This window comes from Aotus nancymaae, unplaced genomic scaffold (genome assembly GCF_030222135.1).
Source record: "Aotus nancymaae isolate 86718 unplaced genomic scaffold, 86718_ANA_hifiasm-v0.15.2.pri h1tg000173l, whole genome shotgun sequence".
In the NCBI taxonomy this organism is placed as follows: Eukaryota; Metazoa; Chordata; class Mammalia; order Primates; family Aotidae; genus Aotus; species Aotus nancymaae.
Window position 1 is genome coordinate 2,468,214 of NW_026988588.1, and position 287,614 is coordinate 2,755,827.

The 287,614-nt window shown below is 50.0% G+C and overlaps 2 protein-coding genes and 1 long non-coding RNA gene across 7 annotated transcripts in view; 1 reads left to right on the top strand and 2 right to left on the bottom strand.

Annotated features, from left to right (window-relative positions):
- The first annotated feature begins 123,867 nt into the window (after positions 1-123,867).
- On the top strand, positions 123,868-195,322 carry PFKP (phosphofructokinase, platelet). 4 transcript variants are annotated; one of them, XM_021670722.2, is made up of 22 exons: positions 123,868-124,027; positions 140,223-140,296; positions 154,011-154,088; positions 156,414-156,603; positions 158,753-158,918; positions 160,064-160,108; positions 160,345-160,453; positions 161,574-161,669; positions 163,606-163,698; positions 164,206-164,331; positions 167,273-167,337; positions 168,111-168,180; positions 168,380-168,526; positions 178,995-179,065; positions 180,954-181,041; positions 182,059-182,211; positions 188,767-188,931; positions 191,480-191,541; positions 192,286-192,397; positions 193,134-193,233; positions 194,556-194,658; positions 194,979-195,322. In XM_021670722.2, the coding sequence occupies exons 1-22, from the start codon at positions 123,916-123,918 to the stop codon at positions 195,106-195,108; spliced, it is 2,355 nt and encodes a 784-aa protein (XP_021526397.1). In that variant the 5' UTR covers positions 123,868-123,915; the 3' UTR covers positions 195,109-195,322. The 4 variants fall into 4 exon arrangements, with proteins under 4 accessions (XP_021526397.1, XP_064227875.1, XP_021526396.2 ...); XM_064371805.1 differs by lacking the exon at positions 123,868-124,027 and adding an exon at positions 124,281-124,297; XM_021670721.2 differs by lacking the exon at positions 123,868-124,027 and adding an exon at positions 125,847-125,863.
- An 839-nt stretch (positions 195,323-196,161) lies between these two features.
- Positions 196,162-236,645, bottom strand: PITRM1 (pitrilysin metallopeptidase 1). Of its 2 annotated transcripts, none has more exons than XM_012466973.2 (27): positions 236,564-236,645; positions 232,857-232,959; positions 229,505-229,611; positions 227,790-227,941; positions 226,983-227,097; positions 226,805-226,901; positions 225,302-225,462; positions 221,229-221,355; positions 220,875-220,963; positions 219,412-219,540; positions 218,728-218,841; positions 218,115-218,211; positions 217,535-217,669; positions 215,912-216,050; positions 210,963-211,079; positions 209,122-209,254; positions 207,686-207,806; positions 207,498-207,574; positions 207,081-207,246; positions 206,669-206,769; positions 205,144-205,264; positions 203,858-203,932; positions 202,788-202,900; positions 200,093-200,218; positions 197,344-197,489; positions 196,679-196,781; positions 196,162-196,595 (listed from the first exon to the last, which is right to left on the bottom strand). In XM_012466973.2, the coding sequence occupies exons 1-27, from the start codon at positions 236,617-236,619 to the stop codon at positions 196,502-196,504; spliced, it is 3,114 nt and encodes a 1,037-aa protein (XP_012322396.1). In that variant the 5' UTR covers positions 236,620-236,645; the 3' UTR covers positions 196,162-196,501. The 2 variants fall into 2 exon arrangements, with proteins under 2 accessions (XP_012322396.1, XP_021526395.1); XM_021670720.2 differs by lacking the exon at positions 236,564-236,645 and adding an exon at positions 236,155-236,513.
- Positions 236,646-284,819: 48,174 nt separating this feature from the next.
- Positions 284,820-287,614, bottom strand: part of LOC135272994 (uncharacterized) — a 4,939-nt gene continuing 2,144 nt past the window's right edge. The window contains exons 1-3 of the long non-coding RNA XR_010340897.1: positions 286,986-287,614; positions 285,299-285,382; positions 284,820-284,931 (exon numbers count right to left, since the gene is read on the bottom strand). The exon at positions 286,986-287,614 is cut by the window's right edge and continues 2,144 nt beyond it. This is a non-coding gene — a long non-coding RNA (uncharacterized LOC135272994). The remainder of the gene's footprint in view (positions 284,932-285,298; positions 285,383-286,985) is intronic.

Here is a 287,614-nt window from a genome sequence, read left to right on the forward strand (position 1 = left end):
GCACACCCCGGTCACTCGGACAGCAGCGGAGGTGACTAACCCTGATGGTGTTGTTCATTCTTTTCGTTCTCATTTCAGGTGGGATCAGAGCTGGAAGCTGCTGCCAGGCCAGTGAATTATTTGGTTTCTCCTCAGATATCACCTCCCAAGAGAAGGTTCTTCCTGGACTGCTCTCTGAAAAGACCCTCCACAAACCTTCCCAGACACTCTTCTCTCACCCTTTCTATTTTTCTTCTTATAATTTATCTGCTTAGGAAGGTGTGGCTTATTTGTCTGTAATCCTCTTATAAACTCTGCAGGGAGAAGCTCTGTGCTGTTGCCAGCTATATCTCCAGTGTCCAGAAAAATACCTGGCCCCAAAATACATATATTTGTTGACATAATGAAGAAATGTGTTTATCCCCTCAGTTCACGTATTCTGCCTAAGACGTCAAAGGATGGGGTTCTTGTCCGTCCTCTGCCCTGCCCCTCCCTGCTGGGTCTGTCTCATCTGTGCCTTCCCAGCCTCACTTCTGATGGAGAGACAGCTTTCCAGGTAGGTCATAAGCATGAGATTAGATCGACATCAGCAAGAAGGGGGTTGTCCCGGGAAGCTCCACTCTGCAGCCTCCGGGTGAGCCAGGAAGCCCTCAGTCAGAAAACAGATCCATTCTAGGAATCCCAAAGGAGAATTTAATACAGGGCATTGGCTATCGATAAAGATAAATGGGTGGACAGACAGACAGACAGGTGGTTCTGTCATTAACTCACCTCTAGGTCATGAACAAGTGGAGAAGCCACACAGCAGCCTGCTAACCCAGATGTTAGCCGGATCACAAAGGCCTTACCACCCTGAGGATGGAGCAGATGGAGGGAGGCAGGTGTGTTCTCAGTGGCCTGGAGCAGAGGCCTCAGTGGTTCTTCCAAACAAGGCTAGAATCACAGTCTGGAGCCAGGGGAAGTGTGGCTCAAAGCAGAAGAGAGGAGGAACACCCTTTCAACTCCCCAGAAGTTCAACCCGAAAGGCACCAGGGCAACAGAGCTCCCTGTAATTACAGTGTGGGGCCAAGATGACCCGGGAGCCTCTCTGAAAGCATACCCAGCAAGCCACTGCATGCTGCACGCGGGACAGGGGAACCAGCACAGTAGTCATCCACCCAGGAGGGCCGCAGACAGTGGAGCCAGACAGAGGGCAGAAAGGGAGGGAAACATGAAGACTAGGCAGAGGAAGTCTTCCCACCACCACAAGGCAACGCTGGCACAGAGTAAGGTGCCCCTTCCTCCTGGGTCTCCAGAGCATTCCATAAGGCCAGGAGCTCTTTGTGGGAAGGAACTGAGCTTGCAAAGGACTTCAGCCAGGGGAGGCAGGACACGAGATTCTGATGGGCCAGCCCCTCCTCGGACTTGTCTACGAAGTCCAGCCTTTCCAAGAGAAAGCCTAGCTCCCACTGAAGAAGTCAGAGTAGGAAGAAAAGCAAAGGGAAGCATCTCACAGCCCCACACAACAGAAATGCAGCTCTCAACAATAACTTAAGGAAAACAGGAGAGTAAAAATTCACTGAGGAGGGGGCGTGCATGCCAGCAGCATGACTCCATGCTTTGCTGCTAGCTTTGAACTGATGAAAACATCCCATGCTTTAGTCTAATTGATTATGACAACAACAACAAAAAAGAAAACTAAAACTCCAGAGAATAACTCCAGAAATGGTTCAGGGGTACATGTGCAGATCATGCAGGACTGTTGCATAGGTACACACATGGCAATGTGGTTTGCTGCCTCCATCCCCTTGTCACCTGTATCTGGCATTTCTCCCCATGTTATCCCTCCCCAACTCCCTACCCTCCACTGTTCCTCACCTAGTCCCCCCCAACAGACCCCAGTGTGTGATGCTTCCCTCTCTGTGTCTGTGTGTTCTCATGGTTCAACACCCTCCTATGAGTGAGAACATGCGGTGTTTGATTTTCTGTTCTTGTGTCAGTTTACTAAGAATGTTCGTTTCCAGATTCATCCATGTCCCTACAAAGGACATGAACTCATCATTTTTTATGGCTGCATAGTATTCCATGGTGTATATGTGCCACATTTTCCCTGTCCAGTCTATCATCGATGGGCATTTGGGTTGGTTCCAGGTCTTTGCTATTGTACACAGGTCTGCAATCAACATACATGTGCAGGTGTCTTTATAATAGAATGATTTATAATCCTTTGGGTATATACCCAGTAATGGGATTGCTGGGTCAAATGGAATTTCTATTTCTAGATCCTTGAGAAATTGCCACACTGTCTTCCACAATGGTTGAACTAATTTACACTCCCACCAACAGTGTAAAAGTGTTCCTATTTCTCCACATCCTCTCCAGTGTCTGTTGTCTCCAGATTTTTTTTTTTTAATTGCTGTCCAGTGGTTCTTTTTTTTTTTTTTTTTTATTGCATTTTAGGTTTTGGGGTACATGTGAAAAACATGCAAAGTTGTTGCATAGGTGCATTCATGGCATTGTGATTTGCTGCCTCCCTCCCCCTCACCCATATCTGGCATTTCTCCCATGCTATCCCTCCCCAACTCCCCCCCCGCTGTCCCCCCCACTCCCCCACAACAGACCCCCGTGTATAGTGCTCCCCTCCCTGTGTCCATGTGTTCTCCTTGTTCAACACCCTCCTATGAGTGAGAACATGTGGTGTTTGGTTTTGTGTTCTTGTGTCAGTTTGCTGAGAATGATGGTTTCCAGGTTCATCCATGTCCCTACAAAGGACGCGAACTCCTCATTTTTAATGGCTGCATAATATTCCATGGTGTATATGTGCCACATTTTTCCTGTCCAGTCTATCATCGATGGGCATTTGGGTTGGTTCCAGGTCTTTGCTATTGTAAACTGTGCTGCAATGAACATTCGTGTGCATGTGTCCTTATAGTAGAACGATTTATAATCCTTTGGATATATGCCCAGTAATGGGATTGCTGGGTCAAATGGAATTTCTATTTCTAGGTCCTTGAGGAATCGCCACACTGTTTTCCACAGTGGTTGAACTAATTTACACTCCCACCAACAGTGTAAAAGTGTTCCTATTTCTCCACATACTCTCCAGCATCTATTTTCTCCAGATTTCTTAATGATCGCCATTCTAACTGGGATGAGATGATACCTCAATGTGGTTTTGATTTGCATTTCTCTAATGACCAGTGATGATGAACATATCTTCATATGTTTGTTGGCCTCATATATTTCTTCTTTTGAAAAGTGTCTGTTCATATCCTTTGCCCACTTTTGAATGGGCTTTTTTCTTGTAAATCTGTTTTAGTTCTTTGTAGATTCTGGATATGAGCCCTTTGTCAGATGGGTAGATGGCAAAAATTTTTTCCCATTCTGTTGGTTGCCGATTCACTCTAATGATTGTTTCTTTTGCTGTGCAGAAGCTCTGGAGTTTAATTAGGTCCCATTTGCCTATTTTGGCTTTTGTTGCTAATGCTTTTGGTGTTTTAGTCATGAAGTCCTTGCCTATGCCTATGTCCTGAATGGTTTTGCATATGTTTTCTTCTAGTGTTTTTATGGTGTTAGGTTTTATGTTTAAATCTTTAATCCATCTGGAGTTAATATTAGTGTAAGGTGTCAGGAAGGGGTCCAGTTTCTGCTTTCTGCACATTGCTAGCCAGTTTTCCAAACACCATTTATTACATGGAGCCCTTTCCCCATTGCTTGTTTTTGTCAGGTTTGTCAAAGATCAGACAATTGTAGATGTGTGCTGTTGCTTCCAAGTCCTCTGTTCTGTTCCATTGGTCTCTGTCTCTGTTTTGGTACCAGTATCATGCTATTTTAATTACTGTTGCCTTGTAGTATAGTTTTTTGAAGTCTGGCAGTGTGATGCCTCCAGCCTTTTTTTTTTTTTTTTTTTTTTTTTTTTTGCTTAGGATTATCTTGGCTATATGGGCTCTCTTGTGGTTCCATATGAAATTTAAAGTGTCTTTTTCCAGTTCTATGAAGAAGGTCATTGGTAGCTTGATAGGGATAGCATTGAATCTATAAATTACTTTGGGCAGTATGGCCATTTTCACGATATTGATTCTTTCTAACCATGAACATGGAATGTTTTTCCATCTGTTTATGTCTCTCTTATTTCATTGAGCAGTGGTTTGTAGTTGTCCTTGAAGAGGTCCTTTGCATCCTTTGTTAGTTGTATTCCTAAGTCTTTTATTCTCTTTGTAGCAATTGTGAATGGCAGTTCATTCTTGATTTGGCTCTCTTTAAGTCTGTTATTGGTGTATAGGAATGCTTGTGATTTCTGCACATTGATTTTGTATCCTGAGACTTTGCTGAAGTTGCTTATCAGTTTCAGGAGATTTTGGGCTGAGACAATGGGGGTCTTCTAAATATACAATCATTTCATCTGCAAATAGAGACAATTTGACTTCCTCCTTTCCTAATTGAATACCCTTTATTTCTTTTTCTTGCCTGATTTCTCTGGCTAGAACTTCCAATACTATATTGAATAGGAGTGGTGACAGAGGGCATCCTTGTCTAGTGCCGGATCTCAAGGGGAATGCTTCCAGTTTTTGCCCATTCAGTATGATATTGGCTGTAGGTTTGTCATAAATAGCTTTTATTATTTTGAGATACATTCCGTCAATACCTAGTTTATTGAGAGTTTTTAGCATGAAGAGCTGTTGAATTTTGTTGAAGGTCTTCTCTGCATCTATTGAGATAATCATGTGGTTTTTGTCTTTGGTTCTGTTTATGTGGTGGATTACTTTTGTAGACTTGGTATGTTGAACCAGCCTTGCATCCCCGGGATGAAGCCCACTTGATCATGATGAATAAGATTTTTGATGTGCTGTTGCAATCGTCTTGCTAGTATTTTATTGAAGTTTTTTGCGTCAATGTTCATCATGGATATTGGCCTGGAGTTTTCTTTTTTAGTTGAGTCTCTGACTGGTTTTGGTATTAGGATGATGTTGGTCTCATAGAATGAGTTGGGGAGGATTCCCTCTTTTTGTATTGTTTGGTATAGTTTCAGAAGGAATGGAACCAGCTCCTCTTTGTATGTCTGGTAGAATTCGGCTATCAACCCATCTGGACCTGGACTTTTTTTGGTGGGTAGGCTATTGATTGTTGCCTCAACTTCAGACCTTGTTATTGGTATTTAGGGTTTCAACTTCTTCCTGGTTTAGTCTTGGTACAGTGCAAGTGTCCAGGAATTTATCAATTTCTTCCAGGTTTACTGGTTTATGTGCATAGAGCTGTTTGTAGTAATCTCTGATGGTAGTTTGTATTTCTGTGGGATCCGTGGTGATATCCCCTTTTTTATTGCATCTATTTGATTCTTCTCTTATCTTTTTTATTAGTCTGGCTAGAGGTCTATTTTGTTGATCTTTTCAAAAAACCAGCTCCTGGATTTATGGATTTTTGAAGGGTTTTTTGTGTCTCTAACTCCTTCAGTTTGGCTCTGATTTTAGTTATTTCTTGTCTTCTGCTAGCTTTTGAGTTTTTTTAATCTTTCTCCTCTAGCTCTTTCAATTCTGATGATATGGTGTCAATTTTAGATCTTTCCTTGTTTCTTATGTGGGCATTTATTGCTATAAATTTCCCTCTTGACACTGCTTTAAAGGTATTCCAGAGATTCTGGTAAACTGTGTCTTCATTATTATTGGTTTCAAAGAACATCTTTATTTCTGCCTTCATTTCATTGTTTATCCAGTTAACACTCAGATGCAAGTTGTTTAGTTTCCAAGTGGTTGTGCAGCTTTGAGTGAGTTTCTTAATCCTGAGTTCTAATCTGATTGTGCTATGGTCTGATAGATTGTTTGTTATGATTTCGATTCTTTTGCATTTGCTGAGGGGTGATTTGCTTCCAATTATGTGGTCAATTTTAGAGTAAGTGTGATGTGGTGCCGAGAAGAATGCATATTCTGTGGATTTGGGGTGGAGAGTTCAGTAGATGTCTGTTAGGTCCGCTTGGTCCACCTCTGCATTCAAGGTAAGACCCTACAGGTCAAGGTCTCACTTCCATGAAACTGCCTCCATGACCACCCTCACTTCCAAAGCCAGGGGCAACTTTCAGGCCTCCCTTGTTTCTGACCAACCTCCTACAAATCAGGGTTCCCACAGCCTTCTACACAAGGTCAATAACTTGCCAGGATCACTCATGGAACCCAGGGCAACAACTTTACTTACCATAACCAGCTCGCTGTGAAGGACCTGTGAAAGTCAGATGAAGAGATGCATTGCTCCAGGCCTTGGGGGGGTGCGGGGTTCCAAGCGCCTATGCTTCTGTCCCTGGGGAGTCGAGATGCTGGCTTCCAAAAGCTCAGGGTGTTCCTCAACCTGGGAGCGCTCCCAAGCCCACCATAGAGGTGTCACTATAGACATGATTAACTATATCTTTGGCTATTGGTGATTGACTCATGTCCAGCCCTCTCCCTCCTCAATGTCAGAGGCTGGGTTGCAGACTGAGAGCTCCAACCCTCTGGTCCTGCCTTGGTCTTTCTGAGCCCCAGACCCACCCTGAAGCTGTGCAGGGGCCCCCACTCTCAGTCCTGTCCTTAACACATAAAAGCCACACTGACCACTCTGGAGATTCCAAGGGTCTTAGAAGCTCTGTGTCAAGAACCAGATGAAGATCAAATATCCACAGCTCCGTGGATGGCACGATCACCGCCTCTCATCAGCTGGCGTTACAGCCCAGGTGTGCTGACCCCCGGACAGCTTTGCTGTGGCCCTGTCACTGGAAGCCTTTCTTTGTTTTCAATGCTTGCCAGGCCAACAGATGCTCTCTGGCCATTCCCCATGCTGGGTGAATTTAGAGGCTTTTCCGTTGGATTCCATTGTTCTGGCCCAGTTCTTCTGAAGCCTCTTTCAACACCGTTGCCTCACCTGGGCGCTGAGATCCCGTGACCCTCACCCAGCAGGAGACACGGATGCCAGGATCCGGCTAACCTAGTTACAGTCAGATTGTGAGGAAGCGGCCATAAGTCTTCCCTTCCTAGGTCTCTTTAATGACAGAAATGTGATGTTTTAGGGCTTTTTTTTTTAAATTTCATTTTAGGTCAATACAAGTGACATAGAAATTTGAGTTGGGCAGTTTACTCGCCAGGCATCTGCCTCTTCTGGAAAATTCCCAGAATGGGAAGGAAGAACAAGACTGTCTCCTTCTCCATTCCCAAATGACTTCTTCACTGGGAGTTAATTAGCTTCAAAAAAGAAAACATTTCTTCCTCATCTACAAAGAAATCCACAGCAGCCAGGCACTGAGTAACCTCTTCAATAATCTCTGGGAATGGAGCGCTGAGCACTCAGTGACATCCAGAAGTTCCCCGCTGGGGCTTTGTTTCACATTTTACAAATAAATAGATGGTTCTCAGATAGCTCACGTTTAGTTTTAAAATTCATCACATTGGTGTTTTAAAAACATGCCTGGCTGTGCACTTTATAGCTTTTCTCTTAATCTTGTAAGAGTAACTCTTGTCCTGAGGAGTCAAAAAAAAAAAAAAATACACACACACGCGTGCGCGTGCGCGCGAGCGCACACACACACACACACACACACACACACTGGGGTAACAGGTCCTAAATTAAAAGTTTGATTCTGCTTTTCATTTAGACCGAGTGAACCTTAATCTCTGTCCTCAGTCTCCTCATCTGTAAAAAGATGGGTTTGGGTTCAGTGAACCTGAAGCTTCTTCCTTCTAAAAACCTCACAAGTCAATAGGCTGGGCAGAGAGAGCGAAAAGACCTCAGGACCAATTATGTTTTATCAGGACCATTGTAAGTGGAAAGCGCAGAGGTTAGAATTTTTCCTTCCAAATCATTTACTTTGCTGTAGCAATATTTATGAAAAACTGACCTGAACTTCCTGAGATAAGAAAAAATAATGTGAAGTTGCAGGTGACCAAATGGAATATTGCAAGGGAAATACACCACGAAAATTATGCTGAGATTGTTATCCCGATGGAACTTTAGTAAAGTTCTCCTTATCCTGGGGAAACCATTTAAGGCTGAACAGCAGCATAAAAGTGAGGATTTTTTTCAAGGATGCACTGCCACATTCCCAGGCTTGCTTAGACGACCAAAGGCTGAGGTTTGTGAGGTCCCCTGGTACCACATGCACATTCAAAGATGACCTATTTCTCCGTGAAGCTGCAAGAGAAAAGAAACTTGAGTTTGTCAACAACAATCAACAGCACAGGCCACGGGTCACCATGCCCTGAGTGTGGTTGTGAGCATGTCACAGATGTCATGTCATGATTTCTGTGTCATCATTGCTGTGTCAGAGACAGGGAGAGCACGTCCAGAGGCATGAAGCTGTTAGCCCACACCCTCAGCCAGTAACTGGTGAATCTGGGAGTTGAACGCAAGCCACCGACTTCGGAGTCCACTTTGTAAACCATCCCCTCTGCTCTCTTCCCCTTAGGCAGGATTTGTGTCTTCTGCTGAAGCCTTTCCCAAAATGACCCTTTTATGTCAGACCTTCCCTTTTCACTAAACGCAGATGCGTCCTTGAAGGCAGATGCTATTTAACATCCTGACAACAGTTCATGTCTAGAAGGCTGTCTACATTTCTATTACAGAATTCTGTTTTACCCCAGGCATATTTGGAGAAAAATGCCGAAAATTCTTTGACATGCTATCTAGGGCAAAGGAACTCTGGAAGGAAAGTTTACAGATGAACAAATAAAGAAATAGCTTCTAACATATTCCCTAGCAGCAACTGCACTAAAAAAACAAAGAGAATAAAGTATTTTAACCGTCACTGAATAAAGTTATTGGACACACACTTTCTAGTAGAAGAGGCATGGAGAAGGCCTGTAACCCAAATCTCCTAGGCATACTTAGCCAATACACCAATCTCTCCTTACTCCTGAGGGTAGGATACTATTTTAAGAAGAAAAATAGTTATGTTCTCGTGTAAAGTGAGGGGGAAATGAGGTGTCGGTGTGACATCCCACCCACACGCCCACAGCCACAGCTCCAAGGTTGCTTTGGGAAACAAGTCGACCCTGGTGGCTAGACACACGGCTTGCGGGTCCGTGTTTAGGAGCTCTGAGAAGAGCAAGATATCTTACAGCAGTCACCAAATTAAGCTGTTTCTATTTTGATTTACCATCCAAGACTCTGACCTCCTGTTATTTTTAAACGTAGAAGAGCAAAAGAGCTTTAAAATGTACTTTTAAAAAACTCTGATTTAAGTGATTGAACAGCCACGATACGTTTCATCCAGAATAGTTTTGCTTTTCCAGGGAGGGGACCATTCATTTCTTAAGACTCAGAACAGCGTTTACATAATGCCAATGGCCTCCATTCTGCAGATCTGGCTCCTTCAACATTTACGTAATCATAGTCCACTGCCCGAGGGCCAGGAGGCATGAAACCTGTGCAGGGACTCATCTTCGTGCCCTCGGCTGTCAGAGCCCCGACTGCTCTTGCCTTCTCTCCACCTGCGGATTGTCACCTGCTCCCCATCCTGCCACACCCACCCCTCATCTGACCACACATCCTTGTGAGCACACGCATGCTACCGGAAGCTTATGTGTTAACACCTCATCAGGACGTGGGGGTTGTGCACATAAACCAGCCAGCTGCATAGACAACGCTCCATCCTAGGCCACTTGGGGGCTGGTCTCACGGCAACCGCACAGCAACAGGTACCATTATAAACACACAAGAAGTCTCTCAACTCACCTTTTTCTGCTACATCTTCACTCTTACTCTATTCTGGGTAGAAACTGTATTTCCCAAAAGGAGCTCAATGAGGCATTCTTTGACAACTATTCAGGACATTTTTACTAGCTTTCCCTGAGCTGTCAGTATCTGAAACATGACTGTGTGCTGTGGAAAATATCACCTGTCTACCATGTGCACCAGCAGAGCTGGCGAAGGAGAAAGGGCAACTTTGGGGAAGCATGTTATCTTGCTTGAGAACAGGATCACCCAGCAGGGCTGCAGGGCCTACTCCGGAACAAGAGCGATAGATTCAGCAAGGTGAGTGTCTTCCAAAGACAGCTGGTCCACGGAGGAGCTGCTCAGGCTTCGGAGAACTCGAACGCTACCGAGAAGTGTGGAGGCTCCGAGTACAAGACTGCAGGGAATGGGTGAGGCTGGCAGAGCCAGAGCCAGAAGCTGTACCCGTGGCTCCAGGACAGCGAGTGCCGCTGCAAGGGATTTCCAAAAATACTCTTAGGATACCTGAACCGCATCGGATGCCCTCTGGCCTCTGTACTGTTTCTGTGAGCCCCGCCCTGGGATGCCTGAAGGGTAATGAAGTGGGCAATGAGGGTGACGACTGGGTCACACCTGATCAACCTTTTTCTGCAGCAGCAGAAGAGCGGTTGTCAAGTCTGCATGTCCCTGTCGCCCATAAAGCTTGAGAGAAAGTGTGCGTGTGTCTCCAAACCCCACAACATGCCTGTAAATACAGAACTCCCAAGCAGCACCTGGCCACCCATCTTCATAAAGCCCCACAGAATATTCTGATGCGTGGGCAGGGTCAAAGAGAAATGCTGCCTTGGAGTTACAGGAATACGCCTGGTGTGTGTGATGCCGGTGGTTTAAGTGGGCAGGAGCAGAGTCACATAAACTCCTAGATGCTCGAGGGTGATACAGGACAAGAAGGGGCACCTGCCCCCACCCAACTGGAGAAGCAGGTGCAGGCAGCTGGCACCAGCAGGCAGGCACCACGAGCTCTGCTCCTGGAGTCGACCATTCGCCTGCCCTATGGGTGAGCACCTGCCTGTGGGTCTCTCACTGGTGCTGTGGGTGACTCAGGACTGAATCACTGTCCAACCAAGAACCCCTGAGTAATCAGCTTTGCGCTGACGTTCGAGTCTTGCATTTCCTGGACAATCACAAAAGCAGCAACCATCTTCTTAGCAGCCGTTCATCTTACTCATGGCATTATATACAAGGGGCGTTTCTGAAAGATGGGAGAGTTAAAGGACAAATTTTAGGTGAGAAGGCATTTACCTGGCAATTACTGAAGAAAAGCAGTTTAGAAAGCCAGAGCCGGCACTGACTTCCGACTGCCGGCTCTGCACGCCCAGGTGCGGTGTGTCCTGAGTGCCCTCTTCTGGCAGGAACGGGCACCACCCGAGGATGTCTCCAGCATGGCCCTGTTCTGGGGGGGTTTCCACGTTCCTCCATTCCCCCTGCTCTGAGTTCCAGGGCTGTGCTGGAAGGCGAGTGGAGCCCGGGCTGGCTGCGGGGTCAGGAAGCGAACGCGGCAAAACAGAAAACCATCTGCTCAATTGTTCTCAATTAGGCAATTTTGCAAGAAAATTTAGCAAATTATCAACTTGACACTGCAATCACTAAAAATAACTAAATCCTATCTTATCTTCGTCCTGTGTCAGATTGCTTTAATTTATCAGGAAAAGGAAAGGAGACATTCACAACTCTTAACGGCCGATGCTCTGCCGATCTGCTTATTCACAAAGGAGCTGAGGGGTACTGAAAGCGGTGAGGGCAGGCCTGCAGCCAGTGCCTTCCCAAACTCGCAAGCTTCTTCGATTCTGTGATGCACACGCTCAGACCTGCGCTCCCAGGTCTCCGTAAAGCTTTTCTGCAAGCGAAGTGTTGCTCTTACTTTTCTCTTTGTTCATTTTAGAGACTCTGCCTCCTGAAGGAAACACCTTGGCCATAAAATCTCGCTTGCTCCTTTCATGCTGTTTAATCTTCAGACAGCCCGAAGCATCAAATCTCATATATTTAGTAACCCTGGATGCAGGAGGCACAGGGGTTCCCAGTCATGTGGTTTGGAGAACTTCTTCATGGGACCTTGACGTATTTGTGAAAGACACCAGACCAACGCCTTCCTGGGCAAAGAACTGCCATACCCATTGCTGTGTACTTGACAACAACACCATCAGTAGCCCCAGCAACTCGTAAGCATCATCACACGTTATCCTCACCACAGTGCCAGGTGCATCCGCCTTTATACCTGTCTCCCGGGCAGACACGTGGAGGCTTCCAGTGGGGGTGCATCTTCTCCAGGCTGCTGAAGGGAGTCTGTCTCCCCTCCCCGAGGTCCTCTGTGTCTGTGGCCTGTCTCTTTAGTGTGTCTGCAGGTCACAGTGCTAGCAAAGGGAGGAGCCACGTTTTGAACCTGGATTCGTGTGATTCAAAAGCTGCCCTCCAAGCCAGGGCACCACCCTGGTCCACCCTAGGATTTGCTGCCCATTCCAATAACCTACCGATCCCATATTTTACCCACAGTTCCTGCAAATGAAATGTGGAAAAGGCAACCCTTGAGGTCCTAGACTTCACTGGTAAAACCACAAACAAAAGGAAGCATGATTCTCCAAAATGTGTTAACCCGAGAGTTCTTCAGTGGGGAAAGGTCGGTCACACCGATTGCTGGGGGCTTTTTGATGCTGAGGAAGCACGGCAGAATTGCTGGTGAGACTGTCTGGGAGGTGTCCTACGTCAGCAGCTCACAGGCACCATCTTGCCAGAAGTGAAATTGAATTCCTAAGCATTCCAGCGTAAACGCCTTCTGCACATCCCTCTTCTTTCAACTGTGGCATTCTGACTTCCAGCCTTGATTAAAAGCAGGTTTTCAGGGGAAAGTCTTTAATTTTCCCTTGTGTCATTCTGTTTCTACTGTAGTTTGCACTGTCTATGTTTAAAGGGTTGTCTAATTGAACAGCTACAGAGGCAGAAGTAGTCAGTGGCCGCATTTGTGCAACTGTCAGAGCACAGCCGTCCGTCATAAGCAGTTGCTGCGCTGGATTTAGTCCGCCTAATCCAAGTGTGTGTGCTAGTGAGTGGCTGCGTGATGACCATTGTCACAGCACAGTCATTGCGCTGAGCGCAGCAGGCACACCGTGCTCCGGGCCACACGTGGTTCTGACCTCAGTTTCCACGGATTAAAGTGTCCTCCGTATCTGACCTCAGTTTCCAGGCTGAGACCCAGTTCCTATTTGTGCTTCTGGAAAATTGAAGACCGATTTTGGAGATTCTTGAGATTTCCTATCAGAAACTAATTGATGCCATTCTCCCTTCCAGATGGCACCTTCTGATAGAGACGGGTGTTGGAGAAAATACAATTTAGGAGCTCGGAGATTTTATAAGCAGAAAGAATCGCGCAGAGACAGTCACCTGAGATCATCGGAGGCACAGTCCTGATGACCCCAAAGCACCGAAGTACAATGGGCTGATTTCTTCTTTTTTTTTATTTTGTTCTGATGGGTTTTGTATTTTTAAAGCTAAAAAAGTCAAGAATTATCCTTATCTTGCCATGTTTCTGAGGCTGAGCGGCAAGGCCACACAGGTAAAATCGGGACGAGTGGCCGTGCCCCCCAACTCCTGAACCTACTTCCTAGAAACACTGCAGAGCCCTGCGCTGGGAGGCAGTCTCAAGGCTAACAAAGCAATCTCTAACTGGAGAGCTGCAGTCCACAGAGGATAAGAACTGGCCAAAATTATTCAAAGGCTTCAAATAATTCCTAATTCCAAACTGGTGTTTTTCTCTTCCATGGTGTTAAAATGAAAACATTAGTTTTCAGGAGTATTCATGCCCAATGAGATGATTGGCACTTATTCACACAGGCCCTCCTCCTGACTTTTGGAAAAAGAAAGTTCTTGAAGATGAGTCCTTCAAAGCCCTGAGTATTAAGCGTGAAGGACATAAACACTCTGGCCTCCAATGTGAAAATAACTTTAAAATTACTCAACATCCATGTGAATTTAGTGCGCTTTCAAGAAGAGCTGACGTGTCCTGGGTTCCAGTCCCCTCTGGCCCCTTAGCTGCTGGTAGATCTCAGGTGCTGAACCAGAAGCCCAGGTTCTTCATCTGTAGATTGGAACACGTGACTCAACTAGGTACATAACTGACTCAACTTGGTACGTAATTGAACTGAGAAAGAAATGCAGGAGTTCCCCACTTCCAAGGAAGGATCAACAAGAGAGCTTCTCAGTCCTGACCACAAATCCACCTGAACTCCCAGGAGATTCAGAAACAGCCGTAGCAAAGGCCTGCTCTGGGCCAAACCAAGGGAAACAGGCTCTCGAGCTAATGCCCCCTCTTCATCAGCAAGTCCTGTGGCTGACGGGAAACCAAGTTTTGCAAGGGGCCAGCTGGCCCAGAATCATGAGAAGGGAGCCAGGGAGACAGAGGCCTTGCCCTGACTCTGCGTCCGATGCCCTGGGTGAGGGAGCCACTGATTCTCTGAGCCTCAGTTTCTTTGCCATGCACTAAAGTGTCCAATGAACTCTAAAGTGGCGTGTGTTCTTTGTTTGGAGCAGAACCTCACGCTACATGCATCCATGTTTCTGTCTCGCAGAGCTCTGGAATCACAAAGTCCAGGCACAGCTGAGGGATGCCTCCCCGGCTACACGTGTTACTGGCTGCACCTGAGCCACTGAAACAAACCTGTTCATCTTATAGTCTGTGGGTACTGCAGAGCCTAAGATTTGCAGTGTCCCAAAGCTCCGGGTCAGGGTGTCCTCCAGAGTAGAAGTGCCCACGACATTTAAATGGATGGGGTTTTTCTTCTATTTTAGTGACAAAAGTGTCAACCAGTTTCCTTGTTTTATCCTCGGTGGAAAAGCCACCCTGGGGTTGCACCTTAGAAATACAACCACGGCACAACGGCCCCAATTACCTGGGAAAGTGGAATGGAATTGCTCTTGAGCAAGTAAAGGAAGAGCACCATGTTTTCTGACGGTTGCTAGGAAGGGAGGAAAGCAGAGTTAGGTGGACGGAACGGTGCGTGATGGAACCCACCTGTGCACATCAGAACAGGTGCCAGCAGCCGCAATTTTGCAGGTCCCTGACCGTGCAGGCTTGGCAGAGTCAGAGCAGCCTCCCTCGGAGATGTGTGTCCAGCACCTGGGGGCCATGGTGCACCTGAGGCTGCAGATCAAGCCTCCACTGGACACCGCCTGTCCATCTAAGGGCTCCAATTCTCTCCTGGCTTGTTGTATTTAAGCCCCCGGGATCTCAGCAGTCATTGCAAAGATGAGGAAGGTGCCGTGGTTTATTTTATGTATTGTCATGACTGGGCTAAGGGGTGCACATGTAGCTGGTAAAGGTTGATTTTGGGGGGGCCATTTCTGGAAGAGGTGAGCATGTGAATCGGTGGACTGAGTGAAAATGCTCTTCCCTCACGCATGTGGGCAGCATCAACCAGTCCTTCGAGGGCTTGATTGGAACAGAAAGTGGAGGGAGAGCAGCTTTCCTCTCTGTTTCAGCTGAGACATCACCCTCTCCTGCCCTGGGACGTCTGAGCGCCTGGTTCTCAGGCCTCAGGTGCAGACTGGGACTGACACCATCAGCTCTCCCGGGTCTCCAGCATGCAGGTGGCAGCACATGGGTCTTCTTAGCCTCTCCAATCACATAAACCAGTTCCTCTTACTAAACCTCTTCAAGAAATCCTGGCCTATTTATCCCTCTATCTGTTGTCTGTCCACCCGTCTGTCCATTTGTCTATCTATTGTTTGTCTGTCTGTCTGTCTATCCATTTTCTATTCATCTTGTTTCTTCTGTTTCTCTGGAGAACCCCAACCAATACAGAGAGAAAAGGCTCTGAAGGGTGAGGCTGTGCTTCATGCCCTGAGGTTCGGGGAAGTGCAGAGATTCACTGAAAAGCAGAGAATGTATGGCCAAACATGTGCCCTGAGTTTGTGGAATTACAGGGTAGGCTAGACGTATATGACTTCCATGTAAATCAACACATGTCAAAGAACATATTTAACTCATCAATAAATGAGGAGGCATGAGATAGCAACTCATTCAAAAGCTCACATGGAGTGCTGAGGTGCACCGAGGCAGGCAGAATGCGGAATGAACTTGCTAACAGGCAAAAACCTGCTAAATCATGCCGACAACAAAATCATGCGTGTGGTTATTGTATCTCTATAGACAAAATTCACTTGCATTGCTACAGACAAAAAGGTTAGCATTACTAGCCGTCTTCTGCCCATCAGCCTCTCCCCCAGCAGATGCGTGAAAACGGCCTAGTCAGTAGCTGGTGAGAAGTGGCCCTATCGAGTGGGGTCCCTGGAGGGCAAGCCCCTGATGCCACTGCCAGGTCCCTCTCAAGCCCTCACCCACATCCACACTGTGGAAGGGTCATTCCTGGGCAGAGCAGTTCCCAGAAGTCGTGAGCAAAAACTTAAACAGCAACAGAGGGCCTCCACCTGGAATTCTTGACTGGAGTGTCCTCCCAAATGGGAATTTGCAAATTGAAGTGATTAATCCATTCTTGTGAAGCAGGCCCCAGAGGAAGGCATCCCAGGTAACGAAAACAGAAGAGAATCAGGCAGCGGCTTTGGGGTACAGTGGGAAATGCACACTCACCTTCTGGGGAGGGAACTGAAAGCTCTCTCACATCCTGGGGTGAGAAGGAGGATCCGGCCGATAACGCTTTCAGCTGTGCGGAATCCAAGAGGCAAGCCAGGAAGGAGCCAACGTGCTGTCAAAACTCACGTTTGATTCAAGCTGACGACCAGCAGGCACGACTAACTCCCAGGGACCTACAGATCCCTGCAAGAAGGCCGAGTAGACATTGTCCCCAGTCACCAGCCCAGCATTTTTCTCCGATTTGAATCGGCCACCCTACAGTCCACATCCAGAAACATTAAATCAAGGGAAAATATTTTCTCTCTGGACTGCGTTAAATGCATGGGCCCCAAATCTGTCTCGGCCTGGATGTCTGGAGATACTGCTGCCGAGAGGAAGAGGGTTCATCACACAACTTCCTTCCAACACCGAAGTGATGAAAACCACGTTTCAAGAAACCACCCAGCACCTCAGTCTGTGAAAAATCCTTTCTCAAACAACTATCTAGGTATCTCTTCTTGTTCTGATTAGAAAAATGAAGCATGCTCATTGCAAAGGGAAAAAACGAAAAAGGAAGGAAAGAGAGAGGGGAAGAAAGGAAGGAAGAGAGGGAGGGAGAGGAAGGAATGAAGGGAGGGAGGGAGGGAGGGAGAGGAAGGAATGAAGGGAGGGAGGGAGGGAGGATTCTGAATGACTTGTCTCCCATGATTTCACAAGTGTAGCCAATAAACCATTAATACTTAGGTCTGGGCTTCAATTTAGTTTCACTAAAAAAAATGATGCTCCAAATTAGTAATTCATCACACCTGAATTAACACTAAAACTTCCATCAAATTAAAATCATTTTGCAAGATTGGAACTGTTTCGGCAATGCCTGAAGCCCAAAACTGAAGGCGTGAGCGTGAATAAGAAATGGATTCCTGGCACATCATCCCCGTCCCTGAACAGGGGCTGGGGCAGGAATTAATCACACGTGAACTGGATTTCTAAGATCTTTTCAGGCCAGCTACTGTCAGCCGTTTGTTATTTGGACAGGTCAGTTTCGGGTGGGCTGGGTGCTTTTAGGGAAGCAAGGGCCTAGCTGGGGGAGGGGTGAGGAGGACAGAGGAGAATGCCCACGGAGGAGCAGCCCCTAAGTCAGGCCAGTGTGTTTCCTCCTGTTGGAAGCACAGAATTAAATTTCATTCACAAGCCCCAAGCACTTTCCATGGGTCTTTAAAATGGGATTAGCCTGAAGCAATCACACTGAGAGACTAACCTGCAAAGCTGAAGTACTCCCACCTGCCCATTCAATGGAACTGCTGGCCAGGAGAAAACCGTCATCGGATGCATTTTCATGGCATTGAGCAATGGGTTAATGACACATAGAGAAGTGCAGAGCCATTTGGAAGGCCTGCCTGCTCTCCGAGAGGCGGTGGTCAGCAGTTTAGGGTCTGAATTGGTATTTACGCCGTAAATCTCCAGCTGTGCCCAGCGGTCCTGGAGGCAGCCTTGTTTTCCTGGCCTGAGAGCTCTGAAGAGTAGCTCATGCATTTTGCATCCTTGAAATATGAACTCTTTTATGCAGCATCCAATGTGAAGAGGGGCTGTGGAATGCAGGTGAGTGTGTTGGCAAATTTTATATGTATTCCGTATACAAATAAATTTTTTATCTGTCCATATAAATAGATGTATTCACAAATGTATGCCACAAATGCAAAATCTCTTCGTAGAAATGCACATTTTTAAAGTGGGTGAAAGGGATGCTAACTAAGGGATACATTTCTCAAAGTCTAAAGTCGGTGTGCTGTTACAAAGAATCTTGAATAGACAGGACAAAATGCCTTCCTGTCAAGGATAAATGGAGGTATCTCAAATTAGCCAGTGAAAATCACTCCTGCTCTGTGTGAGACCTCATTTGGAGTGTGGGCTCCATTTACTGCGGGCTGCCTGATTATAGCAGGGCTGCAGGAATGAGGGGCAGGAGAAAGAAACCAACTCCTTACACCCCTGTAAGACAATGGAAAAATTCTCTTATCTTGCCCCCTCAAAAAAAAACCTAGAACGAAAAGGAAAGAGTTCAACATTTTTAAAATAAATAAGACCAAAAGAATGGTGAATGTGCGTTGGACATTTATGGGTAATGTGCACTGGACATAAACAGTGTTCATTAGACATAAAAATAGTAGCTCTCTGAAATATTAGAAATAAAAATATTAGATGATTGGCTGGGCACGATGGCTTACCCCTGTAATCCCAGCACTTGTGGGAGGCTGAGGAAGGCAGGTCATCTGAGATCGGGAGTTCAAGACCAGCCTGACCAACATGGAGAAACCCTGTCTCTACTAAAAGTACAAAAAAAAAATTAGCTGGGTGTGGTGGTACATGCCTGTAATCCCAGCTACTCAGGCGGCTGAGCCAGGAGAATAGCTTGAACCCAGGAGGCAGAGATTGTGGTGAGCCGAGATCATGCCACTGCACTCCAACCTGGGCAACAAGAATGAAACTCTGTCTCAAAAAAAAAAAAAAAAAAATGGAATGATCAGTTGCAGGAATCTTGCTTGCCTTTGACTTTTGTTACATTCTTACCTCTTATGAGGTCCTATTTTTTTCCCTTTGTATCCATTAATTTGAAAGGAACTGATGCTGGCATTAATTGAAAAATAAAGGAGAAGAAAAGTCTTGAATTATATATTAGCTCGATTGTAAAATACTTCCCTGCAGGTGCTATGCACCAATGTATGGTTCTGAGTGTGCATATGAACATGCTGAGTACTTTTCTTAAAAAGAAAAACAGCGAAAGGCTAGAGAAATAAAAGAAGGAAATTTCGAAATACAGAAGAACAGGGCCTGGACTAGAAGAGTGTGCACTGTGTATCTTCATCAAAGCTATGCTGGTTTACCTGTGTTAATTGATTGTGTGAGTTCACAGGAACCCTAAAACTAACTCCTTAAAAACACCTAGACAGGAAGAGCAAATAAAATGCACGTCCCTGATACTCTCTTTCTAAATCTGCTGTCACTCAGGGTATGTGCAGATGTCACAATTCAAGGAATAGCCTTCTCTCAGGTGTATTTGTCTGTTTCCACCTTGATTATTCTAACACACATCTTCCCCAGTTTATGTTCTTGAACTTCTCGGTTGATACTGAAAGCCAGGTAAGAGCACGGGCACCTTCTTCAGTGGATGCATAGTCAGCATTGCCTGGAAAACAATGTCTCATTCACACTGGCTCCCACCGCCAGCATCCAACAGGATGTCCTCCTGAGCCCTCAGCTAGAGAAGCCCAAAGCCCATCATCAGCTTCCCATTAACCCACCAATGCCGGGCTTTGCCTTGATCATGGACTTCATGTTATTCTCAGCCACTTTCACTTGAAAACTTCATGAGTTGAAGAAGCCTCCAGAAACTCACTCCCTTGTGTAGCTTCTGTCAGAAGCAGGCAGCAGAAGGAATGGTATGTCATCCCTGATATTAGGTTGGGGGGTAATTCCCATTCATTTCCTCTCTCTCATCACTCACTGCAGAGGAAGTCATCCTTGGGGCAGCCCTACGGAGAGACCCACATGAGGAGGGAATGAGGTCCCCTGCCCACATCCCACAGAGGAACTTGGAAGGGGGTCCCTAGCCCTAGTCAAGCTTTCAGATGGTGCAGCCCCAGCCAGCAGCTCGCCTGCAGCCTCACAAATGATCCTCAGCCAGAACCTCCGCTAACTGCCTTGCAAATCCCTGACCCTCAGCTGCATGAGGTTATGAATGTTTGCTGTGCTGGGCCACTAAATGCAGGAGTCATTGTAAGCAGAGACCGGCAGCTCCCAGAGCGAGCAGGACGCACGCCCCAGATGTTTTCTGTAGCTGTCTCAGGTGTTCTTGCTGCCCTCATCACACCACTTCCTGTGGGAGCTCGTTCACCACCACAGCAGCTCTCCAGGGAGTCTCTGGAGTCTGTCTCCTTCCATTCAATCCTGGATCCCCGGACCAGTTGAAGAACCTTCACACAGACTTTCAAATTTTGTATGTTTCTCTCCAAAATTCTTATTCCTTGCCAAATAAAATCTAAATCTATGTGCCCCGCTTTTTCACCAACAAGTTTTCTGCTCTCCCTGCAAAACAAAGGCCTGGTTTTTAATAACAATTATCAATCTTAAGTAAAGTAATAACGATTAACTTTTCTCACTTACAAAACTGATTTTGTGTAGGTTAATTCTATTTGCTTTTTCCTTCAACCTAGTGATCTAATTGCCACAAAGACATGCTCCAAAAGCTGGGAAAGGTGGTCACAAGAAGCCCCGAGTCTACTCTTTAGAGGCTTGGTCAAACAGGTGAGCACTGCTTCCTCCCAGCATCTAAGCAGCAAATTCAAACTTCTGTTAGGATTCCAGTCGCCGTTGCTAATGGAGAGTCCCTGTGCCCGAGGCCATGGAAAGCCTAGATTGCCCAGCCTGGCTGTGAGCTCACCTCTGCACTAAGGGGTGGTTAGTGATCACAAGGGAGAGACAGCCCTGGACTAAAGAAGCTCTATGCCTTGGATTCTCTGATCAGGACCTGGCTGAAGGACCAGCCCCAGGTCAGCAGGACCAGTCTCATGAAGGATCAGCCCCCAGGTCAGCAGGACCACTCTCATGAAGGACCAGCCCTCAGGTCAGCAGGACCAATCTCATGAAGGACCAGCCCTCAGGTCAGCAGGACCAGTCTCATGAAGGACCAGCCCTCAGGTCAGCAGGACCAGTCTCATGAAGGACCAGCCCCCAGGTCAGCAGGACCAGTCTCATGAAGGACCAGCCCTCAGGTCAGCAGGACCACTCTCATGAAGGACCAGCCCTCAGGTCAGCAGGACCACTCTCATGAAGGACCAGCCCCAGGTCAGCAGGACCAGTCTCATGAAGGACCAGCCCCAGGTCAGCAGGACCAGTCTCATGAAGGACCAGCCCTCAGGTCAGCAGGGCCAGTCTCATGAAGGACCAGCCCTCAGGTCAGCAGGACCACTCTCATGAAGGACCAGCCCTCAGGTCAGCAGGACCAGTCACATGGCGATAGAAGAATCAAGGCAAGGGCTTCAGGCCTTCTGCTGGGAGGTGGCACATGGCACATCCATTAGGTCTCACTAGCCAAAGATGTCACGTGGCTGCTGTGATGAGAATCAATGGGTGGGAAGTAGATACTCATCAATGGAGTGGGGACTAGGGACTCCCTTCTAAGAAGCCATTGGAAGTCTCATGTCACCTGGTGGGAATGCATGATCCCCAAGAAGGAGGCCGTCCATCTCGTGACGCTTACTGGCATGCTTTCTGTCTAGTATCATGGATTAGTACAGGAGAGATGCTGAATGTACCAAATAGTTGAGACTGTGTCATTTATATATCTTAGTGTGCTCTAAAAAGGCATTCCAAACACCCATTAACTCAGGAGGGATGAACTCTAGTGTCTATTTCTAAATCAGATACAGAAGTAGCCTCCACTGTTGTCCTCAAAAACATTACTGCAGATTCTATCTCCCTTAAAACTGATCGTAAATGATAAATATTTTAACAGCATGCCCACTAAACATAAAATTTTCCTTCCCAGAAAATGTATATTTTATTTTGGTTTCTCTTTTCGTTTGTCACGGTATCTTGTAGGCATAAAGGTTAATGTACATATAATTCTCATTTTCTGTATGAAATTTCAGCTTACTATTTTACATGAAAAGAAAATACGTGACTGCTGTCCAAGGGTGTCACACAGCTCTTGGTCAGCAGGATAAAAGAGAAACAGCAAGCAGGCCAAACAAGGGATTTAGCCAAGCCCGCTGAATCCTCGGGCCTCTGCTGTTTTGTATCATTAACTGGCACCGACCTTCCGGGCCAACTTCCTGCCCTAGCCAGCTTTCGCCTCCGGGCCAGCACGCTCCATGCATGAGACGTTAGCCAATGCCCAGGACGAGCTGGCCGAACTGCTAATGTCGGGTTCAGAGCTCCTGGGTGCCAAAGCCTCGTCCTCCATCCCAGGAACCCTTCTCAGACCAGGTCCATCAGCAGACACCAGGTTTCCATGGAAATTCAGTGGACTCCTTCCAGACACCCAGGAGCCTGATGGTCCGTGCGGGAAGCGAAGTGTCAGCACACCGGGGGAGGGACAAGTTGATAAGGGACCCTGAGTTACATAAAATAAAGAACATAAATAAAAAGATAAAATAGAAGGTAAATAAAAATAGGAAAAGAACCTAAAGAATACAGAAATAAAGAAAATTGTAAAACTCTGAGCCCGTGAAAATCCATGTGAAAAATATTTGCAGGAAAATTCTGGTGAAGGGATCCTAAAGTAAAGAGAAAGGAAAACATTTGTGCTGAGTCACGTTTGTAAATTGACTACGGTAACATAAGAAGATGGGAGAAAAACAAGCTCAAAGTCTAGTGTGATCTGAGATACACGGGAACTCACCAGCCGCTGGAGAAGGGATGCCACCGGACCTCGAAATGGAAAACAGAAGAAACAAAAGTTAGGAACGAAGAGAAGACTCTTCTCAAAGTTGTTCATACGTACCTGATACCTTTGACCATATGTGGAGAGAGCCAAGGAGCATAAATTCACTGGACAAGTGTTGAAAGAAAATGACGGACTCGGGAACTCTTAACTCCCGGCTTCAGAAGCAGATACTGAGCTTCAAATCTGCTAAGACTGCCCTGAGCGAGAGTCTTATCTCCTGTAGAGATGGAGCCGAAATGGTGGAAAATCAGACAGAAGTTCTCATTATGGAGAGATGGAAGTAAACAAATGAAACCCTTAAGCAAATTTCCAAAGCATTACTGACAGAAACAAACCCAGGTTTTAGATGCCACAGGAACTTTTAGAGAAAAAGAAAACATGTTAAACCCTTAAGAAAAGTTCAGTGTTCCTGAGATGGACGGACCGGCCACCTACTCCAAGCACTCTAGGATGTTCCAGTCCCGAACGTGTACCAGAGCAGGGCTCCTCTCTGTCTGGGGAAAGGGGAAGCATGCTCCCAACACCATGGCACCACGCACTCATGAAAGAAAAGAGAAAAGATGGCTGGACAGCAGGAATTCCCCTGGACACTGTTAAATTCAGTTTATGGAATACTCACAGGCGTTTTATTGAAGAGACTAATGGGGATAGCAGAGAAAATGACATACTTTTCTGGAAAACTGCGGTGGAGGCAGAAAGAGATGAAAGGACATTAATCACTTTTAGAGAACGGGCCCCACACTGCCAGGACACAGAAGGGCAGCCCCGCTCCCCACAGGATCGTGAGAGGCAACCACGGCTCCCACTACTACAGGAATCCTACAAACAGATTTTCACACTCAGAAGAAAATGCCACCCGGGGCTACCCACCACAATTAATCTTCTCAAAAGTGTTTTTGCGGAGGCTTAGAAGTAAAGTAGGGACGCACGGGGCCAGCCAGCCCCACCTTCCCAAAATTACATGCCATGGGGCCACCCACCTGCAAGGACACTGTTAGAGATGGGTTTTTATTCTCAGCCATCTCAAGAGCAAATATTCCCGGAAAGCATGCATTAGAGTAGGGTGCTTCTTCACAGAGATCCTGGAGAGCAAGGCTTCGGCAGGTGACTGGCCAGAGGCCCCAGGGACTTCACGGTTGGCGGGCTGGAGTGTAGAGAGGGCAGAGCCCTAATGGGGGCTGAGTTTAAAATGAAAGAGCATTCTTCACGTCAGATGCTCCTGGGGCCTTTCCCTTCAGGAACGGACGCAGTGAGGAGTGCTGTGCAGCCTGAGCCAGGTGCTACCTGGGCTTCGAGAGCTGATGCATCTGTCCCCAGAGCCAGGTAGCCCCAGCCCAACCCACCCCACAGTAACTGAAGCCCTTCACCCCCACCCAGCACCATCCTGGGGGCTGGTGCACACTGTGGACTTGACCAACCTATGCCATACGTGGAGTGATGATGTCACTTTTCCACCTGAACTGTCCCCCAAAAATATATCTTCTGGACATTGGAAAAAAGACACCCCTTAGTGTAGCCCCAAGGCCTCTGCTCTCCATGGGCCTCCTGAGTGTGACTGCAGCGTGGGGAGCAGGACGCCGGGGGCTTCTTGATGAAAGTCGAAAACGAAGCCCTGTCTGTGAAAGGCCCTCGTCTGTTAGATCTGGGAAACATCTAAAGCCACTTGCTTTTCACAATGAATAGACTTTTGCGAACATATTTTAAGGAAAGGCAGAAGATATAAAGAAGCAAATTCAACAAGAATATTCTTTGCAGCAATAGCAAGGGAGGAAGGGAGGCAGAGTGGGGAAGAAAGGAAAAGGGAACAGAGAGAGAGAAGAGAGAGAGACACAGAGAGAGATGAGAGAGAGAGAGACAGAGACAGAGACAGAGACAGAGACAGAGACAGAGCCTAGCTTATTTTCAAGCTGCCCTCCTGGAGAATCTAGAAGGCTAATAAAATCCTCAGCCCACTCTTGTACTGGGGCAGCCAAGATTCAAGTCGAAGTATCCCAAACTAAAAGGTAACAGTAAGACTGAAGAAGGCAGGCACGGTCTTTTCCAGCACCTTTTTGCAGCATCAGCAGAATGGGGAAGGTTGCTGCATTCATTCGAAGGAGGACCCGGCTGGAGAGACGGGGGCGGGAGGGCAGATGTTCTCTTGCTTCCTGTGCTCACACCCCGGTGAGGGCCAGCACCAGCACAGCCTCCACATGCTCCACGGAGGACACAGGAGGGTCTGCAGCCATGTGAAGAGCAGACCATGTTTCCATTGCTCCCTCCCCGGGGCAGCTCAGAGCTGCCTCCCATGAGTGCTGCCCGCTCCCTCCGTCCCAACGCCCTTGCCATCAGCATCTCTGCCAATCTCCCTGAAAGAGCCTGTTGCGCTGCAGCCCAGCAGGGCCACAATACTCAAAATGAAAATTGTAATGATCACTCTTCTGATTGCAGAATCCCAAGAGTCAGAGAAATTCTTTCACTAAAGAAGAAGGGTGGGGTGTGGAGGGGAGCTGGCAGAGAGAAGCCGCCCTGGCTGTCTGTCGCTCTCGGGTGCTGAAAGCTGTGACACCACCTGGTGCCGGCGATAGGGACCCACGTTAGACACTAGAGGAGGCTTGTCCAGGAAGAATGACAGTGAGCCATCGCGGGTCTCCCCCAAGCTCACAGCTGTCAGGAAACCTTGTCCAATCACCCACCTTGCCAGCCACCTGCTCACCTGCATTCCGTAGAAGAAATAACACATCCTTCACATCCCAGCAGGGCAAGTGGGCAGGAAAATGGGGCCAAAACGTAGAAAACCATGGCTGCGGAAGGCAACAGCACGTGACCTTATTTTCTGGGTCATGCATCCTTGTGATGATAAACACAGAGTCCTAACTGAGCTGAAAACCAGAATGAAAACTAACCTTCCTCCAAGCTTAAGTCGTATGAAGTGTGCGGAGCTACCCGCAGCACCTGCCTGCTTGGGCGGTGATTCATGTAGGTCACACTTGCTGTACATGAGGAGGGTAGTGAACTCTGGAGCCAGGCTGGCCATGTGCAAGTCTCAGCTCCCTGGCCAGCTCTGCAATCTCTGACAGTCTACCTCTATGCCCTTTGCCTCTCACTTTCCTCATCTGTCAAATGGGCATCATAGCAGTGTCAATCTGAAAGGGCTATGTGAGAATTAAATGCACTTGTAGCTGTAAGGGGCTGAGAACTGTGTCTGCTCTTGGTGAGCAGAAGGATAACCAGGAGGTGACCAACAAAATACCCCATTCAAAGCCCCAACACTGTTCTGTAGTGAGCAAAGACACACCTCCTCTACATAGGAAGCCATAGCTATTAACAATCAATACTGGCAGGCAGAACTCAGATTCCTTCGAATCAGAAAATTGAACTCTGACCAATGACTGCTGTACTAGTTGAGTAAATCTTAGGGATTTGGGTTTAACAGAAAATTAGTCTACAAAAGTAGAAACAGTCTGGAGGATTTTGAGAGCGTGGGCTCAGCTGCAACCTCTCCTCCCAAGGCCATCAGTCAACAGCATCTCCAGCCCTGCAGAAAGACAGAAGCAGTGAAGAAAATGTCAGACAAACATTTGGTATGTTTGTACACGTCTCCCAGAAATCCTAAATGCTTTGCATGTTTCAGCTAATAATTCATTAAAATGGATTATGCTGAGCATTTTATAACCTACTTCACTGCTCTCCTGTCTGTCTAAATCCATCCCTTTGTGACACATTTTTTATACTTGGCTCATTTTTTCAATTGTGTTTGGTGTCTTACTCCCATGCAAATAATAAAAGTGCATGTTAACATTGATTTGATTGGTACAGCTAATGCTAAATCTGTCTCTGTTCCTTGAATATTGACTTTTGATGGTGTTGTTTAAGTCTTTACTTCTTTTTCATCTCGATTTAGCAAAATATTCAATGTTGCATTGAGCAAAGCTTCCTCACTAGTGTTATGGAGTATATAAAAGCAGATGGAATATGTTTCCTGCCTTCAGGAGGATTGAAATCCAAAAGTAGTTATGATGGTACGGATGAGAGTCAGCTCAGTATGCAGCGTTCAAAACAGGTTGGAATCTTTCTACTGCCACTTCTGATGGCGAGACCCTGAGTGAATCTTTTCCACAAGCATCGGGCTCTCCACCTATGACATGGAAGCAAAAATAGCAATCTTGACAAAATTGAATTCCATGAGTGACACCAACAATTGGAAGGTATTTAGCAGGAGTTCTTTTTTATTTTTTTGGCATATGGTATTTTGTTGTTCTATCATTATTATTGTCCTTTCTCTAATTTAATGTCTTTAACCTTTATTCAAAAATCAACTGCATATATGTAACATGTTTGTGAGATTATTACTAGACCCTCTAGTAGGTTTCATTAACCCAGTTTTCTCTCATTACACCGATACCACACTATCTTGATAGTTAAGGCAAGTCCTCCAACTATTTTTTTTCTAAGTTGTCTTAGTTCTTTTGGTTTCTTTGAATCTCCAGACACATTTTAGAATCTGCTTGTCCATTTCTACTGAAAAAATAAAATCATCTTTGGATTTTTATTGGAATTGCATTAAATCTGTAGATCCACAAGAGCAGAATTGACATCTTAACAATATTGAGCCTGCCAATCCATGAACATAGTATATCACTTCATTTATTTAGTGCTTTAATTTCTCTCAGCATCACTGCCTGCTTTTCAGTGTATACATCTTACACCTCTTTTGTCAGATTTAGTCTTAAGTATTTCATTTTCGATGTGCTATAAATAATATTGCTTCATAAATTTCCATTTCCAATTATTTCTTGCCAGTGTATAAAAAGACAATTATTGCTTGTGTGTTGATCTTGTATCTTGCAAACTTTCCAAACTCACTTATCAGTAAGTAATTTATTATTATTAGTTTTAGTGACTTTTTGTGATTCAGGAGATTTTCCTCATAGGTGATCACATCACTTGCAAATACGGATAGTTTTAAATCTTATTTTTTAATAAAGGTGTGTTTTGTATATTTCAACTTGCCTTATTACACTGGCTAGACTCTGAAACGAGGCTGACAAGAAGGGGAAAAAAAGCCATTTGGTTGGATGGTAAATCCAGCCCTTGTTCTTCTGTTTTGGCCTGGAGCACCCAGTGTGATCATTTTCTCATTTGATTTTTTGTAAGAGTCAAATGAGAATACACATATATATACATACATACATACATACTTGGGGCAGTTTTAGGTTCACAGAAACATTGAGGGGAAGGTACAGAAAGTCCTTCTATATGCCCTCCCTGCCCCCACAGGCACTGCCTCCCCCAGTAACAGCACTCCTGCCCAGGGGATGCATTTGTGACAATTGAAGAACCTATGTTGACATATCATTGTCACCCAGAGTCTACAGTTTACATGAAGACTCACACTTGGTGCTGGTTTAATGGGTTTGAGCACATGGGTAATGACATATATTCACTATGATGGCATCATACAGAGCAGTTTCGCTAAAATCCTAAAAATCCTCCATGTTCCACCTGATCATCTCTCCCTCTTCCGAACACCTGGAAACCACTGATATTTTCCCTCCATAGTTTTGCCTTTTTCTGGATGCCCTTTAGTTGGAAGCCTACAGTATGTAGCCTTTTCTGATGAGCCTCTTTCACGTAGTACTGTGTGTAAACTTCCTTCATGTCTATTCATGGCTTGACAGCTCAGTTCTTTTCAGAGCTAATTAATATTCCATTGTCCGGATATACCACAGATTATTTATCCACTCACCTACTGAAGAACATCCTGGTTTCTCAGTTACCTCCAAGTTTCAGAAGTTATGAATAAAGCTGCTATAAACGTCCATGTGCAGGTTTTTGTGTGAACACAAGTTTTCAGCTCCTTTGGATGAATACCAAAGAGTGCAATTGCTGGATCATATGTGAAGAGTATATCTAGTGCCCGCCAATGATAGACTGGATACAGAAAATGTGGCATATATACACCATGGAATTCTCTGCAGCTATAAAAAAAGAATGAATTCGTGTCCTTTGCGGGAACATGGATGAAGCTGTAAACCATCATCCTCAGCAAACTAACGCAGAAACACAAAACCAAACACTGCATGTTCTCACTCACAAGTGGGAGTTGAACAATGAGAACACATGGACACAGGGAGGGTAACAACACACACTGGGCCCTGTAGAGGGGTCGGGGGCAAGGGAAGGGAGAGCATTAGGACAAATACCTAATGCATGTGGGGCTTAAAACCTAGATGACAGGTTAATAGGTGCAGCAAACCACCATGGCACATGTATACCTATGTAACAAACCTGCACGTTCTGCACATGTATCCCAGAATTTAAAGTAAAATAAAAAAATAAAGAGTATATTTAGTTTGGTAAGACAATGTGATAATTTTACAAACACAAAGCATGTCACACCCATTTCCCCACCTCCCTCAAGACCTTTCAACAGCATCCCATTGCTGTTTTTAAGAGAATAAAGCACTTACTATAATCTCCCAGCCCCTGCCTGCCTTCCTTCATTCTCACCTTGTGCCACTTTCTCCCTTGCTGACTTCCTTGCAGATGCCTGATTCCTGCTGCAAGAGGCGTTCTGCACGCACCCCCTTCTCTGTTTAGACCATGGTGTCCCCACACTCTGCACCCTGAACAATCAACCTCTGCTTCTCTCCAGACTGCAAGTGGATCATCCCTTCCAGAATGCATCTGTTTTCTCTCCCTCATCCCAAGACACATCAAATTCTTTTCCAGCGTACATTTATAGGATCCCTCTTTCCTTTCTTCGGTGCGTGTTCCTCAATTCTCAATCAGAAACATATTAGAATGACTGTTATACTAGTGCCCCCGCTCTCCCCATCAGACCACAGGTTCGTGAGAGCAGGGGCCATGTTGATCTCTGCGAACAGTGGTATTCTCGGTGTATATTTGCGGAATGAGTAAATGGTTCTGCAGTTTCAACCAAAGCTAGAAGCTTGACTTTGGAAGAAGAAAAGTAGATAACGTCTCCAAAGCTGACGCTATAGTGTGAGAAAAGAAGGGAAGAATGGAAGGGGAGCAGAAGGGTGAATGTCGGCACAGGAGCAGGTGAGAGTTCCAGAAATGCTGGGTTTTCGGGTGTTTTTGTTTACCTCACATCTGTGTTTCCATCCCTGTGTAGTATGACTCCCATGTCCCTTTCTATTGCCACACTTCTTTACTGACAAGGACGGAGGCAGTGCATTGGGCACACCATTAACCAGCATACTCTCTCGGACTTCCAAGAAAATGTAGAGAAAATAAACTAGAAATGGTATTTCAGAAGAAAATAATTCAACAAACATGAAAATAAACATGGGAAAAAAATTAATGTTTATAAGACAACTTTCCAACATATTTAAGTATCTCTATGACCTAAAATTTCATCAGGACTCCCCATACTTCTTTCTTTTTACTTTGCTCTGTGTGTGTGTGTGTGTGTGTGTGTGTGTGTGTGTGTGAATTCAACAGAAATCTACAAAAAAAGAACTCTATTGCTAGAATAATGCTACTTCAGGGGAGAAAAATGTAATTTTTTTCTTCCAGCCACCTTGGCTTCATTGGCTGAGGTTCCTATAACAAAAGATGAATCCCAAAAAAGCAAACAGAAGTTTATTAGCATGTATATTTCATATATACATGGGAGATACACAGGGAATAAGGGAAGCTCAAAGAGACAGCTCAGCACTTTGTTTATATAACATCTCCAGCAAGGATCATAAATGTTTAGAGAAGTGCCAAGGCAAAGTAAAAGGACTTTGGGTCACTAGGGGCAGCAAACTGTGGCAAGGCCAATAAATGAGGGTTTTTTGTGTGGATTCCTCTGGTGCTGTCTCCTGAATGATAAGAGTCTAAAGTTGTCTGCAGAGACTGACCTGCGTCCTTCCTGGCAGAGAGGGGAAGAAGGGCGCTTTTGCCTTTGTATAATACGATTATATTGTTTGCTTTTCAGCAAAGAGAGGGAAGGGCAGAGCACTTCTCAATTGCCTCAGCTCAAAATATTTTAGCATGACGTGTGTTATTCTCTGAACTGTCCCTATTGCAGATATCTCTAAAGGCATCGGACGCATCCACAGCACCACTTGTGGGGAAATCTTGAGCAAGCCTGGAATCAAAAGTGTAATTCAGCCCCATGGAGTCTCTGAGCCACAGGACAGTGAGAGCTGCCGGGACTCCAGGCGGACCGCTGAGCAGGTGACATTCTATGAGGCTCCCTCCAGTAGACTGGCGCATAAACTGAAGTTCTTTTCACAGATTTGTCTGTGTTTCTTTCGTGGGAAAAAAAAAAAGGCCGTGTAGCTAAAATGTAGACTTCATAGTGCAAGAAAAACAACATCTGGAGCCTTAGCCAGAAGCAGCACAGACCCAGGCAGCCTGGTGGTGTCCGGCGGGGACAGCCCACGAGACCCATCAGCACGTGCCCTGCGAGCCGCCACCAGCAACATATGTTTACATGCTAATGAATGTCAGGCTCATTTAGAACAAATTTGCATCTGTCAAAGTCAAACAGCAAACAAACATTTTTTTGTGTGTCAGTGGCCCCTGAGATACTGGGGAGAACTTGGACCACCTGACCCATTCAACTTCCAAGCATCCCAGAGGGAAAATGCAGACCCCAGGAAAGGACTGTGCTGGAAAACATTTGTCCTTATGGATCCGAGGAGTTGTCTTGTGATTGACCCGGACTCCCCTCTGAGGGTCGGGGAGATCTAGGGTGGTGGAGGTGAGCCATGCCGGCCGGGCCTTCCTTCTGTGGGAGGATGGAGTGTGCTTGGCTAGACTCTGCGCTTGAGTCTCAGCTTGGCTGTCCCAGATGGGAGCAACTCATTTCTATCCTACAACTCTGGGTGTCCTCATCTGTAACAGAAGGTTTGGTTAAATGAGCTTAAAGTCACTCCAACTGCAAAGCTGTGACTTGTGGATATGTGTCGGTGAGAATTGCTCACTTCACTTTAACAAGTTACACAGATAGCCAGGTTTCTCATTCCATCAGCCAGCATGCCCCAGAAGACGTTGTCACAGGCAAGGAGGTGATTAAAAGGAGTCACCGACCGGATTCTTTGGAGATGGGTGGGCAGGGACCAAAGGAAGTGAGAATAGCATCCTCCACACACACCAACGGTGAGGGATGTCTGAGGAGGCACCACTGACCTGGATAGGCATGAGCAGTAGTTGAGGAGGGGAGACAGCTCCTCTCCCTCCCCACCTTCTACCTGCTGCCAGCAAGGACTCAACCAGCAGCTCCAGGCCAGGGGCCAGGCCAGGCTCCTAGAGTCAGAGCCAGGGAAAAGCCAGGCACAGGGAGAAGCCACTCATCCCCATCAACACCAAGGGTCCTGCAAGAATTCTGATGGAAATATTTCAAAGCTCATTCAACAACTCCCTTTCTCCCCAACCAGACTCTGCATGTGACTCCACATTTTCCAACTCCTGACCTGTCCTCAGGGGTGTCTCACAGGTGGGGCTGCCTGCTCTGCCCAGGACCCAGAACCCTCCAACCTTTGGAGGTCTGGGGTCCCCTCACCCCTTCCTAGCAGTGGTCGTCTTCCCTACTGTCAAATTATTATCACTGCCCGCCTCCCACAACACATGGGAATTTAATATGAGATTTGGGTGGTGACACAGCCAAACCATGTCAAAGGGGGACCCGGGGCTCCCTCATGGGGCTCTAGCATGAGCTTGGGTGACACAGGTTATAAGACCCCATCTGCTTCAGGTTGAATTGCATCCCCCAAGACTCCCAGGCTATAGACCTAACCTAGCACCTCAAAATGTGTCTGTATGTGCAGACGGGGCTTTTAAAGAGGTGATTAAGGTAAGACAAGTCATTAGGACTGATGTCCTTGTAAGAAGAAGAATTCAGGACACAGACACCCATGGAGGGACACCCCTGTGAGGACACAAGAGAAGATGCCACCTGAAAGTCAAGGAGAGAGGTCTTAGGAGGAGTCAGCCCTGAACACACCTCGACCTTGGACCTCCAGACTCCAGGACTATGAGAAATACATCTCTGTTCTTCACAAAACTGCCCGTGGCAGCCCAAGCAGAGCCATGTGCCATCTTTGATTCTCAGGAATTCCACTTGTTTTTATGCTCCTGGATTTTGGGAGGCCCCTGGATGGATGACCAGCATGTGACTAAAGTTAGAGAAGGAGCTGCTGGTGTAAGAGAGCCCCACACAGCTACGAGCAGACACTGAGGGGCATGAGGGGAAGGTCTGTGAAGCCCCTAGGGACCCACCACTGTATTTTTATCTCATCAACAGTAGTTAGTTCACTTTCAGCCTGTCCTCCATGCTATCCTGGGGCATTTCATTGGGGTATTATATACCTGGGCACTGGTTATATTTTGTTTTCAAGTACAGCGTGTGACTTCCACCCCCAGGCCAGCTACCCCCAGTCCCATCCAAACAGCACACCTTTCCTTTCCTTCCAGTTGAGGTGCCTTCTTTTCTACTTTTAAAATTTTTCTATTAAACTGGGTGCAGTGGCTCATGTCTCTAATCCCAGCACTTTGGGAGGCTGAGGCAGGAGGCTCACCTGAGGCCAGGAGTCTAAGACCAGCCTAGCCAACATGGCAAAACCCTGTCTCTACAAAAAATACAAAAGTTAGCTGGGTGCCATGGAATGCAGCTACTCAGGTGGCTGAGGCACCAGAATCACTTGAACCCAGGAAGCAGAGGTTGCAGTGAGCAGAAATTGCATCACCGCACTCCAGCCTGGGTGACAGAGCAAGACATCATCTCAAAAAAGAAATATTATATTGATACATAATAATTGGACATATTAATGGAGTATGTGTCATACTTTGATACATGCCTATAATGCATAATCATCAAAGAGGGTAATTGGAATATCCATCATCTCAAATATTTATCATTTCTTTGCATTGGGAATGTTTTAAATCTTTTCTTCTAGCTATCTTGAAATATACAATAAATTATTGTTCACTATCATCACCCTACTGTGCTATAAAATAGTAAAAATTATTCCTTCTAACTGTATCTTCATATCAATTGTATTTGGGCCATTTTTGCATTGCTATAAAGGAATACCTGAGACTGAGTAATTGATAAAGAAAAGAGGTTTCATTGGCTCGTGGTTCTGCAGGCTGTCTAGGAAGCATGATGCTGGCATCTGCTCAGCTTCTGGGGAGGCCTCAGGAGACTTAACAATCACAGCAGAAGGTAAAGGGGGCACAGGCACATCACATGAAAAAAGCAGGAGCGGGCAGGCATGATGGCTCATGCCTGTAATCCCAGCACTTTGGATAGCCAAGGCAGATGGATCATGAGGTCAGGAGATTGAGACCATTCCCGGCCAAGGTGAAATCCTGTCCCTACTAAAATACAATTAGCCAGGCATGTGGGTGCATGCCTGGAGTCCCAGCTACTTAGGAGGCTGAGCAGGGGAATCGCTTGAACTGGGGAGGTGGAGGTTACAGTGAGCCAAGATCGTGCCACTATACTCCAGCCTGGGTGACAGAGCAAGACTCCGTCAAAAGACAGGAAGGAAGGAAGGGAGGGAGGGAGGGAGGGAGGGAGAGAAGGTGCCACCCGCTTTTAAATGACCAGATCTCAAAAGAACTCACCATTGTGGGGACGGCACCAAGGGGATGGTGCCAAAGCATTCATGAGAATCTGCCCCAATGATCCAATGACTGCTCATGAGGCCCCAGCTCCAACACTGGTGATTACAAGTCACCATGAGATTCGGGCAGGAACACACATCCAAACTATATTGCGAATAAACCAAGCTGTCTCTATCCCTCTGATAACCAACATTCTACTCTCTACCTCCATGAGATCAACTCCTCTCGCTTCTGCACATAAGTGAGAAGAAGCCACATTCGTCTTTCTGTGCCTGGCTTATTAACATAATGCCCTCCGGTTCCATCCATGTTGTGCAAATGGCAGGACTTCATTCTTTTTATGGATGCGTAATATTTTATTGGATTTATATACCACATTTGCATCTATTCATTTTTTGTCTATGTGCTCATTGATGGACACTTAGGTTGATTCTGTGACTCTGCTATTCTGAAAAATGCCACACCCCATGTTTATTCGGTGTGTTTATTTAGCACATGTCTTTTCCACTAAAATCCAAGCCCTGTAAAAGCAGTGACCGTGTCTAAAGGTTCACCAATATGCACAGGCCTCTAAGTCAGTGCCCACCGCATGGTAGACACAATAATTACCTATCAAACCTTCTAATGAATAAGTGAAAGCTATATTTTTTTAACGTGACTGTTCTCATATTCCAAATATCTACGTTAAGCCTATTGACGTGTTAATGCTTCACCTAAATAAAGAAAGAAAACATTTAATGGGTAACAGATTTCCTAAGATTTCCTTTGATTTCACTACACAGATTAGCATTTACCAGACACTCTTCAAATTCCCTCAAGATGAGCCCTGGTTGGGCTTCTGTCTCAGTTGCTGAAAATCTTGACTTTCTCCTTCCTTCATTCAATGCTTCAGAGCCCAGACTTCATTTTCAAACACAATTAGTAAGATTCACATTCTAGAAGAAGGCTAAATTGCTCATCTGTGTTAACTCAGCACTTGGGACCAATAACCTCACTGAGAGAAAGTAAGGCTATGTTTTGTCTTTTCAAAACGAGCCCACAGTTGTTGCCTATAGAATTATCTTAAACCTTCGGGACCCAAGGCTCAGCATCTCATTTAAAAACACAGAACTTTGAGAGAAGTCATCTTTTCCAACTAGACATATAAAAATATGGTGGCATTTTAAAACTGAAATCTTGGTGAAAAAAAATAGAGAAAAAGTATGTATATATCTGAGTTTTTATTTAGTTCTAGAAGTCAAATCTACTTTCATTAAATACAGCATAGCACCCCGAGTCAAACAGAAACACAGGGTAGGGCTTTCTGTTCCCACCCACAATTCCTTTCACGCCTCTAACGATGTGGGTACTTGTAAACGTCCACGAACTGTTTGCTTTTGCTAATGTCCATTTTGAAGACTTTGAGGTGATACATACGGCAAAGGAAACACTCACAACATTATTTGTATTTTCTTTCCAAATTACATACAATTCCGAAGGAAGTTTTACTAAAAGATCTCTAATACTTATTTTTAGTGGTTTCATTTAAAGGTGGATTTTCCACCTTTAATCATCGTTTAAAGCTGTGAAACTCAACACAGCCTCACCTGGGATTCCCAACTTGTCTAGCCAGTGAGTAGAGAGCTTTTCCCTGATGAAAATAAATTTCTTTTTTATGCTGTTAATCAGTTGAGTTTGCTGCTTTCCCTGAAGTAACAAGAATAGAACTCTAGTCTCTGAACTTAAGTATATTGAGTTGAATTTTTTGTTTGTTGTTTGAGACAGAGTCGTCCTCTGTTGCCCAGGCTAGAGTGCAGTGGTGCAATCTCGGCTCACTGCAACCTCCACCTCCCGGGTACAAGCGATTCTTCTGACTCAGCCTCCCGAGTAGCTGGGATTATGGGCACCCACAACCATGCCCGACTAATTTTTATATTTTTAGTAGAGACAGGGTTTCACTGTCTTGACCAGGCTGGTCTTGAACTCCTGACCTTGTGATCCACCCGCCTTGGCCTCCCAAAGTGCTGGAATCACAGGTGTGAGCCAACACGCCCAACCTGAGTTGTAATTTTTTTAAAAAACAAAGGAGGAAGGAAGGAAGGAAGGGAGGGAGGGAGGGAGGGAGGGATGAGGGAGAGAGGAGAAGGAGAGAAAGGAGGGAAGGGAGGGAAGGGAAGGAGGGAAAGGAGGGAGGGAGGGAGGGAACAAAGCAAGCTCTGAAAAGTCCTGAGGCACAGCTGCTGAGTTTGTAGCAAATGCAGATGCACATATTCAATCTGCAATGAGAATCTCGCTCTACCGCTGGAATCTATAAATGATTGTTTGTCCTGTATATTTTTAATAGCAAGTTATAAAGCCATTTGTGCAGCACCGGGACCAGGACTTTCTCCTCTGAGGTGGGCACAGCTCATCAGCCTGGGACTCGGCCCCATGGGGGAGCGATGCCAGCCGGTGCTGTCTAATGGGGAGGGGAGGACAGAGGCAAAAGCGGGTCCGAGCTGGCAGCCCCTCTGGGAATGAGCTGGCCATTAGGGCCAGGTGTGCATCCAGATGAATCCCACAGGCATGGGTTAAAATGGGCTGGAACTCTCGAAACAAATCATGGAAGGAGGCAGATGGGTAATTCCCCACTGATACCAGGGCCCGGAGGAGTTCAAATTCCATCACAACACACGCATGCACTCACACACACCTTGTCAGATTGCCCATAATGACACCTTGGAAGGGCGTTTGCCTGACCCTGATTACAGCCGAACCAGTGAGGCTGAAGCACGCAGCAATCACTGCCAGGCAGCCGGCGTGTCATTTTGCATCCATTGGTGTGATGAATCTTTTACATAATGTGAATCACTGTCTAATTGGGACTCTGATTGCACCTACTGCCGTCAGCTCACTCACAGCTCCCAGAGTCGCTCGAGAAGCAAAGGAGTGAGAAGAGAATTACACATCAACAAGGTTTTGTTCATCACGAGAGGGAAAGGAAACTGCCCCATGTGCGGTCAAAGTGGCCATGTGAATAAGGGAGGAGAAACCCGACGGTTCCACGCCTGTGGATCCCCAGACAGGGAGCAAAGCCACCAGGAGGGAGCCTCACCCGCCCGTGCACCTGCAGCCTGTCCAGGAGCGCCCACCTGCTACAGGATGTGGTATCAGGAGAGGACCCAGGGACCAGCTGCCGGCAGAGCAGGGGTTCAAGCCACGGCCCTATTACTTCCCGTCCTTGCAGCCCTGAGCAGGTTCCCTCACCTCACTGTTGTGTCAAGATCAAACGAGACTGTGTAAGGTATCTAGAAAAAAACACAAGCGGTCAATGCTCAGCAAACGTATGATCCTTTTCCTCTTTAAAAATTAAACACAAACACACCAGAAGGAGGTTTTTCATCACCTTTCCATTGATGGAACCCAGTCTCCTTGACCCTCCTCTTCTCAACTCCTGTACGATTTACAGTACTCAGCACTTCAGCATCTTCACGTCCACCAAGGTCAGCCATGCCAGGGGCAAGGAAGGTGGTGCCTCTGGGCCCTGATCGGAGGCAGGACAGACTTGTGAGCCACAGCACCTCACCCTGGTGCGGGTCCATGGCAGCAGCAGCAGCAGCAGCTCTGGGCCAACACTGTTTCTACGGGTCCCTCGTTACCTGCAGGAGACCCTCAAAAGGAAACAAGCATCCTGGGAGGAAAATCAGTGTCGCAGATACCTGCCTGTCCCTCTTATCACCTGGGAGGTCTGGCAGGAGGCTGGGTCCTGGGCGGGGTCGGGGGAAGGTGAGCGGTCCCCACAGTGGTTTGGGTGGTGTCCTGCTCTTTGGACAGTTGCTGTCGTGAGTGATGGGAACCACTGGCTGCCTGGACCTGGGTACCATGTTTTCCCGCATGGTTGATGTGAAGACATGCCTCCGAGGTCCCTTCCAGGAAGGACTGTGTCCAGCTGCAGAGGAAGGTTGGCGGGAACCTCCAGTGATGAGCTCCCTCAGGACAGGGGTCTCTGGGGTGCCCACACAAGGTGATGAGCATCCCAGCCACACAGAGGAGGCTCCCCAGGAGTGAGCTAAGCCTTGGCAAGGCCTTGCCGCCCTTCCTCTCTGCCCTCCTCTCCCCACCGGCCTCTCGAGGGTGTTGGTCTCAAACTCAGCTTCTGCTTCAGAAGAACCCCACCTGTGACAGCCAATGACCAATGTGACTACAGTTCTGACTCCTTCCACGTAGAAAGCTGTTAAGGACGTAGATCAATTAGACTGTCTCCCTAATAATCACAAGCCAAAAGCAAGCTCATGAAAATGGAAATCTAAGTTTGCCTCTAATAGAGGAAATGTACCACTCTCCTGACAGCTGATATTACACTCTACACGACTCAAGGTCCACCGTCTGTCAGAATGAGCAGCAGAGGCTGGAAAATACAGAAGCTTTCATTATAACGGAGCCACTGCTGGGTTTAAAGGAAGCATTTAGGACCATCCTCTAATCATGAATATAGACAGAGTCTAGTAATCCAGCTTAAAAAGACAACAAGATGTGAACATAATACCTGCAATTTTCTAGTAAAGGAGTCGGTCCTTCATTTGAGGTCAGGCGTGTGTGCAGGTGTGAACCCTCACTGGAAACCCACACGGGCTCACCCAGAGCTTCCAAAGGGAACACCACATGTGTGGGCAGCTTCCCCTGCTCCCGCCCACCCCAGGGTTACTTGAAACCAATATTTAACCCTAACTCTAACCCTGATTTAAACAGCAAGGATGCCCTGCTGTTAGAATTTTTTATTAGTAATATTTATAACATTGATATATTTACCTTTTCTGAGACATGCATTTTTCCATACATTTTATGTACTTTGAAAAAGTCTTTCAAAAACCGAGTCTACCTATATCTTTAGTCTTAATTATTAGGAAAACGGAGCTGAAATATGACGACTTAGCTACATCTCAGTGAAACTCGCCAAGTTCCTTCTCTTTCTTATCTCTGGCTAAGAAACATTTGCGAACTCCGTTGGGCTTAATTCCTTAATACTAGAGAATGAAGTCAGTAGAAGATTTACATTTTCTTAAGTCTGCCAGCATGCAGAGAGATTTTTTAAAATCTAAAATCCTCAGTGAAAAGGGCTGTCTTCATTCAGTCCCAGAAAGAAGATCTTTGGATTTTGCTGTTTCCCCTTTCAGGTTCTCAGGAGCAGTGCATTTTGCACAGAAAGTAAGAGAAAGGGGAGAGTATATGGCAGCTTGAGCCAGTCTTCCAGGCATCCCAGCAGGGAGTCAGGGTCCTCAACTCATCCCCATAGGGAGGGGGTCCTCAGTGCATCCCCACAGGGAGGGAGTCCTCAGGGCATCCCCACAGGGAGAGGGCCCTCAGTGCATCCCCACAGGGAGGGGGCCCTCAGGGCATCCCCACAGGGAGGGGGCCCTCAGTGCATCCCCACAGGGAGGGGGTCCTCAGGGCATCCCCACAGGGAGGGGGTCCTCAGGGCATCCCCACGGGGGGGTCCTCAGGGCATCCCCACAGGGAGAGGGTCCTCAGTGCATCCCCACAGGGAGGGGGGTCCTTAATGTATCCCCACAGGGAGGGGGTCCTCAATGCATCCCCACAGGGAGGGGGTCCTCAGTACATCCCCACAGGGAGGGAGGTCCTTAGTGTATCCCCACAGGGAGGGGGTCCTCAGTGCATCCCCACGGGGAGAGGGTCCTCAGTGCATCCCCACAGGGAGGGGGGTCCTTAGTGTATCCCCACAGGGAGGGGGGTCCTCAGTGCATCCCCACAGGGAGGGGTCCCAGCAGGGAAAGCCAGGTGATAGCCCCTCAGTCCTCAGCAGCACCATCTCCACCTCTTCACCTGGTCACAGGCTGCTGTGCTTAATTTCCATGCTCTCCCCAATTTTTCTCTACAACCAAAACAGAATCAAAGGTAAATTAATAACTCACAGCCAAAAATGTATTCAAGCCACTTCGCATTTCCCTTTTCTGTGGCCGTCACAGCTGACTATGGCAGGTATGCTTCAGGATTGCTGGTGGTGACTTACAGTGGTGATGGAATTCCTCACGGTAAGGAATGTTTTCTATGTGCTCAGCAGGCACCAGTCCCCACACAAGCTGTAAATACTCACAGTGTCCTTCTGCCTACCTGCTATTTTGATTTCTAATGGAACAGATGAGGTGTGAAGAAGGTAAGCAGCTTCACCAAGGCCGTTTAGTGACTGGTAGTACAATCATTGCTAACTCAAGCCTAACTTGCGTCAAGACTCAGCAGCTATGCCTCAGCTCCTCCTGGGATCACTGACATCAAGGCTAGAGCCTGATATAAATATCTAGTTAATTCTCTGGGAGTGAACTAGCTAGAGGCTTATAGATCTTGAGATCAAGAATACATCATCTGTTTATATTTCCATGGAAACACACTAAGAAGCAGAAAGGTGTACTGGGGTCTGTATCCTATTAGGAGCCCACATAACCACTATGTTACCAAGTGTACTAGTTAGCTCAGCCTGCTATAACAAAATACCATGGACTAGGCGGTTTCAGCAACAGGCATGTATTTGTTATCGGTCTAGACTCTAGAAGTCCAAGATGAAGGTGTCAGCAGGTCTCCTGACTTGCAAACAACCCCTTCTCCCTGTGTCCTCACATGGCAGAGAGAAAGCAGCTAGAGTTCAGCCCTCCCATATCTCTTGTAATAAGAACACCAGCCCTATCTGATGAAGGGCTCATCCTCATGACTATATAACCTGAATTACTTCTATAAAATACAGCCACATTGGATGTTAAGTCTTCAACATATAAATGTTGGGGTGACACATTCAATTGATAAAATTCCACCTAAAAATTTATAACCTCCAAAAATTCATGAGCTCCTAGCATGCGATATACACTCATTCCAGCCCAACATCACCAAACGTCCTCACTCATTCCAGCATCAATGCTGAAGCTTAAAGTCTAGAGTCTCATCTCAATGTCATCTCAATCTGATATAGGGGAGGTTCAAGACACACTTCATCCTGAGCTAAAATTCTCCTACAGCTGCGAACCAGTGAAACTGGACAAATATGCACTTCCAAAGTACAATAGTAGGGATACACATTCTCATTCTAAAAGAGAGAGAGAAGAAAGAAGAAAGGGGCAGTGGGTTCTAGGCAAGCCCAAAATCTAGTAAGGCAAATTTTATTAGACTCGAGGCTTGAGAAACATTTTCTCAGGCTAATGCTCCTCCTTCCAGACCACAGAGGCGGCAGCATCACCCCAGGGCTCTGCAGGGTGGCCACACCCGCTACGTTCTGAGCCATGGATTTCTGGCCTATTAAAACAGGAAACAAGGAAGCAGTCCTGATTATCTCTAAATCATCATCAGGGTCATGCTTGCATTTTTCTGAAAGGTAAAACACACATGCAGCAGAATAGCTCTGGGGTCCCATCCTATGGAATCCCAGCAGACTGGTGCCTTCTTTATTTTGTCCCCACCATGTTCTCTCTGGTTCAAGCTGACAGGGTCCCTGGGGATAACCCCATCTCTATTCCTGGATCCTGTGGAGGTGGGTGAGTCAAGCCATGGTTTCCGCCCACACTCATCTCCTTACCAAATTGTTATTCAGACAAACCCTGTGTGTTCTCTTCAAACCCCAAGCTTTCTCATTTTTTGTGGTGCAGAGAGACTGATAATTTCCAAATCTTCAAATTCCGATTTCTTTGGCTTAATGGTTCCTTCTGCAATTTATCTCTTAACCTCTTGAATTTTACAATAAGCAGCAAGTAGAAGCTAGGCCTCACCTCCAACACTCTGCTTAGAAATCTCCTCTGCTAACGATCCAGTCTCACTGCCCACATCTTCTATCTCCCACAAAACATGAGAACTCAGCTCAGCCAAGCCCGTTGCCATATTGTAACAAGAATCACTTTCTTCCGGTGCCTGTACCCTGTCCCTCGCCTCCTCTGAGGCCTCACCAGAAGGGCCTTCAACATCCACTTTCCACAGCATTCTATGATACCTGCGTTCTCCAGGACGCTAGAAGCTTTCCCTCCAGCTCTCCCCTTTCCTCTCTGAGCCTTCACCAGAGTCACCTCTAATGACCTTATTTCTACCTGTAAGCCCTTCACCTATCACCCAGGTTCCACATTTTTAGGTATTCGTTACAGCAGCACCCCTGACACCCAGCACCAAAATCTCTTAGTCTGCTCAAGCTTCCATAGAAAATACCACAAACTAGGTGTTTTATTAATACAGCAGACCTTGACTTTTCAGTTCTGGAGGCTGGAAGATCAAGGCCAAGTGCTGGCACAGTCGCTGTCCGGTGAGGACCCCTTCCTGGTTTGCAGATGGCTATCTTCTCACTGCGTCCTCACGGGACAGAGAGAGCAGGAGAGCCCTCTCTGCTGTATCCTTACAAGGGCAGGAATGCCATTAGATTAGGATTCCAATCTATGACCTTAATTACTCTTCTCCAAATACAGTCACACGGTGTGGGGAGGGGAGGTTTGGGGGTGACATATATGTTGGTCATAACCACATATGAGCTGTGTGATCTCAGGCACATTATTTAATACCTCGGGGGATTTGTCAAAGTGCCACTGCATCCTTTGTCTGCCCTTTGGCTTCCTGTGAGGATCAGTCAAATGGAATCTATATGAAGATGTTTTGCAAACTACTAGACACCATACCAACATCAGCCAAATGAGAGAAAAAGAAAAATGTCACATAGCTCTACAGTGCAAAAAACACTCTGGACCAGAATCATTTATTAGTTGTCATTTTTCTGCACTTCTCCTTTAGGAGAAAAAAGCAAATGGCCATAAAAGAGGAATCATATTTTTTTAAAATCTAGGGTAACAGCATGAATCCTCCTTGGTCAATTTCCTACGTTTCTACCAGACAGTGAGAAATGAGGTCAGACTCTCATTAAAATTATAACAATAACAACAAAGTTCAGTAGGCTCACAGTGGACTGAATCATTTTTAGAAAGTTTCACAACCTAAGTTGAAATAAAAAGGAGCTTCTGTCTAATGAGGAAATACAGGTTATCCCTAAATCTCATGCCTTAAATATTCTGATGAGATTCAGTTATAACTAGCATATTTGTGTTGCTGTGTTAGGTAGGTGTCCTGCTTAAGGAAAAAAAAAAGCACCAGAAAGCACAATTTAAGATAGTCTGTATTAGTCTGTTCTCATGCTACTAATAAAGACATATCCAAGACTGGGTAATTTATTAAGAAAAGAGGTTTAATTGACTCACAGTTCTGCAGGGCTGGCGAGGCCTTGGGAAACTTACAATCATGGCAGAAGGAGAAGCAAACACGTCCTTCTTCACATGGCAGCAGGAAGGAGAAGAATGAGTGCCCAGCAAAGGAGGAAGCCCCTTATAAAACCATCAGCTCTCTTGAGAACTAATCCACTATCATGAGAACAGGATGGGGAAATTGCCCTCATGATTCAATTATCTCCACCTGGTCCCTCCCAAGACACATAGGGATTATGAGAACTACAATTCCAGATGAGATTTGGGTGGGGACACAGCCAAACAGTATCACAGTCTATGTGAATAAACAAGACCTCTCATTTTTTGACAGTGACTGTTTCTCAGACTTCTTCCTATTCCTCTAAAGATTCTTTCCATCATCACTTTTATTTGTGCATTTAAAATCTATCAGGCAGTTGGGCCTGGTGGCTCACACCTTGCAATCCCAGCACTTTGAGAGACCAAGGAGGCAGATTTCTTGAGCTCAGGAGTTACAGACCAGCCTGGGTAACATGGCAAAACCCTGCTGACATGGCTTCACTCTGTGTCCCCACCGAAATCTCACCTTGAATTGTATATCCCTATATGTCAAGGTCAGGACTAGGTGGAGGTACTTTAATCATAGGGGTAGTTTTCCCCATGCTGTTCTCGTGATAATGAGTGAGTCTCATGAGTTCTGATGGCTGTATAAGCATCTGGCATTTCCCCTGCTTGCACGCATTCCTTCTCCTCCTGCCTTGTGAAGAGGTGCCTTCCACCATGATTGTAAGTTTCCTAAGACCTCCCCAGCCATATGGAACTTTTTTTAAACCTCTTTTCTTTATAAGTTACCCAGTCTCTGGTATTTTCTTCATAGCAGTGTGAGAACAGACTAATACACCCATCTCTACAAAAAATACAAAAATTAGTTGGGCATGGTGGCATGCACCTGCAGTCTCAGCTACTCAGGGGAATGAGGTGGGAAGATGGCTTGAGCCCAGGAGGTTGATGCTGCGGTGAGCTGTGATGGCGCGACTGCACTCCAGCCTGGGCAACAGAATGAGACCCTGACTCTAAATAAATAAGTATTTTAAAAAATAAAATCTATCTGGCTTGTCTTCTTATTCATGAGAGCCCATGATTTTCTGTACAGAAAATGGTTGATAGATTATGGGTGAGAAAGAAAACCGTTATTCTAAACAAGATTCCAGAAACTCGGAATAAGAGCATATTTCAATAAACACAATAAAGAAAAAATGGCATAAAATTTTGCAGAAATCTCATTCTGTGTGTTCTGTGTGTGTTATTATTTGGAGTAGATTGCCTATGCAATATCTGTGCCTCTCCAGACAAACTTAGAAAAACTGTATCTTTCTTGTTGTTATTATTTCACTAACAACAGAACACTGGTTTTCTTAAGAGAATGTCACTGAACTAAGATCCTGAAAACAGTTGTGGTTGTTACTCATCTTAGTATTTTTTTCTAATTTAACACTATTCACTGACTAGGCAGAGTGGCTTATGCCTGTAATCCCAGCACTTTGGGAGGCCGAGATAGGAGAATCACTGGAGCTCAGGAGTTCGAGACCAGTCTGGGCAACCAAGTGAGACCTCATCACTACAAAAAAATAAAAAGGTGAGCTGGGTGTGGTGGCACATGTCTGTAGTCCCAGCTATTTGGGAAACCGAGACAGGAAGATCAGCTGAGCCCAAGAGGTTGAGGCTGCAGTAAGCCATGATCACATGCCTGCACTCCAACCTTGGTAACAGAGCAAGACTCTGTCTCAAATATATATGTTTTAAATATATATATTTAACATTACTCACCAGAAAGCTTAAAAACACAAGGCTCTCAGCTCAAGGTAAGTGAGGGACAATTTCACAAAGAGAAATAGGAAAGACGGCCCCCAGATGCAAGTGCATCTTCCATGGGGCAAAGGCCAAATCATTCGCTAGTGAATCCACAACCTGGAATGCCTCGTATCAGGTGTGAAGGGTAAAGAAGAAATTGAAGGGATTATGAAATGTCTTCCATTCTATACTGGGTTTAACAATTTCTACATCTCAGCCACTGAGCAAACGTCCACCTTGCCTTGTTCAACACAGTTTATAATAAACCTGTTAACCTTAAAAACCTAAGCAAGGCCCGGGGCAGGTGTCTAACACTGACCTGATTTCTTGCATTCGCCCATCAGGAAGCTTCCACATCCTTGGAAGAAGAGCTCAGCCCTGCACCCCCTCCCCACTGCCTAAGGAGACAGGCTCTTGTGAATGCTGCTTCTAATGCTTTATTTCTCAGCACACAGGCTTCATCTGCTCCTCTGGAAAATGTTGAGACTGAGAAGTGTTTGTGGAAAGAGGTGGACTCCTACAATGTGACCAGAGGGGCTTTCCGCCCGCTTTTTAATGTCACGAATGCTAGAGAAAAGGAACAGGCTTAGGCAGAGACCTTCCCCGACGTCTCACATTGCAATCACAAAAGCCTCAGCTTCCGGGAAGGAGGTGCTGGAGACACAGCTGTGCCAAAAAATGTGCCCACACAGGGGTGGCCAGGTGACAGACACGCAGTGTCCCCTGCACCCACCTCGCATGGCTGACCTCCACACGGGTCAGGGTCAAGGTGAGGCAGTCATCCCAGGGCCTCACCCATCAAGATGAATCCTGTTTCATGAATTTTTTTTTTTTTTGAGATGGAGTCTTGCTCTGCCACTAGGCTGGAGTGCAGTGGTATGATCTCAGCTCACTGCAACCTCTGCCTCCTGGGTTCAAGTGATTCTCCCACCTCAGCCTCAGAAGTAGCTGGAATTACAGGCACCTGCCACCATGCCCGGCTAATTTTTGCATTTTTATTAGAGATAGGATTTCACATGTTGACCAGGATGGTCTCGATCACCTGACCTCATGATTCGCCCACCTCCCAAAGTGCTGGGATTACAGGCGCAAGCCACTGCGCCCGGCAGAAATATTTTTTAAAAATCAAACTGAGTGCAAAAAAGTCCACAATAAACAAAATATTAAAATTTGCCATAAAGACAGGAATGGATGGGGATGTGCTCCGCCAGGTCAGTGCCTGAGGAAGGAGAGATGCGCCCTCGGCCCGGTACACGTGGTGAAGGAGAGATGTGCCCTTGGCCCGGTACACATGGTTTTGTGAATTCATTTAATAGCTGATTTTTATCCAGGACATTAAACTAGTTGAAAATATTGAAAACAATTTAAAAGGAGGTGTGTTAAAACTCACAGCATTATTTTAAGTATTTTATTTATACAAAAAAATAGTTAAAATTGTACTTTCCTGGCCTGCCATGGTGGCTCACACCTATGATCCCAGCACTTTGGGAAGCCAAGGTAGGCAGATTGCTTGAGGTCAGGAGTTCAAGACCAGCCTGGTCAATATGGTGTAACTCTATCTCTATAAAAATATAAAAATTAGCTGGACATGTTGGCACACATCTGTGCTCCCAGCTACTCAGGAGGCTGAGGCAGGAGAGTCCCTTGAACCCAGGAGGCGGAGGTTGCAGTGAGCTGGGATAGCACCACTGCACTCCAGCCTGGGTGACAGAGGGAGGCTCCAACTCAAAATAAATAAATAAGCAAATAAATGAATAAAAAAATAAAAATTTACTTTCCTGAATTTGATAGACGCAAACTCATCAATAATACTTTCTAAATCTACTTCTTGAGTTACCTCATTTTCTGTGAGAGAATTGCCGTATTTGACCATTTCTCCAGACCAGGTAATGATCTTAAATTTTTTAAATTAACTTCAGTTTACCAAAACTTTTACAGGATACTGATGTGACTTATATTGTTAAAAATTTCCAAGACCTCTTTCAAACTGAGATAGAATTTTACTAAGCAAAACTCACGAATGACTTTTAGAAGGCATCTATGGTGTATATGTGCTGCATTTTCTCTATCCAGTCTGTAATTGATGGGCATTTGGATTTGTTCCAAGTCTTTCTTTGCTATTGTAAATAGTGCTGCAATAAACATACGTGTGCATATGTCTTTATAGTACACCATGGAATACTATGTAGCCATAAAAAAGAATGAATTCATGTCCTTTGCAGGAACATGGATGAAGCTGGAAGCCATCATTCTCAGCAAACTAACACAGGAACAGAAAACCAAACACCACATGTTCTCACACATAAGTGGGAGTTGAACAATGAGAACACATGGACACAGGGAGGGGAACATCATACACTGGGGGCCTATTGGAGTGGGAGGGAAGGGAGAGCATTAGGACAAATATCTAATACATGCAGGGCTTAAAGCCTAGATGACGGGGTGATGGATGCAGCAAACCACCACAGCACATGTGTACCTATGTAACAAACCTGCACGTTCTGCACATGTATCCCAGAATTTAAAATAAAATAAATAACGAAAAAAGAACATACTCACCACCCCCACACACAATAGAACTGAAAAAAGAAGATATCAACAGGATGCTGATTTTATATTACAAACTCTTGACATCACAGTCCGCTCAAAATCACCTATTTAAGAGGAAATCCATCCAGAACTTAAATCATCAGAATGTTTTAGAGTTGAGTCAGTGACTACTTTTTGAAAATCAAATGTATTCATGCAGAATAACATTTTTTAGTAAAAATTCAATATCTGAAGACACTTTTTTAATTTTGCATTTCTCCATTCAAATGTTAAATTAAGGCATTTATAATCTAAATTTCTATTTGATTTCCACTTTTCCCATAATAGTTGATATTCTCATGTGGAGATTCATACATTTCTTATTTCTTTACCTTTTGTTTTAATTCATTTTCAGATTCAGGAATACTATTCCTGCCTTTTGCTAACATTTTAAATCCATCTCGCATACTCTTTCTCTCATTTGATTTCACTCACGACACTCAGCTGAAAATGAAGGAAAGAAGGAAAGAATCCAGTTTTTAAAAGATTACTGATAGCATTGCATCGTTTAAAGCCAATAGGTAAAATTATAATAAATTCTGATTTCAGCATAGGTAAAATATTTCCATTTAAAGTAAGGTTATGAGCTTTAATATCCCTACTTTTTAATTTTCAATGTTTGTTTATCTGCTTTAATATTCTGGAGAATGAATGAGCCACTGAAGGAGGGGAGGCGAGGCACACAGGAGCACACATTCTCCCTGCTGCAGCTGCCTCAGGTGCAGGGCGGCTCTGCACAGCAACACCACATCCTCGGGGACGTGAGTGTCCAAGTCCCGGGTGACAACTGGACTTTTCAGTGCACGAAGCAATGCCCCTGTTCTCTGTGCAACCCACACCAATGGGCAGAGCTGTCAGGGTCTGCTCATGCTGTTCACACATCCCTTCTCTCTCTCTGAGCCTCTCCTTTTCCCCTATCATCTTCCAAATCTCAAAGCAGTGATAGGAGGTAAGTGAGGAGGAAGTGGAGGCAGAAACCACCTCATTTGCTTTGAGTTCCATCTTAGGCTCTAAGAAGAGCAGAGATTGGAGGGCCAGCCTCCTGGCCTCATGTCTCATGCGCCACATTCCTGCTCTGTGACCTGGCGAGCTGCTCAGCCTGTGTTTCCAGGTTACCACATCATTAAAACAACACAATCCCTGCCTCCCAGAGTCACTAGGAGGGTTTAATAAGCACAGATGCATGCACACTTAAAACAGTCCTCAGCACGTAGCAAAGTCTTTGTAAATATGGTCTATTCTTGGAATTCTAGCTACACTGGCAGGTGGGAAGCATCCCTCTGGCTCAGCCACCCTGTCTGCCCCATGCCTGCCACGTGGAGATCCAGGGTCACTCTTCTCACCAGCCGTGGGTTCTCCGCTTGCTGCTTTGTGGATGCTGCCAGAAGACAGGAGACCCCTGGGCTGGAGACAAAGGACATCATTGCTCACAGAGGCTCAAACAGCATGCATTGGCTTGTGTGGACAGGGCCCCTTATATCCAAGGCCCCTAGGGAAACACAGAAGGCCCTGGCAGATGTTGAATCACAGCCTGGGACCTTGAGTTTGGGAACCCGCTGAGGGGTGTGTGTGTGTGTGTGTGTGTGTGTGTGTGTGTGTGTGTGTGTGTGTGTGAATTTCCATAGGCTGCGGGGGAACAGATGGTGTTTGGTCTCATGAGTAAGTTCTTTAGCAGTGATTTGTGAGATTTTGATGCACCCATCACCTGAGCAGTATATGCTGCACCCAATTTGTATTCTTTTATCCCTCACTCCTTTCCCACCTTTCCCCCTGAGTCCCCAAAGTCCATCGTGTCATTCTTGTCTTTACATCCTCATAGCTTACTTCCCACTTATGACTGAGAACATACGATGTTTGATTTTTCATTCCTGAGTTACTCCACTTGGAATAATAGTCTCCAGTCTCATCCAGGTCACCGCGAATGCCGTGAACTCGTTCCTTTTTATGGCTGTGTAGTATTCCATCACGTAAATACACCACTCGTTTCTTCATCCACTCGATTGACGAGCATTTGGGTTGGTTCCATACTTTTGCAATTGTGAATTGTGCTGCTGTAAGAACACACGTACAAGTGTCTCTTTTGTAGAATGACTTTTCTTCCTCTGGGTAGACACCCAGTAGTGGGATTGCTGGATCAAATTGTAGCTCTACTTTTAATTCTTTAAGGGATCCCCACACTGTCTTCCACAGCGGCTCTACTAGTGTACATTCCCATCAGCAGTGTAGAAGTGGGATCCCACTGTTTTGTAGCAAGCAGTGAGCAAGTCTGCTGCTGTGTGAGGGGAAGAAAGAGTGATGACCTCATCCTTCACGATGACAAGCTGCATAAACAGTGCTGAGAAATGGGCTGGATAGCAGAGAGCTCAGGGAGCCGAGAAATGGGCTGGATAGCAGTGAGCTCAGGGAGCCTGCAGACAATGGCCTCCTGCAAGGGTCACTACCTACCAAGTCTGACCCTCTGGCTCCTAATGTCTCTGTGCACCACGGGTTCCCATATAACGCAAGACTCTTGTCAGTGACTAAAGTTTATCCTAATTTTCCCTACAGTGTTGAAAACGTGATGCACTGTCCCTCCAGACAGAAGTAAGAGCTTTCAAACCCTAAGGAATGAATCTCTAATGGTGCAATTTTACACTCCATGACCAATGAGTAAAACAGAGTATTTCCTGCAGTATTTCTTGAGCCTAATGCTTTATAAATTAAAGAAGGAAAAAAATGCTAAAAATAAAAAAATTAGCCAGGCATGATGGAGCATGCCTGTAGTCCCAGCTACTTGGGAGACTGAGTCGGGAGAATCACTTGAACCCGGAGGCCAAGGCCACAGTGAGCAGAGATCATGCCACTGCACTCCAGCCTGGGCAACAGAGTGAAATTCTGTCTCAAAAAGAAAAGAAAGAAAATAGAGTAATGTAGCAAAGTCTTGATACTTGCCAAAATTCGTGATGAGGATATGAGAATGTGTTATACTCTTCTTTCTGCCTCAGATTATTCCTAACAGTGTTATTTGGGCATTGTGTGGACACCGTGTATATTGTGGCTACAGAATCCTACACTCAGAATAAATACATCTGCAAAACAATCATTATTCTTAAGATATCTTCATGGATCCTCTCTGTGTTCTTTTTGTCTTCTCAAATTCATGACTGCAAATAGCAAAGCTGCCTTCTATCCCTCACCACATCAAAGCAATTGGATTTGGAATTATGTTAATGCAGTTTACCCAAGTTCTAGGGAGAAAATTTGCAAACCCCCCCTGTGAGAGTATTTCTAAATATTAGTAAAACGTTGGGTGGCAACAGAATGCATGCCAAGGGTTCTGGAAGTGTGTTCATGGTAGGCTTGTGCACAATGGGCTAGCTCGGTTGAAAGATGTTCCTGGGCTATTTTTATCTTAATTTATATTTTATTCAGAACTCATAGAAAGATGGCAATATCATGTAAATCCCAGAATGCTTCATACTTTCCCTGTATGCACCATTATTTTGGCAATCTTAAAAGGAAAGTAACAATTCTACAATTTCGCAGGGAGGTCTGAACACAGCAAATGTTTACTGGAAGGACATGCACGTCATTCTTTTTAATGCTTCTAAACAGCATTTGTGCAAATGAGATTTGCAATGAAGGGTGTACATATTTTCCACAAATCCCTGATTTATTTATGCATGTTTTTAAATATTTTCTAATGACTCTAAAAGAAATAGAAATGGATTTTCTTTATTTAAAATTGAGCTTTTTTCAGTAATAAATTTTTTCTTGAGAACTCAGTAGGGTTTCTCTCTTTTAAAAAAATGAAACTGCTGAAATGGGTTGTTTCATTTACCTTATTGAGATGAGAATTGCCCATGTTTTCAGCAAATAATAATTAAAACAGAGTGGTGGCCGGGCATGGTGGCTCACACCTGTAATCCCGGTACTTTGGGAGGCCAAGGAGGGCAGATCACTTTAGCTCAGGAGTTCAAGACCACCCTGGGCAACATGGTGAAACCCTGTCTGTACAAAAAAATACAAAAATTAGCTGGGCATGGAGACACACACCTATAGTTCCAGCTACTCAGGAAGGCTGAGATGGGAGGATTGCTTGAGGCTGGGAGGCCGAATGAAGCTGCTGTGAGCCATGATTGCACCACTGCACGCCAGCCTGGGTGACAGACAAAGACTCTGCCTCAAAAACAAAAACCGAACAAACTTCTTAGTGGGTAAAAAGTGTGTGTGTGTGTGTGTGCGCGCGCGCGCGCGCGGTGTGTGTGTTCGTATTCTCCAGAAAGCCAAATTTCTCAAGTTAAGTGGTCCCTAGATGTCATTTCTATGGCCAAATATCTGGGCTCTATCTGAATTTGGAAGAAAATGAAAGCTCTAGTCTAAGCCTGTCCGAGTATTCACAGGAAAATGCTGGGGTAACAGAATGTTTGAGAGGGAAACACCCTGATAATGAAGACCGTTAGCCCCTCTTCCATGAAGCCCATTCTCTCACCGTCAGGCACATCTGAGCCTGCGGCACCTCGCTTTGTTTGCATGGATAGTCATAGATACAGACATATACACTGTAAATTGGTTGCAATAAAGATCTGAGTTGAGTTTCCAAAGCTTCTTGCAAATCCATGCAAGCATCCATCAAAATGTGGTCTAGTCCACGAGCCAAGAATGCAAGACTCAGCATGTCACCTAGAGGCTTCTGGAGACCTGAGGAGAGAAATACCTTTGCTCTTTTAGGGTTTATTTGTTAACAGGAAATTAATATCAACCCACTGAAAAGGAAATTCTAGGAAATTCCTAACTATTGAAAGTGGTTGGAAGTCCATCCTTCCAGCAAGTAAAACACATACCCAAACCAAGTAGATTTCTAAATTCATAAAGTCATTTTAAAAAGTTAATAACTAAAGTTAGAAAATGAAACTGAAAAGTTTAAAATCTTATTTCTTTTGTGAACCTGTTCTTCTTGGGTTATGGATTTCTGAATCTTGATTAAATTTTTTCATCAGGCCAATTCTTATAGTGGGCAAAATATATCTAATGCCCAATTTCAAATAGTATTGAATTACCAGAAAATATTTATACATAACTTGTAGCCTCTGGTAGAGAACAAAACACATTTCACTTGCTTTCCTGAAACCTATGAAAGGACAGAGTAATGCAACGTGCCTCACCATGATGACCGTCCTTACAACATAAGTAACAGACGCCGGAACTCTCTTCATGGTGAGAGAATCAGACGTCTGCGAGACAGACACGAATGCAGCCAACAAATGTGAAACAACGCTCCGTGTCATTAATCATCAAAGAAATGCAAACCAAACCACAATGAGATACCAACACACGCCGGTCATAATGGCGATTATTAAAAACAAAAATACAATAGATGCTGGTGAGGCTGCAGAGAAAGGGGCAGCCTTCTCTACTGCTAATGGGAATTAGTACTGTGGAATGCAGTTTGAAAATTTCTCAAAGAACTGAAAAGAGCTACCATTTGACCCAGTCGTCCAATCCAAAGAAGAATAAATCATTCTATAAAAAAGACATATGCACATCACAGCACTATTCACAATAGCAACACCATGGAAGCAGCCCAGTGCCCATCGACAGGGAAGTGGATGAAACGATGTGGTACATACGCACCAGGAAATGCTACACAGCCATAAAAGAGGGTAAAATCATGCCCTTTGCAGCAACATGGGTGAGACTGGAGGCCATCATCCTAAGCCAATTAACATAGGAACAGAAAACCAAATATCGCATATTTTCACTTGTAAGTAGGAGCTAAACATTGGATAAATATAGCCATAAAGAGAGGAACTATACACAGTGAGAACTACTAGAGAGAGGAGAGGGGCAGGGCTAACAAAGTACCGACTGGGTGCTACGCTCTGGGTGACGGGATCATTCCACCTCACGCCTAAATGTCATGCAATATACTTAGGTAACAAGCCAGCAGATGTACTCCCTAAATCTAGTATAACGACTGAAAAACAAAAAAACAGAATCAGATGCCTATGAGAGGAAGTCGGTCACCACAGCAGATTCAGCGTTACAAGCAGCATTAAACTAAACAGCAAGATGGTCAGTAACGCGGCTGTTGAAATAAACCCACGGTAGATGGCTTTCTCAAACACACGAGGGTCATGCAATGAGCCATCCCTTCAAAGTACACAGGTCATTCAAACCTGCACTCAGTGCTAAGATCAACCATGAATCACTGGGCAAGCTAAATGAATTGCATCTCACAATTAGCTAACCAGCAATGAAGCCTTCCTTGAACCCACCTGGGTGAATCCTATAAGGAATTGTTAACTCTTATGGCAGTACACTGTAGAAATGAAAGCCCTTGGAACACACAGTGGTTGGCGGCCATTGCAGACACAACCGAGAACTCGCTGTTCTCCCACGGAGCTCTGGTTCTTTCTGGAGTAAGAGTCAGTCCACACGGAACGTGTGTGTGTCAGAGCCGTGGGCAGAATGAGATGCAGAAATGGGATGTGGGTGATGAATCATGACGGTGCTTCGGCTCCTGTTCCATAAATTCCTAGTAAATAAAAATAAAATTTAAAGTCTTACTCACACTTTTATGGACTCTTAAGAGCTTTCTTTTTTTATGATTTTGCTTTGGGCAGTCTGTGTGTGTGTGAGAGAGAGAGAGAGAGAGAGTGAAATGTATGAAAGACAAAGATGAATCGCTCTTGGGAAGATCAAGGCCTCCTTATTAGCTTGCGTTTGGCAGGCACCCGCTCGTCACTCATCTAAAACACCTTATAATAGTCTGATTGAATGGGAGGGTGATTTTTATGATGTGAGTTAAATGGAAATTAGGGTGATTTTTGAAACTCTAACATATGGCCCTACTGATTACTTTTCCCAACAAATTTTTCATGTGGTCATAATCTAAATTTAAATAAGAGTCTACAGGGGAAAATGCTAGGGTATTCATACCCTACGCCCTCAAGCCTCCTAAGAGGACAATAAAAATCAAATTTCCTAAAGTCAAAGGAAAATTTGAGGCAAGTGGAAAATTAATGGACATGAAAAAAACAGCTAGAGAAAAAATTCCCTGCAAATGTCTTTCTTAACAATGGTTTTAAACCAGAACTGAAAAAGAGAGCAGAGATTTTTGATAAGGCTGGAGCCAGCTGTGCTGCGTGATTTCCTTAAAGAAGGTTTGGGAGTCAGTAAGTACAAATGGAGACATAAAAAGGGCTTTAATTGAGGGCACAGTACTTCCAGAATATTCCAGTGACAAAATATACATGGAAAAGCTCCACTCAGGAATCTGGGATCTTCATTAGTTTAGACACATCTTTCTTTAATTATAAATGAAAACACAGGCTCACTGTAGAAAATTTTGAAAATGCACAAAAGTATAAAACAGAAGATAATAATCATTCTAAATCTCCTGGCCTGGAGATAATAGCTTTAAAATGGCTATTACCATTTTGGTATTTTCTAGCACTTTTTAAAAGAAAAAATACATATTCATATTCTAACACATTTGAGATTGCGCTGCTCATAAATTGAATATCCTCCTTTTGACTAAATCTTATATGCTCCACATTCTCTGGTGCCATTAAAGATTCTTTGTAAAAATCCTTCTTGAATCTTAGAAATATGCGTGTATCTCCTGTGCTTTCCCCCTACACTGGTACCACATTTTAACAATGGCATTTCCAACTCATCTTCTCCACCACTAAAATACTTAGGTCAAATTCTACGCAATTGCTATATTAATGAAGTATCAGAACACATACTGATTAAAAATGTACGTGCCATTTCTCCATATCAGAGGCAATTAAGGAGTTGTTGATTAGGTGCCAAAATATTGGAACTTATGATAATTTCCAGTGGCTCTTGAGGAAAACAGGGCCAGATACCAGAAATTCAATCTTCACTAAATATTTGGGAATATCTGATCACTTTCCCATAGCACATTTGCAGGGATTTTAATAAGTGTCATAGGACACTTGTCTTGGCATCTGGAAAAGGAAATAAGCCTTCTGTGGAAAAGGCAAGAAACGTCACAACGTGTAGAGTGTGGGGTGATCAAAGCTGCCCTATGGTGAGAACCAGCCTCCAGAGGGGTCTGCCAGGGGTGTGGGAGGCACCAGGAACAGGCTTGCCCCTCCACCACCCCATGTGCCCTGCAGTTTGCTCCTCGCCTATCAAGGGGTCTCCTGCAGCCATTCAAGGCTGCTGTGAAGCTGAGGAGATGATGCGCCCGATGGCTCCTGCTGCAGCTGCTGTGGTATTAACAGTGTACGCCAACATAGACCACACCACCATGTTCTGCAGTCACCATCACAGCAGAGTTATTAATCATATGGCTGTTATTCATAATATAGTTATTATAAGAAAATAGTTATTGAAGGTGGTTGTTAACATAGGTATAATAATATAGCTATTAATAATATACCATGGTACATGATATTATCAGCATTACCAATATTTTTTGTGAATGGTATTGTAAAGGAAATAAAACTACATTTACATGCTAAAGGTTTGATTATACTTGTTTCTTTTCATACATACATATACATGTGTTTGCATGTATGTGCATATGTATATATGTGTGTGTATAAAATAGATTGTGTGTGTGTATAAAAATAGATTCCTTGGGAGAAAACTAATTTTAAAAGAACATGGGCATATTTTTTTTTAGATGGAGTCTCACTCTATTACCCAGACTCGAGAGCAGTGGCACAATCACAGCTTACTGCAGCTTTGACTTCAGTGATCGCCTCTGGAGTAGCTGGGACCACAGGCACATGCCACCATGCCCTGCTAAACTTTTCATTTTGCAGAGATGGGGTCTCCCTATGTTGCCCAGGCTGGTCTCAAACCCCTGAGCTCGAGTGATCTTCCGACCTCAGTCTCCTCCCAAAGTGCTGAAATTACAGGAATGAGTTGCTATGCCCAGCCCAGGAGTATTTTTTTAACTCAAGAAATGATGACTTGGAAATCGTAATTGTGGGTTTCATTTTAATATTGACTGTAAGTCGATGTGAAGTCAACGTCAGGACAATAAATGCAGGAAATATCTCACAGAGAGATTGTTTCAATCCTAAACGTTCTGAGAATAAAAGATTCCAAGTGATGTTTTAGAGAAAAGTACAGATTAGGAGGGAGGAGAATACTTGGAAGGGAATCAGGGGGAACTGATTTCATTGGTAGAAAACAAGCAAGCTTAGAATGGAGATATGAGGTTACCTTCAGAAATGACCTGGGCACCTGCACTGCGCAAACCAGGCCTGGAATCCCAGCCACTCCTGACAGTTTCCACTGTCATTTCATTTCTTCTGAAAAGTTCCCTCTTACCCTCTGAAAGGAAGGTAATAATACCTTCCCCTAAGTACTCTCAGGAAGCCATATTCAATAAGATGCAAAGTCACCGTGATGCCCAGTACCGTGCTGTGATTCAACACGTTAGCTATTATTTGAGATCGATTTTACACATTGGCAGTATTTAAGGGAATAAATAAAGTCAAAGTGAGAAATTTAAACAGGGATTTTATTAGAAAAAGATCTGGAAATGAGGAGATGGCTGAGACTTTGATACCACGGCAACTGGAACTTGCAATCCCACACCTCACCAGGATCCCGCTTGTCCTTGGGGCAGAAGCACACTCAGTCCATTATCTTCAAGTGAATTTTTAAAACTCCTGTAAAGGAAAAATAAAACACCATGTTCACGAGTGCTTCATAATAAATCTAAATGCTTTGCTAATTGCCTGTCACCACTACAAATAGTATTTGCTTTTCAGGGACTTTTTTTTTAAAGGCCTGGAAATAAATCAGAACTTTTAATTCCTTTGAAGACAGGCTGAGAAAGAAGAAAAAAACAGATGTGGGGAAAACTTCTAGGATAACAGATCATCTTGAGCATCATCTGAAGGATATTCTTGTGTGACACAAGGAAGACCTAATCAGGTCGGCTAAAACAGTTGCCTGTACAATAAATGCTCATTGCTTATGTATTGTTTTCTTTCACACCGAAAGCCTTGATGATGAAAGCAACTCCCTGGACAGCCAATTCCTGCAAGAGCACAAGGTCCGACAGGGCTGGGAGGCCGTCAGAGTCCACACAGCTGGCTGCTTTAGTGACTGGAAATGCCATGTGTGGCTTGGCAACATTTGTTTTTATTTCTGGAGAGTAGAATTTAATATGATATCGAATTACCCCACTCAAGGGACTGTACTCTTGGAAATTGTTCCTTAAATTCCACCAACCAACTAACAGAAACCACCTGCCCCAACCAAAAACGTCTTATCAGGATATATCTGCTATCCGGGCACCGAGGGCATCTTCAAAGCATCACCGTGTTCAAATAAAATGTTTCGACATTCCAACACAGAACTTTAATTCATTTGCTGATAGTAATTATCAGAACAGTTACCGAAGCAGAATTGCCTTCAGGTTTCAATAAGAAAAATGTCCAACTGAGAGGTAAAATTTAGGATTAAAAAAAAACCCATAGCAAATTGTCAAGAGATGAGTCAGTCCAGCACAGAGGGTTTGCAGGGCAGTGAAACTACCCTGTGTTGTGCTGCTGTGGCAGAGGTGAGACCAATTCTGTCCAGACCCACAGAATGCACACCACCGGAGGCAGCCCTGGTGTGAACTGTGGACTCTGGGCGGTAACGACGTGTCCACATAGGTTCGTCGATTGTGATGACACACGGACCCTCTGGTGGGGGGTGTGCGAGTGGGGGTCAGTAAGATAACTCTCTGTACTTTCTGATCAAGTCTGCTGTGAAGCTAAGACTGACACAAAAAATAATGTCTATTTAAAAATCTATAGCAAATTGTTCATCAATACCATTAAATTTCACTCTAAATTGAACGGGAGGGCTGTTTTTCCAGTGTAGCTGTGACTTGTCCTAGGTTGGCTGCCCGACACTCCATAATCTCTAAAGTCAAGACAGAGAGCTTGAGAAGATGAGCAGACTGAGGCGGGGGTGGGGAGTGGGTTCTGGGTCACCCCCCACCCCAGATCCGCACACCCAACTGGCACCAGAGCAGCTGCCAGTGCTCAGACCTCTCGTTCCACAAAAGGTGTCCCCATGGCCACGTAGATGCCCATCACAGTCCTCCCTGGACCCTCCCCACCCCTGCCCAGGAAAGCCACCCAGAATTAAATCCTGGGGTGGCAGGAAAAGCCCCCCGAGGTAACGAGCCACAGTGCCAGTAGCAAAGTCACCACTGGGAAATCTGTGAGTCAACACACGCACTGCTGTTTCTGTGCAGGCCCGGGAAATCTGAATGTACTTTTAAAATACACTGAAGAAGTCACACCTTTGTAGGAACCCATGAGAGAAACATCCTGGGCTTACTGATCAATCCAGATGCTTCAGCCACTTCCCTTCCTTTCATTCCTTGATGAACAAAGCTGATGTTTCCCTAACAAAGTGTTGTGGAAGGATGGCCAGGGTGAAGATTGCACTTACTTACAAAGCAATGTAAATAATAAAAGTGAAATGATATCACACGTGGCCGTTCCATTTCCAAATTGGCATTTTCCAATATGACTGCATCAAATCCTCATGACTGTGTGAGCCCTTCAGTACCATTATCACCCCTGTTCTATATTTGAGAGTTGAGGCTCAGAAAATCCAAGTAAAGTGGTCAAGGTCAACATAGGAGGCCTCAGGTTCCAATTCCAGGGTCTTCCCATTACAGCACCCCGTGACCTGGGACCATTTTCTTTTAGTCTACAGAGAGGCAGCAGGCCTTGGAAATCCAGTTGTCTGAAAACAGTAATTACTTTGTTTTTTTAGGTCCAAAATGTGTCCAGTAGTTGAAGCATTCTTAAGCAGGCAGGATCACTAAGTTATTTTGGCCATCTTCACAGTCAGTTTGGATGCAACCAGGGCAGAGTGACCAGCCCTCTGTAGACCCCCAAGATTAATTGACCACATCACAGCCAATGTAATAGGAACCTAGGCTGAGAATGTATTTGGAGGTTGTGCAGACACCCAACACAAACGTAATTACTGGCCGGGCACGGTGGCTCATGCCTTTAATCCCAGCACTTTGGGAATCCAAGGTAGGTGGATCACCTGAGGGCAGGAGTTTGAGACCAGGCTGTCCAATATGGTGAATCCCATCTCTACTAAAAATACAAACATTAGCCAGGTGTGGTGGTATGTGCCTGTAGTCCCAGCTACTGGGGAGGCTGAGGCAGGAGAACTGCTTGAACCCGGGAGACAGAGTTTACAGTGAGCCAAGATTGCGCCACTGCACTCCAGCCTGGGAAACAGAGCAAGACTCCATCCTCCACCAAAAACAGTAATTACTTTATTACTTATTATGAAGATATTGGAGTTATGTTTAAAAAAACAGTAGGAATAAAGAGGAAGCAGTGAATTTGTTTAAACAAAATTGAGGATTCACTGCCTACACAGAGATAAAAGCCTTCCAAGCAAAATGATTTATAAATAAAAGACGAGTAACTAGCATGTATTATAAATGATGCCTTTCCTGCTCTGTGTATTGTAAAATGCTTTCTAGAATCTCACAAAAGCCAGCATGGCAAGAATGTAATGAAGAAGAGAATTGCAAGATTAGAATCACATGGAAATATGGGGCCCTGGGTAGCCGCAGAAGGCGGCTGAACTCCTGGGCCCACGGCAGTGGGAGACGTCTAATAAACGGAAAGAACAGAGCAACAAAGCTCATTAAAATACAAGAAGGAGAAAAAAATCAGGATAATGCCGTCCATCTCCACTGATTTCATTGCCCTGAGAAAGCTTTCTAACATGAGAATGAATTTTTATAAAGCACAGACATTTTCTGACATTTTAAGGGGAGACTATGGCGTGACATTCCCCAGCCTGCAATGCAATGTGTTTATTTAGGGAGTAAATGCAGAAACTTTTCAGGGAGATGGGCTTCAATGAGCTCATGCGGGAGCAGAGAGCCCTGAATATGAAGAAGCCTCCGTGATCCCTCAGCAGAGCGCACGCTCCTACACCGACCAGAACCATGCCACGAAATGGGGTCCAAGTTTGATGGGTTTATTCATGCTCAGTCTTTCCAAGAAAGTAAAGAAGAAGAAGAAAAAAGGCTTCACTTGCCACTTCTCTGTAAAAGCAAATTATTTAGAGGTCATCAAACCTACAGGGACAGAAAATGAGAAGGGACAGCTAGGGACTGCTGGGTGGACCTCTTTTAAATACCTCTCAAGTTAATGCATCCTCAACATTTTTCTCCATCAGTTTGTGTGACTTTTTAAAATATTAAGATTGGCCAGGTGTAGTGCTCATATCTGTCATTCCAAACCTTTGGGAGGGTGAGGAAGGAGGATGGCTTGAGCTTCGCAGTTCACGACCAGCCTGGGCAACATAGTGAAAACCCATCTCTACAAAAAAATGCAAGACATAGCTGGGTGTGGTGTCACGCGCCTGTGGTCCCAGGTACTCGGGAAGCTGAGGTAGGAGGATCCCTGAGTCCAGGAAGTTGAGGCTTCAGTGAGCCGTGATCATGCCACTGCACTCCAGCCCAGGTGATACAGCGAGACGCTGCAACCAAAAAGCTAAAAATAAAATAAAAGATTAGGCTATAATACGTAATAATTTGAATTTTCTGTGTGCAAAATTAGTTAGGTGAACACTGTGCCATAGAAAGACAATACAAGCCACAGATGTCATTTTAAATTTTCTAAAGCATATTAAATAGAAACAGATAAAAACAATTTTAATAACATATTTTAAAACCCAATATATGTGAAATATTATTTTAATATATACCTGCACAAAAATATTGAGATATTTCTGTTCCTTCTGTCATACAAAGTCTTCAAATCCGGTGAGCACTTCCCACCAAGAGTTCGGCTCAGTTTGGACGGTCCACACCACAGGTGTTCAGCGGCCGCACGTGGCCAGAGCCCGCCCTACAGGAAAGTGCAGAGTTAGAATATCTTGTCTTTCCACGGGTCAGAATTCTGAAACTCTAAATCAAAGAATATTACAAAATATATTCTATGCTACAACATTCTTTTGTTGGCAATTAAGAAGGTGAAAATACAGCAATTTTGTGGGATGGAGGTATGATTTTAAGTTGATTACAAGAATATTTGAAAAGATATTTCTTATTCCTTAGTGTATGCATTAGGTGATTCACCAACATGTCAAACAAGAATCATAGTTCTCAACATTTAGCAGTTTATATGGTCTAGGAGGAAGAATGTAAGGATTACTAGTTAAAATACTATTATTATTACTACAGTACAATTCCGACCTGTTTTTAATAAGAAATAGAAATTTTAAAATAACTGGAATTTAAAGCAATAACAATAATAACAAACACTGACTAATCCCCTTATGCCAGACGCCATGATCATAGTATCCTCAAAAACCCCGTGAAGTAAGCACTGCTATTAAATCTATTTTAAAGTTTTTAAAAAGTGCTGGAGGCTGACCTTGGTGGCTCACGCCTATCACACCCAGGCTTTGGGAGGATCATTTGAGGCCAGGAGTTTGAGACCAGCCTGGGCAACACAGGAAGAGCCTGTCTCTACAAAAAATAATTGTTAAAATTATCTACAGGTGGTAATGTTCACCGGTAGTCCCAGCTACTCAGGAGGCTGAGACAGGAGGATTGCTTGAACCCAGACAGTGAAAGTTGCAGTGAACCATGAGTGCGCCACTGCACTCCAGCCTGGGAAACAGAGAGACACCCTGTCCTAAAAAAAAAAAAAAGTGCAGGAGCCCACAGCCTCCCTCCCTGTCCATCCGGGTGCCTCTTTGCCTGGGCCACCAAGGGCCAGGCTGTGGTGACCGCACTGGAGCCAGGGAGGACTGTGAGGACCTCACGTTTTCCCACAGCCTCAGCAGGCTCCTTAGAAGGATGAGCTTCAGGCCTGCGTCTGCTCTCCAGCAACTTCAGAGGGAAAGAAAAATGGAGAGGAAACACAGCCCCAGAAAGTAATACCCGCTGACCTAACAAAGGTTTCGAGTGGTGTTTAAGGACCAAAACCGAGGCCGTGGTTTCAGACTGTGACTCGTGCCTGCCTCAGCAAGAACATGCCTCTTGGACTCTTTGTTCTCCAAATGCGTAAAATACGGATGTTCATTTGCGCTCTTAAGAAGATTGCATCCATAAGAAGACAGGAAGGCAAAATAAAGGAGGGGAGGAAGGAGGGAGGGAAAGAAAAAAGGGAGAGAAAATGGGGGAAGCAACATCGATGGACATCATCGCAGAGCAGCGCTGCAACGTCTCCCTCCCCTTCGCTCTCCTCCTCGCCGGGAGGAGCCTCAAGTCAGCCGGGTGCTTCCCTCTAGTGTCTGAAATGCTGACTACAGATTACAACCTCAGAAACAATGAACAAATAAATCCTTGTAAATTCAGCCTTACTGCACCGAACCCAACCGACGTTTTAAACTATAATCAAGAAAAAGCTCACAAACGTAAAATAATTATCCAGTGTGGATTTCATTCTCACAAATTATGGGTTATTCTGGGTTTTTTCTTTTTTTGTAAAAGTGATTTAAATCCCAGTGCTCTAGGAAAACTAGGAAAGAAAACTGAATTTTCACAAATCTGATCAATACAGCTTGCATTCAATACAGTGATACTTTTCTATGACATTTCTGAGAAGTTTTAAAATTAAAAATCCTGCTCTGTTCTTTATTTGATGGGTTGCTTGTTATACTTTGCTTTGGTTTTTTACAATTTTATCTAAAATTCTCACTTCCCATTTTGAGTCATAATTGGTATATCTTGATTGTTAATACCAATTGTCTCTGGAATAATTAAAAGTAAGAGTTCAAGGCTGAGCGTGATGGCTCACTCCTGTAATCTCAGCACTTTGTGAGGCCGAGGCGGGTGGATCAGTTGAGGCCAGCAGTTCGAGAACAGCCTGGCCAACATGGCGAAACCTTGTCTCTACTAAAAATACAAAAATTAGCCGGGCAGGGTGGCGTTTAGCTTAAAATACATAACCCACATCTACGTGGGGTATACCTTTTATATGTGTGTGTGTGTATATATATATATATATACACACACACACACACACACATATATATATATACACACACATATATATAATTCAGGCAAATTCAGTTGAAAAATAAATATATCGCATATATTATATATATAAAATCCCATATAATATATGGGATATATTTATTTATTAATTATTTTTTAACTCAGTTTGCCTGAATGCATATTTACATGGGATATATATCGATAGATACAGATGATATAGAGCTAGAGACAGATTTTTAGATATAGATATGGTTTGGATTATAGATACCATTTTCAGATATTGGCAAATTCAGTTAAAAAATAATCAAAGACTCCCAGAGACATTCAATGAACTTTAAGTTTTACTGGATCACTGTATAAATAATAACCCTCATTATATTTAAAATCAATTTGGGAATAAGGACCCGCATTTTAATCTCAGTCCTTTATTATTTATTGCTGGGTGATTTCACAGCTTCTCCTGATGTCAGAACGAGGCCCAGATGATGCCTATGTGATGGGACTTCCCTGGAAATGAAGGGATTTATTTTAATTGATCGGCTTTTAATCAGAAAGTTGTGTGAGGCATGAAACCCTGTCTGTGGGCATCTGTGCAGCCCCAGCTGTGCGGGGAGTGGGTGCAGCTTGTCTTCCACTGCAGAGCCCCGGAAGCCCAGGAGCTCAGTCTCCTCAGTCCCCATCCTCACGCAAGCTGGAATTCCCACAGTGTTTTAGGTCGGGGTACCAGCGCTGGCGAAGGCCCGGTGTGCGCACTCCCTGGAGCCTCCGCTGCAGGGCTTGAGTTGAGCAGCAGAAGGTCAATAAAGGCTCTGGGTTTCCAGAGCAGGTGCTGAGAGCAAACCTAGGATGTCACGCAATGATCAGGCCAAGGCTGAGGTGGATGCCGCAGAGGGACGGTTTGAATTCTTTCGTTAAAAGAAGCTATGTGAAATACGCCTGTTTCTCTAAATGAACTTCAGGGTGGCCCTGGCTGAAGAAATTGCAAACCGCGGCCGCTCAAGAGCCAGGGAGCACCTGTCAGTGCAGCTCCGCAGCTCTGCTTGCAACTTAACCCAAACTCGGCAGCATTTTCAAGTCGGACATGGCAGTCCAGGACTTGGACAGCTCCCCTGTGTCCACTGGAATGATCTCCCTGAGTCCATCAGCTTGGACAATGCAATATTGAAAACAATGAGAACAGTACAGTGAAGATGCCGCTCCCAGCTGAATCCCTCTCGTGTGTACTTTACACACATTATCCTCCCAAGGGCTCTGGGAAGTAGGAATTTTTTTCCAATATATAGATGAGAATATTGAGACACAGGGCATTTAAGTGACTTGCTCTTAAACACCACACTAGTGTAGATGCAACTGATGGAAGCTCAGCCAGGGTGATCTCCGGCTCCCCGGAAGATGTGAGTGGAGGGAGAAGAGGGGGAGAGGTCTTTAGTGAAACATCACGTCTCTCCCAGCCTGGCCAAGCCCATCCATGCACCTGCCGCGTGTCCTCAAGGTGTCCTGAGCACAGGGTCTCAGCCCGAGTCTTCCCTCCTCCAGCCCTGCACCCACCAGGCATCGAGTGCTCACCGCATTCCAGGCTTCCTAACAGCTTCCATAAAATAGCTCATGGTGGTCCTCTGCCATCACAGTGAGTTAAGCCCTGTGATCCCCATTTGCAGGTGAGAAAACAAGGACTTTTCTGCTGCTACAAAAGTGTACTCCCAAGAGGAAGTCTGCACTTTCCACCCTGGGGTAACCAGCATGTGATTAAAAGCATGGACTATCCTAATAAACTAATAAAACCTTGCCTCTATCACCTGCTAAAGGTATAACCTGGGACGAATTACCTCACTTCTCCACACCTCGGCTTCCTGGTATGTAAAATGGAAAAGAACTCCCACTCACCAGCTTGGGAGGAGTCAACAAGTCAACCCTGGAAGAGCTGAGTTCAGTGTGGCCACTCAGCAAGCTGCCCACTGGCTATGGAGACGTTCGCCAGGACCTTTAGAAGGCATCACAATGGGGTCTGCCCTTTGGGAACCTTATTCCTTTTTTTTTTTTTTTTTTTTCGAGACTGAGTCTTGCTTTGTCACCCAGGCTGGAGTGCAGTGGCACAATCCTGGCTCACTGCAATCTCCACCTCCCAGGTTCAAGCAACTCTCCTGCCTCAGCCCCCCAAGTAGCAGGGACTACAGGTGCGTGCCACCACACCCAGCTAATTTTTGTATTAGAGACGGGGTTTCACCATATTGGTCAGGCTGAACTCGAACTCCTGACCTTGTGATCCACCTGCCTCAGCCTCCCAAAGTCCTGGGATTCCAGGTGTGAGCCACGATGCCCAGACTTGGAACCCTATTTCTTCTCGGATCATCCAGGCAAGGTCCGAGGCAGGCCAACCTGCAGGCACGGGGGAGGGCAGGGTGCTCCCCTGCTCCCCTTCCTTTTCCCGGTGGCCTCTCCCATCCCTTCCTGGAACATAACTCCTGCAGACGCCCAGGGATATAAAACCCAGCTGCTCTCACGTCCACCTTTGCCATTTCTTCCACTTTTTCTGTTTTTCCTGGTTCCACATCTCATCTTTGGCCATGTGGTGCTTACCTCCCTGTAAAAATGAGTCGTATCACGACAATAAAAAGTCTAACAGGTAAAATTACATCATAATGAAACCCTCAGCCTGTCATTTACTATTGCTAGGGTCTCACCTTGTACCTGACATCAGAAAACGAAGGCATTTGATCACAGGTGTGTAGAGGAAACTCCCAAGGTGAAACAAGTATTGACCCAGAAAGGGTTAATGTGTCTAAAATGTTTAGTGTTCTTTTAAAGGGAATTGAAACATGGAGGAGTAATAGATGGGGAGGAAGGTCACCAGACCACAAAAAAAACAGGAATACCCAGGTCCCCACCTGCTCCTCCTCCTCCTCCCCTCTCCACACAGGCACTTCCGATCTGGCTTTTTTGGGGAATGTAAACGGTTCCTGGAAGCCTGGTGTCCTCACGGTTTCATGGCCCCGGCGCTGCTTCTCCTGTTTTCAGTCGCCTGGGACTTGCTTTGCTTGGTCTGTACAGTATTCTGTGTCCCCTCCTGTGAAGCTCATCTGCACTTTCAAGGGTAAATCCCTTTGCATCACAAAGACAGATGGTTCCCTAAATGAGAGTTGAGTTTTTCTATCTACTGGAAGATTCTGAACACAGTAAACTCTTCTCTAATTCTGTAGCCCACCAGGACCCCCCACAAAATTCCTCTGCAATCCCCATGATTCTGTTATTTGTTGCCCACACTGGACATTTTCCTTCTCCTTTCTGCCCCCGATGACGGCTGGAAGGTGACTGGATGTAGGGCAAACGCTTTTAAAAGGTGGTGCAGCTCCTGCCCTCCAATGGAGCAAGGTGGAGACAGGACCAGGGGAGGGAAGGCCTGAGGGAGAAGGGAGCTTTTCTTTCCCTCCCTCCTTCCCGCCCTCCTTCCCTTCCTTTCTTCCTCTATCCTTTTCTCTCTCTTCTTTCTTCCTTCCCTCCCTCCCTCCTTCCTTTCTCCGTCTTTCCTCTTTCTCCCTCCCTCCTTCCTTCCTCCTTCCTTCTCTCCCTCCCTTCCTTCCCTCCCTCCCTCCTTCCTTTCTCCATCTTTCCTCTTTCTCCCTCCCTCCTTCCCTCCCTCCTTCCTTTCTCCCTCTGTCTTTCCTCTTTCTCCCTCCCTCCTTCCTTCTTCCTTCCTTCTCCCCCCCTTCCTTCTCTCCCTTCTTCCCTCCTTCCTCTCTCCTTTGCTCCTTCCTTTCTCTCTTCCTCTCATTCTCCTCATTCTTTCTTTCTTCTTTCCTCCTCCTTCCTTCCCTCCTTTCTTCCTTGCCTGCCTCCATTCTTTCTTTCCTTCCTCTCTCTCTCTCTTCCTCTCAGTCTCTCTTCCTCTCTCTCTCCCTCCCTCTCTCTTCTCCTCTCTCGCTCTGTTCTGTGTCTCGCTGTGTGCCTGTCTCTCTTCCTCTCTCTTTGTTTCCTTACCCCTTTCTTCCTCTCTCTTTCTCTCTCTCTGTCTTTCTTTCTCTCTCCTTCTCTCTCCTTCTCTCCTCCCCTACCACCCACTTCTTTCTGGTTTTATGTGCTGAGCTATGGGCTCCTAGCCTGAACCAAGCTGCAGGACCACTGTCCCTGATGCGGGGACGCGGGCCTTTGCTAGGACCCTCCTTGCTCCTGGCTCACAAATGCCAGAGGCCAGGCTGAGGGTCAGCGGCACAGCAGAACCTCCTTCCCTGCACCCCCCCACACACACCTCCCTCTTTTTCACGTGACCACAGGCCATTCAGTCCATGTGTCCCTGGTCCCCATGTCCCTGTCCCTGCCAAGCTCTTCAGGGCACAGCTTCAGTCTGCATCGGGCCTCTGAGGCTGAGCCATGCTGTGACTCCATCTGGCAACAGCGGTGTCAGCAGGGCCGGAGGCAGCACCCTGGAAAATGTTCCTTTTTCCTCCTCCTGGGAAAAGCCATCAGAAGAGGCTCTGTGACTCCCTGGCGCTGGTGGCGTTCGATGGCTCCTTACTGCATTAGCATTTCATCCTTACTGGGTTTCCTTGCTTATTTGACACCCATCTTCCAGCCTGACAGCCATTCCCTTGGAGAGAATTTAGTTAAACCTGACTGCTGCACATCGAATCAAATCTTCAGTCAGCCGGGGTCTTCTCTGCCTGTGCATGTGTCTAACTCTGTCCTCCTCTTCCCTGCCATGCCCAGTCCACATGGGATGACAGAGCAGCGTCCCAGCCATGCTCCCGGCACAGTGCTCCCTCCACTGTACCCTTCTGGGAAATGATTTTCCATTACAAGAATCCTTTGTATTCATGCTACATGTGACGAAGGACTTGACAAGTTAATTACTTTGCTATTTCTCTTACCTAAGCGTTTCTCCAGTTCTACACTCTCCACACTGAAACACTGTCTAGCACCAATACAGAAAAAAGCACAACCCACCAAGCTTCCTGGCATTTGGGCACAGTTGCCTTTCATTTCAAAGGCATAAGGGGAGGTGCGAAACATGGTCAGTTCTTGTTATCTGGGGCAGTCATGTTTTATGAAGTCACTGCAAACACGGACCCATAGGCCAGGTGCTATGAATCACGCTTGTAATTGTAATCCTAGCATTTTGGGAGCCCAAGGTGGGTGGATCACATGAGGTCAGGAGTTCAAGACCAGCCTGGCCAACATGGTAAAACCTTGTCTCTATTAAAAATACAAAAACTAGCCAGGTGAGATGGTACGTGCCTGTAATCCCAGCTACTCTGGAGGCTGAGGCAGAAGAATCACTTGAACCTGGAAGGCGGAGGTTGCAGTGAACTGAGATTGTGCCATTGCACTCCAGCCTGGGTGACAGAACAAAACTCTGTCTAAAAAATAAAAAATAAAAATAAAAAAAACGACACTAAATAGATGATGCATAAAGGAGAATTGTTCAGAGTGTGAGAGCTGAAACAAGAACACAGAACATCATGCATGTCAGGTGACACAAATGTTTGCTGCTCTGTGAATATCCAAGAACATCTGCAGAAGTACTGTGAGTATTGATTTGAAGATTGCAAATTAACTTTAGTGAGTACGCAAATTTACAAATACAGAATTCACAGATAATGAGGGTCGACTGTATTTCCCTCAGACGTGAGCAGTGTCGGCCAGGAGGGCAAGTATTAATGATTGCAGTTGTAATGTTCAGACCAGAGCAGAGCTGCAATTCCGAGTGAGCCGCATTCTGGACTGAATGTGTGTGTGTGCCAGTGTGCATGTGTGTGTACACGTATGTTTGGCAAGTACGTGTGGCATCATGGCAGGCCAGACCTCCACAACTGTTTCAGTACCAACTGAGCGGTGAAGTTAAAGATTAAAAGCCAACGCCCTCATACAAAGGCTGGAATGTAACCTAAGCCCACCAAGAGTTTTGCCCAGGCCTTTCCTGGGCCTTAAAGCATGACAGAATAACGAAGGAATTTTTTATAGGGCGGTTTAGGATTAATCAAGTTTTATTGAGGGTCTGAAGAAACTCCCCAGGCCTCCAAAACAAGCTTACTGGGGGTCTGAAGGAACTCCCCACCCTCTGTGATTTAGCAGGAGACAAGATAAGGGTGTAACCACACCAGCCCCTGGACCCTGTTAGATTAAGTCAATTTACTGAGGCTCCAGAGGAAGGTCTTCAGGACTCAGGTTTTACTTATAGATTAAAATAAGTCAATCACTTATGTCTTTGATAAATGCACACTTACACGTAGACATATAGCTTAGAAGGTAGATAGGCTCCGGAAAATTTTGTAATTCTGAGTTGGTCTGGTGATCATTTCCAGGCCTTCTCCTTGTAACCAGTTGCAGAAAATAAAAACTCCCTGCCCAGTTCATCTGCATCTCGTTACTGGGCTGTGAGAAGTACCCTGACCCTCAGTTTGGTCTGGAAACAGCAGGAGTGCCAAATTTGGGCTTTCTAAGACTCAGTGCTCAAGATGGGAACCCCCCTTGCCTCAGCTAAGGACAGGATTGTTCAATGTTCCAAATTTCAAACTTTGGCAAAAAAGAAAAAAGAGGGCTCTTTCTCAGTTTTTGGCCGTAATGGGCAGCATTCTAAATAGAAATGGCTATGTGGAATCCTAGGCAGTTCTCTAAAATGAAGCAAGAGGCCAGATAGCCATGCAGGAGGTATTTTATTTAATCTCTTAAATCTTAGTTATGTTTTCCAAACCTACTGAGAAAAGGCAACAAAATGGGAAGGGTAACAGCACAAGATGTGTGCTGGAAAGGGTCAGAGGTGCTCAGAAGCAAAGACTATGATTAAAGGTCCCCAAAGTGTAAGAACCAGAGAAATGCCTCCAACCCCAACTATTGTGGTGTGCTACTGTTAATATTTAATCTATGTGACATTTTCCTCCCTTAAAAATGTAAAACAGCCCGATTCATGATTCCAAATGATTTAATATTGAGTCTACTTTTATATATCACTCTCATAAATCCCTCCTAATGACACCTCAGGCTAACACATGAGACCTTCCCGATGCCTGTTAGCATGTATCGTACAAAAGGGTTGCTCCACGTGGCTTTTGAAAGAGCAAGCACTAGCAAGTGTTGTCCTTAGTTCAAAGATACCTAATACGCTGCAAAAGACTAGCTGATTCTAACTCAAATATCTGTCTCATGCTCCGTGTTCAATTCCAGCCCACTTCCAGAAAGGCAGCTCTGGGGGTCTCAGTGCCATGGATCTGCAGCCTCTCTTCTTTCTGTCTTTCGAAAATGAAACCCTCTTACCCTGAGCTGCCCATCCCAGGACCCGCTAACCACACCTCTAGAGAACACAGGCGCATGTGTCGCTCTGTCTGGCTGATCGTTGCGCCCGGCGACTTGCTCAGGGTGGCGCCATGACCCAAACAGGACCAGTGGAAACCAACCAGAATATTTCAGGCTAACATGCCAAGAATGACAGACTCTCCTTTGGATTGCAACCTTTAAGGATAGACAATTGTTATGCCCTCTCTGGCGTTTCCCGACATGGGAAGACAGCTCATGTGAGAAGGATGCAGCAGAGTGAAGCGGACCCCCAGCGTGGAATAGGGGACAGAGCTGAAGCCACATGCGCAGCCTGGGTGAGCCACGAATCCTCAGGACACCATGGACTGCCCACCCAAGTGAGCCGAAAACAAATCTCAACCACAAACCTCTCATTGACCTAGCTGACACTGAGTTTCTACAACCGTTTAGTATAGAGAGGCCTTGCTAAGTGGCAACGCCTTTTCATCCTTCTGACTCCCTTTCTTGGTGCCTTTTTGAGAGACTGTGTTTGTTTTACATCATCAAGAAATCAAGTATAAATAAAATTAAGTTACTACAGAACAAAACTTCTTATCATGATGCTTTAAAATAAAATACATTTTTAAGAAAACATTATTTCAACATATCATATGTAGAGCAGCTACCTAAAATATTTTAAATACTTTTACATATGTAATTCATTTGCTTACTCTAAAAACTAAGAACACAAGCCTAAGGAACAGAGGATATGCAATGCTTTATTTCAAAAACTTCACAATTTCAATTCATTGAGAAAATGCCTAAACATGTCATCAACACCTGTTTTATTCTAAATAGAGCATCATTTCTTTACAATTTAACTAACAAATTCTCTAACCATAAATACAGAGAACAAATGCCATGGATAAAAGGGGTAGATTTTTTGTTAAAATTAACACACATGGAACATATTTATCACAAGACAAACACAATATATACAGATTAACAACACCAAACACAGAAATGAGTGGATTCTCAACATGTTTTCAGTAGGCACTCTCATATGCACATTAGCCAGAACAAATCTGTGTCCAGAAGAAAATTTCTTCTTTACTTTCCAGTGGTCTAAAAGAATGTGGTTGGATATCACTTTCTGCTGGTTTTGTGATTTCCCAGAAGAAATCAGAAGCAATCTAAGGAGCGTAATCTCATTCTAGAAATTGCATTTAGGAAAACACTAAAATTTATTCGGATCACCACCTCTTCTAGCTGACAGAGCAAGCGGTTCCTGTATCCAGCAGGCTCGCCGGTGCTTTCTGAGATATATGAGACCTCTGATTCAAAAGCGTGCCTTGTGGCATCATAAAGGATTATTTTATATCTCATACAGGCTCGCTTTAGAAAATTGAAGGAACCCTTCGTAAATCTCCCGTTTGCATGGGAGGCTCTTCAAGATCCCGCTTCTCTTTAGCTTGCAAACTGTTAGACACATCGTATTGCTATGATACCAGGAGCACAGAACATACCTATTACTGAATTAAAACAAGTTTTCTGTTCTTGAAGTGTGTTGTCAATCATCTGAAGCCCTTTGGAGTCTATTCCGATGGACTTGATATTTTATCATTTGCCAAACATATGCTGCTTTTTACATTGTTAATTTTATTTTTTAAATCTCTGGAGTGGTTTTACCCTGCCTCTATGCTCCCGTAAAGTAGAAATATGGCATGGAGTATTCTACTGCAAGCTCACATTTTGCATGCTTATACGTCAAATGTGGTCTTAGTTTCTGATTCGATAGACAGGTAAAAGCATTTATCGTGATACAGAGATACTCAGAGATCTGAGCGTTTAGGACGGTGCATATATCTCATTTGTTGATGACTTATCCTGTAAATTCACGGTTTATTTATTTATTTATTTTGAGATAGAGTCTCGCTCTGTTGCCCAGGCTGGAGTGCAGTGGCATGATCTCAGCTACTACAACCTCGGCCTCCCAGGTTCAAGCAATCCTCCTGCCCTCTACCCCCAAAGTAGCTGGGATTATAGGCATGTGCCACCAGCCATGGCTATTTTTTGTATTTTTAGTAGAGATGGGGTTTCACCATGTTGGTCAGGCTGGTCTCGAACTCCTGACCTCGTGATCCGCCTGCCTCGGTCTCCCAAAGTGCTGGGATTACAGGCATGAGCCACAGTGCCTGGTGAATTCAGTTATTTAAGAGCGCTAAATTAAGTGTTATACAAAAAATTAAAAGATGAACAAAGTTAATGCTAGGAAGACCACAGTACTGAACCAAAATGAAAGCCTTTTATTAGACTCCCCTAGTCCAACACACTACATTATCTGATATCTCAGACCACCAAAAATAAAAAATAAAAAAACACATTCAGTCCCAAGCTCTTTTATTTTGCACTAGATTATTTTCTGGAAGTTTCCTCAGTGGTCAATTTGTCTGTCATTGTAAAGTGGCTCACACGTGTAATTCCATCACTTTGGGAGGCTGAGGCGGGTGGATCGCCTGAGGTCAGGAGTTTGAGACCAGGCTGGCTAATGGCAAAAGCCCGTCTCTACTAAAAATACAAAAATTAGCCGAGCATGATGGCGTGCACCTGTAATCCCAGCTATTCAGGAGGCTGAGACAGGAGAATTGCTTAAACTCAGGAGACAGAGGTTGCAGTGAGCTGAGATCGTGCCACTGCACTCCAGCCTGGGTGACAAAGCAAGACTCCATCTCAAAAACAAAAAATATATATCAAAATAAAGTGATGACACTGGTGCGTTGCCCCTTAAGCGGATTCTAAGGCAGCCCAAAGTCTAACCGGCCGCTCATTTCTGCCGTTTTATTTTATCAGCCCTTTTCTCCCCACAAGACTAGAGTCACCTGTTTTGAAAGTCTGTTGAGTGCATCAGTATCTCCCACATGTGCCCGGAAAACCCCAAAACGGCTATTGAGCCTGCAGTCAGCATACTGGTTGCTGATCCATTAATCCCCAAGAAGTAAACCTCATGAAGAGAACTGAGAGGACAAAGAAACAATTGGAGAGAAAACATTTAGCGTGGGTAGGGTCAGGTGGAAAGAGACTTCTAGTCTTTTTCAGATGTCTCCTCAGAATACTACTCTCCAATCTTGGTAAAACCCTTCAGCTGCTTCACTTTCATTCCCTCAAAACAAAATTTGCGTTTTCCACCGCCTTTTCATTGTTGGAAAGACGTTCACTGGTAGCGTCTAGCTCATAACCCAGAGGAGGCAGCAGTGGTGCAGGCGCGGAGAGCTAGTCCTGGAGCCCGCCTGCTGGGTGGGACAGTGCCGTCCCTCCATGGAGGAGGGTGGGGCTCAGGAAGCCAGTGTCCCCTCTCTGCGTTCCGCTCTCCTACCTGTACGATGGAGACAATAGCTTCTGTTTTGTATGGTTGCTGTGAGGAATATTTGCCGAACACACAAGCAGTGGGTGGTTATCATTATCACTTTATAGACAATTCCATTAACTGCAGATCATCTCTGGTGTTAGCTCGAGTTGACACCATATAGAACAGATAATCCACTCCACAAAAATTAAAATGGATTCACGTGCATGCACACACACACACACACCCCACACACACACACACACACACGCACCACACACACACCATGGATTAGGGTAAAACAGCCTAACTGTATCAATAAAACCAATAGATGTGTTAATCCGAGTAGACTGAAAATGTTTGGGGAATAGAATTTTCATAGAGCCACAAAATATCACTCCAAATGTTAAAAACACCATGTTTAACACGTGCACATGTTAATTACAAAGGCAGAACTTTTATGGCAGAGATATCTGGGATGGGGGGTCCCTGTCTCAACCACGTGATCACCAATAAGAAGACACCGTGGGGTTCCACACCTGATAGGAGGCAGGGAAAACACACATCACTTTATCACATGCTGAGGAATCACACAAAAGCATTCAGTGTGAATTAAATGGTGACAAGGGCAATCAGACTAATTCAAAACATGAGCCATTCTACATATGAGGCTGACCTGGACGCTTCAATTATATTAATGCCATGAATGTCAAACAAAACAGGGAGGAGCTTCTCTAAATTAAAGAGGCAAACAGACAGAAAAACAAATGCACTGAGTGATCACTGATTTGATCTGTGAACCCAGAAAATCTGAGACAAGTCTCAGTTAACTTAGAAAGTTTATTTTGCCGAGGTTGAAGGCGTGCCTGTGACACAGCCTCAGGAAGTCATGAAGACATGTGCCCTGAGTGGCCGGGGCACCGCCTGGCTTTATACATTTTAGGGAGACATGAGACATCCATCAATATATGTAAGGTGAACATTGGTTCCTTCAGGAAAAACGGGACAACTTGAAGCAAAGACAGGAAGACTGGAAGTGGGGAGGGAGCTTCCAGGTCACAGCTAGGTGACAGAAAAAGGGTACATTCTTTTGGGTTTCTGATGAGCCTTTCCAAAGGAGACAATCAGATACTCATCCATCTCGGTGAGCAGAGGGACAACTGGAGAGAATAGGAGGCAGGTTTGCCTTAAGGAGTTTCAGCTTGAGTTTTCCTTAGTGGTTCTAGAGGTCCAAGATATTTTCCTTTCACAGATTCTAGATTTTAAAAAAGCAGCTATAAAAATGCTCCTGGAACATCTTGGGAAATTTAAACATGAACCATGTGTGACATAATAGGACTGTATCATTGCTAAACTCTTTTCAGGTGATAATTGTATTGTCAACGAAAAGAGTCAAACTCTAAAATATTTGAAGAAATTCATTCTGAGTGAAGTATGAGTGACCATGGCTCACGACACAGCCCTCAGGAAGTCCTGAGGCCATGGGTGGCTGGGGTGCAGTTTGGTTTTATACATTTTAGGGAGACACAAAACCTCAATGAAACACTTGTAACAAATACATTTGTTTGGTCCAGAAAGGCGGGCAGCTCAAAGCAGGGGCTTCCAGCTTATAGGTAGATTTAAACATGTTCTGGTTGACGGTTGAGTTTATCCAAAGACCTCGAATCAATAGAAAGGAGTGTCTGGGTTAAGATAAAGATTTGTGGAGACCAAAGTTCTTTACAGAGGAAGGCTTCAACAGCAGGCTTCAGACAGAATGGGTTGTAAAACGTTTCTTATCGAACTTAAAGTCTGTGTTGGTATTAATGCCGGAGAGGTATAATGAGTCACCCTGAATCCAGAGTCTGACCCTGACTTCCCCTCATGGCCTGAACCAGTCTTTCAGCTTAAATTTTAAGAGTGCCCTGGCTGAGGAGGAGGTCCATTCAGTTGGTTGGGGAGCCTTAAAATTGTATTTTTGGTTTACAATATTGTAGTATGTAACATAAGTCCTTGATCTTTTGTGATTCATGCAGAATTAGTAAGGGGTTTGTTGGGATGTCTATAATTTTCAAATTGCTTGTGGGGAAGTAAAATGATGCAGTCTCATATGGTCTGGCTATTCCTCAAAAAAGCAAATAACACTTTTAATTTGTGGACAGAAGTTAAGAACTCCAAAGACACTCAAACAGTGGGTACATAATGTACCTGAATGTCTTGCTGGTTCACCCAGGGCCTTCAGAGTTCTCAATGGGGCCACCCACCTTACAGACACTCCCTATGTCTCCCACAGCAGACACATGAGCATTTTCAGCCCTGCTTAGGTCATCTGAGGGGGAACCCAGTAGCCTCAGAGCCCTGCTCTGCTCATAATTAAAACCTTCTCCTCCCAGGTCCTGTTCAATTGGTCATTTCATTCTTTGTCAAGTAAAACTGGCTGCTCAGGAAATGAGTCCCAGGCTTTATATTAGAGAGCTAATCCATTAAACTTTTCAGGAAACATGATGGATGAACTCAGCTACCTACAAAGCACTGCCACGCTGCTGACAGTGACTTCAGACACGTGGTGTCCACTTCGTGGGTCTCTATTGAGAGTCCCCTGCCCACCCTTTGAGGCATGAGGGCTTCCTGGTAGCAGGCCACTCTTCCCAAACTCAGTCAAGCGTGTCTTCTTCCTGCATTTCTTATCCGTGAAAGGAAAGCCAGATGTAAAGTCCTGGCGCCATGACCATTAAAACTCACGTTCCTGAGTGCAAGGAGTGCAAAATTGCTTTGAAGTCAAAGGGGGCAGAATTGACATTTGGTAAAGTCATTAAAATTAGGTTGATCACCAAAGTCAAAAGGCTGCTGGGAGAATAGGCAGGGGTCACTTCTTGGAAAGATTCTTGTCCAAACAAGCTGAGAGTGGGCTCCCCAGCGTTCCATAGCCATATGCTTCTATTTAGCAGCTTGATTGAGGTATTATCCACGTATCACACAGTTAAGCCATATTAGGTATGCGGTTTAGCAGTTTTGAGTATATTCACAGAGGTAAACTATCACCATAGTTAATTTTAGGATACTGTATCCTCTCAAAAAGAAACCCTGTTCCCTCCAGCTGTGACCCCCGATTCCCTCTTCTCAGCCCTCCCCGGCCCCTGGCAATCAGTCAACTGCTTGATGCCTCCTCTATTCCTCCACTCTGGACGCACCCACTGATGCGAATGGAATCATCCAGTATGTGGCCTTTGTGCCTGGCTTCTTTCGCTTGGCATCGTGTTCTCACCACCCATCCACGCCGCAGCGTGTGTCCGTGCTCAGTTTCTTTCTATGCTTCATACGTATTCCATATTCCATTGTACAGACAGAACACATTTTGTTTATCCATTTATCTTTTTTTTTTTAATTTGAATAGGAGAAATATAATGCACACAAAAATTATAATCAAAAAGAGAATTTGTATACAAGAATGGGGGAAAAAAGAACCTATTCCATTAGGGAACCAACTAAGAAAGAAAATTAAACCCAAGTTCCCCTTTAGGGACTTACTATAGCCAGGAAATAATTCAGTCCAAATTTCAAGCAAATAATAATTTTTTTGAAACTCAAAAACAATGGTCATGCTAGAATCTAATGACAAGTATGCTATAATTTGCTTCTGAAAAATAATTTTTCTCTCTTTGATCTCCCTTTTCTGCCAAAGAAAAAGTATAGGCCAATTTCATTTGCAATATAAGTTTTAGCCTTATTGCACTTGACCTGATTATTTGTACAAAATGCAACAGGAGTAGCGATTGTCCATATAGACTCCTTTTAAGTTGGCTTTGCTGGAACTTTTTGATAAGACATTTTAGATTATACTTTTAAAAAGCATATTTAGGCTAGAAAGTTTATCTTTTGATGAATATTCAGGTTATTTCTACTTTTTAGCTACTAGGAATGATGCTTCTCTAAGCCCATTGAGTGCAGTTTGTGTGTGGAGATATTTTTTTTTCTCTCGGATATATATCATGGAGTGGAATTCAGGGTCATGTGGTAATGCTATGTGTAATCATTTCAAAGGGGCTGCACCATGCTGCAGTTCCAGGAGTAGTATGTGAGGACTCCAGCTGCACACACCCACCCCAACACTTGTTGTTTTCTGACTTTGACTACAGCCATTCTGATAAATGTGAAGTGGTATCTCATTGTGGTTTTAATTTTCATTTCCTTGATAGCTTATAATGCTAGGAATCTTTTCCTGTGCTTATTGGCTGTTCACATATTTCTGTGGAGCAATGTCTATTCATGACCTTTGCCTATTTTAATTGGGTTATTTTTCTTTTTATTATTGAATTGTAGGCATTCTTTATATATTCTAGATTTGAGTCCCTTGGATATATGATTTGCAAATATTTTCTCCCATTCCATGGATTGTCTTTTCACTTTATTGTTAATGTCCTTTGAAGCACAAAAGTTTTTAGTTTTGATGAAATTTACTCTATTGATGTTTCCTTTTGTTGCTTATAGTTTTGATGTCACAGCTAAGAATCCTCAGCCAAATACAAAGGTCATCAATATTTATCCCAATATTTTCTACTAAGCATGAAAGTTTTTGCCTTTACATTTAGGTCAGTGTGTGTATATATATATATGTGTGTGTGTGTGTGTGTGTGTGTGTGTTAATTTGTGTATATGGTGTGAGGTAGGGGTCCAACACCATTCTTTTTGCATGTGACTATCCAGTTGTCCCACCACCATTTGCTGAAAAGATTATTCTTTCCCCCATTGAATGGTCTTATCATCTTTGTTAAAAATCAGTTGACCTTATATGTGAGAGTTTATTTATAGACTGTCAATTCTATTCCATGGATCTATCTGTCTTTATATCAATACCACACTGTCTTCATTACTTTGTTGCTTCATAGCAAGTTTTTAAACTGGGAAGTATAAGTCCTTTTCCTTTGTTCTTAGTTTTCAGAATTGTTTTGACTATTCTGGATCCCTTACAATTCCACATAAATTTCAGAATTAGCTTGTCAATTTCTACAAAAAAAAAAAAAAGCTCAGATTCTGATGTGAATTGTGTTGAATCTGTAGATCGGTTTGGGGAATATGGACATCTTAGTAATGTGAAGTCTTCTAAACCATAAAAATGTAAAAATGAAACGTGCATCTACTTATTTTTATCTTCTTTAATTTCTTTCAACAATGTTTTGTAGTTTTCAGAGTAAATATTTTGCCCTTCTTTCAGCAAATATACTTATAGATATTTTGTTCATTTTGACACTATTGTGAGTGGAACTGTTTCCTTAATTTCACTTTTGGATTGTTCATTGCATTGTATAGAAACACAATTAATTTTTGTATGTCCATCCTGCAAACTTGCTAAACTCACTTATTGGTTATAATAGGTTTCTAGCAGATTATTTAGAATGCTCTACATACAAACCATTTATTTTTAGGTATTAAACAAGCTTCCATATTGTGTTTTGTGTCTCAATCACTGTTATAAACTCTCCACAAACATGAGCTCATTTAATCCCCAAAATAAAAAGACAGCAATTATTTTATCCTGTTTTTGCAGGAAGAAACTGTCTTCTACTCATCTGAGGTCAGGGTGCAGGACTGTGAAGCTAATTTCTGGTTCATCCTTCACCGGCTACAAACCAACCAAACATGCCCCCTCTTCACCCTCTGTTCGCTGGGCATGACTCACCACCCAGCCACCACCCGGCGACTCTGTCTGGGCTTTCCTCCTTTGTTCACCGTCTTCCTCTCTCACAAGTAAAATTCCTGTGCCCTGACACTGCAGAGTTCGCCCTGCTCTGGGAAACCAAATCTCTGTACAGTTGGAAGTAGTGCTCTGGGAGTTACCTTGACACTTTAAAACTTTTTTTTTTTTTTGAGACAGAGTTTTGCTCTTGTTTCCCAGGCTGGAGTGCAATGTCACAATCTCAGCTCACTGCAACCTCTGCTTCCCGGGTTCAAGTGATTCTCCTGCCTCAGCCTCCCTAGTAGCTGGGACTACAGGTGCCCACCACCACATCCAGTTAATTTTTTGTGTTTTTAGTAGAGACGGGGTTTCACCATGTTGGCCAATCTGGTCTTGGACTCCTGACCTCAGGCAATTCACCCACCTCAGCCTCCCAAAGTGCTGAGATTACAGGCATGAGCCACAGGGCCCAGCTGACACTGCAATATTTCTATCCAGAGTCGGAGTCAGCATCGAACCCACAGTCTGTAATAGAGGTAAAAAAGATAGTAGTGAAATATCAGTCTATTTGGCTCTATGAAACACTTGGGTCTGGAGCCCAAACATGTCACAAAGCCATTGAGGTACTTCAGGTGAGGCTTCCTTCCTGACAGATGAGCATAGGGAACTCCTATGAGAACTAGGAAAATCGCATCCCTCCCCGAACACAGTCACAGCCCTCAGCCAGCACACAGAGCTCAGCAGGACACAGCAGGGGATCTCGCCCACTGTTCCCACCGGTCAATGTGTGAGTCGATGGCCAGAGTGCTCATGTGCACCCCCAGTCCAGGAGTCCAGCACCTCCTGACACTTAGTCTATTTTACATTCAGCTCAATTTTTATAGATAATCGCCTTCAGAGAGTAACAGCATTCTTTGACAGACATACAACCACTTACTGCCCAAATGAACTGAAGGTGTCCCGTTCCACCTGCGGGCCACGTCTGTGGCTCTGAGCTTGTCTTGCTTGAACCTATCGAAAGAAACAACCACAGTGTTCCTTTGTCATCAAAGTGAAGGTGACAGTTCTCCCCTTGGGTGCCTCCAAAACTCCTTTTCCTAATAGTCCCAGTTCGTGAATCCTGATACACACACTGATTGTAAGTATTACAGTAAGTTAGCGACCAGCTGGAATTAATTACAACCTCCAAGCAGTTTGCTCAGGGAAAGTGAATGAACAGTGACTGTAAACTCACCTCTTCTTGCTGCTGTGGTTTTGTGCTTAGTGAGACTTTGTCTTTCTTCCTTGCATCAAGTTCCAAACGTCTACCATGCTGCTGTCTTTGACTCTCTCTCATTTCTGTCTCGCACTGCAAATTCATCATTCATAATCAATTCATTTCATTAAATAAAAAACAATCTAGACGATCAACAGGCTGTGAAGGGCGTGTGACTTCTGCAGGACGCACTGAAGAGTCTGCTGTAGGACCTGGACGTTCTCCGGCGTCGGATGCTCTCATCGCACGCTGCATAATAACCAACTCAACAGCATCATCACCTCGTGGCAGCCGCCGCCGCTGAGACACTTCCTGATTTTCAGAGGAAAAATCACAGTAAAACCATCATATTTTGAAGATCTGTGTGTCTCCATTAAATGCTCCCAAATGGGTCCAGTGTGACAACCAGCAGGCAAAGGGAGAAGTGCCCTCTCCTCCTTCCCCACGTTCTAGGGCATAGTAACTAATACTGCTCACCATGGGGTGGGAAGGCTGCTTCACTGGCCACCTGCAAATCTTCAAGTGTGGTCAGATACTTTTTATGACAACATCTATGTTGCCAAATATCTACAAGAATAAGCACTGTTTATTCACAGGTCAATTAATGAGGGAACACAACTTTGTGTAAGTTACGAATATAAAGCTTAGTCATACATATATCTAGGAAAAAAATTACTCATTTCTCACTCACTTTTGTGGGATTCTCAGATGTTTCATGCTGGTGCATGGAGAAAGCATCACTTGGCCGTGACCGGCGTCCACTCACTTTGAAGGCACACAGACCTCAGCCCTGTTTCCAGCTCTCCAAAGGACCAGCTGGGTCACCTCAGACGGGTGGCTGAACTTTTCTAAACTTGTTTCCTCATCTTTAAAACGGGGAGAATTGCCTGTTTGTGACAGGCCACAACAAGCTTCCTAGAGTGGTTTGCACACCGCCTGCAGTGCAGGCACCTGCCTCCCAAATTCCTTCACTGTGTGTTGTTTCAGTTCCTCTCGAACTCTGAGACGAATAGAGCAGGTCTTGGTGCCACTGTTTTCTGGGTGAACACACACTCTGTGAGGAAAAGCCCCAGAGTGACCGCGCTAATAAATGAGCTCATTCTAGACCTCACGTCTTCAACGGTTGGCACAAAGCCCCTTATGGTATGCAAAATCTTCCAACACACTTCCCTTTCTAGAGAAAAAAAAGCTTCGAACTTTTTTCCTAGAAAAGGGAAAAGCATTCATTAACCGTCAGCAAAGATGAATGAAAGGGAAGCCCTGCCTACTAAGAGTTGACAATTTCCTAAAAAACCGAGCACAAGAGAATAAACAGTTAAGGCGCCAAGGAAAGTATGTCCAGGGCTCTAAAGCAATGAAAGCCCCAAAGCTGGTTCAGAGAAGGGAGACTCCGCTCCGTCTGAGACACCAGAAGAGAGGGCTTTGGGGACGGGCTTGGCAATGGTCCTCGAAGAGGGTACGGTGAGGGGTTGGCGATCATGCCAAGGTGAGCGCCTCTGCCAGGCGTCAGAGGTAGGAAGAGCAGGACACATTTAAATACATCAGTAAATCCCATGTGGCCGGTGGCCAGAGTGCAGAAACAGAAGGGGCAGAAGACAAGGTGGAGAGACAGGAGATGGCTGTTTAGAGAACAGACAGCCTCTGGCTACAGCGCGTATTTGCCAGGCACTGTGTAAGTCTCTGGGTCACATAGGTCAACACTCTGACAAGGTCAGAGAGGGTCTCAGAGCCCGGCAGGGGCAGCAGGTGCCTGAGCATAGCATGGTGTGTGCAGGTGAACTCAGCAAGCTTCAGGACTTGCGTTCTGGGGCAGGGATCCTCAAACACATGCTGCTTGGCATGAAAGGTACCTTGTTCCACCCCCAAGCAACATAGGAAGGGGAGTATTTCATGAATAATTAAACTAAGTGTCAGACTGGATGAGTAACTTGCAAAGTTTGCACAGCCTGGAATGACAAAGCCAGGATTTAAACACCTGTCATCTCTCATCTAAATTCCTCACCTGCTTGCTGTGTCACACCAGACACCAGACTCAGCGCTTACCCTCTGCCTCCATGTTCTCATCTGCAAAATAGGATTCAGTATTTGTAACTTTCCTCAAATGACTCTCATGAGGTTGGGTGAGTCCGTGTGTGTAACATGCTCTGAAGACCTCCTGGCACATTGTACAATCATACGTGGCCATCAAATAATCCCGTGACTCTAAACTTCACACCTCTTTACCACGGATATGGCATGAAGAGCTGTGAAGTAGCCCACCATGTTCAAAGAACACAGGCCAGTACCAGGTAGAGAGATGAGGGAAGGTGAATTACGCAGTTCATAGAAGAGTAATCATTGCTTTAGACTAGCTTGGCCAAGTGATCGGAAAGGACTGCGTGTTTAAATTTCCACGCAAGGAGGAGAACCACATATTCTCATACAAGGATGAGGACTGCGTATTCCCACGCCTAATTGCCGTGCGTCGGGAAGCGTGTGTTTGCCAGGCAGAAAGCACCTGTAGCTACTGTTCTCTTTCTGCAGCCCTGCCAAACACAGGCAGCAAGAATCCAGTGGCCATTGGCTTAGAAAGCTTTGTGTTAAAATTAGAACTGTTTGGTGTTTGTCACGCGCTTCCTTGGGAGATGGAAGGCATGTTCAAGGCTCACAGAAAACACAATCTGTTGTTTTTCAGAAATATCCACCATTCCGTTCTGTGTTAGCCTCGAGATGCACTGTAAGCCTCTCAGAAACATGCCCTTTTTCTCCATCATTCCTTTGAATTTGCTTTCTTAGCCCTCCGTGCTGAGCACAGCTTGGGGTCAGCGGCTGAGACTGGCCAGCACCTGCTGCGGACACAGGCCAATCACGAGAGCTGACCTGTCACGGTTTCACAGCCTCATGCCTCCCTCTGGTGGCCTCACGAGCTCGTGCAAGTTTGCACGAAGAGACGTTCAGGGTGAAATATGGCCTGAGAAGTCACTCCAAGTTGTATTATTTATGAAACAACACAACACAAGAAGAAACCCAATACAGCTCATCATTCTGCCTGCTCCGTGGCTTTTGCTTCTCAAGTGACTTAAAACAGTTTGATGGGTCATTATTTTCTTTTTAAAAGTATCAGCCATTAGTGATTCAAGGCCAGGGTTTGCACTGTGGCAAAGTTTTTAAAACGTACCATGGATCCTATCAATCAGGTTATGACCATGAGCCCCACTGGCCATGTGTGTTGCATGCATGTTGAATCAGAGTCCGGCTCGCTGTTCGTGAGCTGGTATTTGCCATAGGTCAGGTGCTGTCTGAGCCCTGACAGCCGTGAGGAGACAGAAGCTGGATTCCAGAGGCGACACCGAGTTAAAGGCCTGTCAGGTGTTTCCATGGCAGGGTGGCTGGTGCTCGCTGCAGAAAAGATGTGGCCTCATCAGCCGTTCCTCTAGAAGCTCCATGCCTTAAGCTGTCTCCTCCTCTTCCCCATCCATCATTTTGGCCTCCTTCCCGTTAGTCGTGAAGCATTACCTTAAGTTCATCCTTTATTGCATTCTTTTATCCGGATCCTCTCCCTGGGAGCTCTCATCTACCTCCAGCTGCAATTGTCACCACAGGAGGAGAGAGAGGCTTGGACTGAGCTGGACCCTCCCGCCCTCCCTCGCTGAAGAACCTGCCAACCGTATGTTCCTGCTGCCATTTACTAGGTTATTCAATAAATACTGTGTTCTCTGTGCCAGTGGCCACTGGTCATTTTCACACACCTGTTTTCCCTTCTTCCTACCAAAATACCCGTTGTTGTGAACTGCCCATGACCACTGTGTCTGACTTCCAGGCCAGTCATAATTATGCACGGCAGAAAAGTCAGGCGTAACTCATCGCCCACGTGATTACAATCTGTGTTCATTGCACTAAGAACACAGCCGGTGGCTCAAGAAGTGTGGGTGCCCGCAAACCACATTTAGAAAAATAGAGGGACCCGTGCCTGCCCCGTGTCTAGGAGCCAAGGCAATTTTCTAAATGTGGCAAGTGGAGGAATCGAGGGACAGAGAGGCTTAGCTGCCTTCCCAGAGGTCATGCAAGTCTTTGCCTTACAAATAGAACATTCGCTTGTAGGTGCAGAGCACATTAAAATAAAGTGAAATTGCATTTGCCGGCTTCTCATCCTTCATTGCCGTTGCATACCCTCCACGGAACATTCTGCTTCTGCAAGTCAGACCGGAGACCTGGTCATCTCTCTTTTGTTCCTGTGGTTCCCAGATTTCATTTCCAATTCTCCTGACTCTCCAAGAACCAAATGTCTCCCTTTTCCTGAGTTTTATTTTCCTCCTTAGAAATAGCGTTTCATTTTCTTAATGACAATCCGCAGCTTTCTTACACACGACTTGCTTAGTTTTGCCTCATGACTCATAAATGTTCCACACCCATATGCACAACACCACATCTAGAAGAACATTCAGACATTCTCTGTAAGCACAAATTTATCGTGTTTCCCTGAGAAAATCACTAAGAGACTTTAGAAAGAATTGAGAACAGGAGGGATCTGGATTAAATCATTTCCTTAATGGCTGTGCAATCTACCAAAATATATATATTCTTAAAATGCTAGTGTCTTACCGTATAAAAGTAACAACACATGGGATTTGCTCCCATTCAAGAGTGATGTGCTTTACTCTGGCAGTATTTAAGAAAATGCATATCTATGTACCTACTGACCCACCGATTTGGTTCCAATATACATGACAAAATTTATGTAGATACAGAAGGAGATGCACGTAAGATTATCCCAAGAAGCATTGTTTATGAGAGCAAAGAAGTGGAAACAACTTAAATATCCCCCAATAAAATAAAGAAAATTAAATTTTGGAATGAGCATCCTAGAATCTGTCACAGAGCAATCTAAAAGAAGTCTCAGAGGGGTTCAGGGAAGTCTGGCATTGGAGGTTCTCAACTTCATTATCTTAACATCTCCTTCCAAGGTTGTAAGATTCTACCCCTCCCCTCTCAGGGCCCTGGTGTAGCGTGGGAACCTTGCCATTCCCAATTGCTACACATTAGAAATTCTTTGTGTATTCATTCCCACTGGCATGGTAATAAGAATTAACCTTAAAAACCTTGAGAGTAGGCCGGGCACAGTAGCTCATGCCTGTAATCCCAGCACTTTGGGAGGCCAAGGTGGGCAGATCACTTCAGGCCAGAAGTTCGAGACCAGCCTGCCCAACATGGTGAAACCGTATCCCCACTAAAATTACAAAAATTAGCTGGGCATGGTGGCCTGTCCCTGTAATCCCAGCTACTTGTGAGGCTGAGACAGGAGAATCACTTGAGCCAGAAGGTGGAGCCTGCAGTGAGCTGAGATCGTGCCACTGCATCCAGCCTGGGCAGCAGAGTGAGACTGTTTCAAAACGGAACAAAACAAAACCTTGTGGGGAAACCCACCGAAGACCATTTGCACCAGCACTCATTCCAGAAAGCAGGTCTCCAGAATTGGGTTACTGGATTTGGTCACCCACCTGACAGATAGCAACAGGACTTCGTTTCTGGAAGACAGAGAGATAGGGATGAGCCCTGGACCCTGCAGCCTGGCCATTCTTACGACTCTCTCCAAGAGGGGGCTGGGAGCAGAGGCAGGAGGAAGGGGTGCACCAACTGAAGCATGACCCCTGTGGTGACAGGTGTGAGGACCTGGCTAATAATCTTCCTGGAGCTCACTGATGGAGGTTATTATGCTCAAAGCACGAAGGGAGAAAGTAGCACCCTCAGGCCAGTCAACTGTGAACTGAGGGTGGTATGAAAGGACGAAGGCCCTTTGGAAGTTTCTAGAAGAAATTTCTAGAAATGGCCTAGTGGTCTAGACACCACTGGTCTTATCCCAAGGGCTGGCTCTTCTGAACACCAGGCCTGAGACCTGATGGTAAGAGTGTCTGAGGTGCTGAATTCACAGCTGTGGCAAGATTCCCATGCTGAAACCAGCACCCTAAGAGGGAAGGGGTGGAAGCTTACGACCTTGGCTGGGAATGTTAAGGAAGAAGAAGCTGAGAACCTCCAATGCCAGGCTTTCCTGAACCCCCAGGGCTGCAGACATGTCTCCCTTCCCAGGACTAATGCAATGACTTCCCCTGAAGTCTCCAAGATGATTCTCAGCATGGGGAGATTTGCCCTCCTTCCTTGGTTGCTGCTGGAGCAATAGCTAAGACCCAGGCTCACCCAGCAGGGGAAGTATTGACCCTGGTGTGCGTCACTGTGGATGAAGGTGGATGGGACGGTTAAATTGTAGGTATCAACCTGGTTAGACTATGATGTTCAGTTTTGGGTCAAATATTAATCTAGATGTTGCTGTGACAGTATTTTGTAGATGTGATTAACATCTACGATCAATCAACTTTAAGTAAGAGCCTTAAGGGTAAAAATGGAGGATTCCTGGAAAAAGAAGGACTTTGGCCTAAAGCTTGTAACATAGAAATTCTGCATGAGTCACCAGCCTGTCACCCTGTCCTACAAATTTCAGACTTCAGGGCATGAGCTGATTCCTCACAAGAAATCTGTCTATCTATATATCTATCCATCCATCCATCCATCCAATTTAGTTGTTCAATATCCCCAGCATCATCAGTATCTTCTCATATATCCCCATCCCAAATTTTAGGACCCCTTTCCTTCCCAATCAATACCTTCACTTTAACAGCAGACACCCAGAGAGGTTGAAAATTCCATTTCTGTTATTATTCAACCACTCATGAAATGAGACTGATATATACGTATCAGTCAAGTTCCTTGGGTGACCCCATATTTGATACTATAGAACACTTCTGTCAAACTAATAAGTGTAATGGCATTGACTGGTTGTTCCAATATGTGCTGGACAAAGTAGGGAAAGAAAACCATGAGCTCCGGGCTTCAAATTCCCAGCTTCAGTACTGCTTATGTGACCTGAAGGTTTCTATGCCCGCCATGAAAGAAACTCATCTCCTGTCACCTCAGAGCTGAGATTGCTGACAATCAAACCCAGAGTCTCATCATGTGAGTGGCTGAAAGATAACACAAATGGAATTCCCAACCTCACAGGGCATCTGCTATTAGAGTGAGGGCATTTGACTGGGAAGGAATGGGATTTGGAAAATTAGAATGGGGACATTCAGGAAGATGCTGACAAAGTGGGGATGTTGAGCCCCTAAATTCTGCTGAGTCTTAGCCAACAGCAGCAGCCCCTCCACCACCATCTGGGAGGGTAACTCTGCTGTGCCTGAGAAGACTTTAATGGCCATCCCTGTGGAAACTGTCTCGAAAATGCCCCTGATTCTCCTTGGAATACACCCCTACCACCCCTGTGTCCCTCCCTCTGCTGCACTGAGGCCTTTTCCTCAGCTTACCATGATGACCTTGTGAGAGTCTAGCTGCTCAAGAGGAAATGTCTTAGACCTGTTTCACAGATGGGCCAGTTGCTCATGCTTGTGCGAGTGAGAAACAGGCCCCAGCTCCAGATTCCCTCTGTGGGGTGATCCTGAAAACAGTGGAGACAGACAGTCCTCCTGGTTATTGAGCTGGCATGGAGGGGCCTGGTGGTGGTAAGGTTACAGATGCCCAGCCAGTGCTGATGGTCTGTGTGCTGGGTCAGCAGCCTAGGAGAGCAGCTTTGGAAGACTGAAGATAAGAGGCTGCAGAGGAACGTTATGGCTGGAAGTAGGGGTTTGGGCACAGGTGAGTCTCTGTGTCTCCTCTCAGTGCCCACCAGAAAGCACCTCCTGCCAGGGGCCATGCACAGCTCGTTAGATGGGCCGTGCCCTCCATGCAGGTCTTTGGCCTCTGTCCACGATCACCTCAGGGGTTGCACCGCAGGCCCCTGAGCAGCAGCTGCGCAGTGCAGAGGTGGAAGCCAGTGGCTCCCCCTCACCATGGCCAATCCCTGCACCTGTCTGCAGCAGAGACCATCCCAGAGCCTCAGAGTTCCACCATCCTTCAAGGAGCAAACAGCATTCCTGGCTCATTTCCACCCCATAGGGCAGCAGACAGTTCCCACTGAGATGGGTTCAAATTTCAAGCTGACACTTGCCTGTCCTGTGGTGCCTGGCAAGCACCTTCCTCCAGGCCCACAGAGCATCTAGCATGGCACAAAGGGTTCAGCAGAAGACGGCCTGGGACTGAGGACCCACTGGATAGTGAAGGAGGTAAGTGAATGGACCTGTGACCCCTGCTGTGCCCCAAATCCTGGAGCACCCAGAAGCATCCTCGGCAGACAGAACTCTGAGATGGCCTCCGCCAGCGTGGGGCCGGTGCCCTGCAGGTGGACCTCACCTCTGCCAGCTGCGGTGCACTCCCAACCAGTGGCCACTGCACGACGCTGTACCCCTGACTATTAAAATGCATGAGGCTGAGAATCAACGGAGGGCCACACCCTTCATCCTAGTGGGGAACGCGGCTGTCTGTCCGACAACTTTTGGGTCTGTTTTATTTCAGGTCTGTTCTTTCTTCAAGGGTGGGGCAGGAGAACTTCTCAGCAGGAAACCCAGGAAGAGTTTTACTAAATCCAAAGCTATGGGTGCTGCCTGGTAACTCTGGACTCCTTGTGCCCATTGACAAGAAGGCACAAAAACAGAACCTGAACAGGCAGGGGGAATTACCCCTGATTGTCTGGAGGACATGGGGCTGCTGCCATCACTGAGCCAGGGAAAGGCAAGCCTCACAGTCACGGGGCTCACTAGGTGCCTCAGGGCCTCAGCCCTGCCCGGTGATTTCCATGAGTGGACAATGGCAGCCCCCAGGGCTCACAGTGACATGGTGGCCAGGGGCTCAGAGCCGTCCAGGATGAAGACCTGGTACACCCCACCCAGAGAAGCCAAAGCAGTGGCTGAGGGAAAGTGACCAGAGATGGGTGGCTGGGAGTGGGGCATGCCCTGCCAGCCATCCCGTGATCTCTGACCCCAGAAGCTCTGACAAGCCTCCACCTTGACAAGCAGGCACAGGACAGAGCCAGTCCGGGTGTGAGGGGACTCGGTGGGGCCAGGCCGGACTGCAGTGAGCCGGGGTCCCTCGCCTCCCCACAGCTCACACTTATGCACAGCAAAACTGGCTCACACTGGGGATCTGCAGTCCTCTTCTTCCTCGGGCCTCAACGATGGATCTGGGGAGCAGTGCCTGCCTCCTTTGCCCCCATCACTGCCACTGAGATGTGTTCATACCACTCCCCAGACTCCCAGTGGGACTCGCGCAGCTGCTTTTCTGGGAACGAGGTGACTGGCCGGGATGTCCACATCTTCCTGGTCCTCTGTCTTATTTTTCCTCTTCTCTTTCAGCATTTCCCAGGATCGCCTCCCAAAGAGGTGGCTCAAACTCAAATCCTTGTCTCAGGGATTTTTCTGAGGAGAATTCAAAGTAAGAGTTCTGCAGGGTGCTTTGGAGAATGATTACTCATGAATGTGGTCGCCTGAGGGGTGGGGTGGCGTAATACGTCTGGAAATAGAGAGGGAGGGGTCAGACATCTTACTGGTAATCCGCTGGTCAATGCCTGCTGTCTGTCTCTTGCCCTGAGCCGGCTTGTGGATTTCCCTCCTCCATGCCTCAGCACAAAGCTGAGGGGACAGCAGCTGAGTGGGCTCAAGGCACCTCTTCCACACCATTCTGCTCCCTCGGCCTGCACAGCAGTGATCATGCTTTCCCTGTAGACTCTGTGGCTGGGACCCACCGCCATGCACTCCATCCCTCTCTTCCCTTCCTTCTCCATCTCCCATTCCCCAGTCTCACTCCCATGACCGCTCCCGCTCACCTCCCCAGTGGCCACAGGGAAGGACAGATTCTTCACCGGCCTTAGTGCTCTCCAGGGCAACCCGAGCCACTGAATACACATCTGTAAAAGTCACAGGAGCCATGATTATCCCCACTCTACATGGAGGAAAATGAGGCATTAGAAGATTGGTGGATGGTTAGGGGGAGTGCTGAATGTCTAAAACGCTTTTTAAATGAAAAACGCATCTACGGGTCTCTTCGATGTGACAGAAAGATTTGCTTAGAAGGTGTGAAATTCAAGCAGTCAATAACAATCTTTTTTCAACTGAATTAACTGGTAATTCATAATAGAATATAAACAAAGCTTATGAATTTGGATAAAACCTTTATTCATGGTTACTTAAGTGAAAAGAAGAAATGGCAAAGTGGTTAAGCCAGTTTAGCATTAATTCTTTAAAGTCAAATGCCAAAATCTTATTCCTTCAATATCGCCCAAAACCGGCCATCATCACCATCAATCTGATATAATACAAAAGCAGCATGCTATGGCCAGCTTTGGTTCTGTAAATTTACAGGAATACATCTACAGGGCTTTGCCACTCGTGGCAAAGTATTCCACCGCTATGTGAAACCACATGAACCTAGAATGGTCCAAAGATCTTCAGCAAAGATTACTCGGTATTTGGTCCAAGCCACTAGATAGAAACAGTGACTTCATGTCCTGAAGAAAGGGCTGTTTCCTACATCGAATCCAAACAAGGAGAGGTGAAAGTTCCACACAGTACACCTCTGAGAACAGGAGATCGTGCTGTCCATGTTCGTGAGAATTCAGCTTACTTTAGTAATTATCACAACTATTAACATGTGTCCTTATAAACCTGGTTTGGTTTTTGTTTTTGTTTTTGTTTTTTATACTTTAAGTTCTGGGATACATGTGCAGAACCTGCAGGTTTGTTACATAAGTACACGTGTGCTATGGTGGTTTGCTGCAGCCATCAACACATCATTTACGTTAGGTATTTCTCCTGATGCTCTCCCTCCCCTGGCCCTCCAGCCCCGACAGGTCCTGGGATGTGATGTTCCCCTCGCTGTGTCCATGTGTTCTCATTGTTCAATTCCTATTATGAGTGAGAAGATGTAGTGTTTAGTTTTCTGTTCTTTTGTTAGTTTGCTGAGGATGATGGTTTCCAGCTTCATCTATGTCCCTGCAAAGGACGTGAACTCATCCTTTTTTATGGCTGCATAGTATTTCATGGTGTATATGTGCCACGTTTTTTTATCCAGTCTATCACTGATGGGCATTTGGGTTGATTCCAAGTCTTTGCTATTATGAACAGTGCCACAATAAACATTCGTGTGCATGTGTCTTTATAGTAGAATGATTTATAATCCTTTGGGTATATACCCAGTAATGGGATTGCTGGGTCAAATGGGTGGCGATTCCTCAAGGATCTAGAACCCATAAACCTGGTTTTTTTATTCGTTCTTATTCAGTGTTTCCTGTAATCCAGTCTCTTTCTGATCTCTCCTCCCCTCACCTTTGCCAGCTGGAGCTAACAGGCTCAGATCTACTGCTCGCCCCACCCTCTCCTCCCAATCCTAACCCACGTGGAAACCCACTTTGTAAAACCTCCCCCTGTCCATACTCACCTGCTGCCCACCTTCACTACCAAGTCCCCACAGGCTTGCACACCACAGCTCAGGATGTCAGCACCACGCCCTGTTTTTCCTGTAGCTTTGTGTGTCATTTTCTGATCTCTCCAGCAATTCCAGATTCCTTGAAGTGGAGACCAGGTCTCAAGAGCAGGGCACAGTTTGAAGCACCTGGCAGGTTCTCAAGCAACAAGAGGCGTTGAAGATGGCACCATTGTGACGGGAAGCTCTGATTCATCATTTGTGGGCCACAGCAGTCAACGCTTACTCCACTGTCGACCAATTTTAGAAAGGGGTGTGGTTTTCAAAAGCAGAAAGTGAAGGAGCAGGCATTGATTCTAAGCACAGAAAGTGGGAGCAGGAATCCCAGCACTTTGGGAGGCCGAGGCAGGCAGATCAGCCGATGCCAGGAGTTTGAGACCAGCCTGGCCAACATGGTGAAAGCTAGTCTCATTAACCAAATTGAAATTTACGGACTTCTGTCGTTCTCCAAAATGCTGAGAATGTTACTGGTCTGTGAAATTCAAAAAATAGTCAAGAAACTTACTATTCTGCAAGACGTCTGCAGGGAAAAAACGTCCCCACTCCTGCTTTTAGGCTGAGTTATTCATGAACTTCATTCCAAAAATACATACAGAATTCACGCCAGGTATCAGGCGCTGTCCAAGGTATTCATCAAAAAGCAGTGGAAAATAAACCAAAAACAAAGCAAATATCGCAGCCCTGCTGGGCAGTGCAGGCCGTGTGGGTGGGAGGGGACAGTAAGGAAATCAGTGTGTGACAGATGGTGACCGGGGCTGCAGAGGATAGAGGGAGAAGGGAAGAGGGGAGGGTCTCACATGAGGATCCCAAGAGGCTTCTTGTAAGATGCTGTTCACGGGGCTCACCCATCCCAGTGAGGACACACACAGCCACCCCTGGAGTGGCACTTAGGATTGGAAAGTAGATACTAGATTGCTGTAAAAATAATGGCAAAACTGCAACTCCCTTTGCACCAGCCTAATAGGAGAGCAGGTGTAATACTCAAAGGTCCAGTTAAAGGAAGAGCTGGTATAGCTGAGAGTGAAATGAAACTGTTTGTTTTACCTCATTTAGACTAGACTATGCAAATAAATTCAACTTAACAAATAAAAACTTATCTACCTACCAGAACCTATGCCACGAAGTGACCTCCATACCACAGCCAGCATCCTGGATCACTATTCATTATTCTGCCTTATTTAAGGGAAGCTAAGGCTTTCCTACTTCACGTGTATTTTTCCTCCTCAGAAGATGCAGCATTTTGTCATCTTGCTCCTGATCACCAGGCTGACAGAGCAAAATCAGAGCCCATCTTGAAAGTATATTTTGTAAAAAAAAAAAAAAGGCAGAGACATTAATCCATGTCATCTCCTTATTTTCCTGTGCGTGCCCCCATTGATATAGACCCTCGGTCCCCTCACTGTTACAATGTATTCATGTAAACTGTAAACGCAATGGGATTGCCGGAATTTGGAGACGAATGTCTTCAAACTGCCTCGATCATACTCAGCTAGGTACTAGCTAATAGTCTGTTCATTAATCTATTTGCTTGTAAAAGATTACTTCCCAAGGACAATATTGGATTTAGTATAAATAAATCCTTATTTTAAAAGACTCAAAATCAGAAAACTGGCAATGATCAGATTGAACTAAATATTTATTCAGCTATAAAATATGTTCATGAAAAGATGTCTCTCAATGCCTGTTAGAAACACAATATTCAAAAGACCATGTAAACTGACAATAATTGTCAGTCAGCATTTAGCAGCCCCCCCAGCACCGTTTTAAATTTATTTTTTGTAAATGTTAACAGAATGCCACATGCATTAAATACCATTCTTAAAACTTTTAAGCTGCTTTCATCTTAGATTTGAAACATGAAATCATATGTGTGCTTTTTTCTTTTAGAAGAAAATATTTACTTTTGATTGTAGAGCAAATTATCAACACATTACCCATATCACCTGACAGATTCAAGAAATGATAGGCCAAGGTTTCTTTAATTCATTTAAAAAAAAAAAAAAAAAACCTGACTGCTTTTGGTTCAATCCTGAAATCTCTTGTTTGTAGCCACACTGTTTCTATCCCTTTTTGCCTTATTATTAATATTTAATCAATCATTATTAAATAGGTCCCACCAAAGTGCTACTAAGAGTCAGGTGCCGTCCTTGGTGTTTGGTATATTTTTTTTCTAATTCTCTTATTATCCCTACAGGCTGACTTATTGGAAAATGACCATGTTTCTGAACTTCACCCTGCTAATAAGCAGCTGAGCTCAATTCAAACCCATGTCTGGCTCCACAGCCCAAGCTCTTTATCCAGGAATTATGTTCTATTACATTTAGAAATATAAAACCAGGCCAGGCAGGTGGCTCACACCTGTAATCCCAGCACTTTGAGAGGCTGAGGCAGGCACATCACTTGAGATCAGGGGTTCTAGACCAGCCTGGCCAATACAGTAAAACCCCATCTGTACTAAAAATACAAAAATTAGCCAGGTGTGGTGGCATGTGCCCACAGTTCCAGCTACTCAGGAGGCTGAGGCAGGAGAATTGCTTGAACCTGGGAAGTGGAGGCTATAGTGAGACAAGATCATGTCACTGCACTCCAGCCTGGGCGACAGAGTGAGACTCCATCTCAAAACCAAATAAACAAACAAAAGAGAAATACAAAACTGACTGCATATCAAGAGGTCCCTAAGAATAACAGTAAAAGAGCCTGTAACGCAGCACATGGCCCACGAGCCAGGGAGGCACCGCCCTTCCACCCCCCAGCCTTAGTCTCTCAGTGTCCATGTCCAGTGTGAGTGCGAACACTACCAGCACTTTTCTCATGAGGTTATTAGGGTGATTACGTGAATCAGAAATGCTAAAGGGCTTGGCGTGGTGCCTGGCACACAGCACAGCACTAACAAAAACATTTCAGTAAAACGAGATGTCAGTAGGAAAGGCCCTGCTCACATTGATCAACAGATCCTGTATCTCCCAGTACGATGCTTCTTTAGGAGAAGATCCCCAAACTGACCAATGTGGTTCTGAATTATGTCGGATTAGGATCTGCCCAGGACTTGCTGGATGTGATTTGCAAAGGTCACCAACTTGGGAGAATAAGAGGTTGCTTGTGGACATTCTTTTCCCTTCATAATAGATGAAGCTTCTCGTGTCTCAGTGAACTCATGGATCTCTTGGGAAAGGAGACTTCAAGGATATAAATTCCCTTCTGGATCAAGCATAACTGATTTTTAGAAAATGATCTCAATGTCTAAAGGTCAAACATTCATGGCAGTCTTGTTCAACAAAGTAGAAGCTGAGATACAGTGAAGAGATATCGTTGGAAGTGCCTGTTTATTGCTATATTATTTTAAATAGGTTTATTTTAGCAAGAAAATTTGAGGAAACTGAAGCAGTCAAATGAGTCAAAATGCCCCATTCCTCTGAAGATGGGGAAATCCATGATTCAGGAAAAATGGTGACCGTGATTATTCTTTAGTGGTTTTGGTGGAGCAGTTAATTCCATTTCTCACCAGGATTAAAATAGCTAAAGCTGACGACATGTGCTTTACATGCCGACAATCTCAACTTGCCCTTCTAAAAAAGTAAAACAATCCAAAATTAATAAACATACAAGGCAACATTCCAGTGTCCTTCACGATAACATTGAAGTCTGACCCCTCCTTAATGGTAACATGATTGCTCCTAAGACTTGGAATGCCTTGTGTGTGTGTGTGTGTGTGTGTGTGTGTGTGTGTGTGTGTAAGTTTGAGTCAAGTCATTCATTCACAAATCTTTAGGGGACTTTTCCTTTCCTTCCACCTTAGTATTTATGGGCCTAATTTATCAATAAACGTAGGGACCTCATGTTCAGGGAGAACTCCCAGCACTGAAAGATATTCATCAGGATTCAGCATCATCTTACGGAGCTCATTCAAAGAGCTCGGAGTTATCATTAATTCTTTACATCTCCAAACTAAACATCATCTTCGTTAGATGAAGAGAAACACTTAGGACCAAGTGATGATGGTCATGAAACATTAAGCCATATCCTTACATATTAGTCTGCTCTCACTCTCCTAATAAAGACATACCCAGGACTGGGCAGTGTTCCACATGGCTGGGGAGGCCTCACAATCATGGCAGGAGGCAAATGAGAGCAAAGTCATGTCTTACCTAGTGGTAGACAACAGAGCACGTGCAGGGGAACTGTCCTTTATAAACCCATCAGATCTCCTGAGACTTACTGTCACGAGACTAGCACGGGGAAAAACCCACCCCCGTTATTCAATTACCTCCCACAGGGTCCCTCCCATGACACGTGGGGATTATTACAATTCAAGGTGAGATTTGTGTGGGGACACAGCTGAACTCACCTTATGTACCACAACACCCTCAGTCAGCAATCTTAAAGATCGATTTCTTAAGGTGATTTTTTAACCTGATGTTTTATATTCTTTGACATCACATCCTTCACTGCCAGGTAATGTCAACCCAGTATTTTTCAAGCAAGTCATTTATGTCAAGCTTCATGAAAACAACAACTATAATGGAAGAATTGTTTTCTAGTACTCAATAGAATGTGAGCTGTAAAGATATTAAGCAGATTGTGATCCCATTCACTCTGTTTCTCTCACTGAAGGATCAGCGAGAACCTTTCTCTTGGGATCAGCCAGGAATGCTCTCTCTGAAGGATCAGTGAGAACCTTTCTCTTGGGATCAGCCAGGAATGTTCTCTCCTGACGACATTTTTGTCTAAGGCCCACTTAATTCTCAGACTTCCTCTATGCTGAAATATCTGCTTCTCCTTTCAAGATCTTTATTTCAAAATTCAATTGTTCCTTATAAACTTATTCAAGGTTGTGGTCTGTATATCCAGGGATAGATGCTGAGCTGCGTGACTCCCCTGCAGGTCCTGGGTAATTTTGGAATTATGCTTCTCTAACCTGGGCATACATGTCCTGTGTTCTCTGTGGAGGGTTTGCTTTCATCTCTCTACCATGGCAATGAGGGTGGTGTTTTAGGCTGACTTTTACCAGGAAATCACTTTCCACCTAGAAGAGGAACTGAAAATGAATCCTTCATTTGAGTAGCACCATGATGTGCCTTCTGTGATAACATTAGACTCCTCTGTCTCCCTCTTTCATATACACATATACACTCATACACACACACACACACTCCCACACCAGTACTACCAGAAACACTTAATCACTTCAAGTTCAATGTCACGCAGGTTAAACATGATTAGAAAACATTAAGACTCACGATTACCTTTACATATTGGCTGACCAGATGTATAATGGGAAGCATTGGGTGGAGGATTTTATGTGACATTATTGCCTTAGCATTACAAAAGAGTTTCAACCTACACCATGATGGATAGCTACTTGCTTTTTAATAGTGCAACACCATCTGTGCAGGGAAATGGTCCACTTCAGAGGGACATTTTTCAGCAAATTTGAAATGCAAGATTCTGAAGAAAAACATTGTTCTGCATTTACAAATGACTTATGCAGTGCATTCATTATGATGAAGCCGTGGCTGTGAAAGGTACTTCCTGCTAAAGGAAAATATTTTGTATGAATACATTATCTCATAAGCACTTAAGAAATAATGACTCATTTTGTTCCCAAAGCAAATATCTTGATGCGTAAGATACAGAGTTACACCACCTCTAGCCTTAGATGTTTCCATTTGAATTTGATAGTTTAAAGGTACACACGATTCACAGCATACAGAATGTGTGACATCTATTCTTCTGGTTTGCTTTGCACACATTTCCCTTCTAAAGAAAGGAATGCTTGTTGGAGAAATATCTTAAAATGGACGTTTTATTATTATTTAGGCAAATCAAGAGAAAACCATCATTGAAAAGGTTTGAGCCTGGCATGGGGTACCTGGGTGGGTCAGGAGGCAGAAGGGGTTGGGGGGAAACAGGGCCCAGAGTCTCTATTGTGGTTTCCCTGGGAAGGAGTGGTGAGGCAGGGTGACGGGCTTGGTGCTGGCTGGCTTGAATCAGTTTGGAGGGCTCCGGACACAGTAGCTATCCCTAGTGGCCTGGTACCTGCCCCTGAGGTGCAGGGCAGGTAGATGGCAGCCCTGGAGTGCAAGATCCCAGTGAAAGAGGTGGTTGGGGGTATTGCCTCTGGATTGGTTGGTTTGCATCTGAAAGATGAGTTGTTTGCTCCCCAGGAATGAGTAACCCTGGGAGGGGTGTCCCTCCAGGGTCCACAGACCCCAAGATGTCAAAGCATCACAATAAAATGGTGCATTTAGTACAAGGATGAGCACATGAGCTGGTGTCTATGGTGCTCACAGCCCTTCAGAGCCTTGGTTAATAAGTCTTCAAGAAAGAAGGAGTAAATGGACTTTAGTGAGCCATAAATACACGTGAACAATACACAAGCTCATAGCTAGGGAGATACAAGAGGAGGGAAACACGGGGACAGCAGTTCCGGAGAGCAGAGCTGTTCCTCGTAATGTGGCAGTCTAGATCTTTCAGGCTCTTCAACATCCACCCCGCTTCAGAACCAAGAGTGATAACAGTAACCACAAACACCAAACATTGAAAACTAAAAATATATTTTTTCTTTACCATTTCATAAGAATAAAAGAAGTAAAGGCAGATCATGAATAAAAGATTGGCAGCCAAATACTGTCTGTTTAAATAGAGATAAGCCGGAAATTATGGTTTGCCACTTTAGAGTCATAATTCGTGCCCAGAGTCCGCGATGAACCTGCCTTGGGGGTGGAAGGGGCGCGAGGACCTGGCCCTGGAACCAGGGAGCATGCAGGCTTCCGTCCTGGCCCCTCAGTACCACCACGTGACCACTTGAAAGCCACTCACCCCCCTGAGCCTCAGCAATAACATGTGGGCCCAAAAGTTCAACCTTTTAAGACCCTTAGGAGGCTTAAATGAGATCATACACTTAAATCCTGCAGAGCATGCCTTGCACCCAGAATGCACCGCCACAAGCTCCAGCTCTGTTTATATGACAAAAACGTAATCCCATAATCCTCACAAAATTACTCTTGTCTTTTTAACTATAAACCTAATACGTTTCTCAGGTGATAAGCAGAGGAAGGAAGGAGTCATGGTAAAGGCTAATGGACCAGCCCAAAGTCAAAGTCAGTGGGGCTACAAGACATGAAACCCTAAGGAGAGGAGCACTCACGATGTGTGTGCCACTGTGCAAGTCATTTTACCCATGGTTAACTCAACAAGCTGGTTGCTGTGGAAGGAAATCTAGATGCTTCTAAAAACCAAAAACAACCACACATAAAAAGTGAAAGATGGCACCAGAAATCATCTGTGTTTTGGCTGCTGATGTGGTTTATAGCTCTCATAATTTCCAAGTGTTGTGGAAGGAACTGGTGGGAGATAATTGAATCATGGGGACAATTTCCCCCATGCTGCTCTTGTGGTAGTGAATAAGTCTCGTGAGCTCAGATGGTTTGATAAGGGGCTTCCTTCCCCTTTCACTTGGCTCTCATTCTCTCTTGTCTGCCACCATGTAAGATGTGCCTTTAGCCTTCCACCATGATTGGGAGGCCTTCCCAGCCACACGGAGCTGAGAGTCCATGAAACCTCTTTTTCTTTATGTTACCCAGCCTCAGGTATGGCTTGATCAGCAGTGTGAAAATGGACTAATACAGTTGCCTAAATGTAAAGATGTATTTACTAGTCTTTATAGACAGTCAGAAATAAATTCTAATTAGCTAAAAGAAATTCTGCTCATTCATGAAGTCAAAGAAATTCTCCAGTTCTCTGAGGACCGTGACCTAGGATGAATTGTTCCTTTTCATGATAATTGTCTAACATTGGCCATTTTATATTAATATAAAATACACATTTAACCTTTTAAATCTCCAACTCAGGATGCATCTTACAATCAGAGGCTCCTTTCTTTCTGACTGGTACATAAAATAGTGGTGTGTCAAAGTAGATAGAATTTAAGATTCAATTAAAAGCTCTTTTACTGGCATAACCCATAAATAAACAAAGCCAAATGGAAAGTAATGCAAAGTAAATTGAAACTGCAGCCAAATATTCTTAGAAAGTTATTATTGTCATAGGTTTAAAAAGGGTATGATCCAATTTAAAAAAAAGGAACAAGATAGGAGAACTTATGTCAAGACATGTTACAAACACTAAAATAACTAAGGGGATGTGGCATTGGAGAAAGGATAGACACATGAATCAATGGTAGACAGTACAGGAATAGACTCACACTTAAGTCAGGCAATTTTTAACAGAGATGCAAAGGCATTTGATTAAAAAAAATAGTTATTTCAACATATTGTTCTGGAACATGGCAGCATGTGCATTGCAGAAAGAAAGAAAGAAGAAAGAAGGAAAGAAAGAATGAAAGAAAAGAAAGAAGAAAGAAAGAAAGAAAAGAAAGAAAGAAAGAAAGAAAGAAAGAAAGAAAGAAAGAAAGAAAGAAAAAGAAAGACAGTGCTCACATCTGTAATTCCAGGACTTTGGGAGGCCAAAGCAGGAGGATCACTTGAGACTTGGACTTTGAGACCAGCCTGGGCAACATGGCTAGACCCTGTCTCTACAAAAAAATGAAAAAATCAGTCGGATGTGGTAGCACGTGCCTGTAGTCCCAGCTGCTCAGGAGGCTGAGGTAGGAGAATCGATTGAGCCTGGGAGGTTGAGGCTACAGTGAATGAGCCATGGATGTGCCGCTACAATCCAGCCTGGGTGACAGAGGGCGACTCTGTCTCAGAAAAAAGAAAGAGAGAGAGAGAGAGGAGAGGAGAGGAGAGGAGAGGAGAGGAGAGGAGAGGAGAGGGGAGGGGAGGGGAGGGGAGGGGAGGGGAGGGGAGAAGAGAGACAAGGAAGGAAGGAAGGAAGGAAGGAAGGAAGGAAGGAAGGAGACAGAGAGAGAGAAACTAACCCCTATATACAAAAATTAACTATTGAATTGGGTTAGGCAAAAACTTTTAAAATATGACACCCAAAACACCATCATAATTTTTTTACATTAAATTTAATTTCATCAAATTCAAAAATGTTTTAAATCTTCAGTCTAAAGACTGGGGGAAATTATTTGAAAAACATCCATCTGACAAAGAAATCCTATCTACAGTTTACAAACTAGGCTTATTTTCAATCATAAGAAAACAAACATTCTGAGTAAAAAACGGGCCAGCGATTTGGACAGACACTTCTCTAAAGAAGACACACAGATGGCAATAGGCAGATGGAAGAGTGCGGAAGATCAGAGTAAGTAAGGGGCGCCACTGAGAGCCAGCGTGAGACACCACTAATGCACACACGCCTCCAGAAGGGACCCCGCCAAGTGCTGGGGAGAATGTAAAACACCCGGAACTTTCAGATACTGCTGGTGGAAATGCGAAATGGTGCAAGTTTGCAAAACAGTTGGACCGTTTCTTTAAAAATTAAAAATATACCTTCCAAATAACGCCATCATTTCCCTCCTAGGTATTTCTGTAAAAGAAATGATAGACCCGAGCACACTGGCACACGCCTGTAATCCCAGTGCTTTGGGAGACCAAGGCAGGGGTTTCGCTTGAGCCCAGCAGTTCAAGACCAGCCTGGGCAACAGAGGAAGACCCTCTCTCTACAAAAAGTTTTTTGAACAATTATCTAGGCAGGGTGGCATGTGTCTGTTACTAGGGAGGTGGAGGTAGGAGGGCCACTTGAGCCCAGGAGGTCAGGCAGCAGTGAGCCATAATTGCACCCCTGCATTCTAGCCTAAGCAACAGAGCAAGACCCTGTCTCCAAAAAAGAGAGAAAACAAAGATGGCAACAGAAATGATAGTCTGTTTCTACACACATACTTGCACACCAGAATTTACTGTAGCTTTATTTCTGACAACTAGCACCTAGAAACGACCCAGATATCCCCAGCAAGTCAATGGCTAAACCAATTAGCATGTATCCATGCAATGGTGGACAGCTCGGCAATGAAAAGGCAGCAGCTGCTGATGGCGCCCTGCGTTGCTGAATCTCAAACACCTCACGCTGAGCAGAAGAGCTGGCAGCAGAACGGCAGGCATGATACAAGTCCACGTTGTACAATTCAAGAAAACACAGGCATGTCTATGGCGACAGGAAGCAGCTCTTCCTGGGGAGGGGCTCGGGGAGAGTGAGCACAGAACTCTGGGGGACAGGAAGCTTGTTTTCTGACTGTGGTCTAAGTTTCGCTGGTGTGGAGCTAAGTCAGAACTCCTCACCGTGTAGGTTTTAAATATGTGCAATTTCCTGTGCACCAGTTATGCTGCAATAAAGCTCTAAGCCAGGACAAAAAGAATATTAATACAATAGCAAGAAATCAAACACTTTTTGTCCTATTGGGGGCTCAAAAATGTACAATAATCTCTCTAGACTTGAAGGTAGACAGAGTCATGCTAAAATACTGAGCTCAGAGGTGCTTCCTCCAATCTCCATGCCCTGAAGGAGGATGCATTCTTATCATAAGTTGGTTATGACGTATTTTAAATCCATATTGCATATCAGAAAACACATTGCATTGAAAGTGATCAAAAGCCACCTTATGCAACGGGCACCTGTAAACATCTACAGGTTTGGAAGAGAAGATTTCCGGGAAAATATCCAAATCTATTCTTTGCGAGAATGATTCACTCTCTCTTAATCTTTTAATCAGGAAAGCAGCATCCCCTTTGAGAGAGTAGCTTAGGCCTCTGGCATCATTTACAGGTTTCATGGGGCTCTGGGGCCATCGTGTGGTCAGGAACAGGAGCACAGATGCTGGAGGCTGGCACCCACCTGCCAGAGAAGGAAGGGGAGAAAGGTGTCACAGGCTGTCAGCAACTACAGTTATGTAAAGATTGGGGTCTTTTAAAAAAGCTTAGGATACTTCATAATTGATAATACAGAAGCGATGAAAGCGTTTCTCAAATTTTTCTATGCAGAAGAATCACCCAACAAGTCCTGTTTGAGTGAAGTTTGTGATTCAGGGCATCTGGGGGAGTCTTCATTCCTGCCTCTCTCATGCCCCGCTCAGAATGCCCAGTGCAGATCACAGGCCAGGATCTGGGCAGCAAGGGTTTAGACGGTGGGGAAGAGAGATAAATACCAATTCCCAAGGGCTGAAGTTAGTGTCCTGCGCCGAACCTCAAGTATCCTGGCACTGTGTCCCACACATGCACAGCCCCAGCCTTTCAGGTCGTGGTGAGACACAGGGTCCCCATGAGCATGAGGGCAGCTGAGGCTTCCACAGAGGCTGGGCTGGCTGGGGACTCCGTGCACTCCTCACTCTCATGGCAAGGAGCTTACCAGACTCTTCCAAAATTAAACAAGTTCCAAGTCAGCTAGGCCAGGATTTCTGTTTTTCTCAAAACAGTGTCATTAGAGTCATGGTAACATGTCTATAAAACTTATTTAACTGAAATTGGTTTTCAAGCCTGGCATGGTGGCTCATGTCTGTGATCCCAGCACTTTGGAAGGCTGAGGCAAGAGGATCACTTGAGCTCAGAAGTTTGAGAGCAGCCTGGGCAACATAGTGAGGCCTCATCTCTACTAAAAATAAAAATAAATTAGCTGCATATGGTGGTGCACGCCTGTAGTCCCAGCTACTCAGGAGGCTAAGGAAGGAGGATCTCATGAGCCCAAGAGATCGAGGATTCAATGAGCTATAATGATGCCACTGCACTCCAGCCTGGGCTATAGAGTGAGATTCTGTCTCAAAAAAGTAAAAAGAAATATAATTTTTTCTATATGTATATATTTTCTTTTTCTTTTTTTTGAGACAGAGTCTCACTCTTTTTGCCCAGGCTGGAGTGCAGTGGCGCCATCTCAGCTCACTACAACCTCCACCTCTCAGGTTCAAGTGATTCTCCTGCCTCAGCCTCCCAAGTAGCTGGAACTATAGGCACACACCACCACGCCTGCCTAATTTTTGTATTTTTAGTAGAGACAGGGTTTCGCCATGTTGGCCAGGCTGGTCTCGAACTGCTGACCTCAGGTGATCTGCTCGCCTCAGCCTCCCAAAGGGCTGGGATTACAGGCGTGAGTCACTGTGTCCAGCCTCTAAACGTACATATTTTCTAAAATCCAAATTTGTCTAGCCAGCTAGGGAATGCAGCAAAGGAAAGATGTCTAGAGCCCCATTTTTTCCGATACAATAAACATGGAAAGGACACATCTTTCAGCTAACATTGATTGAGGAAGCTCCATGTTTGAGGCAGGATACAGGGGCGATGGGATCCCTACAGAACATTGTGCAAAGACAGACAGCTCCCATCCTCAAAAAGGCTGGCATCGTTGTGGGGTAAAGTCTATTGGAAATGCCTTTTGGATGAACCTGGCATTCCCCTTATGAGCACAGTGCCATGTCCGCCCTGCTGCTTGTCTTACTAACGGACCATTTGGTATCTGGTCCCGGTCTAAATAAGAAGTAACAGGGAGGCATCCTCCTGACAACAAAGAAAGGTGGGAAAGAGGGAGGGAGAGGGGAGAAAGAGCTAGAGAGACAGAAAAAACAGATGGATCATTCCCCCAATCAGTAAGGAACTTTCAAAATATTTTTAATACCTTCTTTTAAATCTGATTCACTCAAACTATTTTTTAAAACCATGAATCACACAAAGAAATGAATCTAATTTGACCCCCACACAGGCTGAAATCAGTTTCACAAAGCGGTAGTGATTCTTATAAATGTGTTGCATTCAGGTATTTTTTGTTCTAATTCGTGGCATTAAACAAAAAGTGCTGGTCACTGCCTACCAAGAGGCGGGCACAGCCCACTGACTAACTTGGGGGTACTTGTCACCCCCAGACACTTGGCCCCCAGCTCCCCGGCCCTCCTCTATAGGAAGCAAGCTGCCTGAGGCTATTTTAAGTGCTTTCCTTTCTTCTCCAGGTATTGGAATCTGCCCAGCTGAGCCCCAGACACTGGAGGGGTCCCGGGAGTCAGTCCGCCCCGCGCCACCCTCTGGCTCCTCTTCTGGCCATATAAGGAAGTCCAGTGCTGGGATGACTAAGCAGCTGACCTGGGAAGGGTGGCCCAGCTCGGGGAGGCAGGGCTGGGCTCTCCTGCCCGCCATCAGCCCCTGCGGACTTGACAGTGTCCTGTGGTGAAAAGTCCCCGGCCTCCACCCAGGGAGCGCTTGACCTCTCTGCTCCCTGAGAAAAGTGAAGTAATCCTCAAGGTCTGAAGGCGGAGGTGGAGGTGTGGCCACACACTGACATCAGCCCCTAAACTCTGGTCCTGCACTCAGAGAGCTGGTCTGTCCTGGCCTCGCAGGGGCTACCAGTGGGGCAGGAAGATCTGGCCTGACCCTCCCAGCAATGCCTGCCTCAGTGGAGAAACCACAGCTTCCCAGCATCAGGACACACACTCTCACCCTCTGTGGTTCCCATTGACCTCACCGCAAAATCCACAGTAGAAACTCACAGAATCCTGCCTGAGGAGGCATCTGCCTAGCTCTCTCACCTGCTTCCCCCACCTGCTCCCCCCACCTGCTTCCCCACCTGCTGTGTACACCTGTTCTCCTCACCTTCTCTCTCACCTGCTGTCTACACCTGTTCTCCTCATCTCCTCTCTCATCTGTCTACACCTGTTCCCCTGACCTGCTCTCTCACCTGCTGTCTACACCTGTTCCCCTCACCTGCTCTCTCACCTGCTGTCTACACCTATTCCCCTCACTTTCTCTCTCACCTGCTGCCTACACGTGTTCCCCTCACTTTCTCTCTCATCTGTCTACACCTGTTCCCCTAACCTGCTCCCCCACCTGCTGTCTACACCTGTTCCCCTCACCTGCTCTCTCACTTGCTCTCTACACGTGTTCCCCTCACTTTCTCTCTCACCTGCTGTCTATACCTGTTCTCCTCACCTTCTCTCTCACCTGCTGTCTACACCTGCTCCCCTCATCTGCTCTCTCACCTGCTGTCTACACGTGTTCCCCTCACTTTCTCTCTCACCTGCTGTCTACAAATGTACCCTCACCTTCTCTCTCACCTGCTGTCTACACCTGTTCCCCTCACCTGCTCCTCCACCTGCTGTCTACACCTGTTCCCATCACCTGCTCTCTCACCTGCTGTCTACACCTGTCCCCCTCACCTGCTCTCTCACCTCCTGCCTACACCTGTTCTCCTTATCTCCTCTCTCATCTGTCTACACCTGTTCCCCTCACCTGCTCTCTCACCTGCTGTCTACATATGTTCTCCTCATCTGCTCTCTCACCTGCTGTCTACACCTCTTCCCCTCACCTGCTCTCTCACCTGCTGTCTACACCTGTTCCCCTCACCTGCTCTCTCACCTGCTGTCTACACCTATTCCCCTCACCTTCTCTCTCACCTATTGTCTACACCTGTTCCCCTCACCTGCTCTCTCACCTGCTGTTTACATCTGTTCTCCTCATCTCCTCTCTCACCTGTCTACACCTGTTCCCCTCACCTTCTCTCTCACCTGCTGTCTACATCTGTTCTCCTCATCTCCTCTCTCACCTGCTGTCTACACCTGTTCCCTCACCTTCTCTCTCACCTGCTGTCTACACCTATTCTCCTCACCTGCTCTCTCACCTGCTGTCTACACCTGTTCCCCTCACCTGCTCTCTCACCTGCTGTCTAAATCTGTTCTCATCTCCTCTCTCACCTGCTGTCTACACCTGTTCCCCTCACCTGCTCCCCCACCTGCTGTCTACATCTGTTCTCCTCATCTCCTCTCTCACCTGCTGTCTACACCTGTTCCCCTCACCTGCTCTCTCACCTGCTGTCTACACCTGTTCCCCTCACCTGTTCCCCCACCTGCTGTCTACACCTGTTCCCCTCACCTGCTCTCTCATCTGCTGTCTACACTTGTTCCCCTCACCTGCTCTCTCACCTGCTGTCTACACCTGTTCCCCTCACCTGCTCTCTCACCTGCTCTCTACACATGTTCCCCTCACCTTCTCTCTCACCTGCTGTCTACACCTGTTCCCCTCACCTGCTCTCTCACCTGCTGTCTACACCTGTTCCCCTCACCTTCTCTCTCACCTACTGTCTACACCTGTTCCCCTCACCTGCTCTCTCACCTGCTCTCTACACATGTTCCCCTCACCTTCTCTCTCACCTGCTGTCTACACCTGTTCCCCTCCCCTGCTCTCTCACCTGCTGTCTACACCTGTTCCCGTCACCTGCTCTCTCACCTGCTGTCTACGTCTGTTCTCCTCATCTCCTCTCTCACCTGCTGTCTACACCTGTTCCCCTCACCTGCTCCCCCACCTGCTGTCTACACCTGTTCCCCTCACCATCTCTCTCACCTACTGTCTACAGCTGTACCCCTCACCTTCTCTCTCACCTGCTGTCTACACCTGTTCCCATCACCTTCTCTCTCACCTGCTGTCTACCCCTGTCCCCCTCACCTGCTCTCTCACCTGCTGTCTACACCTGTCCCCCTCACCTTCTCTCTCACCTGCTGCCTACACCTGTTCTCCTCATCTCCTCTCTCATCTGTCTACACCTGTCCCCCTGACCTGCTCTCTCACCTGCTATCTACATCTGTTCTCCTCATCTCCTCTCTCACCTGCTGTCTACACCTGTTCCCTCACCTGCTCTCTCACCTGCTGTCTACACCTGTTCCCCTCACCTGCTCTCTCACCTGCTGTCTACACCTGTCCCCCTCACCTTCTCTCTCACCTGCTGCCTACACCTGTTCTCCTCATCTCCTCTCTCATCTGTCTACACCTGTTCCCCTCACCTTCTCTCTCACCTGCTGTCTACATCTGTTCTCCTGATCTCCTCTCTCACCTGCTGTCTACACCTGTTCCCTCACCTTCTCTCTCACCTGCTGTCTACACCTGTTCCCCTCACCTGCTCTCTCACCTGTTGTCTACACCTATTCCCCTCACCTTCTCTCTCACCTACTGTCTACACCTGTTCCCCTCACCTGCTCTCTCACCTGCTGTCTACATCTGTTCTCCTCATCTCCTCTCTCATCTGTCTTCATCTGTTCTCCTCATCTTCTCTCTCACCTGCTGTCTTCACCTGTTCCCCTCACCTGCTCTCTCACCTGCTGTCTACACCTATTCCCCTCACCTTCTCTCTCACCTACTGTCTACACCTGTTCCCCTCACCTGCTCTCTCACCTGCTGTCTACATCTGTTCTCCTCATCTTCTCTCTCACCTGCTGTCTACACCTGTTCCCCTCACCTGCTCCCCCGCCTGCTCTCTACATCTGTTCTCCTCATCTCCTCTCTCATCTGTCTACATCTGTTCTCCTCATCTTCTCTCTCACCTGCTGTCTACACCTGTTCTCCTCACCTTCTCTCTCACCTGCTGTCTACACCTGTTCTCCTCATCTCCTCTCTCCCCTGTCTACACCTGTTCCCCTCACCTGCTCTCTCACCTGCTGTCTACACCTGTTCCCCTCACCTGATCTCTCACCCGCTGTCTACACCTGTTCCCCTCACCTGATCTCTCACCTGCTGTCTACACCTGTTCCCCTCACCTGATCTCTCAACTGCTATCTACACCTGCTCCCTCTACCTGCTCTCTTTCCTGCTGTCTACACCATTCTTTGCTCTGGCTGCCCACACACATCCATCTCCCCACACCCTTCTTGGACACTGCCCAGGGCTGCCCAGCTCCCTCACACAACTCTGCCCCCTCCCACTCACGTCCTGCTTTCTTGATGGGTGTTCCCAGAGGCGGCCCAAATTCTAGCTCCTACCTGTTCCTCAGGTCACCATTTCCGGAAGCCACCCTCAACTCCCCTGGACTCAGCTGGCCCTGCAGACATGTGCATGCTATGAGGTGACGCGGCCACTCCTCCAAATCTTTTCCAGTTGCCTCTGTTTTTCTTGTTCCTCAGGATGATAAAAGTTCCCAGACCATAAGGACTTTCAGGCCGCTGCCACCACAGAGCTGGCCAGGGTCCTTTGAGGCCGAGAGATGCTAGGGGTCAGTCCATGAGGTGGGGTCTTTCTCTGGGGCAGGAATTCTGGAGTCACTGCCCGGGGAGGCCAGCCTAGCTCCCCGGACCCCACCTTCCTGCTGCATTTCAGTTTTGAAAGTGAGGAATACAGGCTGGGTACTGTGGCTCACATCTGTAATCCCAGCACTTTGGGAGGCTGAGGTGGGTGAATCACCTGAGTTCAGGAGTTCAAGACCATCCTGACCAACATGATGAAATCCTGTCTCTACTAAAATTACAAAAATTAGCTGGGCTTGGAGGCACATGCCTGTAATCCCAAATACTCAGGAAGCTGAGGCAGGAGAATTGCTTGAACCCAGGAGGCAGAGTGTGCCTGCACTCCAGCCTGAGTGACAGAGCAAAACTCTGTCGAAAAAAAAAAGAAAGAAAGAAAGAAAGAAAAGAAAGCAAGGAATACAAATGAAGTTTGCTTAACCTCCTAAGTGAGTGTGTGTGTGTGTGTGTGTGTGTGTGAGTTAGAGAGAGAGAGAAAGAGAGAATATATGCACACACACACTCACACACACACACACACCCCAGCCCCTGTAAACAAGGCTGCAGGTTCCAGGTACGATGGCTCCCTTGACTCACAGAGAATTAAGACAAATCCTCATGAACAAATGGGCAGAAGACAGGGGAAAATCCTTAACTCTGAATGAGAATCTCAGGAATTCATAAACACGATCTGAAATTAGCTATCTCCAGAGAAAAGTTCCAGAAGTATGTTTTGTAGGAAGAAATTTGAGGACCTACTGCCAATAAAATTAAAGCCATTCCTGGAACGTTGCCAGGATATAGCTTACAAGAGAGGAACGCAAGCTCTAATCATAGGAGCATATTTTTTAAAATGGACAGAAAAGAATAGAACAGTCAGAAGATGGTCATATTCTGAAGAGCTGTGGGAACAAGGGAATCAAAAACGATGCACTCCAAACCCTTTAGAGAAGAAAGGCTGGGGCACTGGACAGGCGGCCTGGTTCTTTGGACGAAAGTGGTGAATTGGTCCTCTCCCCCGTCCCCCCCTTTTCTCCCTCTCTCTGTCCCTCCCTCTGTCCCTCCCTCCTTCCCTTTCTCTCTTTCTCCCTCCCTCCCTTTCTCCCTCTCTATCTCCCCCTTCCTCTCTCTCTCTCTCTCTCTCCCTCTCTGTCCTTCTCTCCCTCCCTTCCTCTTTCCCTCCCTCCCTCCTTCTCTCTCTCTCTCTCTCTCCCTCTCTGTCCTTCTCTCCCTCCCTTCCTCTTTCCCTCCCTCCCTCCTTCTCTCTCTCTCTCTCTCTGTGTGTGTCTCCCTCCCCACTCCTCTCTCCCCTCCCCCATCCCACACTTGTCATGGTAGAAACGCCCCGCAGGATCCGCCCAGGTCCTCTGAGCCCATCCACACCTACCAACTCGCCCTCTGCTCTGTGTCCTGGTTTCTGGTTTATTCTGCCCACCTGAGAAAGCTCAGCCCTGCACGTAGAAGATGCTACTGTTCTATTTCCACGATGCTAAATGCCTAGAAATTAAGGGAAAAACACACTTAAAAAAAAAAAAAAAGGAACCTTATGGAGAACCTTAGCATTTACTTCTGTTACGCTCTTTCTTCCCCCTTTCTTAGGGTCTGGGTCCCCGGAAGCTCCGGGATGAGCATGACTCCTCAGCACAGACGCTGCCCCGGCAGGGTCCTGCGAATTTGGCTTCATCCTCAGAACTTTGCATTCACACTTGACTCACCCCACTTTATGTGTCCCTTTCTTTTTGGCCTGACTTTAAAAAAAACAATCTGAGAATACAGTTTAAAAAGAAAGTTTCTGAATTCTTAAGTGTGGTCAAATCTTGGGGCAAAAGCCAAAAATGCGGTGGCCGGGAAGCCAGGGGAACGGGGCACCCCTGAAACCTGGGGAGAAACCAGGGCTGCTGCGTGCGGCCCCTGAGGAGCGCTGGAAAGCAAACGCGCGTCAGCCCAGAAGGTCAAGTGAGGAAACGACCTAAAAGGGCACATGACGTATTTACTGTGGTTTGTAAATGAAAGAGCGACAGAAAGTGCTGCGAACTTTCAAACATAAAACCTGTTGTGTAGCCCACAGTGACCCGCGTATTAAGCTGTGGTGCATTCCAAGCTGCATTTCATTGTGGTTATCTAAAAACTAGGTGAACAGATGAAAAATCGAGTTTAGTTTTCAAACAAGATATTAAAATAATGTTACCGGCTGAAGGTGCCCAGGTTCTTGGTGCCTTGAACAAAGAATTGGAGAAAATGCACAAATGAAGCAAGGAAAGAATGACGCAACGGAAGCAGAGACTGCGGAAAATGAAGTGCACCCACAGGCGGGGGCGCGGGGCGCCGGGCAGGCAATCCTCCTGAGCAGGGGACTTGCGATGCCATCAGAGAGCCAAGCTTCTTCTGTCATTCCCTCGGGCACCTTGACTGAGCGTAGCTGTACTTTTTTGATTACCTCATGCTCCAGGATAGCAGCCTTGTTCCTGCAATCACAGCTGCATTCTAGGAAGACGGGGTGGGGCGGGGGGGCCGGCATACTCAGTAGTTTGCCTCCTTTTAAGGAGAACTTTTGGAAGTCCTGCTCAACGATTCTTCTTCTATCACATGGGCCAGAATAAACCCACATGGGTGCACAGAGACAGCTGGAGAATGAAGCTTTAGTGCCGTGCCTCGGTCAGAAGAGGAGAAGGAAATACTGTTGGACCAACTGTTTCTGTCACACGGCATTTTAGTTGAGCTGGGAAGGATGAGTGGATTATTCACAGATGGGCTTGGAGAGAGGCACAAGCAAGGGTCACGTGTGGAAGAAGCTTGCCAGGAATTTGAAGGGTACAAAGAGTCCCCCCACCACTGCAAAATCTTCTCGCTAAAAACCCCAGTGCTGGTCCGGCACAGTGGCTCACGCCTGTAAGCCCAGCACTTTGGGAGGCCGAGGCGAGCGGATCACCTGAGGCCGGGAGTTCAAGACAAACCTGACCAACATGGAGAAACCCCGTCTGTACTAAAATTACAAAAAGTAGCCAGGTGTGGTGGTGCACACCTGTAATCCCAGCTACTCAGGAGGCTGAGGCAGGAGAATCACTTGAACCAGGGAGGCGGACTTTGCAGTGAGCCGAGATGGTGCCATTGCACTCCAGCCTGGGCAACAAAAGTGAAACTTCGTCTCAGTAAATAAATAAATAAATAAAACTCCAGTGCTTCTGAATTATATCCATGTTCTTTCTTTCTGAATTTAGAAGATTTTTAAGTCAACTGTATATAATGCTAAGACATCATCTTCTTGGGGATCATTCAAAACAAGTCTGTTTGGAATTGGAAAGAGAAACCTAAGACCCGAGTGGAGGTGGGGGAAGTTTCAGGGTTCCTGGAACACAATGCTGGAAGGTATTCAGGCAAAATGATCCATGGCCTCTGACTGCTCTCTGGTGCCTGTTGTGAGGTCTAAAAGCTGTGATGCACCCAGGGAATGGCTCTGTTCTGAAAGCTTTTCCGGGAAAGTGGCTTGAGCTGGGCTTCATCTTTAGCTCCCTGGTTCTCGGAAACAGCCTTTTCCAAGTCCAGAGGGCAGTTAGATAAGACAGACTACATGGCCCTCAAGGATTCCCCCGTGGTTTTCTTCCAGACATCTCTGGGACATCAGAAGCAAGGGTCAACAATGCAGTGTAATAGAAAATGGATCAAATATTTGGGTGGAAAGAGAAACCTTCAAAATTATGCCTATTACTTAGCAGTTTATCTACCACAAATCAGAACAAAGCTATAAATTTCTCACTGCAACTGTGAGGGAAAAGGATCCTAAAAAATTTTGTCTTAGCCTGTTTTCTGCTTCTCTTAACAGGGTACCTAAGACTGGGTAATTTACAAAGAACAGAGATTCACTTCTGACAGTCCTGGAGGTGGGAAGGACAAGGTTAAGGGGTGGCAGGCATCCAGCAAGGACCATTGAGCTGTGTCATCCCACGGGAAGGTGGAAGGGAAGAGCGTGAGGGAGTAAGGGGTCAAACTGACTTTGGTAACAGACCCACCCACTCTTGTGATAATGAACCCGCTCCCCGATAACTGCATCTATCCACTCATGAGAGCGAAGCACCCTCATGACCCGATCACCCCTCAGAGGTCCCTCCCTCAGCACTATTGCATGGGGGATTAAATTTCCAACACTTGAAATTTGGGGGACACTTTCAAAGCATAGTAAGGAAGAAATGGCAAAAATAAATTGGTCATGCAGTGCGTATCCTTAATCACATAGTATGCATGAAGCGTCATGTATAGTCTATATTCACTATACTATGCTGTGCTCTATTCTCATGTTAACTCATGTTCCAAAAAAAAACAGGAGGATTTTGAAGAGAGGCATTAAGAATCAGTGCCGTAACCTTTAGGGAAACTGAGGAACTGACAGAAGTGGTAGAAGTAATTGTTTTAAAACGCTTTTTATTTGTTGGTTGTTTGGAAGTCAGCTGGTGACATTTCAAAGAGGAGTTGTCATCGGGAAGGCAGACTCCAGGAGGGTTCAGTAAGAGCGCGTGGGGAGATGCAGAGGGCAGGAGGACAGGCCACTTGGATTCCTGGTGGCGACTGGAAGTGCAGAAACAGGATGGCGACCTTAGGGAGGAGCAATCCCAGGAAGGCTGTGCTTTTGCTTCTCTCTCTGTCTCCTCTCTCGGTCTCTCTCTTTATCTGTCTCTGTTTCTCCCTCTCTGTGTCTCTCACTTGGTTGCTTGTCTCTCTCTGTCTCTTTTTAAGACTCTGTGTGTCTCTCTGTTTCTCTCTTCCTCTCATCTTTCTCTCCATCTCTCTGTCTCTCTGTGTCTCTCTCCATCTCTGCTTCTCTGTCTCTCTCTCTCACTCTTTCTCTCTCTCTGTCTCTGTCTCTCTCTCTCTGTGTCTCTGTCTCTCTCTCTGTATCTCTGTGTCTGTCTCTCTCTGTCTGTCTGTCTCTCTCTCTCTCTGTGTGTCTCTGTCTATCTGTCTATCTCTCACTCTCTCTGTGTCTGTCTGTCTCTATCTCTCTCTGTCTCTCTATCTCTCTGTGTCTCTCTCTATCTCTGTGTCTCTTTCTGTCTCACTCTCTCTCTCTGTATCTCTCTCTGTGTCTGTCTCTCTGTCTCTCTGTCTGTCTCTCTGGCTCTCTGGCTCTCTGTCTGTCTCTCTCTCACTCTGTCTCTGTCTCTCTCACTCTCTCTCTGTCTCTCTGTCTCTCTCTCTCTGTCTCTGTCTCTCTCTGTGTGTCTGTCTCTCTCTGTCTCTGTCTCTCTCACTCTTTCTCTCTCTGTCTCTCTCTCACTCTCTCTGTCTCTCTCTCTGTCTCTGTCTCTCTCTCTGTGTCTGTCTCTCTCTGTCTCTGTCTCTCTCACTCTTTCTCTCTCTGTCTCTCTCTCTCACTCTCTCTGTCTCTCTCTCTGTGTGTCTGTCTCTCTCTGTGTCTCTCTCACTCTCTCTGTCTCTGTCTCTGTCTCCCTCACTCTCTCACTCTCTGTCTCTCTGTCTGTCTCTCTTTCTGTCTCTCTCTCACTCTCTCACTCTATCTCTGTCTCTCTGTCTCTAACTCTCTCTCACTCTCTATATCTGTCTCTCTCTCTGTCTCTCTCTCTGTCTCTCTCACTCTCTGTATCTGTCTCTCTCTCTGTCTCTGTCTCTCACTCTCTGTCTCTCTGTGTCTCTGTCTCTCACTTTCTCTCTCTGTCTCTCTCTGTCTCTCTCTCTGTGTGTCTGTCTCTCTCTTTCTCTCTTCACTCTCTCTATCTGTGTGTGTCTCTGTCTCTCTCTCATTCTCTCTGTCTCTCTCTCTATCTCTCTCTGTCTCTCTCACTCTATCTCTCTCACTCTATCTCTCTCTGTCTCTCTCACTCTATCTCTGTCTTTCTCTGTGTCTCTCTATCTCTCTCTGTCTCTGTCTCTGTGTCTCTCACTCTATGTCTCTGTGTGTCTGTCTCTCTATATATCTCTCTGTCTCTGTCTCTCTCACTCTGTCTCTCTCATTCTCTCTATCTCTGTCTCTCTATGTCTGTCTCTATCTATCTCTCACTCTATCTCACTCTCTCTGTCTCTCTCTCTATCTCTCTCACTCTCTCTGTCTCTCTATCTCTCTGTCTCTCTCTCTGTCTCTCTCATTCTCTATCTCTCTCTCTGTGTCTGTCTATCTCTCTCACTCTATCTCTCTGTGTCTCTGTCTCTCTCTCACTCTCTCACTCTATCTCTGTCTCTCTCTCTGTGTCTGTCTCTCTATCTCTCACTCTCTCTGTGTGTGTCTCTGTCTCTCTCTCTGTCTCTCTCACTCTCTCTATCTCTCTCACTCTATCTCTCTCTCTATGTCTCTATCTCTCTCTCACTCTATCTCTCTCTGTCTCTCTCACTCTATCTCTTTCTCTATGTCTCTGTCTCTCTATCTCTCTCTGTCTCTCTCACTCTATGTCTCTCTCTGTGTGTCTGTCTCTCTATATATCTCTCTGTCTCTGTCTCTCTCACTCTGTCTCTCTCATTCTCTCTATCTCTGTCTCTTTGTGTCTGTCTCTCTCTGTCTCTCTCACTCTCTCTATCTCTCTCTGTCTCTCTCTCTCTATCTCTCACTCTCTCTCTGTCTCTCTATCTCTCTGTCTCTCTCTCTGTCTCTCTCACTCTCTATATCTCTCTCTGTGTCTGTCTCTCTCTCACTCTCTCACTCTATCTCTGTCTCTCTCTGTGTCTGTCTCTCTATCTCTCTCTCACTCTCTCTGTCTCTCTCACTCTCTCTTAGTTTCTCCTACTCTCACTCTCCATCTCACAGCTCCCTTTGGTTTCACTCTGCAAGCTGACTCTCCCCACCTAACAATCCAGTGGGATTAGCAGGAGCCGGGTGGACCCCCTTGCATCCTTGCCCATCCATGAACTGGGACGGAGGAGAGGACCCATCTCCCTACTTGGTCTTGCTGGACAGGCTGACCCTCAGGACCACAGGCAGTGGAAGGAGAAGTTCGTGGAAGGCAGGAGTGGGTCCTGTGGTGGGTGGAAGCGACCCCTGAGTAAGTTGGGTGACAAAAGGGATCAGCACTTGGTCTATGGTAGCAGAAGCTCAGAAGTGAGCAATCCTAGGAACTTGAATGAGTGGCCTAGTGTAGCAAAAAAAATTTTAAACAAAAAAATAGTCTTCTCCTAAGGAGTGTTCCAATGACCCCCTCTTAAGCAATACAGTTGGCCCATGAACAATGCAGGATTAGGGGCACCAATCCTCCACACGGTTGAAATTCGGCCTATAACTTTTGACTCCCCCAAAATGGATTTACTAATAGCCTACTCTTGGGTGGAAGCCTCAGTGGTAACACAGATAGTCAGTTAACACACCTTTTATATGTTATAGGTATTGTATAAGCGGAAATAAAGGCATCATAAGGAAAATAGGTTTACTATTCATTAAGTGGCTCATCACAGAGGTTCTCCTCCTCATCTCTGCATTGAGCGGGCTGAGGAGGATGTGGAGGGAGAGGAGGAGGGACTGGTCTTGCTGTCTCAGGAGTGGCAGAAGTGAAAGAAAATCCATGTGTAAGTAAGTGACCCATGCACTTCAAACCCATGTTCTTCAAGGGTCAACTGTTTGAACAGGGAAGCTTTGAATTGACCTCTTTTCTTACTTTCTTTTCTTTTATTTTTTCTTTTTCTTGAGACAGAGTCTCGCTCTGTTGTCCAGGTTGGAGTGCAGTGGCTCGATCTCAGCTCACTGCAACGGAAGTGACCTCTTTTCAAACAGGGCATGGCAGGGGAAGGGGGAGTAAAGTGGCAGTCTGCCCCACAAACTCAGGACCAAGACCCCCAGTTTCTTTCCTGGTGAGTGACGCTCTCATTCCCTGGACCAAAAACTCTATTTGGTCTGGGCTCAAAGACCACCTAGACTCTAGGCTTGGGCTTTTAAGATAAGTGGGTACCCGGACCTCCCAAGAGTGCACAGCTGTCCGCGTCTGGATGTGTGATCGTAGCTCTGACCCTGGCCCAGGTCTGGGCTTCGCTGCACCCATCCCTCCTCCTCCTGCAGGTGGACCCAGACGCAGGCTCAGGAGTTCTCTGACCCACGCAACACGGGGCAGGCAGAGGGAGAGGCTGCGGCTTACATCAGAATCTCAAAGTTTACACCCTAAAGATGGTAAAAACTCCTGCCTGATGCTGGCATATACAACTAACGAGGATAACGCTCTGGCTGTACATCCTGGCAAACTGGAAGAGCATTCTGTTCATGGCTTGGTTTCAAATATTCCAGCAAGTTTTCCCTCGAATGCCTCAGCCAGGAGCCACTTCAGTGCGGGCAGCAAGGGAGCTTCAGGGACTCGTTATTATGAATTCAAGCTTGTACACGGTGACGGGTCGCAGGCCCATGGAAGATACCTGTCAATCAGGATTCAGAAGCAGCTTCCATCACTGAGGCATAGGACATATCTGACCTCATCTGGCATGGCTAAAATCATAATTTTTTTTTCCGACTGGGAAATTTATGTAACTTACTTTCCAATAAAGAACAATCGCCCCCCATTTTCTGACATAACGCTAGGAATTAGGGAAATGCTCAGATGATGTTCATGAACAGACAAACCAATGCCTTCTGCTTTGATGTCACCCATGTAACACACACGACTACTGCTGCTTCCACATGACACTAAACGTATCGGAAAGGCCAGGAATTCCCTTTAATCATCGTGCTCCAACATGCTCAGAAGATGAAGTCATTCTGTGAAGTGGACTTCCGTTGACACCATTGAGAAAATGTCCTAGAGAAGGTAAAACTGGTAATGGCCTCATACTTTACAGAAATAATGCAACTTCTTTCTTTCTTTCTTTCTCTAGTTTGAATACTTTAATTTTAATTGGTTCAGGGCAACATGTTTTTGCATCAAACTCTTGAGAAGCTTCCATCTGTGTTTTGTTTTGTTTTTTGGAATAGAGTCTCACTGTGTCACCCAGGCTAAAGTGTAGCGGTGTGATCAAGGCTCACTGCGGTCTCAACCTCCCAGGCTCGAGCAATCCCTGGCCTCTGCCACCTGAGTAGCTGCGATTAAAGCTGTGCTACCATTCCCTGATAATTTTTAATTTTTTATATTTTGCAGAGACAGGAACTTGTTATGTGGCCCAGGCTGGTCTCAAACTCCTGGCCTCAAGCAATCCTTGTGTCAGCCTCCTAAAGTACTGAGATTACAGGTATGAGCCACTGCACACAGCTGATTTATTATTTGATTTTCCCAGAACTCTGTGCAACCTGCTTCTGCATATTTAAGGAAAGAGAAGCCACACAAAGGTGGAAGTAGTTACGCACAATGTGAGCATCATTTGACACTTAGACAAGACAGCAGACTCTACAAATCAAAGGAAGGATTCACATGTTGCAATTGACTGGGCTCGGATAGGGACTCCAGCACTTTTTATTTTATTTGTTTACTTTTTAGGAGATAGCATCTCCTCTGTTGCTCAGGCTGGAGTGCAGTGATGTAATCATAGCTCACTGTAATCTTGAACTCCTGAGTTCAAGTGATTCTCCTGCCTCAGCCTCCCAAGTAGCTGGGACTGCAGGTGTGACATTGCACCAGGCTATTAAAGATCACTAATTCACTCACTCAGTCATTCACTCCCTCATTCACCCACTACCTCATTCACTCACTCAGCCATTCAGTCACTCACCCATTCACTCATTGACTCACTCCTTTACTCACACACTCACTCGTTTATTGACTCAGTCACTCATTCACCCCTTCACTCATTCAATTATTTGCTCATTCACTCACTCATTCACTTCTTCACTCACTCATCCACCCACCCATTCACTTATTCACTCACTCACTCGTTTGCTCATTCACTCACTCACGGAGTAACTGATTCATTCACTCATTTACTCACTAATTCACTCACTCATCACTCATTCATTCCCTGTCGCTCATTTACTCACTCATTCACTAAGTCATTTATCCACTCACTCACTGATTCACTCAACCGTTCACTCACTCATTTATTCACTAAGTCACTCATTCACTTATTCACTCATTTGCTCACTCATTCACTAAGTCACTCACTCACCAATTCACTCACTTACACATTCACTCACTCATGTTCATTCATTCACCCACTCATTAGCTCACTCATTTACTCCTTCACTCATCCACTCACTCATTCACTCACTCACTCACTCTCATTCATTCAGCAGAGCCCATGGCAGGTTCACTGTGTGCTGGGCTCTGGTGTTGCCCTGAGCCTGCATCAGGGAATAGTCAAAGGTATCTGAATCCACCGCATCCAGAGTTCAGCAGGGGACCTGGCAGGAAGCCCAGCAGGTGAAACGCCCATGTGTGACACTGACGAGGCTGTTTTAAGGGAAGCGGGGAGGGAACAGGAGTGTGCATGGAGGCTGAAATTTCTGAGAGGATGATCTGGGGAGGCCTCACCATGCAGGCGACCTTGCAGGACAGACCTGAGGAAGGTGGGCAGGGTGTGTAGGGAGAGGAGGGCTGGGCTGAGGAAAGAGCAGGCTGGGCCTGAGGTTGTCGGGTGCCCACAAGGGCCTCCAGGCAGCTCCAGGACCGGGTGGGACCAGAGGACAGGCCAGTGGGCCAGTGTGGGGCCTGTGACTCTGAGTCAGCAGAGGAGTATGTCTGATAAGCACACTCTGATTTCAAAGCTGAAGCTGAGGACATTGGAGGCACGGAGGTGGGGTAGAGGTGGGGCGGGGGTGGGTGGGTGGGAGACTGAGCAGGGAACAGGGAGGGAGCCAGTGCAGGTCCAGGTCACAGGTGGTGGCTGGGCCCTGGTGGCTCCAGATGCAATGCAGAGCTGGGAGATTTGCTGAGGGACTTAGATGCTGGGGTAGAGGAGCACCCCAAGGCTTCAGCCTGAGCCCCCGGGAGGATGGAGTCACCAGGAGCTGAGGTGAGGAAGGCTGAGGGATGGGGTATCGTGCAGGGGTGCAGAGGCCTGAGCTCAGTTTGGCCCCTGCAGATTGGAGATGCTCACTCCATGCACGGGCAGAGACAGCAGGGGAGGGGAAGAGGCTGCAGCTCAGGCAGCCCCGGTGGTGGCATACGCAGCCCAACACACCTGGGCACTGGGTCGTGGTACCCTCCTGGCGGGCAGCTGCTCCCTCCCGGGACACCAGAACTCCTCCAGGGCACATCAGCGGCTTCTGCCTTCACCACAGAGGGGAAGAGGGAAGGGCATTTGCCCTATGCATGTTCTCCATCACCTTGGCCTAGGCAGCACGCCCCCCAGTGGCTCCTCGTGGCCCCGGCCCCTGGTGTTCACAGCCAGATCCCTGAAGAGGGCTGGAGTCAGCGGCTCACTTGTGATGAATAGAATCAGACAAGAGGTGGTGGTCTCTCCTGAGACTGGGCTGGGAAGGGCTGCACATTCTGTCCACTTGAACTCTCTCCTGGTGCTAGTTCTGGCAAAGCCAGCCGCCTGCCCAGGGCAGAGGGCAGCCTGAAGCAGATGCCAGGGAGAGACTGGGGCCTTCAGAACAGCCTGGAAGCAACAGAATCCTGCCAGTCGCACAGGAGTGAGCATGGAAGCAGCTCCTCCCCTGATGAGCGTGAGCCTTCAGAAGACATCGCAGCCCTGGGCAGACCCCTGTCGTAGCTGCAGAGAGTCCCTGGCACAGAGGGCCCAGTGAAGCCTGCCTGAACTCCCGGCCCCTGGAGTAATTATTCCTGTGGTATACGTGTGTGCTGGTGAGGACCACAGAAGTTTAATCTGTCAAGGGGCAATACAGAACGAACACGCGTCAGGTCTTCCTGGTGGACACGGCACAGTCAGCACGGCATGAAACATCTCTTGAATTTGATGATTCATTGCTAAGGCCAAAGATTTTTTTTAAAAAATACTTCTAGTTGTAGAACTATTAAAATACGTGACTTGCAAAAAAAAAAAAAAAAAAAAAAAAAAAGCCATGGCTGTGCTCTTCCATCTTAGTTACAAGTGTATATTAATGTATGCTAATTCCTTGACTGACTGAGCAATGGGCCAGCCTCATGAGAATAGATGTGTGACGATGGCCAGTGAGCACCATGACCCCAGCCCTTATATACAAATTTTTGAACATATCCATAACCTGGGGGTCTGAACATTCTAAATTTTATTGTTTTTAATTAACTACTTCAGCTCTGGAAACAATACCTGTTCATTGGAGGGAAATATGGTATTACCCACACTAAGCAAAAGAAAGAAGATAAAATGCTCAGCTACATTTACATATGTATGCACACTCACACTCACACACACACACAGGCGTGCACAGGCTCACACTGTGCCCACATCTGCCTTTTCACTTATTTGTATGTCCTGAACGCATTTCCATGTCAGTCGATACTTATCTTCATAACAGTAAAAACAATTAAATTTTATTCCAGCGTATACTTTTACCATCGCTGATTTAACTCGTCATGTTTGAACTGTTAGGCTGCATCTATTGTTTTCCGTATTATAGACAGTAGGATGGCAAATGACCAATCCTCTAATGTTCAATTATAAAAATACTGTGTCAGGAGATAAGGGGCATTTGGCTAAAATAAAATTCAGCGTGCACCACCTTCTCCACATGCGATTTGCTCTAGAAAGGCATGAATAATTAATTAGCCCTTCTGCTCTCCAGCACAGATCCTGAGCCCAGCGGTGAGCGCAGGTGCTGAGAGCCTGGCCCTGCTCTCCTGCCGCCAGAAGGCCAAGGCCACCCAACTGCCACCTGAAGACACCCAGGATTCTCCTTTCCTTTTCCATTAATAAACCCAGGCTGAGTGCATGAGAGCAGCGCTCTCTGAGTAACTCATCGGAGTAACCTAGGGGCTTGTTCCCTAGGCCAGCAAGCCCAGAAATTGGACTTCAGTGGTTTAGAGGGGGTGTGACTAGGCCAGGTGATTCTGCGGACCATGAGGGGTTAGGAATTGCTCCGTTAATTCTGACCAAGGTAGAGATCAGACCATCCAGTTCCTCCGCAGCAGGTTTCTTTTTCACTCCTTTGCAAGGAATATTCGATGCTCAGAGGGATGAGCCCCAGGAGGAAGCACGCATCCGAGAAAAATCAATGCCTCTCCATCTTTTCCCCAGGATTGCCCTAAATCGAGCCGCTCCTTTGCGATGCCTTCACGTTCTCCGGTTCACAGAACAAGCCTCTTCTCAGTCTCTTAATCTGTTCAACAAACACCCAGCGCACAGGATCATCCTCCGGTGAGCCGTCGAGTGGGGACGCTTCGGAGTCCTTCGCCGTGGGGTGAGCACTGAAGGAACCGGGGCTGCCCTCTCATCCACCGCAGGGTAACGGGCTCCAGGCGGTTAAGCTGTGGATGGCAGCCCGCAGAGCCTTGGATGTGCGTATTTCAGCACGTGGAGTTCACGGGTGGGGCCGGCCGAGCACACAGCAGCGCGCGTGTCCGTGGGTAGGGAGGGCCGCCCCCGCCCCCGCCAGGCCAGTCCTGTGGTGCCTCCTCCGGCCCCACTCGGACTGTGGCGCGCCCAGGCCCGGGCGCCAGGACGTCTGTGAGGGTCGCGCCCCGAGACCCTCCTCCACGGGAAAGCTGCTCCTCCCCCGTGCGGGGCTGGGGATCCAGGAGCGCCAGAGCCCCGGTGGCCCCGAGAAATGGCAGCTTCGCCACGGCCCAGCCCGCAGTGCTTCCGTCTTCCCACCACCTGGAGGATCCACTCCAGGTCCGCCCTTCCCGACCTCAGGCTGCAGAGGAAACCTGGGGTGAGGGTTCGACGAGGCCGCTCTCCAAGGTTCCCAGGGCCTCCCCAGGCGGAATCCCTCGGGCAGCGAGAAGCTTCACGCGCGGCCAGGCTCGGTCCCCACAACCTCTGCGCCCCCATTCCACCCTGCCCAGCCATCGCGCCCCCCGCAGCTGCCGAGTTTCCACCTGCCCCGGTGCTCGCGCCCACTCACGGTCTCACTCGACCCCGGAGATGTTCCCCGGGTTCCATCCCGCCCCGCCCTGGCGCGCCCGGCAAACTAGGTGACCCCGCCCCCGGCGGTCCCCCTTCCCCCTCCGGCCCCACCCGTGGCGTTCGTGTCCTGTCTAGAGCCCCTAACCTGAGTCGTCCCGCCCACCTGCGAGGCTCCCGCACCTGCAACGAGGCCCCACCCGCAGGGACCCCGCCCACCTGTGGCGCTACCCCGCCTCCACGGCTTCCCCCGTCGGCGGCGCCGCCCCCGCCCCCCGCCGCGCACTCCCGAGTAGGGGTGCTCGTGCCCGTCCGCGCCCCCGGACCCGGACCCGGCCCCCGCCCCCGCCCCCCGCAGGCCCCTCCCGCGCGTTCGGCCCCGCCCGTCACCGCCCATTGGCGCTGGGGCCGGGCGGGGGCGCGGGCGGGGCGACGGTTCCCAGTCGGGCGCGCGCGGGCAGGGTCCTCATTGCCTGCTGCGCACCCGGGCGAGCGGCTCCCCTCGGCCTTTTCGCCATGGACGCGGACCACTCCCAGGGCCCCAAGGGTTCCTTGCGGAAGCTCCTGGAGCACCTCTCCGGGGCTGGCAAGGCTATCGGCGTGCTGACCAGCGGCGGGGATGCCCAAGGTGCGCGCCCAGCTCCGGGCGGCGAGGGAGGGACGGACGGACGGGCCGGGTGGGGGGTGCGCCGGGTGACGGCGATGGGGAAACCGGGGAGAAGAGGAGGGAAGTGAAGCGGGGAACCGGAGAGAGGAGCGGGGAAGCGATGGGGACCAGGGAGAAGCCCGCGCCGGGGAGGGGTCGGCGGGGGAACCTGCGGCGCGGCCCCAGGTCTCTGCCGGGCGCGGGCGCGGGCGGGGGCGGGCAGAACGTGGCGGCAGGAGCTTCATCCGGAAGGTGAGTGCGCTTCCCACCTCCCGTGTGTTTTTTTAATTGAGCCCGGCAGAGGTGGTCTCCTGGAGCGGCCTCGGGGTCGTTCTGCCTCGGAGCTGCAGGACGGGGCCGGGCGTCCCCTCCGAGACTTGGGGACGGCGCGACCACTTCCTAAGCGGTTCCCCCCAGCTCCGCCTCACGCCACCCGCAGAATGTGGTGGAAGAAACAGTCGGGTCCCCGCGCGCCTCCTGTCCCATCGCGCCCCCGCGCGACGAGGGCGGTCCCGGTGCTGCAATGCGGGACGCGGCGGGGTTTGTGCGCGGGTTCCCGCCAGGCGTCTCCGGGGCGATCGGGCTGCGCCTCGCGTTTCCGCTGGGGGATTTTAAAAAGGGCTTCCTGCGCCCTCCCCAGCTGTCGCCTTCCGGCTCGTGACAAAACCGAAAACTAAAATGGGTCCCGGCCCTCCCTCCCCCGCCCGCCAGCCTCCGTGGACGGGAAGGACCAGGAAGCGGGGACTCCGGAACGTCACCCGCGGCCGGCGCGGCCCTGGGCTTCCCTGGCCCGGAAACGTGGACGCTGCTCTCAGGGGGAGGCCGGATCCTGGGCCACGGACGCGGGCGCGCGGGGAGGATGTGGAACACGGGAGGGAGGGGAAGGCTCGGTGACCGCGCGCCCGGGCTCCGGGTGCACGTGGGGGCGCCGGTGCACGGACTGCGAAGTGGCCCAGCCCGCGCAGCCCCTGGCGGGTGGATCGGTGCTGCCCAGGCGGACGCAACCCGGGAGTCTTCGCGATCGCGCGGCTGGAGACACGACGGTCCCGAACCGGGTTTTGATTGTCATTTGCCGGTTTCCTCCTGCCGCGGTTGCGCGGAAAGGCCCGGATGCCGGGTTTCCTCCCGCTTCGGGACCGCGCACTGGACAGGGATGGACCGGGAGGGGCGCGCCGCCCACGGCGCCTGTGACCTTCCCTTCGCCCTTGAGCGAGCAGGCGGGCGCGGGTGCCGCAGGTTGGGGCGCTGTGGGCACCGCCCCGCCCAACGCGGGCGCCTACGTGATGCCCGGCCCGTCGTCTCCGTGCACTCCCCGGGCCCGCAGCGCAGCCTTCCAGGCCCAGCGCCCGCTGCCAGAGCGTGGGAAGCCGCGCTGCGGGGTCCGCCGGAGACCCGGTGTCAGTGCCAGGCCCCGCCCCGCAGCCCGCCCCCCCTCGCCCCGCAGCCCGCCCCCCCTTCTCCCGCCGCCGCGCTCCGGGGAAGGGCTCTGGCAGTAGCGTTCGAGTAAAATGACCCAGCATCAGCGTTCCTCCTACAGGGTTGGGTTCGCAGAGAAAGAAAACGTGATGCAGCCGAGGCTGGGATTGGAGAAATAGGGGAGTGAAGTGGAAGGAGCCTGGCCCGCATTACCTACATCTGCCCGGAGATGTGGGGGGTCCAATGGGGCCGCCTTGGGGCCGGGGTGAGACCCAGCGTGGCTTCTCAGTCAAAGGCCTTCAGAAGCAGGGGGTGCACCTTGAGTAACTGACCTTATCTGGGCAGCGAAAGAGAAGAAACCTTTGGCACAGGAAGAGGAACTGATCTCTGGAAGCCACCGGGGTGGGTGGAAGGTCAGAGTTTCAAGGTTGCTTTGGAATTTAGGTGCTGTGGGCCCTGCGCGGTGGCTCATGCTTGTCATCTCGGTGCTTTGGGAGGCCGAGGCAGGAGGATCGCTTGAGCCCGGGAGTTCCAGAGCATCCTGGGCAACATAGTAAGACTCTGTGTCTACAAAAAAATTAAAAAGTAAAAAAAAAAAAAAGAGAGAAGATGCTGTATGTATTGGGGAATATTTATGGGTTATTGTCGAAAAGTTTGCTAAAATGCTTGGGAGTTCGTGAGATTAGCATACATTGGCAGAATTACTGTGTTCTCTGTTACCCTGGTTTTGCCACCAGGGAGGAGTTTTACATATTGGAGGCCAATAAGTCCACACCTCTTCTCCTCTGGAGAAAAAGGTGGGAAGCCAATATTATGTGGGAACACGGCTTGGTGAGTACAGCCTCGAGTTGATGGGAGACAGCTGCCCTCAGCTCTGCAGGTGGCCTCAAGCCCACATGGGTCACACCTGAGCTGTCCCTGGGGAAGCCCGCCACGGTGGGTGGTCTGGGCATTCTTTCCCTGGCAGAGCCGAAGCCACGGATTGTTTTGCAGACTCTGTAAACAGCTTTATCCTGTAGTGGTATGATCTCGAACCGCTTGAGCATTTGGACGCGTTTTGTTTTTTGTTTTTTGGGTTTTTTTTTTTTTTTTTTGAGGAAGTTCACCTCTTGATATGCTCAGGCAGCCTGGTCTTAGCTGCCACAGACTTACCCTGACAGTAAGTAGGTTACCCCTGCAGAATTTATCTGTCGTGCCTCCATTTCTTTTACCATTTTATTCTGATTCTATATTAGTACTTGATATTCCCTGACATAGAAGACTATTGCCATTAGCAAGAAATGAGAGAACACATGAACATTCAAGTATTAATTTCAGGGGAATTTTTTTTTTCTTTTTTCTTTTTTTTTTTTTTTTTGAGAGGGAGTCTCACTCTGTTGCCAGGCTGTAGTGCAGTGGCGCAAACTCAGCTCAGTGCAACCTCTGCCTCTCAGGTTCAAGCAATTCTCCTACCTCAGCCTCCCAAGTAGCTGGGACTACAGACGCGTGCCACCACGCCCAGCTAATTTTTGTATTTTTAATACAGACAGGGTTACACCATGTTAGCCAGGATGGTCTTGATCTCCTGACCTCGTGATCTGCCTGCCTTGACTTCCAAAAGTGCTGAGATTACATGTGTGAGCCACAGCACCCAGCTTAATTTCAGGGTAATTTTCTGTTGGATGTGAAATTATGGTAAAATTGCACATATTGAGATGACCACAGCCACCATTTTTTGAAAACATTTTGTATACTAGGAGCTTTACTATTCTCATCTCCAAGCCTAAATACATGACCCCCAAGAGAGGCATCTCCTCTCTTGGGGAGAAAGACTCACAAAGAGAAGTAACTTGGGTAAGGGCATTCAGTGTGTACGTGGTTGTGGTAGGAGCAAACAGATCTTAATTCCCAATATTATACTCTTTCACAGACCACGAAGAGGCTGGAGTGTGGTGGCACCGTCATAGCTCACTGCAGCCTTAAACTCCTGGGCTCAAGTGATCATCCTGCCTCAGCCTTCTGAATAGCTGGGAAGACAGGAATGCGCCATCATGACCAGCTAATTTTTTATTTTATATTTATTTATTTATTTGTAGAGACAGGATCTCATTATGCTGTCAAGGCTGGTCTTGAACTCTTGGCCTCTAGCGATCCTCCTGCCTTGGCCTCCCAAAGGGCTGAGATTACAGGCATGAGCCATCATGTCAGACCTCCACCATGTTTTTCAGGGGCCATTCTTGGTGAGGCTGCTTAATTTAGTTAATGCTCAAAAGTGAGCAAAACCCAACTTGCTCAAAATTATACAGATATTCTTTGGATGGTTTTGTTAGGGGAATGAAAAGTGCCTTTTTATGATGATAGGTGTCAAGGTGGCAATAATGATATTCAGGCTTAATACCAATGCGATGGGGTGTTTTCCCCCCAGTAGAGTTGATATCTAATTATAAGATAAAATTGAAAATGTCTTTTCTGTGTTCCTGAATCCTCAGGCCTTGAATGAAGAAAGACTATTTCTCAGGCTGTTTTTTTTCCTACTTCTTTGGGCATCTTCTGTTGTCCTAAGACATGTTTGCAAACTGAAATTGATTTTCACTCAACCTATAATAAGCTCCACAGCGCTGGGTGTCGGCCTTAGTGTGACTAAGTCCCCACTCCCAGATAGTACTGCCACACACCAAGAGTGACTTATTGTCTTAGTCACAGGTTGTGGCTTCTGCAGGGCGCGGGGCCTGGAGGAGCTGAGTGGACTGGGAAGTCCAGGAGCATCCTCAGACTGGGCTGATGTGAAAGCTGTGTCCTTTCTCCTTGTCATGAGGTGAACATCAGTGCAGTATTTATAGAAAGTCCACATAAATTGAGTGAGGATAAACCTTTCCAATTGCAGTGAGAATAACTAGCATTTAGTGACTCCTTGTTCTGTGGCCCTCAGTGGTCCTGGCCACTAACTTATCCCCACTTTGCCCATGAGCAAGGGAAGCCCCGGGTGCACCGGCTTCCCTGAGTTCCCAGAGCTCCATGGTGGGGCCGGCCTGTGGGTGCAGCAGGGATGCTGGAGACTGCGTGCATCTGTGCCTTCGCTGGTGCCTTCGCTGATGTCCTTCCTGTGCCCAGCACCATGCCTGGTGCTTGGCAGGAATGCAGGTGTTTGCTGCCTGCCTCTAGCCTGGAATCTCCACCAAGGAGCAGGAAAGCAGGGGTTCTAGCTGTCTTCTTTATTCATAAAGTCCTTTAGATGAATTTAACCCTCACTAATCAAAAGTATCTTGTGATCCTCAGGTCAATATGTGTAAGCTGTTAAGATTTCAAGATTAGAACCTTAAAACCGTAGTGAGAAGTGTGAGGTTTCAGCTGAAGCCCTACATGGGCGCCTTTGGTGTCTGAAGCTCTGCTGGCTGTAGAACCCAGTGAGGTGGGAGGGGGCTTGGAGAATAGCAGCATTTCTCCTCACACATCTCCTCACCCCCTCCCTTACCATCCTGAGCACACACGTTCTTTAAGGGGATCTGTTCAGGGTAAAGTGCAGTAATTAATTTTGCATAAATGACTGGATCAGGGAGGCAGTGTGTTAGAATGATGGTGTCACCCGTGGCACAGTGGGAGATTTGTGTAAAGGCATCATTTTCTATGAAAGCAAACTGCTTTATGTGACATACGCTGATGACCCTTCGAAGCTAGACTTTTGTCATCTTTCAAAAGAAGCATGCTTTCCCTCTCGGTTACAGAAAACTAAAAGCTTTTGATACAGGACTCCAACCTTTTATCAGGGAAAATTAGGTCTCTCTAAATAAGCTCTGCCAATCTGATGGACCGTCAGAAGCAATTAAATTTAGGAAGATGAAGATACGGTAGCAGCATAGTCAAAGCAAACGTCAGGATACCAGATTGCATATCCACAGAGCGGTTCTGCTGAGAACGCACTGGAGGGGTAGAACAGAGGGCTGCATGTGGGTGGTTGGGTTGCTTTTCGTGTTTCTTTTGCACAAACCCTCTCTGGGGTTGTGATTTTGTTTGTTACAGAGTATCTTCCCGGAGGCTGCACTTTCCCTCCCCACGCCTGGGTTCTCTCCGTCTTCACCCCCTACTCCCAGCGCTTTGTTTGGAATTGCAGTCATTGTGCTTGTCAGGATGTAAGAGGCAGCCAGACACACAGCAGAGCAGAACTCTGAGAGGCAGAGGCTTATTTATAACTGGGCCCGGCCCTGCTGTCTCGAGTGCTGAGATAAGGTCTCGGTGTTTTCCTTTGCAGAATGGAGGCATCACTCAGTCTCTGTCTTATCTCCCTGTCTCTTTCTTCCCTGCCCTCTTCCCTAACACACATCGGCAGTGAAAGTCTTCAAGGGACGCAGGAGAAAAGCCTGGACTGTGCTGGGCCCCCAGCCCCAGGGCCCGTTTGCTATCTTCCCAGCTTCCTGTGCCCTGAGCCACATGGGGGAGCCTGCGGAGGTGCAGACACTGACTGCGTGGGACTGAGAGAGGCTCCGACTCTCACGGGGAGGGCACCGGTGCTGCTGGTCTACCTGGGGCCAGTGGGGCAGTTTGCAAATCCAGGCAGATCAGCTTCTGCACTTGTCCAGGTTTCTCCAATGGGAGACTCCCAGGAGTCCCGTGAGATTGTTTTCTGACTTTGACGAGGATTTTGACAGATAAGATTCATTAATATAGGACCCCTGTCTAAACGTGCATCTCTAAGTGAAATCTGATCTGAAGTTTTCTGAATGGAAAATGATGGAAAGCGTGGCATGCAATAACCTCGGGGAGTCATTCCTTCTTGTCTTTTCAGCTGTGGGTTAGTACAATTAACTGCAATCTCGCCTCCCGGGTTCAAGTGACTTTCCTGCCCCATCCTCCCAGGTAGCTGGGATTACAGGTGTGCGCCATCATGCCCACCTAATTTTTTTTTTTATTATTATTCTTTTATTTTTAGTAGAGACGGTGTTTCACCGTGTTGGTCAGGCTGGTCTCAAACTCCTGACCTCAAGTGATCCACCCACCTCGGCCTTAGAAAGTGCTGGGATTACATGCATGAGCCTTTGCGTCCCGCCTTATTTCCGTGTTCCTGTGATCTTTGAGCACATTAACGGACCGGCTTCAGTGAGTCAGGGCAGGCTTCAGGCAAATGAGCCACACCCTTTCCTCCCAGAGCTGTCCCTTCTGTGGTGGGGACCTATGAGGAAAAGCTCTTGTCTTCTGAAAGCGCCCAGGGGAGCCTCTGGTTGGGGCCTTTGGTTGAGCTGACAGTGAGGGAGGAGTCGGTAGAGGAGGGTGGGCAGGTGGAGGACTTTGGATTTGCCTGGGGTGAACTGGGAAGCAGGTGGAGGTGACCGACTGCCTCCGATAAGGGTGGCTGTGGAGACGAGGGGAGGGGAGACCGAGAGTTTAGGGTCTCACAAGGAGCAGGCCGTAGATGGAAGGTTGTAGAATGGGGCACGTGGCAGGACAGGCCTGTGCCCACAGACACACCCCACCGAGGGGAGCTGGGGGTTTAAGCGTGTCAGGGCGTGGGGTAAATGGGTGCTCAGTTATTGCAGCTGGAAAGCTGAGCCTGTGCACTGCGGCAGATACAGGCAGGTAGGGGGAAAGGAGAATCTTCATAGCAGTGCTTAGAATAGCAAAAAATGGGAAAACCAGCAAAACACTATCAACAGGAGACTAATTCCATTATGGCAGCGTTTAGTAAGGAGCTTTGTGCTGGTGGCGTGTCAGGAGGTACACGGTACACTCAAGTGCAGTATTGAAGAGCAGACCCCAGAGCAGCTCTGCACAGCAGATCCCACTGGGGCCAGGGGGCGGTTTGCAAAGCCAGGCAGATCAGTGTCTTGGTTTTCTCCAATGGGAGAATCCCCCAGGAGTGAGGCTTGCATGGGTGGCCTGTGTTATATGCAATTTAAAATGATTTAGTTGCCACATTAAAGAAAGGCTGGGGGTGGGGCAGGAACGCTGGGTGCCATGACTCATGCCTATAATCCCAGCACTTTGGGAGCCCAAGGCAGGTGGATCACTTGAGCCCAGGAGTTTGAGGCCAGTCTGGGCAACATGGCAATACCCAGTCTCTACAAAAAATAAAAAACAATTAGTCTGATGTGATGGTGCACACCTATAGTCCCAGCTGTGTGGGAGGTTGAGATGGGAGGATTGCCTGAGCCCAGGAGTTGGAGGTTGCAGTGAGCTGTGACTGTACCAGTCCACTCCAGCCTGGGCAACACAGTGAGACCCTATCTGAAAAAGAAAAAAAAGAAAAAAACTGGCAACTCACTATTTTAATAATAATTATTGTATTGATTATTAATATTTTACACCACTTTCCATACTAAGTCTTTGAAACCTAGTGTGTACAGAAGCTTACAGCACACAGCACATCTCCATATGGACGGGATGCACGTGGCCAGCGACTCCTCTGAGGGACAGTGTGGTCACGGCGATGGGTGGCGTGTGCTGTCTATATTTAGAAGGTCCCCATGTGGGAGTTTCTTCACGGGCTCCAAGGGATGTACAGGGAGGGCTGACTCCGTCCCAGCCCTCAGAGGACGCTGGAATGCAGCAGGATGCCACCGCGCCCTGACCCAGCCCCTCTGCTGCCCGAGCTCTTTCCCAGATGTCCATTTGGCTAACCTCCCTCACCTTCCCTTCCCGTCTTTCCCCAAATGTCACTCTCAGGCAGGTCTGCTGGCCCTCGGTTGTCACTGGCAGCCCCTCCCTGTCCACCAGACTCTCAACACCCCCCACCCCCACCCTGCTTGTATTTCTCTCCTTAGCACTTAGGGCTATGGTCCGTTCGCATCACGCATTTGTTCACTGTGTTTTTTACTTTCGGATCTCTCCTGATCGGAACGAGCTCCACCAGAGCCAGAGGCTTCCCATTGTGTCACTGATGCGCCCAGCAGAGGCAGCACTCAGGGCATCCGAGCTGGACAGTGGGCCGGTGGTTGAGTGAAGACCCCTACAGATTTATCAAAAGCCCTCCCCTGACCCTCCCAGAAAACACGGTGGTCTGCACAGTCCAGGAGGTCAGAGAGGCTCCCGGCTCGATGACGTTGAACTGGGTAGGGGGGGACAGCACCTTGACAGAAACCCTCTTGGCACCCTACCTCCCCATGCCCACATTATCCCTACATTATCAAAGGAGAGACCCCTGGGAGAAGCTTTGGCAGCAGGAGTGATATCGGTGCCGTGTGTGCTCATTTTCTGACAAACCAGCAGGAGGAGTGGGCTGACTGACTTTATTTCTCAAAACTGATGCAATGAAATTAACAAGTGAGTGAGCAGGAGTGTGAGAAAATTCAGGAAAAGCGGTTCAGTGCTGGGAGAGAGGGTGAGGCCGGGAGCTTCATTACTCCAGACAACGGGGGAGGTAAAAGGATAGAATCCATCTATTTCTTTTTTTTATTGATTTTTTTTTTTTTTTAAAGAGAAAGAGAGAGAGAGAATAGGAAGGAGGAAAAAGGAAGAGAAAGAGAGAGAGAGAATGGGGAGGAGGGAGAAGGAAAAGAAAGAGGGAGAGAGAATGGGAGTATTGCTTTCTTGCCCAGGCTAGAATGCAATTTAGTAATGGGTATTGAAAACCTCTTTTATACTGATAATTATACTTAATGATGTAGTCAGGAAGGAATAAGGGAAGAAGATAACAAACAAACAGCCAACCAATATTTAATTTAAACCTATGAAATGCTATGCGATTACTGAGGAGTGATTTACTTCCAATTATATAGTCACCTTTGGAATAGGTGTGAGGTGGTAATGTATGTTTTGTGTATTTGAAGTGGAGAGTTCTATAAATGTTTATTAAGTTTACTTGTTCCGGGTCTGAGTTCAAGTTCTGAATATCCTTGTTAATTTTCTATCTCGTTGATCTATAGAATCGTTAGCTCTTCTTGTTGCATTGATCCTTTTGCCATTATGTAATGTCATTCCTCGCCTCTTTTGATCTTTGTTGCTTTAAAGTCTACTTTATCAGAGGCGAGAATTGCATCTCCTGCTTTTTGTTTATTAGTTTATTTTTACTTTCTGTTTGATTGGTAAATCTTCCTCCTTCTCTCTGAGTCTTTGTGTATTGTTGCATGTAAGATGGGCCCGGATGCAGCATACCGATGGGTTTTGGCTTTTTATCCAACTAAAATATATATAAGTTTAATACTGGCGTTTGATGCTAGCTGGCTGTTTTGCCCTTTAGTTGATGTAAATTTTTTATTGTGTTAAAGTTCTTTGCTTTTTGATATTTTTTTGGAAAGGCTGATATTGGTTTTTCCTTTATATGTATAGTGTTTCTTTCAGAAGCTCTTGTAAAGCAGGCCTGGTGGTGGTGAACTCTCTAAGTACTTGTTTGTTCGCAAAAGATTTAATTTTTCCTTCGCTCATAAAGCTTAGTTTGGCTGGATAGGAAATTCTGGGTTGAAAGTTCTTTTCTTTAAGGATGTTAAATATTGGTCCCCACTCTTTTCTGGCTTGTAGGGTTTCTGCTGAGAGATCTGCTGTAAGTCTGATAGGTTTCCCTTTATGGGTAACCTGACCTTTCTCTCTGGCTGCCCTTAGTATTTTCTCCTTCATTTCAACCCTAATAAATCTGGCGATTATGTGCCTTGGGGTTAGTCTTCTTGAAGAATATCTTTGTGGTGTTCTCTGTATTACCTGGAGTTGAATATTACCCTGCCTTGCCAGGTTGGGAAAATTTTCCTGAATGATATCCTGAAGAGTATTTTCCAACTTGGAGTCATTCTCTTCATCACATTCAGGTACACCTATCAAACGTAAATTAGGTCTTTTCACATAGTCCCATATTTCCTGGAGACTTTGCTCATTCCTTTTCATCCTTTTTTCTGCATTCTTGTCTTCTCGTTTCATTTCACTGAGCTGGTCCTCGACTTCTGATATCCTTTCTTCTGCTTGATCAATTCGACTGTTTAAACTTGTGCATGCTTCGCGAAGTTCTCGTGTTGTGTTTTTCAGCTCCATCAATTCACTTATATTCTTCTCTAAATTGTCCATTCTCGTTAACATTTCGTCAAACCTTTTTTCAAGGTTCTTAGTTTCTTTGCATTGGGTTAGAACAAGTTCTTTTAATTCACAGAAGTTTCTTATCACCCACGTTTTGAAACCTGCTTCTGTTATTGGAACACACGTGTAATCTATTAAGCCTTGTTCCGTTACTGATGAGGAATTGCAATCCCCTGTAGAGGGAGAGGCATTCTGATTTTGAGTATTCTCTGCCTTTTTACGCTGGTTTCTTCCCTTCATTATATATTTGTCCGTCTGTCGTCTTTATAATTACCGACTTTCTAACTGGGTCTCTGACGTCCAACTTGTTGATTCCCTGCGCCGAAATCTGAGCAATCCACTGAGCCGGCCAAAACAGCGGTGTTAAGATTGATGGTGCTTTTCTGCCCGGAATCTCCGGACTCTGCACCAAGAACTGGCGTGCTAAGGCACCAGCAAAACCGCCACGCCGGCCACAAGAGTCGCCCTGGCGACCCATGGAGCTCGTCCACTGGGAATCTCCTGGTCCGTGAGCAACTAATATTCGTCTGAAAGTGTGGCGTTCTCTCCTTCTTTGCGCTTTCACTGGGAGGTACGTGCCCGAGCTGCTAATCATCAGCCATCTTGGATCTCTCTCCCTTGATTTTTTAAAAATACAACTTAGACTGGGCATGGTGGCTCAGGCGTGTAATCCTGGCACTTTGGGAGGCCCAGAAGGGCGGATCACCTGAGGTCAGGAGTTGGAGACCAGCCTGGCCAGCATGGTGAAACCCTGTCTCTACTAAACATACAAAATTAGCCAGGTATGGTGGTGCTTGCCTGTATTCCCAGCTACTTGAGAGGCTGAGGCAGGAGAATCGCTTGAGCCCGGGGGGGGCGGGGGTTGCAGTGAGCCGAGATTGCACTGCTGCACTCCAGCCTGGGCAACAAGAGGGAAACTCCATTTCAAACAAACAAGCAAAAAATACAATTTAGATTTTATCGAGCAGATTCCCAGGAAGTTGAGATTTGTAAACTGGGAAATCCAGGTCTTCCAAGTAGCCAGGAAATAAGGGTGACCTGACTCACTCTTGCTGGTCCCTGCTGTGCGCCAGGGATGACTCTGCCTAAGGAAGAAGTCGTCTTGTGACTCTCTCACCTGCACTGTGGTAAAGTGTGTCCTATCAAGAGAGTTAATGATCCGTCCTGTCTGTGGCAGTTTGAGTAACAACCACATATTTCCTAGGTAACCGCTCCCTCATTGTCTCCAGGTTTATTTTTGGTTCTCATAATGAGAAGATCACTTCCCTGGAAACTGGGGTTTTTTGGGAATTATGAAGAGGTGTTTTTCCAAATGTTAAGGTTCCTGCATGGTAGGAAAATGTTTTCTCCTGGAAATCCTTAGGAAAGCTGTCTGATACCTGGGTTGAGCTCCCAAAAGCAAAACAAAATGAGATGGATTAGCCCCAGGATGCCGGAGCTGATGGGACAAACTGTAGCTTGAGTGTGTGGAGTGAAAGATTCTGAAGCTGCCCTTCGTCCCAAATGGCTGTGTGCCGGGCCAGCCCTAAGGAAATGGCGAACCTGGCGACATTTACTTGTGAGGCTGGGAATGCCCGAATTGCAAGTTCGCACCTGTGAACCTGTGAGGCTGGGAAGACCCGCGTCGCAAGCACGCAGCCTTCGTCCCTGTCCTGTGGTGACAGAGCCCCTCAGTAAATGCTGGCTTGCTTCCCCCTTGCATTTGTCCACCAGCATTCTCCTCCCTCCAAAGCCAACACTGAGTGTTCCTGGGGCTTCCTCAGGTTTCACCCTACAGGACCCAGCCTGAAGCAAGGATTTGTAGTGCTCACTGTACAGCAGTTCAGAGGGAGGGCCTAGAACCAAACAGGCCCCACCCCAGGCCATTCAATGAGCCTTTGGTCTCTAGCAGGCGTTATTTTCCTTCAAGCTCCCATTGGTGACTCTAAGGCACAGTCCTTGTCATAGAGGAAGTTTGGAAGTCTTTAGAGGTAAAATGAAGTAAGACTAGGATTTACACTGCAGCTTCTGCACTTACTGATGTTGTTACCTTCCGGTAATCAGTTTGTCCCCTGCAGAGCCTCATCCCTCCAGGGAGGTGTCAGAGTTCCGCTGGCTTCCTGTGAGAATCGCCCAGGCCAGGGCTCTGGCTGTGGGTGTGCCGTAAGCAAGGGGTGCCCTGCAGGGCCCTACTGAGTGCTGCCAGCCCCTGAGCTCAAGGGAAACCCATGAATAAAAGCCCTTTGCAGTGTAGGACTCCATCCCACTGACGTGCAAGAGAACATAAGCCCTTTCAGGACCTAGAACTGTATCTTTAAGAGTGTGGTGCCCCCATCACCTGGAAATTGCTAGAAATGTAAGTTCTCAGGCTCCCTCTCCACCTGTGAAACCCTAGGGGCAGCCCAGCTATGGGTCCGAGGTGGGGTCGGGGGTGGGTTCAGCTACTGATGGTGAGCTTCTGCTTGTAGGGTGGTGTCACGATTCTTTCCAGGTGTGTGCAGGTGAACCCATGGGGGTGGGGGAGGTGGGGAGAATCCAGGCAGGGACTTCAGGGACTGAGTTTAGTGCTGGTGTGTGTTTTTACTGTGCAGGAGTCTCCTGGGGTCACCTTGTGTATCATGTCCAGCTTTTTTTTTTTTTTTTTTTTTTTTTTTTTGAGACAGAGTCTCACTCTGTCGCCAAACTGGAGTACAGCGGCGCGATCTCTGCTCACAGCATCCTCTGCCTCCTGGATTCAAGTGATTCTCCTGCCTCAGCCTCCTGGATAGCTGAGACTACAGGCCTATGCTAATATTTGTATTTTTATAGAGACAGGGTTTCACCATGTTGGCCAGGATGGTCTCGATCTCTTGACCTTGTGATCTGCCCACCTCGGCCTCCCAACGTGCTGAGATTACAGGCATGGGTCACTATGCCCGGCCATGCTCAGCTTTTAAAATTTTATTCCTTCTGCTATTTCTTTCCACTTACATTTTTTAATATTCCCAAGTTCTTCATCAGTCCTTTATGAAAGGCCGGGTGGGCATGGTGGGAACGAGGTCTTCAGAGAGCAGGGGGCGGAGGAGGAGCAGGGCGGGGGAGGAGTGGGGCGGGGGAGGAGTGGGCAGGGGAGGGGCAGGGCCGAAGGGCTGCCACCAGGTCTTAGAGTTGTGCTTCTTCATCACCTGCTTCCCAGTTTTGTCACAGGCTGAGCGTTTGATGGTTAATTCATCCATCAGAGTGACCATAGCACAAGGTCCTGGAGTCAGAGCTCTGCCTCTACCCCTCGAGTTGAAGAGTCCGGGCACTGCCGAGCCTGCCTATTGGAGAGATGGGTGAGAATGTCCCACAGGTGTGAGGCCAATGGGGCGGGAGGCTCTGTCCTGCCAGGAATAAATGGAATCAGGTGGGAGGCAAGCCAGGTGGTCTTCCTGGGAGGTGCCAGAGCCCAGGAGCGGAGGATGAGGTAGAGCGTCTGACCAGGAGTGCTGACAGGGCTGCCACCCAGGCTAGGGGACAGGAGGCTCCGAGTGCCGCCAGACAGGTAGGAGGTCCCTGGGCACTGCCAGGAGCTGAGGGGAGCTTGGGTTTTCTTCCCATAGCCCTGGGAACCCAGAGGAAAGTGGTCTTATTTGTGCTTTAGAAGAGAACGTTGAAAGTGGTGTGGAAACCGTCTCGGACGTGGTGCCGAGTGTAGAAAGAAATGACGTGTGAAGCTCCACACGGCACAGCAGCCAGGCACCGACCTCGACCCAGTTCTCCAAGGGGATGGGGCTTGTGTGACCGTGACTCATTGGCATTTTTTCTGAACAAGAGGAATGTATTCATAATTTACTTGCGTAAAAGCCAACGAAAGAGAAAAAGCTGTTGTAATGATTCTGGCCGCTGCGTGGCTCACGTCAGAGGGAGTCGGGGATTCGGGGGCAGTGCTGGGAGAAGGGGTCTGTCGTGTGGGCTGGAGCTAGCGAGGTTTGGCGCCAGGGACAGAGGAGAAAGTTGTGCTGTTTGCAGGAGAGAGAGTGCAGCGGGCGGAGGAGGTGGCCAGGGTGAGCTGACCTGCTGCATTTAGAAATGCCGAGTCTGATGTTCTTAGTTCATCAGGAGGTCATTAGAGTTCTTCATGTTATAAACTAGGTTTGAATATGAAGTAAATAAGACTACATCATATATATATGCACGCATACATAGTAGATACGTAGTATACACGCATTTACCCCTAAAATAGGTATTTTCACTCAGAATTGTCAACTTTCAGAAGCAATGGTGACCCCAGCATCGCCGACCTGGCCCAGCAGCATTTCAGGTTTTTTAAGCGTCTTCTGAGCCGGTCGCCGTCCAAGCGCACATAGCCTGCCTCTGTGTCACGGACGGCCCTGCAGGACCACGGTCCTTTCATTTGTGGCCCACTGACTGGAAGCATCACTTGCTTCACGGCCCACGAACTGCAGCATCGTTAAGATGGGCGCTCTCAGGTGTGTCTGGGAGCAGCGGCACTGAAAGCTCAGGTGCTCCTCATCCTTCAGCAGCAGCGCTGCGTGGTTGTGGGTGCGGCCCTCGTGCCTTTTAACTCCTCTCCTGATGGGCCTGAGCTCCTTAGCCACGACAGCGAGACAGACCCTCCAGGCCCCAGAGGTGATTCTGAGACACTAGTGGCTTCAGCTCCCTTGACCACAGTGGAGATTGGGATGGAGGCTAACACACTTATATGATGATACATTGTATAACATCTGCTGCTGAGAGGAGGTGGGGCTGAAAGACTTAGAAGTTGATACATTGTATAACATTGTCTGAGATGGAGGCTAATGACATAAGTTGATACATTGTATAACATTGTCTGAGATGGAGGTTAAACACTTATATGAGGATACATTGTATAATGTTGTCTGAGCCAGAGGCTAAACATTTATATGATGATACATTGTATAACGTTGTCTGAGATGCAGACTAAACATTTATATGATGATACATTGTATAATGTTGTTCTTTTTTTTAAGTGGAGGGCTTCCCTTTATCTTCCTGAGGTATGGTTATTTGTAATATGCCGGTTTATTTTAACTTTACTGATCATAAAATTGTAACATGCCGGTTTCTTTTAACTTTATTGATCATTCAACTTGTTTTCTATTGAAGCCCATTATCTAATTTTTTTTTTTTTTTTTTTTTTTGAGACAGAGTCTTGCTCTGCCATCCAGGCTGGAGTGCAGTGGTGCAAGCTCTGCTCACTGGAACCTCCACCTCCTGGTTCAAGCAATTCTCCTGCCTCAGCCTCCTGAGTAGCTGGGACTACAGACGCATGCCCAGCTAATTTTTAGTAGAGATGGGGTTTCACCATATTGGCCATGCTGGTCTCCAACTCCTGACCTTGTGATCTGCCCACCTCGACCTCCAAAAGTGCTGGGATTACAAGTATGAGCCACTGTGCCCAGGCAATTTTTTTTTTTTTTTACAGTGGTAGTTGGTGATGCGATAATCCATTTTTTATCTCCTCCTCTTATCACACACAGAATGTGGCTAGCTGCGAATAAACACCTGTTCTGCACATTGTTCAGTTGGATGGAGTGGCCTACAAATTGGTACTGAGCTCAGGCAGTGATGTTTTGAACAGAAAGTCCTCCAGGCTCTTAGATTCAGCCCAGGCGTACAGGACACCTTGCATTGTGTTAGCTGTTTCTTTTAGTCCTTACCCTCATCCCAGAGGGCTGTATGTACCCATCTCTTGCATCAGGAAATGAGGGCATTGAGCAGTTACAGAACAGACCCATGGTCCTGGGTCCTGAGTGGCAGAGCCGGAATTGCCAAGGCCCTTCAGTGACTCTTGCTTCTGTTTCCTCTGCAGGTATGAACGCTGCTGTGCGCGCTGTGGTGCGCATGGGCATCTACGTGGGGGCCAAGGTGTACTTCATCTACGAGGTTAGTGTCTGCCCCACGCTCCCTGTTGCTCTTCCTTCCACCTGCGCAGAGCCCTGCAATCACTGGCATGTGCTCACCCCTGCCTCCCGCTGCTCAGCAAGCCCACAGGAGCTCCTGGTGGGGGCTGTTTACATAGGAGGCCCTGCTTTCTGGTCTCCAGACAGATGCCTGGTCTGTGAGGTTTTTGTTAGGAAGCGAGGGGAGAAAGGAGAGGGAGCCCCAAAAGCCATTTTCTTCTTATTTTTAGACAGAGTCTTGCTCTGTCATCCAGTCTGGAGTGCAGAGGGGTTATCTTGGCTCATTGCAACCTCCTAGGTTCAAGTGATTTTCTGCCTCAGCCTCACAAGTTGTTGCAATTACAGGCACCTGCCACCATGCCAAGCTAATTTTTTGTATTTTTAGTAGAGAAGCGGTCTCACCATGTTGGCCAGGCTGGTCTCAAACTCCTGTCCTCAAGCAATCTACCTGCCTTGGCCTCCCAAAGTTTTGGGATTACAGGCGTGAGCCACTGTGCCCAGCCCCAAAAGGCCATTTTGATATCAACTTTCTGGTGTTGATTTCTAGGATTAGAGATCAACCAGTGTTCTCTTAATTGGTCGTATTGGTGGATTGGTTGTATTTGTTCAAGGCTCTCATTGCTATAGAAGTGATTTGTAGGCTGAATTTGAATAAGCATTTAGAGAAATGGGGAACAACAGCCCCTTTGAGCTTTTCATCATTAATGTAAAATCAAAACCACACCTATGCCAGCTGATGTGTTACTTCAGAATGAAGAGACTTCAATTAAATAGCGGGGAGGACTCCCTATCTGCTGCATTTGAAGTCCTGGCAACTTAAGACTAAAAAGCCTTTGAAGGGAAGGCGCCAATAGAGTTTGGATCACAGTATTGATTTCAGAAATTAGGAAAAAAGTTAATGTTTAAATTTCTAAAATATATTTTTAAAATTTAAGTTCTGGGTACATGTGCAGAATGTGCAGGTTTGTTACATAAGTACATACATGCCATGGTGGTTTGCTGCATCCATCCCCCTGTCACCTACATTAGGTATTTCTCCTAATGTTATCCCTCCCCATCCCCCTGCCCCCTGCTATCCCTCCCCTAGCTCCCCCATCCCACGACAGGCCCCAGTGCGTGATGTTCCCCTGCCTTTAAAAATGAAAAGATGGTATTTTAAAAAATTCATTTAATGCCTGCAAAATGATTTAGTATTTTAGTCTGATTTCCCTCAGTGTGATGTATATAAAAGACTGGAAAGAAATACATTATTAAAAGTAGAGCAGACATGTTCTGTATACTGTTTTTCATCTATATCATAACCTTATGATTATATCATGACCTTTTCTATGTAGATTCCACAACTGTTGCTTTAAATGTCAGCATACTGTCCCGCAGAACTGATGTCATGCATGGACCCTGTATGCCCCCATTCCCCTGGTATTGCACCATTTGGTTTTCTTCCTATTTTCCAAGCTGATAAGATCTATGTTAATATTCAAAGCAATTCAGTGTTTTCAGTTATTATTTAATACCTTGGTCCAAAGATTGGGCGGTGACTGCGATAAAAGGGCCAGTCATCATCACTGCTCAGGATGGTTCTTGTCTCAGTGATTCCTGAAACCTGCCCAGCCCCGCCCCAGCCCTGCGCAGGGAAGGCGGGGTACCAGCTCCCCAGGATGACGCCATGTGTGGCTGCTTGTGGCTGCCTCCGAGCCCTGGCATGGATTCCCCTGTCTGTTTTCTAAGCTCTCTTTCCCTTTGGTGAAATGTCTGCTGCTCTTATTCTTTGTTCATTTGTGCATTCTATCCATTCGTTTATCATTTGCTGGCAAGAGGTTTTTTTTTTTCTTTTCTATTTTTGGCTTTTATTAAACTGGTTATGTGGTTATTGTTTGTATTTGTCTGATTTGGGCAATCTTAACAGTAGGTCTAACTGTAGCATTCCCAGGCTGCTGTTTTTATCATTTTATATTTGGGTCTTTTTTTTTTTTTTTTTTTTGAGATGGAATTTTGTTCTTGTTGCCCAGGCTGGAGTGAGATGGTGCAATCTCAGCTCACTGTGGCCTCTGCCTCCCAGATTCAAGTGATTCTCCTGCCTCAGCCTCCCGAGTAGCTGGGATTACAAGCATGCACCACCATGCCCAGCTAATTTCGTATTTTTAGTAGAGATAGAGTTTCTCTGTGTTGGTCAGGCTGCTCTTGAACTCTGGACTTCAGGTGATCTGCCCACCTCCATCTCCTAAAGTGCTGGGATTACAGGCCTCAGCCACCATGACCAGTCTATTTGGGTCTTATTAAGATCAAATTACCTTCATGTGTTGTCCTGCCCAGGGCCTGACCCTGGTAGCGGCTGCCCCTTGCTCAGGGACAAGGAATAAGCCCAGTAGACTCTGTCCAGAGCACAATCCTCCACCCCCATCCACAGCTCAGTCCTCCTCCCCTGTCCACAGATCAGTCCTTCACCTCCATCCACAGCACAGTCCTCCTCCTCAATCCACAGCTCAGTCCTCCACTCCCATCCAGAGCACAGTCCTCCACCCGCATCCACAGCACAGTCCTCCACCCCCATCCACAGCTCAGTCCTCCTCCATCCACAGCACAGTCCTCCTCCTCCATCCACAGCTCAGTCCTCCACCCCTATCCAGAGCACAGTCCTCCACCCCATCCACAGCACAGTCCTCCTCCTCCATCCACAACTCAGTCCTCCTCCTCCATCCACAGCACAGTCCTCCTCCTCCGTCCACAGCACAGTCCTCATCCTTGATCCACAGCTCAGTCCTCCTCCCCCGTCCACAGCTCAGTCCTCATCCCTCATCCACAGCACAGTCCTCCACCTCCATCCACAGCACAGTCCTCCTCCTCCATCCACAGCACACTCCTCCTCCTCCATCCACAGCTCAGTCTTCCACCTCCATCCACAGCACAGTCCTCCTCCTCCATCCACAGCACAGTCCTCCTCCTCCATCCACAGCTCAGTCCTCCTCCCCTATCCACAGCTCAATCCACCTCCCCCATCAATAGCACAGTCCTCCTCCCCATCCACAGCTCAGTCCTCCTCCTCCATCCACAGCACAGTCCTCCTCCTCCATCCACAGCAGTTCTCCTCCTCCATCCACAGCACAGTCCTCCTCCTCCATCCACAGCTCAGTCCTCCTCCCCCATCCACAGCTCAGTCCACCTCCCCCATCGATAGCACAGTCCTCCTCCCCATCCACAGCACAGTCCTCCTCCTCCATCCACAGCTCAGTCCTCCTCCCCCATCCACAGCTCAGTCCACCTCCCCCATCAATAGCACAGTCCTCCTCCCCATCCACAGCACAGTCCTCCTCCTCCATCCACAGCTCAGTCTTCCACCTCCATCCACAGCACAGTCCTCCACCCCATCCACAGCACAGTCCTCCACCCCCTCCACAGCACAGTCCTCCACCCCATCCACAGCACAGTCCTCCACCCCATCCACAGCACAGTCCTCCCCCATCCACAGCTCAGTCCTCCACCCCTGTCGACAGCACACTCTGTCCCGGAGTGGGGTTTCTTTCGAGGTAAACCCCATATGTCCTCTTTGTCTCATCTGGAAGGGCTGCAGCTCTCAGGCCCGTCCATGTGATTCATGGCCACAGGTGCCATCTGGACAGGGTCTGCGGGGATGACGCCTCTTCCTGCCCCTGCCCTGGGTGAGGAAGGAGGGTCCTGACTGAGATCTCATTTCCTTTAGGGAAATTCAAGGCATTTCTGCAATTCCTTTGCTGAGAAGTGGCCAAAATGAATCCTTGTATGCAAATGGTGTTTGGGACAATTCTAATTTTTATGAGAACTGTTTTATAGTAAGTGGCACCTTCAAAGGTGTCAGGAGCAAAGCTGAATGGAGTATTGATGAATTTTGGCACAAAGAATAATCAGGGTTTTGGAATGATCTTAGGGAGAGAGGAGCAGCCTGGGGTCAGCATATCTGAACCCAAATTGCCTCTCTGACTCCCTCCCCACTGGCCCCAGAAGCCGGGAAATCCTAGTGAACAGGTCCTGCTGTTCACCTCCCTCCGGGGTAGCCCAGGCAGCAGCCTACCTCCGGGCGCCTTGGGAACAGAGATTCTCATGGAGCCGCAGACCGCCAGGACCTTGTATGAGCAGTAGCTTCTTCACCCAGTTGTAGTAATAAATGTTGAATCCATTTAGGGTCTCATCATTTTGCCGTTACAGATGTAAAAATCCTGTATCTTTAATTCTAAGACAGAAAACACCCTAAAATCTGTGAGTGTTTTCCTAACTGGCAGCAAATCCCCGACTGACCTGGAGCGCGTTGCCTGGCTGACCCAGTTGGGATGATGGCTCTCAACTCTCTCTCCAGGGGTGGGTTTGATGTGGGGCAGGGCCCAGGGTACAGGTGCAGTAACATACACACTGCTTTTTAAAACATTTTTTATTTTTAATTATGGATACATAAGACTTGTACCTGTTTATGGGGTACATGTGATTTTTATTTTTTATTAAAGTGAAATATGCATGTCATTTACCATCTTTACTGTTTGTGGGCATAGAGTTCAGTAACATACATTTATATTGTTTTCTTCCCTCGTGTTCCTTCCTTTCCCCACCCCTCCCATTCCACTGATAACTGCAGTTCTCTCTATGAGGTCAACGCTGTGTGAGTGAGATCAGGCAGTGTTTCTCTTTTTATGCCTGGCTTATTTCTTTTATCTTTTTTTTTTTCTTTTTTCTTTTTTCTTTTTTTTGGATACAGAGTTTTACTCTGTCGCCCAGGCTGGAGTGCAGTGGCACAATCTTGGCTCACTGTAGCCTCTGCCTCCTGGATTCAAGTGATTCTCCTGCCTCAGCCTCCTGAGTAGCTGGGATTACAGGGACCCATCACCACTCCTGGCTACCTTTGTTTGAATTTTTAGTAGAGATAGGGTTTCACCACGTTGGCCAGGCTGGCCCCAAACTCCAGACCTCAGGTGATCTGCCCACCTCATCCTCTCAAAGTGCTGGGATTACAGGCATGAGCCACCATGCCTGGCCATGTTTTATTTTTTAAGCATGTGTCAGTAATTTATCCAACATATTTTTTCACCTATAGTCCAGTTTCTAAGTTTATCTAGAGTTGTCTAGGTTGCCAACAGACCAAAGCAATTAAACAGGTTACTATTAATTACTTAAAGGGTTTTGTTTTTTCCTTTAGTAGTTTATGTGTAAAGAATGTGTCCATCTGAAAACAGTGGCGTATCTGCTGAAAGACTGGACTTGATTGACGGAGCTCTGCTGTCTGGCCACTGCTTGAGCTCCTGTAAACCTGGGCCAAGCTACGTGTGGGACATGCCAAGGCTTGGGCTCCGTTCCAGGGAGACTCGGGGGAGGATTTGCCAATTAACCCATTCGCTTGTACCTGGTGAACCAATTGTTAGTTCTTTCTTTTTCTCTTAAGCTAAGATTTTTCCTTAGAAGCCTACAAATGGCTTTAGCTTCTTGGAGGTGATGATAGCAAGTCTATCAGATGCTTTGACCCAAAGGCTGTGCCCAGGGCAAACTGCCCTGGCTTTGCTAGGTCCAAACCAGACTGGAGAGGGTCAGTGGGTTAACCCAGGGCTGCCCTGGGCTGCGGAAAATGGTTGGCTCCTTGCATTTGGTTTCATTTATGGATTTAATATCCTGTTGTTGAAGATTTTTCTGCAGATTTGAAACATTGTTCATCTTCTTACAGCTCTTCAAATATGACTCACTTAAGATTCTTGCCAAGCAAGGTTGCTCACGCCTTAATCCCAGCACTTTGGGAGGCTGAGGCGGGCAGATCACTTGAGGTCAAGAGTTAGAGGCCAGCCTGGCCAATGTGACGAAACCCCTTCTCTACTAAAAACACAAAAGTTAGCTGCACATGGTGGCACATGCCTGTGATCCTTGGAAGGCTGAGGCTTGAACCCAGGAGGCAGAGGTTGCAGTGAGCCGAGACTGCACCATTGCACTCCAGCCTGGATGACAGAGCAAGACGGTCTCAAAAAAGAAAGAAAAAAGCAGTCTTTCATCTTAATTTTTTTTTTTTTTTTTTTTTTTTTTAGTTTGATTCTGTTCTGGACAGTTGTTTGTAAACATTATCAGAGCCCTCTTTGTCTCTTCTACACTGTGAGGAAAGGATAGGAATAATTCTGGTCATTTTATTAGTTCTCTCCATGATTAAAAACAACACATTCTGCTGGGCGTGGTGGCTCATGCCTGTAATCCCAGCACTTTGGGAGGCTGAGGCAGGCAGATCACCCGAGGTCTGGAGTTCGAGGCCAGCCTGGCCAACATGGTGAACCCCTATCTCTACTAAAAATACAAAAAAAAATAAAGTAGCCAGGAGTGGTGATGGGCACCTGTAATCCCAGCTACTTAGGAGGCTGAAGCAGGAGAATCACTAGAACCTGGGAGGCGGAGGTTGCAGTGAGCCAAGATTGTGCTATTGCACTCCAGCTTAGGCAACAAGAGCGAAACTCCATCTAAAAAAAAAAAACCAGGGCGTGGTGGCTCATGCCTGTAATCCCAGCACTTTGGTAGGCCAAGGTGGGTGGATCATCTGAGGTCAGGAGTTCGAGACCAGCCTGACCAACATAGTGAAACCCTGTCTCTACTAAAAATACAAAATTAGCCAAGCATGGTGGTGCACACTGGTAATCTCATACTGGGAGACTGAGGCAGGAAAATCACTAGAACCTGGAGGCAGAGGTTGCAGTGAGCCAAGATTGTGCCATTGCACTCCATCCTGGGCAATAAGAGCGAAACTCCGTCTAAAAAAACAAACAAAAAACACATTCAAAAGGTTATCAGATAAGTGGTGTGTTTTTCTGTTGAAAGGCTGAGGGGTGTTGGAACAGCGTCAACATCCAGCCTCTCGTCTTCCCGAATGTGCTTCTGCAGAGCCTGCGCCCCACCCCCCACCCCAGCTCGGCTCAGGTGCCCAAGGGTCTCCATGTCCCTGCGCCACAGCTTGACGTAATTACTATACCAATAAACACACCATTAATTTATCAATGAAGCAATTAGCATCATGTTTCTCTTCCTTAGTTGGTCTCATGGAGGTAGAGAGTAGTATGATGGATACCAGATGCTGGGAAGGGGTGTGGATGGAGGGGCTGCAGAGAGGGGGTGGGTACGAACATAAGCTTAGACAGGAGGAGTAGGTTCCAGTGTGGATAGAGGAATAGGCCGGTTGTCTTAACAGCATATTGTATTAATATATTTCAGAGTAGCTAGGAGAGAGGACTGGAAATATTTGGAATGCATAGAAGTTATAAATATCCAGGGCGATGGACACCCCAGTACCCTAATTTGGTCATTACAGGTTCTGTGCCTGCAACAAATACTCACATGCACGCCACAAATATGTAAAATAATTTATGTCAATAAAATAACATTTAAAAAATATGGGAAAAAAACCTTTCCCTTCCTGATAGAAACCCTTCGTTTGCATTGGAAATATACATATATAGATAGATAAAATAAACCTCCTGCTTTTATAATCTTTAAAGTGAGAAATCTCACACTTGTGACCCAAAATAAACACCTTTTCCTCAAAAGTGCTAGTGCTCCCCTGTCTGAGGAAGGAGGTGTAGGGGACCTCTCTCCATCTGGAGGATGTCTGAGCTTTTGGGATCTGTGGACGGGGGTGGCCACAGAAGCCTGAGCTCCTGCTCCTGGGATGTGTAGACAGGGGTGGCCACAGAAGGCAGAGCTCCTGCTCCTGGGATGTGTGCACGGGGGTGGCCGTGGAAACTGCTTGGGAAGTCAAAGAACAGGTGATAGCATCAGTGCTGACTTTTGGGGCCCTGTCAGATGTTTTTTTTAATCTCTCTCCCCTCCCATCCCTGACTGTGACCCTACCTTCTCCACTCCCCCACATCGTTGAAAGACCAAGCGAGGTTGTCCACATCCCATTCGGTCACATTTCTTTTCTTTTCTTTTTTTTTTTTTTAAGATGGGGTTTCACCATGTTGGTCAGGCTGGTCTTGAACTCCCGACCTCAGGTGATCCACCCGCCTTGGCCTCCAAAGTGCTTGGATTACAGACGTGAGCCACCACACCCGGCCAGTCACATTCCTTTGATGTTTTATACGTAACTATTTCTGCCTGTTAACTTTCTTGAAGTCAGAACTACTCAGCCACTCCGAGTCTGTCTGAAGGTAAATGATGCTTGAAGGCAGCTCTGTGCAGTTCCTTACGCGAAGCTGCGCCCGACCTGATCTGCCAGGCCTCTGCCAAAGCCCATGCCTTCCACTCGAGCACTCGTGCTCACCACGCTGGCCGACTCCCAGAAGGCCAGTTCCAGCGGCCTGGGTCTGCTCTGCACTCCCTGCCTGTCATTGGAACATGGTCCAACAACATTGATGCATCCAGGATGACAATAACCATGCGCACAAGCATCATCTTTTATGACGTGTTTATACGACAGCCATGTCCATGCGAATTCTTCATGTATGATCTGCCTTCATCCCACCCCCATTTATGCAAAGCCGGTGGCTTCAGACAATCTGGTTCCACACAACATTTCAAACTGCAGAAGAGTGCCACCTCCCTTCCCTGCCACCGCCCCACCACTGTTGTCAGTTGAATGATCCTTAGGGAGGTCTTTGCTGTGAGGTCACTGCCCGGCCAGTGCTTGGGACCCCCTCTCTATAGGGGAGGAGGGGCGCCTGGCCTCGCCCCTGCTGCGGCTGTTGCTTGTACAACTTACCTGGAATTGTGCACTCTTAGCTTTGGCTGAAAGAAGCCTGTGATGCCAGAGGGCTAAATACATCATGTCGTTGTATTGCTGGTCTTCCGAAGGAAATGCAGGACTACACGATGCCGTGTCGTGTTCTAACCTATTTTGGAATTTAGAGTTGACTGAGTCTCCCAGAAACAAATCCTTAGGCTGCTCTGCAGACATTTTCTATAGCAATGAAGTTGGCAAGTATGCTTTCGGGGGGTGATTGCAAGGTTCTCTGGATGAGAGCATTCCTTTAGAGCCTTGGTGGGAGGTAGGCAGGGCTTGGGGTGTGTGTTGGCTCGAGGTGGTTTAATCTCAAGCTCTGCCTCTGAATTTCCTAGGGACAGGATAAAGCCACAATTCCTGGCCTTTGAAAACCACCGGCACAGGGAACTTCCTCCCGACTCTCTTTGATGCTCGCCTAGTTCTGAATGCTGGTGTTTCCTGAGTCTGAGCCTAGATAGCTGTTCAGAGCTGACCCCTCTGCATGCACGCTCTGAGTCTAGAAGTGAAATGCTTTAATTTCTGAAGGAATGCCATAGCTTTAGGTTCTGTGGGGTAGGGAGAAGGAGTAAGCTAGAGAAAGCTTGATTCTGTAGGAAACAAAGAGGATTTACTCGGATGCAGCAAAGCCCATAAATAAATCTCTGCGTGTAGAAACTACATCTGCAGGAAGCTGGTTATAACACTGTCTGGAAGACACTTTTAAAGCCTGTTATCTCCAGCAGCTTGTTTTCTTCTGGTAGTTGGAACGCTCAGCATTTGAGGTTAGTTGAGTGAAGAATTCAGGAAATCAGATTGGAAAAAACATCATCCAGTTGAGAAGACATGGGCCCATGGAACAATCATTCTGAAAGAAAAAGCCGACTTTGCTGCAACCCAAGACTGTAATTTCCCTTCGTCTTTAACTTAAAAAAAAAAAAAATACATATGAGATGTCACAGAAGAGAAAGCCACCCATAGGTGAACTAGCTTACTTCATTTACAATGGATTCAACGAATGCCTCAAACTTCTGGCCAAAATCACCTCTGCATATAGAACTATCTCCTACATGGTTAGAAGGCTATGCTTATTTTGACACTGCTCAGAACAATTTTTGAGTTAAAATGACGTCAGAGCCTGTGGCATGTTCTTAGACATCAAAAAATCTGCCCGACAATGGATCTAATGCAGCCAGCAGGGAGCTCTAAGGTTCATCTTGTGAGTCAGGCTCAACAAGACAGTGTTACTTGAGTCAAAAAAAAAAAAAAAAAAAAAAAACTGAGCGTAGTGTTAAAGGTTTTATGCTCTGTTTTTCTCATGTGAGTCATCAAACTGGCTTCGAAGGCAAATTCCAAAAGGGTGCTTGAGGAAATGTTCGGGCTTTGGCTGTAGTAAGATACGTATTCAGCCTTCTAAGAAGACTTCAATAGAGAAACCTCATCTGAATTTCTGCGTTGTAGTAGGTTTGGGTAAAATTAGTCTTCCTAATTTAGTAATATATTCCTTGTTAGTGAAAGACAGCTTAGAACTATAGTTGGTAGTTATTTTTCAAATGTTCCGTGGGCACCGTGACTTTGCAAATTAAAGAATGAGTCATTTCCTAGCAACTTAGCTCATGCGTGCACTAGACAGCGCTTTGGAGGCGGCACTCAGAAAGTCCTCCCTTTTTATTTTTTAATTGCTTTCTTTGCCATATGCATCTATGCAACACAAAATAATGAAATTATTTTTAGACAACATTTTACTTTTCAAAATGTTACGGTTTGCAGAGCAGCTTTCTCATTACTCTAGAAGCAAGGGGATTCGTTAAGAGGTTTGATGAAAACCGTATTTAAATTCTGTGAAATCATGCAGGGAAAGGAAACTGTGTGGTTCCCACTATGGCATATGAAGTAGTAAAATGCTGGGTGGGGGTGACTTGATCCGGGATAGCGCGTGCTCCAGGAACAGTCTGAAAGCTCACGCTGTTTGGGGTGCAGGGTTCACCCCCAGCCTGAGACAGCCTTGGGACGCTGCTGCGGCAGCCGTGGCGTGTCCTCTTCAGCAGGGCGGTGGCGGGACGGGTCCCTTCCCCTCCGTCTCTTTATTTGCCAAACAACTGCCGCACAGAAACGAGCGCAGCGGCTCCGGGTGTGGGAATCTGGTAGCTCTCCGTTTTCAGTCTTGTCGGAGCCCAGGGTTACGGCTGCCCGACATCCTGCCCCGCCCAGGGAGCTCCTGGTTTCTGCCGAGGGTCAGGCCTCAGCATGGGTCATCTTTTCTCTCCTCCTCAGATGTGAGCTTGGAGGATGGGACGTCACCCGTCTAAGTAGGGTCCATTTTGGCACAGTGCCTCAGGCTCCGACTGGCCCAGGCCACGTGCCTGCTTCCTTGCTTCCTTGCCCCACAAGCTTCACCAAAGTGAAGCTGGAAAGTCAGGATCGCCACAGATGGCCGTTTGTTCAGTGTTGCTTCCAGACCTGAAGAATGGAGTGCTCTGCTGTGCACTCAGAATGAAGCATAATTCTTAGTTAGAAACCTGGGAGTGTGCGGTGGTAGAGATCACTAAAAATGTGTCCCCAAGGCTGGGTTCTCTCTCTCTTTTTCTTTTTCTTTTTTTTTTTTTCCTCCCTGGAGATGGAGTTTCACTCTTGTTGCCCAGGTGGAGTGCAATGGCATGATCTCAGTTCACCACAACCTCCACCTCCTAGGTTCAAGCGGTTCTGCTGCCTCAGCCTCCCAAGCAGCCATGATTACAGGCAGGCACTACCATGCCCAGCTAATTTTGTATTTTTAGTAGAGATGGGGTTTCTCCATGTTGGTCGGGCTGGTCTCGAACTCCTGACCTCAGGTGATCCACCACCTCAGCCTCCCAAAGTGCTGGGATTACCAGTGTGAGCCACTGCGCCCAGCCTAGGTTATCACTTTATTTACCTATCTACCACCCACCTACCTACTGTATTCTAGTATTCTAAGGACTGTGGCTTCTAGGAGTCACTCATGGCTTTGCCCGTGGCCGCCTGTGCCTGGGGCATCTTTGTGTGGACAGAGCACACATAGCAGGACAGAACATAAAGGGTGCCTCCCAGGGCTTCCTGTGCAGAGGGGAGGCCTGCATCCAACCTCACATATACTTAACCCTTGCCATCCTGGGGAATAGCTATACTGAGCTCATCTGCACTTCATGAGAAATCTGTTTTCAGAGTGAGGGGAGATAATAATGAATAATAGTAATAATATTGATCCCTAGAGTGGGCCTGGGGTGTGTTTGGAAGATGTTCCACTGCTTTGCCATGGAGGTAGGGGGACTGGTGATAGGCAGCCCCATACCAGCTGTGAGTGAGTGGCTGGGGCCTGGGGGTCCTCAGGAGGTGCAGAGGGGGCTGCCAGCACTGAAATGAACCTGCTCTGTTCATTTCAGAAAAGGCGGTGCATGCCTACTGCATTCCAGACTGTTTCTTCCTTTCCTGTTTATTACATATATGACTCTAGATTATAAATGTACATAGACGCAGGCGCGGTGACTCAGGCCTGTAATCCCAGCACTTTGGGAGGCTGAGGTGGGCAGATCACTTGAGGTCAGGAGTTAGAAACAAGCCTGGCCAACACGGTGAAACCCTGTCTCTACTAAAAATACAAAAAAAAAAAAGAAAAAAGCCAGTTGTGGTGGTGCATGCCTGTAATCCCAGCTACTCTGGAGGCTGAGGCAGGAGAATCCATTGAACCTGGAAGGTGTAGGTTGTAGTGAGCTGAGATCGCACTGTTGCACTTCAGCCAGGACAACAGATCAAGACTCTGTCTCAAAAAAATAAATAAACACACATGTATATATAATAATTTTGATGGAAATTTACATTTATAAGTGTACAAATTGGCCATCAGTGTGCCTGCACTATTGATTAATTTATATACAGAGCTCCATAATGTCTGGGTCATTTCATTTTTAAAAACCTTTCTTTTTTCTGTCCTCTTGACCTTCACTAAGGAGGCGTTATGAATGCACCAATAATCTATTATGAACTTTTCTAAATGCTGAGTAGCTATTCCTTTGTAAGGTTAAATGCTGTGGAAAGACAGCTCTGTAGATGAAGGTGGGGTGGGCACTGCTGCATTTCCTCATCTTGTATATTCTATGGAGGAAAAGATGGGGATGCATTTAGAAGTGACAGGTCACGGTCCGGCTGTGCCTGGCGGCTCACACCTGTCATCCCAGCACTTTGGGAGGCCAAAGCGGGTGGATCACCTGAAGTCGGGAGTTTGAGACCAGCCTGGCCAACATGGAGAAACCCCATTTCTACTGAAAATCCAAAATTAGCCAGGCGTGGTGGTGCACGCCTGTAATCCCAGCTACTCAGGAGGCTGAGGCAGGAGAATTGCTTGAACCTGGGAGGCGGAGTTTGCGGTGAGCTGAGATTGTGCCACTGCACTCCAGCCTGGGCAACAAGAGTGAAACTCTGTCTCAAAAGAAAAGAAAAGAAGAAAGGGGTAATGAATTGTTCCTAGGCTGCTTCTCCCAGTGTGTCCTCACATATTCACATCTGATTCCCTAATGCAGTACGGTCACACGTGAAGAGTAAGGCAGGCAGTGATTGCTCGGCTGTGCTGTTCAACAATGTTTAACGTATATCAAAAGTGGCCCAGGTTGCCCCAGCAGGCGGAGCCCCTGACAAAACGCTCCATGTATGTCCCGTGGTCGATATCGCCGTGTGCCTGTGCGTTTGTGCTGAGGTATAATAAACACTTGGGGTGAACGTGGCGCCTTTCAACCTCTCAGGAAACACTGGGCACAGGAGAACTGCTTCACGACCCCTTGCCCTGTTTGGCTGGGTCTAGGCAGACGTTCCCGTTACTAGAGACTCCACGTGAGGGCTTTCCCACAGTTCACTGCCTCTCTCTAGCACGGGAACTGCTTTGTCTTCTGACCAGCAGTGCTCAGGCACTGACGTTCACTGTCATTTTCCCCATTTTATGTAATTTAAGGATCGCTTCACATTTAGTGAAGTTCATCTCATTTTTAAAAGATTCTCCTTTCTTCTCTAGGGGTACCAGGGCATGGTGGATGGAGGCTCGAACATCGTGGAGGCCGACTGGGAGAGCGTCTCCAGCATCCTGCAAGTGGTGGGTACCTGGCGGCTGTCCCTGGGTTTCTCTGAGTTAGAGACTCTTTTATGTCTAGTATATTTGCAGAACACTTGAGCTCAGAACAGTTGAGAAATAGAGATTATATGGAGAGAATAGACTTCGTGAGAAGCTCTTTACTTGTGGTTTGCTCTGTAGAAATGTATGTTAATCTTCGGCTCACTTTGAGTACTTGTTAATGGAAATAATCCAAATTGGGCCGGCACGGTGGCTCACGCCTGTAATCCCAGCACTTCGGGAGGCCGAGGCAGGCAGATCACGAGGTCAGGAGTTTGAGACCAGCCTTACCAACATGATGAAACCCCGTCTCTACTAAAAATACAAAAATTAGCTGGGTGTGGTGATGCGTGCCTGTAATCCCAGGTACTGAGGAGGCTGAGGCAGGAGAATCACTTGAACCTGGGAGGTGGAGGTTGCAGTGAGCTGAGATTATACCACTGCACTCCAGCCTGGGTGACAGAGCAAGACTCTGTCTCAATAAAAAAACAAAAATAATCCAGATCAGTGCCTCCCAACTGAAGACACTGGTGGGGCCCACACCTTCGTGCTGGTCCCAGGCTCTGGCCTCCTGAGCTCTAGCCACATCGGAAGAGACGTGGGGGACTCCTGACAACCGCGGAAGTTAGGTGGAGCAACATTTGCAAAACATCGGGACAGTGTGAGCTGAATTCAGACAGGAGAGCATTTCCATTCTGCTGCTGTGACTGACACAAGAAGATAAGATGTGAATGTAGGGTTGAAGAGTGTGTGTATCAGTGTGTGTTTCTGCGTGTGGTATATGTGGTGTGCGAATCTCAGTGTGTGAGTTTGTGTGGTGTGTGTCTGTAGGTGTGTGAGTCAGGGTGTATGTGTGGTGTACCTGTGTGTATGTGTTGACTGTGCGAGTTTGCGGCTAGTGAGTATGTATCTGTGGGGTGTGTGTATATTCGCTTTCTTTGTGTGTGTGTGTGTGGTGTGTCTGTGTGTATGTGTGTGTGGAAGAGAGGGAGAGGGAGACAGAGGGAGAGAGACCGGGAACGGCAGCCACTCCTCTGCAGCCAGTTAGCCTGGTTTCCTTCCTAAGTTGCGTCCGCGTGGTCTCTTTGGTGGGAGTTTCTGGGTTGTTGACTCTACCTCTCATTGTGCCGGTTCTTGTGCGGCCCCCAGCTCTTTGTCCTCGAGGAGTCCAGAGAGCACCCCTGCCCTGCACTGCACCCCCACCCTCAGCTGCCTTGGGGGCCACGTCAGAAGTGGTCTCAGTCACACTTAGTGACACAGGATTGTGTTGAGTGAATTTCAGTTTTTGTAACCTTTTCATGATGCTTTGATAAATTAAATGGTGGTAGATTCCATGTAAAGACATGAACTGTTCTGGGATTTGGAATATTAATAAGTCTCCATATGTGAAAATGAGCTGTGTGCATGTGCCATTGGTACATTGAAACACACGTTGTCACATCCATGCCGGGGGCTCCTGGGAGCTGCCTGAAGACCGAGGTCAGTGAGAACTTTGCCTCCAGCAGTCGGGGAGACGGCCCCTGCTGCACTTGTGAGCAGCTCGCTTGAGGGAGTCGGCGTGAGCTTAGGGATCCAGGACGGATATGGGTACAGTCACGATTTCATTTCAAGGAATCCTACATTTCTTGATTCCATCAACAATTCTTAGTTTTTGGAAAACCAAGTGTGACAGATCATGATCTGTGTCCCTGGAAGTTTGGATGACAGAATCTACATCCCTAAAGACTTAGCTCTTTAGAAGGGGCAGCAGGTGTATGGTGCACAACCAAATCCCCTCAGCCCCAGGTTCCTGCTGGTTTTGCTTGCGCTTGCTGTAACAGGTGACTCGAGGGAGAGCCCAGCCAGGCCGCAGGTCACGCTGCTTCTCTTACCACAGCCGGCGGGCTCCGGTGGCCAGTGAGCTCGTCTTTTGCTTCACGTGCACCTGGTTGAACTTGTTGGCTGGTGCTAGGGCAGCTGCTGTGATGCCGCAGGCTGGTTCCTGCTCCATATATTTAACTGATGGCTGCTGTGACACCGCAGGCTGGTTCCTGCTCCATATATTTAACTGATGGCTGCTGTGTGTCTGGCTCTGCACTTTCCCTGGCTCCTCTCAGGTATGACGCGCCTGTCTTTTTCCACGGAATTCTGGTCTGGGACTCAAAAGAGGAAAATGCCAGTCTTTCATAGCTAGTTACTGACTCACAAGATGCAAATGAGGAAACGTAAACTCCAGCACCCCGTGCCTACAGTCAGCCTGTGTATGAGACCCGCCTGGCTTTCCGTCCTGCCGAGAGGAGATAAATAAGCTGGCGTTGTCTTTCCCAGGGTGGCACGATCATCGGCAGTGCGCGGTGCCAGGCCTTCCGCACGAGGGAAGGCCGCCTGAAGGCCGCCTGCAACCTGGTGCAGTGCGGCATCACCAACCTGTGTGTGATCGGTGGGGACGGGAGCCTCACCGGGGCCAACCTCTTCCGGAAGGAGTGGAGCGGGCTGCTGGAGGAGCTGGCCAAGAATGGTGAGTGGACGCCTGCTCCTGTGTTCTGCGGGTTTCGCCCTGTTTCAGAGCTTTGGAATGGACACATTTCGCCTTCCCTGTGGCAGAAGCAGCTGTTGTCACAGATCTCGCAGGTTAGTATCTCAGGACTTTTTATGATCTCAAAAAAACAACAGTGATGATCCTAAGAATGCTATTAATGACCAGGCACGGTGGCTCATGCCTGCAATCCCAGCACTTTGGGAGGCCGAGGCAGGCAAATCACCTGAAGTCAGGAGTTTGAGACCAGCCTGACCAACATGGAGAAACCCCGTCTCTACTAAAAATACAAAAATTAGCCAGGCATGGTGGCACGCACCTGTAATCCCAGGTACTCAGGAGGCTGAGGTAGGAGAATTGCTTGAACCCAGGAGGTGGGGGTTGCAGTGAGCCGAGATTGCACCATTGTACTCCAGCCTGGGCATTAAGAGCAAAACTCCATCTCAAAAAAAAAAAAAAAAAGAGTGCTATCAATTTAACCTTACCATGTGCCAGGCCGTCTTCCACCTTTTACATAGGTAGTTTCATCTAAGCCACGTTTTTAGATCATCCCACTCAGCCGCAGGGCAGGGCAGGTCCCCACCAGCCCTGGACACCAGCGTCTGCCTTTCAGCCGACACACAGCATCCTTCCAGCCCGCTGGGGTCCCTGAAACTGAGGTTGTCACAGGACTTTATTTAGATGATAAATCTCTGCTGATACGTCATCCAGTATCACCTTTGACACTACTTAGGAAGCGTTTCTGAGAGCCCTGTTGAGTATGTAGGGTTTTGTTTTGACATGGAGTCTCTCTCCATTGCCCAGGCTGGAGTGCAGTGGCATGATCTCACCTCACCACAACCTCTGCCTCCTAGGTTCAAGCAATTCTCCTGCCTCAGCCTCCCCAGTAGCTGGGATCACAGGCATGCACCACCACATCCAATTAATTTTTTTTTTTTTTTTTTTAATTTTTAGTAGAGACAGAGTTTCGCTATGCTGGCCAAGCTGGTCTCCAGGTCATCCACCCGCCTCGGCCTCCCAAAGTGTAGTTTTTCTTTCTTGAAGTGGTTGTTAGGTAATTTTGGTGCAATATAAAATATGACCGGAAGCATATTGTTTAACAGCAGCCTTGAATTGAGGCAAAGCAGCTGTCAGCAGGTTTGTGAACATTGGTGTAACATTCGCGTAGTGGGTAGAGAACGCTGCCCATTAGAAGCAGCCGGGCCTCGGGGTTCCCTCTCGTCCACCTCGTCCTGGTCTGGCACAGCCCACTGTGGGCACAGAGTCGGGGACGGAGGCCACGAGCCCAGGCCTAAGCTTGTCCCTGGTCCTTCCATGGCTCTGAGTCCCTTTCTGCAGATCTGCCCAGCCCAGGTCTGTCCTAAGTGCGGGGTAGATGCCACCCAGGACCCAGCTACCCACAGATGCATGAGAAGTCACTGTGAAGGTGACCTAGTGTCTTCGACTCTTAATTCCGTAATTATAACGTATCCTTGTTCAAAGCCGTGCCACTCTCTGAAGCTGCTGCCAGGTAATGCTGAGCTTTTGTTTACCGATGGCAAACGTGGCTCCTTTCTTTTCTTTGATAATCCACTGTTCTGTCTCAGTGCCAGGTGACAGCGCATATTGTGTGTAACTGCTTCTAGCCTTGTCTGGCTTCTGTTTACTTAACTATGCAGAATCCGGTTGCCTAGAGTTCTGAGAAAATACAATAAAAAATTGGCCAGGGCAGTGGCTCATACCTGTAATCCCAGCACTTTGGGAGGCCAAGGCAGGAGGATCACTTGGCCCAGGAGTTTAAGACCAGCCTGGGCAGCATAGGGTCTGGCTCTGCAAAAAATTTAAGAAATCAGCCAGGCATAGTTCTAGCTTCTCAGGAGCCTGAGGCAGGAGGATCACCTGAACCCAGGAGTTCAAGGCTGCAGTGAGCTATGATCGTGCCACTGCACCCCAGGTGGTCAACAGAGTGAGACACTGTCTCAAAAAAAAAAAAAAAAAAAAAAAAAGATAATCAATAAATGATACCAGTAACAAATCAAAGAGTTCAGAATAGTTGATTTCTCTGCCACGGCCATTCTGCCTCACCCCTCGTGGGCACCCCGGAGTGAGCCGTGGTAGTGCTGATGAGATGGGCTCCCGGCTTCCCACGCAGGCCAGATCGAGAAGGAGGCCGTGCAGAGGTACGCCTACCTCAACGTGGTGGGCATGGTAGGATCCATCGACAACGACTTCTGTGGCACCGACATGACCATCGGCACCGACTCGGCCCTGCACAGGATCATCGAGGTGGTGGACGCCATCATGACCACGGCCCAGAGGTAAGGCGCCCGGAGGAACGGAGGCCGCCTGGGGCCCCATGGGTGCCCAGCCTGGATGTTACCACGGGCCCTAGAACATTCTGCAGGTTGGGTGTCCTGGTGCTGGCCTTGTAACTTGACTTTTAGGAGTTATTGCAAGAAAAGTGTCCTCTGACCTGCTTCTCATTTTTAATTTTAAAACATTCCTTTTTACCCTGATGATAAAAGGAAAAAATGTGTATGTTGGAATTTGAAAGGAAGAAACGAAATAATTATTATCTCAGTGTTCTACCCAAACATCTCCTGAAGGAATGGCAAAAGGCAAACTGTTGTGTGGATTTTCCACGCCCCTGGTGAGAGACGCAGCCAGCAATGTCCTGCCCTGCTTGTAACCTACGGTTCACGAAGCGTGGTGGGGCGGTGGGGCCACAGCGTCTGAGCCGAGGTGCTCTACGCTCAGCAGCTTATCACCAATAAGTCTGTAGGACGCTGTACAAGTTCTGAAGCACCTTGCATGAAAACCATGTGGAATGGTAAATAGAATCAGTGTCTCCCCTTTAAGGACGAGGCGCTTGAACCTGGGGGCGTTGAATCCAGCCCCCAGCACGGTGCCTCCCAGGCCTCTGCGTGTGCTGTCCCATTCCCAGTGACGCCTCATTGCACATTCTCAGTGCCTGGGCACAACCCCTGCAGTTGCTGGAAATCCACAGAGTGGGAAGGCTGCTTGGAGCAGCTGGACTCTCCCTTTCCCTGGGAAGACCACGGTCTCTGGGCATCAAGCACACCGACGCAGGGACACGGCACTCGCTGGTTTCTGTGTGGGATCCAGCCGTGGCTCTCTACAGTGGCCGCTGACTGACCGTGACTGACCGTAGAGAGGCTGTCTGGGAAAGAGCAGAGCCCAGGGCCAGGGAGCGTGAGTGTGTCCGGGGCCCAGGTGGGCGGGCGGTGTGAAATGTGCAGCTGGAAAGCACAGTGGTGGCTGAAACCCTGTTCCTCACAGAGGCCTGGAGGGCTACTGCACAGGGTTTGCTTCTGTAGAAATGGACCGTTTTTGAAGCCTCAGTCCCTGCGGGCCTCCTGGCTGACTTGGCCGTCAAAGCCCCTTCTCTGCTTTCCTTGCTGTGCCCGGGGCTGAGCGGGTGCTCCCTCTGTTTCTCTTCCAGTCACCAGAGGACCTTCGTTCTGGAGGTGATGGGGCGACACTGTGGGTGCGTACCTGCGGTCAGCGGTGGGTAGATGTGGTTCGGGCGGGGGCCCTTGGCACCGTCTCCCCGAGGCTGCCCCCAAATCATGAATGCTCCGTTCCCACGGAGAGTCCCGGAGGGGCCTCGTCCCGCTTGGCATCCGGCATCCTATCCACCCGTCCGTCGCTGACCGGCTGCCCGGTGCTCTCACAGGAAGGCTCCTCTCTCCTGGGTGTTGATGCCCTTGCCTTATCCCGTAGGTACCTGGCCCTGGTGAGTGCCTTGGGGTGCGGTGCAGACTGGGTGTTCCTTCCAGAATCTCCGCCAGAGGAAGGCTGGGAGGAGCAGATGTGTGTGAAACTCTCCGAGGTAATGCGGGTCCCGTGGCCACTGATAGCCGGCACTGTGGGATGGCGTTTTAAGCAAGTGAAAATGTTTCTGTCTCCAGTTTGTCACACTTTGTGTATTTCACTCTTGGACTGTTAGCGTGGGGCAGGTCTTCTCTGTGAAAGCCAAGACTGAAGGCAGGAGAGGTCTCATTTAAGACAGAGCGAGTCTGGTTAGAATGCCCCATGTGCGCCTGACTCTGGCAGGTGGACTTCAGGCACTACTGGCTCCAGGCTCCACAGAGCCACCACTACCATTTTCTACAGAAGGGTCTTTAACGTGGGGCTTTCTGGAAAGCAGATCCACTGAGGTTAGGTTAATCCACATTTAATGTGGGGCTTTCTGGAAAGCAGATCCTCTGAGGTTAATCCACGTCGTGGAGTGGCTGCCGTGTTCCTTCCACGACCTATTTAGGCTCATGTGACTGCCGTGAGCGTAGGAAGGACGATGGGGATGGCAGCAGCGTGGTCCAGCAGTGCGAGGCTTTTCGGGTGTGGCTGCGGCCACCAGCTCCCACCGCCTGTGCTCTGTGTCCGCTCACACACTCTGCTGCTAGAGCCTGTGTGCAGTACGACCTCATCCCAGTGACTGGGCGTCGGGGCTTCCCCTGGGAACGGCTGGGGAGGAGTGGGTCCCAGGGAGGTGGCAGGAAGCTCAGCATGCATGAGGTGCCTGGAGGGGTCCACCTCTGTGTCCCTCCCCGTGGGGACCCCATCCATCATACTAGTATCCTCCCCCTGGGGCTGACTGGGGGCCACATTTCTATCTGGTGGTGATGTGAGCCGTGGCTGCCCTGCCCCTCCCCTGCACCCCTGCCCCTCCCCTGCACCCCTGCCCCTCCCCTGCACCCCTGCCCATCCCCTGCACCCCTGCCCATCCCCTGCACCCCTGTCCCTCTCTTCACCCCTGTCCCTCCCTGCTGTCACCCAGAGCACCTCTCGCCACCTTCTGGTGTCATTGGGAAGCAATTCTTAGGACGTTTGGCGAAGATTCCAGCCTGGAAGAGGCCAGTTCAGTTTGAGACAGACTTCTGTGGTTTTGTTGCCACTGTTGCTAAGAACAGGATTAGGAATTTGAGGTCTTTAATTTTCTGTTTCTGCAGAACCGTGCCCGGAAAAAAAGGCTGAATATTATTATTGTGGCTGAAGGAGCAATTGACACCCAAAATAAACCCATTACCTCTGAGAAAATCAAAGAGGTGAGTGTGTGGAGCTGCTTGCTCTCCCTCGGTTTCTGCCTGGAAGCAGGGGCGGTCAGCATCATTGGCAGGCTTGATTTAGAACACCGAATTAGTAGCTTTTTATCCTTGATATTTAAAAACATTTTCATAATGACTCAGAACAGGACAGCATGGGAAACACAGTGCCCGCTCCAGGGAGCCGGCTGCTCCACTTGCGTCCCCTCTTCCTGTGCCCCTAGAGGTTCCGGGACTCCCCAGCAGACACAGGCGGTTGCTCAAGTGGCCACGCCTGCTCTTTGGATTAGAATGTTCCGGCTCCCAGACATGAGCTGCTCTGAGAACGAGGACCGAGCACTTGGCAGCCGCCCCAGGCTTCTGTTTGCCGCAGTGGAAAGCTGGCGTCTTCCTCTTCCCTGTGCCCTCCCGTAACCCAGAGCATCAGCTGAGCACATTCTTACTCACAAAGCCGCTGTGTCCTCGAGGCCTGCCAGGGGATGGGCTCAGGCAGGCTCCGTGTCCTGGAGCTTGCTCAGGCTGGACCCGCCCGTCTGGAGAGGACGCTGATGCCATTGGCTGGGCTCCTGCGGTAGATGGGGCTGCAGGCTGCCAGGACTGCGGATGGGCTCTGGCTCCCGCAGCTGTGGGGAGAGGACGTCCCCACCTGGCTTTGCAAGTCGGCTCCTTTATTATGCTTTGTTACCATGAGTTAAGGAGCCACACATGTCCTGGATGTGAAAACAGCGACAGGCACCTGGGAAAGACATCTGCCAATATTTACAAGAAGTAATCCATGGGCTGGGCACGGGGGCTCACGCCTGTAATCCCAGTGCTTTGGGAGGCTGAAGAAGGTGGATCATGAGGTCAGGAATTTGAGGCAAGCCTGACCAACATGGTGAAACCTCGTCTCCACTAAAAATACAAAATTAGCTGGGTGTGGTAGCACATGCCTGTAGTCCCAGCTACTCAGGAGGCTGAGGCAGGAGAATCCCTTGAACCTGGGTGGTGGAGGTTGCAGTGAGCTGAGATGGTGTCACTGCACTCCAGCCTGTCAACAGAGTGAGACTCTGTCTCAAAAAAAAAAAAAAAAGAAGTAATCCATAAAGTCAAGGCAAAGATTTCATTTCCCACTTAATCATGATTAAATTATAGAACACTGGACCAAGAAGGAACCACGGAATTCACATCGCCCAGCCCCACTGTTCTTAAGAGGAGTAGGCTGAGTTCAGAGACATTCAGGGGCCTGTCTGGTCCCCGGGGTGGCATGCCCACTGGCTGGGACGAGGGGAGCACCTTGATTGTACTGGGTGGTTGTTGAAATCACAGCTGAACACGTTTAAGGTGGTTAAAGGAAGAGGTTGACATTTTTGTAAAATGGAAGTAATAGTTTAAATGCAAGCAACTGACACTTGTTTTTAAACAACAAACACGTTACTTGAATTCATTTTCTGGAGCAAGCAAAGATTTTGGTAACAACAGTATTATTTATAAAAACAAGCTTCAGCTGCCTGTTATACTAAATGTTCTGCTAGGAAACAAAATCTAGAAATGCTGGCTCACGCCTGTAATCCCAGCACTTTGGGAGGCCGAGGCGGGTGGATCACGAGGTCAAGAGATCGAGACCATCCTGGTCAACATGGTGAAACCCCGTCTCTACTAAAATACAAATGGGCATAGTGGCGTGTGCCTGTAATCCTAGCTACTCAGGAGGCTGAGGCAGGAGAATTGCCTGAACCCAGGAGGTGGAGGTTGCGGTGAGCCAAGATCACGCCATTGCACTCCAGCCTGGGTAACAAGAGCGAAACTCCATCTCAAAAAAAAAAAAAAAAAATGCTTTTTCCCACTTAGAGGTGAAGAAAGAGCACAAACCCTTTTTCAGTGGCCGGTACCTGCTTCCAGGTCTGGGCTGCTGTGTCCGCATCGCAGTTCTGCGTCCTAACGACGCATTTCCTTGCAGCTTGTCGTCACGCAGCTGGGCTACGACACACGCGTGACCATCCTCGGGCACGTGCAGAGAGGAGGGACCCCTTCGGCATTCGACAGGATCTTGGTGAGGATGGAAGGGTTGGGCATGTTCACAAGGTCTCTAGGAGGACGAGATGCTGCCCCGGAGATGCCAGCGGCCCGGGCCTCGTCCTAATGATCCTTAAGACCTTTGTCGGGGGAGGCCAGTCTCTAGGCATGCAGCCATTCAGATGCCGGGAGAGTTCCCTAACGTGGGAAGGCACGATGCAGACCCCAGAGGGCGCAACCCCAGGGCAGAGAGGCTCTGTTCGCACTGTGGGTTTCTGGAAACCGACTCAGGGAAGCAGGAAACCCAAGTGGAAACCCTCAGCTCTTCACACTCCTGCTCTCTCCATCTGGCCCTGACCTCCCCCTGCTCCCGTCTTGCCAATTCTAAAGGAACGGAAACTGCTTTTCTAAAGAGTTGGGCTGGAAGTGGGGAGGGCTGTGGGCGGCTGACCGAAAGGGTTGGAGGTCGTGGAAAGAGAGCAGGAGGCGGCAGGGACGGAGCAGGGCAGGGGCCGATCCTGACCCACAGGGACCTGGTTTCCAGGGCAGCCGCATGGGAGTGGAGGCGGTCATCGCCCTGCTGGAGGCCACCCCCGACACTCCAGCTTGCGTTGTGTCTCTGAACGGGAACCACGCTGTGCGCCTGCCGCTGATGGAGTGCGTGCAGATGGTGAGTGGGCGGCCCATGGCCAAGGGCGGGGGTGGGCTGCTGGGGACGGACGCTGCTTGTCAGGGCAGGCGGGGCACCTCGGGTGTCTGGTCCACTGCTTATTCGGTGAACACTGGCTTACACGGCCCTTCTGAGAAGGGGGTGAGCTCCCCGTGGGGCAGGAGCAGCTGCTGTTCCCAGCCACACTTGTAGAGCCTGTGCCGTCTTCGCCCTCTGGTTTTCTAAGTTACTGTCCGTGTGGCATGTAGTCATAACCTCCCATGAGGGGGATCAGAGTGCCAGGATCCTCGACAGTCCAAGAGCATCCAGGTGACCCTGGTGCGCCAGGCGCTGCGGGAGGACCGCGGGTGGGGAGGCGGCCACAGGAGAGAGCCATGGGGCGGCATTTCCTAGAGGAAGGTGGGACCTTCCCAAACCTCTCCAGATTCAGCCACTTCCTGTCCTCCTGTCCCCAAGGACATTCAGGTCTGTGGTGGGACACGGGAATCTTTGGTCACCCAAAGATGCACCCACCCTTTTCAGGCCAGGGAATGGCCTGCCGGCAAATTAAGCAAGGAAAAAGCAGTCCTGGTTTTCCGGTCATGGTTCAGCAGTGGGGGTGGCTGTGGGGTCAGCTGCATTCAAAGTTGTTTTATTTTTCAAAGTTCATTCATGACTCCTGCTTTGCTGGGTCTTTCCAGTGACCCCGAGGGGAAGCGAATGCCTCTTACCACAACACAAAGAGGTCACGAAGCAATTCAGTCAAGGGGCTTGTTGAAGGTCACCTTGGAAACATAATTTCCAAAAGCCCAAGGGAGAAGATAGTATTTGTATGTGTGTGAATGTGTGCGGCCTTGTGTCTCTGTGTGTATGTATGTAGATGTGTGTGCACATGTCTGTAAATGCATGTACACGCATGTTTATGTGTACATGTTTATATGCATGTGTGCATGTTTGTGAGGTAGTGTCTGCATGTGTGTGCACATATGTTAATATACATGGGTATGCATTTTCGTGAGATATTGTCTGCATGTTAGTGTATGTGCATGTATGTTTATATATATGGGTATGCATGTTTGAGGTAGTGTGCATGTTTGTAGGCATGTTTATGCATGTGTATGCATGTTTGTGAGGTGGGTCTGCATGTTAGTATATGTGTGTGCATGTTTCACATGTCTGCATGTTTGTGTGAGGTGTCTGCATGCTAGTGTATGTGCCTGTGTTTATATGTATTGTAAGCATGTTAGGTAGTGTGTATGTTAGTATGTGTGTGTGTTTACAATCGTGTGTGCATGTTTGTGAGGAAGTGTGTGCATATTAGTATATGTGTGTGCATGTTTGTAAGGTATTGTGCTTGCATGTTAGTATATGAGTGTGCATGTATGTTTATATGCATACCTGAGCATTTTGTGTGAGGTAGTTTCTGCATATTAGCATGTATGCATGTATGTTTATATGCATGATATTGCATGTTTGTCAGTGTCTGTATGTTTGTGCATGCATGTTTACATACATGCATGTTCATGTTTGTGAGGTCATGTGCATGTTTGTGTGCATGTTTGTACATGTATGTTTATCTGCATGTTTGTGTGAGGCATTGTGTGTCTGCATATCTGTGTGTGGATGTATATATGCATGTGTGAGGTAGTGTGTCTGCTTGTTTGTACATGTATGTGTGTCTGCATGTGTGTATGTGAGTGAGGCATTGTGTGTCTGCATGTTAGTGTGTGGGTACATATGCATGTGTGCATGTGAAAGGCATTGTGTGTCTGATGTTAGTGTGGGTATATATGCATGTGTGCATGTGAGAGGCATTGTGTGTCTGCATGTTAGTGTGTGGGTATATATGCATGTGTGCATGTGTGAGGCATTGTGTGTCTGCATATTAGTGTGTGGATATATATGTATGTGTGCATGTGTGAGGCATTGTGTGTCTCATATTAGTGTGTGGGTATATATGCATGTGTGCATGTGAGAGGCATTGTGTGTCTGCATGTTAGTGTGTGGGTATATATGCATGTGTGCATGTGTGAGGCATTGTGTGTCTGCATATTAGTGTGTGGGTATATATGCATGTGTGCATGTGTGAGGTAGTGTGTGCATGTTAGTATGTGCCTGTGTGCATGTGAGAGGCAGTAGGCTTCAAAGGCTTAGAGCGCTGAACTACATGCAGTACGCGTATTTTGAGCCTGTGTCTCGTGTCTCTGCTTGTCTAGAGAGGATCGCTGTAGGTGAAACTTGCCCTGACCTTGAAACCACCCTTATGTGGCTTTGTTGTGAAAGCCAAGGGAGCCGCTACTGTGTACCTGCTATTTGTCGGGCGTCTTCCTGAGGGTCTGACATGTTTGAGGAACCTTAGACATCGCTGGAAGTAGGGGTGTTTTTCTCATCTTACAGATGAGGAAATTGAAGTTCAGAGTGAGAAAGAACTTGCCTGAGATCCTGACGTTGCACGGGGCTGCCTGGTGTGTGTCAGTCCCGGCCACGTGTCCCAGGGCATCTGGGACTCTGCTCCCCGCCCGCTGTGACCTCCCTCCTGTCCACGTCCCCAGTGAGCCTGGTGTCTTCTGTTTTGGTTTTCCCGACCGTATTCAAATTGAGGATTCCTCAGAACCATGCCTGAGAGATTTCATTTCCTCGGCTTTGTTCTCTTAGAGTAAAATCTTCACAATCTTCTGTCCACAGACAGCAGGTGATGCCTCCTCTTTTCTCCTCAGAAGCCTCCTGAGCTAGGCAGACCCCAGGGCTGTGACCTCACAGCCGGGCAGTGAGGGGCCAGCTGCCAACCAGCATCAGGACACAGACGGCGGCTGGTGGTCTAGACCATTAACCCTGGGGCTACCGGCTGCCTGGCTCAGACTGGAGGCGGCCGGCGGGAAGGACCCAGCGAGCCACTACCCACCTCATGCAGTGTACCAGGTCCTGACACATTCATTCTTTCTTTTCGTTATTGTTTTAAAAGACTCAGGATGTGCAGAAAGCGATGGATGAGAGAAGGTTTCAGGACGCGGTTCGACTCCGGGGGAGGTGAGTGCTTTGGAGAGAGCTCTGCTCTGTCGGGCATGCGCCCCTCAGGCCTGGCCACCGCAGATGTGCTTGGGGTTGTGCACGTGAAAACTCAGAAGGTCGGACGGTACTCACAGCACCACTTCTGCCATAGCAGGCCTGGTGACTGGTTAGAGAGAAGTCATTTTCTGAATTTGCCTTTGGTCCTTTTCGGCAAGGTAGGGCTTGTTTAGGAGCTAATGAGAGTAAGGTACAGTGTGACTTGTAGCCCACATGTGTTGTTTGTTTTTTTAAGACAGTCTCCTTCTGTTGTCCAGGATGGAGGGCAGTGGCATGATCTCAGATCATTGCAACCTCCGCCTTCCAGGTTCAAGTGATCTATCACGCCTGCCTCATTTTTGTATTAGTAGAGACAGTGTTTCACCACGTTGGCCAGGCTGGTCTTGAACTCCTGACCTCAAGTGATCCACCCATCTCAGCCTCCCAAAGAGCTGGGATTCCAGGCCTGAGCCACTGCACCCAGCCATGGCCCATGTTTTGCAAGAGAACGTTACGAAGTGTAGAAGCGTGCCCTTTTCCCTTAATCCATTTCCACACGAGACGTGGACGGCACTGTGGGTCCCAGTCAGGGGCTCTGCGGTGCGTGTGGAATCCTGGGGCCTCCTCCTCCTGCCCGGATAGCTGGCAGACACACGGAGTGCTGGCGGAGAAGCCGCCTTTTCTCACACGGGCCCCATGTACCCGACTGTGTCCAGTGTACCCGGCTCTGATCCGACCACATCCTCCTCTTCTAGGAGCTTTGCAGGCAACCTGAACACCTACAAGCGACTTGCCATCAAGCTGCCGGATGATCAGATCCCAAAGGTAGGCGACCGGCCTCGTGCGACACCCCGGCCTTTCTTCTGCTCCCTGACCTCTCCCGTGGGGCTCCCCTCGTGGCCTCTGCCTCTCTGAATGAGGCCACCTGTTTTCTGGCCTGGCACGGCGTAGACCACTGCCAAGGTGTGCAGCAAATGGAGCTCACGTGTGCCTGTGACCAGCTCCCGCCCACCTTGTCTTGCAGACCAATTACAACGTGGCTGTCATCAACGTGGGGGCACCTGCGGCTGGGATGAACGCGGCCGTGCGCTCAGCCGTGCGCGTGGGCATCGCCGACGGCCACAGGATGCTTGCCATCTACGATGGCTTTGACGGCTTTGCCAAAGGCCAGGTGAGTCACCCAGGAGGCTGCAGGCAGGCGTCTGAGTGTGGTGGATGTGGGGAGGCCCTCCATGGCCCTTACACCTTTTCAGGTTTCAGTCTAGGATCCTGTGACATTGGGGCGGAATGACTACTTATTCGAGGCATTGCTTCTGCAGTAAAATCCCAGCCTAGGGTGGGTTTTAGGCCCTCTGTGGGAGCCCCGGGTATGAGGTGCTTTTGAATTTTCTGAAGCGGTGCCTCTGGGGTCTGATGGCCCCAACATTGGCTGAGAAGGATGGTGACGTCGCCTTGGAGGCTGTGGCTGGTTTCAAATGGGCGCTGGAGGTGAAAAGGGAGGTGTCTGGTGTGTGCAAGCACCCACTGAAATGAAAACGTTAGTGAACGCCATGAGCACCTCGAGTGCCACCTGTCCGCTTATCCTGTGGGATTTACACGTGCTCGCCCGTTTATGCCTCACATGAAATCCAAGATGTTACCCCCATTTTCCTTACGAGAAAACTGAGGCACAGAGATGCCGACGGGGCTGGGTGAAGAGGCAGGAGAGGAAACCGGATTCGGCCCCTGACCAGGGGCTGCACTGTCGCTGTTTATCCGATTAACCAACAGATACCTACTTTCTGAAATTTTTTTTTGAGATAGAATCTCTTTTGTCCAGGCTGGAGTGCAGTGGCGCGATCTCGGCTCACTGCAACCTCCGCCTTCCAGATTCAAGCGATTCTCCTGCCTCAGCCTCCTGAGTAGCTGGAATTATAGGCATGCACCACCACACCTGGCTAATTTTTGTATTTTTAGTAAAGACGGGGTTTCACCATGTTGACCAGGCTGGTCTTGAACTCCTGACCTCAGGTGATCCACCCACCTCAGCCTCTCGAAGTGCTGGGATTACAGGCATGAGCCACCTTGCCTGGCTTCCTACTTTGTGAAATTATTACGCTGAGGAAATGAGTGAGCAAAGGAGACAAAAACTCTCTGGATCCGTGGAGGGTGGGTTTTAGAGGGGGAGAGGACAGTGAGTGAGGACCCCCCTGCTTTCTGGACGGTGAGCAGTCCTCAGAGGCACCTGAGGAGGGCCTGCCGGAGATCCCACACACAGCTGCACTGGGGAAGGTGCTCCCAGACTGCAGATCAGGTGAGCGGGTGGCTCATGTGGACCTCGGGGACACCCACCCAGGTTGGGGGAAAGGACACCCCGGAGCTGATGCTCATGGGGAGGGGGGACTCCAAACCAGTGCAGGGCAGTGAGGATGGAAATGCAGGAGCGGGAGCGGTTGCTTGTGGGCAGCCTCAGGAGGTTGGCTTTTATGTTATATGAGATTTGAGGGTCCTGAGCAGGGATTAGCCCATACCAAGAGCTTTCTAAAGGGACCCTCTGCTGTTCATCAAGGCAGAGAGGAGGCAGGGCTTCCATCCAGGCTTTGCAGTCACCCAGCAAGAGGTGGCGCGGTCCAGACTGGCCACCGTCGGATGGCAAGACACCTTCAAGGGTCGGGAGGGATTTGCTTGCTGAGTCCACGCGGGCATAAGTGGAGGAGGCAAGAATCACTCCACTCCCGGACTGAGCGTGTGGAAGGGATGGAGCTGCAACTTACGGGGCCCGGGAAGCCCTGAGATGCGCTACGTGCGGGAAGGATGCGGAGCGGAGGCTCACGATGCCAGGGCGAAGGGGTGTGTCCTGCCTGAGGATGGGACTGGAGATGCTGGGGTGAAGGTGTGAGTCCTGCGAGTGAGGATGGGACTGGAGATGCTGGGGCAAAGGGGTGTGCTGAGGACGGGACTGGAGATACTGGGGTGAAGGTGTGAGTCCTGCGAGTGAGGACGGGACTGGAGATACTGGGGTGAAGGTGTGAGTCCTGTGAGTGAGGATGGGACTGGAGATGCTGGGGCAAAGGGGTGTGTCCCGGCTGAGGACGGGACTGGAGATGCTGGGGTGAAGGTGTAGGTCCTGCAAGTGAGGACGGGACTGGAGATGCCGGGGTGAAGGGGTGTGTCCCCCGGGTGAGGACAGCACTGGAGATGCCAGGGTGAAGGTGTGTGAGTGAGACTCTGTCTTGAAAAAAGAAAAAAAAAGTAGGGTGGGAAGAGGAGACCCCCACCCAGGAGCCTGAGGAGTGGCAGACAGGTGGGGTGTAGACGCCCGCCAGCATCCCTGGGAACCACCGATCCACCTTCCACCACTGGTGATCCCCTTTCTCCACTGGCCCAGACACCTGCGTCTCAACAGCAAGATCCGGATTAGGAACTGTTCTGTCCTGGGTGGATTCTGCTTTCCCTGTCTGTCTTGTTCAGACCTGTGAAGATTAATTGGCCTAAAATGGCTATTTACTTTAGAGAAATACTGCCTTCAAAACTGATTTATATGGTTCTGTCAACTTGGAGCTCCTTATTTTAGATCACGTGTGTGTCTCTGTGTGTGTGTGTGTGTGTGTGTGTGTACGCCTTGTACAATATTTACCTTTTGATATAGAATGATATTTTTTCTAACATAATTTACCTGGAGATTGCAATGCAACATAGCAGTGCGTCCACCAAATATGTGAACTTACCCAGAATCTCGTGATCGGAAGCTGCGGAGCTGCAGTTCAAGCCCCGCGGGTTCTCCTCAGGCCCGTTCTCGTCCCGCCCGTTCTCCTCCCGCGGGTTCTCCTCCCTCCCGATCTCCTCCCACCCGTTCTCCTCCCGCCCGTTATCCTCCCGACCCTTCTCTTCTCGCAGGTTCTCCTCCTGCCCGTTCTCCTCCCTCCCGTTCTCCTCCCGCCCGTTCTCCTCCCGCCGGTTCTCCTCCCGCCCGTTCTCCTCCCTCCCGTTCTCCTCCTGCCCGTTCTCCTCCCGCCGGTTCTCCTCCCGCCCGTTCTCCTGCCGCAGGTTCTCCTCCCGCAGGTTCTCCTCCCGCCCGTTCTCCTCCCGCCTGTTCTCCTCCCGCCCGTTCTCCTCCAGCAGGTTCTCCTCCCGCCCGTTCTCCTCCACCGGGTTCTCCTCCCGCCCGTTCTCCTCGAGCGGGTTCTCCTCCCGCCCGTTCTCCTCCCGCCGGTTCTCTCCCACCCGTTCTCCTCCCGCCCGTTCTCCTCCTGCGGGTTCTCCTCCTGTCCGTTCTCCTCCCGCGGGTTCTCCTTCCGCCGGTTCTCCTCCCGCCCCTTCTCCCGTGGGTTCTCCTCCAGCCCGATCTCCTCCCGCCGGTTCTCCTCCCTCCCGTTCTCCTCCAGCGGGTTCTCCTCCCACCTGTTCTCCTCCCGCCTGTTCTCCTCCTGCCCGTTCTCCTCCCGCGGGTTCTTCTCCCGCCCGTTCTCCCGCTCGTTCTCCTCCAGCGGGTTCTCCTCCCGCTCGTTCTCCTCCCACCCATTCTCCTCCCGCCCGTTCTCCTCCTGCGGGTTCTTCTCCTGCCCATTCTCCTCCCGCCCGTTCTCCTCCTGCGGGTTCCTCTCCCGCCCGTTCTCCTCCCGCTGATTCTCCTCCCGCCCCTTCTCCCGCGGGTTCTTCTCCCGCCGGTTCTCCTCCCGCCTGTTCTCCTCCCACCTGTTGTCCTCCCACCCGTTCTCCTCCCGCGGGTTCTCCTCCCGCCCGTTCTCTCCCGCCCGTTCTCCTCCTGCGGGTTCTTCTCCTGCCCGTTCTCCTCCCGCGGGTTCTCCTCCCGCCGGTTCTCCTCCCGCCCGTTCTCCTCCAGCGGGTTCTCCTCCCGCCCGTTCTCCTCCCGCAGGTTCTCCTCCCGCAGGTTCTCCTCCCGCCCGTTCTCCTCCCGCCCGTTCTCCTCCCGCCGGTTCTCTTCCAGCAGGTTCTCCTCCCGCCCGTTCTCCTCCCGCCCGTTCTCCTCCCGTCCGTTCTCCTCCCACCCATTCTCCTCCCACCGGTTCTCCTCCCGCCCCTTCTCCCGCGGGTTCTCCTCCCGCCCGTTCTCCTCCCGCCTGTTCTCCTCCAGCGGGTCCTCCTCCCGCCCGTTCTCGTCCCGCCTGTTCTTCTCCCACGGGTTCTTCTCCCGCCCGTTCTCCTCCCGCCCGTTCTACTACTGCGGGTTCTTCTCCCACCCGTTCTCCTCCAGCAGGTTCTCCTCCTGCCCGTTCTCCTCCCGACGGTTATTCTCCCGCCGGTTATCCTCCCGCCCGTTCTCCTCCTGCCCATTCTCCTCCCGCCGGTTCTCCTCTGCCGGTTCTCCTCCCGCCCGTTCTCTCCCGCCCGTTCTCCTCCCGCGGGTTCTCCTCCCGCTCGTTCTCCTCCAGCGGGTTCTCCTCCCGCCCGTTCTCCTCCAGCGGGTTCTCCTCCCGCCCGTTCTCCTCCAGCGGGTTCTCCTCCCGCCCGTAGTGCTCCCGCCTGTTCTCCTCCCGCCGGTTCTCCTCCCTCCCATTCTCCTCCCGCCAGTTCTCCTCCCGCCGGTTCTGCTCCCGCCCTTTCTCCTCCCGTGGGTTCACCTCCCGCCCGTTCTCCTCCCGCCCGTTCTCCTCCAGCGGGTTCTCCTCCCACCCGTTCTCCTCCCGCCCGTTCTCCTCCCGCCCGTTCTCCTCTCGCCGGTTCTCCTCCCGCCCGTTCTCCTCCCGCCCGTTCTCCTCCCGCGGGTTCTCCTCCCGCCCGTTCTCCTCCAGCGGGTTCTCCTCCCGCCCGTTCTCCTCCCACCCGTTCTCCTCCCGCCCGTTCTCCTCCCGCCGGTTCACCTCTCGCCGGTTCTCCTCCCGCCCGTTCTCCTCCCGCCCGTTCTCCTCCAGCGGGTTCTCCTCCCGCCCGTTCTCCTCTTGCGGGTTCTCCTCCCGCCCGTTCTCCTCCAGAGGGTTCTCCTCCCGCCCGTTCTCCTCCCGCGGGTTCTCCTCCCGCTCGTTCTCCTCCAGCGGGTTCTCCTCCCACCCGTTCTCCTCCCGCCCGTATTCCTCCCGCCTGTTCTCCTCCCGCCGGTTCTCCTCCCTCCCATTCTCCTCCCGCCGGTTCTCCTCCCGCCGGTTCTGCTCCCGCCCTTTCTCCTCCCGTGGGTTCACCTCCCGCCCGTTCTCCTCCCGCCCGTTCTCCTCCAGCGGGTTCTCCTCCCACCCGTTCTCCTCCCGCCCGTTCTCCTCCCGCCCGTTCTCCTCTCGCCGGTTCTCCTCCTGCCCGTTCTCCTCCTGCCCGTTCTCCTCCAGCGGGTTCTCCTCCCGCCCGTTCTCCTCCCGCCCGTTCTCCTCCCGCCCGTTCTCCTCCCGCCGGTTCACCTCTCGCCGGTTCTCCTCCTGCCCCTTCTCCTCCGGCCCGTTCTCCTCCAGCAGGTTCTCCTCCCGCCCGTTCTCCTCTTGCGGGTTCTCCTCCCGCCCGTTCTCCTCCAGAGGGTTCTCCTCCCGCCCGTTATCCTCCCGTGGGTTCTCCTCCCGCCCGTTCTCCTCCAGCGGGTTCTCCTCCCGCCCGTTCTCCTCCCGCCCGTTCTGCTCCCGCGGGTTCTCCTCCCGCCCGTTCTTCTCCCGCGGGTTCTCCTCCCTCCCGTTCTCCTCCAGCGGGTTCTCCTCCCGCCCGTTCTCCTCCCACCTGTTCTCCTCCTGTGGGTTCTTCTCCTGCCCGTTCTCCTCCCGCCGGTTCTCCTCCCGCCCATTCTCCCGCCCGTTTTCCTCCAGGGGGTTCTCCTCCCGCCCGTTCTCCTCCCGCCCGTTCTCCTCCCACCTGTTCTTCTCGCGCCCGTTCTCCTCCTGCCTGTTCTCCTCCCGCGGGTTCTTCTACCGCCCATTCTCCTCCCGCTCGTTCTCCTCCTGCGGGTTCTTCTCCTGCCCGTTCTCCTCCCGTGGGTTCTCCTCCCGCCGGTTCTCCTCCCGCCCCTTCTCCCGTGGGTTCTCCTCCCGCCCGTTCTCCTCCCGCGGGTTCTCCTCCCTCCCGTTCTCCTCCAGCGGGTTCTCCTACGGTCCGTTCTCCTCCCGCCCGTTCTCCTCCCACCCGTTCTCCTCCCGCCCGTTCTCCTCCTGCGGGTTCTTCTCCCGCCCGTTCTCCTCCCGCCAGCTCTCCTCCCGCCCATTCTCCCGCGGATTCCCCTCCCGCCGGTTCTCCTCCCGCCCATTCTCCTCCCGCCCGTTCTCCTCCAGCGGGTTCTCCTCCCGCCGGTTCTCCTCTGCCAGTTCTCTTCCCGCCCGTTCTCCTCCCGTGGGTTCTCCTCCCGCCCGTTCTCCTCCAGCGGGTTCTCCTCCCACTCGTTCTCCTCCAGCGGGTTCTCCTCCCGCCCGTTCTCCTCCAGCGGGTTCTCCTCCCGCCCGTTCTCCTCCCGCCCGTTCTCCTTCCGCCGGTTCTCTTCCAGCAGGTTCTCCTCCCTCCCGTTCTCCTCCCGTGGGTTCTCCTCCCGCCCGTTCTCCTCCCGTGGGTTCTCCTCCCGCCCGTTCTCCTCCAGCGGGTTCTCCCCCCGCCCGTTCTCCACCAGCGGGTTCTCCTCCCGCCCGTTCTCCTCCAGTGGGTTCTCCTCCCGCCCGTTCTCCTCCCGTGGGTTCTCCTCCCGCCCGTTCTCCTCCAGCGGGTTCTCCTCCCGCCCGTTCTACTCCCGCCAGTTCTCCTCACGCCGGTTCTCCTGCCGCCCCTTCTCCCGTGGGTTCTTCTCCCGCCCGATCTCCTCCCGCCGGTTCTCCTCCTGCCCGTTCTGCTCCCGCGGGTTCTCCTCGCTCCCGTTCTCCTCCAGCGGGTTCTCCTCCCGCCTGTTCTCCTCCCACCTGTTCTCCTCCTGTGGGTTCTTCTCCTGCCCGTTCTCCTCCCACCGGTTCTCCTCCCGCCCCTTCTCCCGCGGGTTCTCCTCCCGCCCGTTCTCCTCCCGCCCGTTTTCCTCCAGGGGGTTCTCCTCCCGCCCGTTCTCCTCCCGCCCGTTCTCCTCCCACCTGTTCTCCTCCCGCCCGTTCTCCTCCTGCCCGTTCTCCTCCCGCGGGTTCTTCTCCCGCCCGATCTCCTCCCGCTCATTCTCCTCCTGCGGGTTCTTCTCCTGCCTGTTCTCCTCCCGCGGGTTCTCCTCCGGCCGGTTCTCCTCCCGCCCCTTCTTCCGTGGGTTCTCCTCCCACCCGATCTCCTCCCGCCGGTTCTCCTCCCGCCCGTTCTCCTCCCGCGGGTTCTCCTCCCGCCCGTTCTCCTCCCTCCCGTTCTCCTCCCGCCCGTTCTCCTCCTGCGGGTTCTTCTCCCGCCCGTTCTCCTCCCGCCCGTTCTCCTGCGGATTTTTCTCCCGCCGGTTCTCCTACCGCCCCTTCTCCCGCGGGTTCTCCTCCCACCGGTTCTCCTCCCGCCCGTTCTCCTCCCGCCCGTTTTCTTCCAGCGGGTTCTCCTCCCGCCCGTTCTCCTCCCGCCGGTTCTCCTCCCGCCCGTTCTCCTCCCGCCCGTTCTCCTCCATCGGGTTCTCCGCCCGCCCATTCTCTCCCGCTGGTTCTCGTCCCACCCGTTCTCTTCCCGCCCGTTCTCTCCCGCCCGTTCTCCTCCTGCAGGTTCTTCTCCTGCCCGTTCTTCTCCCGGGGGATCTCCTCCTGCCGGTTCTCCTCCAGCACCTTCTCCCGCGGGTTCTCCTCCTGACCATTCTCCTCCCGCCCGTTCTCCTCCCGCCGGTTCTCCTCCCGCCCGTTCTCCTCCCGCCCGTTCTCCTCCAGCGGGTTCTCCTCCCGCCCGTTCTCCTCCCGCAGGTTCTCCTCCCGCCGGTTCTCCTCCCGCCCGTTCTCCTCCAGCGGGTTCTCCTTCCGCCGGTTCTCCTCCCGCCCGTTGTCCTCCCGCCCGTTCTCCTCCAGCGGCTTCTCCTCCCGCCTGTTCTCTCCCGCTGGTTCTCCTCCCGCCCGTTCTCCTCCCGCCCGTTCTCTCCCGCCCGTTCTCCTCCTGCGGGTTCTTCTCCTGCCCGTTCTTCTCCCGCGGGATCTCCTCCCGCCGGTTCTCCTCCCGCACCTTCTCCCGCGGGTTCTCCTCCCGACCGGTCTCCTCCCGCCCGGTCTCCTCCCGCCCGTTCTCCTCCCGCCGGTTCTCCTCCCGCCGGTTCTGCTCCCGCCCGTTCTCCTCCCGCGGGTTCTCCTCCCGCCCGTTCTCCTCCAGCGGGTTCTCCTCCCGCCCGTTCTCCTCCAGCGGGTTCTCCTCCCGCCCGTTCTCCTCCCGCGGGTTCTCCGCCTGCCTGTTCTCCTCCCGCCGATTCTCGTCCCGCCCCTTCTCCCGTGGGTTCTCCTCCCGCCCGTTCTCCTCCCGCCAGCTCTCCTCCCGCCGGTTCTCCTCCCGCCGGTTCTCCTTCCGCCCGTTCTCCTCCCGCCCGTTCTCCTCCCACGGGTTCTCCTCCCGCCCGTTCTCCTCCCGCGGGTTCTCCTCCCGCCCGTTCTCCTCCAGCGGATTCTCCTCCCGCCCGTTCTCCTTCTGCGGGTTCTCCTCCCACCCGTTCTTCTCCAGCGGGTTCTCCTCCCGCCCGTTCTCCTCCTGCGGGTTCTTCTCCCGCCCGTTCTCCTCCAGCTGGTTCTCCTCCCGCCCGTTCTCCTCCCGCCCGTTCTCCTCCCGCCCGTTCTCCTCCCGCCGGTTCTCCTCCCGCCCGTTCTCCTCCCGCCCGTTCTCCTCCCGCCCGTTCTCCTCCCGCAGGTTCTCCTCCCGCCCGTTCTCCCCCGCCCGTTCTCCTCCCACGGGTTCTCCTCCCGCCCATTCTCCTCCCATGGGTTCTCCTCCCATGGGTTCTCCTCCCGCCCGTTCTCCTCCCGCGGGTTCTCCTCCCGCCCGTTCTCCTCCAGCGGGTTCTCCTCCCGCCCGTTCTCCTCCCGCCCGCAGTCCTCCCTCCCGTTCTCCTCCTGCCGGTTCTCTTCCAGCAGGTTCTCCTCCCTCCCGTTCTCCTCCCGCCCGTTCTCCTCCCACCCATTCTCCTCCCGCCCATTCTCCTCCCGCCCGTTCTCCTCCCGTGGGTTCTCCTCCCGCCCGTTCTCCTCCCGCAGGTTCTTCTCCCTCCCGTTCTCCTCCCGCCCGTTCTCCTCCTGCGTGTTCTCCTCCTGCCTGTTCTCCTCCCGCGAGTTCTCCTCATGCCGGTTCTCCTCCCGCCCCTTCTCCCGTGGGTTCTCCTCCCGCCCGATCTCCTCCCGCCGGTTCTCCTCCCGCCCGTTCTCCTCCCGTGGGTTCTCCTCCCTCCCGTTCTCCTCCAGCGGGTTCTCCTCCCGCCTGTTCTCCTCCACCCGTTCTCCTCCTGTGGGTTCTCCTCCCGCCCGTTCTCCTCCCGCCCGTTCTCCTCCCGCCCGTTCTCCTCCAGCGGGTTCTCCTCCTGCGGGTTCTCCTCCCGCCCGTTCTCCTCCAGCGGGTTCTCCTCCCGCCCGTTCTCCTCCCGCGGGTTCTCCTCCCGCCCGTTCTCCTCACGCCCGTTCTCCTCCCGCCCGTAGTCCTCCCTCCCGTTCTCCTCCCGCTGGTTCTCCTCCGGCCCGTTCTCCTCCCACGGGTTATCCTCCCGCCCGTTCTCCTCCCACGGGTTCTCCTCCCGCCCGTTCTCCTCCCGCGGGTTCTCCTCCTGCCCGTTCTCCTCCTGCCGATTCTCGTCCCGCCCCTTCTCCCGCGGGTTCTCCTCCCGCCCGTTCTCCTCCCGCCGGTTCTCCTCCCGCCCGTTCTCCTCCCGCCCGTTCTCCTCCCACGGGTTCTCCTCCTGCCCGTTCTCCCCCCACGGGTTCTCCTCCCGCCCGTTCTCCTCCTGCGGGTTCTCCTCCTGCCCGTTCTCCTCCCGCCGATTCTCCTCCCACCCCTTCTCCCGCGGGTTCTCCTCCCGCCCGTTCTCCTCCCGCCCGTTCTCCTCCAGCGGGTTCTCCCGCCCGTTCTCCTCCTGCGGGTTCTCCTCCCGCCCGTTCTCCTCCTGCGGGTTCTCCTCCCGCCCGTTCTCCTCCTGCGGGTTCTTCTCCCGCCCGTTCTCCTCCAGCGGGTTCTCCTCCCGCCCGTTCTCCTCCCGCCCGTTCTCCTCCTGCCCGTTCTCCTCCCGCCCGTTCTCCTCCCGCCCGTTCTCCTCCCGCCGGTTCTCCTCCCGCCCGTTCTCCTCCCGCCCGTTCTCCTCCTGCAGGTTCTCCTCCCGCCCGTTCCCCCCCGCCCGTTCTCCTCCCACGGGTTCTCCTCCCATGGGTTCTCCTCCCGCCCGTTCTCCTCCCGCCGATTCTCCTCCCGCGGGTTCTCCTTCTGCCCGTTCTCCTCCCTGCGGCCTGTGCTGTCCTCGCAGTGGCATCCTCTTTCTGCAATTACCTTAGTTTGCTTAGCAATCTGTTTTCTTATTTTTCTCCCTAATTTGTAAGAAAAGAATTTTTCCCTTAATCTTTTACCAATTTAGAAACCATGTTACTTTTCTTTTACTGGCCACGTGGCGGCGGGGTGAGCTGCAGAAGCCTTGCAGGCAGAGAGAAGCAGCTGTTCTGCTGCTGTTCAGGAGTCGTTGACTTCGGACTCTGTTCCTTGATTGATCCAGGCATCGCTCTAAGGGCTGTCTCATACGCCTCACGAATCTTTACAGGAATGCAGCCTGTTGAAAAGCACAGAAAGCTATTTTTAGCACCTTCTAACTTGCCTTTCATTGTTCGCTTTAGCTGTTTCATTCTGTGTTTGCACATTAGATCAAAGAAATCGGCTGGACAGACGTCGGGGGCTGGACCGGCCAGGGAGGCTCCATTCTTGGGACAAAACGGTGAGTTCCTAATCTCCGACCAGCTTTTAAGGAAGAAGGAAGAGCCATGCCCTAGAGGAGAATCGCTGGGTGTCAACACCACTCAACTTGCGATTCCTGTAAAGGCGTTCCTAAAGGAGGGGTGCAGGCGGTTACCCCTCCTCCCTCCAGTGGAACTGTTCATGTTGCAGGGAGCTGGGGGGTGCATCCCAGGGCTTGAGAGAGATGAGGAGGTTACTAGGCAACACCTTCCTCTCATTTGTATTTCCATTCATTTGAAGGGCCGACTGGTGGGCCTAAACCTCCCCGTGGAGGTCAATAAAGGTGAAGGGTCCCGGTGGCTCACGCCTGTAATCCCAGCACTTTGAGAGGCTGAGACAGGCAGATCGCCTGAGATCAGGAGTTTGAGACCAGCCTGGGCAATGTGGGAAACCCCATCTCTACTAAAATAAAAAAAATTAGCCGGGTGTGGCGGTATGCACCTGTAATCCCAGCTACTCAGGTGGCTAAGGCAGGAGAATTGCTTGAACCCAGGAGGCAGAGGTTGTGGTGAGCTGAGATGGTGCTACTGCACTCCAGCCTGGGCGACAGAGTGAGACTCTGCCTCCAAAAGAAAAGGGGGGGCCATGGAGCCTTGGTGACGCACTCTAAGCGAACCCAAAGCAGTCTTGGTAGCAGGTAGCATTGGTGGGAACAGCTGCCCTGAGCAGCTGTGACTCAAGTCTCAGATTTCCACAACCCAAGAAGGGACCCAAGGAATTCTAGTCTAAAGTGTCTTTTTCTGACCTACAGTAAGCCTCCACATCCCTGCATCGCTGGGGATGATGGGGTTTTCTAATATAGATGGAGTCTAAGTTCTTCTCATCTTTGATCATGTCAGGGGTACGAATATTAATATCTGTCATCACTACAGATTATATTCTAATATGGAAGGGAGGTAGTTTTCGGCAGATAAAATAAATGATGGATTCCTCATAATTCCGGCTTTTTGTTCCAAGGGAGTTAGCTGCCCCCTTTGCTTTGCTTTACAGCTGGGGCCCTGGTACTCCCAGCCACTGGCGGGGAGGCACAGAGCAGGGTTAGCTCTACAGCTGCCTCCTGGCTGTTCCCGTGAGCCCCGCGTGCCGGTGCCCTGGACGGGAAAGCTCTAACTAGAGGCAGGTGCATCCCTTGGTGTGCATCCTGGGGCTGCTGTCCAGGGTGCTGCTCTTGAAAACAGAGCAGACTAGCTGGCTGTTCTGGGCCGGTCCTGCAGAGGCTTAAGAAACCTCATGTTAGGGGCGGCACAGTTTCGCAGTTAGCTGCATCCACTTGTGTGCTCCGACTGCCTGAACGTTTTTGCCCCACGACATCTTACAAATCTACCTGGAGTACACAAGGGTTTCTCCAGTCAGCATGGAAGCTTCAGGCGGGTTTGGGATGGGGTCTAGGGAGGGGCACGGTCTGGTGTTGGACTTCTTGGCCATGTCATGTGACATCGGTGATAGCACGGGGGAGGGAGAGCAGGTATGAGCAGATACGATTTTAAACGAGATCAGTAGTGGATAATGCATGTGTAAGTTATTTGGAAACTGGAAATTTCCATTTAAACAATTGTTAATAATTATAGGCTATTATTTTCCTAGTGGGGCAGTAGGGTTCTTTTTAGGTCGAGGTATCAGCTGAAATGCTTTCATTTTCTCATGAAAACACTGTTTTGAGATCAGATTCCTGGTCAGTCTGCCATCTACCAGCCACAGTGACACGAGTGAAATGGCAACAGCAAACGTTCCCCGCTCCTTACAACCACACACTGGGGAGGGAGGCCGAGTGGGGACCAGCATGATTTCCCAGGGTTCCTGGCGTGATGTCCTGCAGACTGCCTGGAGCTTGGGGTGTCCAACATTATTCTCCATTTGGCTGCTTTCAGCGTTCTCCCGGGAAAGTACTTGGAGGAGATCGCCACGCAGATGCGCATGCACAGTATCAACGCGCTGCTGATCATCGGTGGATTTGAGGTACATTAGTTAGTGTTCCTCTCTTAACCCGCTTGCCAGTCTTGCAGGTGTGAGCTGCGCCCTGTGTTGGCTAAACATTACGTGTTCACTACGGGCCACGATCTGAGGTGACAGGTTCCCAGACCCAGCTGCCACTGCAGAACTGTAGAATGGAAGAATAGCAGGTGGTAAGACGTGGCCTACAAGTGATCCAGTTCCAATAAAGCAACTTAACCGAGAAGCAAAAGCTTGACCCCTGAACTAGGACTCATCTATTCAGTGAGCTCTTGATGAATTTCAGGTCTCTGGAAGTAATTCTGTCTCTTGAATTCAGAGTCCAGTGGCTACTGAGAGTGTAAGGTAGTTATACCTAGAATTTTGTTTAAAATCACATATTGGACTGTAGACACTATTTTTTTTTTCTATTCATTGAAGATTAGTCCCATGGTAACCTTTCTGCTTACTTTTAGAAAAAGTAAGAGCCCACTGGGCGTGGTGGCTCACGCCTGTAATCCCAACACTTTGGGAGACCGAGGCAGGCAGATCACTTGAGGTCAGGAGACCAGCCTGGCCAACATGGAGAAACCCCGTCTCTACTAAAAATGCAAAAATTTGCCGGGCATGCTGGCAGGCGCCTGTAATCCCAGCTACTGGGGAGGCCGAGGCAAGAGAATCGCTTGAACCTGGGAGGCAGAGATTGCAGTGAGCGGAGATCGCGCCACTGCACTCCAGCCTGGGCGATGGCGAGGCTCAGTCTCAAAAAAAGTAAGACCCTCAGAAGGCAGACTCTGCCCCATGCGTGAGAGGGTTAGTTTTCTAACTATCGTGTCCTGCTCCCTTTGTGCCTAGAACCTGCTGATCCTCATGTGTGGCCTTAATGTGACTTTGTGTTGATCTGGTGGTGGCTTCACACCACCCCAGTGTTCTCCCTGTGTGCCGTGGTGGAGGTGGCTCTCCCGAGGCTCTCCCAGCAAGACCCTGCCTCCCCTGCTTCCCCCGCTTCCCTCTCACCCTACAATTCCAACGCTTGTCTGACAGGCCTACCTGGGACTCCTGGAGCTGTCAGCCGCCCGGGAGAAGCACGAGGAATTCTGTGTCCCCATGGTCATGGTTCCCGCCACTGTGTCCAACAATGTGCCCGGTTCCGATTTCAGCATCGGGGCAGACACAGCTCTGAATACTATCACCGACGTAAGTCTGTGCGCACACCGCGAGGCGGGCACCGGCTCATGCTAACCCCAGGGCCCCAGCTGTTTTTATCTACCAGTGTGCCAGAAATGGCCTTTTACAAATACCCTGAATGCCGGGTGTGGTGGCTTTACACCTGTAATCCCAGCACTTTGGGAGGCTGAGGCGGGTGGATCACGAGGTCCAGGAGTTTGAGACCAGCCTGACCAACAAGGTGAAACCCTGTCTCTACTAAAAATACAAAAAAATTAGCTGGGCATGGTGGCTTGAGCCTGTAGTCTCAGCTACTCAGGAAGCTGAGGCAGGAGAATCACTTGAATCTGAGAGGCAGAGGTTGCAGTGAGCCGAGATCATGCCACTGCACTCCAGCCTGACGGCAGAGCAAGACTCCGTCTCAAAAAAATACATACAAATAACCTGAATGAGAGCTTCTCATTCTTTTTTCCCCGCCTAGAAAAGGATCTTTTCAGACTGAAAATTTTTGATCTCATTCCCAAAAGTTTTACCACCTCTTCTGTGTGGCCACCAGGGGGATGTAGCGTGGCCGAGACTCAGGGAGTGCCCGTGAGCACCTGCAGCCCCGAGGAGTGCTGGGTGCTGTCTCCGGCGATGGCACAGCATTTAAACTTGCTCTGTGTTTTGTCTGTTTCTGTGCTGGGCCTACATTTCCTTTGCGCTTCCAGCACCCGCTGTGATGACCCCTGCCTTGATGCTGAGGGTAGAAATTGAACTGAATATTTTATCATTGTATTCATTGTCCTGAATGGACGGTTGCATTTTACCTGTTTGATCTTGGCGGTTGACCTCACTTTCCCCTTTATAAATTGGGGATGTTAAATTACATCTAAGGCAGTACCAGGGCGAGTTTAGGTGGTTTTCTTTCTTCTTTTTTTTTTTTGCCAAGAGACAATAATAAAACAAATATATAACTTTTTTTTTTGTTTTTGAGACACAGGGTCTTACTCTTTCACCCAGGCTTGAGTGCATTGGTGTGATCTCAGCTCACTGCACCCTCAGCCTCCTGGGCTCAGGTGATCCTCCTACCTCAGTCTTCCAAGTACCTGGGACCACAGGTTCGTGCCACCATGCCAGGCTAAAAGAAATATACTCCTATTACCATGTTTGTGAGTCACACTTGGTAATTCATGTGGGAGTTTGAAGATCTATATCTAACAAAGAAAGCATTTAATTTTTTAAAAATTTGATGTCTAAAATTTTTCAGCATGTGTCCAGTTTTTTCTTGTGAGACTTGGGTTTGCATGAATATTTTTCAAAGGTTTTTTTTTTTCTTTTTCTGAAACCTTTGGCATGAAACTTATTTCTAGCACTGGTAAATAAAAAACCAAGCTTTTAAAATACAACTCCCATGGTAAGTAATGCTTAGCACTCTTTTCTTGCTTTTCTGAGCATCTTAAACTTTCTTCACTTTCTTTACGAAAGAAAGTTGCCCAGGGCTTCCTGTGTTCACTGGCTTTGGGGGCCACTTTCACCCTCTTTTTTGCAGTCACTAACCTTTGACCTAGACGTGGCTTCTGCTGTCCTGGGGATAGGTGGCACAGTTTGCTGCTGCCAGGCCAGCCCAGCTCTGGGCCGACCTCCCGCTGTGAATGTGAAGATGAGCGTCTTTCACAGGGTGGATTCCATCATCGCTTCTGCTGGTTTTTTACCGGCCTTAGCTAGATTTTTGGGTCTGTGAAAGTTGAGCGTGTGATGAGAGGGATGGAAGCGCCCTTTTTCCCTAATTGTTACCTAATTGGAGCTTGCCCAAAGAGGATGGGTGGAGAATTTGCGAGCTGTCACTGCAGTTAGTGAGCAGGGCTGAAGGTGGAGGACAAGGCTGGTGTTAACCTCCCCGTGACCTTTTATTGCCACACGAAGCATAGATTCTTGTGGTATGTGATGGGTGCTTTCAGGCATGAAGAAAACAATCTCTCTTTTTAATTCCAGAGTCCTCTGCTGTAAATAACTTTTTTTTTTAGATTATAAATATATAACAAATGTGTAGGGTCAAAATTTGAAAACTGAAGTATCTGGGGCAAAAACACCCCAAAAACGACGGGTCCCATCCACTCTTAGTCTTCCTAGAGGGATTGTGGGATCGATTTTTTATTCAATTTTTTTTTAATTCGGTTTTTCATTCAAATTTCTCAAAGCTAGGTTAAACAATTTTTTTTTTTTTTTGGAGACGGGTCCTCACTCTGTTTCCCAAGCTGGAGTGCAGTGGCACAATCATGATTCACTGCAGCCTCCACGTCCCAGGCTTAGGTATCCTCCCACCTCAGCCTCCTGAGTGGCTGGGGCTAAAGGTGCGTGGCACCATGCCCACTTAGTCTTTTGTATTCATGTAGAGACAGAGTCTCCCTGTGTTGCCCAGGCTGGTCTCAGACTCTGGTTCAAGCAGTCCTCCTGTCTTGGCCTCTCAAAGCACTGGGGGTTTGGGGACGAGCTACCGCGCTGGGCCTTGAGTTAACTGATTACAGTGTCTGAGAAAGAACCGGAGCGTGTGGTTAGTTGAGCCTCCTGTCCACTGGGCACAGCCACCTTGGTAAGTGAGTGCGTGCGTCCTCGGTCCGGTCTGATGCTCAGCTCCTGGGAGCGAGGCTGTCTTGGGGGTGCTGTGGTTCTAATCTCGTGATGGGCACATGACGCCAGCTGGCCGAGGTCACCTTGGCAAAGGCTGCAGCCGCTCGGGAGCTGGGGCAGGGGAGAGAAAGCCGCTGAGGGTCCCTCCGTGGACCCCAAAGGGAGGGGGGCGGAGATGAGAACACAGCAGGTGTTTTCTCCAGAGCCCTGTTTACTGATGGCCAAACGGGGTGGATCCCGAGAAGGCCTGGATTTGGGTCTGAACTGGGCTCTTGGCCATAGAACAGGGGCTGGTGGCGTCCTCAGGAAGTGAGGGCACGAGGCGATGACCTGGGTCACTGTCCTGAAGCCGTCAGAGGCTGAGGATGCCTGGGAGTGAGCGTCTGTTCCCTATCCAGCCACACTCTCTGTTACCGGTGACTCACTGTGGCCCTGCGCTGCATTTTGGTTTGAGCTCCATAGATGGCTCCAGTATCCAATGGCTCCTTTTGTTCACAAAATTTGGGGATTCTCAACGGGGGTGATTTTGCCCCAGAGGATGTTCACCAAGTCCAGGGCGGCTTCTGGTTAGAACCGGGAGAAGGGAGGCCCTCAGCATCTGGGGCTGGAGCCCAGGGACGCTGCGGAACCTCCCTCCGAGCACAGCGGGGTGGGCTCCGTAACAGGAGTCCAGCTCGGGAAGTCAGCGTGTTGTGCTTCAGAAGCCCTGGGCGGGTCTGTGTGGCGAAGCCGTCATCTGCTTTGGTCACGTGCGTCCTCATCCTCACTCATGATTTCCTCCTTGCCAGCATCGATGCTTAACTTACAGATGCTGCCCTCAGAATATTTGCGGTGCTGGCGAGTCTTCTGGGCAGAACAGAATTAACGAAATTCTTTGGAGCAAAATTCTCATTCTCAGGATATGGCTGCAGGGGTTTCGGCAGGACTCCTTTCCTTTCACTCCTTAGCGATGCCACGTTACCTGTCCCGTAAGCTTGATCATGTCCCGTCAGAAACACAGTGAGCTGGGTGCCACGCTGCTGTCAGGTGCCGCGAAGATGGCGGTGACCACAGCCCTTCAGGAAAGGTGTATCTAAGCTCTGGCAAAGGCCGCCTCTTCCGTCCCAGCTGTCGAGGAGTGCAGGGTCAGGGGTGTGGCCCAGGTGGCAGGGCTGTGCTGTTCAACACCCTGGTCGGCATAGGCTGACGGGACCAGAACTCATGCGCTCGGGCACAAATCAGCCTCATGGGAGAGCTGCTTTGTCTGCAGAATTCTTTTGCCATTAAGCGGTTGATGTCGTTCTTTGAATGAGCGACAATAATTCCCCACCTCAGGGTGGGCCGCAGGAGAAGACTGATTCAGTTGGAAAAATAACCCTTGAGGGCCAGGCACGGTGGCTCATGCCTGTAATCCCAGCACTTTGGGAGGCCGAGGCGGGCAGATCACGAACTCAGGAGTTCAAGACCAGCCTGATCAACATGGTGAAACCCCGTCTCTACTAAAAATACAAAAATTAGCCAGCATAGTGGTACACGCCTGTAATCCTAGCTACTCGGGAGGCTGAGGCAGGAGAATCGCTTGAACCTCAGGAGGCAGAGGTTGCAGTAAGGAGATCACGCCATTGCACTCCAGCCTGGTGACAGAGCAAGACTCCGTCTCAAAAAAAGAAAAAGAAAAATGACCTATGAAGGTTTGTGCCTATGGGGGTCCTGACGTCCCACCCACGTTGTCCTTCCCGTGCCCAGGATTCTCAAAAACAAAGGCCATGCGATGGGTTTTAAGTCAAGTCTGAGAGCCTTACGGCGTCTTAGGTCTTAGATCACATAGAGCGACCCAGTGCAGGTGGAACAGAATTCGGTACTGGCCACGCAGGAAGGCAGCTGTGGGCTCTTTGGAGCCTTGATGGGTCTGTCCTCTGTCCCGCATAGGCACAGAGACGAGAATTCTTCCCTTTGCCTGTTTCTCTTCCCATCTCGGCTTCTACACACTGCAAAGTTGCCCGCCAACCAGAGCCCATGTTCAATTTTGAAGATACCAAGCAATTATTTTGAGGAAAAGAATCTGCCAAAGAAACTGGGAGCACAGATAGGAATGATTTAATCAAGCCCGCACTTAACTAATGAAAGAGCACTTTTTGGTTTCATCTGAAGCATTCAGGTGGAAATTTCCCAGTGGCTGCTACACTTTGGTGCACAGACGCTCATGTGGCTCCCAGTCTGAAGCCCATAGCTGCCTCTTCATGCTCTTCCTCTTGGCTGAACCACAGAGCAGGCTAGGGAGTCCTGCATGATCAGCCCTCGGTCGGGATGGCTGGCAGGGGATACTGCACTTATGTCATTCAGCGACAAGCATTCCTTGAGCAGCTGCTGTCGGAGTGCGGCTGGGTGCTGCTGCTGCTGGTGCAGCAGTATGAGCCCAGCCCACAGTCCTGCCCTCATGGAATTTGCAGCTGAGTGAGGAAAAGCCTCCCAAGTCAAGTAACCACACAGGCAGCTGCAGGGAGACACCAGGATGATGGAGAGAGGACATGGGGTGTCCCGAGAGTCCCTGACAGACGGAACTTTGCGGTCTTAGAAACCAGGTGGCGTTTTCCTGAGGAAATGATGTCTCTCTGGATCAGAGCTGAGGAAGGTGTGTGTGTGTCCCATGGCCACTGTGACACTGACCACACACCTGGGGCTGGAAACCATACTCGCTCTCCCACAGCTCTGGAGGCAGGAGCCATGGGCTGAGGCCAGAGGGTTTGCTCCAGGAGAGTCCCTTGTGGCCTGTGGGGGTGCCCAGAGCTGCAGGCCTGCACGCCTTATTCCCTGGTGCCGCCTCCTCCCATGTGGGTGTGCAGTGTCCTGCTCCAGGGCCTGGGGGCCTTCTGCTTCTGTGTCCCTCGTCTGCGGATGCAGGGGATGGCATCGAGGTCCCACTTGGGCAGTCCTAGGGAGTCACCTTTCTCACCGCACAGGGGAACATTCACAGGTTCCAGGGATTAGGACCTGGATTCCTTTGGGGGCTGCTCTCCCCCAACCACTGTGTGGGAATGTGACGCACACAGCGGCCAGGACATGCAAAGGCCCTAGGAGGACCGGGTGCCAGGGGCAGGCGGCAGAAAGGCTTCACGTGTTCTTGAAATAAGCAAAGGATTTTGCACAAAGCCAGAACGGGATCAGATTTGTGTTTTTATAGTTGGGTCTCAGTTCCGTGTGAACAAATTGGAGGGTCCCCCCACTGAGGTGGGAGCCGAGGCACAGGCAGAGGCTTTGCAGTCCCAGGAGTGGGCGCTGCAGGCCGGGCTGGCGTGTGGGTGGGGAGGCAGCCAGTGCATTTCTCTGCTGTTTTTCTCCCCGCTGAGCTTGGGTCCTCATGGAGGGCAGATTGGCCACGTCTGTCTCTGGGACCCGATGCCTGTGCATCCGGAAGACCTCCCCAGGCACCTGGGTCTAAGAACCACATCTGCCCTTGAGTAGTTTCCATAAACATAATATGGATGGATGGAAGATGGGACACCACCGTAACATCACAGGGAGCTTTTCAAAAGAAAATACAGTAGCACAGCAGTTCCCAGGGACATGCTGGAGAGGTGACACTCACTCCCCTACCATCTCAGTTCTCACCTAATGGTGTCTGCGTCCAGTGAAAGCTGCTTCAGCAGAGACGGTCACAGAGCAGCATGGAGTGAGCTGGCTTGTGGGGTTGGCTTTTCCATCCCCTTATACAGGGCCTGGGAGAAGGGAGCGGCAGTTGGCCAGGCCCCTGCCATGGGTCATCAGGGTCATGTCCAGGTGGCTGCCACAGGGGTTGGGGGCGATGGAGCACTGCAGCACGTTCACACCCACTCTGAGGGCGCAACCTGGCCACTGCACACCCTTCACCTCTGCGACGCCAGGACTGCATGCTCAGGCGCAGTGGGGGACCTTGCTGTGTTCATTTGTGGGGGAGCTCTGGGGTGGTGGGCCCACCCGGCCCTGGACTGGAGTAACTCCTCTCTTCTCTGTGACCAGACATGCGACCGCATCAAGCAGTCAGCCAGCGGGACCAAGCGGCGTGTCTTCATCATCGAGACCATGGGGGGCTACTGCGGCTACCTGGCCAACATGGGAGGGCTGGCGGCTGGAGCCGATGCCGCGTACATTTTCGAGGAGCCCTTTGACATCAGGGACCTACAGGTATGTGATGGGGCCCACTCAGTGCTGCTGAGTCATCACGTTTAGGATGGTTTGCTTTTTGAGGGGCATGCAGATGGAGGGGCATAAAACGCGCCACGCTCGATGTGCTCCGCAGCGTCCAGGTGCCTCCAAGTGTCGGTGACGGCGGAGGCACCTGGTTGAGGACACCTTCTACCTTTGTGTGTGAAACACAAGCTTGTTCCTTTTGTCTACAAATAAGTGATACAGTCTGTTGTGTCATGTTCTGTCACTGTGTCACAATTTGAGAGCCTCCACTGGCAGTCACCACCCATGTCGGCAACTGGCTCTGAAGGTTGCTGCAGCTTCTGTTAAATCCCGAGGCCTCTGACGCCGTGCCTGCCTCTGAACTGACAGAGGCAGCCATGGTTTCTTGGCATCTGTGGCTCTTTTAGGGAAGGGTGGTTCAGCCATGTGCGGCTTCTAACTCAGTTCCCCCACCTAGGCGTGGCCAGAGCCCCAGGAGGAGCCAGAAGCCTCAGCACGCAGTGTATGCCGTGGATGCATGGGGAGGCCAGGCTGTGTCCGGGGAGCCTCAGCATGCACAGTGTGCGCCGTGGATGCGTGGGGAGGCTGGGCTGTGTCCGGGGAGCCTCAGCATGCACAGTGTGCGCCGTGGATGCGTGGGGAGGCCGGGCTGTGTCCGGGGAGCCAGGGAGCCTCAGCATGCACAGTGTGCGCCGTGGATGCGTGGGGAGGCTGGGCTGTGTCCGGGGAGCCTCAGCATGCACAGTGTGCGCCGTGGATGCGTGGGGAGGCCGGGCTGTGTCCGGGGAGCCAGGGAGCCTCAGCATGCACAGTGTGCGCCGTGGATGCGTGGGGAGGCCGGGCTGTGTCCGGGGAGCCAGGGAGCCTCAGCATGCACAGTGTGCACCGTGGATGCGTGGGGAGGCTGGGCTGTGGCCGGGGAGCCTCAGCATGCACAGTGTGTGCCGTGGATGCGTGGGGAGGCTGGGCCGTGTCCGGGGAGCCAGGGAGCCTCGGCACACACAGTGTGTGCTGTGGATGCGTGGGGAGGCCGGGCCCAGTCCCTGTCGCCGACCCCGGGGTCTGCCCCTGCTTAGATGGCACAGTGGAATCCAGGCCTGGACCCTGCAATGTTCCAAGTTGCTAAACTCCGTGCAAGAGGACAGGCCTTGGCAGATAAGACGCAACTTCAACAGTTGTCTTTTGAAAAATTAGGAGGTTACCTGTTTCTGAGCCAAACAGATCAAGTAAAAAGGGCCTTGGTGTTGTTACTAATTATGTGACACATGAATCACAAACCTCTTCCCCACATGAAGTGAAATATTTGTGGTCATTCACTGCATCACGATGTTTCAACAGTGGGTCCCATAAGATTATAATGGAGCTGCCCCAGACAGGTAGTTTTTAATCTTCTATAAAAAGCTATCTTGAACTGCGCTTTTCTATGCCTAGTCATGTTTAGATACACAAATCCTAGCCATTGTGTTACAACTGCCTGCAGTATTCAGCAGTCCCAGACATTGAGGTTTGCAGCAGACTCTGCTCCTGGGCTTGTGTAAGTTCACTCTAGGATGTTTGCACAGGGATTAAGTCACCTAGCAATGCATTTCTCAGGAAATACCCTGTTATGTGACACAAGACTGTATTTCAAAAATCTATCCAAAGATCATACCTCACCAGCACTTAGCATGGCAAACGCTTAAGTAATTGACTTTTTTTTTGAGATGGAGTCTTGCTCTGTCACCCAGGCTAGAGTGCAGGGGGCACACTCTCAGCTCAGTGCAACCTCTGCCTCCCTGGTTCAAGTAATTCTCTTGCCTCAGCTTCCCAAGTAGCTGAGACTACAGGTGTGTGCCACCATGCCTGGCTGATTTTTGTATTTTCAGTAGAGACAGGGTTTTAGCATGTTGGCCAGGCTGGTCTCAAACTCCTGACCTCAGGTGCTCTGCTCGCCTCGGCCTACCAAAATGCTGGGATTACAGGCATGAGCCACTGGGTGTGGTGACAGATTTGATTAGATGTAAAAATCTCCATTTTTTTAGGATGAGTCATTAGAAAATCACCTCCCAACATGATCTGAAATAGAATGTTTTTACACTTTACTGTTCTCAAGACAACCTTCTTTTCCTTAAACAATTTGTGTACAAATGTGAGTCTACAAAATTCTTCCTTGGGCCGAAACTGTTCATTAGGCTGTCATCTGAGAGGCCACAGAAAGGCCACAGGTGGTTATTTTCCCGAGAGCTCTGAGAGAACAGTATCCTGAAAAACAGGAGCGAGAGGCATGAATGAGCATTAGGCAAAGGCAAATGCACGGATTCTCGTGTTAAGAGGGACGCTGTTGATTCTGGAAGGGCTGCTGGCCACGCCCAGTCCTCAGCACTCATCGCTGTGGACGCGCTCTCCCTGCCTGGGGGAGGGCCCCCAAGACCTGAGCCACAAGAGCCACAGCCGCCTCCGCCACACTCACCGCCACACTTAGTCGGCACTTCTTGCCCTGCAATGCCTGGCACACAGTAGGTGCTTAGTTTATTGTCTGATTAACACAATACTCTTTTTCCAGTCCAACGTGGAGCACCTGACGGAGAAAATGAAGACCACCATCCAGAGGGGCCTTGTGCTCAGGTGAGTGAGATCAGGGCTGACCTCCCCGGCACCGCCACACCCTGGCTCCTAGATGCTAGGCTGTGACTTAGGCTGGAGGAGGGGTCGTTTCTTTGCTGCTGGAGTGCACTACACACACTGAGCGATGCGGAAGTCATGGTGCATTGCTCTAAATACTTGCCTGCCTTTAGACAACTGAAGGGTGATTTTAAACATGTATTTTTGCTTTGTAGTCTTCTTTTAGATAACTCACAATCATGTCCCTAATTAGCACCTGACGTTTATGAAGGAAGGAGGAAATGTAGTCAGGGAATGTCCCAAGACCCCAGTGGGTGCCTGAGCCTGGGGCTAGTACCCGCCCCCCCGTATACACGAGGGTTCTCCCATGTGATGCCCAAGGTAGCTACTGAGTGACTCGGGCAGGAGGCACAGTCAGTGTGGAGACGGAGGACACAGGGATGATTCATGTACTGGGTGGGACAGAGCAAGACAGCACGATATTTCATCATACTGCTCAGAATGGCGTGCAGTTTAAAACTTACATATTTCTGGAGTTTTAGTATTTTTGGACTTTGGTGGAACACTTGACCATGGGAACTGAAACTGCAGAAAGCAAAGCCTTGGAGTGGAGGGACAAGTGTTGATGTATAGTCACAGCAGGGCCAGGGGACACGGGAGGCCAGCCTCCCAGGGCCATCCCCCCACCAGCAGGGAGCTGCACACCCACTGCACGCTTAACAAATGGCTCCTTCCCACTCGTTTCAGAAATGAGAGCTGCAGTGAAAACTACACCACCGACTTCATTTACCAGCTCTATTCGGAAGAGGGCAAAGGGGTGTTCGACTGCAGGAAGAATGTGCTGGGCCACATGCAGCAGGTGAGCCCGAGACCCCGGTGAGGGGCCTGCAAAGCCACTGTCATGTCGTTTTTACAAGCTTAATGTCTTATTTTAGCCATTTTTGGGGGAAAACGTATATCTACAAGTAAATTTCGAGATAAAAATCAGCTGAACTTTTTGAAATGGAGTCTCAGTCACCCAGGCTGCAGTGCAGTGGTGTAATCTTGGCTCACTGCAGCCTCCACTTTCCAGGTTCAAGCAATTCTCCTGCCTTAGCCTCCCAAGTAGCTGGGAGTACAGGCACTCGCTACTATGCCCGGCTAGTTTTTGTATTTTTAGTAGAGATAGGGTTTCACCATGTTAGCAAGGCTGGTCTCGAACTCCTCACCTCAGGTATTCACCTGCCTCGGCCTCCCAAAGTGCTGGGATTACAGGTGTGAGCCCTCACGCCCTGCCAATACATCTGAACTTTGAAGTCATGCCAAACATCACCAGCTTTAGGATTCTTGTTTTGTTTGTGAGGTTTGAGTAATGGGGATTTTAACTGTCAACTTTCATGTAAAGCATGATACCCTCTTACTTGGAAATACTTACTCAAATTAAACACTTGAACAAATAAAAATTGGAGCTTCCTAAGATTTAAAATGGATTATCAGACTTGAGTCTGTTAAAAAAGAGAAATGACAACTTCTATTTCACAGAAACCATGTTTTTAAAATAAACAGCAAAGTGTTACTGTGTAACTGATATTTCATATAATTCTAACCACCAACAGGGTGGAGCACCTTCGCCATTTGATAGAAACTTTGGAACCAAAATCTCTGCCAGAGCTATGGAGTGGATCACTGCGAAGCTCAAGGAGGCCCGGGGCAGAGGTATGGGGGCCGGGGAGGGTGGCCACAGTCCACCTGGTATCTGAGTGTTGCGGTAAGATCAGCTTGGTCATGATGTGTTTTTTTGTGCAAGCTTTTTGCTTTTGCTCTGGAGATCCTCAACATTTGCCAGCAATTTCTCCTCTAGTCCTAGGGTTAGCCTCATAGTTGAAGTGGGGCTATTTTTTGGATGTTTGTAGGACAACCTTCCTGTGAATCCATTCATTAAAACTTCCAGTTTTGAGGAAGATTTAACTGCTGAATGAATTTTTCATGTTTATAGAACTATGCATGTTTTTTCTTGAATCAGTTGTATAAGTTACATATTCTAAGAAATCTTCAAAAAACATGACATTTTGTTTTCTTTGAGACAGTCTTGCTCTATTGCCCAGGCTGGAGTGCAGTGGTGTGATCTCTGCTCACTGCAACTGCTGCCTCCCGGGTTTGACCAATTCCCCTGCCTCAGCCTAAGTAGCTGGAATTACAGGTGCCCACCAATACACCTGGCTAATTTTTGTATTTTTAGTAGAGATGGGGTTCTACCATGTTGGCCAGGCTGGTCTTGAACTGACCGCAGGTGATCCGCCTACCTCAGCCTCCCAATGCTGGGATTACAGGCGTGAGCCACTGCACCTGGCCCAGTGGTTCCAACAGGGCTGGTCCCCACTCATTCTTGAGAATGGCTACTTGTGCCAGCATCTCTCTCTTCCTGCTTCATCAGTCATGCCAGATGTGTGCTTTTTTCAGGGCAAGCCATATCTCACTTCCACTGTCCAACTTAGGGAAATGACAGTCTACAAAAAACAGTGATGTGAAGACTTTCAATCAGTTTGTCTTTTTGAAGAACTGACTCTGGCTTCAATTTTTCTACATCAACTTCCACTTTTTGGATTTTCTTCTTTTGCAAATTTATGGATGTTTCTGTATGTATTCATGAGTGTAACTTTCTTAATGTTTTCCTGTAATTTAAGCTAATTTCCCTATTCCGCTAATCAGAGAAAAATGTATTTACCTCCACTGGGAGAAAAAACAAAAGCTGCTTTCTAGGAAGCCCTCTCTGGGGTGGCTGAACTACTAGTGAGGGGCAGGGAGGAAGCCGTCAGGGTGGTCCCCTCTCCTCTCCCAGCCCTGCAAGAGCAGAGCTGCGCAAGCCCAGGGTGGACGCTGCGGGCTGGTGTCAGTGTCACCTGGGCTTCCAGTCTACTTTCACAGCGTGGTTCTGAGGAATCTCTATTCTCATCTTGCCCCGTGATTCTGCTCCCCCACCGGCCCAGGTGATAGGATGTTATTACATCTTTTTTTTTTTTAATTTTAAACTTTTATAGGAAAAAAATTTACCACCGATGATTCTGTTTGTGTGCTGGGAATAAGCAAAAGAAACGTCATTTTTCAACCTGTGGCAGAGCTGAAGAAGGAAACGGATTTTGAGTAAGTCCGGGTCTTACTGCCTTAGAGAACCCAACTGACGTGAGTGCAGGGCAGGGGAACGGCCGTCGCTGTCAGCAACTCAGTCAGGGGTGTGAGAAAATGGCTTTTCTGAAGCTGAGAGTTAAATACTAGGTCTTTAGAAAGAGGGAAGACTTTTTAGAAATATAAAAATGGCTTCATTTGACCCTGAAATCGGCTTTATCATCCAGTTGATTCTGCTGACCCTACAACCCCTGCCTTTCTGGCGAGACCACGAAGGGCAGGCAGAGGTGTCTTCCAGGCACCTGCAGGGCTCACTGCAGCCTCTGCTTCCCTCCCAGGCACAGGATTCCCAAAGAACAGTGGTGGCTGAAGCTGCGGCCCCTCATGAAGATCCTGGCCAAGTACAAGGCGAGCTATGACGTGTCGGACTCAGGCCAGCTGGAGCACGTGCAGCCCTGGAGCGTCTGACCTGGCCCTGCCTGCCTCTGCCTGGGCTCACCACGGACCGTCCGTTTTCGTAACACTTAAGTTATTTATCAGCACTTTACTGCAAGTATTATTAATCCCTAATCAGCAAGCACCTGTCACTGCCCACCCCCCTCAGAGCCAGTGCGTGCTGTCTGTGGACTGTGCCTCATGCTTTCAGATGTGCATATTAGCAGAATTAAATGTTTACCTACAACTCCAGCAGTCCTGTTTTAGTTTTTTAAGGAGATTAAAAATATTTTGCTCATCTTTACCCACAAAGCTGTAGCTACCCGAAGACTGAGATTTTAAAGGACTCACTGAACTATGCACAAGTCATAAAAGAACAAAAAAGCCAGTAGTCTGACACATGGCAAGTATGTAACAATAAGTAAACATGGCATTTCCATCCACGGCAGGCGGCCTCCACCCCAGGTTCCCGCACTCTTGAAGGTAAAATAAAATAAATAAAAAACAAGAATCTTATCTACTCACCCTCTTGCCTGCAATCCTAGTTGCATATTAAAACCACCGAGGGAGGGCGGCGGTTAAAAAATCTGATAGCCAGCTTCTCCTCCAGGCCAAGCCACAGTCCTCGCTGGAACCTGGGTTGGAACTCTCCTCTTCTGATGACTCTTACCAGAGTAGACACAGCTGTCGGGGGGACAGCCCCCCTCCTGTAGGGACAACATTTCTGCCTCTTAGATCTAGTCTGCAATAGATGACAGCTGTGTGGAGTAGATGCCAAAAACACACTGTGTTGGGGAAATCAGAGTCCAAGGAAGAGCTGGCGCAGAGGCTTACCTTTCCGTGTCTGTGAAGACGAGGCGAGCACTTACTTACTCACCCCAACCCCCTGCTCTTCAGAATGGTTTCCATCCGGCCGCCCCGCTGTACGCCCATCCGTTAGGGGGACGCTCCTGCAGGTTCTTGGTGTGTTAGCAGTCCATAAATCAGCACAGGCAGGTGGGACAGCCATGTGCAGCTTTTCACTTTACTCCTACATTTAATAAAGGCCCTAAATGCTACTTAAAATAATGATTCAAGCACAGTAAGTCAGAGTTGCCCTTTATTTTTAGATTCCTAAATAAATATTCTAGGGTTAATCAGGCAAAGTAAGCCTTTTTGTCACAACAGAGCTAAAGTTCTACGTGGCACATCTTCAGCATTTCATGCATGATTATTTGAATCTTCGTGGTCACTCTTAAGATAGATAGATGAGTTTTTATCTGACTTGCCAGTCAATGGCTTTGGCAAAATTTTAAGAATGACATCGTATTCTTGGAAAAAGCAGTAACATTTCTGCTTTTTCCAATTTGGCTCAGAGGCTCCTTTTCTCAGCGCCTGTGTGTGTAGCACACCTGAGCTCCTGCGCCGTCAGAAACTCCACGGCTGCTCAACTGATAATCCAGGATGGGTCCTTGGCGATTTTTGCATTCTCTGGTCCAAGTATGGCCAGGCCATGTGTGCTCTTCCCTGTGCCAAGGTACCTGAGAGGAAGGCATGGTCAGTGTGTGAAAGGGCGCGCGCAGGCCTCAAATCCCAGGCACCGTCTCTCCTGCTCCCCACTCACCTGTCGCTCACGGCCAGGAGCTTGTCACGGCTGACAGCAAAGAGCTGCTCCCTGTGCGCCTGCTTCACGTCATCCGAGAGGCCGGACAGGAAGTGGTCCATTCCTAGAAGACAAAGCACAGGCACCATGAAGCTGCCGCCCATGAGCTGTGGGCTGTGCACTCGGGTCCTGGAGGAGACATGAGCATCTCACTGTTACTTTATGTGAACATATTTCAACCACAGGGACATGTCTAACAGACCACAGATCATACCCTGACCTCCAGCTCCCACAAGCCATGCTGACCCTACCAACACCTGCTTCTGCAGCATGGACGAAGTCAGGGCCTCATGAGGCCGATGCTGTGAGCAGAAGTGGCTCTACAGAGTAACGTGGCCATGCCCATGTCCCCCTTCCACATTAATGAGCCAGGATGCTGGCGTGGGCTGGCCCCACTGGGCCTCAGCTCAGTAAAACTGAAATGACTGGATGCACTTTTCTTGCCTGGATGTCGGAAAGTGTGTTTCAAGTCCCATGTTTAGGTGGTAGACGTGGAAATCACATCATAAGCAAGGACGGGGATGGCAGAAGCTGGTGCGCCTGCCCGTGCATGCAGGGGACTTGGAAAACGGCAATGCCATCTGTGAGGCTGTGGGTTGAGATTCTCGCTGTTACACTCAGAGTACCTTTGTCAGAAGGAGCAACAGGAGCATCTACGGTCGAGAAGACAGAAAGTTTGGCTTCGTCGATGTCTTGCTGTGTGAATTTTCCCGACTTAGCCCAGTCAACAGCCTTCCCAAAAGACTGGAGCGTCTCCATTGTATTTGGGTCCCTAGGAAACCCAGAGAAATCAACAGTCAAGCATTTTACCAGAGGACACGTTAATCACAACCCTTTGTCGACAGTTCAGCATCTCCTGTGTGAACAGCTCTATGTTACACATTACATTCCAAACACCCACTGACAAATCGCTTAATTACTCTCAATGGAAATTCAGATCCGATCACATAAGGCTTTCAATACGTTCTCCCTCTCCTTAGACGAGGTCCGTCTGCACAACATTCTCCCCAGATTATTTAAATACACCCCTGTGACCTCATCAGGAGAGGAAAGTGGAGAGTCGAGGGTGGGACGGGGCAAGTCAGGATTACGAGGAAATCACAGAAGCCTCAAGTGGAAAAATGAAGCTAAGCTTGTCCTTTACTCTCCCTTAAGAAATACCCGGGAGAGTCCAGGAATCAGCCTGAGGGGCCAATCCAGACTTCCCTCTGTGTAAGTGTTAAGAGCCCCACCCTCCCTTCGCCCCGACTCAGAGCTGCAGTGGGGCTGTGAGCTACTTTCCCATTCTTGTCTAGAAGTGTGGCTTCCAGCACGGCAAGAGGGAGAGCTCCTTAGAGTGGCAATGACTGCCTGCCTATCTACCTGCCTAATCTATCTATGTATCCAGAAGCCAGGGTCTCACTCTGTCACCCAGGCTGGCACACAGTGGTACATCTTGGCTCACTGCAGCTTCAATCTCCCTGGGCTCAAGTGATCCTCCGGCCTTAGCGTCCTGTGGCTAGGACCACAGACACTTGCCACCAAGGCTGGCCAGCTTCTTATAGTGTTAGAATACACCTTCTCTTGGGCAGCAGAGCCACAGAAAATCAGGAATTTATTGTTTTAGAGTAATGGTATTATGTTTATGAAAGCTAATAGAACAGTATCCACATCGGGTACCTACAACTGAAATAAGCTAAGAACGCTCTCACGCTGTATCACAGCCCCATCAACTAGGGCCTGTTCCAATACCTAGAGGGCAGGGCTGCCTCCTCAGACAGTGCTGAGTCCTATGGATACTGTGTTCCCAGGGCAGGGCTGCATCCTCCTCTGGCAGTGCTGAGTCCTATGGATACTGTGTTCCTAGGACAGGGCTGCATCCTCCTCAGACAGTGCTGAGTCCTATGGATACTGTGTTCCCAGGACAGGGCTGCATCCTCAGACAGTGCTGAGTCCTATGGATACTGTGTTCCCAGGACAGTGCTGAGTCCTATGGATACTGTGTTCCCAGGACAGGGCTGCATCCTCAGACAGTGCTGAGTCCTATGGATACTGTGTTCCCAGGGCAGGGCTGCCTCCTCAGACAGTGCTGAGTCCTATGGATACTGTGTTCCCAGGGCAGGGCTCCATCCTCCTCAGACAGTGCTGAGTCCTATGGATACTGTGTTCCCAGGGCAGGGCTCCATCCTCCTCAGACAGTGCTGAGTCCTGTGGATACTATGTTCCCAGGGCAGGGCTGCATCCTCCTCAGACAGTGCTGAGTCCTATGGATACTGTGTTCCCAGAGCAGGGCTGCATCCCCCTCTGACAGTGCTGAGTCCTATGGATATTATGTTCCCAGGGCAGGGCTGCAACCTCCTCAGACAGTGCTGAGTCCTATGGATACTATGTTCCCAGGGCAGGGCTGCATCCTTCTCTGACAGTGCTGAGTCCTATGGATACTGTGTTCCCAGGGCAGGGCTGCATCCTCAGACAGTGCTGAGTCCTATGGATACTATGTTCCCAGGGCAGGGCTGCAACCTCCTCAGACAGTGCTGAGTCCTACGGATACTGTGTTCCCACGGCAGGGCTGCATCCTCCTCAGACAGTGCTCAGTCCTGTGGATACTATGTTCCCAGGGCAGGGCTGCATCCTCCTCAGACAGTGCTGAGTCCTATGGATACTGTGTTCCCAGAGCAGGGCTGCATCCCCCTCTGACAGTGCTGAGTCCTATGGATACTGTGTTCCCAGGGCAGAGCTCCATCCTCCTCTGACAGTGCTGGGTCCTATGGATATTATGGTTTTTTTTCCTATATCTTTGTTAAAATTTACAAATTAAGTGCAGCAAGGTATTAACAAAATTCAACAATTATAATGTAATAAAAGGTATGGTTATGAGCTACGATGAACTAAAACAAGGGTTTTTTGAACAAAAGTTCTTACCTGACAGTGTATCTGACCTATGCGGCTACTGATGACCCACAGGCAGGTAGTGGGGACGGTGTGAGATTTCATCCCACTGCTTCGAAGAATGGTGTGCCATTTAAAACTGAGGAAGTATTTATGTCTGGAATTTTCCATTTAATATGTCCAGACTGAGGGTAACTGTGGGCACGCAACTGTGGAAAGCAAAACCATGGCTGGAGGCACTACCATGTTCTGCCGAAATATGCTGGTTACACCAAGCAGGGTTACTCAAGGAGACTGCTTCCTGTTTAGGCTGCTGGCCCTAATCCTTGCACCAGAAGGACACTGCTGCGTGTGGCTAAGTGCTCAATAAGCGAAAGGAAACAAACAGAAGAACTTTTCTTTTGCTAAGGTTCACTGTAGTAGAAGAAAATGACAGATAATCTCAAGTAGAAGACTACAGGTAAACCGATGTGTGCATTCAAATGTGTGGAACAGAGAAAACCTCACCTGTAAGAGTAAAAGGTGAAAATCCCATTGTGGCTGAGCTTTGCACCTCCAGCATAAGCACCGCCTTTTTCTCGAATTTCTGTATGCAGGAACTTAGCAGTCATCAAACATGCAAGGATTTTAAGACTGAAATGAATGATTAGAAAATGTAAGTTAAAAACATGTCTGATAAAAAAGCATATGCAGTGAAGTAATTATTGGAATAAGTGAAAATGAAAATAAACTCAATCTGTAAAGTAATGCTATATAAATTATGGTCCCATATTTTGGTCTTGTTTTTTACAAGATGGGGGTCTCGCTCTCTCCAGGCTGGAGTGCACTGGTGCAGTCACAGCTCACTGTAGCCTTGAACTCCTGGGCTCAAGGGATCTCCCCTCCCCAGCCTCCTGAGTAGCTGGTACTACAGGTGCGTGCCACCAAGCCTGGCTATTTTCACGTATTTTGTAGAGGCAGGGTCTAGCTTTGTTGCCCAGGTTGGTCTCAAACTCCTGGCTTCAAGCAATCTTTCTGCCTGGAAAGTGCTCAGGCATGAGATTTGTTTTGTTTTGTTTTGTTTTAATTACCAAAACAAAAAACCACAAGGAAGCACAATTTTCAAAGAGTTGGCTTAGATTACAGGGTTGAAGTGAGAGATGGTGGGGAGGGAATCTGAACACTTCCAGCATCACACTGCTTCACTTGTTCCAATGTATAGGTGGCATTTTAAAATCTGTCAAGTGGAAAGAGGTTATTTCTACTGTAAAGACAAATGTGCAAATGAACATTTATTTAAATGTCTCACATTAGAATACGGAAAAAAAGGAAAGTTAAGTCAGAGTTTTAAAAGAATCCCTTAAGAAAACACACACTCTCCGCTAAAGCACATTTCTAGGAACGAGGTTGATTTCCTCTGCCTTCCACTGTGAATGGTAATATCACATTCTAGATGACTCCAGAATGCATCCACCTTCGACAGAAGGCAGAGCCATGCCTGCCACTGCACAGCAGTCAATGATGGTAGCGTCTGCAGTAGACACAGGCTGCTCAAAGATGCCCATGGCAAGATCAGCCCCAGGTCCCTGCTTCCACAGACATGCCTTTTCCCAAAGCAGATGAAGGGGGTCAAATAGGCCAAGTGGGAAATGGAGGAAGGAGTGGGCGTGTTCCCAGCGGCTGTGGTAGGAAAAGTCACAACCATCTAGTGTGGGTCCAGCAGGAGAAACCCAGCGCCACTCGGGTGGCTGGGTCACCATAGCTGAGAACAGCAAGGCTGGAGCCAGACCCTGGGGGAGGGAGCCTCCTCAAGCACCAACAGGAACCGGCGTTTCACCTGTCCATATGTTACTCTTGAGAAATTTCTACTACTTGTATATTACATTAAAACCACATGCTCACTGTTGAAAGATTACAAAATACCAGAAACCAGGAAAAAAACATCTATTAGCCTCTTCAGAGTTTCTGTGTTTTCGGTCTACACCTTCCTATTGGATGGCAGGAACAGGTATCACTATTCTGCCGGCACAGCAGACAGATATTTACCTTCTGCAAATATGGAAATAAACGGACAAAACAGCTGAGCCACTATCATCTTTTCTACAGATCTGAGAGCTCGTCTCTTTCCGGACCCCCACTGCAGCCCTCCATTTCTTCCCGCCTGGCTCCTCCGCGCCTCCTGTGACACACACGTACCCTGGAGGCCCGGCTCTTTCTCCCGTCAGGACAGGCTGCACAGGCCTAGCCTGCCTTCCCCTCTACCAGGCTCCCTCTTTGGTTTAGTCCCTCATGGGGGTAGCTGCCTGGGACAAGGACATAGGAAGTGAATTTCCGGGATAGAAGATGATTGCACATAGCTGTGTCACACTCACACACACAACTGATGGGTCCCCAAAGGTGCATGTCTGTGAGTCTGTCTTCCCGGTCTAGTCAGTTTCCCCAGATGGGATGAACACAGACACGGGGCAGCCACAGTTCAGAAGGGCCCGGAGGGGCCAGTCTGTGGGCTACTAACTCCCCCACCCCATGCCACTTTGAGAGCAGGCCTGACCCCGACACTCAGCTGTGGCTTCAGCCCTTCAACCAAGGGCCGCCCCTGAGCTTCTGACTTGGTGGGGAAACGGGGGAGGTGAACTCCTTAGAGCAACAGTGAGCTGGCCTCCAGCCCTGCGGGCTGCAGGGCGCTGCAGCACCCCTGGTCTCTCCCCACTGCCCTGTCCCTCCGTGGCCCGGGTCAGGCACCCCCACCCACCCACACTCACGATCATGAGGTTCTCCGGCAGCCCCCACGGTTGCCTCCCACTCTTTCCTTTGTGGCTTCCTGTCTTAATCTGCCTTTGCTCTCGTTCCATGCATATGTCCTCATGAAGGCTTAATCTGCCATGTGTATCAGAAATCTCAGCCTAAATTCATTCAAGTTTTACCTAGAGATGAGGTTGAGTACATGGGGCATTTTGAAAGGAGTCTGTGTTTAGGGTCATAGATACCTGTTTTGTTTATAGGAGTCCTCAAGAATAGAAACTGTTTATAAAGTGACTGGCTCTCAAGCTGGGCCTTTGTTCATGAAGACTCTGCTGTTTGAGGAGGAGCGCTCAGAGACATGCAGCCCCACTCGAAGTCGGTGTGGACTTCCCACTAAAACACACCCTGCAAACTCCAACAAGCTTGACAAGCTGCTTCCATAAGGCTCAGGCCTGGGAGGTCCTGACCTCCACCCTCCTACCTGGCATGATCTGGGTCCGTGTAGGGGACAGTTCGGATGCATTCGCCCACGTAGTTCACTGGGAAGGGCATCAGGAAGTGGGTCTTCATCTGCCAGGGCTTGAAGGTGGGTTCCTGAGGGATAAGGTGTAGTCAAAGGCTGTGCTGCCAGGCACTGCCCATGGCACTGGGACACAAGAGCAAGCCACTGCAGTTATGTCACTTCACACTTCACTGTAAAACATCAAGTCCTCCAATTCTGACATGATGCTTTAAAGTATACTGTTCAATTAAAAACATTTCACTCCACACCGTTTCTCTCATAATTGATGCTCTGGGAATGTGTAACATCACTCTACTCCACAAGGAACTGGACCAAACTGCATCAGCGCCACGCTGAGTGAGGGGAAAAGATCTGTCAGGCTGCTCCACTGGCGCAGACTCAGCTCAGGAGCTACGTTCAAAGGAGGGTGAACTGCCCGGGAGGAGACCACTCAGAGCAGCAGCCCTCACCTCCTCAGCACAGGGAGGACGCACCCGCAGCAGGGCCCTCACCTCCTTGGCAGGAGGACGCACCCCCACCAGGGCCCTCACCTCCTTGGCAGGAGGACACACCCCCACCAGGGCCCTCACCTCCTCAGCACAGGGAGGACACACCCCCACCAGGGCCCTCACCTCCTCAGCACAGGGAGGACGCACCCCCACCAGGGCCCTCACCTCCCTGGCACAGGAGGACGCACCCCTACCAGGGCCCTCACCTCCCTGGCACAGGAGGACACACCCCCACCAGGGCCCTCACCTCCCTGGCACAGGAGGACGCACCTGCACCAGGGCCCTCACCTTCTTGGCACAGGAGGACGCACCCGCACCGGGGCCTTCGCTCAGCACAATCAAAGAGAAAAAGCTCAGGGTGGCAGTGACAAAGGACACACTGAACTCACGGCAGTGACAAAGGACACACTGAACTCACAACTCTAGGGACACGCCAGCCCCACAGACAGGCAGACGGAGGAACGATCACTATCAGCGGCAGACACAGCTGTGGAGGGACGCACCCGCCCGCTGGGAAGCCAGATGGGCTGTGGTTCTTACCATGACCAGCTTCCTAATGATCTGGGAGCCGTTAGGAGCATGGGCATCTCCACCAGAGCTGCTAGGTGCAGGTTTCTGAAATTCAAGTTTCCAAGAAAAATGAAAAATCTAAAACTCACTTGAAAAAGGTAAGAAGGAACAGAGTTTATAGAATTCACAGAGCTAATAACAAGTGTTAGGGTGGATTTCAATATTTTAAATAATAAATGCTATAAAGGAGAAAAATTTATCACTCATGGGTCACTATATGGAAAATTTAAAAAAAAGATAGAAAATAAAAATAGGCCACGCACAGTGGCTCATGCCTACAATAAGGCAGGAGGACTGCTTGAGTCCAGGAGTTTGACACCAGCCTGGGCAATGCAGGGAGCCCCCATCTCAACAAAACATTTTAAAAATTAGCCAGTCATGGCGGTGCATGCCTGTAGCCCCAGCTACTTGGGAGGCCAAGACTGGAGGATCACTTGAGCCCGGGAGGTCACTATAGCTAGGCTGCAGCTAGCTATAATGGCACCACTGCACTCCAGCCTGGGTGACAGAGTAAGACCCTGTCTCAAAAAATCAAAACCTAAGAAAGAGAATAAATGAAATAAATGAAGAAAATTTTTAAATGAATTTTCAGACAGTCAAGGAAAAGGTGGCCTTGTTATATGGCACAAAGAAAATACTTTAAGCTTTCTTTCCTCCTTCTGTACTTTCTCATCATAAATCTGTCAAATCAAGAGGACATGTAAAGAACAGGGAGACCACACCCAGAAAAGAACCAGGGACACACACACCAATGGAGAAGGCATCAGAAACATCCTCTGCAAAATCAACACCATCAACCTCCCCCACTGACAACCATGAACTAGATTACAACCCTCTTTGTAAATTAATCAAATTTATTAAATTAGTTATCACCGACGTTAACTGTTCTAGAGACAAATCCATGGATTCATGAGTCAACGAAATAGCAGTGAAGCAGCCTTCTTCAGGCCACAGTTTTGGGCCATTTCTATGCCAGAGTAACCCAACTGAAGTCTTTCTTCCTATCGGACTACTTGCTGCAAGGCACAGAGTGAGTCCAGAATCTAAGGCCACACCGCAGGGTCTGAACTCACTTACCTGGGCCAACACCGGACAAGACACTTCATCCTCCTGAACCTCAGTCTCTTCATGTGCGTAACGAGGGATATGAACAACCACATGCTGGATTGTTCTGAGAACTGAGTTAACACATATAAAACCCGAGAGCTGCCCCTGCCAGGTGCTCACCGGGCACCAGTGCCACCATCAGTGCATACCTCAATCACATGTGGACGCACAGGCCTCCGTTCCTTCTTACTTCGACCAATGCTTCTAAGGAAGTTTTCTACCACTTTTTCTGCCTGAGCCATCTGCTGAGGAGTCGCATTCACTGAACACCTGTTTGAAAAGTTATATATACATAAAACCATCCTTAGAAAAAATATTTTAGTAATTCATCACATTTTGTATAAATAATTCAAAAGTTTTTTATAAAAAATAATTTCAAAGATGTTAAAAGAAACAGTAGCCAAATGTAGAAATAATACAGCCACCTTCCTGCTTTGCAGTGCTTCGAGTTACCAAGAAATTTCCACATAGTTCAGTCTGTCAGCTAATAAAACTGTCCAGACACAGACAGCCTGAGCCTCTAAAGTCTGCTTCTTCCGAAGAGCAAAGAAAATACAGAGATTATTAAGATCTGCTAACCATGCCTTCAGAATTACACTATCGAAACACTGACAACTTTTAAAATTACTGTCCAACAGTCATCAATTTGAAAATCTGAACTGGTTTTTAAAGCGGAAAATCATAAAGCGCAAAAAAGTACCATGCTTTCAAAGTTACATGAAAATAGAACTTTTCCAAATTCTGCAGAATTGCAAATACTATCATATAAAATCTACTTGAACTCTACAGTATATTGACAAAGTGTATTTTTTCCTTCTGGCTGTAAATCCTAAATTTATTCTAAAGTAACAGCAGGTACCATTATATCAATACTAACTATATCCCAGGTACGTAGGCTACCTTGTAGATATTATTCCTTTTATTCCTCAAAATAAACCTGCAAAGGAAAGTTTTATGGAGAAGGAAGCAGAAGGCTCAGGTGGGTCAGTTGCCCAGGACCGCCTGGGTGCGAGGTGAGTGCTGACCCAGCACTGGAAGCCAGGCCTACCTGAGCCCAGCGCCCAGCGACCCCAAACACCAGGCCCCAGCTCTGGCCACCCACAGACCGCCCTGTAGAATCTGCCAGGGATTCTCAAGACATGACTGGGGAAAGGCACCAGGACTCTCTGAAGAAGGACATGTTCTTGTTAAGTACTGACGAATACATCAATGTCACTGACAATAAGATGCTGAAATAAACAGTTCATCATGCTTCAACTTCATTCACGCTCACAAACCTGAGGGCATGAGGCCAACTGCAGGTATACGACCGAGCTGCCGGACGTGCTCCTCAGAGCATCAAGTGACTTTAGAAGAAACGACAGTTGTACTCTGGTCTTGAGCAAGCCCACCTTTACAGATCTGTCATCTACCAAGCATTTGCTGTGGAAGCAATGTAACTAAGTATTTGCCCTCAATCTGTTTGCAGTTCTAGAACAGAACTACCCTGTGTTCTTTCCTATCTCCAACTTTTAATAAGCTTAAAATGTTTTTCTTAGTTTACTACAACACTTGACTTCTACAATAAATTCTATAACCTATACCTCTACCAAGTACTCTATCTTGAAGTTCCTGTAACAAGTGAAAAATACCTAAAAACTACACTTAATTATTTAAAAACAATCACAAACGCACCTCATATTATCACCATTTAACAGGTGCTTCTTGATACGCGGGAGCTTCCTCAGGATGGGTTTGATGTCTGTCATTTCTGCAATCCTCTTCATCAGCCGCACCTGAAACAGAGGAAGCTTGCTCAGCCAGAGGCCACGAAAGACCACTCAGTGTGAGCCAGGCACCCATGACATCAGAACCCTGCTTGAGCAGGGGTTATGTGTGTGAGTGTATGGCTTGAGGAGGGCGGGAACGGGGGTGCAGGAGTGGTATAAAGAGGAAGATGAGTTAAAACCAACCAACCAATTTTTCCCTATATTTGGTCAGTTAGAAAGTTAGCGTTTCTGAGACATTAATGTATTCCCAAAGAAATGAGCAACTCTGGAACACGTGGCTAGACCAGAGCTGCACAGGCTCCTTCCAGGCTTCCCACCTGGTCCATCCCACTGAAGGCCTCCCGCAGGTCCCCTGCGGGCGTGAGGGTCCGGCCGGCCCTGATGGATGCGTACAGGTGTCCGGAGTCGGGAATTCCATTGGCAAGCTCCTGGGCGGTCATCTTCACCAGCACTTTGAAGTGTTCTTCTTCTTCAAAGCACGGGCTATGAAAAAAGGAAAAGAATAAATTCCTGGAGACCCGTTCATCATGCCCCTTCAGTATCAGGGACAGTTTATTAAGAATAAGTTTTCAGACTATTTCACCAGCCTAAGAAATTTTCTAAGTCCATATGAATTACAAGTAAAACCACTTGGAAGTCAACAACCAACACAAGTAAAATTGTCTACTTTAAAGTACTTCAAACGAAGACGTCTGGCACAGCCCAAGAAGGGACAACTCTTCAAATGCAGTTACTTGTTAAATATTTCACTCCATAGATGCATCATGTCTGGCAGGTTTCGATCCAGGCAGAGAGAGGAGAAAAGCACACCCTGAAACACAGAAAACACAGAGGAAGAATGGAATTGGGGCGAACTGAACAGTAACAGAAAGCCACTGGAGAAAAACTTCACCACCGCCGTCATCTAACAGTGACAGGCTACCTGCTCGTAGGTGTCCATGTGCGAGTCGTCGGGGAGCACGTGGGGAGAAGCACTCATTCCTCCAGTCTTCAGTTCTATCTGCTGAGCCTGCTCCCGGTAGTCAAGAAGGCCGCAGCCCAGCCTGACAGAGGAGAGAGGCATCGCCCCGATTATAAGGCAATCTTGACTGAATCATTTTTAAAACTGTGCATCTTTAAATACAAGTTGCTTAAGTTAATTCAGTAACTACAGCTCTGCCAACCTCTTTACACTTCGAAGGTCATAAAGCAGGAGCGCACTCTGGCCTTTGCCCTCAGGAGTTCACGTGCTCTCCCCACCAGGGAGACACCAGCTTCTTGTGCCTAAGAAGTCAGTGTCCAGGGGCACAAGACACTTTGGGCGGCCAACATTCTAAAATACGCATTTCCAGGCATAATCGTCTAAATAAATGTTTTATGAATACCCCCACTCTCTTCGCCCACATCCCTGTGATACATACTTCCTTTGCTCAAATGTCTGGTAGCCTAGCAGGGGAGTCCAAAGACTAAACACTTTAAGTTTTTAAGAAAAGCATTTTCGTCTCAGCACTCATGCTTTCGAAAGAAACATTCCTAGTGATACTGCTAATGCCAGAAATAATTAACTTAGGCAAGGGAAAAACTATGAGGTGTTTTCTAAACTGCTGCAAAAGGATGAGCAGTGGCCCTCTATTTAAAAAGAAAGCCAGAGGCCTTTCAAAACCCTGAAGACACTTTTCCATCTGAGCAGATCCTCGGCCAGGGTGCAGAAGGCATCACAGCCAGGTAGCTTTCTGCAGCACGCGGACAACTTCATCGCCACGAAGCGAAGGCGCCAGATGCTCGCCAGGTTGGGCAACGGCCCCCAAAGCTAGCTGTAGGGTTCCCTGTCGCCTGATTTTCCTGGATAGGAACGGAGGCCCACAGCCCTGTCTACTGCTTGTACTGCAACCCTCAAGCTGGCAGAGCAGGGCAAAAGGTCAAGTGGTGATGTGAGCACTCGGGTGTGTGTTTCCAGGTCTATGCGCACACCACCTAGGGAGGATACCAGCAATGCAGAGTCAGCTCGGAAGAGCAACACAGGCAGCAGGACATCTGTCCCCAAGGCAGCCCCGGGCCACAATGCACACTGAACTACTCACACTTTCAGATTAAACCATCATTCCTTGCCGAAGCGTAGCAGATTAGTATGCTGAGAGAGGTCTATAAGCATCTCCTTATATTATGCCGTAGATTCATAAATATTTCAGTGTACTACAGTAAGAAAATGTTACTTTCATAAAAACAAATTCTAAACCAACATATTGTACACTTTACTTACGCACTAACACTGTTAAGTTGTGACTCACTGAAGGTAATTCCTACTGATGCATTACAACAATAGAGATATGCACACAAAGCAGATATTAGTAAGACACAAGGGCATGCTGCGACTCGTACTTGGTGAGGACGCTGCAGAAGAGGGGCACGTAGGGCCTCAGCTCCTCAGGGAGGGTGTTCAGGCTGCAGAAGGCCCGGAAATACACCATGCCATTGGTGGGCTGGGAGCAGTACTGAACTGGGATATCTCCAGCTAGGAAAACAAAAGGGATTTAATGTCTACTGTTGCCAGTACAATTTTAATCATTTGTAATATTTAAAAAACAATGCTACTGCTTTTCAAGAATGGAAATTTAAGACTTAGAGTTTATATATAAATTTCCCTATTGCATTTTCATGATTACATCTGGAACTGTCTTCAATAGCAGAGCAACCCGCACTCTGCAAGGAATGGGAAAGGAAGGACAGAGCCACCACCTGCTGGTCTCGTAACCATGAGTTCCAGCAGGTGCGCCTGCCTCTCTCCACCCCAGCTTCCTTACCCAGCCTCTCCCCGACAACCAGAGAGAACTTCAACCAGGTCCTCCCAAGGCCCCTGGGCCCACATCACACCCGTCCTCAGCACTGCTCATCTTCCCCAACAGGCCCTGCCACCCGAGGGCTCCAAACAAGGCTCCTGGTGCCCCCCGCTCACTCCTCCTGACCTCTCGAGGGAAGGGCTGGGCATTCAGCTTTGTATGTTCCTACCTAGCAGAGTGCCCCAGACTAGCGGAGAGACCGAAGCATGGATGGATGTCTCATTTACTCTCACTTTTTTCTTTTTTTTTTTTTTTTTTGAGATGGAGTTTCACTTTTGTTACCCAGGCTGGAGTGCAATGGTGCGATCTAGGCTCACCACAACCTCTGCCTCCTGGGTTCAGGCAATTCTCCTGCCTCAGCCTCCTGAGTACCTGGGATTACAGGCACGCACCACTGTGCCCAGCTAATTTTTTGTATTTTTAGTAGAGACGGGGTTTCACCATGTTGACCGGGATGGTCTCAATCTCGTGACCTCATGATCCACCCGCCTCGGCCTCCCAAAGTGTCTCACTCATTTTTTAGTGAACACTTAATGAGATTCAGGACATAAAAACTGCAGGGGTTAACAGATCAGAGGGATGTTTGCCTTGATTCTCACATGTGCAGAGACACGCAAAAAGAAATCAGATAGAAACACAGTGAGTGCCGTCAGAAGATAAAAATGAGCTGGAGATGCTTCACAGGACACAGGAATGCCCAGGGTGAAATCCCATCCCCATCCTTGAGGTGCAAGTGACAGTCATGCTCCCCTCAGCTCAGTAACATCCGGCCACACCCGCTGGTAAGCTCAGCATCAACACCGCCCCAGGTGAGGTTACCCTAGAGACGCCTCTCCTGCTACCAGCCAGTAGCCAGAGAGAAAGGAGGTGCCCTGAGAACTCAAAAGCAGTGACAGACACAGGGCAAAAATTACCATGGAATGAAACGCACCACAGCAAGAAATGCCAGGACGAGGCAGGGGGATGAACTTGGCCTCCGAATCCCTTTCAACTCAACACCCACCTTCTCAAGGCACTCTCGTCCCTCGGCTTCCTCTGTGTGGACAGCAGGGTACACAGTTGGGACAAGGGGCTCTGAGGATGCCTCTATTTTTAAAACTGCACTTAATACAGTCACAGCATAACCCAAATCCTCATGATTCTAGAAGCAGCAAATCAGAGTGCCCTATCAAAACCACTCTCGGGAACACACACATAGGCTCTTACTGAGTGAAGGAGTCTATGGCCACTGAGAATTAAAAACTAGGTGTAAGACATGCAGAGGCCAAGACTATGAGTGAGCAGGGAGCACCTCCAAGATGTGACTCTACTGCTGCTGCGAGGAGTGACATTTCACTCCACAAAGGAACCCGAGCCCCCATGAAAAGCAGTGTTCACAGGGACCTGTCAGGATCACGTCCAGCTCTGTGGCAGGTATGGTGGGCTCAATATCTGAAACTTTCAACGCTGGCAAGCAAGAGGCATCTTGAGGTTTGCTTTGCCACGTCCGTAATTCTAAACCTAAAAAAGAAACAAGAAAAAGGAATATTCAGGACCATAATGAAAAGGGCTGATGCAACTTACCTCCTCTCTGCATTATCTTACACCCAGAATTAGCCGTCCATGCCAAGTGTGGGGAGTACGTGAGCACTGTGGTTTGCAAAGCACCTCCTAGCTCCAGGCTGACCAAATTGAGAGGCACTAATAACCTGCTTAGTGGGCAGCCCTCTCCCTAACTCTCATTCTTCTATTGCAGAACAATTCTGCGGGGGAGTGGTGGTTTGCTCAAGCTGCTTCCCCTGTACCCCTCTCCAGACTTTACATTAAATAGATTCAATTTGTTTTTAGAGTTTTCAAACCATTTCTTGATGGACTGAAATTTAGTGATCTTTATACTTATTTTCTTTTTGTTTTGAGACCGGGTCTGGCTCTGTCACCCAGGCTGGAGTGCAGTGGCACCATCTCAGCTCACCGCAGCCTCTGCCTCCTGGGCTCAAGTGATTCTCCTGCCTCAGACTCCTGAATGAATGGCTGGGACTACAGGAACACCACCGTACTTAGCTAATTTATGGTTTTATTTTTTGGTGTTTTTTTTTTTTTTAAGAGATGAGGTTTTGCCATGCTGCCAAGGCTAGTCTCGAACTCCTGGACTCAAGTGATCCTCCCACCTCGACCTCCCAAAGTGCTGGGATTCCAGGCATAAGCCACCGCACCTGGCCCCATACTCGTTTTCTATTGTTTCATTTTCACTAATTTCAACAAAAGACTTATGCGATCGCGTACATCGCACAAATTACAGTGGTGCTTAGAAAGATACTTCCTGGGCCTGACAGCCCATTTGTCAATGAGGGAGGCAGCTCCTTCATGGGGGACTCCACTTAGCCACAGCCTATGAGGAGGAACCAGAAGACCCAGGTGTGGTCCCAGCCCTGATGGCCGTCAGTGGAACAGCTTCACGGTGCAACACCGTGCCAAGCAGGTACACAAATGCATTAGTCCACGACTCACAGGGAGGGCTGTGCTGAGTTCCCGCTTTAACTCAGAGTCCCACAGAGAACACTCCTGGTGTCTGCTGGGCTGACCTCCCCCATGTTCCACTGCCACCTTCTGAAGTTCCCCGAGGGCGTGCTGAGCACTTAGAGAACGGGCCTTGGGGCACAGAGAGCATGTCCTCCACAGATGCCCCACCGCAGGCTCCAGCTCTTCCACCCACCTCTGGAGCTGCAACTGCCATCACCACCCCTGCTCCCAAAACACGGAGCTCAGACCTTCTGGGCTTTGCAGGCCTTCCCCCTCCTGTTCACCATCTAACATCCCGAGTTTCCTGACCTCATGCCGCTTGGAGGTTTTCTAATCTGTGGCTACGCCATAAAGCTCCCTCCTCCCTCTTCTGTGACCTGGTTTCCCCCGGGGTCCCCGGGCCCACCTGCGCTAAAAGACGCCGCAGCTACCCTGACATCCCAGTGCTCCTTCTCTGAACGCACTCACCATCGGTGGAAAAAGCCTCTGGCACGTCCTCTTTTTCCTTTCAGCACATCACACGCTCCCTGATGGTGGAGGCTTCACCCCCTCACGGTGCTTAAGACACACACACTAAAGTATATAGTTTCCCATTCACCTTTCCTGCACTGTTGTCCTCTACTGACTGGCTTTTCATTCAGAATCCTAACACTGCCGTGCACACTTTAAGACTTACTGACCTGAAATAACCATTAAATGCACTAGCACTGTGTCCTCCTTTAAAGGAGCTCTGCCGTGAATGTGTAAAGGGAAAATCTGCAGTATGAGAACTGCTCACTCACCTACTGGGCTGGACTGTAGTGTGCTGGGTTTTCTTAAAGCTCACCTCTGAGGCCAGGCCATGAATAGGAAGTAATTTAGGAAATGTGCAATCTGCTGCCTACTCATGGATTTATCATGTGTGCTCACAAATAACTTCAATTAATAGTGGGAAGATTGGAGCTTGTCAATTATCACAAAGCAGAGCTCAATAAGGGGGAAAAAAAGACTTTAAGGTTAAAAAAAAAATAACAGGGCTTAAAATAGTTGTCTCTAAACAAGAATTCAAAGAACAGGTTACAAATTGATATTAATTTTTCTTTTACTACATTATGTCACTTCAAAATTGGCAAGATCAAAATGGAATCACGTATCTTCTACCTAACATCCGTCCGCTCTTACCTCCTGACAAGCCTGACAACTTCTCACAGAATACCAGTCCAACAAGCTTTTTTGGCAGGAAAAGTGCATGTGTGTATGTGTTGCATATATTTTTAAAAGGCTAAGTTATTAATACATAACCTATATTCACAATTATAAAGCTATAATTCAGTGAGTTCTGACAAATGTGGCAAGTTATGAAGCCACTACATCACAATACTGAGCCTGTCTGGCACCCCCCAAACTCTCCCACACCCCACAGTCAACCACATCCCGACTCCAGGCCTCAGCAACTTCTCATCTCTCTGTCCCTGCAGCTTGGCCATGTCCAAGGCTTCCCATGAATGGCCTCTAGTATGTTACCTTGTGCCTGGCTCACTTCCCTCTGCGGAAAGCTTTGGAGAGGCACCAGCACCAAGTGTGCATCATTGCTGTGTTCCTTCGCAGCTAGTGGCGTTTCTTTGTAAGGACGCACATGTTGATGGAAACCTGAGTTGTTTCAAGTTTTGTGCGGACACGTTTTTTAATTTCTCTTGAAGGAATGTTACGAGCAGGGCTTCCTGGTTCCACGTGCGTTGCCCGGCACTGTGGAAGAAGCGTTGGGAGCAGGGCTTCTGGGCTCATGCGTGTTGGTGGGCACTGAGAGAACTGTAACGCTGTTTCCTAGGTGGCCACACCAGTTTGGTTCCTTTGGCAGCATGTGAGGGATCCTCTTGCCTCTCAGGATTGACAACATTTGGTGCTGGCAGTATTTTTTGAAATGCTAGTCATTCCAGTAGGTGTAAACGATTATCACTGTAGTCTAAATCTGCATTTTTCTAAGAATTATGATATATTTCCCTAAACAATGAGATTATTTTCCATGAAATGATTTATGTGCCTATTTGCCATTAGGATCTCTTAGATGCTATCTGCCAAAATCTTTTGCCCATGTTTTAATTGGGTTGTGTGTTCTCATTCCTGAATTGTTTGTTTTTCATATATTCTAAATACGGTCCTTTATCAGACACCACTTTTGCAGATGTTTCTTCCCAGAGGCAGAACTACCTCTGAGATCCACGTGGGCCCCTTCTCTCCTGTGGCATCCTCCCTGCCCTAGCTCTGCCTGGCCACTCTCCCGGCTGCCGCCAACCCCGTTCTCACTTTTCTCTTCACTCCACCACCCAGCCTAGGTCTTCACGTCATGCTTAGGTTTCTAATTGCCACTCAGAAGTTTTCGCTATTCAATTTCTCAATTTTTCTTCAAAATTATCCTGAATGAGGCTGCTGTTATGCTGCTAATGGCAGTTCTCCTGCATTAATACATGAAGCACCAGCGTACTCCCCATCCTCCACTCAGGCCCTCCCCAGGGCCTCTGGGCAGCCTGTCTCCCCCACACATGCTGTGCTGCTCCCTCCATGCCCACCGCTCCACTATCCCGAGTGGGCACACCATCCCAGTGTGCCCCACGCCTGTCCCACAGAATCCTGCTGCTGCTTCGTGGCTGGAACACATGCTCTGTGCCTGAGAGAGGCCTCTTCCAAAACACAGCTCTCACGGTCCACACTGCTCACAGGCCATGCCCTCTACACCAGGGACAGGCCTCTTGGAACACACAGCTCTCACTGTCCACACTGCTCACAGGCCATGCTCTCTACACCAGGGACAGGCCTCTTCCAACACACAGCTTTCATTGTCCACACTGCTCACAGGCCATGCTCTCTACGCCAGGGACAGGCCTCTTCCAACACACAGCTCTCACTGTCCACACTGCTCACAGGCCATGCTCTCTACACCTGAGACAGACCTCTTCCAACACACAGCTCGCACTGTCCACACTGCACACAGGCCATGCGCTCTACACCTGAAACAGGCCTCTTCCAAACACACAGCTCGCACTGTCCACACTGCACACAGGCCATGCTCTCTACGCCAGGGACAGGCCTCTTCCAACACACAGCTCTCACTGTCCACACTGCACACAGGCCATGCGCTCTACGCCTGAGACAGGCCTCTTCCAACACACAGCTCTCACTGTCCACACTGCACACAGGCCATGCGCTCTACGCCTGAAACAGACCTCTTCCAACACACAGCTCGCACTGTCCACACTGCACACAGGCCATGCGCTCTACGCCTGAAACAGGCCTCTTCCAACACACAGCTCGCACTGTCCACACTGCACACAGGCCATGCTCTCTACGCCTGAGACAGACCTCTTCCAACATACAGCTCTCACTGTCCACACTGCACACAGGCCATGCTCCCTACGCCTGAGACAGGCCTCTTCCAACACACAGCTCGCACTGTCCACACTGCACACAGGCCATGCTCTCTACGCCAGGGACAGGCCTCTTCCAACACACAGCTCTCACTGTCCACACTGCTCACAGGCCAAGCGTCACACCCTGCAACATGACAATGGTACTGGCATATTATGGCACCTGATAAATAAAAAGTATTTACAAAATATGCAAAATAAATACGTCTTTTCAAGCTACTTCTTTTCAGTTACTCTTGCCTTTCCTACTGAAGTACGAAGACGATTTTCTGAGACTATCCGAACCCACTGCACTGTATGTGAGCTCTGTCAGTGCCCAGCGGACACCTACTGGTTGAAATAATACTTGCCTCCAACTATTAACTCACTAGCAAGTCCACCAGGCCCGAGTGCAGGTTAGGGAGCTGCACAGCTCAGAACAAAGCCTCTGACCTTTCTCGTAGATCTGCTGCCTGTCTCTGGGGGACAGGGCATCAACCTTCTGCTTGAGCTTCGTGGCCTCCAACTGAGCTTGCTTCTCGCGATACTTGTCATCCGGCCTCATTGATAAAGTCAGCTTATGCTGATTATTCTGCAGCAATCACAGCGACAACAAAACCCAAGTGAAAACAAGATCTTACTAGAACCTCACACTGAGCGAGCCTCTGCTGGTCCTGGAGTTCTACTTACCACTTTAAAAACAGCAGTCCTAGAACATACCTCAAAAGTTGATTTGCCGATGAAGGTACACAAGCCTTATAAAAATGCTTCCCACCACACCTGCCTAAGTGGTAGGTACAGAATTCATATATGCTGTTACTCTACTATTAGGGTTATTTTTATTATTATGGTCGTTAGGTCTTAACCATATCAATACTAAACATTTTCATGACACTTTAGTTGTAAGAAGGTTTGCACTTTTAAGTACCACAGATCTTGGATTTTAGTCGAAATTGAAAATAATATAGAATTCTAATTTATTTTTTTGTCTAGTGTTCATTCTACTATTAACTTCTGAAAGGTGAGAACTACATTTCGCATTCAATACTTTATAAATTATTACAACAAAATAGATGTTGATGTAATATAAAAATAAATGTTAGGTGTTTTCATGCACTTCCCTTGTTTCAACAATTAAGAAACTACACATGCACAAAATGCTCCCCTATGAAATACTACAAACAGAGGTGAGAGGACTAGAAGACACCAGGAAGTTTATGTCAAATCACAACAGCTGAGAGAAACTGCAAGTCAAGTTATTAAATCATGTCTCCTGTTTAAAACAATGGAACCTACTGGAGAGTTCCCTTCAAAGCAGACAACAGTCTCTCTCACCAAAGTTTAACGAGTACAAAGCAAGGTACATGCATCCAAGCACAACTGCCTAAATATCTGAGAAAACAAACACAAACATCAAAAGAATTCACTCATGAAAACCAGAATATTCATTACATTTGAGTGACTGTCCTCATATTTTATATTTTTACTAATAAGAGAATATATGCAGATGTTTTATTCATACCCACACAGAAACATACATATATTCACATATTTAAATACACATGTACGTTCATCTAAAAAAACTATTAACTTGCACTAAAATCTGGAAAATAATTTTTTTAAGTTAATGTAAGCATTTATTATTATGATTTTTGAGACGGAGTGTCGCTCTTATTGCCCAGGCTAGAGTGCAATGGCATGATCTTGGCTCACTGCAACCTGTCTTCTGGGTTCAAGTCCTGCCTCAGCCTCCCAAGTAGCTGGGATTACAGGCATGCGCTACCACACCCAGCTAATTTTGTATTTTAGTAAAGACGGGATATCTCCATGTTGGTCAGGCTGGTCTCTTAACTCCCGACCTCAGGTGATCCGCCCACCTCGGCCTCCCAAAGTGCTGGGATTACAAAGTGCTGTGGCATGAGCCACAGTGCCCAGCAGCAATTAAATTTTTAATTAGAAATTAAGTCACTCATTAACAGAAATTACTTAAATGTATAGATTACATTCTTAAAATTCCTTTCGTTAGTATAAAATTTAACTTCAAAATTAAAGAAATAAACTATCCAACTTTCTTACCTTAAAATACTGTTTTACTTTTTCTTCTAAAAATTTTGGATTTTCCTGCAGGCACTGTCTGAATTTAGCCAACTGATTTCCCAACTTCAACAGCTCCACAGGGTCCCCATCGTGGTTCCAGCAAGAAGCTATGTACTGAAAGGAAGAATTCCACATCCACAATGCAGCTGGTACCAAAAACATGGTATGACCTCCAAAAACTGCCAAGACTTGATTGTTTATAACAAAAGTCATGAAATTCTTTGGTTGGAGAAACAAACAAAAATAACTTCTTTTAGCCCCATTTTATTCTAATAAAATAAACAGCACAGGTTGAAATTATTTTTAGGAAATAACAGATTATCAGTTATCATAAATCTTTACCCATTTAATCTATTTCACATAAAAATATCAAAAAGCCAATTAAGCTAGTAACAAGACAAGGAGTCTGTTATAAATGTTTATATTCGATCAAAAAAAGTGTAACTTTCAAGGTCCAGATAAAGTGTTATCAGTATCCATCTATATTTTCAGTGCTAATCAAGAAACACCAATTAGCAAAGCCACAAAACAAAAACAAAGTGGTTGAGAAATGACTTACTGATGTCAGAGTCAGCCCAAAGCTGGTAGACTGATGTTTCATCTGTATTTCAATTTTGTGAAGTGAAGCTTCAATTCGTTCATCTTCAAATCCTTTCCTAAAGAATACAATGAAGAACAAAGATGGATCAGACACAATGGCTCATGCCTATAATCCCAGAACTTTGGGAGGCCAAGGCAGGAGGACTGCTTGAGCCTAGGAGTTTAAGACCAGCCTGAGCAACATAGAGAAACCCCTTCTCTATTAAAAATACAAAAGTTAGCTGGGTGCGGTGGTGTACACCACTAGTGCCAGTTAGGAGGCTAAGGTGGGAGGATCACCTGAGCCTCGTAGGCGAGGAAATCAGTGAGCCAAGATCACGCCACTGCATACCAGTCTACGGGACAGAGGGAGACCCTGTCTCAAAACAAAACAAAAACCTAAGATGTTGAAAAGAAATAAAAGTTTTAGAAACAGAAGGTAGCAGAGATAATATTTAAACAACTAAATACGAACAAATGCATGCTATATGACAGAGAGGGAAGGCCAAAACAATGGATCAGGCTCAGCTCCTCCCAAAAAGCAGGCAGGAATGAGGAACGAAAGCAGACTGTTACAAACAAGACACACTCACTCAATGACTTCATCAATTGTTCTGTCTACGAGGCTTCTGACAGTCTCAATGTCTTTCTCTGCAATCCCCTGGAGGCCAACGCTGAAGTAGGCCTCCCTCGTGTAGCCATTGTATCTAGAAGACAAAACCAGAAACGATGCACTAGAATCCGGGCATGTCCATCATGCCCTTGTAATACACTTCATTTAAAGATCAGAACGCAGAGCTTTCAACTCCAAGCCTCCACCGAAAAGCGCATTAAAGCAGTGTTCTCAAGTAATTGGTTCCGTGTACATTCGTGTCGTTTTACATCTGAAAACAGAGAACAGCTGAGTTTTACAAAATTTTTTAAGTTTCTAATACTTAATGACACGATCTTTAAGAGAGAACAGTATGGCATTCTGAGGCCCTGGAGAAGCTGTCTCTGTGTTGGGTGTCTTCTTTTGGACAAATGCCCCCTAAAGGGACATAAATGGCTGGCATGGGATCCCGATCTTATCCAGAGCTCTCTGCTGCAGTGGCCATTCTGTGCACCATGAGACACTCAGCAGTTTCCTGGTCCCCCATCCTCCGACTGTAACAATCCAAAACCCAAAAATGTTTCAGACATTGTCAAGTGCCAGGCGGGGACAGGGTGTGGAGGTGGAGGAGCAAAACTGTCCCCAACCAATGAGAACTACTAATCTAATCAAATCATAAACTCACCCAACATCAGGAGAAAAGTCTGTGCCAAGGCCAGATTCAATCAAGGCTTTATAAAAGGGAGAATTGGGTCCAGAAATCAAGAGTGAAGACAGAAGATTTAATGTGAAGGCTTCAAATGTGTCGGTGATGCTGCATTGAAAACAAAAAGGAAGGGAGTAGGGGGAGAAACACAGCAAAGGAAAAATTCTTGGCCTTACATACATTTTATTTAAAATCACTACATATCTTTCTAGAAATTCTTGCATTCCAACATTTATTTTAACAACGATATGAGCAAAAGAGAGATATTTTTTGAAAGGGGGGCCTAAACCATAAAATTAACTTCACTGTACATGAAATGCTCATCACGAGACAGCCTAACAAGCACTCTTCACACATGATTTAAATGACAGGCACAGCAGCACCGCCATTAAGGAGACAAGGAACAAACCAGCAGAGGTCACAGGCACAGAGCTGCAGGCTGAGCACTTTCAAGGAAGCCCAAGCTTCCCTTCCTGAACACCCCCAAAGCCCAAGCCCTCCCTCCAGCACAACCCCGGAGCCCAAGCCTGCCTTCCTGTACACCCCCAGAGCCCAAGCCCTCCCTCCAGCACAACTCCGGAGCCCAAGCCTGCCTTCCTGTACACCCCCGGAGCCCAAGCCTTCCTTCCTGCACACCCCCGGAGCCCAAGCCTTCCTTCCTGCACACCCTCGGAGTCCAAGCCTTCCTTCCTGCACACCCCCGGAGCCCAAGCCTTCCTTCCTGCACACCCCCGGAGCCCAAGCCTTCCTTCCTGCACACCCCCGGAGCCTAAGCCTTCCTTCCTGCACACCCCCGGAGCCCAAGCCTTCCTTCCTGCACACCCCGGAGCCCAAGCCTTCCTTCCTGCACACCCCGGAGCCCAAGCCTTCCTTCCTGCACACCCCGGAGCCCAAGCCTTCCTTCCTGCACACCCCGGAGCCCAAGCCTTCCTTCCTGCACACCCCGGAGCCCAAGTCTTCCTTCCTCAACACCCCGGAGCCCAAGCCTTCCTTCCTCAACACCCCGGAGCCCAAGCCTTCCTTCCTCAACAACCCCTGCATGGTTCTGACCTAATCTCATGAAACCACTGGAATTACTAAGTTTTCAATATGGTATATTTTGCTGAGGTGAGTGTTCATAGTACCATTCTCATACTCCAAAGTGCCCTGTGATACATGTGAGCAATTGCTGGTCTAAGGCAGTCTTTTCGCTGTAGAAACAAAGCTTCGAAATAGAGTAAGTCAATTACTTTTCTTTCAGAGGGCTATCAAAAATGATTTTCCTCAAAAACGATTTTGGATATTAAAAACTTTGACATTTTGTTCTTTATTCCTAGAATCCACTTAACTCCTGAATCCCGTCTATTAACTTGCATGCAATTATAGAAGTCACTTCTGAACCTTCTGATCTGAATATTCCCTAACGTCTGTGTTTTGTGTGAGCTTTGACAGCATATACTCACTCCGGTAAGAGGAAGCTAACGCTGACGGCTCTTTGTCTAGAGGGGTCTGCAGCAAGTGAGTCCGGGCCACATGTTATCCGGAATTCCCTCTGTAAAATGCCGTCACGCCGTGAGTAGGCATAGAGTCTCATGCCTATAAACTACTCCAGGTTATCTGGATACACAAAATGGACCCACACATGCTTTCCACTAAGTTAACATTCTTTTAAAACAAATAACCATTCTTTTGGCTTGAAAAGCTCTCCCATCCTTGTACCGACCATGATAGCCTCTGAAATCCCAGTATGAACACCCAGGCCACATCCTCATCTCACATCTTTACTAGGCGGGACACAAACGCGGCAGAGCACTCACTGGCTTGTCCCAGGGTGTCTGGGCTGGCACCGCGGTGCTGGGTTCAATTTTCTGAAATTTGCTCAGTGCTTCCTCATGAATTTGTTTCAGATGCTGTTCTAATGGAAAATTACCATACGTGAAGAATCTAAAATGTTAAGAGAACATAATTAGTCTATTTCAGTTTAAAAGATCTATCAAGTGCTGTCTTTTTCACTGAAATACGGTACACAGGAGTGCCCCTTATCTAGGCCTCGCCTTTCGGTTTCAGTTACCCTTACTCAACCAAGGTCCAAAAATATCACTGTACTTTGAGATCAAAATTCACATAACTGTTATCACAGTATACTGCTGTAATTGTTCTATTTTATTACTAGTTATTGTTGTTAACCTCTCACTGTGCCCAATTTGTAAGTTCAACTTTCATGCACAGGGCATGGTGCTATTCTTGGCTTCAGGTATCCGCTGGAGTGCAGTGGCACCATCACAGTTCACTGCAGCTTCAAACTCCTGGGCTCAAGCAAACCACCCACCTCAGCCTCCCGAGCAGCCAGGACTATACCACCACACTTGGCTAATTTTTAAGTCTGTTTTAGAGGCAGGCTCTCTCATTATGTTACCCATATTGGTCTCAAACTCCTGGCCTCAAGCAATCCCCCCGCCTTGGCCTCTCAAAGTGCTCGGATTTACAGGCATGAGCCACCATACCGAGCCAAAAATTGATCTTTCATTTTAAACTTGATCTTAGGATGTGACAAAAATCAAATGAGGTATTTGTTAAAATACTTTATAGCCCTACGTACAGTAATATACTAATCCAACCGACAATTTCACAAAACTCAATTTTTGGCAACAAATTTAAGGTTATACATGTTTATAAAGATAAACATTTATTCAACCAGAGGAACGAGGTTACAATGGCAGAACTTATCTTTTTCTTTACACGTTGCCTGAGGTATGGTTAAGATTTGGTGAACTAGTATCTTAAGCTTCAACAATTTCTCACTCTAGAATTTTGAAACAAATTTTACACTCTCGGGGTTTAGAGAATCCAGGAGCAATCACTACCCCTAGTGTCCAGATGCTGGTCTCTAAAGGCCCTTCCTCATCAGCAGAGAAGCTGCAGAGGTCCCTGCGGAAGCAAACAGTTGAACCTCTGGAGCAAGGAGGGCCTGGGTGTGCGTGCGTTGGGGAGGTCGGGGCTGGAAGCATAGAAACCAAAGAAGTTAGCAAAGACCAAATGGGCCAACAGCCGGGGCAAATGTGGGCATGAAAATGAATAAATCCCGTCTGATTCCATAACCTCAGATATATATACATACAGAAATATTTCTGTGAGGTCATAGTGGTATTAAAAAACAAAACAAAACAAAGGAGACTAAAAAAAAAAAAAAAAAGGAAAAAAGAAGCCTCTTCTCCAGGTGGGACGCAGTGGCTCACACCTGTAATCCCACCACTTTGGGAGTTCAAGGTGGGCAGACTGTTTGAACTCAGGAGTTTGATACCAGCCTGGAAACATGGCGAGACTCCATCTCTATAAAAAAATACAAGCACTAGCTGGGCATGGTGGCTCGCACCTGTAGTCCCAGCTGCTCAGGAGGCTGAGGTTGCAGTCAGCCAAGATTATGCCCGGGGGACACAGCCAGACCCTGTCTTTAAAAAAAAAAAAAAGACAGCCTCTTCCGTCATCATTAGAAATAGTTCCTGCACCAACCCTCCTCCTAAAACTGGACTCCCACAGAGAGCAACCGGCTCTGCCTTTTCCATCAGAATCGTATTTCAAGACAACCCAACAGCCTCAGCTGATGTGATCATTGCAGAGAGCCAGAGTAGCCCACCCCCTCTGGGGAAATCAGCAACAAGGCTGCTGTGAACTTTGGCTGAACTCCAGGGCAGTGAAACCATCATAGGGGAATGTGTATGTCTCAGAGAAGAGCAGAGAGGCCTAGAAAAAGATAACCAGCTCTCACTGACCTTGCTATAAGATAGCTGTTAGCTGAATTGTGTTAACTGAAGTGTGAGAATTATAACCAAGCTGTTCTAAGTAACCGCACCTTCCCTCTGCGATGTGCTTTGTGAACATATAAGATAAAGTACTCTGAGGCAGGTCACGGCTGAAGAGACAGACATCCTCAGCTTTTCGGGCCGCCTGGCCCAGCTCTGTGTGTTATGTTTGCCTGTATGTCTGTCTTTATCCCCCGCCATTCCTTCTTAGGTCTTTGAACCCTCGTGCAGTGCAAGACGCAGCACATAACAGAATGAGGAGCTCTTCTTTGAAGAGGTCCAGAAAACAAATGAAGAAGAAATTACAGAATTAGAAAAGCTCGCAGACTCTCATAAAGTATTTGATTCAGGCAGTAATCCTCAGTGAATATGAAAACCATTAATAGGTTGATAAGGAACTCAGTATTCACAGGACACCAAAAACTCAAGCCCACCAGCTGGTCTGCGGCTGAAGGGAAAATCACATCTTCCCGAGAGAGTGGCTGACCCTCAGCATGGACCCGGCTGGCGTGAGACCCCCAGTGGAGGCGGGCAGGCCTTGCATGATGGCAGGATGTGGCCGGTTATGCAGAGCTCTCCACAAGGGACTCTGCTTAAAAAGGCGCAGCCTGACTCAAACCAAGTTCCAGTTCTCAGGACACGCAGAAACATGGCACCTAACACCACAAGGGAGCAGCCAGACCACCAGGAAAGTGAGCACCTGGAGGAAGCCTGGCCTGCACACCCATCTGCCATCCCCAAGGGGGTGTCCAGGAGAGGCCCCTGGCCCACCAGATGTTACCTGGGGGACCCGGAGAAGCCTGGCCTGCATGCCCCTCTGCTGTGTGTGAGGGAGTGCCCAAGAGACACCCGGCCAACCAGATGCGACTTGTGGGACCCGGAGGAAGCCCGGCCTGCATGCTCCTTTGCCATCCCTGAAAGGGTGCCCAGGAGAGACCTGAGGGACCCTGTGCATCAAACATTTTGGGGCCAACTAGAAAATCTGAATATGGAATAAGAAACAGGTGGTTTTAAGAAAGTATGTTTTAGGCTGGGCGCAGTGGCTCAAGCCTATAATCCCAGCACTTTGGGAGGCCGAGGCGGGTGGATCACGAGGTCAAGAGATTGAGACCATACTGGTCAACAAGGTGAAACCCCGTCTCTACTAAAAATACAAAAATTAGATGGGCATGGTGGCGTGCGCCTGTAGTCCCAGCTACTCGGGAGGCTGAGGTGGAAGAATTGCTTGAACCCAGGAGGCGGAGGCTGCGGTGAGACGAGATTGTGCCATTGCACTCCAGCCTGGGTAACAAAAGCGAAACTCCGTCTCAAAAAAAAAAAAAAAAAAAAAAAGTATGTTTTAGTGTATTAAACTGAAAATGGAATTAGCTTGTGTTAGAAAAAAATCCTCATGTTTTAGGGTCACAGATTCAAATATTTAGGGGTAAATGATCATGACAGCTATAATTTACTCCAAAAACTTCAGCAAATAATTATCTATTACGTAATGAGTGTTCTGGGGTTCATTATTCTAGTCTACTTTTCTATATGCTTGAAAGTTTTCATAATTTTTACATAAAATAATCAGTGTTTTTACATTAGCATTTATATGTAAGTATATTCGTGTTTTATATAAGATATATTACATAAGTATATTATATTAGCGACGTAAGAAACAAGCAATGTATTAGAAAGTGAGGATGTAATTAAGGTTCAGCAACTGCGTCCACTATTCAAAGAGCACTTCTAGTGCCAAGGACAGGGCTGGAAGCGTCACACATCCTGTGCAGGGGCGGGCGCCACCCACACACCCCCACTTTCCGTGCAACAAAGCTGGGATGTGAGGCAAGAGGTTGGAGGGAGGGGCAGGACCCCCCCGGGGGGGGTTAAACGTCATGTTTGTAACCACCATGCTGAGCCCACTGAGGGCTCTAACTGTAAACATCCAAAACGACATCCAGTAAGAGGCAACATGAGGCCAAGAATCTTACCTAGACTTAGAGATTTCCTAAGCGTTGCTGAAGGTGAGAAAAGCCATGCCATGAAGTGTAAGAACACAAACAAGTCAACTTTTAACAATCCATCATCAAACTTTTCCAACAGAGTATTACCTAGCATTGCTTGGGTGATAGTGAGTGGCATGAAATTGCTTAAGTTGCTCCCACGTAAGCTCCGGGATGCACAATGGGTCGCCTCCGGACACCACTGAGTAAGTGTGGTCGGGAAGAAGTCTGTTCTGAAGGTGCTGGGAGAATATCCTCTCATTGTCTGTCTTGAAATGTAAAATAAATAATAGTACATATAAAATAATACACATATACACTACATCACTTAAATAGCAAATTAATCACATTCTGGTACATACATCTGTAATACTTTGCAAATAAAACTGTTCTAATGGTTAAAAAAAAAAAAAAAAAAGACAATGTGCAGGCACTGTTTCACATGGCATTCAAACATTCATCACCCATGCCCAGGACCCGAGGATTGAGAAGAACAAGGGACTCTTCAATGTGTGCTGAACAAATACATAGCTGAGAGTTGTAAATCAGGAGGATCATCAGGGCTGCCTATCAGCCATGAGGGAGGTGGGGTGAAGCTGTCACCCCAACTAGATTTTAAAAAAGATGTCTTGGAAGACCCCTAAATTGAGTATGAAAAGATAAGACATGGTTCATCAGCTGAGAGCAGCTATGGGAATCAGGGAGCAGGCTACCCACAAGCCTCAGGGTCATCAGGACAGGCAGGTTGTCAAAGTCACAAGGGGACATGAAGACATGGGCCCAAGATAGCAGCTCTTAATCCAAAATGGTCTCAAGACTCCTTGACACTCTGAAAAATTAACCCATTTATGCCTACGGTTGCAATTTTTTTTATAAAAACTCAGACCTTGGCCATGACTTTGCGCCGTAGGAATATAAGTAACTCCCACAGGCTTAGCATTCCAATAACGGAACGCTGGGTATAAACAGGTTTTAATGAGAACCCAAGTAGCTTTTGATTACGTAGCCTTCTTTTGCCTGTGTAGGTGCCTGTTTATATAATTTTTCTGTATTCTAAATTAAAGCTGAGACATTTAAAAAACACTTATTCCTTAAGGTAAGCCATCATTACATGTTAATATAAATATTTTTGAAAAATATTTCTCAAAGTGAAAAACTGACTACTTAAGAGTGGTGCTGTGTTGCCTTTCTTGCAATCTCTGTAGCGTCTGGCTCAGAGGTGAAGCTGGACTCTCCCATTTGCTCTGTATCCAGCTCGCTGTGTGTCACATCACACCATGCGGCCTCTAGAAAGTTCACTGAGTACTTGGGCAAGAATGAGTGAAAAAGATGACGTCTTAGTAGTGGTCTGAAAATAGCTTTTATCTCCCAGTCCTCCTGCGGATCATACACAGGGATTCCCAGACACGGTCTGAGACCCCTGGGAGGAACAGCCTGGCTCTGCTACCCCCATGACTCTGCTCACAGCACTGACCCCAGCTTATTCAAGAAGGTATCACCTATGATGAGAATATTAAATAAAAGTTAACCGTCTTCCAAATGCATCTATATGACAATATTGTACATGGGTAAGGTAAGCTGAACACAACACAAAATAGGAAGAAAACTTACAAACACTCCCTTCATCTCATTAAAGACGACTCCTTTAAAGACCAAGGGCGTCTGGGGGTCGCTCGGATTCTCATGTTCCAGCCGCCATCCTTCCTGCCTGAGGACAGACAAATAATTATAAGTGATAGTGACTCAAATACTCAAGTCTGTACCAACTAATCAATCACTCATTACATACCAGAAATCCAGCTCTCGTAAACATGGGAAGAAAGTGGCGTCCAAATACACTGAGAGGAGATTCTGAAAGTCCTTGGGATTTTGTGTGGAAAACGGGTACAGGGTGTAATCACTAGCTGGGTACAAGTGAAAAGAGAAAACTTAAAATACAACAGATTCCTACTAAAATCATTGACTATTAAGCCTCCCTTCCCCTTTGTCCTATGGACAATAAGATGTAGCTATTCTTGGGACACAGGCAGTGGCCCTGCACTCTGGCTCCCCCCCTCAGCAGCTGTCCCAGCTTATAACTCCAAGTGCTGCTTTCCCAGACCTGTCTCAGGATCTGCACGCAATGAGCACCAGGGCTCATTCTTCAAGTTTCTCCAGAGACTTTCATACATCTACAAAGATGATCTCATTCTCTAAGAGCATGGATTTAATCTGCTCTCCAATCTCACTCCGTCACGGAACACACTGTTCACATCAGCAGCCTATCCACTATCGTCAGTCTTACTAAAACTCAAATTCCAACATTACTGGTAACTCTGGAAGCCTGGCATTGCAGTGATATCCCCAAGAGAAAATCGTTTTGAACCTTTCAGGGAAAAGTTCACATACCTTTTCTTAAAAACGCTACTTTTTATAATCTCGCTACCATGTGGCTTTCCTGAAGGATTAAATTTCTAACGTCTTTCAAGTAGAAAGAGGTAAAAATTCCAGTACATGAGTTCACCCACTACGCTCTTTCCTTCTCAGACACTAAATGAATTCCAGTGAGTGTGCCTGCAAAGCCGAGTGCAGTTTCTGTTCAGGACACCATTCTTACCTGTGAAGGCATTCATGAAGGTGGAGAGGGAGCGGTTCAACATTTTGAAGAAAGGGTCTCTACATGGGTATTTCTGAGACCCACAGAGGACGGTGTGCTCAAGGATGTGAGGAACTCCCGTGCTGTCCATAGGAGTGGTACGGAACTGCACGCTGGGGAAGGAGAGTGAACAGAACGTGAAATGTGAGGAATTCCCGTGCTGTCCGTGGGAGTGGTGTGGAACTGCACGCTGGGGAAGGAGAGTGAACGGAACGTGAAATGTGAGGAACTCCCGTGCTGTCCGTGGGAGTGGTGTGGAACTGCACGCTGGGGAAGGAGAGTGAAGAACGTGAAATGTGAGGAACTCCCGTGCTGTCCGTGGGAGTGGAGCTGGGGAAGGAGAGTGAACGGAATGTGAAATGTGAGGAACTGGGGTGCTGTCCGTGGGACTGGAGCGGAACTGCACGCTGGGGAAGGAGAGTGAACAGAACGTGAAATGTGAGGAACTCCCGTGCTGTCCGTGGGAGTGTTGTGCAACTGCACGCTGGGGAAGGAGAGCGAACGGAACGTGAAATGTGAGGAACTCCCATGCTGTCCGTGGGAGTGGAGCTGGGGAAGGAGAGTGAACGGAACGTGAAATGTGAGGAATTCCCGTGCTGTCCATGGGAGTGGAGCTGGGGAAGAAGAGTGAACGGAATGTGAAATGTGAGGAACTCCCGTGCTGTCCGTGGGACTGGAGCGGAACTGCACGCTGGGGAAGGAGAGTGAACGGAACGTGAAATGTGAGGAACTCCCGTGCTGTCCGTGGGAGTGCTGTGGAACTGCACACTGGGGAAGGAGAGTGAACAGAACGTGAAATGTGAGGAACTCCCGTGCTGTCCGTGTGAGTGGTGTGAAACTGCACGCTGGGGAAGGAGAGTGAACAGAACGTCAAATGTGAGGAACTCCCGTGCTGTCCGTGGGAGTGGTGTGGAACTGCACGCTGGGGAAGGAGAGTGAACAGAACGTGAAATGTGAGGAACTCCCCTGCTGTCCGTGGGAGTGGAGCGGAACTGCACGCTGGGGAAAGAGCGTGAACAGAACGTGAAATGTGAGGAACTCCCCTGCTGTCAGTGGGAGTGGTGTGGAACTGCACGCTGAGGAAGGAGAGTGAACGGAACATGAAATGTGAGGAACTCCCGTGCTGTCCGTGGGAGTGGAGTGGAACTGCACGCTGGGGAAGGACAGTGAACGGAATGTGAAAGGTTCAGCTAGTGCTGTCGGGAGAGTTCCCAGACCCGTGACAACCTCAGGCTACTAGAATTCATCATGCTGACACCACAATCCTCCGACAGGTGGTTTTCCAGCTATAATTTACAGTCTATATATTTTGATGAGATTATAAGGTAAGCTTTTCCTTATTTTTCAAGATGCTCTGTCAATAAGAATACTAGTGAGATATTATTTTGAACCATGTAGTGGACAGTCAATGTAAATCGAGCTTACCCAACCTGCGGCCTGCAGCCCACATGATCAGGACAGCTTGGAACGCGGCCTGATGCAAATTCATGCACTTTCTTAAAACACTGAGGTCTTTTATTTTTAAGTTCATCAGCTATCCTTAGTGTTAACGTTATTTTATGCGTGGCCCAAGATTACTGCTATTCTTCCAATGTGGCACAGGGAAGCCAGAAGACTGGACACCCCTGTTTTAAATAAAAACATTCAAGACCATGTTCTTACAAAGCATCACCTACCTGAACAGATTATTTGTGTCTTCTCTGGCCAGGTGTAAATACCTGGCTCCTGTGTCATCATGGCTGAGCTTCACTGCAGTCAGGAACAGCTCAGGAACAGATGTCACCTGAGTTAAGAAAAACAAAACCAGCTAAACTTAGTCAAAATGGCCTTTGAAATGCTTATCTTCGAGACACTGAGAAAACTGGCTTTTCTGCCTGAAATTAGCTGACACCGGGAAGCCAGCATTTCAGAGCTGGACAGGACAGAACCAACCTGTCCAAGTCCCTTATCCTACAAACGAGGAAAGTAAGACCTAAAAGAGGCAGATGAGAATATATGCATGTTATGTGTGTGTGTGTGTGTGTGTGTGTGTGTGTGTGTATTTTGCGTGCTTACTGGCTAGGCATTTTCTTTTTTTTTTAAATTTTTCATTCTTTTTTGTCTATGCATTTTCTAATCATGTCACATACAACCCCGTAAGGGAGATATTCTCATCCTCATTTACAGATGAAAAAAATTGAGGCTCAGAGTGATGAAATAAGCTGCCCAAATCACAGAGCCAGGATTCAGCCTGGTGTCCGCCCTTCCTGTGGTACTGTGCTGCATGCATCTGAGTAACCAGCTCCCTTCCACCATCTGCCCCGTGGCCCCTGCTTTTATGCATCTCATCTCCTGTAGTGTTCAGAATGGCCCTTCAAGGAGGGTAAATGCAGGAGCTAGCTAGCCTGCGACAGAGGGAGAGGCTCCAGGACCAGCCTTTGTTTCTCCTAGTTTGGGATGGGTTCTTGGTGGTAGCTAGAAGCATAAAGCTGGGGCTTCCAGAACAGCTGGAGGGGCCAGGAGGATAAGAAAGCCCCCAAGAAAAATAGAAGAATCCTCAGTCCTGGGGCGTGGTGGAAGGTCATCTCCTACTTCAGGTAAGCCTCCTGGTGGTGTCCACACTCCTCAGTATTAAAGAAACTGTCTTCTCTCCAGTCATGCCAGCCAGCCTTCTCCCTCAATCACATACCATGACCCTATGATGACCACACCACTCACCACCCCCTCTTCCAGGTGCCACAAGAGTCACCTGTCCAAGCTCGCACAGCAAGCCACTGGCAGAGGTCAGCTCTCGGGTCTCCTCAGCCCAATCTAGGGAGCCTGCCATCCAACACTCATGCATAAAGCGGTCCACTACGACCTGCATAATCTACAGCTGTTAAATTACTTGTTTCCAAGCTTACTGTACTTGGTAATAGACGACCAATGCGTTTAAAATCAGCGGATACAGTGAGATGTCTGCTTTCTAATAATATACAGCCTTAATAATAATAGCTTTCATGGTAGCTATTTCTCAAACAAGAATCATGACTTATCCTAAGTTTCTATGGCTGGACACAGTGGCTCACACCTACAATCCCAGCACTTTGGAAGACCAATGTGATAGGGTTTGGCTGTGTCCCCACCTAAATCTCATCTTGAACTGTAGTTCCCATAATCCCCACATGTTGTGGGAGGGACCTGGTGGGAGGTAAGTGAATCATGAGGGCGGTTCCCCATGTTATTCTCATGATAGTGACTACGTTCTCATGAGATCTGATGGTTTCATAAGGGGCTTCCCCCTTCACTTGATTCTTACTCTTTCCTGCTGCCCTGTTAAGAGGTGCCTTCCACCATGATTGTTAAGTTTCCAGAGGCCCGCCCAGCCATGCAGAACTGAGTCAATTCAACCTCTTTTCTTTATAAATTACCCAGTCTTGGGATATTTCTTCATAGCAATGTGAGATTAAACTAATGCATAAGACAAGAGGATTGCTTGAACCCAGGAATTTGAGACCAGCCTAGGCAACAAAGCAAGTTTCCATCTACACACATATACATACATACACACACACACATACACACACACACACACACACACAATTAGCCAGGCTTGGTGGCACCTTGTCCCAGCTACTTGGGAGGCTGAAGCAAGAGGATCGCTTGAGCCCAAGAGTTCAAGGCTGCAGTGAGTCAAGATCATGCCACCACACTTCAGCCTAGGCAAAAGGGCAAGTCCCAGTCTCAAAAATAACTATGTTTCTATAAAATCTGAAAAATAAAGAAGAATCAACCACTCTGGGTAAGGCCCTTATTAACAGTAACCTGTACTATAAATCCAAGTGTTTTTGGCCAGCCTTCGCAGGATTTCACAAAAGATGAGTCTGTTTTCTTGAGTGTTTTCACGCCTGGACCTTCCTGGTCACTGCCCTGACCAGAGACGGCCGCTCTCTCACGCCACCCTCTCCAGGAGCTCTTCCCTCTCACCTAGCAGCAGCTCTCCACCCTTGTCCTCCCACTCCTCTCCACCCTTGTCCTCGGCACACCGCGTGGCGTCCACCATGTGTCTCCAGTCACAGCTGCATCAGTCTTTCTAGATGGTAAGCTGTTTGTCTTTTACATTTGCTATAACATCAAACAAAGCCAATGGCCAGCCAAATATGTGAAGTGTGTCATTTTTAGTTACTATGCTAAATAAAAAACAAGGCAAAAGGTTGAAGCAAAATCACAAAACAAAACAAAAATTCATTTTAATGCCAGGCGCAGTGGCTCACGCCTGTAATCCCAGCACTTTGGGAGGCCGAGGCAGGTGGATCACGAGGTCAAGAGATTGAGACCATCCTGGTCAACATGGTGAAACCCCGTCTCTACTAAAAATACAGAAAATTAGCTGGGCATGGTGGCGCATGCCTGTAATCCCAGCTGCTCAGGAGGCTGAGGCAGGAGAATAGCCTGAACCCAGGAGGCAGAGGTTGTGGTGAGCCGAGATTGCGCCATTGCACACCAGCCTGGGTAACAAGAGCGAAACTCCGTCTCAAAAAAAAAAAAAAAAAATTTCATTTTAATGTAAACCCAAGTAAGTATAGGTCTACAATTTCTTCTCTATAATTCTCAAAACCAAATGGCTCAAAGAAAAAAGTTTCTGCAGAAGTTTAGAGCAAACTATTTGATGGCAAAACCTGATCGAACAGATCAGGACATTGAGTCTTCATGATCACAATCAGTAAATCTTCAGGTTTGGCTGCAGAAACACTAGTGTGTCTGATTACAGAGACCCAGCTAGAAGTGTTACTTTCTAAAATCTGACAAGAATCAGGCTTTGCGGGACACTCCAGGAAGGGACTGAAGGTCATTTTCATTCACAAGCTCTGTTCAGCTGAGTAGCTACCATGCAGCAGGAGCTGGGCCATGGCCTCAGGACACAAGGATGAAAAGGCTAGTCTCTGCTTTGAAGGGCTCTGCACGTCCGCCAGAAGCCATACCCGCAGTGCATGCAGATTTGAAGGTAGATGCCGAGGAGGAGCACCTGGTTTATGGTGAGGCCGAACCCGGTTTACAGTGAGGTCGTACCTGGTTTACAGTGAAGCCATGGATTTTATCTCCCACTTGATACTGCAGAGCCCTCTCACAAGCCCGGGTACTGCTCCATCGCCACGCTTTGTGGTATGCATGTCTAAATGAAGAAGAGTCAACTACGTTAGATGAGTTACAGGAAGATTGTCTGGCTAACATTATTCAGCAACAGATTGAAAATACTCTCATGTGATAAGGACTATTAATTAAAGAAAAATTAAATACTGCATCTTCCAAAATCTTGCACAATCCAGAAAACTAATTTCTGGTAAGGTCCTTTCCATGTTAATGACCTTTTATCTTAACCAAAGCTTCAATGTTGGAAATCTTTTCTTTACACATGTTCACAAATAACTATAATACAATTATGGTTTAAATTCCCCGTAAGAAACAACTCTTAAACAAAAGGGCTTCCTTCCCTCACAGAATCCTCACAAGCCTTCACAGTACAGCAGGAAACTCACACTACAGTTAAATTCCATTTCAAGCCTAACAAATGGGTGAAAATTTGAAAAGCCTAACATTACCAGGAACTCTCATACACTGTGGGTAATCCCCACATAGGCACCGAGGAAAGAGACCTAAGCAGAACCCTGGCACAGACAGGGCTTGAAGAATATCTCCCTTTACATTGTTACTGCTCAGCTATTTCCTTTTATATAATCCTTTATATAATCATATATTAGCTTATAGAATTAGGGCTTGAAGAATCCCTTTATATAATCCTCTATATATAATCATATAATGGTTCACAGTCTGAGTACCTAAAGAGTATTCCCCCCCCACATACACACACACATATATATAATAATATCTTAGTTTATAATCAGAGGAGTGCCTAGAGTGAACACAGTACAGAGCATGAATTAAGGAATAAGCAGCTTATAATCGGAGGAATGCCTAGAACAGACACAGTACAGAGCATGATTTAACAGAAAACAGTTATACCAGGCCAAGAATCCACAGCCCAGGCGGCAGCGTTCAGTATCGTAAAGATACCCACTGTATGGCAGGCTTGGGGCAAGAGCCACTCCTCCTGATAAAGGAGTTGTAGGACCTTGCTCCAGTTCTTGTGGAAGGCTGCCCTCAGACCGGCAATCCACCTTGGTGACAGTGAACTTTATCAATCAGCTCTTGCTACTGTGCTGCTCGAAAAGCATCTTCCCATAGAACTCATTGGAAGCTGCCAGCAGGTGGCGGTAACCTTGACAGCTCTGTCACTGCTATGTGACTTAAAGCATCCCCCCATAAATCTTCTTAGTAGTTTGACCATAGATAGAAGTATTGCACACTGCACCCTCTTCACTGCGCACGGCCCACCTTCTAGCCTCGGTGATCCAATGGGGGTGGACCCCTTACTGCACACGGCCCTTGCCTTCATGGGAATGGGACCCTTGCTGCGCACGGTCCACCTCCTGGCCTAGGTGACCTAATGGGGGTGGACCCCTTGTTTTACTGCTCACAACCCTATTACTAACCTTAGAGATGATTTCACTCACTGCCCTGCCCCCTAACCTATACACAATAAATACTCATGCTTCTGGACATTCGGGGCCTCATCTGACTCCGCTCCTAAGTGGCGTGGCCCTCTGAGCCCAGCTGCGTTTTCCTTGTACTTCTGTGTCCTGTCTCTTTATTTCTCAGATTCTGTGCCTCAGCACAGCATAAGGCTCACCCCACGACCCTGTGGGCCTTCAGCCCTACAATACACTACTACAGGGAGTACAAAGTGGAACAACTTTGGAAAAGCACTTGGCATTCTTTTTTTTTTTTGAGATGGAGTCTCACTCTGTCACCAGGCCAGAGTGCAGTGGTGAGATCTCGGCTCACTGCAACCTACACATCCTGGGATCAAGCAACTCTCCTGCCTCAGCCTCCCAAGTAGCTAGGCCTAAGGTCGTGTGCCACCACGCCCAGCTAATTTTTGTATTTTTAGTAGAGACAGGGTTTCACCATGTTGGGACCAGGATGGTCTCGATCTCTTGACCTCGTGATCCACCCGCCTTGACCTTCCAAAGTGCTGGGATTACAGGCGTGAGCCACTGTGCCCAGCCAGCAGTTGGCATTCTTTAGCAAAGCTGAAGATCGGAAACATTCACCTCCACACCTTACACCACTGCCCCAGCACACATGGACAAGAATGTCAGCACTAACCCTGATAGTCCCAAACTCAACTCACCCGGATGTGTGTCCACAGAGAATGGATAAACTGCAGACTAATCATTAGGTAAACAAAAACCCTAAGGACCAATAAAGGGCCTACAACTCCATGTAACAAAGATGTGGGTCACACAATGTGAAACGAAAGACACACATGAATCAGGATTATCCTAAAGAGGTATTATTCCAACATGTAACAAGGGATTGTCGGAATGCATATAGGTGGTAAAATATAAAGAAAAAGCAAGGAAATTTCTGTAAGTCAAGACAATGGGAATTAAAAGGGAGGGAGAGGGTTATGAGCGGTTAGGGGCAATCTTCAGCTTGGTCATGGGGAAAGTATATTTATTTATTTATTTGTTTAGAGACAGAGTCTTGCTCTGTTGCCCAGGCTGGAGTGCAGTGGCACAACCTCGACTCACTGCAACCTTCACCTCCTGGATTCAAGAGATTCTCCTGCCTCAGCCTCCCAAATAGCTGGGAATATGAGCACTCACCACCATGCCTGCTAAGTTTTGTATTTTTAGTAGAGACGGGTTTTACCATGTTAGCAGGCTGGTCTCAAACTCCTGGCTTCAAGGAGTCCCTCCGGACCCGCCTTGGCCTCTCAAAATGCTCTAATTACAGGGATGAGCCACCGCCCCAACCTACTTATTTTCTAACAATTATTCTCAGCTGGATGAGATGACTCACACCTGTAATCCCAGCAATTTGAGAGGCTGAGAAGGGGGACCGCTTCAGCCCAGGAGTTCGAAGCCAGCCTGGGCAACATAGCAAGATCCCTTCTCTTGAAAAAAGTATTATTCTCTCAAATTGTATGTCTTATGGCATTTTCTACATTAATATAACCCACCTAAACACTTAAAGACGATATGTACGGCGAGGGGGGACACCTATTCAGTCACTGGCAACGTTATGAAGATATACTCAACACTTGCTGACCGATTTCGCAAATTTCAGAATTACGAGACTGAGCAACATTTTAAGAAATTACTTATCATCAAGGACATGATAGGAAAGCCCTGAGCGGCGAGGCCAGGGCCTCCCCCGAACTTTCCAGAAACCTCCTGCTGCCGAACCCACGCCACGGACGCCCCGTGTCTCCAGGCCCGCGCCGGCGACACCGAACTGTTACCTTCTATTAAACACGGGCTCGTGGGTTACCACGAACGCTAAACCGCTTCGTCATTTTTTCCCCCATAAACTGAGGCACTAAAAAAACAAAACAGTTCCGTTCCGGGAGGCTCCAGTTCTCCGAACACAGCGGGACTTTAATTTTAACGCGTGGGCTGCGGGCGCCTCGGGTCTCTGAAGGACTCGGCCTCCAACAGAAGTGACCTGTGGGTAACGCTATCAGCGAGCACCCGGGTTAGAGCCCACGCTAACGGAAGGCCCCGCGGGGAGCGCCGCGGACAGGTCGGGCTCTAGCCCGAGACACCGCCCCCGGGAGCGGGCGGGAGCTCCGGGGTCCTCGGGCCGCGGACGCGGGAGCTCTGGCTCGCCCCAGACCCTCCCCTCCCGGGTCCCGGCGCGCCGCGTCTCACCCGCCGCTCAGCTGCCTCAGCGTACGCAGGCCCCGCCGCCCGCCGCAGCGCCACATGGCGTCAGACCAGCACGGGCCTTGCCAGGGAGCCCACTTAACCCGACGCAGGGCGCGGGGCGGGGCTCGCGGTGTCGGCCACCACTCCTATTGGTCAGCGTGAACGGCGACGCCCTCTGCAATACGCTACAGGGGAAAAGGGCGGCCTGCCCTGTTACAGGGAGGGAAGGAGGGCGGGAAGGAGGAAGGTGCGGAGGGAGGAGGGCGGAAGGGGCGGGGCCGGCGGGCCGAAGGAGGCGGGCCGAGGAGAGGGGCGTGGCTATTGGTGGAAAGGGGCGGGGTGCGGCCAGGAGAAGGATGTGGGCAGAGAGGAGAGTTGGGCGTGGCGGGAGACGTGTCTATGCAGATTGGGTTGGGCCTGGTGGAGGGAGGGGCTGCGCAGGTGAAGAGGGGCGTGCTATGTTCGGCGGGTCTGTGCAAATGAGGGGTGGGGCTTAGTGAGGGGTGGCTCTTTGTAGGTGAGGAGTGAAACCTAGTGGGAGAGGGGCTTCTAGGGGAGCTGGGCCTTGGGGGCGGGGCCTGCAGGTAATGGGTGGTGCTTAGTGGAGAGGCTTGGTTGGGCCTTGGAGGAAGTCTGCACCAAGTCTGACCTTCCCAATTTCTCAGAGCCTCTCTTCCTCCCTTCACCTTCTCCCTCTATTTTTCTCTTATATCACGAATACAGACTCAAATCTCCTCTGCCTCCTAACGGGCTCTGAAAAAAAAATGCTAAATAGATGGCTGCAGTGCTTGAACAAACTAAGGCTTTGGAAGCAATGTGGCATGTAATTCAGTGAGAAAAAGTCAAGTGTCTACCCCAGACTCTCCACAGGGCAGCCAGTTCTGGGCTGCAGGTAAACAAGCACCTCCTTATTGATGAGCCCAGAGGAACCAGAACAAAGATAATAACAGAAATGACAGACACAAACACGCTCTGCGCATCACCTCTCTTCCAGGGAGAATTTGGATGTGTGAGCACAAAATATCCGGGTCAGGTCTCAATCAATTTAGAAAGTTAATTTTGCCAAGGTTAAGGGTGTGCCCATGACACAGCCTCAGGAGGTCCCAAGGACATGTGCCCAACATGGTTGAGACACACTTGCTTTTATATATTTAGGGAAACATGAGACACCCACCAATACGTGTAATCAAAGTGGGGGCTTCGTAGATAAGAAGCAAATGGTTGCATTGTTTTGAGTCTCTGATTGGACTTTGTCACTGAACACACGATCCTTTGAAGGTAGAGGAACAGTCACTGATTCCTTAGTCTGGCTCAGTGAAACAATAGGGCAGAGGAAGGGATCAGATATGTGTTTGTCTCACCCATGAGCCTCAAGGGATGACTTTGAGTTCTGTCTGTCCTAGGTCCACGAGGAATATCCTGTGGACAAATTGTGAGGAAGGTATTTAGCTTTTAAAAATCTTGTTAGCTGTCTTACTTAGGAACAAAATGGGAGGCAGGTTTGACACAGTTCCCAGCTTGACTTTTCCGTTTGGCTTGGTGATTTGGGTTCCCAAGATATTATTTTCCTTTTACAGGTGATACATATTAATAAGTCATCACAACATGTCTGATCTTAGGGGAGACAGTTGGGTATCATTAACCCTATTGTGAGTGGCCAGGAAAATGAGACACTGGAAGGTTATCGTGTTTTTACGTCTTTGAAGATAGGTGCTGTGTAAGTCTAGTAATTATTGCTTAGGAGTATGTTCCCATAGCATGCAATGCCACTGACGGATAACCTAGATAAACAAATGCCCAAACATTTACAAATAATTATTTTGAGTAGCAGTCAACCTAATTGTAACACCCACAGGTAGTCTCAGTTTATATTAACACAAATACTCCAACACAGAAATTAAAAATCCGAACTTGTCTATGCAATTTGCCATGTTACAAAAGCACATCCTATGTATAGTGAAATTCATTGTTTTAGTGAAATTTGACAGTGATTTTTTTTTTTTTTTTTTTTTTTTTTTTTTTGAGACAGAGTTTCGCTCTTGTTACCCAGGCTGGAGTACAATGGCGCGATCTTGGCTCACCGCAACCTCCGCCTCCTGGGTTCAAGCAATTCTCCTGCCTCAGCCTCCCAAGTATCTGGGACTACAGGCACGCACCACCATGCTCAGCTAATTTTTTATATGTTTAGTAGAGACGGGGTTTCACCATGTTGAGCAGGATGGTCTCGATCTCTTGACCTCGTGATCCACCCACCTTGGCCTCCCAAAGTGCTGGGATTATAGGCATGAGCCACCGCGCCCGGCCTCAACAGTGATTTTTTAAGAAATCACAATAGATTGTGACTGAGACTTAGAAGGGCAATCAAATAAATATTGAGTCTTAAAGGTTTAGTTGTATCTCCCCAAAAAGATATATTGGGGTCCTAACCTCCAATACTGCAGATTGTGACTTTATTTGGAGATATAAAGTCTTTACAGATATAATTAAGCTAAAATGGCATCATTGGGTGGGCCCTACTCCAGTATGGCTCATGTCCTCATAGAAAAGGAAAGTTTGGATGCAGAGATAGATATACACACACAGGGAAAATGCCATGTGAAAATAAAGGAAATATTGGGACTGGAACTTCTATAAGCCAAGGAATGCTAAGGGTTGCCAGTCCATAACCACAACCTCAGGATGTGACATGGAATAGACTCTGCCTTCAAGCTCAGAAGAAACCAATCCTGCGATATCTTGATCCTGGACTTCCAAACTCCACAATGGCAAGATAAATTTCTTTTTTTCTAATCTGCCCAGTTTGCAGTACTTTATTACCATGGCCTTGGCAAACAAACACAGAGATCTCAAAGTACGTTTACCTCTGAAAGAAAAATACGAAGTGATTTAACCAAATATGGTGCTCTCCAGGGTTGCATGTCACGGACATAATACATGCATTTGGAAAACCTTTATTTCAGAATTCATCATAAACCGAAAGTGATGATTGCTGGAAATCAAAAATAAGCAATTAGCTCAGCGCCTCTAAATTTAGTATTACAGAAATGTATGGAATGTCAGCACACTGAGTATTAATGGCACAGCGTAAGGAGAAAGCGCCTCCTACTTTCTGGAAAACCCAGGCTCCAATCCTAGTACCATTCATCCATTCATCCCTTCATTCTTTCTCACACAATAAACAATTTTAGTGTTACCTATCTGCTAACCACCGACTTTGTTACTTATGAGTTGGAATAAAGCATTTCATCTTTCTGTTGAACTTATATAGACTCACCTGTAAAAAAAGAGAAGAGACTAGGTTTTCTTCAGGTTTACTTTCCACCCTAAAATCCCATCATTTTATCATCTTAGGTCTTACTTGCGACAGTGACCACAGCATTGACTTCAGCTTTTAATTTGGTTTCTGTTTAATATGACCCACGGAGAAATTCAAATTAGTTAGGCTGACTGTGATTTTATTTTTGCTTCTAGGTACGTTCCCTGATTTCCACCTTTGAGGGAGATCAGTTCTTTCTCTAAATTTAGTTTAACTTTGGGTGTTTTAAGTTGTTATACAAAGCCTAAAGTGTTAAATTTCTCTTGGTTCAGACCCTTAATAAATTTTTTAAACTTTACAAATGTATATACACATGTATGGAAAAAGGTCAGGGTTACTCATAACTAAAGAAAAGTCACAGTAACGATGGGATATTTATAATTTTATCTATCAGTTAAAACTGTTTGATAAAACAAAGGTTAGTGACATTTGTGAGGTGATGAGAATTATGTATTTTCATCCTCTGGGTACTGTGTAGCACTATATATATTTTTGCCTTTCTTTTTTAAAGCACTTCAGCGCTATCTATACGAATTTTAAAGGCATGCACTTTTTCACCAGAAATTTCACTTCATGAAATTTATCCCACAATTGTATTCTCACAAGGGCACAATGATATAAAAATAAAAATGTGGCTGGGCATGGTGGCACACGCCTGTAATCCCTGTACTTTGGGAGGCGGAGGTGGGCGGATCACCTGAGGTCAGGAGTTCAAGACCAGCCTGACCAACATGACAAAACCTCATCTCTACTAAAAAATGCAAAAATGAACTGGGCGTGGTGGCGCGCATCTGTAATCCCAGCTACCCGGGAGGCTGAGGCAGGAGAATCGCTGGAACCCAGGAGGTGGAGGTTGCGGTGAGCCAAGATGGTGCCACTGCTCTCTAGCCTCCAGCCTGGGGGACAGAGCAAGACCATGTCTTCAAAAAATAAATAGTAGATAAACAAAAATGTTCCCTGCAGCATTTTTTGACTACAAACATAGAACAACATACATGTCTATCAAGAAGAGTTTTCTTAAATAAAATGTCACATATTTGTATAATTAAATGTTATACAGAGACCAAAATAGTTACGTGTCATTTTTTTTTTTTTTTTTTTTTTTTTTTTTTTTTTTTTTTAAAGACAGGGTTTCACCATGTTGGCCAGGTTGGTCTTGAACTCCTGACCTCAGGTGATCTGCCTGCCTCGGCCTCCCAAAGTGCTGAGATTACAGGTGTGAGCCACCACGCCCAGTCATATGTGTCATTTTTCGTATATCATACAGGTGCTATAAATTGGTAAGCAGAACAGGCAGCGGCAACTTGCAGAGAGCCAGAGTAGCCCATCCCCTCTGGGGAAATCAGCAGCAAAGCTGCTGTGAACTCTGGGTGAACTCCAGAGAAGCGAAACCATCAAAGGGGAATGTGTATGTTTCGGAGAAGAGCAGTCCGACCTAGCAAAGATAACCAGCTCTCACTGACCTTGCTGCAAGTATGTTAACTGAAGTGTGTGAATTATAACCACAGGCTGTTCTACGTAACTGCACCCTCGCTCTGCTATGTGCTTTGTAAACATACAAAATAAAGTACTTTGAGGTAGGACGGGGCCTGAGAAACTGGCACTTTCACTTTCCCGGACCACCTTTCCCAATTTTTTTCTGTTTGTCTTTGCGTTTTTCTTCACCCCCCATCGTTCCCTCTTAGGTCTTTGAACGCTTGTGCAGCTCGGCACGCAGCTCACACCAGCAACTCCATTCTACATGCAAGCTGCAGCTCTCACTTGAGTGGGAAAAAATAAACTCCCTTTTAAATGGGAAGAATCCATGGGAGTTTCTAACTGTGAATCTAGCAAAAACACTTCGATGAAGGACACTTACAAAAAATGTAAATAAATGACAAAACATACTATGTTCATAAATGAGAAACTCAATATGATAAAGTGGTCAGGCCTCACTAAAAATGCTATATGATTCCAATAAACAGCCCAGAAGAGCAGAAACATAAAGTGAGTCCAAAATACATGCAAAGGAGAAAAGTTTCAGGAATGGGAGTCAATTTTGAATAAGATCCAGGTAGAAGACTTCTTCTACCAGCTATTAAGGCAAGCCTTCTTGCTAAAGACCTGTTTATAAAGACTTAGAAAGTCTAATAAAGCTAGCGTATATATGACAGCATGGTATTGGCACCAAAGGAGGCTAAGAGGTGAAAAGGAAGAGGAAGAGCCAGCAGCAGACACGCTCCGGTGTAGAGGAGACAGGCGTATGGGGAGACGTGAGGTGTGACGGAGGCAGGTCACCAGAGGACAGATCCTGTCAGTGCTGGAACGCATATGGGAGGAAACAAAACTGCTCCTCCAATTCCCTCTGCCTACCCCAAGGCCATAGTGACACTATCTTCTATTTCTCCTAAGGGTTTGCAAGTTTTTCTTTTCTTACCCATGCTTTTCATATATACAATGCAAACTTTATTTCTGCTTTCTATAATAGAAAAAGTAAGTTTAAAATGACCTCAGAACAGGCTGGGCACAGTGGCTCACACCTGTAATCCCAGCACTTTGAGAGGCCGAGGCGGGCAGGTCATCTGAGGTCAGGAGGTCGAAACCAGCCTGGCCAACATGGTGAAACCCCACCCCTACTAAAAAGAAATAAATAAATAAATACAAAAAGTAGCCAGGCGTGGTGGCACACCCCTACTAAAAAGAAAGAAATAAATAAATACAAAAAGTAGCCAGTTGTGGTGGCAGGCACCTGTATTCTCAGCTACTTGGGAGGCCGAGGCAGGAGAATTGCTTGAGCCTGAGAGGCGGAGGTTGCAGTGAGCCGAGATTGCACCACTGCACTCCAGCCTGGGCAACAGAGGGAAACTCTGTCTCAAAAAAAACCAAAACAAACAAAGCAAAAATGATCTCAGAATAAGATAGACTGGGCCCTAAGTCACAGCACAATGCTTAGGATGGAGTTTAAGCAGAGAAAACCTCTGCCCGCCTGAATATGTTTGTCATCCCTAACATGGATTAATCACATGCCATCCTTAATGTGTTTTATCCTTAACATGTGTGCCATTCTAAACATTCATTCATCACATGTCATCCTCAACATGTGTTTGCCAACATTGAAAATATTTAACAGGAGGCAATATCTTGTGTTCCAAATTGAGTAAAATGCTTAAAACGCAAAGACCCACTTCCCTCACACTAAGAGGGAATGATGTTCTAAGAGAAATTATTGGAAGGAAAGAGCTGGCATATATCTGAGGACCTCAGAAAAGGGCATCGTCACCAATGGAAATGATCAAACAAAGAGAGAAAACAAGTGCTGGGAACTGAAGACGAAATGCACATCCTCTAACTGTTTATTTTCTAAGGCTAGCCATTGCGCAGATTGCAATTGTTGAGTGTGGTTAGACTTTCTTACAGTAACTCAAGGTCCACGATTTTCACCATGAATATAAAGTGAATATAAAGACTTGACAGCATGGGAAGGACGCGCAGTCCACTTGGTTACAACACAGAACAATTGTGTTTAAGGCTCTGTATTTGCTCTGTTGTCCGTTTTATGTCATGGATTGCATTCTTCACGAGACAAGCCATTTTGTAATAGTTGTGATGCTTTCACGTACTTTTTTCATTGGTTTCATGGGTAAGAGTGCAGATGGGTTCATAATAGGCATTCTTTGAAAAAATATTAAGCTCCAAGGGTAGGCTACATAGTTTGCTGCTGCTAAGTGTTGGATTTTTTTTTTTTTTTTTTGAGACAGATTCTCACTCTGTTGCCCTGGCCGGAGTTCAGTGGCTTGATTTCAGCTCACTGCAACCTCCGCCTCCTGGGTTCAAGCGATTGTCCCTCCTGAGACTCCCGAGTAGCTGAGATTACAGGCTCGGATCACCATGCCCAGATAAGTTTTGTATTTTAAGTAGAGACGGGGTTTCACCATGTTGGCCAGGCTGGTCTTGAACTCCTGACCTTGTGATCTGCCTGCCTCAGCCTCCCTCAAAGTGCTGGGATTACAGGTGTGAGCCACCACACCCGGTCATGGATTAATGTTTTGGAATGAGCACTTCAGGTGGAAATTAAAGACATTGTCCCTACCTTTATGGAACCATTGGTCTAGCAGAGATTACAGAAAAATAAATGGAAAATCATTGTGCAGTCTGACAGACAAGGCACAGTGTGCTGTGGGAGGGCAGGGTTGAAGATCTTATCACAAAATTGTGGTTCAGAGAGGACTTCTGGAGAAGGGCAGATGAGGCTTTCCATAAATTACAAGTTCCCAACAATTTAATTTGTGTGTAGGCGTTCCCTATTGCATAACAAATTGCTACAAACCCAGTGGCTTAAAGCAACACGAATCAGCTAATTAAGTGGAGACAGTATCGCTCTGTTGCTCAGGCTATCAGTTTCAGCACTGCTATGTTCAAACTCCTGACCTCAAGTGCTCCTCCCCCCTCTGCCTCCTAAAGCGCTGGGATTGCAGGAGTGAGCCATTGCGCCTGGGCTCAGATTTACTAACTTGCAGTTGTGGAGGTCAGACGTTCCACACTGGTCTCACTGTGCTAAAATCAAGGCATAGGCAGGGCTGCGTTCTCTTCTAAAAGCGCTGCTGGAGAACCCGTTTCTTGCCTTTTCCAGCCTTTACAGCATGCTCACATTCCTTGGCTTGGAGCCCTCCCTCCGCCTTTGAAGCTGGCACTGGCTGGTCCAGTCTCCCCCATGCCAGTCCTCCGGCTCTGGTGCCTCTGCTCTGCTCTTCTCGACTCTATTTAAGGACCCCCTGTCGCTACCTGGGATCACTCCGATAAGCCAGGATAACCTTTTTAAGGTCATCTGCAACTTTAATGCCATCTGCAACCTGAGTTCCTCCTTACATCTCATAGCATATTCACAAGTTCTAGAGATTAGAATATGTACATATTTAGGAGCAATTATTCTGCTTACCACAATGTTTAAATAACATCTGGTCGAGCACAGTGGCTCACACCTGTAATTCCAACACTTTGAGAGGCTGAGGCAGGTGTATCACTTGAGATCAGAAATTTGAGACCAGCTTAGCCAACATGGCAAAACTCCAGCTCTACAAAAAATTAAAAAATTAGCCAGGTGTGGTGGTGCATGCCTGCAGTCCCAGCTAGTCAGGAGGCTGAAGTAGGACAATTGCTTGACTCTGTCTCCAAAAAATAAAATGAAATAAAATGAAATAAATGAAATCTCCATTCTGTATTGTAAAATAGAAGAACTTTTAAAAATAAAGTATTTAGTTGCTTATAAAACAAAATGTCTTACCAATCTGCTGTTAATATTTAAAAATAAAATTGTCAGATTTGTATTCCTAAAAAGAGGTAGTCTATTGGTATCAACTCACTCATTTTTTCCACATTTTTTTCTTCAGCTTCTTTTTTCAGTTTCATCTAGTGGTCAAAATCATTATCGTACAGATCAAATGTGAAGGCTTTATTGTAAATTGTTGATATTTGCAGCAAAACATTCTACAGTATTCTAGCTTATTTGTATGAATGAGGAATTTTGATATGCCTGAAATAGAATGATAGAAAATGGATATTATAATTTAATTTTCAGGCATCACTCTTTGGAGCTTTGAGAGAAATACCTGTCAGATATAGAAAGAATAAATGGGTCTATATTGGGGTGGAGGAAGGAAAAGAATGCCCATGACAGTATTTATGCACTGCTTTTATACATTATTGTTTGTGGCAGTGAAATAAATATTCATTAATGAAATGCCTTTTCAGTGGACCCAAGCCGGGGTAATGGCACGCGTGTAAAGTGGAAAGCTCAGCGGGAGAGACACTGATTTCACCCTCGTCCGTTGATTCTTTTCTGATTCAGACACCCTCACTAAAGCAGGTTTATGGGCACACACCTCCCAATGTTCTAATCCTGAAAATTGCTGTTCCTTGATAATTATGAGACACCTTCTTGGAGAAACTGAGGATCTTCTGGGGATGAGCCAATCAAACTTGTGCCGAAGGATGGGTCCCAGTGGGCAAGAACCCAGGGTTTTGATGTGCCATGGACAGTCTGAAATGGGAAGAGGAAGGAGGCTCCTATTTCTTACCAAAGGGTCCCTGGGGAGACCTGACTTCGGGAGGCCTACATTCAAATATCAAATCCCAATTCAAAGGAAGGTAAACCAAGTTTCAGGAATTGGACTAGAGGGAAGCAAGTGAGGCACGAGGCACAGCGCTCCGAGAGCTTTCTGCAGCCCCTGCTGGGCATTTGTTCGCCGGCTCTCCTGGTGCTGGCAAGGGCATGGTGCCCGGGATTAGGTCTGGCCTAATATGTGATGTTGAAGCAGACACCTGCAATTCTGCCTTTGACTCAAAGCCACTTCTTTTTTTTTTTTTTTTGTGAGACAGAGTCTCACTTTGTAGCCAGGCGTCAGGCTGGAGTGCAGTGGCGTGATCTCGGCTCACTGCAACCTCCGCTTCCCGGGTTCAATCAATTCTCCTGCCTCAGCCTCCCAGGTAGCTGGGGCTACAGGTGCGCACCATCACGCCCAGCTAACTTTTGTATTTTTAGTAGAGGAAAAAAAAGTATTTTTTTTAAATTTTGTCCATATTCATACATTTATAGAGCTCATATGTCAAAAACTTTACACAGTGACACCATCAGCCCCTGGCCCACCTCTCTCCTTCCCACTTCTGTGTTCCACCCTGCTTAGACCCTGGCATACAAAGGTTGATCAAAGGCAGCAGTCACCTCAGACTAGCACAGTGCCAGTCCTGCAGGGGATAGGGTCCTGGCAGGGTGAGGGTGAGGCTCCCGCAGCCCAAGACAGGTCCCAGATCTTGGCCCACCCAGTGAGGACAAAGGGGCCTCAGGTCCCCAAACTTAGCTCACGTAAGAGCAGATGCCCACAATTGCCCCTGCCATGCCAACTTGTATGGACATAACCAGGATGGTCTCGATCTCTTGACCTTGTGATCCACCCGCCTTGGCCTCCCACAGTGCTGGGATTGCAGGCATGAGCCACCGCGCCCGGCCCAGGGCTGCTTTTCTAAACTTATATTCTTGCCTAATACATTTCTAGAGAAATGAAATTTTTGGCATATTTTCTGTGAACATTAGCAATGCTTTCAAGGTAAGAATAGATCATCTGAGTCCACATGGTTTAAACAGGTAAGTTCACAATATGGCTGTATTTGGAAACATGGTCTTTACAGAGATACTTAAGTTAAAAATGAGGTTATGTGGGTGGACCTGGATTCAGCGTGGCTGTTGTCCTTATGAGAAGAGATTAGGACACAGGCAAACCCAGAGGGTGACCACATGAGGACACGGGGAGAGGGAGCCAGTCTCACACCAAGGAGAGAGGCCTCCGAGGGAAGCAACCCCACGGACACCTCCGTCTCAAACTTCTGCCTCCAGCACTACAAGACGATGTGTTGCTGCTGTCTAAGCTGCCAGTTTATGGTATTTCTGTTTGCTCGAGGCCAGAAGCTTAAGACCAGCCTGGACAGCTTAGGGAGACTCCGTCTCTACAAAAACAGAGACGTGGTCGACTGCGCCTGGCCGACCTGTAGGCCCCAGATGCCCCAGTCTGTGCTGCTCTCACACGTACACCTCGGACTGGGTCGTTCATAAAGAACAGAAATGTATTTCTCGAGTTCTTGGGGCCGGTGTAAGCTCAGGGAGCCTCAGATTCGAGGGCTGGAGAGGGCTGAGCTCCGCTTCTGGATGCTGCCCTGTGCTGCATCCTCAGAGGGGATGAATGCTGTGTCCTCACAGGATGGAAGAGATGGAAGGGCAAGAGTGTGCTCGCTTCACCCTCCAGCCCTTTCATAAGCACTGATTCCACTCACAACGGCGGGGCCTTCATGACCTGATGACCTCCCAAAGGCCATACCTTTCAACACTGTTGCACTGGAGAGTAACTTTCAGCACAAATTTTGGGGGGACATCATCATCCAAACCACAGCACCAGTCCTTCATGAAGTCACCCCAATATGCACGATCCAAAGCCCCCACTGTGAACCACGCTGTTAGGCTATGCATGTGGCCTAAGGCCCCAGTTAGACAAAAACTCTCTTATCAGACAAGACACCCCTGTGCCTTAGATGTGACCTCCCAGGAGCTGAGGGCAAAGGCCAGAGTGCTTCTTGGGTAAGGTTAGTTTTTTTCTTTTTTTCCCAGACAGGGTCTCCCTCTGTTGTCCAGGCTGAGTGCAGTGGGGTGATAATTGCTTACTGCAGCCTCCATGTCCCAGGCTCACGTGATCCCCTCTTCCCAGAGGAGCTGGGACCACAGGTGTGCATCACCACACCCAGCTAATTTTTGTATTTTTTGTACAGATGGGGTCGCACTCTGCTGCCCTGGCTGATCTCAAGCTCCTGGGCTCAATCCTCCCACCTCCGCCTCCCAAAGTGTTGGGATTACAGGCAGCAGTTACTGTGCCTGACCAAAGCTTAGCTCTTTACCTCACATGACTCAAAGTGCTATTATATAGAAACATTTCCAAACTGCAGAGACCCTGATTGAACCAGACAACTACACTACCAGTGCTCCGAGTAGAACGAACAGAAAAGCCATGCCCTTTATTGAATGCAGATTGACAAGGCTTATTTCTGCATTTAGATCACGTCTGCAGAATGTATTTCTTTATGTGAATGCACATGTTAGATAAATCGATCATGGCGCTTGATGGAGCCACAGCCTGTTCCCCCAGATCAGCTTCCATTCACATGCCCGGCTGGCACCTCTGGCCTCAGCCACCAACATTGTGTGCTGCAGGACAGACGCTGTGGCTCCCACTGATGTAGAAATGGGCTCCTGGAACCACCAGCAGTCTGTCCTCGGGGGCCAGGGCTATGATTGACTTGATGTATTATCAATAGTTATTAGCGGAGCCAATCAGAAGCCCTCTCTCAATAATTGAAATTGGAAATCAAAGAAAGACTCGCCATGGGAAGTGGGAAAAAGTATATCAGAACATAGTGTAGCTAAATTCTGTGAATAGTGGGGTCCTGGGGTCCCCCCTGCAATACCTCAGAGCGGTCTTGGATACACTAAACTGTTCCGTTCCATAACAACTGACCCTCCTGTGACTTAAAAATATCCTGAGATTCCACCTCCTTATCACCTCACACATAGGCTTAGAATGCACCCCCTGTCTGCCTGTGGGTAAAGAAAATGAAGAACGGACCCCCCGCACCCTACGTGGGCAAATCGAGCCAGCAATCAAAGGTCAGTGCTGCCGCAGCAGATGGACCCTGGAGCTTAGATCATCTGCATTTTGAATAAAAAGGGTTGCAGGATTAGCAAAACAAAGGGAATGCAAATCACCAGTGCTGGCTACTTTATGAAATCTTTGCTGCCTTTTACAAGAAAAGGTTTCGTTTCATGCTTTTTAAAAATGTCAATGGCAGGTCTACATTAATAGTGCTCACATATTACAAGGTGCCTTAGGCTTGGTATCGTATTGTTTTGCTTTTCCTGAATGCTAACTATGATAGGGTGTTTTATCTCTTCTCTTCATCTTCTTTTTTTTTTTTTTAAGATGGGGTTTCACCATGTTGGCCAGGCTGGTCTTGAACTCTTGACCTCAGGTGATCCACCCACCTCGGCCTCCCAAAGTGCTAGGATTACAGGCGTGAGCCACCACACCCAGCCGTCTTATCTCTTTTCTAAAGAGACGTGTTTGTCATAGTTCAATAATGAATATTTAAACATATCACATTATTGATAAACATTCATTTATATAAAAATATAAGCCATCTAACATGGATAGATTTGTAAGTGGAAATATTTTAATAAAAAATTTGAAAAGGGAAAGTCATCTGTTCATGCACCATAAATTTCACTCAGTTTCCTTAAATATTAAGGCTATGCCACAACAGCACCTGTCTCTCCCGTGATTTCACTGTTAAACTGTTCTTCTCCAGGTTTTTGGCAGGTATTTTGCATGTGCTAATTGGGTGTTAACAAAGTAATCCCGCATGAAACTATGGTCACAGTTCCAGCCCTGGCTTGTAGTGGGAAGACAGCAGCAAAGTGCCTTTCAACAAGTTCGTGCCGGGGTGCTGGGAGTTCAACTCCGTCCTCTGCTGCTGCCGGGCTGTGCGGCTCTGGAAACTTGACCTCTCTGGGCTTCACTTTCCCTTTCTGCAAAACCAAGAGCTTCAAGCAGATCTCAACATTCTTTTTCTGTTCTAAGGTTCTGTTATTTCATGAGTTAGCTATACAGTAATGAGACAAGGAAAAACCTCACTAATAAACGAGTATCACTGTCTTTCTTTGAAACTTGCAAGCCTTTGGCCAGGCACGGTGGCTCACGCCTGTAATCCCAGCACTTTGGAAGGCTGATGTGGGTGGATCATGAGGTCAGGAGATTGAGATCATCCTGGCTAAATGGTGAAACTCTGTCTCTACTAAAAATGCAAAAAAAAAAAAAAAAAAAAAAATCAGGCATGGTGGCACATGCCTGTAGTCCCAGCTAGTCGGGAGGCTGAGGTAGGAGAATTGGTCGAACCTGGGAGGTGGAGGTTGCAGCGAGCCAAGATTGCACCATTGCACTCCAGCATGGGCGACAGACCGAGACTCTATCTCAAAAAAAATAAATAAAAAAAAGAAACTCGTAAGCATTTGTGGAGAATAAATTCCCCATCTCTCCTCTCTCTCCTCTCCCCAACCCCTGTTTACCAGTGTCTCCCCTTCAGCCATTGAAACCCGGTTTAACATCAGATGCAACAAAACTTCTGCTGAGGAATCAGACTTGATGGATGGACTACCGAGTAGACTACAATTTCAGTGGCAGGACTTATATGAATATATCTGATACATTTATATTTGTACATTTTGCATTTTTTGAAATACTGAAAATAATAATTTAGTTTTCCTAAACTGTACCCCTCCCCTTAAATCAAGTTAACTATTTTCTTGCTTTACTTTTCTTTGTTTTTTTTTTTCTTTTATTTTTTCCTGAGATGGAGTGTTGCTCTATTGCCCAGGATGGAGTGCAGTGGCATGATCTCAGCTCACTGCAACCTCTGCCTTCCGGGTTCAAGTGATTCTCCTGCCTCAACTGCCTGAGTAGCTGGTTTTACAGGCATGTGCCACCATGCCGGGCTAATTTTTGTATTTTTAGTACAGACAGGGTTTCACCTTGTTGGCCAAGTTGGTCTCAAACTCCTGATCTGGCTTCCCAAAGTGCTGAGATTACAGGCGTGAGCCACCACACCTGGCTCTTGGCTGACTTTTCATATATGTTTATTATATGTGCATGCTCTCTCAAAATACACGTATTTTTTATTTGACTTGATTTTCACCTTATACAATGAGAGCATATGGTAGGTAAAGTTTTGGGACTTGCTCTCTCCACTTCATGGTATAACACATTACCAAGATGAATTCACATCACTGGATGTCAAACTGATAGTGTCGTTACTGGGTCATGTGAATGTGAACAGAAGCCACAATGCATTAGTCAGTGAAATACAGCAATTGAAAATGTTACCATATGTTAGAAATCCCAGGTTCAGGGAGTAAAAGCCAGGAGCAGGGATGAACGTAAACTAGGTGTAACAAAATGAAATGAAAATAGTTTCTGTGTAACTATCCCAGAAGTGAATTTCTAGATGGAATTTGGCTTTTTTTTTTCCCAAAGAGCAAATAAAGCCAGGCGCAGTGGCTCACACCTGTAATCCCAGCACTTTGGGAGGCTGAGGTGGGAGGACCACGTGAGCTCAGGAGTTCAAGAGTAGCACGGGCCATACAATGACACCACTGTCTCTACAGAACATTTTTTAAAAAGCTGAGTGTGGTGGTGCCCACATGTGGTTCCAGCTGCTCTGTAGGCCAAGGTGGGAGAATCGCTTGAGTCCAGGAGGCAGAGGAGGCAATGAGCCATGATCGTACCACAGCACTCCAGCCTGGGCTACAGAGCAAGAACCAGTCTCAAAATTGGGGCAAATAATATGTTTTTAAAAAGCATTCTTTTTCATCGCACTTATACAATAATTTCTACTACATAGAGTTGAATTCCTAGTTCATTCATTCCCGTCACATCCCCTCATCTCACTCATTCATTCCCCTCATTTTCCCACTCCATTCCACTCATTCATTCCCCTCATTTCCTCTCCTCATCCCACTCATTCATTCCCCTCATTTGCCCTCCTCATCCCACTCATTCATTCCTCTCATTTCCCCTCTTCATTCCACTCATTCATTCCCTGCATTTCCCTCCTCATTCCACTTATTCATTCCCCTCATTTCCCCTCCTCATCTCACTCATTCATTCCCTTCATTTCCCCTCCTCATTCCACTCATTCATTCTCCTCGTTTCCCCTCCTCATTCCACTCATTCATGCCCCTCATTTCTCCACCTCATCCTACTCATTCAATTCCCTCATTTCCCCTCCTCATCTCACTCATTCATTTGCCTCATTTCCCCTCCTCATTCCACTCATTTATTCCCCTCATTTCCCCTCCCCATTCCACTCATTCATTCCTCTCATTTCCCCTCCTCATCCCACTCATTCATTCCCCTCATTTCCCCTCCTCATTCCACTCATTCATGCCCCTCATTTCTCCACCTCATCCTACTCATTCAATCCCCTTATTTTCCTCCTCATCCCACTCATTCATTCCCATCCTCATTCCACTCATCCATTCCCCTCATTTCCCCTCCTCATCCCACTTATTCATTCCACTTATTTCCCTCTTCATCCCACTCATTCGTTCCCCTCATTTCCCCTTCTCATCCCACTCATTCATTACCCTCATTTCCTCCTCCTCCCACTCATTCATTCCCCTCATTTCCCCTCCTCATCCCACTCATTCATTCCCCTCATTTCCTCTTCTCATCCCACTCATTCATTCCCCTCATTTCCCTCCTCATCCCACTCATTCATTCCCATTTCCCTCCTCATCCCAATCATTCATTCCCCTCAATTTCCTCCTCCTCCCACTCATTCATTCCCCTCATTTCCCCTCCTCATCCCATTCATTCCCCTCATTTCCCTCATCCCACTCATTCATTCCCCTCATTTCCCTCCTCATCCCACTCATTCATTCCGCTCAATTCCCTCCTCATCCCAGTCATTCATTCCCCTCAATTCCCTCCTCATTCCACTCATTCATTCCCCTCATTTCCCCTCCTCATCCCACTCATTCATTTCCCTCATTTCCTCTTCTCATCCCACTCATTCATTCCCCTCATTTCCCCTCCTCATTCCACTCATTCATGCCCCTCATTTCTCCTGCTCATCCTACTCATTCAATCCCCTCATTTCCCTTCTCATCCCACTCATTCATTCCCATCCTCATTCCAATCATTCATTCCCCTCATTTCCCCTCCTCATCCCACTTATTCATTCCACTCATTTCCTCTCATTTCACTCATTCATTCCCCTCATTTCCCGCCTCATCTCACTCATTCTCCTCATTTCCCCTCCTCATTCCACTCATTTATTCCCCTCATTTCTCCTCTCCATTCCACTCATGCATTCCCCTCATTTCCCCTCCCCATTCCACTCATTCATCCCCCTCATTTCCCTCCTCCTCCCACTCATTCATTCCCCTCATTTCTCTCCTAATCCCACTCATTCATTCCCCTCATTTCCCTCCTCATCCCACTCATTCATTCCCCTCAATTCCCTCCTCCTCTCACTCATTCATTCCCCTCATTTCCCCTCCTCATCCCTCTCATTCATTCCCCTCATTTCCCTCCTCATACCACTCATTCATTACCCTCATTTCCTCTCCTCATTTCACTCATTCATTCCCCTCATTTCCCTCCTCATCTCACTCATTCATTCTCCTCATTTACCCTCCTCATTCCACTCATTCATTCCCCTCATTTCTCCTCTCCATTCCACTGGATCCCGGGACCGACCCATGTCGAGTCCCAGGCCCCCAGGCACCTGTCCCTGTCCAGAGACCCAAGCCCCAGGCACCTACCCCCGTTGAGAGACCCAGGCCACCGGCACCAGCCCCTGTCCAGAGAACCAGGCCCCCGGAACCCACCCCTATTCAGAGACCCAGGCCCCACGGCACGTGCCCCAGTCGAGAGGCCCTGGAACCCGGCACCTGCCCCTGTCCAGAGGCCCAGGACCCCACACCTACCCTTGTCTAAAGACCCAGGTCCCCCAATACCTACCCCTGTCCAGAGGCACAGGACCGCAACACCTACCCCTGTTCAGGACCCCGCACCTACCCCTGTTCAGCGACCCAGGACCCCGACACCTAACCCTTTCCAGAGAACCAGGCCCCCAGCCCCTACCCTGTCCGGAGACCCAGGCCCCCATCACCTACCTCTGTCCAGAGGCCCTGGATCCCGGCACCTATCCCCGTTCAGAGACCCAGGCCCCCGGCACCAGACCCTGTCCAGAGACCCAGTCCCCCCAGCACCTTTCCCTGTCCAGAGGCCCTGGAACCCGGCACCTACCGAGGCCCAGGCCCCCTGGCACCTGCCCCCGTCCAGAGACCAAGGACCCCTGGCACCTACCCGTCCAGAGACCCAGGCCCCCGGCACCTGCCCCTGGTGGCACCAACCACCGTTCAGAGACCTAGGCCCCCGGCACCTGCCCCTTCCAGAGACCCAGGCCCCCCAGCACCTACCCCTATACAGTGACCAAGGCACCTGCCCCTTCCAGAGACCAAGGCCCCCTGGCACCTGCCCCTATCCAGAGGCCCTGGACCCCGGCACCTACACAGGCCCGGGCCCCCCGGCACCTATCCCTGTCCAGAGAACCAGGCTCCCTGGCACCTACCCCTATCCAGGGACCCAGGCCCACGAAACTTACCCCGTCCAGAGACCGAGGACTCCTGACACCTACCCCTGTCCAGAGACCCAAGCCCATGGCAAGTACCACGTCCAGAGACCAAGGACCCCCGGCACCTACCCCTGTCCAGAGACCCAGGCACCCCGGCACCTAGCCCTGTCCAGAGGCCCTGGATCCCGGCACCTGCCCCTGTCAAGGGACACAGGCTCCCCGGCACCTGCCCCTGTCCAGAGACCAAAACACCCCGGCACCTACAGATGTCCAGAGACTCAGGACCCCGGCACCTGAACATGTCCAGATACCCACGCCCCCCGGTCCCTGCACCTGTCCAGAGACCCAAGCACCTAGGCACCTACCCCTATGTAGAGACCAGGCCCCCCAGCACCTACCCCTGTCCAGAGACCCAGGCCCCCGGCATCTACCCCTGTCCAGAGACCCAGGCCCATGGCACTTACCACGTCCAGAGACCAAGGACACCGGGCACCTGCCCCTCTCCAGAGACCTAAACCCCCGGCACCTGCCCCGGTTCAGAGGCCCTGGACTCCGGCACCTACCCAGGCGAAGGCCCCTCGGCACCTGACCCTGTCCAGAAACCAAGGCCCCTCGGCACCTACAGCTGTCCAGAGACTCAGGACCCCAGCACCCGAACATGTCCAGATGCCCTGAACCCCGTCACCTGCCCCTGTTCAGAGAACCAGGCCCCACGGCACGTGCCCCTGTCGAGAGGCCCTGGACCCCGGCACCTGCCCCTGTCCAGAGGCCCAGGACCCCACACCTACCCTTGTCTAAAGACCCAGGTCCCCCAATACCTACCCCTGTCCAGAGGCACAGGACCGCAACACCTACCCCTGTTCAGGACCCCGCACCTACCCCTGTTCAGCGACGCAGGACCCTGACACCTAACCCTTTCCAGAGAACCAGGCCCCCAGCCCCTACCCTGTCCGGAGACCCAGGCCCCCATCACCTACCTCTGTCCAGAGGCCCTGGATCCCGGCACCTATCCCCGTTCAGAGACCCAGGACACCGGCACCAGCCCCTGTCCAGAGACCCAGTCCCCCCAGCACCTTTCCCTGTCCAGAGGCCCTGGAACCCGGCACCTACCGAGGCCCAGGCCCCCTGGCACCTGCCCCCGTCCAGAGACCAAGGACCCCTGGCACCTACCCATCCAGAGACCCAGGCCCCCTGGCACCAACCACCGTCCAGAGACCTAGGACCCCGGCACCAGCCCCTTCCAGAGACCCAGGCCCCCCAGTACCTACCCCTATACAGAGAAAAAACGCACCTGCCCCTTCCAGAGACCCAGGCCCCGCAGCACCTACCCCTATCCAAAAACCAAGGCGTCCCGGCACCTACACCTGTCCAGAGACCCAGGCCTCCGGCACTTACCCCTGTCCAGAGACTCAGGACCCCGGCACCTACCCCTGTCCTGAGACCCAGGCCCCGGCATCTCCCCTGTCCAGAGATTCAGGACCCCTGGAACCTGCACCTGCCCAGAGACACCCGCCCCCAGCAGCTACCCCTCTCCAGAGACTCAGGCACCCCGGCACCTAGCCCTGTCCAGAGGCCCTGGACCCCGGCATCTACCCCTGTCCACAGACCCAGGCCCCCCGGCACCTACCCCTGTCCAGAGACCCAGGCTCCGGGCACCTACCCCTGTCCAGAGATTCAGGACCCCCGGCACCTACACCTGTCCAGAGACCCAGACCCGCCGGCATTTACCCCTGTCCAGAGACCCAGGCCCTCCGGCACCTACCTCTGTCCAGAGAAAAAGGCGCCCCCGCATCTGCCCGTGTGAAAAGACCCATGCCCGCGGCACCTGAACATGTCCAGATGCCCTGGACCCTGGCCAGGGTACCCCTGTCCGGATACCCAGGCCCCCCGGCCCCTGTACCTGTCAAGAGACCCGGGCCCCCCGGCACCTACCCCTGTGCAGAGACCCAGGCCCCCCGGCACATACCCCTGTGCAGAGACCCAGGCCCCCCGGCACCTACCCCTGTCCAGAGACCCAGGCCCCCCGGCACCTACCACTATCCAGACACCCAGCCCCTCCGACACCTACCACTGTCCAGACACCCAGCCCCACCGGCACCTTCCCCTGTCCACAGACCCAGACCCCCCGGCACCTGCCCCTGTACAGACACCTAAACCCCGGCACCTGCCCCTGTTCAGAGGCCCTGGACTCCGGCACCTACCAAGGCCTAGGCCCCTCGGCATCTGCCCCTGTCGAAAGACCCCAACCCCCGGCAGCTGCCTCTGTCCAGAAGCCCAGGACCCCTCACCTACCCCTGTCCAGAGACCAAGGTCCCCCAATACCTACCCCAGTACAGAGGCCGAGCTCCCCCAACACCAAACCCTGTCCAGCACCCCGCACCTACCCATGTCCAGAGACCCAGGCCCCCAGGCACCTACCCCTGTCCAGAGACCCAGGCCCCCGGCACCTACCCTGTCCAGAGACCCAGGGCCCCCGGCACCTAGCCCTGTGCAGAGGCCCTGGACCCCGGCACGTACCCCTGTCCAGAGACCCGGACCCCCCGGGAACCTACCCCTGTCCCCAGACCCTGGCCAGCCAGCACTTATCCCTGTCCAGAGACCCAGGCGCCCCTGCATTTGCCCCTGTCAAGAGACCCAGGCCCCCCGGAACCTGCCCGTATCCAGAGGCCCTGGATCCCGGGACCTACCCATGTCGAGTCCCAGGCCCCCAGGCACCTGTCCCTGTCCAGAGACCCAGGCCCCAGGCACCTACCCCCGTTGACAGACCCAGGCTCCCGGCACCAGCCCCTGTCCAGAGACCCAGGCCCCCGGCACCTACCCCTGTTCAGAGACCCAGGCCCCACGGCACGTGCCCCTGTCGAGAGGCCCTGGACCCCGGCACCTGCCCCTATCCAGAGGCCCAGGACCCCACACCTACCCTTGTCTAAAGACCCAGGTCCCCCAATACCTACCCCTGTCCAGAGGCACAGGACCGCAACACCTACCCCTGTTCAGCGACCCAGGACCCCGACACCTAACCCTTTCCAGAGAACCAGGCCCCCAGCCCCTACCCTGTCCGGAGACCCAGGCCCCCGTCACCTACCTCTGTCCAGAGGCCCTGGATCCCGGCACCTATCCCCGTTCAGAGACCCAGGCCCCCGGCACCAGACCCTGTCCAGAGACCCAGTCCCCCCAGCACCTTTCCCTGTCCAGAGGCCCGGGAACCCGGCACCTACCGAGGCCCAGGCCCCCTGGCACCTGCCCCCGTCCAGAGACCAAGGACCCCTGGCACCTACCCATCCAGAGACCCAGGCCCCCTGGCACCAACCACCGTTCAGAGACCTAGGCCCCCGGCACCTGCCCCTTCCAGAGACCCACCCCAGCACCTACCCCTATACAGAGAAAAAACGCACCTGCCCCTTCCAGAGACCCAGGCCCCGCAGCACCTACCCTTATCCAAAGACCAAGGCGTCCCGGCACCTACACCTGTCCAGAGACCCAGGCCTCCGGCACTTACCCCTGTCCAGAGACTCAGGACCCCGGCACCTACCCCTGTCCTGAGACCCGGGCCCCCGGCACCTCCCCTGTCCAGAGACTCAGGACCCCTGGCACCTACACCTGCCCAGAGACACCCGCCCCCAGCAGCTACCCCTGTCCAGAGACTCAGGCACCCCGGCACCTAGCCCTGTCCAGAGGCCCTGGACCCCGGCATCTACCCCTGTCCACAGACCCAGGCCCCCCAGCACGTACCCCTGTCCAGAGACCCAGGCTCCGGGCACCTACCCCTGTCCAGAGATTCAGGACCCCCGGCACCTACACCTGTCCAGAGACCCAGGCACGCCGGCATCTACCCCTGTCCAGAGACCCAGGCCCTCCGGCACCTACGTCTGTCCAGAGACACAGGCGCCCCCGCATCTGCCCGTGTGAAAAGACCCATGGCCGCGGCACCTGAACATGTCCAGATGCCCTGGACCCTGGCCAGGGTACCCCTGTCCGGATACCCAGGCCCCCCGGCCCCTGTACCTGTCAAGAGACCCGGGCCCCCTGGCACCTAACCCTGTGCAGAGACCCAGGCCCCCCGGCACATACCCCTGTGCAGAGACCCAGGCCCCCCGGCACCTACCCCTATCCAGAGAACCAGGCCCCCCGGCACCTACCACTATCCAGACACCCAGCCCCTCCGACACCTACCACTGTCCAGACACCGAGCCCCCCCGGCACCTTCCCCTGTCCACAGACCCATGCCCCCCCGGCACCTGCCCCTGTACAGACACCTAAACCCCGGCACCTGCCCCTGTTCAGAGGCCCTGGACTCCGGCACCTACCAAGGCCTAGGCCGCTTAGCATCTGCCCCTGTCGAAAGACCCCAACCCCCGGCAGCTGCCTCTGTCCAGAAGCCCAGGACCCCTCACCTACCCCTGTCCAGAGACCAAGGTCCCCCAATACCTACCCCTGTACAGAGGCCGAGCTCCCCCAACACCAAACCCTGTCCAGCACCCCGCACCTACCCATGTCCAGAGACCCAGGCCCCCAGACACCTACCCCTGTCCAGAGACCCAGGCCCCCGGCACCTACCCTGTCCAGAGACCCAGGGCCCCCGGCACCTAGCCCTGTGCAGAGGCCCTGGACCCCGGCACGTGCCCCTGTCCAGAGAACCCGGCCCCCCGGGAACGTACCCCTGTCCCCAGACCCAGGACAGCCAGCACTTATCCCTGTCCAGAGACCCAGGCGCCCCTGCATTTGCCCCTGTCAAGAGACCCAGGCCCCCCAGAACCTGCCCGTATCCAGAGGCCCTGGATCCCGGGACCTACCCATGTCGAGTCCCAGGCCCCCAGGCACCTGTCCCTGTCCAGAGACCCAGGCCCCAGGCACCTACCCCCGTTGAGAGACCCAGGCCCCCGGCACCAGCCCCTGTCCAGAGACCCAGGCCCCCGGCACCTATCCCTGTTCAGAGACCCAGGCCCCAGGGCACGTACCCCTGTCGAGAGGACCTGGACCCCGGCACCTGCCCCTGTCCAGAGGCCCTGGATCCCGGCACCTATCCCCGTTCAGAGACCCAGGCCCCCGGCACCAGACCCTGTCCAGAGACCCAGTCCCCCCAGCACCTTTCCCTGTCCAGAGGCCCTGGAACCCGGCACCTACCGAGGCCCAGGCGCCCTGGCACCTGCCCCCGTCCAGAGACCAAGGACCCCTGGCACCTACCCGTCCAGAGACCCAGGCCCCCTGGCACCAACCACCGTTCAGAGACCTAGGACCCCGGCACCTGCCCCTTCCAGAGACCCAGGCCCCCCAGCACCTACCCCTATACAGAGAAAAAACGCACCTGCCCCTTCCAGAGACCCAGGCCCCGCAGCACCTACCCCTATCCAAAGACCAAGGCGTCCCGGCACCTACACCTGTCCAGAGACCCAGGCCTCCGGCACTTACCCCTGTCCAGAGACTCAGGACCCCGGCACCTACCCCTGTCCTGTGACCCGGGCCCCCGGCACCTCCCCTGTCCAGAGACTCAGGACCCCTGGCACCTACACCTGCCAAGAGACACCCGCCCCCAGCAGCTACCCCTGTCCAGAGACTCAGGCACCCCGGCACCTAGCCCTGTCCAGAGGCCCTGGACCCCGGCATCTACCCCTGTCCACAGACCCAGGCCCCCCGGCACCTACCCCTGTCCAGAGACCCAGGCTCCGGGCACCTACCCCTGTCCAGAGATTCAGGACCCCCGGCACCTACACCTGTCCAGAGACCCAGGCACGCCGGCATCTACCCCTGTCCAGAGACCCAGGCCCTCCGGCACCTACCTCTGTCCAGAGACATAGGCGCCCCCGCATCTGCCCGTGTGAAAAGACCCATGCCCGCGGCACCTGAACATGTCCAGATGCCCTGGACCCTGGCCAGGGTACCCCTGTCCGGATACCCAGCCCCCGGCCCCTGTACCTGTCAAGAGACCCGGGCCCCCCCGGCACCTACCCCTGTGCAGAGACCCAGGCCCCCCGGCACCTACCCCTGTCCAGAGACCCAGGCCCCCCGGCACCTACCACTATCCAGACACCCAGCCCCTCCGACACCTACCACTGTCCAGACACCCAGCCCCCCCGGCACCTTCCCCTGTCCACAGACCCAGGCCCCCCCGGCACCTGCCCCTGTACAGACACCTAAACCCCAGCACCTGCCCCTGTTCAGAGGACCTGGACTCCGGCACCTACCAAGGCCTAGGCCCCTCGGCATCTGCCCCTGTCGAAAGAACCCAACCCCCGGCAGCTGCCTCTGTCCAGAAGCCCAGGAGCCCGCACCTACCCCTGTCCAGAGACCGAGGTCCCCCAATACCTACCCCTGTACAGAGGCCGAGCTCCCCCAACACCAAACCCTGTCCAGCACCCCGCACCTACCCCTGTCCAGAGACCCAGGCCCCCGGCACCTACCCTGTCCAGAGACCCAGGGACCCCGGCACCTAGCCCTGTGCAGAGGCCCTGGACCCCGGCACGTACCCCTGTCCAGAGACCCGGGCCCCCCGGGAACCTACCCCTGTCCCCAGACCCAGGCCAGCCAGCACTTATCCCTGTCCAGAAAACCAGGCGCCCCTGCATTTGCCCCTGTCAAGAGACCCAGGCCCCCCGGAACCTGTCCGTATCCAGAGGCCCTGGATCCCGGGACCTACCCATGTCGAGTCCCAGGCCCCCAGGCACCTGTCCCTGTCCAGAGACCCAGGCCCCAGGCACCTACCCCCGTTGAGAGACCCAGGCCCCCGGCACCAGCCCCTGTCCAGAGACCCAGGCCCCCGGCACCCACCCCTGTTCAGAGACCCAGGCCCCACGGCACGTGCCCCTGTCGAGAGGCCCTGGACCCCGGCACCCGCCCCTGTCCAGAGGCCCAGGACCCCACACCTACCCTTGTCTAAAGACCCAGGTCCCCCAATACCTGCCCCTGTCCAGAGGCACAGGACCGCAACACCTACCCCTGTTCAGGACCCCGCACCTACCCCTGTTCAGCGACCCAGGACCCCGACACCTAACCCTTTCCAGAGAACCAGGCCCCCAGCCCCTACCCTGTCCGGAGACCCAGGCCCCCGTCACCTACCTCTGTCCAGAGGCCCTGGATCCCGGCACCTATCCCCGTTCAGAGACCCAGGCCCCCGGCACCAGCCCCAGTCCAGAGACCCAGTCCCCCCAGCACCTTTCCCTGTCCAGAGGCCCTGGAACCCGGCACCTACCGAGGCCCAGGCCCCCTGGCACCTGCCCCCGTCCAGAGACCAAGGACCCCTGGCACCTACCCGTCCAGAGACCCAGGCCCCCTGGCACCAACCACCGTTCAGAGACCTAGGACCCCGGCACCTGCCCCTTCCAGAGACCCAGGCCCCCCAGCACCTACCCCTATACAGAGACCAAGGCACCTGCCCCTTCCAGAGACCCAGGCCCCGCAGCACCTACCTCTATCCAAAGACCAAGGCGTCCCGGCACCTACACCTGTCCAGAGACCCAGGCCTCCGGCACTTACCCCTGTCCAGAGACTCAGGACCCCGGCACCTACCCCTGTCCTGAGACCCGGGCCCCCGGCACCTCCCCTGTCCAGAGACTCAGGACCCCTGGCACCTACACCTGCCCAGAGACACCCGCCCCCAGCAGCTACCCCTGTCCAGAGACACAGGCCCCCCGGCACATGCCCCCGTCCAGAGACCCAGGCCCCCCGGCACCTACCCCTGTCCAGAGACCCGGGCCCCCCGGCACCTACCCCTGTCCAGAGACCAAAGACCCCCGGCACGTACCCGTGTCAAGAGACTCAGGCCCCCCGGCACCTGCCTCTGTCCAGAGACCCAGGTCCCCCGGAACCTACCCCTGTCCACAGACCCAGGCCCCCCGGCACATGCCTCTGTCCAGAGGCCCTGGACCGCGACACCTACCCAGGCCCAGGCCCCCCGGCACCTACCCCTGTCCAGAGACCAAGGCCCCCTGGCACCTGCCCCTATCCAGAGGCCCTGGACCCCGGCACCTGCCTCTTCCAGAGACCCCGGCCCCCCAGCACCTACCCCTATCCAGAGACCAAGGCACCTGCCCCTTCCAGAGACCCAGGCCCCGCAGCACCTACCCCTGTCCAGAGACCAAGGCGTCCCGGCACCTACACCTGTCCAGAGACCCAGGCCTCCGGCACTTACCCCTGTCCAGAGACTCTGGACCCCGGCACCTACCCCTGTCCTGAGACCCGGGCACCCGGCACCTATCCCTGTCCAGAGAACCAGGCTCCCTGGCACCTACCCCTATCCAGGGACCCAGGCCCACGACACTTACCCCGTCCAGAGACCGAGGACTCCTGGCACCTACCCCTGTCCAGAGACCCAGGCCCATGGCAATTACCACGTCCAGAGACCGAGGACCCCCTGCACCTACCCCTGTCCAGAGACTCAGGCACCCCGGCACCTAGCCCTGTCCAGAGGCCCTGGACCCCGGCACCTGCCCCTGTCAAGGGACCCAGGCTCCCCGGCACCTGCCCCTGTCCAGAGACCAAGGGCCCCCGGCACCTACAGCTGTCCAGAGACTCAGGACCCCGGCACCTGAACATGTCCAGATGCCCTGAACCCCGGCACCTGCCCCTGTCCAGATACCCAGGTCCCCCGGTCCCTGCACCTGTCCAGAGACCCAAGCACCTAGACACCTACCCCTGTGTAGAGACCCAGGCCCCCCAGCACCTACCCCTGTCCGGAGACCCAGGCCCCTGGCACCTGCCCCTCTCCAGAGACCTAAACCCCCGGCACCTTTCCCTGTTCAGAGGTCTTGGACCCCGGCACCTACCGAGGCCCAGGCCCCTTGGCACCTGCCCCTGTCCGGAGACCCAAACACCCGGCACCTGCCTCTTTCGAGAGACCCAGGACCCCGCACCTACCCCTGTCCAGAGACCAGGGTCCCCCAACACCTACCCCTGTCCAGAGGCCGAGGTCCCCCAACACCTACCCCTGTCCAGCACCCCACACCTACCCCTCTCCAGAGACCCAGGCCCCCAGGCACCTACCCGTGTCCAGAGACCCAGGCCCCCCGGCACCTACCCCTGTCCAGAGACCCAGGTCCCTCGGCACCTACCCCTGTCCAGAGACCCAGGCCCCTTGGCACCTACCCCTGTCCAGAGACCCAGGGGCGCCGGCACCTGTGCCTGTCCAGAGACCCAGACCCCTGGCACCTGATCCTGTCCAGAGGCCCTGGACCCCGGCACCTGCCCCTGTCCAGAGGCTGAAGACCCCCAACACCTACCCCTGTCCAGGACCCCGCACCTACCCCTGTCTAGAGACCCAGGCCCCCAGCACCTACCCCTGTCCAGAGACCCAGGCCCTCGGCACCTACCCCGTCCAGAGACCCAGGTCCCCCGGCAACTACCCCTGTCCAGTGGCCCAGGCCCCCAGCACTTACCCCTGTCCAGAGACCCAGGCCTCGGGCATCTACCCCTGTCCAGAGACCAAGGCCCTCCGGCACCTACGCCTGTCCAGAGACCTACGCACCCCCGCATCTGCCCCTGTCAAAGAGACCCATGCCCCCGGAACCTGCACCTGTCCAGATGCCCTGGACCCAGGCACCTGCCCGTGTCCAGAGACCCAGGCCCCCAGCCCCTGCACCTGTCCAGAGACCCAGGTCCCCCGGCACATACCGGTCCAGAGACTCAGGCCCCCCGGAACCTGCCCCTGTCCAGAGGCCCTGGACCCCGGTTCCTACGAAGGCCCAGGCACCCCGGCACCTACCCCCGTCCAGAGACACAGGCCCCCCGGCACCTACCCCCGTCCAGAGACACAGGCCCCCAGGCACCTACCCCCGTCCAGAGACACAGGGCCCCAGGCACCTACCCCCGTCCAGAGACACAGGACCCCTTGCACCTACCCCTGTCCAGAAAACCAGGCCCCCGGGACCTACCCTGTCCAGAGGCCCTGGACCCCGGCAGCTACCCCCGTTCAGAGACCCAGGCCCCCCAGCACCTGGCGCTGTCCAGAGATCCAGGCCCCCCGGCACCTGACCCTGTCCAAACACCCTGGACCCTGGCACCTACCCAGGCCCAGGCTCCCCGGCACCTGCCCTTTTCAGAGACCGAGGCCCCCCAGCACCAACCCCTGTCCAGAGACCAAGGCCCCCCGGCACCAACCCCTGTCCAGAGGCCCTGGAACCCGGCACCCACCCCCGTCCAGAGTCCCAGTACCCCTGGCTCCTACCCCTGTTGAGACACCAAGACCCCCGGCACCTACCCTGTCCAGAGGCCCTGGGCCCCGGCTCATACCCCCGTCAAGATACCCAGGCCCCCTGACACCTACCCCCGTTCAGAGACCCAGGTCCCCGGCACCTGACCCTCCCGGAGATTCAGGGCCCCCGGCACCTACACCTGACCAGAGATCCAGGCCCCCCGGCACCTTCCCCTGACAAGAGGCCCTGGACCCCGGCACCTACCCAAGTCCAGGCCCCCCGGCAGCTACCCCTGTCCAGATACCTAGGCACCCCGGGCACCTACCCCGTCCAGAGACCCAGGACCCCCGGCACCTAAACCCCTCCAGAGACCCAGGACCCCCAGCACCTAAAGCCCTCCAGAGACCCAGGACCCCCGGCACCTACCCCTGTCCAGACACGCAGGACACCTGGCACCTAACCGTGTCCAGAGACTCAGGACCCCCGGAACCTAGCCCTGTCCAGAGGCCCTGGATACCGTCACCTACCCCTGTCCACAGACCCAGGCACCCCGGCACCTAACCATGTCCACAGACCCAGGCCCCCCGGCACCTACCCCTGTCCAGAGACCCAGGCCCCCTGGCACCTAAACCTGTCCAGAGAACTAGGTCCCCGGCAGCTACCCCTGTCCAGAGACCCAGGCCTCCCAGCATCTAGCCCTGTCCAGAGACCCAGGCCCTCTGGCACATATCCCTATCCAGAGACCCAGGAGCCCCCGCATCTGCCCCTATCAAGAGACCCATGCCCCCCGGCACCTGCACCTATCCAGATGCCCTGGACCCAGGCACCTGCCACTGTCCAGAGACCCAGGCCCCCCACCCCTGGAACTGTCCAGAGAGCCAGGCCCAGCGGCAACTAACCCTGTTCAGAGGCCCAGGCCCCCGGCACCTACCCCCGTCCAGAGGCCCTGGACCCCGGCAGCTACCCCTGTTCAGAGACCCAGGTCCCCGACACCTGACCCTGTCCAGAGACCCCGGACCCCTGGCACCTGACCCTGTCCAGAGGCCCTGGACCCCGGCACCTGCCCATGTCCAGAGACCCAGGCCCCCCAGCACCTGCCCCTGTCCAGCATCCCAGGGCCCCCGGAACCTGCCCCTGTCCAGAGGCCCTGGACCCCGGTACCTACGCAGGCCCAGGCCCCCCGGCACCTACCCCTGTCCAGAGACCCAGGCCCCTCGGCACCTACCACTGTCCAGAGACCCAGGCCCCTCAGCACCGACCCCTGTCCAGAGACCCAGACCCGTCGGCACCTACCCCATCCAGACACCCAGGCGCGCCGGCACCTGTGCCTGTCCTGGGACCCAGGTCCCCCGGCACCTGACCCTGTCCAGAGGCTGAGGACCCCCAACACCTACCCCTGTCCAGGACCCCGCACCAACCCCTGTCTAGAGACCCAGGCCCCCAGCACCTACCCCTGTCCAGAGACCCAGGCACCCCAGCACCTAGCCCTGCCCAGAGGCCCTGGATCCCAGCACCTACCCAGGCTCAGGCTCCCCAGAACCTACCCCTGTCCAGAGACCCAGGCCCCCCGGCACCTACCCCTGTCCACAGACCCAGGCCACCCGGCACCTACCCATGTCCACAGACCGAGGACCCCCGGCACCTACCCCTGGCCAGAGATCCAGGCCCCCCGGCACCTACCCCTGGCCAGAGACCCAGTCCCCCGGCATCTACCCCTGTCCAGAGACTCAGGACCCCTGGCACCTACCCCTGTCCAAAGACCCAGGCCCCCGGCAGCTACCCCTGTCCAGAGACCCAGGCCCCCCCGGCACCTACCCCACTCCAGAAACCCAGATCCTCTGCCACCTACCTCTATCCAGAGACATAGGTGCCCCGGCATCTGCCCCTGTCAAGAGACCCATGCCCTCGGCACCTGAACATGTCCAAATGCCCTGGACCCCGTCACCTGCCCCTGTCCAGAGGCTGAGGACCCCCAACACCTACCCCTGTCCATGACCCCGCACCTACCTCTGTCTAGAGACCCAGGCCCCCAGCACCTACCCCTGTCCAGAGACCCAGGCCCTCGGCACCTACCCCGTCCAGAGACCCAGGCCCCCCGGCAACTACCCCTGTCCAGTGGCCCAGGCCCCCGGCACTTACCCCTGTCCAGAGACCCAGGCCTCGGGCAGCTACCCCTGTCCAGAGACCCAGGCCCCCCCAGCATCTACCCTTGTCCAGAGACCCAGGCCCTCCGGCACCTACCCCTGTCCAGAGACCCAGGTGCCCCCGCACCTGCTCCTGTCCAGAGACCCAGGCTCCCAGCACCTTGCCCTGTCCAGAGACCCAGGTCCCCTGGCACCTTGTTCTGTGCAGAGGCCCTGGACCACGGCACCTACCCAGGCCCAGGCCCCGCGGCACCTACCCCTATCCAGAGACTCAGGCCCCCCGGCACCTACCCCCGTCCAGAGACCCAGGCCCCCAGGCCCCTACCCCTGTCCAGAGACCCAGGCCGCCCAGCACCTACCCCTGTCCAGAGACCCAGGTCCCCCTGCACTTGCCCCCGTCCACAGACCCAGGCCCCCCGGCACCTACCCCCGTTCAGAGATGCAGGCCCCTGGCACCTTGCCCTGTCCAGAGGCCCTGGACCCCAGCACCTACCCAGGCCCAGGCCTGGATAAACTGCAAAAATTTTCTCCCATTTTGTAGGCTACCTGTTCACTTTGATGGTAATGTTTTTTGAAAAGTTAGCAAAGTAGATAGATCACGAACAAAACTAATGATGAAAAAAGAATCAAATAGACACACAAAAATGAGAAAAGGTATATCACCACTGATCCCACAGAAATACAACTACCATCAGAGGATACTATAAACACCTCTACACAAATAAACCAGCAAGTCTAGAAGAAATGGATAAATTCCTGGACATGTACACCCTCCCAAGACTAAATCAGGAAGACATCGAATCCCTAAATAGACCAATAAGAACTTCTGAAATTGAGGCAGTAATGAATAGCCCACTAACCAACAAAAGCCCAAGACCAGATGGATTCACAGCCGAATTCTACCAGAGGTACAAAGAAGAGCTGGTACCATCCCTTCTAAACTATTCCAAACAATAGAAAAAGAGGGACTCCTCCCTAACTCGTTTTATGAGGCCAGCATCATCCTGATTTCAAAACCTGGCAGAGAGACAACAAAAAAAGAAAGTTTCAGGCTGATATTGCTGATGAACATTGATTTGAAAATCCTCAATAAAATACTGGCAAGCCGAATCCAGCAGCACATCAAAAAGCTTATCCTAATTACAATCAAGTGGGCTTCATCCCTGGGATGCAAGGCTGGTTCAACACATGCAAATCAACAAACGTAATCCGTCACATAAACAGAACCAATGACCAAAAAAAAAAACACGATAATCTCAATAGATGCAGAAAAGGTCTTTGATAAAATTCAACACCCTTTCATGCTAAAAACTCTCCATAAACTAGGTGTTGACAGAACTATCTCTAAATAGTAACAGCTATTAATGACAAACCCATAGCCAGTACCATAATGAATGGGCAAAAGTTGGAATCATCCCCTTTGAAATCCAGCACAAGACAAGGATGCAGGCTTTCACCACTCCTATGCAACATAGTATTGGAAGTTCTGGCCAGAGAAATCAAGCAAAAAAAAGAAACAAAGTGTATTCAAACAGGAAGAGAGGACATCAAATTGTCTCTGTTTGCAGACAACATGAGTGTATATTTACAAAACCCCATCATCTCAGGCAAGCAGAGAGCCAAACCTTGAGTGAACTCCTCCCATTCACAATTGTTACAAAGAAAATAAAATACCTAGGAATGCAACTTACAAGGGAAGTGAAGGACTTCTTCAAGGAGAACTACAAGCTACCGCTCAAAGAAATAAGAGAGGACACAAACAAACGGAAAAACATTCCATGCTCGTGGGTAGAATCATTATCGTGAAAATGGCCATACTGCCCAAAGTGATTTATAAATTCAGTGCTATTCCCCTCAAGCTACCACTGATTTTCTTCACAAAACCAGAAACAACTACTTTAAATTTCATATGAAACCAAAAAAGAGCCCGTATAGCCAAGACAATCCTAAGTCAAAAGAACAAAGCTGGAGGGATCACACTACCTGACTTGAGACTGTTCTAAAGAGATACAGTAACCAAAACAGCATGGTACTGGTACGAACTAAATATGTACACCAAAGGAACAGAACAGAGACCTCAGAAATAACACCACGCGTCCACAACCATCTGATCTTCCACAAACCTATCAACAACAAGCAATGGGGAAAGGGTTCCCAATTTAATAAATGGTGCTGGGAAAACTGGCTAGCCATATGCAGAAAACAGAAACTAGACCCATTCCTTACATCTTATACAAAAATTAAGATGGATTAAAGACGCAAACATAAAAACTAAAACTATAAATACCCTAGAAGAAAACCTAAGCAATCTCATCCAGGACATAGGCAAGGGCAAAGACTTCATGACTAAAACAGCAAAAGCCATTGCAACAAAAGCCAAAATCGATAAATGGGATCTAACGAAAGAGCTTCTGCTCAGCCAGTCTCTGCCCCTGTCGAGAGACCCAAACCCCCGGCACCTGCCCCTGTCGAGAGGCCCAGGACCCCAGGCACCTACCCAGTCCCAGGCCCCCCGGGACTGGACATAACCCTGTCCAGAGACCCAGGCCTCTGGCACGTGTCCCGTCCATAGACCCAGGACCCGGGCACCTGCCCCTGTCCAGAGGCCCTGGACCCTGGCACCTACCCAGGGCCAGGTCTCCCGGCACCTACCCCCGTCCAGAGACCCAGGACCCCCGGCACCTACCCCTGTCCAGAGACCCAGGCCCCCTGGCACCTACCCCCGTTCAGAGACCCAGGCCCCCCAGTACCTGCCTCTGTCCAGAGGCCCTGGACCCCAGAACCTACCCAGGCCCAGGCCCCCCGGCACCTACCATCGTCTAGAGACCCATGCCCCCGGCACCCACCCCCGTTCAGAGACCCAGGCCCCAGCACCTGCCCTTGTCCAGGGACCCAGGCCCCCCGGCACCTACCCCTGTCCAGAGACCCAGGCCCATGACACTTACCCTGTCCAGAGACCGAGGACCCCTGGCACCTACCCCTGTCCAGAGACCCAGGCCCATGGCACTTACCACGTCCAGAGACCGAGGACACCTGGCACCTACCCCTGTCCAGAGACCCAGGCCCCCCGGCACCTACCCCTGTGCAGAGACCCAGGCCCCCGGCACCAGCCCCTGTCCAGAGACCAGGCCAGCCGGCACCTACCCCTGTCCAGAGACCCAGACGCCCCCCGCATTTGCCCCTGTCAAGCGACCCAGGTCCCCCGTCACCTGCCCCTGTGAAGAGACCCAGGCCCCCCGGCACCTACCCCTGTCCAGAGACCCAGGCCCCCCGGCACCTACCCCTGTCCAGAGACCAAAGACCCCCGGCACGTACCCGTGTCAAGAGACCCAGGCCCCCTGGCACCTGCCTCTGTCCAGAGACCCAGGTTCCCCGGAACCTACCCCTGTCCACAGACCCAAGCCCCCCGGCACATGCCCCTGTCCAGAGGCCCTGGACCGCGACACCTACCCAGGCCCAGGCTCCTCGGCACCTACCCCCGTCCAGAGACCAAGCCCCCCCCGGCACCTGCCCCTATCCAGAGGCCCTGGACCCCGGCACCTACACAGGCCCAGGCCCCCCGGCACCTATCCCTGTCCAGAGAACCAGGCTCCCTGGCACCTACCCCTATCCAGGGACCCAGGCCCACGACACTTACCCCGTCCAGAGACCGAGGACTCCCGGCACCTACCCTGTCCAGAGACCCAGGCCCATGACACTTACCCTGTCCAGAGACCGAGGACCCCTGGCACCTACCCCTGTCCAGAGACCAAGGCCCATGACACTTACCATGTCCAGAGACCGAGAACCCCTGGCACCTACCCCTGTCCAGAGACCCAGGCCCCCCGGAACCTACCCCTGTGCAGAGACCCAGGCCCCCGGCACCAGCCCCTGTCCAGAGACCCAGGCCAGCCGGCACCTACCCCTGTCCAGAGACCCAGACGCCCCCCGCATTTGCCCCTGTCAAGCGACCCAGGCCCCCCGTCACCTGCCCCTGTGAAGAGACCCAGGCCCCCCGGCACCTACCCCTGTCCAGAGACCCAGGCCCCCCGGCACCTACCCCTGTCCAGAGACCAAAGACCCCGGGCACGTACCCGTGTCAAGAGACCCAGGTCCCCTGGCACCTGCCTCTGTCCAGAGACCCAGGTTCCCCGGAACCTACCCCTGTCCACAGACCCAAGCCCCCCGGCACATGCCCCTGTCCAGAGGCCCTGGACCGCGACACCAACCCAGGCCCAGGCCCCCCGGCACCTACCCCTGTCCAGAGACCAAGGCCCCCTGGCACCTGCCCCTATCCAGAGGCCCTGGACCCCGGCACCTACACAGGCCCAGGCCCCCCGGCACCTATCCCTGTCCAGAGAACCAGGCTCCCTGGCACCTACCCCTATCCAGGGACCCAGGCCCACGACACTTACCCCGTCCAGAGACCGAGGACTCCTGGCACCTACCCTGTCCAGAGACCCAGGCCCATGGCACTTACCACGTCCAGAGACCGAGGACCCCCGGCACCTACCCCTGTCCAGAGACCCAGGCCCCCTGGCACCTACCCCTGTCCAGAGACTCAGGCACCCCGGCACCTAGCCCTGTCCAGAGACTCAGGCACCCCGGCACCTAGCCCTGTCCAGAGGCCCTGGACCCCTGCACCTGCCCCTGTCAAGGGACCCAGGCTCCCCGGCACCTGCCCCTGTCCAGAGACCAAGGCTCCCCGGCACCTACAGCTGTCCAGAGACTCAGGACCCCGGCACCTGAACATGTCCAGATGCCCTGAACCCCGGCACCCGCCCCTGTCCAGATACCTAGGCCCCCCGGTCCCTGCACCTGTCCAGAGACCCAAGCACCTAGGCACCTACCCCTGTGTAGAGACGCAGGCCCCCCAGCACCTACCCCTGTCCGGAGATCCAGGCCCCTGGCACCTGCCCCTCTCCAGAGACCTAAACCCCCGGCACCTGCCCCTGTTCAGAGGCCCTGGACCCCGGCACCTACCCAGGCCAAGGCCCCTCGGCACTTGACCCTGTCCAGAGACCCAAACACCCGGCACCTGCCTCTTTCGAGAGACCCAGGACCCCGCACCTTCCCCTGTTCAGAGACCAAAGTCCCCAAACACCTACCCCTGTCCAGAGACCCAACCCCCAGCACCTACCCTTTTCAGAGACCCAGGATACCGGCACCTACCCCTGTGCAGAGGCCCTGGACCCCGGCAGCTACCCGCGTTCAGAGACCCAGGCCCCTGACAGCTGCCCCGTCCAGACACTCTGGACCCCAGCAATTACCCAGGCCAAGGCCCCCCAGCACCTACACCTGTCCAGACACCCAGGCCCCCTGCACCTACCCCATCCAGAGGCCATGGAGTCCGGCACCTAATCCTGTCCAGAGACCCAGGCACCCCGGCACCTACCCCTGCCGTTCAGAAACCCAGGCCCCCGGCACCTGCCCCTGTCCGGAGACCCAGGGCCCCCGGCCCCTGCCCCTGTCCAGAGGCCCTGGACCCCGGCACCTACCCAGCCCCAGGCCCCCCGGCACCTACCCCTGTCCAGAGGCCCAGGTCCTCAGGCACTTACCCTTGTCGAGAGACCCAGGCCCCCGGCACCTACCCCGTCCAGAGGACCAAGACCCCTGGCACCTACCCCTGTCCAGAAACCCAGGCGCCCGGTACCTACCCAGTCTAGAGGCCCCGGACTCCGGCAGATACCCCCGTTCAGAGGCCCAGGACTCCGGCACCTGGCCCTGTCCAGAGATCAAGGCCCACCGGCACCTGACCCTGTCCAGACACCCTGGAACCCGGCACCTACCCAGGCCCAGGCCCCCTGGCACCTACTCCCGTACAGAGACCCAGGACTCTTGACACTTACGTTTGTCCAGAGACCCAGGCCCCTGGCACCTACCCTGTCCAGAGACCCTGGACCCCGGCACCAACACCTGTCCAGAGACCCAGGCTCCCCGGCACCTACCCCTGTCCAGAGACCCAGGGCCCCCGGCACCCAGCTCTGTGCAGAGTCCCTGGACCCCGGCACCTACCCCCGTCCAGAGACCCAGGCCCCCGGCACCTACCCCTGTCCAGAGACCCAGGCCCCGGCACCTGCCACTGTCCAGAGGCCCTGGACCCGGCACCTACCCAGTCCCTGGCCCCCCAGAATCTACCCCCGTTCAGAGACCCAGGCCCCCGGCACCTGCCCCTTCGAGATACCCAGGCCCCCACGCACCTACCCCTGTCCAAAAACCTAGGCCTCCGGCACCTACCCCTGTACAGAGGCCCTGGACCCTGACACGTACCCAGGCCCAGGCCCCCCAGCACCTACCCCTGTCCAGAGACCCAGGACCCCGGCACCTGCCCCTTCGAGAGACCCAGGCCCCCACGCACCTACCTGTCCAGAAACCTAGGCCTCCGGCACCTACCCCTGTACAGAGGCCCTGGACCCTGGCACATACCCAGGCCCAGGCCCCGCAGCACCTACCCCTGTCCAGAGACCCAGGACCCCGGCACCTACCTCTGTCCAGAGACCCAGGCCCCCAGCACCTACCCTGTCCAGAGGCCCTGGACCCCAGCACCTACCCCCATCCAGAGACCCAGGCCTCCCAGCACCTACCCCCGTTCAGAGTCCCAGGCCCCCGGCACCTGCCCGTCAGGAGACCCACTCGCCTCGGCACGTGCCCCGGTCCAGAGGCCCTGGGCCCCGGCACCTACCCAGGCCCAGGCCCCCCGGCATCTACCACTGTCCAGAGACCAGGCATCCCGGCACCTGCCCCTGTCCAGAGACCCAGGCTCCCCGGCAGCTACCCCTGTCCAGATACCCAAGCCCCCGGCACCTGCCCCTGTCCAGAGACCCAGGCCGCCGACACCTATCCTGTCCAGAGACCCACGTCCCGCAGCACCTACCCCTGTCCAGAGACCCAGGCCCCCCGGTACCTACCCCGGTCCAGAGACTCAGAACCCCGGCACCTACCCCTGTCCAGAGACCCAAGCACCCGCGCACCTACCCCCGTTCAGAGACCCAGGCCTCCCCGGTACCTACACCTGTCCAGAGATCCAGGGCCCCCAGCACCTAGCCCTGTGCAGCGGCCCTGGACCCCAGCACCTGCCCCTGTCCAGAGACCAAGGCCCCCGGCACTTGCCCCGACCAGAAGGCAGGATCCCTGGCACCTACCCCTGTCCAGAGACCCAAGCCCCCCAGCACCTACCCCTGTCCAGAGACACAGGCCCCCGGCACTTACCCCGTCCAGAAGCCCAGGATCCCTCGCACCTACCCCTGTCCAGAGACCCAGGCCCCCGGAACCTACCTCCGTCCAGAAGCCCTGGACCCCGGGACCTACCTCCGTCCAGAGACCCAGGCCCCCGGCACCTGTCCCTTCCAGAGACCCAGGCCCCCAGCACCTATCCCGTCCAGAGACCGAGGCCCCGGGCACCTACCTCGTCCAGAGACCCAGGCCCCCCGGCACCTACCACTGTCCAGACACCCAGCCCCCCCGGCACCTACCACTGTTCAGACACCCAGCCCCCCCGGCACCTTCCCCTGTCCACAGACCCAGGCCCCCAACACCTGCCCCTGTACAGAGACCTAAACCTCGGCACCTGCCCCTGTTCAGAGGCCCCGGACTCCGGCACCTACCAAGGCCTAGGCCCCTCGGCATCTGCCCCTGTCGAAAGACCCCAACCCCCGGCAGCTGCCTCTGTCCAGAAGCCCAGGACCCCGCACCTACCCCTGTCCAGAGACCAAGGTCCCCCAACACCTACCCCTGTACAGAGGCCGAGGTCCCCCAACACCAACCCCTGTCCAGCACCCCGCACCTACCCATGTCCAGAGACCCAGGCCCCCAGGCACCTACCCCTGTCCAGAGACCCAGGCCCCCGGCACCTAGCCCTGTGCAGAGGCCCTGGACCCCGGCACGTACCCCTGTCCAGAGACCCGGGCCCCCCGGGAACCTACCCCTGTCCCCAGACCCAGGCCAGCCAGCACTTATCCCTGTCCAGAGACCCAGGCACCCCTGCATTTGCCCCTGTCAAGAGACCCAGGCCCCCCGGAACCTGCCCGTATCCAGAGGCCCTGGATCCCGGGACCTACCCATGTGCAGAGTCCCAGGCCCCCAGGCACCTGTCCCTGTCCAGAGACCCAGGCCCCAGGTTCCTACCCCCGTTGAGAGACCCAGGCCCCCGGCACCAGCCCCTGTCCAGAGACCCAGGCCCCCGGCACCCACCCCTGTTCAGAGACCCAGGCCCCACGGCACGTGCCCCTGTCGAGAGGCCCTGGACCCCGGCACCTGCCCCTGTCTAGAGGCCCAGGACCCCACACCTACCCTTGTCTAAAGACCCAGGTCCCCCAATACCTACCCCTGTCCAGAGGCACAGGACCCCAACGCCTACCCCTGTTCAGGACCCCGCACCTACCCCTGTTCAGCGACCCAGGACCCCGACACCTAACCCTTTCCAGAGAACCAGGCCCCCAGCCCCTACCCTGTCCGGAGACCCAGGCCCCCGTCACCTACCTCCGTCCAGAGGCCCTGGATCCCGGCACCTATCCCCGATCAGAGACCCAGGCCCCCGGCACCAGACCCTGTCCAGAGACCCAGTCCCCCCAGCACCTTTCCCTGTCCAGAGGCCCTGGAACCCGGCACCTACCGAGGCCCAGGCCCCCTGGCACCTGCCCCCGTCCAGACACCAGGAACCCCTGGCACCTACCCCTGTCCAGAGACCCAGGGCCCCTGGCACCAACCACCGTTCAGAGACCTAGGCCCCCGGCACCTGCCCCTTCCAGAGACCCAGGCCCCCCAGCACCTACCCCTATCCAGAGACCAAGGCACCTGCCCATTCCAGACACCCAGGCCCCGCAGCACCTACCCCTATCCAAAGACCAAGGCGTCCCGGCACCTACACCTGTCCAGAGACCCAGGCCTCTGGCACTTACCCCTGTCCAGAGACTCAGGACCCCGGCACCTACCCCTGTCCTGAGACCCGGGCCCCCGGCACCTCCCCTGTCCAGAGACTCAGGACCCCTGGCACCTACACCTGCCCAGAGACACCCGCCCCCAGCAGCTACCCCTGTCCAGAGACCCAGGCCAGCCGGCACCTACCGCTGTCCAGAGACCCGGACGCCCCCGCACTTGCCCCTGTCAAGTGACCCAGGTCCCCCGGCACCTGCCCCTGTGAAGAGACCCAGGCTCCCCGGCAACTACCCCTGTCCAGAGACACAGGCCCCCCGGCACATGCCCCCGTCCAGAGACCCAGGCCCCCCGGCACCTACCACTGTCCAGAGACCCAGGCCCCCCGGCACCTACCCCTGTCCAGAGACCAAAGACCCGCGGGCACGTACCCGTGTCAAGAGACTCAGGCCCCCTGGCACCTGCCTCTGTCCAGAGACACAGGTCCCCCGGAACCTACCCCTGTCCACAGACCCAGGCCCCCCTGCACATGCCCCTGTCCAGAGGCCCTGGACCGCGACACCTACCCAGGCCCAGGCCCCCCGGCACCTACCCCTGTCCAGAGACCAAGGCCCCCTGGCACCTGCCCCTATCCAGAGGCCCTGGACCCCAGCACATACACAGGCCCAGGCCCCCCGGCACCTATCCCTGTCCAGAGAACCAGGCTCCCTGGCACCTACCCCTATCCAGGGACCCAGGCCCACGACACTTACCCCGTCCAGAGACCGAGGACTCCTGGTACCTACCCCTGTCCAGAGACCCAGGCCCATGGCACTTACCACGTCCAGAGACCGAGGACCCCCGGCACCTAGCCCTGTCCAGAGGCCCTGAACCCCGGCACCTGCCCCTGTCAAGGGACCCAGGCTCCCCGGCACCTGCCCCTGTCCAGAGACCAAGGCCCCCCGGCACCTACAGCTGTCCAGAGACTCAGGACCCCGGCACCTGAACATGTCCAGATACCCAGGCCCCCCGGTCCCTGCACCTGTCCAGAGACCCAAGCACCTAGGCACCTACCCCTGTGTAGAGACCCAGGCCCCCCAGCACCTACCCCCGTCCAGAGACCCAGGCCCCTGGCACCTGCCCCTCTCCAGAGACCTAAACCCCCGGCACCTGCCCCTGTTCAGAGGCCCTGGACCCCGGCACCTACCCAGGCCAGGGCCCCTCGGCACCTGACCCTGTCCAGAGACCCAAACACCCGGCACCTGCCTCTTTCGAGAGACTCGGGACCCCGCACCTTCCCCTGTCCAGAGACCAAAGTCCCCAAACACCTACCCCTGTCCAGAGACCCAACCCCCAGCACCTACCCTTTCCAGAGACCCAGGATACCGGCGCCTACCCCTGTCCAGAGACCCAGGCCCCCGGCACCTACCCCTGTGCAGAGGCCCTGGACCCCGGGAGCTACCCGCGTTCAGAGACCCACACCCCCGACAGCTGCCCCGTCCAGACACCCTGGACCCAAGAAACCTTGGCCCCAGGCCAAGGCCCCCCGGCACCTACACCTGTCCAGACACCCAGGCCCTCTGCACCTACCCCATCCAGAGGCCATGGAGCCCGGCACCTATCCCTGTCCAGAGACCCAGGCCCCCCGGCACCTACCCCCGCCGTTCAGAAACCCAGGCCCCCCGCACCTGCCCCTGTCCGGAGACCCAGGGCCCCCGGCCCCTGCCCCTGTCCAGAGGCCCTGGACCCCGGCACCTACCCAGGCCCAGGCCCCCCGGCACCTACCCCTGTCCAGAGGCCCAGGCCCCCAGGCACTTACCCTTGTCGAGAGACCCAGGCCCCCGGCACCTACCCCGTCCAGAGGACCAAGACCCCTGGCACCTACCCCTGTCCAGAAACCCAGGCCCCCGGGACCTACCCTGTCTAGAGGCCCCGGACTCCGGCAGATACCCCTGTTCAGAGGCCCAGGACCCCGGCACTTGGCCCTATCCAGAGATCAAGGCCCACCGGCACCTGACCCTGTCCAGACACCCTGGACCCCGGCACCTACCCAGGCCCAGGCCCCCTGGCACCTACTCCCGTACAGAGACCCAGGACTCTTGACACCTACGCCTGTCCAGAGACCCAGGCCCAGCAGCACCTACCCCTATCCAAAGACCAAGGCGTCCCGGCACCTACACCTGTCCAGAGACCCAGGCCTCTGGCACTTACCCCTGTCCAGAGACTCAGGACCCCGGCACCTACCCCTGTCCTGAGACCCGGGCCCCCGGCACCTCCCCTGTCCAGAGACTCAGGACCCCTGGCACCTACACCTGCCCAGAGACACCCGCCCCCAGCAGCTACTCCTGTCCAGAGACCCAGGCCAGCCGGCACCTACCGCTGTCCAGAGACCCAGACGCCCCCGCACTTGCCCCTGTCAAGCGACCCAGGTCCCCCGGCACCTGCCCCTGTGAAGAGACCCAGGCTCCCCGGCAACTACCCCTGTCCAGAGACACAGGCCCCCCGGCACATGCCCCCGTCCAGAGACCCAGGCCCCCCGGCACCTACCCCTGTCCAGAGACCAAAGACCCCCGGCACGTACCCATGTCAAGAGACTCAGGCCCCCTGGCACCTGCCTCTGTCCAGAGACCCAGGTCCCCCGGAACCTACCCCTGTCCACAGACCCAGGCCCCCCTGCACATGCCCCTGTCCAGAGGCCCTGGACCGCGACACCTACCCAGGCCCAGGCTCCCTGGCACCTACCCCCGTCCAGAGACCAAGGCCCCCTGGCACCTGCCCCTATCCAGAGGCCCTGGACCCCGGCACCTACACAGGCCCAGGCCCCCCGGCACCTATCCCTGTCCAGAGAACCAGGCTCCCTGGCACCTACCCCTATCCAGGGACCCAGGCCCACGACAGGTACCCCGTCCAGAGACCGAGGACTCCTGGCACCTACCCCTGTCCAGAGACCCAGGCCCATGGCACTTACCACGTCCAGAGACCGAGGACCCCCGGCACCTACCCCTGTCCAGAGACCCAGGCCCCCCGGCACCTAGCCCTGTCCAGAGGCCCTGGACCCCGGCACCTGCCCCTGTCAAGGGACCCAGGCTCCCCGGCACCTGCCCCTGTCCAGAGACCAAGGCCCCCCGGCACCTACAGCTGTCCAGAGACTCAGGACCCCGGCACCTGAACATGTCCAGATACCCACGCCCCCCGGTCCCTGCACCTGTCCAGAGACCCAAGCACCTAGGCACCTACCCCTGTGTAGAGACCCAGGCCCCCCAGCACCTACCCTCGTCCAGAGACCCAGGCCCCTGGCACCTGCCCCTTTCCAGAGACCTAAACCCCGGCACCTGCCCCTGTTCAGAGGCCCTGGACCCAGGCACCTACCCAGGCCAAGGCCCCTCGGCACCTGACCCTGTCCGGAGACCAAGGCCCCTCGGCACCTACAGCTGTCCAGAGACTCAGGACCCCAGCACCTGAACATGTCCAGATGCCCTGAACCCCGGCACCTGCCCCTGTCCAGATTCCCAGGCCCCCCGGTCCCTGCACCTGTCCAGAGACCCAAGCACCTAGGCACCTACCCCTGTGTAGAGACCCAGGCCCCCCAGCACCTACCCCCGTCCAGAGACCCAGGCCCCTGGCACCTGCCCCTCTCCAGAGACCTAAACCCCCGGCACCTGCCCCTGTTCAGAGGCCCTGGACCCCGGCACCTACCCAGGCCAGGGCCCCTCGGCACCTGACCCTGTCCAGAGACCCAAACACCCGGCACCTGCCTCTTTCGAGAGACTCGGGACCCCGCACCTTCCCCTGTCCAGAGACCAAAGTCCCCAAACACCTACCCCTGTCCAGAGACCCAACCCCCAGCACCTACCCTTTCCAGAGACCCAGGATACCGGCGCCTACCCCTGTCCAGAGACCCAGGCCCCCGGCACCTACCCCTGTGCAGAGGCCCTGGACCCCGGGAGCTACCCGCGTTCAGAGACCCACACCCCCGACAGCTGCCCCGTCCAGACACCCTGGACCCAAGAAACCTTGGCCCCAGGCCAAGGCCCCCCGGCACCTACACCTGTCCAGACACCCAGGCCCTCTGCACCTACCCCATCCAGAGGCCATGGAGCCCGGCACCTATCCCTGTCCAGAGACCCAGGCCCCCCGGCACCTACCCCCGCCGTTCAGAAACCCAGGCCCCCCGCACCTGCCCCTGTCCGGAGACCCAGGGCCCCCGGCCCCTGCCCCTGTCCAGAGGCCCTGGACCCCGGCACCTACCCAGGCCCAGGCCCCCCGGCACCTACCCCTGTCCAGAGGCCCAGGCCCCCAGGCACTTACCCTTGTCGAGAGACCCAGGCCCCCGGCACCTACCCCGTCCAGAGGACCAAGACCCCTGGCACCTACCCCTGTCCAGAAACCCAGGCCCCCGGGACCTACACTGTCTAGAGGCCCTGGACTCCGGCAGATACCCCCGTTCAGAGGCCCAGGACCCCGGCACCTGGCCCTGTCCAGAGATCAAGGCCCACCGGCACCTGACCCTGTCCAGACACCCTGGACCCCGGCACCTACCCAGGCCCAGGCCCCCTGGCACCTACTCCCGTACAGAGACCCAGGACTCTTGACACCTACGCCTGTCCAGAGACCCAGGCCCCTGGCACCTACCCTGTCCAGAGACCCTGGACCCCGGCACCAACACCTGTCCAGAGACCCAGGCTCCCCGGCACCTACCCCTGTCCAGAGACCCAGGGCCCCCGGCACCCAGCTCTGTGCAGAGTCCCTGGACCCCGGCACCTACCCCTGTCCTGAGACCCAGGCCCCGGCACCTACCCCCGTCCAGAGACCCAGGCCCCCGGCACCTACCCCTGTCCAGAGACCCAGGCCCCGGCACCTACCCCTGTCCAGAGGCCCAGGACCCCAACACCTCCCCGGTCCAGGACCCCACATCTAGCCCTGTCCAGAGATGCAGGCCCCGCGACACCTACCCCTGTCCAGAGACCCAGGCTCCCCAGGACCTGCCTCTGTCCAGAGGCACTTGACCCCGGGACCTGCCTCTGTCCAGAGGCACTGGACCCCGGCACCTACGCAGTCCCAGGCCCCTCGGCACCGACAACTATCCCGAGATCCAGGCCCCCCGGCACCAAGCCCTGTCCAGAGACACCAGGTCCCCCGGCACCTAGTCCTGTCCAGAGGCCCTGGACCCCGGCACCTAGCCCTGTCCAGAGACACAGGCCCCCGGTACCTACCCCTGTCCAGAGACGCAGGCCCCCCGGGACCTAGCCCTGTCAAGAAACCCAGAACCCCCGGAACCTAACCCTGTCCACACACACAGGGCCCCGGCACCTATCCCATCCAGAGACGCAGGACCCCGGCACCTAACCCTGTCCAGACACCCAGGCCCCCGGCACCTACCCATGTCCAGAGACCCAGGACCCTGGCAGCTACCCCTGTCCAGAGACCCAGGACCCCGGCACCTACCCCTGTCTAGAGACCCAGGCCCCCCGGCAACTGCCTCTGTCCAGAGGCCCTAGAGCCCAGCACCTACTAAGTCCCAGGCCCCTCGGCACCTACCCCGGGTCAGAGACCCAGGGCCTCCGGCACCTAGCCCTGTCCAGAGGCCCTGGACCTCGGCACCTGCCCCTGTCCAGAGACCCAGGTTCCTCGGCACCAACCCCTGTCCAGAGACCCAGGCCCCTGGCACCTACCCCTGTTCAGAGACCCAGACCCCGGCACCTACCAGTTTCTAGAGACTCAGGCCCCCCGGCACCTACCCCTGTCCAAAGACCCATGCGCCCCGGCACCTGCGCCTGTCCAGAGGCCCAGACCCTCGGCACCTGCCCCTGTCCAGAGGCCCTGGACCCCTGCACCTGCCCCTGTCCAGAGGCCGAGGACCCCTAACACCTACCCCTTTCCAGGATCGCGCACCTATCCCTGTCCAGAGACCAAGGCCCCCCAGCACCTACCCCTGTCCAGAGAACCAGGCCCCCAGCACCTACCCCGTCCAGGGACCCAGGCCCCCGGGCACCTACCCCCGCCCAGAGGCCCTGGACCCCGGCACATACCCCTGTCCAGAGACCCAGGCCCCCAGGCACCTACCCCCGTCCAGACACCCAGGACCCGAGGCACCGACCCCCGTATAGAGACCCAGGAACCCGGCACCTACCCATTTCCAGAGACCCAGGACCCCGGCACTTACACCTTTCCAGAGACCCAGGAACCCTGGCACCTGACCCTGTCCAGAGGCCCTGTACCCCGGCCCCACAACACTTGCCACTGTGCAGAGGCCCTGGACCTCGGTACCTACCCAGGCCCTGGACCTCGGCACCTGCCCCTGTCCAGAGACCCAGGCGCCTCGGCACCAGCCCCTGTCCAGAGACCCAGGCCCCTGGCACCTACCCCTGTTCAGAGACCCAGGGCCCTGGCACCTACCCCTGTTCAGAGACCCAGACCCCGGCACCTACCAGTTTCTGGAGACTCAGGCCCCCGGCACCTACCCCTGTCCAAAGACCCATGCGCCCCGGCACCTGCGCCTGTCCAGAGGCCCAGACCCTCGGCACCTGCCCCCGTCCAGAGGCCCTGGACCCCTGCACCTGCCCCTGTCCAGAGGCCGAGGACCCCTAACACCTACCCCTTTCCAGGACCGTACACCTATCCCTGTCCAGAGACCAAGGCCCCCCAGCACCTACCCCTGTCCAGAGAACCAGGCCCCCAGCACCTACCCCTGCCCAGAGGCCCTGGACGCCGGCACCTACCCCAGTTCAGAGACCCCGGCCCCCTGGCACCTACCCCCGTTCAGAGACCCAGGCCCCCCAGTACCTGCCCCTGTCCAGAGGCCCTGGACCCCGGAACCTACCCAGGCCCAGGCCCCCCGGCACCTACCATCGTCTAGAGACCCATGCCCCCAGAACGCACCCCCGTTCAGAGACCCAGGCCCCCCGGCACCTACCACTGTCCAAAGACCCAAGACCCCTGGCACGTACCTGTGTCAAGAGACCCAGGCCCCCCGGCACCTGCCTCTGTCCAGAGACCCAGGTCCCCCGGAACCTACCCCTGTCCACAGACCCAGGCCCCCCGGCACATGCCCCTGTCCAGAGGCCCTGGACCGCGACACCTACCCAGGCCCAGGCCCCCCGGCACCTACCCCTGTCCAGAGACCAAGGCCCCCTGGCACCTGCCCCTATCCAGAGGCCCTGGACCCCGGCACCTACACAGGCCCAGGCTCCCCGGCACCTACCCCTATCCGAAGACTCAGGCCCACGACACTTACCCTGTCCAGAGACCGAGGACCCCTGGCACCTACGCCTGTCCAGAGACCCAGGCCCATGGCACTTACCACGTCCAGAGACCGAGGACCCCTGGCACCTACCCCTGTCCAGAGACCCAGGTCCCCCGGCACCTACCCCTGTCCAGAGACTCAGGCACCCCGGCACCTAGCCCTGTCCAGAGGCCCTGGACCCCGGCATCTACCCCTGTCCACAGACCCAGGCCCCCGGCACCTACTCCTGTCCAGAGACCCAGGCTCCGGGCACCTACCCCTGTCCAGAGATTCAGGACCCCCGGCACCTACACCTGTCCAGAGACCCAGGCACGCCGGCATCTACCCCTGTCCGGAGACCCAGGCCCCCCGGCCCCTGTACCTGTCAAGAGACCCGGGCCCCCCGGCACCTACCCCTGTGCAGAGACACAGGCCCCCCGGCACATACCCCTGTGCAGAGACCCAGGCCCCCCGGCACCTACCCCTGTCCAGAGACCCAGGCCCCCCGGCACCTACCACTATCCAGACACCCAGCCCCTCCGACACCTACCACTGTCCAGACACCCAGCCCCCCCGGCACCTTCCCCTGTCCACAGACCCAGGCCCCCAACACCTGCCCCTGTACAGAGACCTAAACCCCGGCACCTGCCCCTGTTCAGAGGCCCTGGACTCCGGCACCTACCAAGGCCTAGGCCCCTCGGCATCTGCCCCTGTCGAAAGACCCCAACCCCCGGCAGCTGCCTCTGTCCAGAAGCCCAGGACCCCGCACCTACCCCTGTCCAGAGACCAAGGTCCCCCAACACCTACCCCTGTACAGAGGCCGAGCTCCCCCAACACCAACCCCTGTCCAGCACCGCGCACCTACCCATGTCCAGAGACCCAGGCCCCCAGGCACCTACCCCTGTCCAGAGACCCAGGCCCCCGGCACCTACCCTGTCCAGAGAACCAGGGCCCCTGGCACCTAGCCCTGTGCAGAGGCCCTGGACCCCGGCACGTACCCCTGTCCAGAGACCCGGACCCCCCGGGAACCTACCCCTGTCCCCAGACCCTGGCCAGCCAGCACTTATCCCTGTCCAGAGACCCAGGCGCCCCTGCATTTGCCCCTGTCAAGAGACCCAGGCCCCCCGGAACCTGCCCGTATCCAGAGGCCCTGGATCCCGGGACCTACCCATGTCGAGTCCCAGGCCCCCAGGCACCTGTCCCTGTCCAGAGACCCAGGCCCCAGGCACCTACCCCCGTTGAGAGACCCAGGCCCCCGGCACCAGCCCCTGTCCAGAGACCCAGGCCCCCGGCACCTACCCCTGTTCAGAGACCCAGGCCCCACGGCACGTGCCCCTGTCGAGAGGCCCTGGACCCCGGCACCTGCCCCTGTCCAGAGGCCCAGGACCCCACACCTACCCTTGTCTAAAGACCCAGGTCCCCCAATACCTGCCCCTGTCCAGAGGCACAGGACCGCAACACCTACCCCTGTTCAGGACCCCGCACCTACCCCTGTTCAGCGACCCAGGACCCCGACACCTAACCCTTTCCAGAGAACCAGGCCCCCAGCCCCTACCCTGTCCGGAGACCCAGGCCCCCGTCACCTACCTCTGTCCAGAGGCCCTGGATCCCGGCACCTATCCCCGTTCAGAGACCCAGGCCCCCGGCACCAGACCCTGTCCAGAGACCCAGTCCCCCCAGCACCTTTCCCTGTCCAGAGGCCCTGGAACCCGGCACCTACCGAGGCCCAGGCCCCCTGGCACCTGCCCCCGTCCAGAGACCAAGGACCCCTGGCACCTACCCGTCCAGAGACCCAGGCCCCCTGGCACCAACCACCGTTCAGAGACCTAGGCCCCCGGCACCTGCCCCTATCCAAAGACCAAGGCGTCCCGGCACCTACACCTGTCCAGAGACCCAGGCCTCCGGCACTTACCCCTGTCCAGAGACTCAGGACCCCTGAGACTCATGTCCTGCTTTGTTTCTCTGGCAGCACCACAACCAGGCTCTAGCATACACATATTAGCTCCAGCATAGATATATCTCACATGGCTCTGTAGGTACAAAATTAAAATAAATGGTGAAAGAGAATTCGAATACCAACAAGACAGGGAACCTAGAAAGGAAGGAAGGCAGAGGCAATCCACATCTAGCCTGGGGAGGACTTGGACAGCTCGACCAACACCCAACAGAGGTCCTCTTCCCCAAACGGACCTCTAGGTTGAAAAATGCCTTTATCATCTAGAAAACTATTTGGGGAGTTGAAGATCAACAAGCACACCAACATAACACCCAAATCATAACAGAGATGTGTTGTTAAAAACCTAAGTATAAACGAAACCTAACAATTCTGACCAATAGTATAGGAGACGCTTACATATAAAACAATAAAGACACACAAGGCAAAGCACCGGTCTGTACCTGCGCGCATCAGCACCATACTTCTGGATGATGGAAACTGGGTCTGGATAATTCTTTTTCCGTTTGCTCATTTTTTGGCCGTCACTTGTAAAACAAAAGGGAGATGCCAATTAAGTCAGTCAGTATCACAGATGATCTTGATATATAAGGATACAAAGCATTTGCAAATAGGAATACAAAAAAGGAAATGGGAAGGAGTAACTTAGAAGTTAGCGTTAACAGGCCAGGCATAGTGGCTCACGCCTATAATCCCAGCACTTTGGGAGGCCAAGGCAGGCAGACCACCTGAGGTCAGGAGTTCGAGACCAGCCTGGCCAACATGGTGAAACCCCGTCCCTTACTAAAAACACAAAAATTAGCTGTGTGTGGTGGTGCACACCTGGACTCCCCACTACTGGGGACGTTGTTTCGGTAAGTTTACCATCGTTTTGCTTGAATTGCTCTCCACCAATCTTCTCAGCTAAGATCGAGGTGAGCTGCACGGCGGAAGAGGGCTGCGTGTAAGAAGGCAGCTCTGTCTCAGAGGACAAAAGGCCTGGGAGCACCCGGACAGGCAGGCACTGCGTGGAGGTCGCTCCCCTCCCAGTGGCCACTGTGGAGGCATTTCATAGAAATGCTCAAGGACCATTCACATTCAGAATCGGGATCAAACCGAGAACTCATGAGGGATATCGGACAGGAGTCAGAAAATGAGTTTCTCACACAACCGGAGCAAGGAGGGGAGAACCCTGGGCTTCACACTTGCAATCCGCCGCCTTCCCTGCAGTGTGGCCCCGGTTATGTTGTCTCGCAACTCTGCCTGCATGAGTCCAATTGTCTTAGGAAGGGGCAAATGCTTCATAAGTGCCAACGGGAAGTGTCAGAATACTGGAACATATTAATATTAATATATCAACTTTCACCCAAAAAAACCTGAAAGCATTTGCAGACAGCAAAAACAGCTTCATTATCCTTTCGTTTGTATAATATATCTCTGGAAAGATGAAAAAGAATCAGAACACCCGTTTGTTACAGGAAACAAAATGTTGTGGACAGAAAAAAGTGGGAGGAAGACTGGTCACTGCCTAGTCCACTGTGCACAATTTGAATTTTGAACCATGCAAAAGTATTGCTTGGTTAAATTAAAGTCATTTAAAAGATAAAAAATAAATATTTAATACAAGCACAATATGCTGGGAAACAAAATCAAAGGCTTTCTGGCCACAGAGCCACTCTTTCCCAGACTGAGGCTTTCCAGGAAAGGCTTTCTGCCTGAACCAAGCAGAGGATCCAGATGTGGATCGTCTGACAAACACAGGGCTTCTTAGGAAGTGTCCTAAATTGTGTTTAGGAAGTGCAGCCCCTGTTGAGATTCATCAAGAGAGGGAAAGAGCCCAAATGGGAAGGAGCATGGGTTGAGGGGCACAAAAGTAGGTCTGTTGACAAAGAACGGAAGTAAAGGGGACATCAGGTTGAAGCTTTGTGCTGTGAGTCAGAAGGACAATTTAAAAGTTGCCTAAAGAGGCGCACACAGTCCGCGCTGCTGCCCTCCAGCTGGAAGGGAAGCTCAGCTCTTGCCTACTGACTGGAGCCCTGCACAGAATGTCCCCTGCCGCAACCGGTACTTACTGCAGCGCCCCTCCCCCTCTGCAGAATGTCTGGGTCCTGTGTTCTAAACTGCCATACTTTCAAATTTTACCTGACCTACCTGAACTCAGGAGAATCTGTTGAGGCAGGTCACTCTCTGGGTCCTGCCCTTGACTTTTCTCACCACAGAAACTGCCAGACAGCGGTGGTCAGCACCCAGCCTGAGGCGATGGCTTCAAATGGAGGTGAGTCTGTAGGGACAAGGGCATTATCCAATTCTCTGCCATGTTTCAAATCCTTGGGAATTCAAATTTCACAGTGCCCCAGGGGACAGCTGATAGGGCTGATGTCCAGGAGGGAGGAAGCACTGGATGTTCCCAAATACATCACACCTGGGGAGGGCCATGGCACCCTGAGTCTGTGGTTAGGGAGGACGGCTCCTTAGAGGTGGACCAAGGTGCCCGGGGGAATACACCATGTAGGGGAAAGGATGGAGTGGATGTATTGATTCTTTCTAGAGGGGGACAGGTCACATCGCCGTGTCTTTGTAGGGAGTGGTGGGATCGTGTTGTGCTGGTGGCCCAGGGAGGATGACAGGCAAGTCTGAGCCCTGTGTTGTGTGTCTTCAGGCACCTGGAAGGTGCCCTTCCATATTGTTCAGAGGGATTTGGACTGGACGTTTCTAGATCTTAGGGAAGAGTGGGGAGAAGTGGGCTCAGCCAGAAAACTGTTGGGTGGGTTGTCTGTGAC

Coding starts and splice junctions, on each gene's coding strand:
- PFKP (XM_021670722.2), top strand. CDS start 123,916: ATGGACGCGGACCACTCCCAGGGCCCCAAGGGTTCCTTGCGGAAGCTC. Junction 182,212..188,766: donor CTCTGAATACTATCACCGAC/GTAAGTCTGTGC, acceptor CTCTGTGACCAG/ACATGCGACCGCATCAAGCA. Junction 188,932..191,479: donor TTGACATCAGGGACCTACAG/GTATGTGATGGG, acceptor CTCTTTTTCCAG/TCCAACGTGGAGCACCTGAC.
- PITRM1 (XM_012466973.2), bottom strand. CDS start 236,619: ATGTGGCGCTGCGGCGGGCGGCGGGGCCTGCGTACGCTGAGGCAGCTG. Junction 221,356..225,301: donor TATCACCCAAGCAATGCTAG/GTAATACTCTGT, acceptor TTAACATTTTAG/ATTCTTCACGTATGGTAATT. Junction 203,933..205,143: donor TGCGTCCACATGTGATTGAG/GTATGCACTGAT, acceptor CTTGAATTTCAG/AAACCTGCACCTAGCAGCTC.